The sequence below is a fragment of the Oncorhynchus kisutch genome, linkage group LG12, assembly GCF_002021735.2.
Source record: "Oncorhynchus kisutch isolate 150728-3 linkage group LG12, Okis_V2, whole genome shotgun sequence".
In the NCBI taxonomy this organism is placed as follows: domain Eukaryota; kingdom Metazoa; phylum Chordata; class Actinopteri; order Salmoniformes; family Salmonidae; genus Oncorhynchus; species Oncorhynchus kisutch.
The window spans coordinates 19,576,239-19,864,596 of record NC_034185.2 but is presented as its reverse complement, the minus strand read 5'-3'; the positions used below and the strand labels follow the sequence as shown (position 1 = coordinate 19,864,596).

The 288,358-nt window shown below is 41.8% G+C and overlaps 7 protein-coding genes and 1 pseudogene across 8 annotated transcripts; 4 read left to right on the top strand and 4 right to left on the bottom strand.

Annotated features, from left to right (window-relative positions):
* Positions 1-63,419: 63,419 nt before the first annotated feature.
* LOC109900665 (tyrosine-protein kinase SRK2) lies at positions 63,420-80,040 on the bottom strand. The gene is made up of 8 exons (XM_020496395.2): positions 79,356-80,040; positions 76,625-76,746; positions 69,702-69,865; positions 68,475-68,643; positions 67,790-67,948; positions 65,780-65,982; positions 65,411-65,576; positions 63,420-65,091 (listed from the first exon to the last, which is right to left on the bottom strand). The coding sequence occupies exons 1-8, from the start codon at positions 79,730-79,732 to the stop codon at positions 64,883-64,885; spliced, it is 1,569 nt and encodes a 522-aa protein (XP_020351984.1). The 5' UTR covers positions 79,733-80,040; the 3' UTR covers positions 63,420-64,882.
* A 14,894-nt stretch (positions 80,041-94,934) lies between these two features.
* Positions 94,935-166,193, top strand: LOC109900664 (5'-nucleotidase domain-containing protein 1-like). Its single transcript, XM_020496394.2, has 12 exons — positions 94,935-95,336; positions 96,001-96,092; positions 96,351-96,422; positions 96,618-96,727; positions 96,929-97,008; positions 97,138-97,219; positions 133,855-134,029; positions 144,754-144,851; positions 152,810-152,931; positions 157,176-157,349; positions 164,303-164,471; positions 164,773-166,193. Exons 1-12 carry the CDS (start codon positions 95,244-95,246, stop codon positions 164,886-164,888), a joined length of 1,383 nt encoding a protein of 460 aa, XP_020351983.1. The 5' UTR covers positions 94,935-95,243; the 3' UTR covers positions 164,889-166,193.
* Positions 97,380-105,010, bottom strand: LOC109900663 (collagen alpha-1(X) chain-like). Of its 2 annotated transcripts, XM_031837062.1 has the most exons (4): positions 104,866-104,995; positions 104,248-104,386; positions 103,310-103,345; positions 97,380-99,834 (listed from the first exon to the last, which is right to left on the bottom strand). In XM_031837062.1, the coding sequence occupies exons 2-4, from the start codon at positions 104,369-104,371 to the stop codon at positions 97,976-97,978; spliced, it is 2,019 nt and encodes a 672-aa protein (XP_031692922.1). In that variant the 5' UTR covers positions 104,372-104,386; positions 104,866-104,995; the 3' UTR covers positions 97,380-97,975. The 2 variants fall into 2 exon arrangements, with proteins under 2 accessions (XP_031692922.1, XP_020351982.1); XM_020496393.2 differs by lacking the exon at positions 103,310-103,345 and having other exon boundaries at positions 104,866-105,010.
* A 213-nt stretch (positions 166,194-166,406) lies between the features above and the next one.
* On the top strand, positions 166,407-198,918 carry LOC109900662 (dermatan-sulfate epimerase-like). Its single transcript, XM_020496392.2, has 6 exons — positions 166,407-166,612; positions 169,786-170,257; positions 176,202-176,455; positions 182,189-182,428; positions 192,566-192,773; positions 192,989-198,918. The coding sequence occupies exons 2-6, from the start codon at positions 169,830-169,832 to the stop codon at positions 194,736-194,738; spliced, it is 2,880 nt and encodes a 959-aa protein (XP_020351981.2). The 5' UTR covers positions 166,407-166,612; positions 169,786-169,829; the 3' UTR covers positions 194,739-198,918.
* A 971-nt stretch (positions 198,919-199,889) lies between these two features.
* On the top strand, positions 199,890-202,800 carry LOC109900661 (NADH dehydrogenase [ubiquinone] 1 alpha subcomplex assembly factor 4-like). Its single transcript, XM_020496391.2, has 3 exons — positions 199,890-200,126; positions 200,506-200,597; positions 200,707-202,800. The coding sequence occupies exons 1-3, from the start codon at positions 199,985-199,987 to the stop codon at positions 201,007-201,009; spliced, it is 537 nt and encodes a 178-aa protein (XP_020351980.1). The 5' UTR covers positions 199,890-199,984; the 3' UTR covers positions 201,010-202,800.
* Positions 202,801-203,562: 762 nt separating this feature from the next.
* Positions 203,563-213,835, top strand: LOC109900660 (probable G-protein coupled receptor 63). Its single transcript, XM_020496390.2, has 2 exons — positions 203,563-204,095; positions 212,102-213,835. The coding sequence occupies exon 2, from the start codon at positions 212,228-212,230 to the stop codon at positions 213,485-213,487; it is 1,260 nt and encodes a 419-aa protein (XP_020351979.1). The 5' UTR covers positions 203,563-204,095; positions 212,102-212,227; the 3' UTR covers positions 213,488-213,835.
* A 4,682-nt stretch (positions 213,836-218,517) lies between these two features.
* On the bottom strand, positions 218,518-234,214 carry LOC109900659 (E3 UFM1-protein ligase 1). The gene is made up of 19 exons (XM_020496389.2): positions 233,895-234,214; positions 230,136-230,281; positions 227,869-227,897; positions 227,673-227,770; positions 227,465-227,579; positions 226,932-227,062; positions 226,765-226,823; positions 226,435-226,581; positions 226,123-226,298; positions 224,445-224,624; positions 222,203-222,329; positions 221,755-221,877; positions 221,343-221,463; positions 221,036-221,202; positions 220,796-220,926; positions 220,587-220,667; positions 220,355-220,440; positions 220,052-220,232; positions 218,518-219,802 (listed from the first exon to the last, which is right to left on the bottom strand). Exons 1-19 carry the CDS (start codon positions 233,969-233,971, stop codon positions 219,593-219,595), a joined length of 2,385 nt encoding a protein of 794 aa, XP_020351978.1. The 5' UTR covers positions 233,972-234,214; the 3' UTR covers positions 218,518-219,592.
* Positions 234,215-234,235: 21 nt separating this feature from the next.
* LOC109901349 (alpha-(1,3)-fucosyltransferase 9-like) lies at positions 234,236-243,049 on the bottom strand (annotated as a pseudogene).
* Positions 243,050-288,358: the final 45,309 nt, after the last annotated feature.

Here is a 288,358-nt window from a genome sequence, read left to right as displayed (position 1 = left end):
ACCTTAAAAGTAGCTTTCTAATTGGACTGCTGCAGGATTAGGATTCTCTGGACATTGTGCAGACTGCTTATATTCCTGTTTGGTTTTATGGAGATACATTAAAACAGACGCACAGCACTAGCAAAGCTGAAGCATTTCAGGAAATGAAACTACTTGGAATTGTCAATTGAAGCCTATGAATAAAGAAAATGTCAATAATCACAAAGTACTGTATAAGACCTTGTGTCCATTGCATTCTGTATATGACTGGACCAAAATCTCTGAATGTATTGTATGTATGAAATCATTACTGCAGAGCAGAAAGATAATATCTACTAAATTCCCTGTGCTGTTGTTTTATATTTATGTATTTCCCATGTTTGGATTTCTACCTATTCTATGTTTTAAGGACAGGATGACTCTGGTTCCGACATCTCCTCGGGGATCCTCTAATGATAGGAGATCTCACCACCGAGACTTCTGTCTTCGCTGTGCATTCTGCTCTGGCAGTGTATACACACTCAGATGGTTGCTGGGAGAGATGGAGGGGCACGGTTACTCTCTGAGGAAGCCCCCCTCCCGCCGGTGGAACCCCACCTTTCTCAATCTAGCCTTCTCATCTTAGACACACAGAGGATTTGGAACCATTTATAGAGTAGGACCTGTTTAAAAACAGTAATGACCATGATTTTAAAATGGCCACTGTGTCAAGCATTCTCTTCTCTCGGTGGAAGAGCAGGGCAAAGTGGAGAATTGAGGCCAGGGTGCTTATCCACTATCCAATATCCAGAATGGATCTTCATTAGAGATGCATGTGGACAGAAGGAGCCGTCTCCTGGGCGGCTAGCTAGAGTTAGTGGAGAGCACACACAGACGGCTGGCGTGATTGGATTCAGATCAGGTGTCTGAGAGAGGTGGGGCTCCACCGGCGAGAGGGGAGCTTCCTCAGAGACTGTAACCGTGCACCTCCATCTCTCCCAGCAACCGTCTGAGTGTGTATACACAGCCAGAGCAGAACAGACAGAGGAGGCAGAGGTCTCGGTGGTGAGATCTCCTATCATTAGAGTCACCTCTCTGGTTAACGCAGTATCCCTGAGGAGATGTCAGGACCACAGAGTCATCCTGTCCTTAAACATAGAATAGGTAGGAGTCCAAATATGGGAAATACATGGGGAATAAAATAACAGCACAGGGCCCTCCTCTTCCACAGCGAAAAGAGAACACTTAACACAGTGACCATTTTAAAATCATGTTCGTTACCGTTTTTAAACAGGTGAGAAGGCTAGATTTCTGGCTGAGCTTTTATAGGCCAGGGGACTGATTGGAATTATATGACATCCTCCAACTTAGGATAATTGTAAGAAATGCTGTGTGAGTTGTATGGGTACTGCTTTTTCTAATGGATGCGATCTGCTTGTTCTCAGTGATTGGCAGACCAATACATAGAATAGGTACCGAGGTCTAGTCTCATATTGTGGGGCCAAGGAGTCTTGACTCCATTTTGAAATTACAACATAGCCTACATGTATAAAATATAGTTCATTTTGTTCTGTACAGTTGGAAATGAATCTGAATGATCAATTAAGCTTCTATCTTCTGTTTCATCAATCTGGTCATGCTGTTATTGCCTGTAATAAGGTGATGAATGAAACAGGGATATCAGCTTGAGGGAAAGTCATCCTCCGTCAATCTGCTTTTTCTTCTGTAGGAGAGCAGATGAGCAGCACCAATGAAAAAAAATGGCCAATATTTTTCTGTGATCTGTGAATGCCTTTGGTCCATACATTTTGAGAGATGAATATGTTCATTATCTTCATTATTCATGTGCTACAGAAATTGATATGGCTCATTAAATCCCAGTTATTTTCTGCACATAATGTATACATTCATTTTCATGACAACAGTAAAACAAACACCCCAGGAGCTAGTCAGACACCCCCCCTGCCCTTCTTCGTGAACACCAAGGGAATATTACACAATAATGTTGGACTTTGTAAAGACACTAATAAAATATTTATTTTTCCTCTGCAACGGTGAGTAAAAAATTCAGTTGAACCGGGAGGCGATGTTGCTCATACGTAAATCAAACCCCACTTTAGTCCGGGATCATAAACACATCCCTTCACAGGCACAGTTCTTCACCAAACGTCATGTAGATTTATTATATGCTGATAAAATGAAGAAGAAAACCGGATCATTTGTATATTACAGCATCCATGTCCCAGTGCACAGAACAAATGAAAGCGGCTGTAGGTGATTTATCCACAGCTGGGCTTCCTTCTCTGGCTGTGTCCCAAATGGCACCCTTTTCCATATAATGCACTATATATAGAATAGGGTGCCATTTGGGATTTATAATGGATCAGGAAAAAAAATAGACCTTCGCTTACATTCCTGCTCTGCTCTTCCAGGCCACGCACTAAATGATAGATTGCCCCCCATTTCAATACGAGGTGTTATAGGTTACATTAACATTGGTGCTGTTTAAAGACACATTGGTGCTCTTTAAGAACCTGTTTCGTTATGTCCATAAATGTAATCATACCACGAACCAGTATTACAAAACCATTTGTTCTATAGGTTGCTTCAGTCAGCATCTCTGTACGTCTCTCTTTCCCAACCCTGGAATAGGCCCTTTTCTAGAAGTGTGTCATCCTGCAGGTTTTCAGTGTCCACCTTGATAGAGAACCTCTGTAAACAAACTGTTGTCATGTTTGTCTGTTGTCTCACCATCTGGCATGAAACTTGAGTTGAACGTGTGATCAACAAAGTGTCTTATTGCTGGCTAGAAATCTGTCATTGACACATCAACTGTTAGAATGCTCCAATGGTTCTTGATAAATGTCTTAACCTGTATGTACATACAGTACGTGTCAAACATACACTTACAGAATACATAATATCTGAAAATAAAACATTGTTCATTGTGCTTTGTCTGGCTACACAGACTCCTGTGGTGAACTCCAAGGAGACTAGCTGACCGCAATGTAGCAGGTGGGTTTTGATGAGGATGGAGTGACATGCTGTGTCGATATAAATGAGATTCTTGAAAATGGAGAGGATGGCTTCTATGGAAGGCCTCTCCTCATCTCCATCTGTTAACATATTATCGCTGTAATTTGTGTGTCCCTCTTTGGGTTATTAAACCCTTAGACTCCGGATGTGGGGAATGGGCATTGAGTCCTGTTCAGACCCTGATAGTAGCCTGAAGTGGCCTGAGAGGATAGAAAGAGGGGGGGGGGGGCTGAATCTCATTTGGGCAGCATGAAGCATATGTTCCCTTTAGTGCAGACTCTGGTCTTTGAGGCCTAGTGACATTATCAAATGGATTGACATTTCCAATATTTGCTGTGCTCAGCAGGTCCTAATCCAGCCCAGGTGTACCATGGGCCTCCCCCTCACCATGGCCCAGCTAGCCATGTGTGTCCATTTAATCACCAGCACAGAAATGAGTTCAAACAGACACTGCTGTTAAGACCTTTAAAAGTGCAGCGCACTGTGGAAGGAAAGAGCCAGGGAGATTCAACAACAACAACAAGGACAACACAGAATACTATAAAGAACAAGTTCTTTCCCATCTGCATGCCACTTCCTTATGCTGAATTATATAGTAAGCTCAGGGAGTAAGGTTAGGAACCAAACATTTTAAAGAGGGCATGTCACTAAATGTTTAATTTAGGTCAAACTCAGTCAAACCCTTTTAGCAGCAGTAGAGAATCCTTCTCAGGTGAGGAAGAACATACAGGGAAGGGGTTCCGAAACTTTTTTGGTCCACGACCTCATTTTGATATCTGAAAATCCTCGGGAACCCATCAATGTGAAAACAAAATATGTAATTAACAGTCAATATTGACTTTTTTATTTGGGGCTATGGCAGGCAATTGAAACACATTCTCGCAGTATTTCTGATGGTTTCTCAACTCACCATCACATACTTTTAATGTGGGGCTATGACAGTCAATAGCAAATTAGTCAGACGTAATGTATCTTATCTCACCACCACTAATGAGATGGGTGTGCTTGATGCATGTCGCATTGAAGCTTCTCAAAGTCAGGGGGTGTGGTCAACAGTGAGCACCTCATCTCTGCTGTCACATCCAACCTGGATCGATATTTGGTTTTAATGCAGACAAGAGCACTGAATCCAGCTTCACACAGCTGGCGAAGGGTACCATGAGTTTTATGGTGCTTTCAAGACAACTGGGAACTCTGAAAAATACGAGTGAATGACCTTCAGGTCAGAAAGTTGGAGCTCTAGAAAGTTGAAATTCCGAGTTGGATGACTGTTTTAAAAGATTTTTCCCAGTCGGAGCTTGTTTTTTTCAGAGTTCCTAGTTGTAAACGCACTAAAGTCGGAAGTCAGAGATTTCCGAGTTCCCAGCTCCGAGTAAACCGTGGTTTTGAACACAACATTGATGTTTAGAGGCATGTTATTCCCTTTAAGTCAGAAACCAAAACTCCTCCGTAGTGACCTGTGAATGCATTCTGTCACATGACAGCTCGATCAGCTGTTCCATTTCACTTACCGGCATGTCGACTGAGTCAGGATCACAGTCAACAGGATTGGGAAGTAAGTCCCAAAGTGCTCTTCCTAGCGTTGGAGGTGAGCAGTCATCACTTGTGTGGGACACTTACTGATGCTGTTTTCTGTTTAGAAAAATGCACAGCTGAGGGAAGGGGGCATGGTTGGCTTTTGAAAGTCTCTTTCTCCAATAAGAATTATTTCCTCTGAATCCACTGTCACTCTTCTGTAGAATGTTTTTGTAAGTTGGTGATTTGAAGATATCTCTCTAGTGGTGTGGGGGCTGTGCTTTGGCAAAGTGGGTGGGGTTATATCATGCCTGTTTGGCCCTGTCCAGGGGTATCGTCTGACGGGGCCACAGTGTCTCCCGACCCCTCCTGTCTCAGCATCCAGTATTTATGCTGCAATAGTTTTTGTGTTAGGGGGTTAGGGCCAGTCTGTTATATCTGGAGTATTTCTCCTGTCTTATCTAGTGTCCTGTGGGAATTTAAGTATGTTCCCTCTAATTCTCTCTCCCTCTATCTCTCTTTCTCTCTTTCTCTCGGAAAACATGAGCCCTAGGACCATGCCTCAGGACTACCTGGCCTGATGACTCCCTGCTGTCTCCAGTCCACCTGGTTGTGCTGCTGCTCCAGTTTCAACTGTTCTGCCTGTGGCTATGGGACCCTGACCTGTTCATCATCAGACGTGCTACCTTGTCCCATGTAACATTTGAACATCGTGACCATGTACTGTTATAATCTCCACCCGGCACAGCCAGAAGAGGACTGGCCACCCCTCAGAGCCTGGTTCCTCTCTAGGTTTCTTCCTAGGTTCCTGCCTTTCTAGGGAGGAACCTGCCACCGTGCTTCTACAGCTGCATTGCTTGCTGTTGGGGTTTTAGGCTGGGTTTCTGTATAACACTTTGTGACATCGGCTGATGTAAAAAGGGCTTTATAGATACATTTGATTGATTGATTTTGTGTTTCCCCTGCATTCAGTTTCCCAAAATATGGCTGTTACATAGACAATGAGACACATGTTATTTTCATTACACAGAAAGACAACCAAGTCGGTTTGTTTTACATCCATTGTGAAGTTCCTCTCTCAATGCAAAAAATCTTCCCCCTCGATAACCATTAAGCCTCGGTATGAAATAAAATATTTTCACGCTCTGATCTCATATCTCCACGTAGTTTTGTGAACAGGCGTGCACAGTGGATGTGGTTTGATGTAGTTTACAGTCGATACATTCATACAATGCGTCCATATGGCATAGGGAGACATTCATTACTAAAGTGCAGAGGCCTACCCACCGTCCCGCCATATATGCAGCTCCTATCTGTGAAAAAGCCCACCATTCGTTCTCATAGAATCTGTTTTTCGTCAATTTAGCCACGGAGCACACTGAACATCCCTTGTGCTGTTTCATGCTCGGGAATCAAGAGACAGAGCAATATATCCTTGTGAATAGCATCCCCAAACATGTATAGCGAACAAAAGGAAATTTATGGGTATCTTGGCCCTCACAGCTAACGTCCATTTGGAGAGAATAAGTTGGGGAGTTTTTGAGTCATTCAGTCAGTTTCCTCTTGATTGCTAGAAATAGCAGAAAGAGTTTAACGGTTATCTGACAAAGGTACTGATGTGAGTTTCTGTGCCTCCACCTCCCCACACATTGTTTTCACCACATCACTTGCGGCCTCTGCAAAAAAAAAAAGTCTCTGCAATAGTTTGTGGTTTCATAGCATAGCTTAGCCATTGTCATGACTGTCCTGTGAGGATCCAAATAGGTCAGATCAGGTTTGCAATGAATAACTTCAACCAGACCCCCTCTCACCCGCAGAGGGGTGGAGGAGGGAACTGGTGGGGGTTTACACCTCACGCCCTGTTGTAAATCAAGGAGAGAAGATTCAAGTCTCCCTCCCTGTCACGATCGTCATAATGATTGGACCAAGATGCAGCATGGTATGTTTCCATCTCTTTTATTAGGAAGAGAAAACTCAAAGAACAAAAGCAATAAAACGAATAAACGAAACATGATGCTAATATAATGCTCACAGGCAACTATACATAGTCATAGTCAAGATCCCACAAATCACAATGGGGAAATGGCTCCCTAAATATGATCCCCAATCAGAGACAATGATAAACAGCTGCCTCTGATTGGGACCATACCAGGCCAACATAAATCATAAATCACCTAGATAACCCAACCAAGTCATTGTCACGCCCCAACCACCATACAGAATAAACAGCCCTCTATGGTCAGCCCTCTACTCCCCAAATTCACCAAAGGAATGTACCTTTGTTTCAAGAGGCTTTTACCGCCGAAACTCTAACATGTTCTAAAGCCAATACTGGAACAATATTTCTAACATAGAACGTGGGGAATTTTGTTTGTAATTTTGTGATGTCATTAACATTTTTATAAAGAAAATACTTTAACTTGGAAAGTATACACACTACATGTGTGAAGTGTCCATCCTATGCGTTGTGCATGACATATGAAAAATAATGAAAGTGTTTTTGTAAAGAGAGGGATGTGATTTGAGAAACTATAAGAGATAAAAGTTGTACATAACTTTGCACAAGTGACAAGTCACACCCCCGAGTGAGATCATAAACTCAGCTAAAAAAAGAAGCATCCCTTTTTCAGGACCCTGTCTTTCAAAGATAATTTGTAAAAATCTAAATAACTTCACAGATCTTCATTGTAAAGGGTTTAAACACCGTTTCCCATGCTGTTTCCCACAATTTATGAACATGCACCTGTGGAACGGTCGTTAAGACACTAACAGCTTACAGACGGTAGGCAATTAAGGTCCCAGTTATGAAAACTTAGGACACTAAAGAGGCCTTTCTACTGACTCTGAAAAACACCAAAAGAAAGATGCCCAGGGTCCCTGCTCATCTGTGTGAACGTGCCTTAGGCATGCTGCAAGGAGGCATGAGGACTGCAGATGTGGCCAAGACAATAAATTGCAATGTCTGTACTGTGAGATGCCTAAGACAGCACTACAGAGAGACAGGATGGACAGCTGATCATCCTCGCAGTGGCAGACCACGTGTAACAACACCCGCATCGGTACATAAGAACATCACACCTGCGGGACATGTACAGGATGGCAACAACACTTGCCCGAGTTACACCAGGAACGCACAATCCCTCCATCAGTGCTCAGACTGTCCACAATAGGCTGAGAGAGGCTGGACTGAGGGCATGTAGGCCTGTTGTAAGGCAGGTCCTCACCAGACATCACCGGCAACAACGTTGCCTATTGGCACAAACCCACCGTCGCTGGACCAGACAGGACTGGCAAAAAGTGCTCTTCACTGACGAGTCGTGGTTTTTTCTCACCAGGGGTGATGGTCGGATTCGCGTTTATCATCGAAAGAATGAGTGTTACACCGAGGCCTGTACTCTGAAGCGGGATCGATTTGAAAGTGGAGGGTCCGTCATGGTCTGGTGTGTCACAGCATTATCGGACTGAGCTTGTTTTCATTGCAGGCAATCTCAACGCTGTGCGTTACTGGGAAGACATCCTACTGACATCCTACATCCTACTGATACTGACTGTTACTTTTGATTTTGACCACTCTTTGTTAAGGTACACATTATTCCATTACTGTTAGTCACATGTCTGTGGAACTTGTCTCAGTTGTTGAATCTTGTTATGTTCATACAAATATTTACACGTCAAGTTTGCTGAAAATAAACGCAGTTGACAGTGAGAGGAGGTTTCTGTTTTTGCTGAGTTTAGAGCGTGTCAGCCTGATGGAACCGCCCCTCTCGAAGAAACTGCATACATTTTTGTCACGAAATGAACATATCAGACCAGAGAGACGTAAAGCTGCAGCTTACATTTAAAGTGGTCTGAACTCTCCTCTTAACACGAGGTAGAGACGATAAACTCACCTCTCGGACAATCACTGCTGATTTGCCGTAGCAGTGATATTGATGTCAGTCCGCTAGGTACCTGTTTTTAACATATTAAGTGGGTATGTTTATCCTGTATTACCATTTAATAGATTTTTAAGGTTAGCCACATTACAATGATTTTGAGATACAAAGACGATATTATAAGAGCATTTTTTTTTCTCAGGATATTGGAAATCCTGCCTTTTGAGAACCGCTGATATAGGGCTTGTCTGATGTGACACCGTTTGGGAGTGTTACTAATCCACACGTGGTTGAAATGAGATTGCAGGGCTATGACAGCAAAGCCTATTGCATATTTCACTTCTTAAAGCTGGTGTGAAGGCGAAATGCTGTCAGACATACTTTCGCAAATAGAGTGCAGTGAAACTAATCTTGCCAAAATAGATTAAGCACACGTCCCAATTTATCATCTGCCTGCCCGCTCGTGTAGAGATGTTGGCGGGCATGGAAACAAAATGTGTGATATACCCTTAATGACAAGAAAGTGGACATACTTGAATCCATGTAGCCCTTAAACTGGGAACACAGATTGGGACCCAGACCAGTAAGTGTTATGATTCAAATGACATATAAATATAATAATTTTTTATCCAGGCGAGTCAGTTAAGAACAAATCCTTATTTACGTTGACGGATTATATCTTCTAATGAAACCATTCCCCCCTTGGTCAAAGACTGGTTCTCTTTTGTTTGTGTTACGAGATCATGTGTAAAAATAACCCAAACCTTTTGGCTATTGTCACAGTTATGCATTTTAATTACAAATATGTCATAACAGTGTCATAACCATTTTGTGTTGCTAGCAGAGCCCCTTATGTGCCTGTGGGATTTAGTTGCACAGCACTTCCTGGTCCACTCTCATTTACATTAGACAATGAGAGGGTTGTCTTTGGAGAGAGGGTGACTGTCAGAATCCCTCCAATGTGCCTGGTAATTCCACCCCTCATTACAGTTGAGAGAGAGAGAGCCTACATCACGTCAGGCATGTGGGCCTTTCATTTTTTATTGCCCTGGCCTTTCTATTCCATGACACCGCCTTGCAGTTGATGTAATGCAACCTGCGAGCCCTGCTGGACTGGACTGTGGTGGGCTGGAAGCGATGGGCTTCAAGCCTCCGGAGGAGAGGAACTAACAGCACTGTAGTCAGCAGGAGAGTGACTCACTTACACAGTACGCCACTATGTTCTAATGGATAAAACAAGACATGCCCCCATAAAGATGAATTCATCACCACCGACTAGGGTGGGAGGAAATGAGAATGGACGCAAAATGGTGCCTTAAAGCAGCATCCAATCCCAGTACTCTCTATCTAGAACTGAAAAGGGTTCTTTGGCTGTCCCCATAGGAGAACCCTTTGAAGAACACCTTTTGGTTCCAGGTAGAAACCTTTTGGGTTCAATGTAGAACCCTTTCCACAGAGGGTTCTACATGGAACACAAAACAGTTCTAACTGGAACCAAAAAGGGTTCTACCTGGACCCAAAAAGGGTTCTCCTATGGGGACGGCATTTTGGAATCCTTTTTCCTAAGAGTGTACTATGAACTCAGTATAAACCCAGGTTTTCACTGGTACATGCTGCTGCACAATTTATGTGATAATGTGAAGTTAAACTTCAGTTCTGGGGCCCTTTGACCAAACATATCTGGACATTGAAGTGACTAATGTAGAAATGGATACCCTGGTTTCCAACGAGGCCCTGAGGTATAATGGTTTAGAATGGCTGATGATTGGAGATTAGTCTTCACAGCAGGCGAACTCGGCAGGGCCATCTCGGGTCAAGTAAAGCTCTTCATTAAAACACATCCTTGCCGATAGTTTCTCAAATGTCCTGCACTGTACATTTAAATGCTCCTAATGGGGAGACATACAGAGAGTGACAATATTATTTCTTATTCCAGGGACTACTGGTGTCTTGTTAAGAAGGCTATTGCCTACCATGAGAGGAATCCATCAAGTCAGTGGTCACTCACAGGGTAGTCGTCAGAGGCTGCGATATACAATTCAAATACTGCAAGGCTCTACACACATTTTATTTAGTAAATAAATTAGGCGCAGAAAGCAACACCTGAATACCATTACAGCTAAATGATTGTGTGTGTAACTTATCTTATCTGTCTGTTTCACCATTCTTCCTTCAGCTACTACCATTTACTTACTAATTCTCCCTCCTTTATTTAATTAATTTGGGGTCATATAGAACGTGATTAATATATTTGCGGACACTACAAAGCTGAGAAAGCTGAACAGATGCTGCTTCACGTTGTATCTTCATCCTGTTGAAAAGGGAGGGATCAGCAGTATCTTATTTCAGTACAGAAGTAGAGAGATCCATGAAGTCATCTGGCTCCCCCTATTTGCATGTTGGGTTTTTTCGAGGCAGACAGCTTCGCGCTCATTGATGGTAAAAAAATGCAACATTCAGACCAATGTATGTACATAGTACATATCTATCTACATACACACAAACTTATTCCACCAGCAAAAGAAAAATGCAAAGTTACTCATCTCCTGAACGTAATCTGTGGTATCATCGACACATGATTTAAAATTCAACCTGAAGGACTGATTTAGTCTACGGACTGGGCACACACACCCCTCTAATCACAGTGTGGGTCTGGGTCCTGCAGGCAGATCCTCAGACACCCATTTGTTAGTGGAGTCAGCACTGCAGTGGACAGGAGGACAGAGGACGATTGGCAGGTTGATCTAGTGTAAGTAATGAGGGGACAAAGTGGGAGAGTGCGTCCCCTCCTTGATTAAAGGCAGGAGTGTGTGACATGCATGATAGCCTCATGACTCCTCTAATCCCACTACTAGAGAGATAAAATCACAGTAATTCACTGGTCCCAAAGGGAAACATTTACAAGTTCCTGCTAACCGTGAGAATACTAACGTTTGATGACATCAGAAAAAACAAATACAACTTTTTGTCAATATACTGATTACCTGATTCACTGATTAACAACCTGCAGTTGTGGGATCATCATAGTACAGTATAGCACAGTGGCCTCAAGATAGCTGGACTGAATGCAGATAGCTGCTTGATTCCTGACCTACAGTCAATTTCCCAAAACAAAAACATAATGGACATGCAAAATGTCTCACAATAGTGATATTTCTGTGCTGATGAGTAAACTTGACTGAAGAGGCACTAAAACAATGTATTGAGTATTAGAACAGGGAATAGGCCCTATGCTGTATAGAGCCATTGGAAACACTATATGGATACACTAAATATTTACTCACTCAAATCAGTACGCTAAGAGGCTTACATTGGGCCTACTAATGCATTATTCATGACTGTCATTAATTTGGATGCGGTTTGGGAAATGAACGGCACTGTAAATGTTGATCAACAGTGACAGGCATTTTCTCAGGAATACAGTCAAACAGTTATTCATCGTCAGTTGTGCTGATCAGCCCTGTAATCAGACCCACTCATCATTAAGGCTCCTTTTGGCATAAACAGGTCATGCCGAAGCTCTCTGATGGCTGTTTCAAGAGATACTCTCTCTTTCAATATATACAGTATATAAAAAACTGTCTGGCTCCTCTTTATGCCAAGAGGAGCCATAATGATGAGTGGTCTGATTACAGGGCTGATCAGCACAACTGATGATGAAAAACTGTTTGTAGACTGTATTATATACTATATTTGAATCATTTTTTATTTTTCTAATGGAGCTAGACTAATCATCGAGTGATCTTAGGATAATAATTTATTGATATTAACGTTGCCGAGCAGACTGTGACGTGATGATTTTGTTCATTTTAGTGAAACCAGCCCTCCGGAGATAAAATAATAATCGTTTTCATCAAAGCTCTGCATAGCAGCAGTAGAACAGTGTGGAGGTGCTGATGACATCAGTAGAACAGTATGTAGATGCTGATGACAGCAGTAGAACAGTGTGTAGGTGCAGATGACAGCAGTAGAACAGTATGTAGATGCTGATGACAGCAGTAGAACAGTGTGTAGGTGCTGATGACAGCAGTAGAACAGTGTGGAGGTGCTGATGACATCAGAAGAACAGGGTGTAGGTGCTGATGATAGCAGTAGAACAGTGTGTAGGTGCTGATGACAGCAGTAGAACAGTATGTAGGTGCTGATGACAGCAGTAGAACAGTGTGTAGGTGCAGATGACAGCAGGAGAACAGTGCATAGGTGCTGATGACATCCGTAGAACAGGGTGTAGGTGCTGATAACAGCAGTAGAACAGGGTGTAGGTGCTGATGACAGCAGTAGAACAGTGTGTAGGTGCAGATGACAGCAGTAGAACAGTGTGTAGGTGCTGATGACAGCAGTAGAACAGTATGTAGGTGCTGATGACAGCAGTAGAACAGTGTGTAGGTGCTGATGACAGCAGTAGAACAGTGTGTAGGTGCTGATGACAGCAGTAGAACAGTGTGTAGGTGCTGATGACAGCAGTAGAACAGTGTGTAGGTGCTGATGACAGCAGTAGAACAGTATGTAGGTGCTGATGACAGCAGTAGAACAGTGTGTAGGTGCTGATGACAGCAGTAGAACAGTGTGTAGGTGCTGATGACAGCAGTAGAACAGTGCATAGGTGCTGATGACATCAGTAGAACAGTGTGTAGGTGCTGATGATAGCAGTAGAACAGTGTGTAGGTGCTGATGACAGCAGTAGAACAGTGTGTAGGTGCAGATGACAGCAGTAGAACAGTATGTAGGTGCTGATGACAGCAGTAGAACAGTGTGTAGGTGCTGATGACAGCAGTAGAACAGTGTGTAGGTGCTGATGACAGCAGTAGAACAGTGTGTAGGTGCTGATGACAGCAGTAGAACAGTGTGTAGGTGCTGATGACAGCAGTAGAACAGTATGTGGGTGCTGATGAGAGCAGTAGAACAGTGTGTAGGTGCAGATGACAGCAGTAGAACAGTGCATAGGTGCTGATGACAGCAGTAGAACAGGGTGTAGGTGCTGATGACAGCAGTAGAACAGGGTGTAGGTGCTGATGACATCAGTAGAACAGGGTGTAAGTGCTGATGACAGCAGAACAGTGTGTAGGTGCTGATGACAGCAGTAGAACAGTATGTAGGTGCTGATGACAGCAGTAGAACAGTGTGTAGGTGCTGATGACAGCAGTAGAACAGTGTGTAGGTCCTGATGACAGCAGTAGAACAGTGTGTAGGTGCTGATGACAGCAGTAGAACAGTATGTAGGTGCTGATGACAGCAGTAGAACAGTGTGTAGGTTCTGATGACAGCAGTAGAACAGTATGTAGGTGCTGATGACAGCAGTAGAACAGTGTGTAGGTGCTGATGGCAGCAGTAGAACAGTGTGTAGGTGCTGATGACAGCAGTAGAACAGTATGTAGGTGCTGATGACAGCAGTAGAACAGTGTGTAGGTGCTGATGACATCAGTAGAACAGGGTGTAGGTGCTGATGACATCAGTAGAACATGGTGTCGATGCTGATGACATCAGAAGAACAGTGTGTAGGTGCTGATGACAGCAGTAGAACAGTGTGTAGGTGCTGATGACAGCAGTAGAACAGTGTGTAGGTGCTGATGACATCAGTAGAACAGTGTGTAGGTGCTGATGACATCAGTAGAACAGTGTGTAGGTGCTGATGACATCAGTAGAACAGTGTGTAGGTGCTGATGACAGCAGTACCTGTCAAAGACAGATCTTTGTACAAACGAAGAACAAACTCACATTTAAATATATGAAAAAAGGTGTTTTGTAAAATCCATTGGTTCTCCAAACCCAGAGCTTCCCAGAGTCGATGCATCAGCTTTAATCGTTTATGGAATACTTATGTCGGTAATATTCTTGGCAACCCAAGGGGAACGCTGAGATGATGGAATAATGCATTATGGTCTGAGAAGAGAGGGAAGAATGGACATCTCTGCATAGAGTGACAACTTAGATGTATGGACATTGACCTTACACTCTTGCCACCTTTCTTTTTCCTATCTAGAACCTAAATGAGTTCTTTGGCCATCCCCATAGGAGAACCCTTTGAAGAACACTTTTTGCTTCTGGGTAGAACTCTTTTTGGTTCCATGTAAAACCTTTTCCACAGAGGGTTCTGCATGGAAGCAAGAAGGGTTCACCTATGGGAATAGCCCGAAGAACCCTTTTTTCTAAGAGTGTATGGGAGAGGGAGAATCAAATCCAGAGAGAATCAAGGATGCTTACTATCAGGTGTGAAGGTAAGACCCAGATGCAGACCACGTCAAATAAACAATAGTTTAATATTCCAAAAGGGGCAGGCAATAGACAAGGCAGGCAGGGGTCAGTAAACCAGAGGTGGGGCAACGGTACCGGGTGGCAGGCAGGCCCAGGCAGAGGTCAGAAATCCAGAGGGGGGCAAAGGTACAGGTCGGCATGCAGGCTCAGGGTCAAGTAGAGTGGTCAGGCAGGCGGGCTCGGAGTCAGGACAGGTAAGAGTCAAAACCAGGAGGACGAGAAAAGAGAAACTTGAAAAAGTATGCTCTGAGACACAAAACTCCGGTTGGCTTGAACAAACAAGACAAACTGGCACAGACAGACAGAAAACACAGGTATAAATATATAGGGGATGATGAGGAAGATGGGCGACACCTGGAGGGGGTGGAGACAAGCATAAGGACAGGTGAAACAGATCAGGCTGTGATACCTATGACAAAACCACACTGATTTAGCCACCCTAGAGCACAACCTGTATGGTCTGTATTCACCCAAACCCTCTCAATACAACTGTGGCCCATCATCTCCCTGGGTATCAAGGTTGAACTCAAGGAAATATATCACATTAGTGTTGTATGCTCTTTAGGGAAGGGGGGTTGTTCAGCAGGACGTTAACAACCCCATCATCCAGGCCCTGTGTTTTTCTAAAGCTTTGTTTACGCAGCAGACAGAGTCAGGGAGGACGATGCATCACGAGGCTGCAGTTAATAAAATTACAGCTCACGACCGACCGATCAGCTCTCCTCTCACATATCCCCCTAATTCATCACCTGCCGCCAGCCGACTCCCGCCACACCCCATCAGTCATGGCCACTGAAAAACACCAGTCTGAGAGAGACACAGACTTTGGGGAAATCAAAGGGAAACTAGTGATGGGATTTTGATTAGCAAATGCTTTGCTATTGCAAAGCTTCCCCGTATCCCGGCGTGTCAGTTCTAAATAAGCATCCATCTCCAGCCCAGGGCATTGTGGGCTTATGGTGCCACTAGCTGACCAGGGGGGCTGCACTTGGTACTTGGCTCCGGCTGTAGTGCTGGAGGAAGGGGAGGAGGAGCGGCAGGCAGGCAGGCAGGCAGAGAGAAAGGCAGAGAGACAGAGGCAGGCACAGAGACAGGCAGAGAGGTAGGCACAGAGACAGGCAGAGAGGCAGGCAGAGAGACAGGCAGAGGCAGGCAGAGAGATAGGCAGAAAGGCAGAGGCAGGCAGAAAGGCAAGCAGGCAGGGAGATGGGTAGTGCAAGGCAGGCAGAGATGCAGGCAGAGAAGCAGGGAGCTGCTGCAGCCTGAGGGTGATCTACAGGAGATGAGCAGCACATATGTAATGGCTGACAGGCCAATAAGGGCCCAACACACCATTATCATCAAAAGCAAGGAGGCACATCACCGCAGGACATCCGCAGCACAACATCATACTCAGGGTGAATTAGGTCTCATCTGCCTGAACCAGCAGGATAATGGCCCTACATCTACCCAATATTTGGGCTCTCGGTCTCAGAAATGTGCCCAAACGTATTTTTACAATACTGTAGACAGACACTCATTGTCCTTTGAAGTGAACGCCTTTATTCTGCTATAATACTGACAAGTATCATTGAAATCAATAGAAAAATGTACAATACTTTAGTACAAAGTGTCAAGAAAATATACAACCTATAAAATGTTATTGGTTTACAGGGTTATTCAGCCTCCCCAAATATTGATGTGACATAATTTATATACAGTACAGTGCATTTGGAAAGTATTCAGACCCCTTTACTTTTTCCACATTTTGTTACATTATAGCCTTATTCTAAAATTGATTACATCGTTTTCCCCCCCTCGTCAATCTACACACAATACCCCATAATGAAAAAGCCAAAACAGGTTTTCAGACATTTTTGCAAATGTACTTAAAACCCCCCCGGAAATATCAAATTTACATAAATATTCAGACCCTAAGTACTTTGTCGAAGCACCTTTGGCAGCGATTAGTCTTGAGTCTTTTTGGTTATGACGCTACAAGTCTGGCACACCTGTATTTGGGGAGTTTCTCCCATTCTTCTCTGCAGATCCTCTCAACCTCTGTCAGGCCAGATGTGTCGCTGCACATCTATTTTCACGTCTCTCCAGAGATTTTCGATCGGGCTCAAGTCTAAGCTCTGGCTGGGCCAATCAAGGACATTCAGAGACTTGTCCCAAAGCCACTCTGCGTTGTCTTGGCTGTGTGCTGAGGGTTTTTGTCATGTTGGAAGGTGAACCTTCGCCCCAGTCTGAGGTCCTGAGCGCGCTGGAGTAGGTTTCATCAAGGATCTCTGTACTTTGCTCATCTTTCCCTCGACCCTGACTAGTCTCCCAGTCCCTTCCGCTGAAAAACATCCCCACAGCATGATGCTGCCACCACCATGCTTCACCGTAGGAATGGTGCCAGGTTTCCTCCAGACGTGACGTTTGTCATTCAGGCCAAGAGTTTAATATTGGTTTCATCAGACCAGAGAATTTTGTTTCTCATGGTCTGAGAGTCCTTTAGGTGCCTTTTGGCAAACTCCAAGCCGGCTGTCATGTGCCTTTTACTGAGGAGTGGCTTCCAACTGGCCACTCTACCATATAGGTCTGATTGGTGAGGTGCTGCAGAGATGGTTGTCCTTCTGGAAGGTTCTCCCATCTCCACAGAGGAACTCTGAAGCTCTGTCAGAGTGACCATCGGGTTCTTGGTCACATCCCTGACCAAGGCCCTTCTCCCCCCGATTGCTCAGTTTTCCCGGGTGGCCAGCTCTAGGAAGATTCTTTGTGGTTCCAAACTTCTTCCATTTTTTATGTTTTATTTCACCTTTATTTAACCAGGTAGGCTAGTTGAGAACTAGTTCTCATTTACAACTGCGACCTGGCCAAGATAAAGCATAGCAGTGTGAACAGACAACAACACAGAGTTACACATGGAGTAAACAATAAACAAGTCAATAACACAGTAGAAAAAAAAAAGAAAAAAAAGGAGTCTATATACATTGTGTGCAAAAGGCATGAGGAGGTAGGCGAATAATTACAATTTAGCAGATTAACACTGGAGTGTTAAACGATCAGATGGTCATGTGCAGGTAGAGATACTGTTGTGCAAAAGAGCAGAAAAGTAAATAAATAAAAACAGTATGGGGATGAGGTAGGTAAATTGGGTGTTCTATATACCGATGGACTATGTACAGCTGCAGCGATTGGTTAGCTGCTCAGATAGCAGATATTTAAAGTTGGTGAGGGAGATAAAAGTCTCCAACTTCAACGATTTTTGCAATTCGTTCCAGTTACAGGCAGCAGAGAACTGGAAGGAAAGGTGGCCAAATTAGGTGTTGGCTTTAGAGATGATCAGTGAGATACACCTGCTGGAAAGCGTGCTACGGGTGGGTGTTGCCATCGTGACCAGTGAACTGAGATAAGGCAGAGCTTTACCTAGCATGGACTTGTAGATGACCTGGAGCCAGTGGGTCTGGCAACGAATATGTAGTGAGGGCCAGCCGACTAGAGCATACAGGTCGCAGTGGTGGGTGGTATAAGGTGCTTTAGTAACAAAACGGATGGCACTGTGATAAACTGCATCCAGTTTGCTGAGTAGAGTATTGGAAGCTATTTTGTAGATGACATCGGCGAAGTCGAGGATTGGTAGGATGGTCAGTTTTACTAGGGTGAGTTTGGCGGTGTGAGTGAAGGAGGCTTTGTTGCAAAATAGAAAGCCGATTCTATATTTGATTTTGGATTGGAGATGTTTGATATGAGTCTGGAAGGAGAGTTTACAGTCTAGCCAGACACCTAGGTACTTATAGATGTCCACATATTCTAGGTCGGAACCATCCAGGGTGGTGATGCTAGTCGGGCATGCGTGTGCAGGCAGCGAACAGTTTAAAAGCATGCATTTGGTTTTACTAGCGTTTAAGAGCAGTTGGAGGCCACAGAAGGAGTGTTGCATGGCACTGAAGCTCGTTTGGAGGTTAGATAGCACAGTGTCCAAGGAAGGGCCAGAAGTATACAGAATGGTGTCGTCTGAGTAGAGGTGGATCAGGGAATCGCCCGCAGCAAGAGCAAAATCATTGATATATACAGGTACAGAGAAAAGAGTTGGCCCGAGAATTGAACCCTGTGGCACCCCCATAGAGACTGCCAGAGGACCGGACAACATGCCCTCCGATTTGACACACTGAACTCTGTCTGCAAAGTAGTTGGTGAACCAGGCAAGGCAGTCATTAGAAAAACCGAGGCTACTGAGTCTGCCGATAAGAATATGAGAATGATGGAGGCCACTGTGTTCTTTGGGACCTGCAGTGCAGCATACATTTTTTCATAACCTTTCCCATATCTGTGCTTCAACATGATCCTGTCTCAGAGCTCTACGGACAATTCCTTCGACTTTGAGGCTTGGTTTCTGCTCTAACATGCACTGTTAACTGTGGAACCTTATATATAGACAGGTGTGTGCCATTCAAAATCATGTCTAATTAATTGAATTCACCACAGGTGGACTCCCATCAAGTTGTTGAAACATCTCAAGAATGATCAATGGAAACAAGATGCACCTGAGCTCAATTTCGAGTCTCATAGCAAAGGGTCTGAATACTAATGTAAATAACCTATTTCTATTTTAAAATTTTTATTAGCAAACATTTATAAAAACCTGTTTTCACTTTGTCGTTATGGGGTATTGTATGTAGCAGGATGAAGACATGTTTTTATTTAATGTCAATTTTAGAATAAGGCTGTAACGTAACGTGGACGTAACGTGGAAAAAGGATGTGGAAAAAGGAAAAGGGTCTGAATACTTCCCGAATGCACTGTAATAGTATAATTATCATAGCCAAAATGGAGAGAGGAAACTTAATGATGAGTATCACCATTTGTTGAGGTAAATTGCAGTAATTGTCTTGCTTGAAAATAAGATATCTGGATTTTGGACAAGGAATTAACAATAAAACAGTGGAAGGTGTCAAATGAGCATTTCATAGCATTCCCAACCGAGATATGTTAATTTCAAACACATTTAGGTTAATTTATCTATACTATACCAAAACTATAAACCCAGCATTCAACAATTTCAACATTTTTACAGTTCACAGAAGGAAATAAGTAACTTGAAAATAAATAAATTAGGCCATAATCTATGGATTTCACATGACTGAGCAGGGGCGCAGCAATGGGTGGGCCTGGGAGAGCATAGGCCCAGCCACTTGGGTGCCAGGCCCAGCCACAGGGGAGCCAGGCACAGCCAATCGGAATGGGTTTTTCCCAACTTAATTACAGACAGAAATACCTGGGAGGTGGATGTATATCCAAATTCTCTAAAACGACGTTGGTAGTAAAATAAACATTTCATTATCTGGCAACAGCTCTGTTGGACATTCCTGCAGTCAGCGTGACAATTACATGCTCCCTCAAAACGTGAGACATCTGTGGTGTTGTGTGACAAAACTGCACATTTTAGAGTGGCCTTTTATTGTCCCTAGCACAAAGTGTACATGTGTAATAATCATGCTGTTTAATCAGCTTCTTCATATGTCACACCTGTCTGGTGAATGGATTAGCTTGGTAAAGGAGAAATGGTCACTAACAGGGATGTGAACAAATTTGTGCACAACATTTGAGAATTTTATTTCAGCATATGAAATATAACACTTTACATGTTGCGTTTATATTTTTTCAGTGTATATTATTTTGCTCTAGAGGTGCTAAGTATTCTGTAATTCACCCTTGAGTGTTTTTATGACATGGTCCAATTTTCTTTACTCATTATTCTTCAAAACATACATAGACTACTTTTGTAGTTTCCATAATGCATTACAATGATAAGGCCTAGTCGTAATAAATAGACAACGTTGATACTCTCACCTGATGTCTTTTGAAAAAAGAAATTGAATCTCAAAGAGGTAGTATTAAGCTGGTTAAAACATTGTCCGTATCTCCTGCTTTCAATTTCCTGCTATAGGCTATTACCGGCCATATGGTTGGACTCAAAGGCCCCATATTGGTTTTTCTTTGTTGTTCTTCTATCGATGCGCCTCACCACCTTCTCAGACATGAAGAAACCTTACTGTGTGCCAGCATCTAACAGCCTGATTCCATAAAAAATGGCATTCAATAATTGCAGTGCTCTAGGCCTGCTAAGGCCTCCATTCTCCTCTGTTGAATACTGTCACATTTGGAAAAAGGCAATGACCAAGCAGTGAGACTGCACTTAGCTTGACAGGAAGAGGATTGGGGTGCTGGTCGGATTGTCTCGATACTCTCATACTGAAGTTCGGAAGGACCATATCTCCAGAAGGAGACACTGAGGTATGGAGGTCTGAGGCTATCATATGTTTAGATGAAGAACATTACAGCACGTGACATGTTCAAATAAAAAGGTCAAACTAACGTGGTGATATTCTGATGGCAGTGACATCTGTCACGTGTCGACCAATTCCCAAATTGTCACTTAAGACTTGCACCACTCATGGATGACCCCCACTGCAACACGACAGATCACAGAGGAACACCATTTTGCTTCAGCTGTGAGAACAAATGGTTAAAAGACCTCCAATAACAGGTGGATAAATCAAGCGGATGTTCAATAATGTGTTTAGCAGTCCACGGTAAAGTAGAGAATGCTGCCATTCCACATGCAGACAGACCCCCAGAGAGATGCTCTGTGCTCTGCCACTATCATTATGGAAAGACATTAGGGCAGGAATAAATAAAAAAGTAGGGAATGTGAGAGGGAGAGAGAAAGAGAGAGGGAGAATGAGATGCTCACTAAGAGAAATTGAGAAACCTGTCCAACCAAAAACATAGAGACCCGGAAAACCTGAGTCTACGCCTTCACTATGGTGAATCACTAAAACAATACAGAAATACACTACGGAAAAAGAAGGAACAGCACCTCAGAAATCAGCTCAATGTAATTTAAGAATCCATAGACACTAACCACTTCTGGGAAAATTGTAAAAAAAACTAAACAAACAACAACACGAATAATTATCTATCCAAAATGGAGATGTATGGGTAAACCACTTCTCCAATCTTTTTGGAGAGCAAAAACATATACATAATCAAATACAAATCTTAGAATCAACTATTAAAGACTACCAGAACCCACTGGATTCTCCAATTACCTTGAATGAGTTACAGGACAAAATAAAAACCCTCCAACCCAAAAAGGCCTGTGGTGTTGATGGTATCCTTAATGAAATGATCAAATATACAGACAACAAATTCCAATTGGCTATACTAAAACTCTTTAACATCATCCTTAGCTCTGGCATCTTCCCCAATATTTGGAACCAAGGACTGATCACCAAATTTGGAGACAAATTTGACCCCAATAACTACCGTGGAATATGCGTCAACAGTAACCTTGGGGAAATCCTCTGCATTATCATTAACAGCAGACTCGTACATTTACTCAATGAAAACAATTCATTCTGCAGAGCAGAATTAGGCCGATACCCACTAATTATCAAAATCCAGAAAAGAGCCGTTAAATTCTACAACCACCTAAAAGGAAGCGATTCCCAAACCTTCCATAACAAAGCCATCACCTACAGAGAGATGAACCTGGAGAAGAGTCCCCTAAGCAAGCTGGTCCTAGGGCTCTGTTCACAAACACAAACACACCCCACAGAGCCCCAGGACAACAGCACAATTAGACCCAACCAAATCATGAGAAAACAAAAAGATAACTACTTGACACATTGGAAAGAATTAACAAAAAAACAGAGCAAACTAGAATGCTATTTGGCCTTAAACAGAGAGTACACAGTGGCAGAATACCTGACCACTGTGACTGACCCAAACTTAAGGAAAGCTTTGACTATGTACAGACTCAGTGAGCATAGCCTTGCTATTGAGAAAGGCTGCCGTAGGCAGACATGGCTCTCAAGAGAAGACAGGCTATGTGCTCACTGCCCACAAAATGAGGTGGAAACTGAGCTGCACTTCCTAACCTCCTGCCCAATGTATGACCATATTAGAGAGACATATTTCCCTCAGATTACACAGATCCACAAAGAATTCGAAAACAATTATTTATTTTCCCTTGTGTACTTTAACCATTTGTACATTGTTCCAACACTGTATATATATATATAATATGACATTTGTAATGTCTTAATTGTTTTGAAACTTCTGTATGTGTAATGTTTACTGTTCATTTTTATTGTTTATTTCACTTTTGTATATTATCTACCTCACTTGCTTTGGCAATGTTAACACATGTTTCCCATGCCAATAAAGCCCCTTGAATTTAATTGAATTGAGAGAGAGAGAGAGAGAGAGAGGGGGGGGAGAGAGAGAGAGAGAGAGAGAGAGAGAGAGAGAGAGAGAGAGAGAGAGAGAGAGAGAGGGAAAGAGAGGGAGAGAGAGAGAGAGAGAGAGAGAGAGAGAAAGAGAGACAGAAAGAGAGAGGGAGAGAGAGAGAGAGAGAGAGAGAGAGAGAGAGAGAGAGAGAGAAATAGTTAGTAGAACAGAAGAAGTAGACGGCCAGGCTGCTCCATATACAGCCTCATTACTGGGAGTGTGTCTGTGAAGCAGCACTCATAGGGATGGATGGACATGGCTCCCTGTAGCCTACCCTAGCATCCACTGAACATTGAAGCATGGTAAAACACAACATAGCCTCCTCGTTTTATGATATGTTGATGTGGAGGTATTATATTGCTGTGTGATGAGTGTGTGATGTGTATTGCTGCACGGTCCACCTTAGAGAGAGTGTCCTCTGTTTTTGAGACCCAGTAACCATAGGGATCATAAAGATTTACAGACCAATCCAGAACCTGGATACCTCTGGTTCTAGAGATCAGTAACCTTATTCCCCGGTGGGAGAAATGCCTGAAGAGGGGCAGCCACAACAAATCAATATTAAAAAAGCAAATGAATAGATTTCCTTGAGTAGCTTTGGTAATGACCGGAGGGGTGTAATTCAAGGTGTCGAACATGAGAATGCACTCAGGAGGTAAATCCAAGGCATAATTTAATCATATTCCAAATGCACCCCCCCATCTCTCTCTCTCTTTTCCTCCTCGCATTCTTTATGAACACTTCAAAGGGACATTAATCTTTGTCCTAAAGACTATTATATCGTCCATCCTGCACTTCCCAAATAGATTTGACATTTTATTGTAGCGACCATATTTCATGGCATCAAGGCCTCACAATACATTTAGAATCCACTTCCAAAATAAATGTTATTAACACTGGCCAGAGGGCAGGACACAGGAATGGAGATTTGAGGGATTCTGTAAAACAGCTCTCTAAGTTGCATTTATGATGGCTAATTCAACAGCCCCTTTATAATCATCTCCTTCAGCCTGATAGTTCCAGTATAATTTGTGATACACATTTGTTTTCAAGACAGCAATGGAAATAGAAACAGAACTAAGTGATTGTCATCTTTGCTAAGCCTTCTATTCCATTCATCCCAGCGAAAGATAAAAGACTGAGGACATTCACAGGATGGCTTTCAGCATCTTCTTAACATAATGTCTTTATCTCTCTCCCCCTCCTCATTGCCTGCTGTGACTGTCTCTGTAACCTAGCTGACTGTCCTGTCTGCTGATCCATCGTCTCTGCTCCAGATCCTGGGGTAATGTACAGCAGACTGAAGCTAATTACTAGCTCAAGATTTTTACCCACTGTGTGCCAGTTCATCAGACAGATATAGTACATGTTAGTGTGTGTTGTGTTCTGGGGCCTTGTGATCAGTTTGAGCTTGCCTCAGCTTCATTTAGACACATGCTAAGCGTTTGGGAGGATAACGTAGGCTATGTTTAAATTCTAAAATGTTGTGTCTGTCTTATGTTTCCACCTGGGACAAAGAGAACTAAGTATGTTCTTAAACATGGAGTGAATTCTGTACTAACATGTCTTTTCTTATAGGCTACAGTACAGTACTTTATCTTTTGAATGTAATGGTAGGATGTGTTGGCTAAGTAATGACTGCTCGGCCTGAAGATTCACTAGCATGATTTGTTCGGGTGGAATGCTTGTCTGAGCTTATCAAAGTGTCACGCTGACGTACACGAATATGGTCTTTAGAATTAGAAAATCATGTTTATCCTGCAAGAAAAAGTTTTCTCCATTTAAAAGGGTGGAGATGTAAGTAAGTCGAAAGCTAATTTATGGCTTTTGAACTTATTCTGAAACCTAGCATGAAGAAACAGTTAATAATTGTAGTGAAACAAGGCTTTGGCTAAAACAAATTAAGTTAAGTTTCCTCTTTAGTTACAGCCAATTATAAGTTGACAAATATTTGCATTATTTCAAAGGAAAGAGGAATCCATATCCATTCCATTTGTACAGATGCAATACTACTGTTGATCCATTTGATGATGGCTCCATGCAGTTGTTCATTTGAGGGGAGGAGGGCTGGCGTGACGTACCACTTTCCAAAAACAGGAAATGGATAGCATGAACCGTTTATGGTCTTATCTGGAGCACTTAAAGGGGACATCTGCAGTTGCAACCTACATTTATGTACTTCACATACATTCTATGTACCCAATAATTAAACGTATAAAATGCCTCATGAGCTTAGTTCAACTGTTGTACCCCATCAGAACCCAAAATATAAGCTTGTTTTACTCCAATGTTTGCTAACAAAGTAAATGTAATCAAACCCTATATAGCCTCAAAACATGATCAAAAATATAATCTTGATATCGTGGATGGTCAGTCCTTGTATCCATAGCTCTGTTTTTGAATGTGAGAGTGGTTACATTGCTCCCTCCTGCCACATTTCTTAGTTTTTTACTAAAACAGTGGTGGGGAATAAAACATTATTGTTTCAACTGCTGATACCCCTTTAACGTTATAGTTGACATAATATAACAAGCTACTTGAGATGTTGAATGTGCCATAGTGAGTAACTATGTCTCGAGAAGGAAAGGAAAGGTTTAGGGTTATTTTAGCACAATGTTGTGTGTGACATTTATGTTTATCACAGGACTCAATTATTGCTTGCCAAGAAGCAATCCTGTGTACATTATTAAATTGGCTCTAGCTAATTTGTCAAATGTTTTTCCTCTCTGATTGCAGAGTCTGTCACAGGTAGGGCTATTTAGGAGATGATTTAGGAGTGTTCAGAGCCACTTGTCTGTGACAGAGTAGCGTTTTGGCATTCCCTTTGAGTGCTTGAATTGCCCCGTCACTAAAGGACAAGCACAATGAACCCAAGCATTTGGCAAAAAACTGTTGGACTTCCTGGGCCATTTGTGGCCGACAGACACACGCACGCCAAAGCAACCTTGACCTTTTCTGTGACTTGTTCTTATTAGGTCTGAAAGGTAATTGGAGAGATGATGGATGTCTTGCACTTTTATTACGTTGATTCATCCACTGAATCTCCAACTGTCTGTCAAGTATATTTTTATAACGCTCCATCATCAGGTCAGAATGGTAATGATCCTCCTAAATGGCTTTAATCGATGCTTAGAGGGGAAATAAATTATTGAGAGAAAAGTTATTGAGGTCAAATTATTAGCAGGATCACTCTGTTCCTCCCTGCATTAACACCACCATGTGAAAGTTAGAGCAGTTAGACCAGGTGTGGCTATAGGACTCTCAATCGACTCTTTCAGAAGTTTAAGTTCACTGGCGCCATTCAAACAACACACAACAATAAAAATGCATCAATGAAGGTCTAAATTACACCTCTAGCTATGACTGGGAGTTGCAACATTCTGAGAACGTTCAATAAATTCCCTGGTTTTCCAGAATTCCTGGTTGGAGGATTCCAGATGTCCTACTTATTCCCTCCTGATTCCGGTAATACTCCAACCGGTACTTCAGTAAAACCATGGGATTTATTGAACGTTCCCGCAACCCTAGCTATGACTCACTACAGTACATCATTCTATATGGCTTAAGGCACTGCACTCAATTTCCCATATAGCCTGGTGATGGCCCTGCTCTGCTCTAACTTGTAGCGGTGATCCGACCCAGGAATCCAATAACCGATGAAGCTGTAGTGTGAAAAATGAAGGCAGTTAGTAGAAGTGATAAAGATCATCTGGCCGTCCCCTGAGTGAGTCGAGCTGCATGGGAGGATGTCACCATCGTCGCCTGATAGCCGTGACTCCATTAGCATAGCGGCAGGATCCGCTGTGGGTCTGTCACACAGACGCGGCCTATCTGTCTGTCCATCTGCTGGGAGGGCACGTGTGGGACCCTCTAAGGTTGGGACAGACAGAAGACCTGGGAGGATGGAGGAGACGGAGTAGATGGAGGAGTTCTGACAGAGATGCCCTTCTACTAGGAGGCTCTGGGGGGCAAGGCATCTCCCATCCGGGGGCCTGGAGAATTCCTAGATGGCTGGGAAATGTTGCTGACTCACATTGCTCCTGCCAGTACTCATGATGAAGAGCGGCAGCCAGCTCGGCATTCCAGAAGGCAGTGGCATGCGTCTCGTTGAAAGATGGACAGCGGATGACCTTCCACATACACTCTCCAAAGTGGAGGGAGCACAATGTCAGCGGAGGTCAAACCCACTCTACTGGAGTACAGAGGAGTATTCAAATGTCATATTCATGACATGCCTGGAAAATGCAAAGAGCTAAACTGTCTGTCATTCCTTCATGGAAGGGAAGCCTCTCTTTCTCTCCCTATAAAGGGGACTATGCGACTAGGCTGTAGCATCTGTATAATGGCGTCCATAGACATCCATTCGAGCTGGGTAACACAGATGAACTCCACCTCTCTCTGTGTCCTTCCTGACATTAAAGTCAGGTGTACATGTAAACCAAATGGAGCTGCTTTAAGTGGGTTTAACTGTGCATGCAGAATCCCCATCAGGACATAAAGGAGAAACCCGTGTCATCGGGGAAGTTATCCGACTGCTCTGTCATGTCTGGTCTGTTTCATAATCAGTCTACAGTAAACAGGTGGAGACAGACAGTCATCCTCCCAACTCAGTGATCCACTCTCTTCACATCTGGATCATTTTCCTGTCGGCACGCAACACTACTCCCACTGACACGATCCCATGAGTTGATCCAATAGACATTTTTAAGAAATCTTGCGTGGTACCTTGTTTAGTCTCCCTGAAGCCATTAACATATGGCACTTCCAGGAGGATTCTCCCACATCTTATTCCATAGGTATTCATTAATTGTGCTTTCTCCAGCCCCAACTAACCTAATTTTATCATATTTTCTGAACCCCAAGAGTCGTTTCTGCCACAGGCGAGAAACACCATCTTGTTTAGGCTGCCTCAGAATCTGGGTGAGTGAATCTCAAGCTTATCATTTCAGCGGTGTCTGAGAGCTCAGAGTACAGGCAGAGGAGGAGTGCGCTGTTTTCCTAGTTGTTCACAACTGGTTGTCTTGTTGTCCCCCAGTTCTGGCCGTACATATGGGATCAGCTCTGATTCTGTTTGTTCCTTGTTGTGCCTTTGGGAGGACTCGGTAAGAGCAAGCTTGGTAACAGCAAGAACATCTTGTCGCATCACATACAGTACCTTCTGTCACTTGTTGATATTGATGTAGCAGCAGCTCTGTTGGACCAATGAGATGTAAAGTGTATTTGGGCTCTGGGTAGTATCCAGTAATCTCAAACAATAGTAAAACAACCCTTGAATTAGTGTATTCTAAAAAATAAAACTTGGAAAAACTATAGGACTACCCGTTTTCACCTTCACGCTCAATGGATAAAAAAATAACTGATGTATTTTTTAGCAACAGGAGAATGGCCTTTGATCAAATTTCTCTTTAAAGCTTAGGTTAGAAATGAACTTACATACAGTGTCTTCAGAAAGTATTCATACCCCTTACTTCCTGATTACTGCCTGAATTCAAAATGGTTTAAAGATTTTTTTAAATTCACCCACCTACAAAAAATACCCCATAATGACAAAGTGCAGTATATGTTTTTAGAAATATCTAATTTAAATAATTATTCACAACCCTGAGTCAATACATGTTAGAATCACCTTTGGCAGTGATTACAGGTCTGAGTCTTCATGGGTAAGTCTCTAAGATTTGCACACCTGGATTGTACAATATTTGCACATTCTTCTTATAAAAAATAATTCAAGCTCTGCCAAGTCGGTTGTTGATCATTGCTAGATTGTAACGGTCATCGTTGCATGAAGAAGTGGACCAAAGCACAGCGTGGTAAGTGTTCATGATTTATTAATAGAACTGAACACTGAAGAACAAAGACAACAAAGAGAACGAACAAAACCGAACCAGTTCAGTCTGGTGCAGACACAAAAACAGAAAACAACTACCCACAAAACACAGGTGGGAAAAGGCTACCTAAGTATGGTTCTCAATCAGAGACAATGATAGACAGCTGCCTCTGATATGAAAACCTAGAACACACAACATAGAATGCCCACCCCAACTCACGCCCTGACCAAACCAAAATAGAGACATTAAAAGTCTGGGCATGACAGTACCCCCCCCCCCAAAGGTGCGGACTCTGGCCGCAAAATCTAAACCTATAAGGGAGGGTCTGTGTGGGCATCTATCTATGGTTGCGGCTCTGGTGCGGGACGTGGACCCAGCTCCACGTTGGGGGGCGACTCTGGCAGATCCGTTCAGGGGGGCGACTCTGGCAGATCCGGACAGGGGGGCGACTCTGGCAGATCCGGACAGGGGGGTGACTCTGGCAGATCCGGACAGGGGGGCGACTCTGGCAGATCCGGACAGGGGGGCGACTCTGGCAGATCCGGACAGGGGGGCGACTCTGGCAGATCTGGACAGGGGGGCGACTCTGGCAGATCTGGACAGGACACAGGCACAGGACTCACCAGGCTGGGGAGACCTACTGGAGGCCTGGTCCATGGAGGAGGCACAGGATAGACCGGGCTGTGGGGGAGCACTGGAGATCTGGTGCGTAGCCTTGACACCACTCTTCCAGGCTGAATGCCCACTCTAGCCCGGCACGTGCGGGGTGCTGGGACAGGCCGCCCTGAGATCTCCTGGCGAACTGGGGAAACCGTGCCTAGAGCCGGCGTGGGATATCCTGGCCCGAGGAGAAGCACTGGAGGTCTGGAGCAGGGCTGGCACCATTGTCCTGGATGGATCCTCACCCTAGCCCGGCAGATGCGGGGAGCTGGAATGAAGCGCACCAGGCTAAGAATGGTCTCCATACTGGAGATCTGTAGCGCCACGCTGGCACAAGATGTGCAGGGCTGGGGTGGCGCACAGGAGGCCTGGTGCGTGGGGCTGGCACAGTCTTCACCAGACGGCTAGCACGCACCTCAGGACGAGTATGAAGAGCTGACTCAGGTGACATCAAATCAAGGATATGCTCCGTCGGGCGGATGTCGTGCCTCATGCACCAACACAGCAACTCTCTCATTACTCTCTCCTCCAATCTCCCCATCAACTCCTTCACTGTCTCTGCTTTTCCTCCTTCGCTCACCTCCAATTTCACCCTGACTGGCTCTGACTTCACCCTGACTGGCTCTGGTTCCATCCTTGGCTCCGCCGACCGTCCCGTGTGCTCCCACCTAAAAAAATATTGGTGCTGCCTCTCCTGGCCACGCTGCTTGGTCCTTTGGTGGTGGGTAGTTCTGTAACAGTCATCGTTGCATGAAGAAGTAGCATGGTAAGTGTTCATGATTTATTAATAGAACTGAACAACAAAAACGACAAAGAGAACGAACGAAACCGAAACCGTTCTGAAAGGTGCAGACACAAAAACAGAAATCAACTACCCACAAAACACAGGTGGGAAAAGGCTACCTAAGTATGGTTCTCAATCAGAGACAACGATAGACAGCTGCCTCTGATTGAGAACCACAGCCGGCCAACATAGAATTCCCACCCCAACTCACACCCTGACCAAACCAAAATAGAGACATAAAAAGGATCTCTAAGGTCAGGGCATGACATAGATAGCCATTTTCAAGTCTTGCCATATATTTTCACAACGATTTAAGTAAAAACTGTAACTAGGCCACTCAGGAACATTCAATGCCATCTTGGTAAGCAACTCCAGTGTATATTTGGCCTTGTGTTTTAGGTCATTGTCCTGCTGAAAGGTGAATTTGTCTCCCAGTGTCTGTTGGAAATTAAACTGAACCAGGTTTTCCTCTAGGATTTTGCCTGTGGTTAACTCTATTCGGTTTCTTTTTATTCTCTAAAACACAGATGACAAGCATAGCCATAACATGATTCAGCAACCACCTTTGCTTGAACATATGAAGAGTGGTACTCAGCAATGTATTGTGATGGATTTGCCATCACATAACGCTTTGTATTCAGGACATAACGTAAGCATTTATAAGCATTTCACTACACTCACAATAACATCTGCTAACCATGTGTACGTGACCAAAAACAAGTACTTTTTTTTTTTTTTTTTGCACTTTTACCTTTATGCCTTATTGCAAACAAGGTCCATGTTTTGGAATATTTTTATTCTGTACAGGCTTCCTTCTTTTTACTCTGTCATTTAGGTTAGTATTAGAGAGTAATTACAATGTTGTTGATCCATCTTCAGTCTTCTCCTATCACCGTCATTAAACTGTAACTGTTTTAAAGTCACCATTGTCCTAATGGTGAAATCACTGAGTGGTTTCCTTCCTCTCCGGCAACTGCGTTAGGAAGGACGTCTGTATCTTTGTAGTGACTGGGTGTATTGATACACCATCCAAAGTGTAATTAATAACTTCACCATGCTCAAAGGGGTATTCATTATCTGTTTGTTTTTTTACCAATAGGTTCCCTTCTTTGTTGATTCTGTGTTTGAAATTCACTGCTCGACTGAGGGACCTTACACATAATTGTACGTTTGGGGTACAGAGATGAGGTAGTCATTCAAAAATCATGCTAAACACTATTATTGCACACAGAGTCCATGCAACTTAGTATGTGACTTGTTAAGCACATTTTTACTCCTGAACTTATTTAGGCTTGCCATAACAAAGGGCTTGAATTCCTATTGATTCAAGACATTTCAACTTTTATTTTGAATTCATTTGTAAAAATGTCTAAAACATAATTCCATGTTGACATTCAATTCAGGGTGTAACACAACAAAATGTGCAAATAGTTAAAGGGGTGAATACTTTTCTGAATTCACTATATTCCTTTCCATGGTATTTTGACTAACAACAGGTGTTGATGTGAAACTGAGGGTAAAAGTTTTACCTAATAACTACAACCACTTGATAGGTCACTAAATTCTGTTACTGCGAGCATCTTTAAGGCATTCAAATGCACACATTCAGATTAGCATTGCATTCAGTATTAAATTGTGTCCTCTAGAATATGTTATCAATGCTACACGATAAACACATTTAATCGTACCAACTTTACTTCACCATTCCAGTTTGGTTTATGATATAGATAGACACACCTGCTATTCTTTCTCAAAATGATTTCTGAAATAATATCAGTCAACTGGAGTTGTATGATGTCAGGGGAAATAAATTGAACAACAGGCATTTTTGGAGCATATAAAAAGTTCCCTCAGCATTTATATATATATATTTTCTATTAGATTTTGAATAAGTGAAGTCAGCACACCTTACAGACTCCGTTAGGGTGTGCCAAATGGACCATCAGCAGCTGTGCTGGGCTTTTAGACACCCTGCCCTCTGGTGTCCAAGCAAGTTTCCTGTCATAAATATTGCACACCTCAGCTGGCTGGCTGATGAGAGAGCAAAGCAGAGCACTCTAACTAACACGGCTGGACCCATAGAGGTGTGCCTGGCGTGCCGGGCCTTGCGAGGGTAGAGAGAGCTCTTCATTAAAGGATTCATGTTAACCTCTCTAGCCAAAGGCAGTTTCCAGATCCCTCTGTGCACTGTGATCCTGCAGCCAACACTCTGTCTGCGAGGCCAAATGTCTGCCTGACAGGCCTTGCTGCCTGACCTCCTGATGTTCCACAAGGATATACCACACATCACAGACCACAACTTCCATGCTGGGGTTGTGTGTTGAGCCCTCCTATCTCGCTGGTTCCAGTCGGATTCAGGGTCAGTGTCAAGGTGCCAGACCCCTCAGGCCAGTGGCACTTCAGGATGGTGCCTGCCTGATGCCACTCAGCCAATCTCATTTCTCAGGCACCTCATCAACACTTGACCAGATGGATTGGAATAATGGCCACTTTGTTCCATCACTTAAATTGGATGCATAATCATCCACGGCAGCAAAGTTTCATCGAGCGATATGTTGGTTGTCACCTTGAAGTGACATTTTAACTTGATTATTTATTTGTGTTTGCCATATGTATTACCGGATGTAATATATTGTCAATTCAATGTTGATTCACTTTGCTGGATTACAGTGTGAATTGAATGTGTTCTGAACTATAGATAGAGACTATTGGTGTATAGAATTGCGAGACAACAGCTTGTGTGGCGGTTGTAGCAGTTTGTCTTATTGGCATGGCGAAAGACACAAGGCTGAGAGGCTGATCCCTCTTAACACGCTGTGTTGCTCTAGAATTGGAGAAATAAAAACACCTTGCGGGCCACCGTTCACATTTTTTCATTTGTAATGAACCACACAGTGGAAGAATCTCTTTGTCAATACCCTCTGAGATATGACTACGAGGTCTGGGACTCTTATTTATTCCTGCAGTATTGTCAGTGTTTCCCCCCCTTCCCTGATCTCAGGTTGAACGGTGCTTGTAAGAAAAGCTTCTTGAAGCAGAACAAAGGCGCGAGTTGATCATTCAGAAAGCGCCTGGGCTCTCTTCTGGGATCCTACAAGACTCAGTGCAAAATCTGTAAATTAAATTGTTTTGTAGCTTCTTATCAAAGTTCAAGCAGATGGATCAACTTATTGTGGGAAGCTTGTGGAAGGCTACCTGTAACATTTGACCCAAGTTAAACAATTTAAAGGCAATGCTACCAAATACTAATTGAGTGTATGTAAACTTCTGACCCACTGGGAATGCGATGAAAGAAATAGAAGCTGAAATAAATAATTACTATTATTCTGACATTTCACATTCTTAAAATAAAGTGGTGATCCTAACTGACCTAAGACAGGGGACTTTATTAAGATTAAATGTCAGGAATTGTGAAAACTGAGTTTAAATGTTTTTGGCTAAGGTGTATGTAAACTTCCGACTTCAACTGTATATATATATATACATACACACACACAGTATATTACTACCATTCAAAGAGATGTCACTTAGAAATGATTGTTTCTGAAAGAAAAGCAATTTTTTTGGTCAACTTAAAATACCATCAAATCGATCAGAAATACACTTTGCTCATTGTGAAGAGAATCAATGCTAAACTAGAAAGACTATGGTATGGTATGACTATTGCGAGGTCTGGTATGGAACCAATGCTAAATGTTACATTCATTTTAGTTACATCATGGTTGCATGTATTCTTCTAACCCCTTGGAGTGAAAAAAAGTATGTGATCGTAGGTGCAGTGAAGGGCGACAGAGGCAGAGAAAAATACTGTTTACAGGGAATTTATTATTCCTAAACACAGTAATGTGGGGAAAAGGGTCTGGACGGAACCAAAGCAAAGAAAGTAAAGGAGTCCCCTCTCCTACCTTCCCTGCCTTCCCACTTCTTACCTAACCACCACCTGGCACCGTAAGCAAAATGCAGGGGGTGGTCCGCCCAGGTCTTACCTAGTGTGCATAGACAGACTAAATACTACGGGTTATGTATTTCCACAGGCCTCTTGCCTAAACACTCCCAAGGTGTGTTCCCCTTCCACCCCCCGGGAACAAATGAAACATATTAATTTACCAATAATTGAAATGAACAATTTCAATAACCAAAAACGCTAAGTCATATTGGCATACACATACCTCTGAAGGAGCGACAATAAAATAATATCAACACAACTTTCACTGACCAAAAACCAACACAGGACATAAAAATAAGCTATTTTCGATGACAAAGGAACACTGGCTTTTATCAAGCTGGAGAATGAGTTGGTAATTGAAGAGACAGCTGTTTCCCCTGACGAGAGTTAGGGGTCAGAGCTCCAATAAGCGATGGGGCCGACCAATCAGCTGCTTTAGGATTCCAGGAAGCCATTTCCTGAAATACACACACATACAAACCCACAACAACACAGATACTGGGGAACGTAACACCAGACATATAATATGTGAGGATCATGGTGTTTTGGGATGGAAGATCACAACAGAGATGCAACATGCGTAGGTTTCATCACTCTTTTGTAGCTGAAAAAGTGTGTCATTTCCACTTTAAAATGTCAGACTTGGATTTGTCATGATGAAAAATGTATCAATCCTTACAAAAAAATTCCATTCATTCTAATGCACATAATAATTCACATTTTCTGTTGCTGCAGCATTATTTTCCAGCTGTAGCAAACTGGTTAACATCTGTATACATACATATGTGTTCTATACGTCTTTGTATCACAGCATCTATTCAGAATGTGGGCATTGTCTGTGTTCTGATTAATATTTCTGTCTGTCTGGAATATTCACATGATTTCTAGATCCTCTTTATTGTCACTGTTTTGCATCTTTGAGCTACAGACGCCACAGATTGATTAATGACACCGCTTAATCTGATGCCGATGGTGTTCCAGGATAAGGCCTAGCTTCAGCTGTTGTAAATAACACAGTTATTCATTATAATAGATTTCCTAAAATATATATGCACAACTTCAACTTCAATCCAGTGTTGCACATGGATTTCCTAAAAATGGTGGAGATGGGGCTTTAGAGTTGTGCATGCTGAGAAATGTGTCAAACGGGGCTTTTTGGCTGAATACTTCACAGTTGAAGTGTGTTTGTATGCCACATCCAAACTGAATAAATGCATGAATAAAAATAATCCCTTATGGATTGAATGCTTTCAAACTGTGTTTTAGTCTACATTTATTTTTAAAATGACCACTGAGTTCATACAGTATCTTCCTGTCTCTCAATCTTTAACAGCATAACTTCAACAGCGTGTGTTCAATCCCTCAGTGTTCTCCCCATCTCCCACTCGTGTCTGCTAATGAACATCAGTGGAATGATGAACTCTAATGGAATTACACATTAACGATGTTCGCTGTTTTTATGATGGTAATTAATGAGATCAGTGTAATCCTCTACTCCCCACATGAACTGCATAAACACCGAGCAGTGCCATTGGTTACCCCTTCAGTGCACCATAAACGCCAGTAATGGTGTACTCTCTCCCAACGAGTCCTGGCTAATGCCTTTCCCCTAAATGAAGGAGAAACAGACACGTGGGCATGAATTCCGATTTACTAAGTATTGCGAGTGGACTGGCATACTTAATGTCCAATATGATTATAAATGTTTAGTTTAACCATCCTTTCCTTTAGAACCGAGAAGTGGTTTACAGACTTAGATATGTTGGATGTTTACAGCAGGTGTTCCATTACCTGAGCGAGGGATCTTACTTATCATACTATGCGAGTGTCTCTTCGAGCAGCCCTATCCTTGAAATCTAAGAGTTATATATACTGTAGAGTTTAGAGTTCTTCATAGACTCTTAAAGCTTCCAGAGCTGGGAGAGGATATCATTGGTGACCTTTCATGGGTTTACAAAGAAAATGTTATGGGCAATTCCACGCTAACGTACGTCAAACAAAAACCAACGATTGCAAACATAAACAAACCATACAACACTATGCACAAGGACTACCTTTAACAATTTTCAGTGAACATTTTACAAAACACATTTACTTGAAGAACAGTGCAGATGCAAAATTTGATAACAGCATTACAGTTTGTCCAATTGCCTTGAATTGCCATTATCCATTAGCAATGGAGGCCTCCTCATGCTTAGTGATACAAGCTCACATAAGGGTAGGCATACAGTTTGAAGAGACAGTTGAAGTCGGAAGTTTACATACACTTAGGTTGGAGTCATTAAAACTAGTTTTTCAACCACTCCACTAATTTCTTGTTAACAAACTATAGTTTTGGCAAGTCGGTTAGGATATCTACTTTGTGCATGACACAAGCAATTTTTCCAACAATTGTTTACAGACAGATTATTTCACTTATAATTCACTGTATCACATATCCAGAGGGTCAGAAGTTTACATACACTAAGTTGACTGTGCCTTTAAACGCTTGGAAAATTCCAGAAAACAATGTCATGGCTTTAGAAGCTTCTGATAGGCTAATTGACATCATTTGAGTCAATTGGAGGTGTACCTGTGGATGTATTTCAAGGCCTACCTTCAAACTCAGTGCCTCTTTGCTTGACATCATGGGAAAATCAAAACAAACCAGCCAAGACCTCAGAAAAAAATTATAGACCTCCACAAGTCTGGTTCATCCTTGGGAGCCATTTCTAAACGCCTGAAGGTACCACGTTCATCTGTACAAACCACAGTACGCAAGTATAAACACCATGAGACCACGCAGCCGTCATCCCGCTCAGGAAGGAGACGCGTTCTGTCTCCTAGAGATGAACGTACTTTGGTGCGGAAAGTGCAAATCAATAACAGCACAACCTTCAAAGGACCTTGTGAAGATGTTGGAGGAAACAGGTACAAAAGTATCTATACCCACAGTAAAACGAGTCCTATATCGACATAACCTGAAAGGCCGCTTAGCAAGGAAGAAGCCACTGCTCCAAAACCGCCATAAAAAAGCCAGACTACGGTTTGTAACTGCACATGGGGACAAAGATCAAACTTTTTGGAGAAATGTCCTCTGGTCTGATGAAACACAAATGTAACTGTTTGGCCGTAATGACCATCGTTGTGTTTGGAGCCGAAGAACACCGTGAAGCACGGGGTGGCAGCATCATGTTGTGGGGGAGCTTTGCTGCAGGAGGAACTGGTGCACTTCACAAAATAGATGGCATCATGAGGCGGGAATATTATGTGGATATATTGAAGCAACATCTCAAGACATCAGTCAGGAAGTTAAAGCTTGGTCGCAAATGGGTCCTCCAAATGGACAATGACCCCAAGCATACTTCCAAAGTTGTGGAGAAATGGTTAAGGACAACGAAAACAAGGTACTGGAGTGGCCATCACAAAGCCCTGACCTTAATCCTATAGAAAATGTGTGGGCAGAACTGGAAAAGTGTGTGCGAGCAAGGAGGCCTACAAACCTGACTCAGTTACACCAGCTCTGTCAGGAGGAATGGGCCAAAATTCACCCAACTCATTGTGGGAAGTTTGTGGAAGGCTACCCTAAACGTTTGACCCAAGTTAAACAATTTAAAGGCAATGCTACCAAATACTAATTGAGTGTATGTAAACTTCTGACCCACTGGGTTCCGCCTTTGCCCCCAACTATGCAAACTTGTATGTGGGACAATTTGAGGAAGCACTCACTTACAAAACAGATACACCCCCCCTACTTTCTAAAATCCCCCTATGGAAGAGAAACATAGACGATATATTTGTGCTCTGGGAAGGAAGTCAGCAGGAATTAAATTAATTCCAAACTCTACTAAACTAGAGCTCTGAATACCTCAAATTCACCATGCAGACTGATGAGAGAACAATAAACTTCCTGGACTTATGGATCATCAAAGTCAATGATGCATTACACACAGACTTATACACAAAGCCCACAGACCGCAGTACACTGCTATGTGCGGATAGTATGCATCCCCTTCCTCTCAAGAATGGTCTACCAGATAGCCAGTTATGCAGGGTTAAACGAATCTGTGGCCACCAGACAGATTTTGACAATGCAAAAAAAATGATACATTCAAAATGAGAGGCTACAAGAACAAAACTCTTGAAGCTGCAATGATGAAAATATTTCAAAAACCAATAGAGGAATTGCTAGAAACTCAACCAAAGAAAAACAACGCAACAGTCTTTTGCACGAAGAACACCAAGTGTTCGGAGAAAATGAAAGCAACCCTGAAAAAGCACGGGCATATTCTGCAATCAGACAAAAATAATTGCACACCTCTTCAAGGAACCCCCACTGGTGGTCTATAAGCGTGGTCGCAATATTGGAGATGGCTTAGTGAGATCTGACATGCTCCCTGAGCCCACTCAGACACTCTTGACACCCATTCCAAATGGGAACTACAAATGTGGCTCATACGCACAGTGCAACAGCACTATAAAAACATCCTTCTTCAGACACCCACATACAGATCGAAAAATCCCTGTTAGGGGTAACATATCATGCAAGACAAAGGGAGTAATCTATCTCATCACCTGTTCATGTGGGAATGCCTACGTAGGACAAACGAAATGACAATTAAAACAATGCATAGCCGAACACTGCAGCTCAATCAGGTGTAAGAACATTGACTATCCAGTAGCAGCTCACTTTGTTGAAGCTAACCATCTCCTCCCTCAAATTCATCGGCATTGAGCATGTTGTTCTACCAAGGAGAGAAGGTAACATTGAGATCCTACTATTAGAAAAGGAGGCTTACTGGATATCCTATCTAAAAACATTGACCCCAAGTGATCTGACTATTGACTTTGATCTCAGGTCCTTCATATGAACAATACTGTTTTTTTTTATAAGTCTTATGAATGGATATAGTCTTTCTACAGCTTATCAACGTACAACCAATATGTTCCCCCTGTTGATGATGCTTATAATGCATCATGATTGAATGAAAATATTATATATACATATATATATATACATGTATACAATATATACATGTAACACATATGAAAAAGGAAACAATTAAATATATATTTTTTTACCTTTATTTAACAAGTCAGTTAAGAACAAATTCTTATTTTCAATGACGGCCTAGTAACAGTGGGTTAACTGCCTGTTCAAGGGCAGAACGACACATTTGTACCTTGTCAGCTCGGGGGTTTGAACTTGCAACCTTCCGGTTACTAGTCCAACGCTCTAACCACTAGGCTACGCTGCCACCCCAAATATGTGACATTGAATTAAATAATAATGTATGTTGATTGTTAATATTATGTACAATATTAAATTATGTTTCCATATGATAACAATAGCCTAATATATTCCAAATGCTATAAACTGTTGTTTTTTTAACAGTTTCACTCAATTCATTCTAATTGACTTAATAATTATGACACACCCCTCACTATTGTAATTGGTTGCACTAATTGCACTGTTTGTCTACATAACCTGGTTCAAGCATTCATGACATGACCCTGAAGAAGGCACAGTGATGCCGAAACAAATTCCCAGTAAATTACTGGTTTATATACATATAGAGTGTGCAACTCTCTTTATTTTTATAGCTTATAGTTTATTCGCCATTACTCAGCACCTCTACATGAAATAGTTTTCTCTGGGTGTTCGCGAGCTCATGTTTTTTTTATACAGTATGAAAATACCATGTAATACAGTATGAATATACCATGTCATACAGTAATATACCATGTAATACAGTATGACCAAACCATGTCATACAGTAAAATACCATATTATACAGTATGAATATACTATGTCATACAGTAATATACTATGTAATACAGTAGGAATAACCCATGAAATACAGTATGAATATACCATGTCATACAGCAGGAATAAACCATGTATTACAGTATGAATAACCATGTAATACAGTGTGAATATACCATGTAATACGGTATGAGTGTACCATGTCATACAGTATGAATAAACCATGTCATACAGTATGAATATACCAAGTCATACAGTATGGATATACCATGTCATACAGTAATAAACCATGTAATACAGTAGGAATAAACCATGTAATACAGTAGGAATAAACCATGTAATACGGTATGAGTGTACCATGTCATACAGTATGAATAAACCATGTCATACAGTATGAATATACCATGTCTTACAGTAATATACAATGTAATACAGTAGGAAAAAACATTTAATACAGTATGACTATACCATGTCATACAGTATTATATCATGTAATACAGTATGAATAAACCATGTAATGCAGTAGGAAAAAACATTTAATAGAGCATGAATAAATCATGTAATACAGTATGAATATAGCATGTCATACAGTACTATATCATGTAATACCGTATGAATAAACCATGTAATACAGTATGAATATACCGTGTCTTACAGTAATATACCATTTAATACAGTAGGAATAAACCATGTAATACGGTATGAGTGTACCATGGGTGGGCGGAGCCGGGAGGGTCGTCAGCGAATTGGGACACACCTGGGTTCGGTGTGTCCCCATTCATTCAGGAGACTCTCTCCATGCAGACACAGATTTTGGTTGTGGCATTTTTGTGGCTGTTTTTGATTGTTTGCATTTGTTTGCGTTGACACCTTTCAACACCCCTCATTAACACATTTATGCACACAACCACTCACTTACACTACTGATTACTGACTACACACACCATTGTTAATTATATTTAGTTTACTTTAGTTAATAAATATATTTTGTTATTCCTTATCTCCACGTTGTCTCCCTTTTTGTTACGAACGCTGAGCCGGTTCGTGACACATGTGATATAGTAGGAAAAAAACATGTAATACAGTAGAAATAAACCATGTAACACAGTAGGAAAAAAACTTGTCATACAGTAGTATACCATGTAATACAGTAGGAATAAACCATGTCATACAGTATGAATATACCATGTCATACAGTATGAATATATCATGTCATACAGTATGAATATATCATGTCATACAGTATGAATATACCATGTCATACAGTAATATACCATGTAATACAGTATGAATAAACCATGTAATACAGTAGGAAATATACCATGTAATACAGTAGGAATATACCATGTCATACAGTAGGAAAATACTATTTCATACAGTATGAATATACCATGTAATGCAGTATGAATATACCATGTCATACAGTAATATACCATGTAATACAGTAGGGATAGACCAAGTAATACAGTAGCAATAAACCATGTAATACAGTATGAATGTACCATATCATACAGTAGGAATATACCATGTCATACTGTATGAATATACCATGTTATACAGTATGAATATACCATGTCATACAGTATGAATATACCATGTAATGCAGTATGAATATACCATGTCATACAGTAATATACCATGTAATACAGTATGAACAAACCATGTCATACAGTATGAATATAGCATGTCATACAGTATGAATATACCATGTCATACAGTAATATACCAGGTAATAAAGTAGGAATAAACCATGCAATACAGTAGCAATAAACCATGTAATAGAGTAGGAATATTCCTTGTCATACATTATGAATATACCATGTAATGCAATATGAATAAACCATGTCATACATTATGAATATACCATGTAATGCAGTAGGAATAAACCATGTCATACAGTAATATACCATTTAATACAGTATGAATAAACCATGTCAAACAGTAATATACCATGTAATACAGCAGGATTAAGCCATGTAATACAGTAATATACCGTGTAAAACAGTATGAATACACCATGTCATACAATATGAATCAACCATGTAATACAGTATGTATGCATGTACAAACCATGTCATACGGTATGAATATAGCATGTCATACAGTATGAATATACCATGTAATACAGTATGGATATATGTTTAAGTGTACAACCCCCCCCCCCCTTTCCCCTCAGAACAGCCTAAATTTATTGGGGCATGTGCTTCCCACAGTTGTGTCAACTATTGCGCATGAAAAACCCAGCTCCTGGCACATACTACGATGCCCCGTTCAAAGGCACTTTGTCTTGCCCATTCTCCCTCTGAATGGCACGGCTAAACAATCCATGTCTCAATTGTCTCAAGGCTTAAAAATACTTCTTTAACTTGCCTCCTCCCCATCATCTACACTGATTGAAGAGGATTTAACAAGTGACATCAATAAGGGACCATACTGTAGCTTTCACCTGGATTGATCTGGTCAGTGAGTTATGGAAATAGCAGGTGTTCCTAATGTTTTGTACACGGTGAATTTGCATATTGATTCATGGACCGGTCTTGTTTTCCATTTACATTTACAATGCTGCCGTCAAGTGGATGGTCACCCCTAAAAGTGACATATCTGCCATGGCTTGTGTTCTAATCATTTACATTTCGCGCCTAGGCAACTGGAAACAAACATTGCAAATGTCACATGGTGAAAATGACCTTGCTTTATGACATAAGCACTTCCCGCCTTACCTCGTCTGAACTGCCAATTCCATCTATCACTCTAATGATGTGGCAGAGGGCCAGTCCAATCAAGCTCAATTACTTCTCATCTCATTAATGACTGAAAACGTTACAGCGATGTCTTAGCTACTAGAGCTACTATTGGACAAGGTTGAATGTCACATGACAGGCAACAGTGTAACTTGGTAGAAACATAGTTAAAAAAAAAAAATTGTCCCCCACAATGCTATCGGGAGGGGACTGGGGCTCTATCTCTGTCCATCCGTTAGTCACACGCGATATCTCAGACAGCGCTGGCCTGATTTAACAAAACCTGGAAAGAATGATGCGTCTTGCCATAGAGACCCGGCATTTACAAAATTACGCTGATTGGCCCAAGGTGGGAGCTATAGCAATTAACCGAAATGTGCCAGTCACACGCAATATCTCATTTGGCCCAAGGGTGGGGCACTGCATCTATCTTGGAATACAACATGTTTACTGTTGCCATTTTTGTTTTTTTATTTATTTGACCTTTATTTAACTAGGCAAGTCAGTTAAGAACAAATTCTTATTTTCAATGACTGCCTAGGAACAGTGGTTAACTGCCTGTTCAGGGGCAGAACGACAAATTTGTACCTTGTCAGCTCGGGGATTTTAACATGCAACCTTCCGGTTACTAGTCCAACGCTCTAACCACTAGGCTACCCTGCCACCCCAGGCGGTTGTTGGTTATTTTCCAAACTTCAGCCCTAAACAATCAAAAGTAAAGCATTATTGTCAACATGATCATGAATAAGCTTGATTGACTTTTACTCCAATGTGTGCATTCATCTTCGCAAGCTCAGAACTGTTCAAATCAAATTAAATCGTATTGGTCACACACACGTGTTTAGCAGATATTTTTGCAGTTGTAGGGAAATGCTTGTCTTTCTAGCTCCAACAGTGCAGTAATATCTAACAAGTAATATCTAACAATTTCACAAAAACACACACAATACACACAAATCTAAAGTTAAGGAATGGAATTAAGAATATATCAATATTTGGACAATCAGTTTTGGAGCGGCATAAACTAAGATAGAGTAGAATAGAATAGAATACAGTATATCAATATGAGATGAGTAATGCAAAATATGTAAACATTATTAAAGTGACTAGTGTTCCAATTATTAAAGTGGCCAGTGATTTAAAGTCTACAGTGAGGGAAAAAAGTATTTGATCCCCTGCTGATTTTGTACATTTGCACACTGACAAAGAAATGATCCATCTATAATTTTAATGGTAGGTTTATTTGAACAGTGCGAGACAGAATAACAACAAAAAAATCTAGAAAAGCGCATGTCAAAAATGTTATAAATTGATTTGCATTTTAATGAGGGAAATAAGTATTTTACCCCTCTGCAAAACATGACTTAGTACTTGGTGGCAAAACCCTTGTTGGCAATCACAGAGGTCAGGCGTTTCTTGTAGTTGGCCACCAGGTTTGCACACATCTCAGGAGGGATTTTGTCCCACTCCTCTTTGCAGATCTTCTCCAAGTCATTAAGGTTTCGAAGGCTGACGTTTGGCAACTCGAACCTTCAGCTCCCACCCCAGATTTTCTGTGGGATTAAGGTCTGGAAGACTGGCTAGGCCACTCCAGGAACTTAATGTGCTTCTTCTTGAGCCACTCCTTTGTTGCCTTGGCCATGTGTTTGGGTCATTGTCATGCTGGAATACCCATCCACGACCCATTTTCAATGCCCTGGCTGAGGGAAGGAGGTTCTCACCCAAGATTTGAAAGTACATGGCCCTGTCCATCATTCCTTTGATGTGGTGAAGTTGTCCTGTCCCCTTAGCAGAAAAACACCCCCAAAGCAAAATGTTTCCACCTCCATGTTTGACGGTGGGGATGGTGTTCTTGGGGTCATAGGCAGCATTCCTCCTCCTCCAAACACGGCGAGTTGAGTTGATGCCAAAGAGCTCCATTTTGGTCTCATCTGACCACAACACTTTCACCCACTTGTACTCTGAATCATTCAGATGTTCATTGGCAAACTTCAGACGGGCGTGTATATGTGCTTTCTTGAGCAGGGGGACCTTGCGGGCGCTTCAGGATATCAGTCCTTCACGGCGTAGTGTGTTACCAATTGTTTTCTTGGTGACTATGGTCCCAGCTGCCTTGAGATCATTGACATGATCCTCCCGTGTAGTTCTGGGCTGATTCCTCACCGTTTTCATGATCATTGCAACTCCACGAGGTGAGATCTTGCATGGAGCCCCAGGCCGAGGGAGATTGACAGTTCTTTTGTGTTTCTTCTATTTGCGAATAATCGCATCAACTGTTATCACATTCTCACCAAGCTGCTTGGTGGTGGTCTTGTAGCCCATTCCAGCCTTGTGTAGGTCTACAATCTTGTCCCTGACATCCTTGGAGAGCTCTTTGGTCTTGGCCATGGTGGAGAGTTTGGAATCTGATTGATTGATTGCTTCTGTGGACAGGTGTCTTTTATACAGGTAACAAACTGAGATTAGTGTGCTCCTAATCTCTGCCCGTTACTTGTATAAAAGACACCTGGGAGCCAGAAATCTTTCTGATTGAGAGTTGGTCAAATACTTATTTCCCTCATAAAAATGCAAATCAATTTATAACATTTTTGACATGCGTTTTTCTGGATTTTGTTGTTGTTATTCTGTCTCTCACTGTTCAAATAAACCTACCATTAAAATTATAGACTGATCATGTCTTTGTCAGTGGGCAAACGTACAAAATCAGCAGGGGATCAAATACTTTTTTCCCTCACTGTATGTATATAGGGCAGCAGCCTCTACTGTGCTAGTGATGGCTATTTAACAGTCTGATGGCATTGAGATAGAAGCTGTTTTTCAGTCTTTCCGTCCCAGCTTTGATGCACCTGTACTGACCTCGCCTTCTGGATGATAGAAGGGTGAACAGGCAGTGGCTCGGGCGGATGTTGTCCATGATGATCTTTTTTCCCTTCCTGTGACATCTGGTGCTGTAGGTGTCCTGGAGGGTAGGTATTTTGCCCCCGGTGATGCGTTGGGCAGACCGCACCACCCTCTGGAGAGCCCTGCGGTTGTGGGCGGTGCAGTTGTTGTACCAGGATGTGATACAGCCCGACAGGATGCTCTCAATGGTGCATCTGCAAAAGTTGGTGAGGGTTTTAGATGCCACGCCAAATTTCTTCAGCCTCCTGAGGTTGAAGAGGTGCTGTTGCGCCCTCTTCACCACACGGTCTGTGTGGGTGGACCATTTCAGTTTGTCAGTGATGTGTATGCCGAGGAACTTGAATCTTTCCACCTTCTCCACTGCGGTCCCGTCGATGTGGATAGGGGGGTGCTCCCTCTGCTGTTTCCTGAAATTCACGATCAGCTCTTTTGCTTTGTTTACGTTGAGTGAAAGATTATTTTTCTGGCACCACTTTCCCAGGGCCCTCACCTCCTCCCTGTAGGCTGTCTCGTCATTGTTGGTAATCAGGCCTACTACTGTTGTGTTGTCTGCAATCTTGATGATTCAGTTGGAGGCGTGCGTGGCCACGCAGTCATGGGTAAACAGGGAGTACAGGAGTGGACTGAGCACGCACCCTTGTGGGGCCCCTGTGTTGAGTATCAGCGAAGTGGAAGTGTTGTTTCCTACCTTCACCATCTGGGGGTGGCCTGTCAGGAAGTCCAGGACCCAGTTACAAAGGGTGGTGTTCAGACCCAGGAGCCCGAGCTTCATGATGAGCTTGGAGGGTACTTCTGTATGCTCTTGAATGCTGAGCTATAGTCAATGAACAGCATTCTTACATAGGTATTCCTCTTGTCCAGATAGGGCAGTGTGCAGTGCGATGGCGATTGGATCGTCTGTGGATCTATGGGACGGTAAGCAAATTATTATCACCCCATCATGTCAATGGTTCTACACAAATGCATGTCAAAGCCAATTCATTACGGTAAGTGAGAAAATATGATTGAGATTCTCATAAACATGATAGGAAATGAACAAATCTGTGTTTTCAGAAGGAAACATTATGCAGCCCAGTGTCGAGAGTGTTGTTTCGGCCTCCTGCCCAAAACATCCAGTTTTCATAATGCTTTGTTTTTCCATTCAGCCAATTGCCCCTCTAAAGAGGCTGAGGCACCGAGCGGAGCGGGAGGAACAGAGGGTGGATGAGACACTAAATGTTTTGATTATTCTTTGAGCCCAGGGGATGGATGGATGGGAAACAGCCTGGCCCTCCACAGATGGTGCCCCCTGTTAGCCCTCATCGTCCGTCTGCCCTGGGCAGCCCTGCCATGCCATGCTCTGCTACTGGGGACAAGTTCTGCACAGCCTCGCCCTCTCCCCCAGCCTCAGCGCACCCACCCACGACCAAACCTCTCCTCCCTCACTCCATTTGGACTAGAGCCCCATTTGCTTCCAGTGACCCTCCTAATTGGTGTGTTGGCTGTCAAACACTGATAGCAGACAGAAGCCTCAGGTCCCTATCAGCCAGCCAGAAGATTAGGCCCACGCTGCATGGGGATCATGATTTATACATGCAGTGGGGACTATTAAATAGCCCAGTTAAATACCAGGCCCAACACATTCACAGTTGCAGAATGGCTTCCTGTCTGTCCAAATTAAGACTGCAATGTGTGGCAATAGAAATATTAGCATTCTATTTTGAAGAGGACTTAATCAGTCATAGAGCAATACAATGCAGACATATACTGTATCATATCAAATCAAATTGAATTTGTCACATGCTTAGTGAACAACAGGTGTATACTAACAGTGAAATGTTTAGTTAAGGGTCATTTTCCAACAATGCAGATTAAAAGATAACGATAAAACATTGAATTTTTATAAATGAAATAGTGACACAAGGAACAAATACAGTGGGAGAACCAGTTCCAAGTCGATGTGGAGGGGTATGTTTGTATCATCAAAGATACATATAAAGATGGTTGTAATGTAAACTCTAAAATGTTATTTCAGGACAAAGTTAACTGATATTGTCCTTACAGTTATAAATGCTCATAAATGCTGTGAATGTGAACCAGAGCCTTAGCATTCTGCAATATGTGTTTTGCATCTAGTTGGCTAAGCCCCAGCTCTACTCTTTATGTACTTAGAAAAGCATCAGCCCAAGCAATGTCCCTGCATCGGGGGGACATTTACGTTTAAACGCCTTTAACTAAAATATATGAATTTAATTAAAAATGTAAATCTTGCGAGGATTAGATGGGGAGGGTTGGGTGGAGGGCTTCTCTGTGCAATGTGAGCTCAGGCAGAACACACAAAATGGTGTCAGTGCTGTTAATTGCCGCCAAGTCCCTGTCCAACACTGTGGCTCTCTGTAGCCTCTCTGCTCCCATGGACTAATCTGCACACAGTGTTAACACAGTGTTAATGCTGTGGTTTCTACAACGAGGCAAACTACACTATGAGAAAAATATTAAAAATTCCTAGTGGTGTCGATTAATACGTTGTATAAAGTCTGGTGATACATGATGCATATGTCATTTTGTACTTTGCACTTTAGGCTTGGAAATCCTTCCTCTTGGAGATAAAACAGTTGAGCATCGAAAAGAGAAAGTGTGTGGGCCACATGAGGCAATATGGACTTTTGTCAAATGGGCTAATCGTGCAAGCACACGGAAATATTGCTTTCCCATTTGAATGATATTGCTGTGGTCTCTTTCGCTCACTCTCACACAAATGCACGTGTACACACAACCTGAATTTGATCAAATAACTTTTTTTCTACACAGTGATGTGTCAATAGAAGTAGGTGATTTCTAGTTAGTTCTGCTTTGCACTACCCCTTTGGGTGCCATTTCCCCACAATTTTGTGTTCACTGTGAAATGACTCCCTATTGCCTTGCACAGAAGGCCCAGGAAGTTAGGATATCATCATGTGTCTGTACTAAGTAATGTGGGCCAAAGGAAAACAGATGTGGGTGCCGTCACATTACCTTGCTGGTTGTAAACGCATGAGGAGGCCACTTGTCTGAGCGGGAACCAATGCAATTTTGAGAAAGTCAAATGATTCATCTCAGGCAATCACGCCATTTGTCTGTGTCAGAGTTTATTCGATGCTCCCAAACAATTTGCCTAGCCCCCCAACCCCTGTCTCCTGGCCTATAAGGCCGAATCAATCAAGCTTCCCCATGCAGGAAAGTGCCGAAATAAAGAGACAATGAAGTGGAATGAGGAAAAGCAGGATTGATAGCATGAGAGGGATTTGTGACAGGTTGTGAAGAATCTAATCTCACCCACCAGCCGGCTCTCTCTCTGTCGAGACGTTTGGTTTCCGAGTGCATAAGAATGGGACTTGACTGGAAGTCTATGGCAAGAGCGGACGAAACAAATGGCGGTTTTAATTGGCTGATCACTCAGTCCATCACCATCTAGCATAACCCTTGGAACCTCCCCGCTGGATTTCCAAGTGCAAGCAGCGCAAGTGATTAATGCTAAACAAGGAAATGAGTTTGGGAAATCTGAAAGCATGTATCATGGAGATAGTTTCACATATAAACTTTATATGACCGAACTCAGAATCAATTGGGCTTCCCAAAAACAACATGTTCACTGTGATATAACATTTATTTTGATTGGCTATTTTCTGAATTGTTTTGTCCCATCTAATACAGCTGTAGCAGGTTCTCTCTCTCTACCGCCTCAATTTTAATCCACACCCCTCAAGACCCACTTTGCTTCACAGTGTTTTCAGGCTCTATATGTGGTAGCAATTGAGCCTGAGGACAAGGTTATGAAGAGTCTCATGTGCTACAGCTTGGTGGAGAAATACACACTTTAGGTTACACCGCTGAATAAGAACTATGCAGAGAAGTGGAGTAAAAAAATGTTTTATTCCATGTTCAGTGCTTATGGAATGATTGAATTCTTTCATTTGCTGAACAATTGTCCATCTTTCTTTCACTGTGTTACAAACAGCAGCACTGCAAGGTAGGCTTCTAGTCTCTCTCTCTCTCTTCAAATTAAGGCTAGAGGTATCAGAAACTTGAGGGTCACACAAAAGGAGAGTAAAATTACTTGATAAATTCTCACAAAATGTGAATCAGTCTTTCATTAACCTTGCTTGTCCAACCCGTTTACAGGCTGATTGTAAATATCCAAGAGAGATTTCTTTCATGAAAATGCTTTCATCTTACTCTCTCCGGAAAAAAACTCAACAATACTGTTCAGGTCCCTATACATACATGAGGATAGCTTGACAGGTAGCGAGAATACATTCCGACCCTATGCTTGCTTACAGCTGCACTAGGGTCGGACAGACTTTCTGTTTAGCTTATGACACCTCAGAGCCGGCGCGGGATGGGTCTGAAAACATACCTCAATCCAGGGGTGAGAAATTGTGTTGTACTCCTTTGTCCCATTATGCCAACTGTTAAACCGAGAAGATGGAACGACTGCAAAAAACTAGCAGTTGTTTAATCTTCAATTATTTCTTTTTTTGCAAGACGTTGTGATATGTTACGTCATCCAATTTGTATGCATTTGTACAAACAGGTAAGACTTATGATACTATAGAGTAAATGCTATAATTTGTATGATATTGTACAATGTCTATTATATTCATAATGTAACCTAATATAACTTAACATGCAGAATCATACTAAATGGAATGGCACAGATTTACGTACAGAATAATAGAAATTGCCCTGAGACCACGTTCCTGTGCCATGTCCAGCACCAATCTAGCAAATAAAAAGATTTACGTACAGAATAATAGAAATTGCCCTGAGACCACATTCCTGTGCCATGTCCAGCACCAATCTAGCAAATAAAAAGATTTACGTACAGAATAATAGAAATTGCCCTGAGACCACATTCCTGTGCCATGTCCAGCACCAATCTAGCAAATAAAAAGATTTACGTACAGAATAATAGAAATTGCCCTGAGACCACATTCCTGTGCCATGTCCAGCACCAATCTAGCAAATAAAAAGATTTACGTACAGAATAATAGAAATTGCCCTGAGACCACATTCCTGTGCCATGTCCAGCACCAATCTAGCAAATAAAAAGATTTACGTACAGAATAATAGAAATTGCCCTGAGACCACATTCCTGTGCCAGGTCCAGCACCAATCTAGCAAATAAAAAGCAAGAGGACGTCCATCCTTTTATTCAAAGTGAGAAGAGTTTCTCGTGGTCAGATTAGAATATCCGAGTGCTTTCTTGGCCAGGTTTGTCAATGATCATGGCAGTCCTTGAACACCATTTGATAAACTTGGACATCTGTGTCATTGTCAGAGAGTACTTGGCAAGGCTGATGCTTTATTGTCCAGGGCTGGAGAGGGACATTTCTGGCTTTTGTTTAGGTCTCTTATATCTGTAAGAAACACTTACTGTTGACCAATATCTGTTATCAAGTTAATTTGCCGAATGGAAGAGAAGTTGAATACAGGTCCATGGACATTTAGAGGATCATTCTAGAAGATTCAAGGGGTTCGAAATTCCATTCACTGGTTGCATGCTTGTACTGTTTTTCCTTACTCCCCCAGAAAGAAGATAAAAAACAGTACTTTAAACTAGACAGTATGTCACAAAAAAATGGAATTGGTCCAAGACCATCAGTATAGTAGGGGAGTAGACAGAGTGAGGTTTTCACCATGTAAACCTTTGTTTCAGTCTGTTAGTCTCTCTCTCCCTGCTAATGGACCTCTATCTGTGGGACTCTTCCTCCGCTGGTCTCACCCAGCTAGCAGCAGACAGCTCCTTAATGTGAGCCTCTGACAAAATGAATCAACCATATGGTCACACAGCAGGATTCTGGGTGATTTCACCCCCTTTGCTGTCATCACTCGGAATGAGAATGAAGCCTTGCTACAAGGAGAATAAAGTTCACATTATTGTCCTATAACACACCACTTAATGACTTAACACTATGCCCCTCACACCACTCTAATAACAGCTAAAGTACTACTGTACAGTAACTTCAACTTATACACTGAGTGGACAAAACATTAGGAACTCTTTCCATGACATAGACTTACCAGGTGAATCCAGGTGAAAGCAATGATCCCTTATTGATTTCACTTGTTTAATCCACTTCAATCATTTTCGAAGAAGGGGAGGAAACAGGTTAAATAAGGATTTTTAAGCCTAGAGATAAATGAGACATGGATTGTGTGTGTGCCATTCAAAGACAAAATATTTAAGTGCCTTTGAACGGGGTATGTGCCAGGTGCACCGATTTAAACACTGCTGTGTTTGTCATGCTCAACAGTTTTCCATGTGTATCGGGAATGGTCCACAACCCAAAGGACATCCAGCCAACTTGACACAACTGTGAGAAGCAGTGGAGTTAACATGGGCCAGCATTCCTGTGGAAGCTTTCAACACCTTGTAGAGTCCATGCCCCAATGAATTGAGGGTGTTCTGAGGGCAAAAGGGGGTGCAACTCAATAGGAAGGTGTTCCTAATGTTTTGTACACTCAGTGTACATTTATAAATATGAGTTACTTCATAAGAATAGAATGCAAATACTTTATCGGAAGGGCTTTTTTCCAAGGCCTTTTCAGTGTGTAGCTTATGAAGATGAATATTCAAACAGTACCTGTAATGTTGGACTCGGGGGTCATTTCCCTCTTTGTCTGATGGTTCAGGACAAGTAGCCTGATAATGTGTTGTGTAATCAGAGATGCTACTGTCTCCTCAGTGCTCAGGGCAGCTTCAGCAGTGAAGAGTCATCTCTATAGCCATGGCTCTCTGTTAGGGGTCCGCTGGGGTCTGCTGGCCGATGGTTGGAGCAGGTGGCCATGGTAAAACACAGAGCTAATAGCTTGACACGGTGGGAGCAGCACCTGGGTAGGTGTTACTGGGACTCTGGAGAAATAACACTTTACAGCAGAACCCCAATGACATCTGCCTCATTTCCAAGATGGCGTAACAGTCAGACGTCTTTGTCTTTGTCCTGTCGTGTCCCTTGGATATATCTTTTTACATCTTTTAAAAATATATAAATAACGGACCAATTTTTTTCTCTCTATATTCCTACTGCAAACTCTGAACCTTTTCATCTGGATCTTCGCAACTAGCTAACCGCAATCCCGGGTGACTACTCCTGGCTAGCTTTTCCATCCCAGAGCAAGCACCAATTAGCCTGAAGCTAGCCCGGGTAGGGCTCCTGTGCAACCACCGAAGCCCACTCCTGGGCTACAATATCCGGACCCCTTCTACTGACGGTACGGGGCACGGAACCCCGCCGATTCTCTACGACTGGAATACCGACATAATCTGCCCGAGGATTCCTACAGGCCCCTCAGGTGCGACGTCCGTTGAAGGCCCATTCTGCTAACCGCGGCCTGCTAGCTACCTAGAGCTACTTGGAACCCTACTAATCCACGACTGGTCTATTGACGTCACCGCACGAAGAGGCAAAAACAGACTTACCTCCATCGCAACGTCCCCCAAAGGCCCTTCTGCTAACTTGCTAGGTTAAATAAAGGTGAAATCAAATGTAATAAAAAAAAAACTAATGTCACCATAAGACATTTTCTTTTCTTTAGAATGAGACAAAAAAAAAATCCTGAATAAAAAATGCATGACACGAACTGTTAAATGGGTTTATATAATTCCAATTAACATGAAGATATATTATTTAATTGAGGAAATTAGGTATTGGAGCGGATGTTCTGAATGTTTAAACAGAGAGAGAGAGAGAGGGAGGGAGGGAGGGAGAGAGAGAGAGAGAGAGAGAGAGAGAGAGAGGGAGGGAGAGAGAGAGAGAGAGAGGGAGAGAGAGAGAGGAATCCTGTGAGACGTCAGAACAAATACTCAGATTAAACACTGGTTTCGTAAAGAGGAGTATTCTATGCCATATCTATCGATATATTCATTTGAATCTTAAAGAATTGTTGAAAAAGCATACATGTGACTTAGCATAGCTGATTAGTTTAGTAGTTTAGCTCTGGTGCCTCAATGTGGGCCTACAGTACAGGGGGGTCTGTGTTATGTTATGTCAATCAAAGAATGAAGAAGCTCTACATGTTAAATAGATAACCCAGTAGATGAGGTTTCTAGACAGATCCCTGTTTCCCACCTGCAGAACACAGATGCTCGGCGGACACTCAATCTTCATTTGCATCCTTTGATAATATTGCCTATTCTCCTGAGTGCACATTTGATGTGGTTCCAGATGTTCATATTCCAGCCATGCCAGCGTGATGGGAGCTAAAGAAAGCTGTCACTGTCCCAGGCAGGTTACGTGCCAAATGGCATCTTAATCTGATCGTGGCCAATAGGGCTCTGGTCAAAAGTAATGCACTATATAGGGAATAGGGTGCAATTTGGGACTCACACGCCTGGCTGCTCTGTCCTGTCCTTCTCTGTCCTGTCCTGTCCTGTGTGATGACCTTGATCCTGCAAAAGCAGCACCTGCCCGGGTCCTCTCAGGACCCAGCCACTCACAACCAGAGGAGTGAGAGAGAGAGAAAAAAGAGATCCCTAATGGCAGGTCAGAACCACAGTGGCCTGGCTAACACTGCTAATGAAGGCTACCACATGGCCAGACAGTGTCCTCTTCCCTTCCCACGGCTGTCTGCCGGCCACTGCCACCAGGTATTTATCATCGGCCGCCAATCGAGGCGTGATTAAAATATGGTGGTGGGGCTCCGGGATAGGAATGATGGATGGCCCTCCTACCCCGAACCTCCAGAGTCCCAGACTACGTTCCTAGTGGCAGCCTATTCCCTTTTTAGTTCACTACTTTTGACCAGGGCCTTTTCCCTATTTAGTGCACTACTTCTGACCAGGGCCCTATGGGCAATTATGCCTGGCAGGATCAATATGACCAGGCAGGGCCAGCCAGGGAGAAGTCCATCCATCATGTCAGCCACCCACACACTCATGATGTCCCTTTTGGAGCTGGCCCTGACTGTGAACCTGGCCTGACCCACCACACATGTAATTACACTCAGTCTCTCTTGGACTCCACCTCTTCCACTCACATGACATTTCTATTTTGAAGACAACAGAGGTTGCTATTGTTGTTGTGAGTTGTTGATTGTCCATCTGGTAAATAAAGTAAATGTAACTGATTAAGGGGAATTGTCTGTCTGATGAGAGGGAATTATAATCATGTGCATGCTTGAGAATTGGTGGTTGTCTGTCATGATCTAGTTCTGCTCTGCCTCATCTGACTATGATCTATAAGGTAACATGAAATAGCATACATTTACAAGGACGACAGAGGTTGGAGTTTCTCTTAACTTTCTGTAGTGCCTTGTGAGAATCAGTGGTGTTCTGGTTTAAATTCATGCCTGACTTGATCAAATAAGGTGTATCTGCAAGACTATATCAGATTAGATATGGACCACCACCATCACTTTCAGAGTACACAAAGGATCAAAGGAGGACTGACATGATTGTGAAACACACACACACCCATTTATGCCAACAGCACCTCTGATCTCATCTAGATTGCTACCTGAGATTGGAAATGATTTTGTTAAAAAAGGATGCAAGATGGCCATTCATGTCCGAATCCAATTTCGACACGACACAACCTTGACTAATGCAAGCTAATTTAATTGACAGGGTGTTCTTTTTTTATCCCTTCAAAAACATCCCTTTTCCAGGTCAGCAGTAAAACACAAGAAAATGCTATACCTCCTGTGTACTATCTGCTTATTATTTACAAAAGACCAGTCAATTTCTATGGTGAAACACTCCTGGAAACACTCCTTCATTTTGGCCTGCACGTTAGGGGCTCTGAAAAATAGCCTTCCCGTGCCTTTTTTCCTGTGATATGGAAAGGCCAGCATTTGGATGGTGACAGAGTGAGTCTGATTGTCTCTCCTCCCTGGGCATTTTCCTCAGATGCACAGTGACATTTGCAGATAAGACTTTAAGTGATTGATTGATCTGCAGAAAAAATTGCAGAGTGTGATTTCTGAGAGAATTAATCAGGGAGTTAACTACATGGAGCAGACAAACAAGCAAGGTTTGGCTCTTGATGCTGAGGAGGTGGCTGTTGACTCCTCCTGGGGGTTACACTGCATCTTTCGAATATGTTAATTGAAAGAGTTTCATTTGATAACTGGCAGAAATATGTTTTTGTTTAAACGATCAAAGAGATTATTTTGCATAGCTAAAACTACTATGTATTAAAATCCTACGAGCAACCATTGCAACTCTGGCCTAATTTGAATCCCAATTGTTTATATTCATGTTCCTTTTAAAAGCAAACAACAAACAAAAGATTTCCAACAATGATAAAAAGTATATTACACCATGAAAGGGGATACTGTTTTGTTGTCTCTCAAATAGATTTTTTGATATGGGGGCCTCATATCAAAACCATGTACTGTAAGTCATAGAGCTTAATTAGACTCTGTATTGAATGGTGTTCCAAATGTCTTCTATATCACTTCTCAATACTGTTACACTGTCAAAGTCAATCATAGCTGCCTGCAGACAGAGAGGAGGGGAGAGGATAGAAGAGGTGAGGATGAGGGGAAAGGAGATGCACACAGAGTTAATCCGAGTTGGTCTCTGTGAATAAGGGAATTAACTCTGGACACATAAATATGTTGGGGGAAGAAGAATTACCCATCCCATTCTAAGGAGCCCGTCATCTCACAATCCTTTCTCTCTGCAAACAAGAGCAATTCATTTCAATAATTCTCCCTAAACCTGTCGCATCCACTTGTTCTCCCTTTGAGGAGCAATCACCCCTTGTCTGCTTGTAATTTATGACCACAGTCAAATCCACCATGGTTCTACGGGGATGCCTAGGAAGACCTACTTTGTGTTATTGTGAAATGTTATGGTAAATGGGGAAAAGTACACTTTTAATTGGAACAGACAGGTAGTTTCCGAGGTGGATCTCCATCCCAGTGCCTTTTTTCAGACACTGAAAAGAAGATTGATTATTTTGCGTTGCTCACTTGTGCATCTTCGATAAATCATATCCCAAATATACAAATAGTTTATCATTCTGAACAGTTGTAGAAGACTGCATAGTTCCATGGATGCCGTCTGTGTAGTTCACTCCTGCAAAATCTGTCACGCCCTGGCCATAGAGAGGCTTTTTATTCTCTATTATGGTTAGGCCAGGTTGTGACTAGGGTGGGCGTTCTATGTTCTTTTTTCTATGTTTTTGTATTTCTTTGTTTGTGGCCTGGTATGGTTCCCAATCAGAGGCAGCTGTCAATCATTGTCTCTGATTGAGAACCATACATAGGCAGCCTGTTTTCCCACTATGGGTGGTGGGTGTTTATTTTCTGTTTAGTGTGTGTTGCACCTGACGGAGCTGTTTCGGTTGTACCTTTTGTTACGGTGTATTTAGTGTTCAGTTATATTTAATAAAATGCCGAACACGTACCATGCTGCACCTTGGTCCTCACCTTCTTCCACCAATGGCCGTTACAAAATGATACTTCATTATTTGTTTTAAGTGTTTGTAATGTGTATTGTTTTTTTGATAGTTTATCAAGTATAGAACACAGGAATCTAGTTTTTTAAATCATCGTTAAATTAGCTATCATATTTGGCTACATCTCCATTTCTCCAATACACTAGCTAATTGTTTGGATTAAAATATACCAGCCTAGCTACAGTAGACCTTCCTAGATCCTCATCTCATCTATTGGACCAAAGGCTGGACCAAAAGATTCAGAAATGGCAGCAACCTACATTCATTATTCAGAAGGATTCTTCAGCAGTTTCACAGATGAACCCTTTTACGGCACTCAAGAACAGCAACGTTCAATACGGGATCCTTGTTACGAAAATTATGTTCTCAATGTTCATAAACTGAACTTCAGTTACACTACTCAGTCTGCTACCAAGAATTTGTAAGATTCTTGTTGAAATGAAACAGACTGAGGCCAGTCTACAATAGTCAGCAACGTTTATTTATGAGAGCTCTCCCCATCATATCATGTACATTGGTTTATATATCTCCCATTTCGTCATAAATGTCCCTCCTCTTCTCAGACAATGACAATATAGTCTACAAGTTTTCTCCTATGCATACACTGCTTATCACATCCTGCAACAGGTGGCACAATCTACTGCAAGCCCAACGGTTTCTCCCCTCTTTGTGTGGAGAGACTTCCTTCCCCGTTATCAGTTTCACAGAGGTCACAAGTTGTCTGCCACAGTTCCTCTTCTCTTATGGACAAACATTATTCATCATTATACAGAGACAGGGTAGAATTATGTTAGTTATAGTTCTACGTTAAATGTATACATCATTTAGTCATTATTCATCAAATTCATAACAAGCCACCCTTTGACTAAATATTACACACACAATCACACATATTTGTATTATAAATATCTATTATACCCAAAATCAACCACACAAAAATCAATATATGTATTTACATTGACTGCTCCAGGCCTACATCAGAATCATAACTCTTGTCAGGATTTTTGTTATAATCTTCATCAAAAAACAGTCTAAACATCAAAACAAGAAGGAACCTAAACATAAAAAAATGGTCTCATCTAACATAGGCTCCTCATAGTTGAAGGAGCCGGGTCCATCTACTAGGTCTGGGGGCATGTATTCATCATTCCACTGGTCAGAGCTCGGAATCGGTCCGTATCTCACCATCTGTCGAGCGATGCGTGAAGAAACCAGGTGGCTGTACCGACTCTGATAACGTATCCAGAGTGAGCCATGTTTCCGTGAAGCAGAGAATGTTGCAATCTCTGATGTCTCTCTGTAAGGCAACCCTTGCTCGGATTTCATCTACCTTGTTGTCAAGAGACTGGACATTGGCAAGTAGTATACTCGGGAGCGGTGGGCGATGTGCGGGGCCTGACTAGAAGACCGCTCTGTCTGCCCCTTCTGCAGCGCCGATGTTTTGGGTCACCTGCTGGGATCCGATCCATTGTCCTGGATGGTGGACCAATCAGAGTCGTATTCCTAGTCATAATGTTGGCAAGTTGGCGTTGCTCTTATATCCAATAGTTCCTCCCAGCTGTATGTAATAAGACTCAAGATTTCCTGGGGTAACAGTGTAAGTAATAAAAATATAAAAATACAAAATACTGCACAGTTTCCTAAGAACACGAAGCGAGGCGGCCATCTCTGTCGGCGCCGGATGTGGACCTCTGGTTGGACGACTGGTCCGGCCGACTGGTCCCATCTGACCGGCTGACTGGACTTATCTGGCAGGTCGACTGTTACCTATCTGGATGACCGGTAATAGGCATCTGGGTGGCTGGACCTAACTATCTGGCATGGCACGACCTAGCTATCTGGCCGACCGGCCGTACTTAGCTATCGGGCCGGCCAACTTGACCTAGCTATCTGGCCGGTTGGTAGCTGGTCCTATCTGGCCGGCCGGCCGGCTTGGGGAATAGTTAAAGGAGAGAGGAGGGGGGGATGAATGAGCCAATTGGAAGCTGGGGATGATTAGGTGTGGCATGATGGTATGAGGGCCAGATTGGGAATTTAGCCAGGACCGGCCGGACCTTTATACAGTGCCTTGCGAAAGTATTCGGCCCCCTTGAACTTTGCGACCTTTTGCCACATTTCAGGCTTCAAACATAAAGATATAAAACTGTATTTTTTTGTGAAGAATCAACAATTGGGACACAATCATGAAGTGGAACGACATTTATTGGATATTTCAAACTTTTTTAACAAATCAAAAACTGAAAAATTGGGCGTGCAAAATTATTCAGCCCCTTTACTTTCAGTGCAGCAAACTCTCACCAGACCTAAATGACTTAAATGACTAATGATGATAAATACAATCCACCTGTGTGTAATCAAGTCTCCGTATAAATGCACCTGCACTGTGCTAGCGCACGCAAGGTCCCCCTGCTCAAGCCAGCGCATGTCCAGGCCCGTGTGAAGTTTGCCAATGATCATCTGGATGATCCAGAGGCGGAATGGGAGAAGGTCATGTGGTCTGATGAGACAAAAATATATATTTTTGGTCTAAACTCCACTCGCCGTGTTTGGAGGAAGAATAATGAGTACAACCCCAAGAACACCATCCCAACCGTGAAGCATGGAGGTGGAAACATTCTTTGGGGATGCTTTTCTGCAAAGGGGACAGGACGACTGCACCGTAGAGGGGAGGATGGCTGGGGCCATGTATCGCAAGATCTTGGCCAACAACCTCCTTCCCTCAGTAAGAGCATTGAAGAAGGGTCGTGGCTGGGTCTTCCAGCATGACAACGACTCGAAACAAACAGCCAGGGCAACTAAGGAGTGGCTCCGTAAGAAGCATCTCAAGGTCCTGGAGTGGCCTAGCCAGTCTCCAGACCTGAACCCAATAGAAAATCTTTGGAGGGAGCTAAAAGTCCGTATTGCCTAGCGACAGCACCGAACCCTGAAGGATCTGGAGAAGGTCTGTATGGAGGAGTGGGCCAAAATCCCTGCTGCAGTGTGTGCAAACCTGGTCAAGAACTACATGAAACGTATGAACTCTAATTGCAAACGAAGGTTTCTGTACCAAATATTAAGTTCTGCTTTTCTGGTATATCAAATACTTATGTCATGCAATAAAATGCAAATGAATTACTTAAAAATCATACAATGTGATTTTCTGGATTTTTGTTTTAGATTCCGTCTCTCACAGTTGGAAGTGTACCAATGATAAAAATTACAGACCTCTACATGCTTTGTAAGTAGGAAAACCTGGAAAATCAGCAGTATATCAAATACTTGTTCTCCCCACTGTGTGTATGTGTGTGTGTATATATATATATATATATATACACACACACACATACACACAATTGAAGTTGGAAGTTTACATACACTTAGTCATTATAACTCGTTTTTCAACCACTCCACAAATTTCTTGTTAACAAACTATAGTTTTGGCAAGTTGGTTAGGACATCTACTTTGTGTCATTTTTCCAACAATTGTTTACAGACAGATTATTTTGCTTCTAATTCACGGTATCTCAATTCCAGTGGGTCAGAAGTTTACATAAACTAAGTTAACTGTGCCTTGTAAAATTCCAGAAAATTATGTAATGGCTTTAGGATCTTCTGATAGGCTAATTTACATAATTTGCATCAATTGGAGGTGTACCTGTGGATGTATTGCAAGGCCTAAATTCAAACTCAGTGCCTCTTTGCTTGACATCATAGGAAAATCAAAAGAAATCAGCCAAGATCTCAGAAAAAAATTGTGGACCTCCACAAGTCTGGTTCATCCTTGGGAGCAATTTCCAAACACCTGAAGGTACCACGTTCATCTGTACAAACAATAGTACGCATGTATGAACACCATGGGACCATGCAGCCGTCATACCGCTCAGGAAGGAGACGCATTGTGTCTCCTAAAGATGAATGTACTTTGGTGCAAAAAGTGCAAATCAATCCCAGAACAACAGCAACAGCTTGTGAAGATGCTGGAGGAAACAGGCACATAAGTATCAATATCCACAGTAAAACGAGTCCTATAATCGACAACCTGAAAGGTAGCTCAGCAAGGAAAAAGCTAGTGGTGCACTTCACAAAATACATGGCATCATGAGGCGGGAAAATATGTGGATATATTGAAGCAACATCAAGACATCAGTGAGGAAGTTAAAGCTTGGTCGCAAATGGGTCTTCCAAACGGACAACGACCCCAAGCATACTCCCAAAGTTGTGGCAAAATGGCTTAAGAACAACAAAGTCAAGGTATTGGAGTGGCCATCACAAAGCCCTGACATCAATCCCATAGAAAACGTGTGGGCAGAACTGAAAAAGCGTGTGTGAGCAAGGAGGCCAACAAACCTGACTCAGTTACACCAGCTCTGTCAGGAGGAAGGGGCCAAAATTCACCCAACTTATTGTGGGGAGCTTGTGGAAGGCTACCCGAAACGTTTGACCCAAGTTAAAAAATGTCAAGGCAATGCTACCAAATACTAATTGAGTGTATGTAAACTTCTGACCCACTGGGAATGTGATGAAAGAAATGAAAGCTGAAATTAATCTCTACTATTATTCTGACATTTCACATTCTTAAAATAAAATGGTGATCCTAACTGAACTAAGACAGGGATTTTTACTAGGATTAAATGTCAGGAATAGTGAAAAACTGAGTTTAAATGTAGCTGGCTATTGTGTATGTAAACTTCTGACTTCAACTGTATATACAGTGGGGCAAAAAAGTATTTAGTCAGCCACCAATTGTGCAAGTTCTCCCACTTACAAAGATGAGAGGCCTGTAATTTTCATCATAGGTACACTTCAACTATGACAGACAAAATGAGAAAGAAAAAAAATCAGAAAATCACATTGTAGGATTTTTTATGAATTTATTTGCAAATTATGGTGGAAAATAAGTATTTGGTCAATAACAAAAGTTTATCTCAATATTTTGTTATATACCCTTTTTTGGCAATGACAGAGGTCAAACATTTTCTGTAAGTCTTCACAAGGTTTTCACACACTATTGCTGGTATTTTGGCCCATTCCTCCACGCAGATCTCCTCTAGAGCAGTGACGTTTTGGGGCTGTTGCTGGGCAACACGGACTTTCAACTCCCTCCAAAGATTATCTATGGTGTTGAGATCTGGAGACTGGCTAGGTCACTCCAGGACCTTGAAATGCTTCTTACGAAGCCACTCCTTCGTTGCCCGGGCGGTGTGTTTGGGATCATTGTCATGCTGAAAGACCCAGCCACGTTTCATCTTCAATGCCCTTGCTGATGGTAGGCTTTGTTACTTTGGTCCCAGCTCTCCGCAGGTCATTCACTAGGTCCCCCCGTGTGGTTCTGGGATTTTTGCTCACCGTTCTTGTGATCATTTTGACCCCACGGGGTGAGATCTTGCGTGGGGCCCCAGATCGAGGGAGATTATCAGTGGTCTTGTATGTCTTCCATTTCCTAATAATTGCTCCCACAGTTGATTTCAAACCAAGCTGCTTACCTATTGCCGATTCAGTCTTCCCAGCCTGGTGCAGGTCTACAATTTTGTTTCTGGTGTCCTTTGACAGCTCTTTGGTGTTGGCCATAGTGGAGTTTGGAGTGTGACTGTTTGAGGTTGTGGACAGGTGTCTTTTATACTGATAAGTTCAAACAGGTGCCATTAATACAGGTAACAAGTGGAGGACAGAGGAGCCTTTTAAAGAAGTTACAGGTCTGTGAGAGCCAGAAATCTTGCTTGTAGGTGACCAAATACTTATTTTCCACCATAATTTGCAAATAAATTCATTAAAAATCCTACCATGTGATTTTCTGGATTTTTCCCCCTCATTTTGTCTGTCATAGTTGAAGTGTACCTATGATGAAAATTACAGGCCTCTCATCTTTTTAAGTGGGAGAACTTGCACAATTGGTGGCTGACAATACTTTTTTGCCCCACTGTATATTCCCCCACTTGCTGTAACTATATGATGTCATAACATGGATATCATACATTCTTAGATTTACAAATGCAATCTATGGAATAGGATATTCATGAGGAGTCAGAGGCTACTGGGGTCAATGTGGCAATGACAGCCCCTGTGTACCAAATGGCACCATATTCCCTATATAGTGCACTACCTTTGACCAGAGCCTGTATAGGGTATAAAGTGCAATTTGGAATGCACAGAGCATTTATGAGGCTTCCGGCAGCCCTATTTTTTTTAATGCAGGGAACACACAGTTGACCGTTTTGATCAAATTAATACAAACTGGGATTTCAGCATGAACACTGAGGTAACCTATTCAATATTTAGGACTACTGGAAACCTGTTATATTATGGAGAGCTATTCAGTAATCTTCAAATGGCCTGGTTTAATTATAGATTAGTTATTTGATAACCTGATGTGCCATATTTACAACTGATTTCATGTCACAGCAAGGCAAATGCAGAGTTATTAAGCACTAGGAGAATGTTAGCACCATCATGTGGCCATTATGGCAAATTACACTTCAGGAATCAGATAGAAATGACCATCGCTTTGGATTATAACTATAACTATAATTTATTAGAAAACAGAAAATATCACAGAGGATTCAGTGTCCCTTGACCAAATCATTTGGCAACATATGTTAAACAAATAATTCTAAATGAATATTAACTAAATTAAGTCAGCTATTCAGAACTAGGGATGGCACACAATGATGCTACCGTTTATTAATAGTATTACGTAGACTCACCCCAGATTAATAATTAAAACTAATGTCATATGAAAAATGAAATAGCTAAATTTAAATGATTCTTATGCTTCAAACGTAACATTCAATTAATCTTACAATGAACAAAATTAAATAAATATTTTCATTTTTCTGATCAAGTGTACACTGACAGGTTACAACCAATTATTAGACATTGTTCAAATGTTTTAAAAACATTGCACAAAATGATCAGAACAAGCCATAATCCACAAGCACTTGTACAATTCCAGTCTCATCAAACAAGTCCAGTGTAAAAACTTACTTTCAGTCATTGAGCCATAAAATACCAGTTCATAACTCAAATCAACATGGTCACTGAGGTGTGGCGAGCAAGCAGTCTTTCCGGTTATTAAATTCCAGGTCCTATTGCAGAATAACAGTATCCCCACTATGACATCAACAGACATTGGTGACTACACAGTAAGGTTAAATCGAATTCAAATCCAATTCTGTCCAGTCAGAATCAAATCTACAATTTATGTGAACATATTCTAACTACATTATCCTCTCATTCCTATGGTGTGTGTATTGATCAGAGATAACAGATCACTCACTATGCTTCAGAGACGTAGGTAAAACAAATACTTCTTAGTGAACGTGACTCAATACATCCTTACAGGAGACTCCTGATAAATACTTGGCAGCCAACCAGTGTAGTGGAAGAATGACTGCTATGCAGAGTGAACACAGAACCGGTTTGCCCGGCTTGATAGTTCCGTCAGGCTCACCTGAGAACAGCGGCTGTTCTGGAAGCCCGACCGGGCCATGGACAGGGTTTTGACTTCGTCCAGTGTGTCTAGTGAGTTTAGCTGGATATGAGATGTCACTCTCAGTAAAACCCACTTAAAAAGTGCATTAAATTGGCAAACAAATCAAAACTAGCGGGAGTGTCAAACGGTTCCAATAGAGGATTCCCCATCGTAGTCACGACAACGATACACAAGCAGCCAAATAAAACCTCCACATACAACATTTTCTCATCAAACCGTTTGTGGTCACACGTGTTCAACCTCATAATATAATCCTAACAAATACATATCCAACCATAATGTGATCAGGAAGTAGACGGTTCAACTATGCTAAAATCAATAGCACCTGCATTCTGGATACTAACTGTTGGGAGAATGAAATGCCATTTATCTTAGGCATATGATTATATTACCTGTGACAGTGGACATACTGTACTTTCTTCTGCTGACTCTTGCTACGAGTATGAGGAGAGCATCATTGAACACTCAATACAACACAGTACTAGTAACGGTTGGCATCATCGTAAGAGGTCACATCCAGGTCAAAGAAGTCCTCCAGCTTCCACTGCAGGGTTTCGAAGGTGGGTCTGTCATTCTCATTGTCCTTCCAGCAGTCAGACATGATCTCATACATCACCTTGGGACAGTTTGGTGGGCAGGGCATCCTGTAACCCGTGGGCACACGTTGGACCACCTGGTAGTTGGTCATGGCTGGAACAGTAACAGAAGGGATAATTATTATGATCCTGATGTCACACAATGAAACCTAGGATATGCAAAAACATACACTAGTACTGCTAAAGTACATGTTGGGTCCGTCTAGGCTGGAAACACTCTCTGGACAATCAACTGCAATGGCAGGTTGCATGCAAGTTGTACCAGGTGATGAACAGGTGCCAGATACATTTTTAACTGTTAACCAGAGGGCATGCTACTCACTCAACATTCCATGGTAGTAAATTACAGGATTAACACTGACTGATTTGATAAGCTTTCCTACCAAAGAGATGAACATGTTATTATGTCTTACTTGCATAGGGCATCTGACCAAAGGTCATGATCTCATACAGCAGAATGCCGAAGGACCACACATCAGACTTGATGGTGAACTTGTTGCCATGGATGGCTTCAGGGGCGGTCCATTTCACAGGAAACTTGGTGCCCTCTTTGGCTTCATACACATTCTCACTCTCCATCTAAAATGGCAAAAAAACAAAAAAATATTCAATGGGCTTTAAAGAGTAGAATTAATCATTGTGGTGGACTTACCACAGTTTGGTGTCATGTCTTCAAAATAAAGAAATTGAGACTTGTCTTGAGTAACACCTTAGTGCTGAAAGGTTGACATAAACAGTCAAGTCCCTCCTTGTTTTTCTTAGAAAAATAAAGAGATACCGACCATGAAGACTCTGGCGAGTCCGAAGTCAGCCACCTTGCAGACGTTGTTTTCTCCCACCAGAACGTTGCGTGCCGCCAGGTCTCTGTGGATGTAGTTCTGCTGCTCCAGGTAGGCCATCCCAGAAGCCACCTGAGCAGCCATCTCTATCTGGTCCGAGACACCAAGCTTCATACCCATGTCCTTGGAGGAAGAGCTATTGGATTCTGTCAAAACGTAACATGTTTCAAATTAAACTGTAGTTAGTTTGTATCCTGTGTAGTGAATGATTACTGAGTATGAATGGAGTTTAGGCCATGGAACTGTGTGTATGCTAATTTAGAAAAGAAAAAAAAAGACCTAATCAGATAAGAGGAAATTGCCTAGGATCAGAGAGCAGGGTCAGGCCCAGAACAGACGGACAGGGTGTGATTCTGGCTAAACAAAGAGAGGACCATGGACATTCCACAGGGGAAAGGAGGGAAACTCACTGGGGTCATAAAATGCATAGCTGGAGAGGTGATGCCTACAAGGGAAGAGTATAAAATGTGTTGTGATCTTTCTAAATGTATGCACTCAGCTGACTGTACCCTTGGTATTAAACACTTGAATCTTCGAGCTTTTGGTCTCAATTCCTTATTGCAAAGAGGTTGCAACAGCATTTTTCTTTTTAACAGAGGGAAGGAATGGACCAGGATGAGAAAAACAGGCATCTCATTAAGATGAGTACTACCGTAAAATTGTATAGTACTACGTCTAGATGTTTTTCACTTGAATAACAAACAAATATTCAACGTAACGGAGTGTGTATGCAAAAGTATGACTATGCAATTCTTTGTAAACATTTACGAAGTTTAGTTCCCAAAAAATGAGTTCAAAAGACTGGTGAAATATGGGGGATGCAATGCAGACAGTCTCAGGGCCACAAACGTCAATTTCATATGACCACCTCAAAAGGGGGACCATCACTCTGACAGGCAATGTTACTGCATCTTTCACGCAATGGCACAGCATCTGTCATGCGAGTGGACAACATCAGATAATCTAGCAATGCAACTGGTAAATATAGATGGAATTCAATGCACTCATTTAGAGCAATGATGAAATGCACGTGATTATGTAAGGGAAATGGGGATACCTAGTCAGTTGTATAACTGAATGCATTCAACTGAAATGTGTCTCCGCATTTAACCCAACGCCTCTGAATCAGAGATGTGGGGGGCTGCCATAGACATCCACGTCATCGGCGCCCGGGGAACAGTGGGTTAGCTGCCTTGTTCAGGGGCAGAATGACAGATTTTTTACCTTGTCAGTTCTGGGATTCGATTTTGCAACCTTTCGGTTACTAGTCAAACACTAACCACTAGGCTACCTGCCGCCCCAGTAGCAATAGTGTTAAACACCATTAATCACAATCATGCTAAACCACAAAGATCAGCATTTTGTGGTGTAGCACAGCTAAAGGAGAGGAGATGGCACAAAGCAGGTTGCTTGAATTATCTCCTTCAAATTTTACATGTGTTGCTAGTCCATAGCATGGCACACATCAGCCAGACATGGTCCTGTGGTCACATGTCATGTCATACGTCTCTGTGTCAATTAAGATGGAAGTTAGAGGTAGTTTTGTGAGCCAATGCTAACTACAGATAGCGCAATGACTGGAAGTCTATCGGTATAAACTAGTATACTAGCAGATACCCATAGACTTCCAGTCATTGCACTAATGATAGTTAGAAACTTCCTTCAAACGTCGATACATAAAAATGGTATCTGCATCGACAAGTTCATCTGACTCTTGAGAAGTAGATACATTGAAAAAAAAATGAAAAACATCACTTTGTATCACTTTGATTGTTGCCAAACTTTCACTTCCCCATAACACACATAATACAAGTTCAACTTCTGCACCTTATTTAAACTCTTGCTACAGTAGGCACATTGAGATGGTGTTCTAATCTAAATATCCTGTTAAAAAGGAAGGTGCGGTGGGCTTTTACGTGGGTAGGTTATAATGCAATACAACAGTGTTCTTACTCTGAAGGTAGTCCAGCAGACTGCCATTCTTCATGAGCTCTGTGATGATGTAGATGGGTTCCTCCACAGTACACACAGCGTAGAGCTGGATCAGTTTGGGGTGCCGCAGTTTCTTCATGATCTGGGCCTCCTGTAGGAAGTCCTTAGCGTCCATGGAGCCTAGGAGAATAACATGTACATGAGGAGTTGTACTGCACAGTAGCACCGGATGCAATTTTATCTTACCTTAGATTTGATTAAATAGTTGTTTTTCATAATAATGGGCCTCTACATAGCCATACAGATATTCCATTTAAAAAAAACAGCCGTTTCCAGCTACAATAATGATTACCATCATTAACAATGTCTACACTGTATTTCGGATCAATTTGATGTTATTTTAATGGACAAATGATTTTGTTTTCCTTTCAATAACAAGGACATTTCTAAGAGACGCCAAACTTTTGAACGGTAGTGTGTGTGTGTGTATAGATCTATTACACATACAGTGCCTTCAGAAAATGTTCAGACCCCTTTTCTTAGGGTATAGCATTATTCTAAAATGATGTTAGTTTTAATGACTCCAACCTAAGTGTATGTAAACTTCAACCGTATACGCATATATAAATAAAATACTGGAAGATCATAGATTTGAAAGTGATTTTCTGGGTTTGAATCCAGTGCTCGTGCAAAACAGGCCATTTACCATGTTTCAGGGTCTTCACAGCTACTGAAGTGGTGTCGTTCCAGATGCCTTCATAGACTTCTCCAAATTGTCCAGCGCCCAGTTTATTCAACAGTTTGACAGACGACCGGTCAATCTCCCAGTGGTCGGCTGTGTTGTAGGACAGACCGTGGGTTTGAGGAGCCTCCGTCTGACAGGAGAGAGATGCAACATTTATACCATAAGGAGAGTCAGAACAGACCTGACAAACTGTCCTCTCTATATTTCAGTAAAACCACATTACTGTTGTTCTATTGTCATTCTTGAACGGTTGATGGCGCTAAACCCTCATCGGACAGTTTATTTGTTATGCCACCCCATTCACGAAAAATGATCGCTCCTACTGACTGAGTCAGGTGGCCTGCTACGTAAAGCAGACAGACAGGCATTCAGTTACTGTTCGATTGGACGTTAGAAATAGGCTAAATGAATGACCTAAGCGACGGAGCATGATATGATCGTCGGTGCCAGGCGGGCCGGATCCAGTATCTCAAAGATGGCTGCCCTCCTGGGATTTCCGCGCCCCAGTGTTAACCGAAACACACCCACAAACAGACAAATAAAGAAGCAGTACAACAGTGATGTGGAGAACAACATCTTGGAATGCACAACTCATCGATCCTTGTCACAGATGGGCTACTGCAACAGACAACCACACGGGGCTTTACTACTATCAGCTAAAAACAAGAAAACCGGCTCCAGTGGGCACGTGAACACCAACACTGGACAATTGAGTGGAAAAATATCACCTGGAACATGAGAGCGGGTTCAGTTTACTTGAGTGGCCTGTGCAGCCCACAGACCTCAACCCAATAAAGCATCTTTGGGATGAAAAGGAACGGGGTGTTCGCAGCATGAATGTACCACTGTCTAATCTACAGCAACGGTGTGATGCCGTTGCTTCAGCATGAACCAACATTCCTGTGGAATGTTTCCGACACCTTGTAGAATGCCTGGAGAATTCAGGCTGTTCTGGAGGCAACAGTACTAGATTGGTGTACATAATAAACTGGCAAGTGAGTGTACATGGTTGACACTGAAAATTATCAGGGTAATGCATTATCCCCAATATTTGAAGGGTGTTTCTGTCAACTAGATATCTTTAGCAAATTTGCCAGGCAATGTTTTGGTTCTTGAATTCAGATCAAAAGGGTTGCTAAACAGATGTGCTTAATCACAGTCACATGATAGTTAAAAGAAAGTAAATACCTTTTTACATGGTTCAAGCAAACGCACACAGAGACCATCCTCCAGTTTGGAATAGTGTTCCACTAACTCCCTCAGAGTCAGAAAGGTCCTAGATCTTGACACATAGTAGCCTCCAGTGTCCACCTTCCTTAATTTGTAGTGCTTCACTTTGTCCCTGTCCAATACTGAAAGATACATGGCAAAAGCATAAGGGCACAATACTGAAAACAGCAAAATCAACTATGGTCATGCTAATCTGTGCCGAATTGTAAATGAATAGGGAAATTATGATATTGAAATGTGTAGAGTACATGAACGTTATGACATAAATTACTTAACCCAGGGCTGACCACATTAAAAACCCTATTTTGGGTGATTTGACTGAACTTATGTATTTTGTCTAGACATTCAAAAATTACATAATTAATGTACCATTAGAAATAGCGTGGTGGGAAGAAAATGGCAATATTTTTGGACGATATTACATTTGACTCCAAGCATCAATTTGTATTAAAAAAAAAATATATATATAGTCTGCTGTACCTGAGCAAAAACTCAGGTATTTTCATCATACACATCCATTCACTTTTTCCACATGGTTGTGTTTCAGCCTGAATTTAAAATGGATTAAGGGGGGGGGGGGGTCAAAGGCCTACAAACAATACCCCATAGTGTCAAAGTGGAATATTATATATAAAAATTATGTTTACAAATTTAAAGCTGAAATGTTTAGTCTAAGTATTCAACCCCTTTTATATAGTAAACCTAAGTAAGTTCAGGAGTAAAAATTTGCTTAACAAGTCACATAAGATGCATGGGCTCACCATGTGCAATAAGTGAACGATTGACTACCTCATTTTTATTTATTTTATTTTACCTTTATTTAACCAGGTAGGCAAGTTGAGAACAAGTTCTCATTTACAATTGCGACCTGGCCAAGATAAAGCAAAGCAGTTCGACAGATAAAACGACACAAGAGTTACACATGGAGTAAAAACAAACATACAGTCAATAATGCAGTATAAACAAGTCTATATACAATGTGAGCAAATGAGGTGAGAAGGGAGGTAAAGGCAAAAAAGGCCATGATGGCAAAGTAAATACAATATAGCAAGTAAAATACTGGAATGGTAGTTTAGCAATGGAAGAATGAGCAAAGTAGAAATAAAAAATAATGGGGTGCAAAGGAGCAAAATAAATAAATAAATAAAAATTAAATACAGTTGGGAAAGAGGTAGTTGTTTGGGCTAAATTATAGGTGGGCTATGTACAGGTGCAGTAATCTGTGAGCTGCTCTGACAGTTGGTGCTTAAAGCTAGTGAGGGAGATAAGTGTTTCCAGTTTCAGAGATTTTTGTAGTTCGTTCCAGTCATTGGCAGCAGAGAACTGGAAGGAGAGGCGGCCAAAGAAAGATTTGGTTTTGGGGGTGACTAGAGAGATATACCTGCTGGAGCGTGTGCTACAGGTGGGAGATGCTATGGTGACCAGCGAGCTGAGATAAGGGGGGACTTTACCTAGCAGGGTCTTGTAGATGACATGGAGCCAGTGGGTTTGGCGACGAGTATGAAGCGAGGGCCAGCCAACGAGAGCGTACAGGTCGCAATGGTGGGTAGTATATGGGGCTTTGGTGATAAAACGGATTGCACTGTGATAGACTGCATCCAATTTGTTGAGTAGGGTATTGGAGGCTATTTTGTAAATGACATCGCCAAAGTCGAGGATTGGTAGGATGGTCAGTTTTACAAGGGTATGTTTGGCAGCATGAGTGAAGGATGCTTTGTTGCGAAATAGGAAGCCAATTCTAGATTTAACTTTGGATTGGAGATGTTTGATATGGGTCTGGAAGGAGAGTTTACAATCTAACCAGACACCTAAGTATTTGTAGTTGTCCACGTATTCTAAGTCAGAGCCGTCCAGAGTAGTGATGTTGGACAGGCGGGTAGGTGCAGGTAGCGATCGGTTGAAGAGCATGCATTTAGTTTTACTTGTATTTAAGAGCAATTGGAGGCCACGGAAGGAGAGTTGTATGGCATTGAAGCTTGCCTGGAGGGTTGTTAACACAGTGTCCAAAGAAGGGCCGGAAGTATACAGAATGGTGTCGTCTGCGTAGAGGTGGATCAGGGACTCACCAGCAGCAAGAGCGACCTCATTGATGTATACAGAGAAGAGAGTCGGTCCAACAATTGAACCCTGTGGCACCCCCATAGAGACTGCCAGAGGTCCGGACAGCAGACCCTCCGATTTGACACACTGAACTCTATCAGAGAAGTAGTTGGTGAACCAGGCGAGGCAATCATTTGAGAAACCAAGGCTGTCGAGTCTGCCGATGAGGATATGGTGATTGACAGAGTCGAAAGCCTTGGCCAGATCAATGAATACGGCTGCACAGTAATGTTTCTTATCGATGGCGGTTAAGATATCGTTTAGGACCTTGAGCGTGGCTGAGGTGCACCCATGACCAGCTCTGAAACCAGATTGCATAGCAGAGAAGGTATGGTGAGATTCGAAATGGTCGGTAATCTGTTTGTTGACTTGGCTTTCGAAGACCTTAGAAAGGCACGGTAGGATAGATATAGGTCTGTAGCAGTTTGGGTCAAGAGTGTCCCCCCCTTTGAAGAGGGGGATGACCGCAGCTGCTTTCCAATCTTTGGGAATCTCAGACGACACGAAAGAGAGTTTGAACAGGCTAGTAATAGGGGTGGCAACAATTTCGGCAGATAATTTTAGAAAGAAAGGGTCCAGATTGTCTAGCCCGGCTGATTTGTAGGGGTCCAGATTTTGCAGCTCTTTCAGAACATCAGCTGAATGGATTTGGGAGAAGGAGAAATGGGGAAGGCTTGGGCGAGTTGCTGTTGGGGGTGCAGTGCTGTTGTCCGGGGTAGGAGTAGCCAGGTGGAAAGCATGGCCAGCCGTAGAAAAATGCTTATTGAAATTCTCAATTATGGTGGATTTATCAGTGGTGACAGTGTTTCCTATCTTCAGTGCAGTGGGCAGCTGGGAGGAGGTGTTCTTATTCTCCATGGACTTTACAGTGTCCCAGAACTTTTTTGAGTTAGTGTTGCAGGAAGCAAATTTCTGCTTGAAAAAGCTAGCCTTGGCTTTTCTAACTGCCTGTGTATAATGATTTCTAGCTTCCCTGAACAGCTGCATATCACGGGGGCTGTTCGATGCTAATGCAGAACGCCATAGGATGTTTTTGTGTTGGTTAAGGGCAGTCAGGTCTGGGGAGAACCAAGGGCTATATCTGTTCCTGGTTCTAAATTTCTTGAATGGGGCATGTTTATTTAGGATGGTTAGGAAGGCATTTAAAAAAAATATCCAGGCATCCTCTACTGACGGGATGAGATCAATATCCTTCCAGGATACCCCGGCCAGGTCGATTAGAAAGGCCTGCTCGCAGAAGTGTTTCAGGGAGCGTTTTACAGTGATGAGTGGAGGTCGTTTGACCGCTGACCCATTACGGAAAAGTAGAAGTTCAAATTGTTTGGGTACAGACCTGGATAGTAGGACAGAACTCTGCAGGCTATCTTTGCAGTAGATTGCAACACCGCCCCCTTTGGCAGTTCTATCTTGTCTGAAAATGTTGTAGTTTGGAATTAAAATGTCTGAGTTTTTGGTGGTCTTCCTAAGCCAGGATTCAGACACAGCTAGAACATCCGGGTTGGCAGAGTGTGCTAAAGCAGTGAATAGAACAAACTTAGGGAGGAGGCTTCTAATGTTAACATGCATGAAACCAAGGCTATTACGGTTACAGAAGTCATCAAAAGAGAGCGCCTGGGGAATAGGAGTGGAGCCAGGCACTGCAGGGCCTGGATTCACCTCTACATCGCCAGAGGAACATAGGAGGAGTAGAATAAGGGTACGGCTAAAAGCTATGAGAATTGGTCGTCTAGAACGTCTGGAACATAGAGTAAAAGGAGGTTTCTGGGGGCGATAAAATAGCATCAAGGTATAATGTACAGACAAATGTATGGTAGGATGTGAATACAGTGGAGGTAAACCTAGGTATTGAGTGATGAAGAGAGAGATATTGTCTCTAGAAACATCATTGAAACCAGGAGATGTCATTGCATGTGTGGGTGGTGGAACTAATAGGTTGGATAAGGTATAGTGAGCAGGACTAGAGGCTCTACAGTGAAATAAGCCAATAAACACTAACCAGAACAGAAATGGACAAGACATATTGACATTAAGGAGAGGCATGCTTAGTCGAGTGATCAAAAGGGTCCGGTGAGTGGAGAGGTTGGTTGGTGATTTAGACAGCTAGCCAGGGCATCGGTAGCAAGCTAGCATAGGATGGAGGTCTGTTGTTAGCTACCTCTTGCGTTCCGTCAGTAGATTAGTGGGGTTCCGTGTGGTAGAGGGGATTAATCCAAATCCCACAACAACAACAAAAATAAAAACAATAGATATAGTTATAGAGGCCCAAGAAGAAAACATAATAATAATAATATAAAAAATATTTTTAAAAAAAATTTAGAAAAAAATTGTCCGATTGTCTATTCAGATAGCAGCCGGTAAGACAGCTAACGGTTAGCAGGCCGCAGATGGGCGTTCAGGTAACGTCGCGACGGAGGAGCCAGCCGAATAACTCCTTCGGGTAGATAACGTCGGCAGTCCAGTTGTGAAGGCCCGGTGGGGCTCCGCGAAGGCAGTAAAACGGGTCCGGATAGGTGACTGCAGCCCAGGTGTGATTGATGGAACTCAGGAGTGATTGACGGAGCTTGCTAGCTCCGGAATAATTGATGTTTGCTCCGGAATCGACGAAGGCCGATAGTCACACGGATAGCAGCTAGCTAGCTGTGAGATCCGGGTATGAATGTCCAGAGAGCAGTCGAAATCCAGGGACATGGAGAGAAAAATTGGTCCGGTATGTTCCGTTCCGAGCCGCGCTGCGCCGTACAGAACTGGCGATAGATTTTCGAGCTAAAGGATAGCTGATGACCACAAACCGTGGTTAGCTGAATACTAACGATTTGCCAGTAAAGGAGCTAACTAGCTTCTGAACTAGCTTCTGGCTAGTTCTGGCTAGTAAATAATAAATAATACTTTTTTATAAATATACATTGGTGAGGCGGGTTGCAGGAGAGTGTTTTGAAGATGAGTTGATGGAAAATAAAAATAAAATGTATGTGAAAAAGTTGTAAATATATATATATACAGGACACGACAAGACGAGGACAAAAGACGTCTGAACTGCTATGCCACCTTGGTGATGACTTTCATCTCTGTACCCCACAAATAAATGTATCTTTAAGGTCCCGCAGTCCAGCCCTGAATTTCAAACAAAGATTCAACCACAAAGACCTAGGAGGTTTTCCAATGCCACAAAGAACGGCACCCATTGGTAGAAAAAATATATATACAGTATACAGATCCACACATCCTTCCCAACTCAAGTTGCCGGAGAGGAAGGAAACCACTCAGTGATTTCACAATGGGGCAAATGGTGACTTTAAAACAGTTAGAAATGAAAGGATGCGATGGCAGAAAACTGAGGATACATCAACAACATTGTAGTTACTTCACAATAGTAACCTAATTGACAGAGTGAAAAGGAAGCCTGTACAGAATAAAAAATATCCTAAAACATGCTTCCTGTTTGCAACAAGGCACTAAAGTAACACTGCAACAAATGTGGCAAAGCAATTAACTTTTGGTCCTGAATACAAAGTGTTATGTTTGCAGCAAATCCAATACATTACTGAGTACCTCTCCTTATTTTCAAGCATAGTGGTGACTGTATCATGTTATGAGTTTGCTTGTACACGTTAAGGGCTGGGGAATATTTCCAGATAAAAAAAATAAACATAAAGGAGCTACGCACAGGCAAAACCTAGTTCAGTCTGCTTTCCACCAGACAGTGGATAGATGATCTCACCCTTCAGCAGGACAATAACCCAAAACACAAGGCCAAATCCACACGAGCTGCTCACCAAGAAGACAGTGAATGTTTCTGAGTGGCCCGAGTTACAGTTTTGACTTACATCTACTTGAAAATCTATGCCAAGACCTGAAAATGGTTGTCTAGCAATGATCAACAACCAATTTGACAGAGCTTGAAGATTTTTTTTAAAGATTCATGTGCAAATATAATCGCTGCCAAAGGTGCTTCTACAAAGTATTGACTCAGGGGTGTGAATACTCATGTAAAATTTGATATTTCTGTATTTCATTTTCAATAAATGTTAAAAAATAAAAATAAAAAAAAAGTCTAAAAACATGTTCACTTTGTCATTATTGTTTATTGTATGAGAAGAAAAACTTTAATAAATGTTGAATTCAGGCTATAACAATTAAATGTGGAATAAGTCAAGGGGTATGAATACTTTCTGAAGGCACTGTAGTGAGAAATGTTGGAACATCAAATCACAAATTATAAACATGTACAGTAGTAGAGGCTGATAGGAACAGAATTATACTTTCCTGTAATCAGGTTGCTATGCAATTATTGCTTCTGCAGAGACTAAGTTTACAACCAACTGTTAATGTATAATCAAGGGACTGTTTCTGTCAGACTGACAGGGAATGGCCAGCTAGACTCATGTGGTCCTAGGTGATGTTATCAGTCTCTTTGAGAGCAGAGGTATACGTTTGTTTACTTTAAGACCTTGAACCTTCAATCACTTGAGTGGACTATGAGAAACTGTGATTTACACAGAACAAATTGGGGATTGTTCAGGAATGAGGAAACAACGTGTGTTTTTTGTGCATCGAGTTCCGTTCTCATACCAGTAACAGAAATAGATTGATCACAATAAAACCATAAAATGCATTCCTGAACAATAAGTCAGATAAAAATAAAACAGACATTACAAAGTCATTCTAAACCTAATACCAGCATTGTGAGTATACTGATCTGTGTACATCTATGGTAGTATACAGGTTTGACCTGTAGTCTCTTGCAGATGCAACAAGTTCAAGGACATGAGGCTGAGATTTACCTGAGAGTGAGAGCTCTCCTTTCTGACTCTCACAGTGTCTAATGAGGAAGGCTCCATGCTGGTTCCCCTCTGACAGAAGCAGCTTCTCAGCATCCAGTCTCTTGGTGTCTGGAAAGTACCATCTGTATACCAGAACAGGAAGAAATCAAAGTATGACAGCAACCCATGCCTTGGTTGTTTACCTGACACCTATATATTAGCATTGGCATGCTTCATATCCAGATCATCTAGAAGTAACATCATTGAGTTACACAATCAAGTTTTAGATACTTTAGGATGATTTTAACAGGAAGTGTGATTCATGAACATGCTAATATTAGGTGCCATTGACTTGGATGTGGAGGGTCTGTGGGAGGCTTTTGACCATTTCTTTTGATTCCTCATGTCTAAATCATTGTTAGAAAGTGGTTTGGTCAAAATGGGATGTAACATACTACATTGAATATTATATGAATCCTATAAAAAATTTAAATGGCCAATGCGGATGTAATCAATAAGCTTAAAGGCCCAGTCCTGTCAAAACTGTGGTTTTCATATACATCGCTACACTATGGAGGTTGGAATATTACTGTGAAATTGATGATTATGCTATTTCTTGTGTAAGAGCTGTTTGAAAAGGCAACTTGAAATGTCTGCCTGTTTTGGCCTACCTGGTGATGTCACCAGATAGGCCATAACTGGGGGTGGCAGGTAGCCTAATGCTTAGAGCATTGGGCCAGTAATCAAACAGTTGCTAGATCGAATCCCCAAGCTGACAAGGTAAAATAAATCTGTCATTCTGCCCCTGAACAAGGCAGTTTGCATAGGAACAGTAGGTTGTCATTGTAAATAAGAATTTGTTCTTAACTGATTTGCCTAGTTAAATAAAGGATCCATAAAAAAAAAAAACACTTTAAAATCACCAGGCGGTAAATGAGTTAATAAATCAATAAGAAAAAAAGTTCCAATCCTCTGCCAATAACATCTAGTTTTCCCCTCCCCACTGTGACCAATCCCAGAGAGTCCTAGCAAAAATCTTGCATGAGAAATTACTGTTATTTTTTTAAACAATTAATAGAAAACACATCACAGTAAGGCACTTAATTGTTACCCTGAAATTATTTGATAGGGATTTAAACATTTATTATTATTATTATTTTTTTTAACAGCTGCATTGGTACCGTACTCTACACATCCGCTAATCAAGTTAATCAGGTTACGTACAGTGTATATGAGCCACTCTGTGATACTTCAGGGAAATTACTCCTAATTACCAAGACAAAACCCTCAAGATTTTTCCAGTCAGAGACAGTGTGAAAAAAAATATGGAAAAACGTGATTGCAGCTGAACGGAAAGCTGTTTCATGGGGAAGATCAACAGGATAAGACGACAACATGGGTGAGTCACAGCCAAGAGTACTGACGTCGTTCAGAAGATGGACACCTAATTTCCATAAGAATCATTTTGTCTCAAAAAGGCATTGATAAATAGGGTATCGTAAGCTAAATTATTTTCCTCTTGAAAATCTAATTTAGTTATGAATGGTACCTGTCCATGATTCCAAAGTGTCACCAAAACATTCACCTTCACCAAGAAACCCAGAGTGTTTGGTTTCGACAAAGTGACGTTTCACTCTCGGTCATGTCATGCCAAGTGCAATTGCCTTGCTAAACCAGTTTCTTTCTATATTTAGCCAGTACACTTGTATGGTGTTTTGATGCTACACACAGTTGTAAACACAGTATGAAACAGCTACATGAACTATTCATATTTTTAGGGTTGGACCTCTGCATTTTCCTCTGTGATCTGGGGAATTATTAACTAATCCATTGTACTTCCTGGTCATTGACAATCATTAACCAGTTTGACCTCCCACTTAGGTCTACACACATGCAAAGGCACCAATAGCGTGGCATTTGCCTATTGACCAAATCTGTTCACAATATCCAAAGTAGACCTGCATTAAACCAAACTAGTGCTTTACCATTTTCAAAACAATTACATTACTGTAGCCTGTCAACAGCTAGTTAGTCGTATCATGTGTTTGTTAAGGAGTAGTCAGCCAAATCTGAGGCCTTACCTAAAACTAGATTATATGAATCCATAAACCACCAACATTGTGACTCCTCATATTCCACAACTCTGGCCGTAGCAATTATTTCAATTGCCATAATATAAACACACCAGAATGTACCAAAGTATCTAGACTCTAGAACATGCTCATTCTCATTAACTGTGAATGTATGCAAATATTTGCCAAATCCATCTTGGAACGTTCCAGTTATTTAAGGGCAAACAACAGGTCAGTTATGGTGGTTAATCAAATAACCACAACAGTTGTGTGTACGCTAGTGTCCCCTTCAGAAATATTATGGTAAAGTGATCAGTAGGACCAAGGGTAAATAAGCCCCTTTGGAACATGCATCAAGTCTGTGTGGGAGTCAATGCCAATACTGTTTTTATTCTGGCAACAAGTAACCCAATATCCATAATAAGTAAAGATGATTTAGTGACGTCGACTGAATTTGAATAGGCTACCCTACTGTATAACTGAAGAATGATACAATGTACTTTTCTGTAGCCTTTTCAGTTCTCTTCACTTCTTTGAATGAAGCCATAGAAACACCGTCATTCTTCAAACTTTACCGGTTGCTGTTCTAGTCTAGTATAGCCTACTATACATACAATATGTCAAGAATTTCAACAGAACAATTCTTCCAGTGCATAATTGTGTGACTGTAGGCTACTTACGGCTCAGCGTCCAGACTCTCCACAGGTGCCACATAATTGGCTGGAATGTAACCTTTCTTGGCAGCTGAAATCCCAGTGAGCGCTTTTGCGTACCACCAATCGCCAGCACTTTTTTCCAAAGCTTCTAACTTGTCCCCAGCACTGAAGCTCAAGTCCTCCTCTGTTCGGGCGGTATAATCATAGAGAGCGATATAAACGTATCCCGGTTTCTCAAGGGGTATAGGTGGCAAAACCCTGTTTTTGGGACCCTGCGCGTGATCATTTTTAATCACAACGATGTCTCTCTTTTCAGTCGCCGACTCTGAATCTGACCGTGGTTTATTAAAACACGGGAAAACAGTCTGACAACACAAAAAACAATTCTCTCGAATGTCCATTGTGAAGACTCCCGGGTTAATCGCACTAAATCATTTTGTGATCAAATAAAATGTCAAAGTTATATTTTTGCGCTCATATTCCATTGCGGTTCGAATGAATTTTCTCACATGAATTGGATCCTAGAAAGTTTGACTCATTTCCCAAACACTTGTCAAACCTGGTCTTTGGACTGGAATAGAATTTAGTACACTGACTAGCAGTAAAATAAAATGATTTATTGCCCGAGGCCAACTCACCGCGTCAGTGTTTCCTGGTTACCTTTATGTCTCATTCACCTGGGGAAAATGGTGTAATTGCAGACCGAAATTCCAGGCGTTTCTTGGTGTGGGTGTTCCCTCATATCAGTAAACGCCAATTGATACCTGCCATTGGTCAGTTCCAGTGTTATGGAAACTGATGGTTTCTCGACATAGATGATGTGCATTCAGGTCGCTTGAACTTTTTCTGCGTTGCGTAACGGTTTGTACTGGACTACATGGTTCCACAAAACGTTCGTGTACGTTCTTGAACAGACTGAGAGGTACGTTTGTTCTGGTTTGGTGGGTGTCGCTTGAAGTAACGAGTAACGTATTTAATGGGCAGTGGCCATGCTGACAGCGATACCCAACCCCTCTCAGTTTTTCAACTGGTCGTTCAGTACAGCACCATTTCTGTTCAATTGTATACGTATTTATTCGATATCCCCATTACAGTAGCTGGGGTCCAATCACATTAAGGCACTTACATCACACATAAAACAGTACATCATATTCATCACTTATTACACCACTACATATCTACAATACAAAATGTATAATACCACTATACAACAATATTACAATGTACGCGTGTGTGTGCTTATGCATGTGTCTGTACCTGTGTGTTCCAGAACGTAAAAACGTACTGAATGCAGCCCTTATTTGTTTACATAGCATGTTAGGATAATTAACGTGGCAGGTTAGAATAACTAACGTCTCAGGTTAGGATAAATAACATGGCAGGCTAAGTAAAATAGCGTGGCAGGTTAGGAGACTGAGGTTAAGGTTAGGAAAGGGGTTAGGGTTAAATAAATATATGACTATTTATTTAATATTGCAGATAGATTGTAGCTTCTATCAATGTCATTGTCTGCATCATTTCCAATCCCCAAAATATTTTTTATTTGTAAATATATTATTTTAAATATACCCCTCCCACTCCCCTAATTGGAGTAAACTAATGGAAAACAATACTTAGGCTTCCACTTCCAGCATATACATACTATATACATATAACGGACAGTATATTTTACATTAGTTATCTTTGTTTGTTTTTAGTCCCAGCCTACCCTCAACCCCTCCCATCTATCTCTGAAGACCATCCAGTTTTGGTTTCTGACATATATTGCCATATATTTTCCTACTGTGCTGTGATGTTCCACAAAAGTTCTGAACCATTCTATTCTCATAGTTTCTACAGATTGTAAATGAAAGATAAACACCTTTGCTAAGAGTATTATTATATTATTGATCTGTTGACCCTACAATGCTACAGTTGCAGTGGAGGGTGCTGAGAGGAGGATGGCTCATAGTAATGGCTGGAATGGCATCAATCACATGGAAACCAATTGATGGCTCCAACCACCACCACGAGCCCGTTCTCACCAATTAAGGTGCCCCCATCCCCCTGTGTACAGTTGTCAACAACTGTTGCCCCCGACTCGAAGGAAACGGCACGTCCATGGACTAATGCCGAGCATCAATGAGTGTAACTTGACATCAAGAAACTCAGAAAATGTATGTAAGTGGCTCTGGATAACAGTGTCTGCTAAATGTCTGAAATGTAAATGAGTCTAGCCAATGAGAGGGGCAGATAGAGAGAGGACTCATTATGCATCTGTGCTACAATAGTGTTTGCGACAGCATGGGCATCACCATTGAGGCTGTCTCTATTTTAAAGTAGTCAATATTCTTTGTCTTCATTGGCTGATTGCTCCCAACTCATAGGAATCCCAACTAGTTTAAAAGGGTAGAAGCCTTCAATGGTAATGTCCATGCTAAAAAGGGTTATATCCATGATTAGTCCTCCATCTCTATGACAACAGGCACAACTCTGATATAAAGTTTTTTTTAAATTCAAATTTGCTGAAATGCCATGTGTGGCCTTTTATACCATTGCATTCATAACAACCTAACCATTACGAAACTTATATTTGATAAAATAAGCCTAACGTAGCAAAGTAAATGAGAACTTGAACACAACTGGCTTACCTGGTTAAATAAAGGAGCAATACAAAATGTTGATACACCTCCATACAATTCCTAACTTCCTGTGATTATTTTCGTGGACAGGTTCTGGGCTGAGTAAAACCTCTCGCTTCGCCTCTTCCTCTCTGCCTGTGTGCACTTTGAGTGATACCAGGGCGTTAACTTATATTTCACCACCTACAGGCAATAATAGCCTACCTGTTTTGAGAAGGGTGTAATTACAGACCACAATTAGGTGCGTTTTCTGATAACAGCGTTTCTTGACATCACCCATTGATGCTCGTCATTGGTTGTTTCTTTCAGTCAGGGACAAGTTATTGACAACCATAGCATTGTACCTAAGTCTAACCCTTTTCCTAACCTTAACCTAATTTTCCTAACCTGACATGTTAATTATCATAACCTGCCAAGTTAGTTATCCTAACCCACACAACCAGCCTCAGGATTTCAATGGCCAAAAGAGGCCCAGTGAAATAAATTATGACAATATATTTTCAAGTTATTTTCATTAAATAAACACATACACGCAGTGATTTACACAGACATACATTGATGATTTAAAAAAGAAAAAGACTGCAAGGGGGCTTTAATTATCTAGCCTAACTAACTAAGGCTACGACTTTTTAAGAACTGCTTTACCTGTAGGCATTAAGCAAGACTTGATTAAATTCATCTTATTCAATGACTAAATTGAATAGGATGAATAGCTTTTATTAAAAATGTGATTAATTATTTAATATTATAAATAACACTTTTAGGCAACTTGATTCTTTAGGTAGCCTTCCATATGCATGTTGTCAGTATGCTCTGGTGTCGTGCACGTGTGACCCCCATTTAAAATTCTCCACTCTTCGTCTAAAGCATGTACATTTATTACATGTACTACGGCACACCGGGAAGCCTCGGGCACAAACCTTTTGTGCACATTCTGCATCCTGCGCACCTACACCAGATATATCACTGATGCGGTTGATAAACAATATCAAACTATAGATACATAATTCATAGACTTGATTAACAAAAATTGTACAATATTGTCCGGTTGATGGAGGAATCCTCCAATGCATCCCCTTGCCTTTTGTAACATCCCACATGTTTCCGGAGAGATAAATACAATGGCTATGTTCCAGAGCATCAACACGACTGCAGTCGACTGCTGACTGACTGATCAACAAATCACCTTGCATCATAAGTAACAACTCATTATTATTTTGAAATCAGTCAGTCAGTCACAATTTACCATTATACATTGCAATGTTGAACCTCTCGAACACGGCCATTGCCATTGGAGGCTGCAGACTCGTCATTGATTTTGGGCGTGTTCAAGCAGATAACTTTTGTCAAGTTGGTGACTGTCGTTAGTCGCCATCTTCCAAAGTGTGTTGCATTATGGGATAAAAATTGTCCAACTTGCACCTACATGATTACTGTGTGAATCTTACAAGAACCATGTGATCAAAGGTCATAAAGTTGACTGCAAATTTCTGCAGTTGCTCTTCATCAAATTCATCCTGCAGCCAGCGCCATTGTCAACCAATCATTATTGTGCTATTTCAAATAATAAATAAATGTACCACATGAATCACAGAAAAGTTGTTCCCTGTTTCAGTCACGCTTGTGTATAGACTTCAATGTACAAATGTATGTGATTTGAGGTTCTAGCACCAATTGAATTGATTGTACAATGTACACACATACTGTATGTCATACTGGGACAGTCATGGGGTAGCTTCCCATTTCTGTAGTTTCCCATGCGTCGCAGTATGTTGGAAACACCCGCTTTAGCTACAGAAAGTCAACATACGAGAATACCCCTAGAGTCTGCGAGAGCGGGGGCGGAAGATGACTCATCGGCTGACAACATGGTAACGACTGGACCGGAAACGACTACGAGTAATGAGAGCACAGCACAAGAGAACACCACAGCAACTGTCACAAGTTCTGCTGCAACAGCGGGCCACAAACAGATGCAGGTATGTGTCTGTGGTTGGAGGAAAGTTACATCACACCATGGGTTGAGGATCCACCAGGGGAAGAAGGGGTGTTTGGGTAAAGAGAGACAGAGACCTCGCATTGATTACTTTCTGCGAAAGCGATCAAATCAGTCGAATGAAGCACTGCAACTGGACGCAAACCATAGTTTGCAGTGCATCAGTACCACTGTCATGGAGGACGTAAACTCAAGCACCGAAGTAACAACTGAGGTGGAACCAACAACAGGAGTGGAACTCACCGAGCCTCCCAGACCTGCAGTCGAGAGGAGACTACCAGGGCACAGACCATATGTGAAGTGGCCCGGCGCCAGTGACAAGAAGTTGTGGGAAACAGTGAATACTGACCTTACCTTGACCCTCGAGAAACTTCGAGGCACAGTGGAGAAGAAGTTGGAGAGGATGGGGGACATTATCTATGAGTACGGGACAGAAAGATTTGGAGTGGAAGAGGCAAAAGGCGGGAGAAAGGTTTCAACCCCACCAGTTTCCAGGAGGCAACAAGAAATCAAGCGCCTCGTTCAAGAAAGGTGACAGCTTAAGAAACAGTGGAAGAAGGCCTCGGAAGTGGAGAAGGAGGGCATAGAGGCACTTCAGGCTGATATCAAAACCCGGTTGGCATCCCTCCGTAGAGCAGAGAACCTACGGAAACGCAGAAGGAAGAAAGAACAAACTAGAACTCGATTCTATAAAGATCCCTTCAAGTTCCTTAAAAGTCTCTTCACAAAGGAAAAAAGTGGAGCTCTAAAAACAACAAAGAAAGACCTAGAGGAGCACATGAGAACAACAAACTTTGACTCAAAGCAACATGAACATCTGGCCATCCCATCAGATATCCCACCCATTGAACCCCCGGAACATCATATTGAGACCAGCCCTCCGACATGGAAAGAGGTGGAAAACACAGTTCGAGGGGCAAGAACAGCATCAGCCCCGGGGCCAAATGGAGTCCCGTACAAAGTGTATAAGAACGCACCAGACGTCCTGAGGTTCCTCTGGAGGCTTATGAGAACAGCTTGGAAAAATAAGATAATACCCAAAGTGTGGCGTAGGGCAGGCGGGGTCCTGATCCCTAAGGAGAAGGATGCAGTGAACATCAGCCAATTCCGCCCAATCTCCTTACTGAATGTCGAGGGTAAAATCTTCTTTAGGGTCATTGCCCAGAGGATGGCCGAGTACCTGCAAAGGAATGCGTACGTCGATACATCTGTACAGAAGGCAGGAATATCAGGGTTCTCTGGCTGCTTGGAACATTCCAGCATGATCTGGCACCAGATCCAAATGGCCAAGGTGGAGAAAAGGGACCTCCATGTAGTCTTTCTCGACCTCGCCAATGCATTTGGCTCTGTGCCCCATGAACTCCTGTGGTCTGCCTTCAGATTTTTCCACATACCGGACACCATCACAACCCTGGTGAAGTCGTACTTCCAGGATCTGCAGTTCTGCTTCACCACCTCAGAGTTCACCACCTCATGGCAGTGCCTGAATGTAGGTATAATGGCAGGATGTACCATTTCTCCGTTGGCATTCATAATGGCAATGGAGGTTATCATCAGATCCTCAAAATGGGTTGCTGGTGGACAGCGAGTCGACTCTGGTTTCCGCCTCCCTCCACTCAGAGCCTACATGGACGACATTACACATTGACTACCACTGTCCCATGCACCAGGAGACTGCTCAGAAAACTCGAGGAGAACATCAGCTGGGCCCGTATGAAGATTAAACCATCCAAGTCACGCAGCATCTCGATTGTGAAGGGAGTACTCTCTGACCTGAAATTCTTCATCGGAGATGACCAAATCCCAACAGTGTCTGAGCAGCCGGTAAAAAGCCTTGGAAGGTGGTATGATGCAAGCCTGAAGGACAAAGACCAGGTGCAACAGCTGCGCAAAGACATCAGTAGTAGCCTACAGTCCATCGACAACACCCAGCTACTTGGAAAGTTAAAGGCCTGGTGTCTGCAGTTTGGTCTCCTACCCCGGGTGTTGTGGCCCTTAGCAGTGTATGAGGTTCCAATCTCAACAGTGGAGAAGATGGAAAGAGGAGTCACAGGCTACTTAAAGAAGTGGCTCGGAGTTCCACGATGCCTTACCACCATCGGCCTCTATGGAGATGGTGTCCTCAAGCTGCCCCTCACCAGTCTAACAGAGGAATTCAAGTGTTCAAAAACCAGGCTCCAGATGACACTGAATGAATCTCGAGACCCAGTGGTGAGCAACAACGCGCCGACCTTGGCAACTGGGCGCAAATGGAGGCCAGGAAAAGCAGTCCAGGAGGCAACAGCAGCCCTCAGACATGCTGACATTGTGGGTCATGTTCAGCAAGGGAGAGGAGGCCTTGGGCTAACTAGCCGTGCTGCTTGGAGTAAGGCCACTGCACCAGAGCGGCGGAAGATGGTAGTGCAGGAAGTACGCCATCAGGAGGAGGCTGCAAGGTGGGCCAAGGCAGTCTCTCTTTCCAAACAGGGACAGTGGACTCGATGGGACAGTGTGGAGAAGAGGAAGATCAGCTGGAAGGATCTGTGGGCCATGGAAGCGAGGCGGTTGAGCTTTTCCATCAGAGCAACATATGACGTCCTTCCAACTCCAGTTAATCTTCACCAATGGTATGGTGAAGATCCGGACTGTGCCCTCTGTTCCATACCAGCCAACCTCAGGCACATTCTCACGGGGTGTAAAACAAGCCTCACCCAAGGACGCTACACTTGGCGTCACAACCAAGTCCTTAAAAACCTTGCGTCCGCCCTGGAGGACAAGCGAGCTGCCACCAACTCCCTACCACCCCCAGCAGCATAACACCCCTTACGGACAAACTTTGTCCGCGAAGGGGCTAAACCACCGAAGCGCGGCTCGACACCATTAGAGCGAGACCAGCTGCGCTTGGCCCGCGACTGGAAAATGCTAGCTGACATTGGCCGGCAACTTGTGTTTCCTCCGGAGATCGCAACCACCACCCTAAGACCTGACATGGTGCTCTGGTCCCGTTCGCTCAAGAAAGTCTTCATCATTGAGCTCACAGTACCCTGGGAGGACTCAGTAGATGAGGCTTATGAGCGAAAGCATCTGCGCTATGCCGATCTAGCTGCCGAAGCACGGCATCATGGCTGGAACACAGAAGTCCGACCAGTGGAGGTGGGCTGCAGAGGTTTTGTGGCAACATCTACAGCCAGACTACTTAGAGACCTTGGAATTAAGGACCAGAGCCAGCGTTCGGCAATCAAAGCTGTATCGGAGGCGGCAGAAGGCAGCAGTCAGTGGCTCTGGATGAAGAGGAAAGACCCCAGCTGGGCCCCGAAGTGAGAGGGCCAGGAGGTATGCGGTCAACAATGCTTGACTCAGGGAGGAGGACGCCCCTGCCATGCATAGTCCCATGGGATGTTGGCTATCATCAACAAGGCAACTCCTATGACTAATTGGGAATGGGACGCAAGCGTAGGATTGATCACCCTGTCGCTGGCCGCCTTTGGGGAGGGTGTATAGTGTGAAAGGCCGAAACACCCTAGGAACCAAAGGTACACTACTGACGATGCGCTCCCCAAATTTCACCAGGCTCACTGTTCATTAACTCTTGGAAGTGCTTGCACAAAGGATAGTAACATCTCATCCTGTGTTCTTGGAATCTATATTAACAGTTTGTGAATGTTTGATATTGGAGACAGGTTTATTTCGACATTACAAAGAAAAACTTTAGAAACAATGGCAACACTGCCATGTTGCATTGAGCCTTGCTGTTGGAAAACCACATCTGCGTCTGACTGTTGCAGATGCACCTCCCCAACGTTACGCTATAAACACACCGACTGCATCCTGGCATCAATGCTGCATAACATTTTGCACAGATAGGCAACTATACTGATGCAGGTATCTTTTGCAGATGGTCGCATGCGGTTGGACACATGGAGATAATCATGTTTGCAGTATCCTCAAAACCGTGTCTTTTTGACAACCTCTGACAGCTACAGGAACATAAACACAAAAAAATGCTGCTTGGAGACAACTGTCCACGACAGTAGGATTGCCGGGTCAGTTTAGTAGTGAGCTTGTGCTAGATGTGGCTAGTTAGCTAGCTAACCTAGCTTATGTGTGTGTGTGTGTAATAAATAACATAAATGATGCTAGTTACTACCCCTGTTAACTTGCCCAAATAATCATGTTTGAAAGAGTGTGTGTATAAATAGTAATTGGTAGATGGTAGATACTACTGTACCACTGAAAATTGTCAGATAACCGTGTGTGTACAGTAGGTGACATGTCCATGATAGCCATATAAAAACTATAGTTATGTTAGGTAATGGTTTGGCTTATCATGTTCATGTCTATGTAGAAGAAGACTGTAGGAGGAAGTGGAGAGGACTCAGGGACAAGTATCAGAGAGAGAAGGGCAGAGAAAGAGAAGAAGAGGTCTGGGTCAGCAGCTTCAGGCCAGCAGCCTTGGCGCTTCTGCCACATTCTTTCTTTTCTGGATCCATTTATTGTGCCGATGGCAACGAGTGGCAATTTTAAAGCCAGACCCCTCATGTCATCCACAAGTGTTGTCGCCACCGGTGCATCAAGACCCTCTACGTCATTTACAAGTGAGACCACCGCCTCCACAGGTGCAGCGAGCCCCTCTATGTCATCTACTAGTGCGACCATCACCAGTGCAGCGACACCCTCTATGTCATCTACTAGTGCGACCATCACCGGTGCAGCGAGACCCTCTATAACGTCTACATCATCCACAAGTATGACCACCACCGGTGCAGCCATGGAAGATTATGAAATGGAGGAAGCACCTCTGGATCTATGCCCACCTGAGATTATTATGACCCTCAAGGAAGTGACCCCTGAGGACCTTGAACAGGATGTGGCCGTGGGGACAAACAAGGAGAGTAATGAGGATAGAAACATGGAGACTAACGAAGAGGTACAACGTCCCACCAGGCGCCATCGGCGGTACCAGCCCCGAGATCCACTCAACTCATTTCAGCAGAGGCTCCTCCAAGCCGTCGAGAGGGATGCAACCAATCCTGATGCTCACAGGAAGGATGAAGAGACCCTCTTTGCCATGAGCCTGGTGCCAACCCCGAAGAGGCTGCATCAGTATCACCTATTGCAATAACACCACAAAACTTTTACAACATTATATCACTACTGACAGTGTCTTTCAATATGCACATTGACATTAATGAGCCGTTTGGGACAGGCACTACAAAGTCAGCCCAATTCCCTTTGCTCGGGTCCTTATCCAGCATACCTGGAAGCTACAGAGATAGAGAGAGGAACAGAACAAACAAACGCGCTCATCCACAACATAGATAAGTATAATACATATTACTTATATTAAATATGAACATTGACACAAGTGTGAAATGTATGTACTAAGACAGAGAAGTTAACTTGTGTGTCGACCCACATTGTTACCTTATCTGATAATGGAGCAGGGAGGAGTGATGAATGTATGCGTGCGTGCGTCAAAGAGCCAAATGCTGCCCGTGGCCAGTGACTGACTTCCACGTCACAGGCTAATTGGTATTTCAGATCAAAGGATTAATATGAGGCAAATATATAGCTGTTGTTTCTGGGTTAGAAAATATCCTAAAACAGTTTCCTGTCGAAATATTTGCCTGTCATATTCATCTTCTGATCTGAAATACAAATCCCATGAGTAAACAGCAAGAATTACCAACTTTACCACACTGTTCCACTATTTATGCCACTAAGTACACTTTACAAGCAGTATTTAGTTAACATAAATCTCACGTTTTATGGTGTTATATTATGTAATGCTTGTATGTGTTGTTTTTCTCTTCCCCTCCAGAGTTGGAGTCAATTTAGCCGACAAGCTCACAGGAAGGACAGGAAGAGGAGTTGTCTACTTTTTGATTTGACCTTCTCCTCCAATGGGATTTTCTAACTGTCCTTATTCCACTTACTATGTCCTTGTTAGTAGTTTCTCAATACTTAGGACAGCATTCATTATTAGTTGTACATAGATTTCAAGAAAATTGACTGAATTGAAACTGACACACAGGAGAATTCAGATGCTCTTGTTTTCTTTTACAAGACTAAAGGTGAAATGTTTACCTGTATTGTGGCTAAACATTCACTTTTAGTTTTTTCAGACACGCATGTCTACTCCACTCCTTTCTGAACCTCATATCTCCAGTGCCCTGCCCTCTCTCTCTTTATGGCCATGTCTGAAGTTCCCCTACTATCTCTAGGCTTTATGAGTAGTCCCTGTATCTGTCTGCAGTTGTGCCAAAAATACATGCTCTTGTTGTTCTCTTACAGATTATAGGCTACACATTATTTTTTGTATTTTTACATGCACATACATGCACATACCTTTACTCCCAAATTTCACTTAAATATAACTTCCAAATGAAAAGACACAAGGAGACGTAAAATAATTTGGGGAAAATACTATTTTATGGACAACGGTGGATGGTTCTTAAAATAACCTTAGTGTTAGGGGGTTCTAAAAAGAGCTGTTTCACTCCACGGCATACTGCCATGAGACTTCACCTGCTGGTGATGACAAGTAGGTGGTCACCTGAAGTGCCTGTCTGGGGGCATGTTGGCACCTGCCCTGGTGACATCAGGTAGGTGACCATTTGGCGTGCCCGTCTCCATCTGGAACGGCTCCTGGAATGACCTCCGCAGATAGTTGTGGAGAACACATGTGGCCTTCATGCAGGCATCGATATTTGAGGGGCTGAGACCAAGCACTCTCCGATACATTCTCCACCGGGCTGCCAGAATCCCAAAGGCGCATTTAACAACTAACCTTGCCCTGGATAATTGTTTGTTAAAGATCCTTACAGGTTTTGGCAATGGCAGCTGGCATCCTGCCTCATGAGGTTGGGTCTCAAGGCAAGGCCTTGTCACCGACGAGGGAGTGGAATCTCCAATGTGCCATCCTGAAGTGCCTGGCCAAAGGCAGAGTCCCACCATCACTTCCCGTAAGCACCAACATCGATTGGCACAGAAACAGTAGAAGGCAGCTACCTAATTCCAACATGGTGTAACAGTCAGACGTCTGTTTTTGTCTTGTCCCGTGTATATATTGTTTTCTTCATATATATTTAATCTATATTTTTAATCTCAATTTCCATCTACAGACTGAACATACTCTCCCGCCTCACCCAATGTGGTACAGATCTGCTATTTTGTTATACTTAATTTTTTCTTCATTTAACTTGGCAAGCAAGTTAAGAACAAATTCTTATTTTCAATGACGGCCTAGGAACAATGGGTTAACTGCCTTGTTCAGGGGCAGAACAACAGATTTTTACCTTGTCAGCTCAGGGATTCAATCTTGCAACCTTTCGGTTACTAGTCCAACACTAACCACTAGGCTACCTTCCGCCTCAGGTTAGTGGCATACTTTAGAACCAGAACCCCAATCAGAAGCTAGCCAGCTAACTAGCTACTAGCTAGTAGTCAGTTAACCACTGCTAGCGGTCATCACCGTTACCTCGGACATCAACCAGCCTCAGCCCGGTCAATTCCTGCCAGTCTGCACAGATGTGGTAGACTGCTTTTTCTCTACCACATCTCCGGATTCCTACCGTAAACTCTGAACCTTTACACCGGATCATCGCTGCTAGCAAGCTGCTATCCGAGTGGCTACTCCTGGATAATGTCTCTGTCCCGAAGCAAGCACTAGTTAGCCTGTAGCTAGCCTGGAGCTTAAACCATCTCCCAGCTAGCAGCAGAGATCCATTGGCCATTTCCTGGGCTACAATACCTCTTTTGCCAATTGGCCTGGGCTCCTTCACTGCCGACACGGAGCCCCGCCGATCCATCACGACTGGTCTGCCGACGTAACGGTCCGAGGGGGTTTCTACAGGCTCTTCCGTTGCGACGTCCCCCAGAGGCCCATCTGCTAGCCCCGGCCTGCTAGCTGTCTGAATCGCCTTGTCTCCAGCTCGCCTAGCTATTCATTGGACCCTATGATCACTCGGCTACACATGCCTTTCCCTAATGTCAATATGCCTTGTCTACTGCTGTATTGGTTATTGATTGTCTTATTTCAAAGGGGGAGACACTCTAGACCCAAACTGTTATAGACCTATATCCATCCTGCCCTGCCTTTCTAAAATCTTTGAAAGCCAAGTTAACAAACAGATCACCGTCCATTTCAAATCCTATCATACCTTCTCCACTATGCAATCTGGTTTCCGAGCTGGTCAAGGGTGCACCTCAGCCTAAGGTCTTAAAAAATATCATAACCGCCATCGATAAAAGACAGTACTGTGCAGCAGTCTTCATGGACCTGGCCAAGGCTTTCGACTCTGTCAATCACCGCATTCTTATTGGCAGACTCAATAGCCTAGGTGTCTCAAATGACTGCCTCGCATGGTTCACCAACTACTTCTCAGATAGAATTCAGTGTGTCAAATCGAGGGCGTGTTGTCCGGACCTCAGGCAGTCTCTATGGGGGTGCCAGAGAGTTCAGTTCTCGGGACGACTCTTTTCTCTGTATATATCAATGATGTCGCTCTCGCTGGTGTTGATTCTCTGATCCACTTCTACGCATATGACACCATTCTGTATGCTTCTGGCCCTTCTTTGGACACTGTGCTAACAAACCCCCAAACGAGCTTCAACGCCATACAACACTCCTTCCGTGGCCTCCAACCGCTTTTAAATGCTAGTAAAACTAAGTGCATGCTCTTCAACCGATTGCTGCCCGCACCCTCCCGCCCGACTAGCATCACTACTCTGGACGGTTCTGACTTAGAATATGTGGACAACTACAAATACCTAGGTGTCTGGTTAGACTGTAAACTCTCCTTCCAGACTCACATTAAGCATCTCCAATCCAAAGTTAAATCTAGAATCGGTTTCCCATTTTGCAACAAAGCCTCCTTCACTCATGCTCCCAAACATACCCTCGTAAAACTGACTATCCTACTGATCCTTAACTTTGGCAATGTCATTTACAAAATAGCCTCCAACACTCTACTCAGCAAACTGGATGTAGTCTATCACAGTGCCATCCATTTTGTCACCAAAGCCCCATACACTACCCACCACTGCGACCTGTATGCTCTCGTTGGCTGGCCCTCACTACATATTCATCGCCAAACCCACTGGTTCCAGGTCTATAAGTCTTTGCTAAGTAAAGCCCCACCTTATCTCAGCTCACTGGACACCATAGCAACACCCACCCGTAGCATGTGCTCCAGCAGGTATATTTCACTGGTCATCTCCAAAGCCAACACTTCCTTTGGCCGCCTTTCCTTCCAGTTCTCTGCTGTCAATGACTGGAACGAATTGCAAAAATCACTGAAGCTGGAGTCTTATATCTCCCTCTCTAACTTTAAGCATCAGCTGTCAGAGCAGTTTACCCATCACTGTACCTGTACACAGCCAATCTGTAAATAGCATACCCAACTATCTCATCCCCATATTATTACTTACCCTCTTTCTCTTTTTCACCCCAGTATCTCTACTTGCACATCATTTTCTGGACATCTATCACTTCAGTGTTAATGCTAAATTGTAATTATTTCGCCTCTATGGCCTATCTATTGCCTTACCTCCCTACTCTTCTACATTTGCACACACTGTACATAGATTTTTCTATCGTGTTATTGACTACGTTTGTTTGTGTAACTCTGTGTTTTTGTCGCACTGCTTTTGCTTTATCTTGACCAGGTCGCAGTTGTAAATGAGAACTTGTTCTCAACTGGCCTACCTGGTTAAAAAAGGTCAAATAATAAAAATCACAGCACAACTGAATATTTATTTTTTGTAATTTAAATGGGGCAAGTCACTTAAGAACAAATTCTTATTTACAATGACGGCCTAGGAACAGTGGGTTAACGGCTTTGTTCAGGGGCAAAAGACAGATTTTTACCTTATCAGCTCGGGGATTCAATCTAGCAACCTTTTGGTTACTGGCCCAACGCTCTAACCACTAGGCTACCTGCCGCCCGCAATATGTACCCTTGCGAACCTGAGCACGGTGGAGCCTGGATGACTACATGTTTCCCGGCAATGGAGCCAAGACAGTTGGGGAAATTCCACCTCTCCAGGAACTCGGCAACAATGGCCCTCCAGTCTTCCTCCTTGGGGACAGGAATGTATTCACCTACAAGACAGTCCCAAATGGTTTGTGCCACCGTGGACCATCCAACTCCAATGCTGAATCTGATGGTCCTGTAGGAGTCCACTGTCACCAAGAATCTGAAATATAATTCAAAAGAATTATCAATATTGTCTAACTTAATATTCCACCCACATATTCTATCTACTCATATATACCTACCTCATTACAGTTTATGCTCTACTAATTATATTGTAATACTCATCAACCATCATTAACAATGCCTTGAAACAGTACAAATCAGTCTATGACTGTGTCAATAAACTGTAGCCCAGGCCAACTCTACTTGTAGAAAAAAAGGTGCTGTCTAGAACCCAAAAGTGTTATCCGGCTGTCCCCATAGGAGAACCGTTTGAAGAACCCTTTTTGGTTCCAGGTAGTACCCTCTTTGGTTCCAAGTAGAACTCTATTCGGTTCCATGTATAACCTTTTCCCCAAAGGGGTCTACCTCTATTATAACAGCTCCAACCATCTGGAGCAGGTGATCGAACTCGCTTCGGTCCAGACGAAAGTAACCTCGAAATAGTCGAAGCTCTTGAATGAAACGGTGGAACTCCCCTGCATGCTTTCGGGACTTCAACCATCTCAGGACCCACACAGACCTGCGCTTTCGGCGGGGCTGGTCCCAGCCCAACAGTGCGATCAAAACCATCTGCTATCTTGACTATTTATTATTGCATTTCGCTCCAAAACTATGCATTTTGGAGGGAAATTATATTGTAGGCTCTCACAATACATTTTTGGAAGTCTTCGAATAAATAATATGTATGCTGCTTGGCAAATAAATGAATAAAATATGTAAAGAAATTACGCAATCAAACTGTTTTTATTATGTAATCCCACATTTATTTACTGGATATGTGTACAACAAAAATTCAACATTCACATTTTGCTACTTTCTGTCAAGTCTACGCATACAATTTGATGCATACATTCCATGTATCGAACGCATGACCTACACAGAACACACATGCAACGCAACGCAACGCTGCAAGGCAAACGCAGCGTTCCATTGGAAATTAAAGCACCTCTGGTGTCCAAAACGCAAATATACAGTCGGTGTGTTCGAAGCGTACTCATCGGCTTTCGTCTTCAGTCGGTTGCTTCAGCCTAACCACGCAAACGAGCCCATTGATTGACAGTAGTGTGCAGGAGTGCACAGGGCAACATCCTTGTTTTCCAGCATTTTCGTTAAAATGAGCGAATATTTTTCCCTTTCAGATTGTGATGTCATTGGTTTTGATTTGGACCACACACTCTGTCGGTACCATTTGAAAGAGACCTCCAGGGTGAGTTTATTTGTAGCTCACGAGCTAAAGCTAACGTTGCGTGCTGTTCTTCGCATTTCTAACAGCACGATACAATAACAATGTAGCCGGCAATTGCTACCAAGTAGCCTAATGATTGCATGCAACATCACCATCCTTTCCAACTCGCAGTGTCAAGTCAGACATTCACGGTTCGCTGCATTTCATCAATAGCTACTACTCGTAATGTATTACGAAACGAATGGACTATAAAATACTTCTTACATGGTGTTCATTTGCTAAACGTTGTAGTCGTATTGCACGCGCCAAAACCTAAAACGATATTGTTGTAGTGCAGGGGAGTCTTTCTCTTTTGCAACATGAATTAGCTAACATGACATGTATAAGCAACATGCTAGCAACAACAGATTAGCCAGCAGGCCCTTAAGGTGTCTGGTATGAGTCACGTCTGTGTGACATCTGACTGCCAGCTGCAGAAAACCAATGGCATCCTCTGTAGAACGTAAATGACATTGAAGCCATGACTTTACAAATCGGTTTAATGCATACGAGGCAGCTCCATCGTGCTAGCTGTCAGTACAGTACAGTGTATATGTATCGTACAGTAATACATGTTCAGTGTCACTGAATGTTCACCCCACCTGTGGATAGATTATAACAGTGACCCTTTTGTGCCTCTCTGCAGCTGATCTATGAGAGCTTTACCAGGTATCTGGTGGAGCATAAAGACTATGACAAGGACCTTCTCACACTGACCCCTGCTACCTGGGATTTCTGGTGAGTCACTAGCAGCAGAAGAATGACTGAATACAATCATCCCTTCCTCTCTATGCTGTAATGAGTAATGACCGTGGTGTGCCCTTGTAAATTCAGTCTACCCCATTTTCAGGTTGGATAAAGGGTACTTTTTAAGCATAAAGGAAGATGCTGAATAATGCTCACAGATTCTTATTGTTATTGCCTAGCATAGGACATGGATCAACATGTGTTTTCTTTGGCAAAGACCACTATGAAATGTCTATTCTGTATGTCCAGTTTCAAGGGCTTAGTGGTAGACCTTGAGGATGGAAACTTGGTTAAATTGGCGGAAGATGGAACTGTCTTACGGTAGGTTTACAGTTATTGATACAGTTAAATGCATGCCTTGATATTGGTTTCTGTTAATATTGATAGGAAAAATGCCTGTTTTGAAGTGTTGGTACAGTATGAATGTACAGTATTTGGGCACACGTGTTTTTGTTACTCCTCTTTCCACCCAAAATAAATAAAAAGCCTGACTTTAAACCTGTTTGTTTTCATTAGAGCAACCCATGGGACCAATAACCTCAGAACAGAAGAGATCATTAAACATTACGGTCCAAAAAGGGAATGGAAGCACTTTAATAGCCTCAATACCACATTTACGAGATCTAGTAAGTCTTAAATCTTGAATCTGTGTGACCCCTTCCTTTTTGTTTGTGCTTTAAAAAAAAAAATTATGCAGTTGAATTTTCATGATAATGCAATCTCCTGAAAACATGGTCTTTTTTCTTCTCACTTTATTTCCAATTTACAGAGTGGTGAATGATTGGATTGTTTCTCACAATAAATATATTCTGTTTTATTCTCCGCAGCAAAGTACTATTTTTATGACAACTATTTCGATCTACCTGGGGCTCTTCTCTGTGGAAGAGTTGTGGATATGTTGCGCAAGGTCAAATCTATTCAAATCCATCTTCATTATGATAGTTAATGTTTACACATTTGTTTAAATGAAACATATAAAAAACAACAACCTATAAAGCATTTCATTTCAAGAACATTATTTTGTTTTGGTCAACAGCGTGGGAATGAGGTGAATTCAGACTTTTGGAAAGACGTGGTCGCTGCCATCGACCACAATTACAACACATCAGCATTTAAAGGTAGGTTGATCACTTATTTTAGAATCAATCATTTTCCGTTGTTGAACCAGTGCACCATATCAGAATCAATAATTTAATTGGCCGTATCAGTGGGCTCAAAATCAAACAATATTTTCAATTTCCTATCGTACTGTCACACAAAAAAAACAAGACAAAAGCATCAGTTTCAGAATTTCGACTTTATTCTTTACTTTGGTCAGTAAGTTAAACATAGCATAAATGCATCTTCAGGCATAAAGTTGTTGTTGACATAGTACATTTTTGAATGACTGTTTTTCATAATGCGTGTAACAATAATACACTGCTGGTTTGTTACAGCATTGTAAAAAAACAAAAACATGATTTCCTTTGCATGTATATTACAAGACATTTATTAAACACTTTGAAAACAAAAAATCTGCTGTAAATGTTGCAGGCAGTCAAAGAGCACCATTTTGTGTATTTTCAAACTTTTTAATCATTGTTTGCTGAATACTTGTGCAAATAGGGAATAGTGATAAACCATTTAATTCCTAAATTATATACTTCCCCTGAATTTATTTGAATGCTTCCATGAACTGAATGCCCGTCTCAATGGAATACTTCAGAAAATTGCTGCTCTTACTTTTTTAGCCTTTTGAAAGACAAATGAACTTGTAGAATATTACATTAAAAAAAAAAAATTCTACAATGACAACCAAATCTCAATGGAAGTTGTAAACTGATCTATTCTTTAAGTAGTTTCTTTAAGGTTTCACGGTTTTATTAGTGTCTGTATCACGTTGAAGCAATCAGGAACCCAGAGAAAGAGCAGTGAACATTGTCGGCAGCGAAGACACCATTGGTCTCCTCATCAGGGACCTGAATGTAGACTTGGTCATGGGCATTCAGCATAAGGACAGTGCTGCCAGACAACTGATCCAAGAAGCCCTTATTGTACTCATCGTATGAGAACATGATTGGCTCACCATTTTTGTACAGTGCCACCAATGCATTAGCACCATTAACATGCATATGGTAGGAGAAATAATAGAGACCTGGTACCTGGCAGGAGAAGATGCCAGTCTGGGAATCATAGTGCTGCTCACCATTGTAAATAATCTGGTCGAACTGAATAGGTGATCCCGCTGAAGGGTAAGCCCTAGTCAGAACAGCGCTGAAGGCAGACATGGGGGCCTTCATCATCTCATGATGAGGCATCATAATCTCATGGGACTTTATGGGCATGCTCTTCTCATGATGGTAGACCATCTCACCAGGGGGACCAGGTGGGCCAGGAGGTCCCATAGCACCTGGGTTACCATTGTGACCTCTGGAACCAGGAGCTCCAGGTGGACCCATGGGACCAGAAACTCCCTTCGCCATCTGGCCAGCTGGGCCGGGTGTACCGGGAAGACCTGGGTGACCCTTAAGACCTGGTTGACCTGCTGTACCTGAAGGCCCCACTGGTCCTCTTCCCCCTGGGATACCGTTCTCGCCTGGTTTCCCAGGTCCTCCAGGTGTGCCTGTGTGTCCCTTTGCTCCTGGAAGCCCATTTGCACCTGGAGTACCTGGAGCGCCAGTTTGGCCCTGACCTCCCTTATTACCCTGATGTCCTGTAGCACCTGTTGCACCAGGAGGTCCTGCTGCCCCGGGGAGACCTGACTTCCCTGCATAACCCTGATGTCCCTGATCTCCCTTGGTTCCCTTTGCCCCAGGAGCTCCCACCATGCCGACATCACCTTTAAGTCCCTGAATACCTGTCTCTCCCTGGAATCCTCTAGCACCCTGGGGACCAGCTGGACCCGTAAGCCCAGTAGCACCTGTTGCCCCAGTGTAACCTGTTGGCCCTGGCTCTCCTTTTTGACCAGTGGTTCCTGATGTACCTGGTGATCCTCTGTCTCCTGGCATGCCATTAGCTCCTGGTTTACCAATTCCTGGCATGCCAGGTGCACCTGGTTGTCCGGCATGTCCCTGGGGACCTTTAGGTCCCATATTTCCAGGCATACCTGGAGTGCCATTCTCACCTGACTTTCCTGGTGCTCCAACCCCAGGGTTTCCATTGTGGCCCTTTAGCCCTGGCAGACCCATGGCTCCTGGAGCTCCATCCCTACCTGGAGTACCTGACTTTCCAGGCTCCCCGGGGTATCCAGTGGCACCAGACTTACCAACTCCAGGTTGACCGGGCATACCAGATGGTCCCATTGGTCCCACTGCACCATTTGCACCTGGTGCCCCATGAATACCAACTCCCTTCTCTCCCTTTTGTCCTGGCAGACCAGGGATACCTGAATGTCCTTTAAGTCCGGGCTCACCCCTTGGCCCCATGCCGCCGGGCAGACCGTGTGGGCCTGATTTGCCAACAGAAGATTGTCCAGCAGGTCCTGGGCTTCCAGGGGAACCGGGAGATCCTCTTGGACCCATGGCGCCAGTTGCGCCAGTATGGCCCTTCTCACCAGGCATGCCATTACTACCTGGTTTCCCAGGAGCACCTGGGTTGCCAGGCTTGCCAGCTGCAGAGTATCCAGCAGGTCCGGGGGTCCCGGCTGGGCCCTTTGGTCCGGGATGTCCCTTGCCACTCTTGCCGGGAGGCCCAGGGGGGCCCATAGGTCCTGGCTCACCAGGGGATCCTGGAATACCTGGCTCCCCTGCAACAGCTGGGTAAATGGATGTATAATTACTTAAAGGTGAAATAAGCAGAAATCACTCTGCTAGTTTCTGGTTGGTATAATTCTAATAGTTCGACATAATTTCAGTTTGTTACAAAACAGCAGTGTATAGTGTAGAGAATCATTGTACCATCTAAACCTCTGTGACATATGTTTTCAATAACCAAAAATATAGTTTTTTCAGCTGTTAGAAGCTGATGTACAAAACCGAAAGGGATGCATAGAAATAGCACACACAGATCTACCGCTTCTTAGACCTGACATAAATGAGAATGATCTATAATCTATAAATTATCTATAATTTTTATGTGAATTTGATCAGGTCGCCCAAAAAGTTACATATTGTGGCTTTAAGATGCAGCTAACAAGCACAGGCAACTGTAATTGGTTTAGATTCAGGCTCTCTTTTTTTTCTCCATCTCAATAAGTTTGTTTTTCCAGAGTTCATTTTATTTCACTCAAGGTGAATTTAGACACTTAGTCCATTGTCTGCTATCAGAGTATTCTCAATTGAAGAGTTGAGTCCACTTTTTAAAAATTCTTTAATGTATCTGAATTATTTGTCTTTCATTTTATATGTTGATGTATTCTCAGTGAGGCCCCAAATGGATCTTAGATGTTTTAGAAAGCTGATGACTGATATCTGTGCCCTATTTGTATTGGTATTGAGGAACAACATGCACCAGTCATGTTTGTTTTTTGCTATTGAGTCCTGTTGCAAACATGTAGTGGCAGAGGGGTTTCCCTGAAAGGAATTAATTTACCATCTCTCAGATGTCCATCCTGTGCAAAATAGAAGTCATAAAGCAAAGTATGAAATTATAATCTCTTGAATTAGGCTTGAAAATGTAACATTTTGCCTCTGCTTGTCATTGCTCTATATACACTACATGATCAAAAGTATGTGGACATCCCTTAAAATTTGTGGATTTGGCTATTTCAGCCACACCTGTTGCTGACAGGTGCATAAAATTGAGTACACAGCCATGCAATCTCCATAGACAAACATTGGCAGTAGAATGACCCGTACTGAAGAGCTCAGTGACTTTCAACATGGCACTGTCATACTGTAGGATGCCACCTTTCCAACCAATTGTCAAATTTCTGCCCTGCTTAAGCTTCCCTGGACAACTGTATGTTCTGTTATTGTGACGTATAAACATCTAGGAGCAACAACGGCTCAGCTGCAAAGTGGTATGCCACACAAGATCACAGAGTGGGACCGCTGAAGTACGTAGCGGGTAAAAATCATCTGTCCTCAGTTGCAAACTTCCTCTGGAAGCAAGTTCAGCACAAGAACTGTTTGTTGGGAGCTTCATGAAATGAGTTTCCATGGCCAAGCAACCTCACACAAGCCTATGATCACAATGCCAAGTGACGGCTGGAGTGGTGTAAAGCTTGCCGCCATTGGACTATGGAGCAGTGGAAACATGTTATTTCTAGTGAAAAATCACACTTCATCATCTGACAGCCCGACGGACGAATCTGGGTTTGGCGGATGCCAGGTGAACACTACCTGCCCCATTGCATTGTGCCAACTGTGAAGTTTGGTGGAGGAGGAATAATGGTCTGGGGTTGTTTTTCATGGTTCGGGCTAGGACCATTCCAACTTTGTGGCAACAGTTTGGGGAAGTCCCTTTCCTGTTTCAGCATGACAATGCCCCCGTGCACAAAGAGGTCCATACGGAAATGGTTTGTCGAGATCGGTGTGGAAAAACTTGACTGGCCTGCACAGAGCCTTGACCTCTACCCCATCGAACACCTTTGGCATGAATTGGAATGTCGACTGCGAGCCAGGCCTAATCGCCCGACATCCGTGCCCAACCTCACTAATGCTCTTGTGGCTGAATGGATGCTGCAGGGACATGCTATGTTCCAACATCTAGTGGAAATCCTTCCCAGAAGAGTGGAGACTGGTAAGCAGCAAAGATGGGACCAACGATTTTGGAATGAGATGTTTGACTAGCAGGTGTCCACATACTTCTGATCATGTCATGTATCATTGTTAAGTCAAGTCCATTTCTCCCTCTCTTTGACCACTTGCATGTCAATTGGTTCCTTTGTCCTGAGTCCTTTGCTTTGTTATTCCCCTCTGAAACACCACAATGCGATTTAAACAACAGAGTCTGTGATTTATGGAGGGAGGTTGTGGGAATGGACTGCTTTTCCTAGGGTCATCTTGACAGCACCAGTGGTCTGAGGAGATGGTCACATAAACACTGGTGTACATGTACAATGCACAGCATGTTGAGACTATATTAGACTACTGTAGCCAGTTATTTTAGTTTAATTTACCCATACTATGTTGAACCCTTTAATTTCCCAAGTTGTCTGTAGTGCATGGTATGGTTTGTGGTCCTCCAGTTGTTGATGAATGTGCTTCACCTTGAAACCTTTCCTCCTCTTTGCTAGTGTGGAATTTGTGAGGCAGTACAGGGAAGGACATATTAGGGTACAATGCAGGCCATATTGGGATATAATGGTTTAAATGTGTGGCATCTGGTCTAAGTCCTGAAATGCTGACAGGATACTTTTATCCCTGTCTTTGAGAGGTTAGCCGACAATACCTCAACAATTTCCTGAACCCATGTTGTTTGTATGCCCAAAAGTAATTAACTACTGAAAACACTACCAAGATTTTAATGTAGTTAAACCACCTCCAAGCTACTGCTAAATTTAGTTAAATTACATAGTTCACTATTCCCCAACACTGTCCTCAAGTAATGTATGGTGTAAAGTACTGATACAGAATCAGTAGGGAACATTTGGTTACAGTGAACGAAGTGGATTGGATGCACTATTTGTTGAAAAACGTGTTTGCCTTTTCCTGCTTTGGAATAGCACTTTGAGAACAAAACGGCGAGACGGCTGTAATTTGAAAGCCACTGAGGAGTAGGTTTGAAACCTCAGAAGAGCAGAATGTGTCAGAACTGGACACTTTGGCAGCCAAGTCATACCTCAGAAACTGGGAGGTGATGGTACTGACCACGGTCATCACAGTGGCATAGCCAGCTGTTGAACCTTGACTTGTCTAGTCTGAATGGTTTAGGCCTAGATCACATGTCTATTGTCAGCGTCAAACCATATATATTTCTATATGTAGGCTATGCCATGGCTCTCACATTGTAATGTTATATAAACTGAGGATGCATATTTGAGATTATGTGCAATTTTGTCTACTCTACTTTAGGGTGTTTGTTTTGAGAAGTATTGAGACAATTTAAGCACACTACAAAGTGTTTTGTTTGGGAGTGCAATGTGGTAACATCTGTTTTCATTGTTGACTTGTGGAAAAGTATTCTATTTATATGTCAGAGGCCACCGGCCATAAAAACGGCATCAAAACATCTTCAACAAAGCTACTGAGTGCCGGAGTCTGGTTGAGCGGCAACACTTGACTCCGGACCATATTCTTGACAGAATGGTCTGATCTCTTCCATTTTGTCAAGCCCCACTGTCTTACCCTCTCTACTTTCCCCGCTGTCTTCTGAGCTTTCTCCTGAAGAGAAGATAGTAGGATATTTAGCAGGATATTTCAATATTTGTCAAGAGTGAGATATCTTGGAAGCAGTGTTATGTGGCAGCTGGTGCATGTTGGTGTTTTAACAAGGCATACAGAAGTGATAATTGCCCCTGGCTCTCACTTCTACAGAACCTCTGTGGTCTGACTGTCAGCACCGTTGCAGCCAGAAGAATAGTTGTTATCCTAACTAATGTTTATTATCCACTTTCTGTTGATGAACGAGTGTGTCATGTCTTGGGAGCGTGGAAGGATGCATGGGCCCATGGTTTCCTGTTGCCACCACAGCTATGGTCAGGTGAAAACCCTCAACAAGATTGACTGAGACATTGCCTCAGGTCCCATCAATACATCTGTTACTGGTTCCCTTGTTAAGGATAATGTGCTATCTGTTTCATAAGATTACATGTTCTATGTAGAGTGTTTTACTAGAAACTGTTAACTTCCACAGTGATGTATTTTTTGTTGTTGTAAATTAAAGTAATGCTGGATATTCTGCAATTTTAAATTAATTCATTGGCTTAATAACATTAAACTGGTTGGCTAATTAGTAACTTAAAACATATTTTAACAAACCATGCTTATTTGTCCATATTACATATACTTCTCACTTTTCTGTACTTAAAGTCCCATTTTGGTAAAACTAGGAATTCAAAACAGTCATGTATCTTCCAGGTTGACATTTTTATTTGGCCAAGAGTTTTTCCTAGTCAGGTGGTGAAGAAAAACTCCTGGTCCGACTGACAAACCTCTAGTACATTCTAGAATTGGAATGAAACCTTCCATAAGCTTTCCACCAAGAGAATGTACTGCAAAGCTGATGTACAAAATATTTTTTACAACAATAACATGCTGATAGACATGAAGATGTTGAGACTTACTTTGGACATGGCTCTTGGTAGGATACTGCTTCTTGGCTACTTTCTGTACATGGTAATATCTCTCTGGCGTTGCCACGGCCAAGGCCACCAGGAGGAGGAGAACACTTGTCACCCTGAGGTCCATCTTGTGACGTTAAACCTGCATGAAAGAAATGTAGAACATCAGAATATTTTCAGACATTCTATCAGTTTGTTGAAATGTCGATGGTCTTCAACATAGACAGTGGCGAGACACACAGTACCATTCTATAGCAGGGCCTGCACAACAGCAAACTAACATTTCTGAGTCAGAATTACAAGAAACAAGCACAGTAGGGAACATTGCAGACCCCCAATCTTCAGTCAGATATCCAGAGCTATCTCAGTCTTATGTATGGGTTGTCCCTTCCCCACCGTCAAGTGAACCATCTCATAAGTGATGATTAAGACCCGTGCTACAGGGAACACTTGAAGCTAGACACCCCCAGGACCCTCTACTTACACCTGATCCTCAACTATGCACCCAACTGACTCCCCCAAGACCCCAACATCCTCCTCCATGGCCCCATACACACTGTACACCTCACAGCACCAGAAACAGAGGGCCACACGAGTCACACACACACAGGGTACACCTACCAGCAGAGAAGACTTAGGCTCCAAAAGATCAGTGTTGGTCGGGAGGCTGCTGTCCCGGCACGTTGCTGTATAGTCCTTAAGTCTGGAGGTTAAGTCTGAGCTGGCTGCTGCTACCCAGGCCACTGGGCTCAGGGTATTTATACCAAATCTGTCTCTAACATCACCCACAATCAACCTGGTATAGGCGTCCCGCCCCGTTGTGATGTCAGCTTTAATGAAGGGTGCCATGTCTTCAGAGAGAGAAGGCATGTCACTTCAGGATGATAGTCCTCTCATAGCATTTAAAAACCCCACACCTCCCTCCCTCCCTCCCTCCCTTGCCCCATTCTCAATGGAGCAGCACGGAAAGAGGTTTAACTCCGTGTAGGAGACATTTTGATATTTTTGAGGGTATATGTGGTTGTAAGTTCAAGTCGTATACAGAGCTATATGGGTATAACTTTTTTCTGGGATGTCTTTGACATCTTAATTGCTGTGTTTTTGATGAATTCTAATAATAACATAAGTGTTCCCCTCTTTTACCCATTGATCCGTATTTTTGACTGCTCAAAAACAGGTGCCGGGGAATGGCTTTAGTACATTACATGTTTACAAAATAATTTTATTGACAGTGAGTGAGCATTTTACCCTGGAAAAAAGTCTATACTTGAGCTTTTTCCCGGTCACCCCATGCAGTCCCTCTGTCAGGATAAATAACAACGTGAATGGCCCAGACCATTGAGTCCTTATGGCAGGAATTTCCAGGCAACAGTGTAGTTTCTGCCTTGTGCACGCAAACAAATATTAATATATTGCTCCCTTGCAGGATTTTAATGTCAGATCGTGTATTGTGGTAACAAAATCAATACGGTATGTCAGCTTAGTGAACTCTGGTAAACATTAGTTACATTTATAGCCATGCTATTTTATTCACTGGAGAGCTAGATTGTTTTAACTGTGTGTGGTGTAGAGCGCATACAGCGGTACTATGCCTCCACTGAGCCGCAGTGCAAGATGGGTACATCAGAGGTCAGAGTTGAGTTTCTGTCTTCAGACCTCTTGATGTGTTATCGAAGGTCCACCATGGTCTTATTTGTGTAATTTTCTTTACTTCTATAGTACTCTCAGTACTCTTATGTGCATTACCTACCTTTTGGTTTTCCCAAGAGTCTCTCAAATGTGTTTTGTGATGTCACCACGGGCTATATAGTAACATTCGTATTACACACAATGTCATGTCGGACAGTCACAAGCAGTGGACAAATATACTTAAAGGTGCAATATGAAGAAATCGATCAGCCATTTCCTGATTTCTAAAATTCTAATTGTTCACCTAAATTCAGTTTGTGACAAAACAAGCAGAATCATTGTACCATATAAACCACTGTGAAATATATTTTCATGAAACCAAAAACATTGTATTTTCAGCTGTTTGAAGCAGGTGTACAAAACTGGAAGTAAATGAAACAAAAACAAAACTTAAGAACGGGAAACATCAATAGAGCACATAGAACAGCTTCTTAGACTTGCTTTCAATGAGAATGGCAGATCTATAACTCACACTTCTATGTGAATTTGGTCGGGTAGCCCAAAATTAAATATTGCAGCTTTACATTTTGTATAAAGAAGCTCTGCCTCACATTGCTACTAGTGTGTGTGGACGTGTTTAACTATTCTTGTGTGGACCAGAAGTCCTCACAAGAATAGTAAACAAACTAAAATTTGACCAACAGGGGACAATTTGTTGGTCCCCACAAGGTCAAATGCTATTTCTAGGGGGTTTAGGGTTAAGGTTGGAATTAAGGTTATAATTAAATTTATGGTTAGGAGCTAGGGTTAGTTTTAGGCTTAAGGTTTTGTTTTTGGGTGAGGGTAAGAGTACGGTTTAGGGTCAGGGGTTAGGGAAAATAGGATTTTGAATGGGACTGAAGTGTGTCCCCACAAGGTTAGCTGTACGAGACTGTGTGTGTTTGTCTCTTTATCTGCAATATTTATCTTTGTTCTTCTTTGAGCTGTTTTGCACTTGTTAATCCATGCCAGCTCAAGTTTTACTGTAGTTACGACTGAAGTGGACTCTAGGATGTGTTTAGGTTTCAGAAAACCTAACTGTGCTTTTTTGACATATTTTCAACTCTTAGTTTACAGCCCGCAGAAGAAAGCCAGTCGAGCCACTGGGCATCCTTGGTAAACCCCCTTTAGTTAAATGACAGAGTCACAGGGGGTGGAGTCAACACTTAACTTCACATGTCCCTGTCCCTCATCACACTTTCACCATGAAAGCTACGTGGACCCCACAGTGGCAACATGTTTATTTTTGATTTGCATCTATGATTTTTTTTTGGTGTGTCCGGATTGTCTTTCAGACAGTTTGTGTGCAGGATAGAAGTTAAACACCTTCAAGACCACTCTATTGTATTAGTCATCAGAGTGTTGCATCGTGACAATGGGGCCTGTTAAGAAATGCACAAACGTTGGCATTTTTACAGTAAGCCTTTTTCACATCACTCCTGAACCACTTTATGATGTGGTGGCATTCTTGCTACTCTATTAGAATGTTAGGAGAGTCTATGAAAGGTTCTGACGTAACCTTTGTAGTGCTGCTGTTGAAACTGTTGAACAGTGATGCTTCTCTCCAGACGTGACTAATTCACTTTCATTGGGTTTAATTAGTATACTGATGACTGGAATTCTGGGGCAGTCGTTTATCCCATTATCTTAGTACAAGATACAGGCACACTGTAGAGATCAAATGTAGATTCCTATGTTTCTCAAATTATTAAGCACTAGGCAGATGTTTTTAATCTAATTGAAAGCTGAATATATGTGTGTATATATACAATTAAAATAAGCCTTCTGCATTCGCCATGGTTTCATGTGTCTGGTGTGCAAAATACCCTGTCAAAACAGCAACTGCTTTTTGTAGTCTATTTATTCTCATGGGTAAAGTTGGACTGGTGACTGGGACTACAAATACGTCGTTTTGGATGTTTAAATCCTATAATTGACCGTTCAGATAATAGATACAGATAAATATATATTTTATTCTTACAAGCCCAATGATTTACAGCACTCTGTGTTAGATTTATGAAATTAATTATTTTGCCCAATATTTTTTTCCATCATAATTGCAGTGCAAACCTTGCCATCATAAAATGATCATCCCTGGGCTTGTCTTTGCTGCCCGGGTTATTTGAATCATTGTGGTGGTGGTTGCTTCAGTTTTAGATTGCTGGGAAGGCATAGGCTGGGTGAGACAGACACGTTTGTCTGTGTTTAGAATCTCTCTCCTCTGTTTGCTCCCAGTGATTTGAGGATGCCACACTGCCTGAGAGAAAGGAGAAAATAATTGCAGGTTGATGATGTAACTATGCCAGTTAAAGGAGTAGAAAGTGGGAGTCTAAAGATAGCTTGTTTTAGCTGGGAAGTAACTGGGATACAGATATAACGTTTTAATAAACCCAATATGCCACTAAGAGGCAGTTGCAGCTTTATGAATGGAAGGATGGATGTTGGCCCTCCAAGCTGAGTAAGGGTGCAATTACAGGGACCCAAAAGAAAAACATCTAGGGTCAAAAGCAGAACGGACCAACCTGAGGAGGCTGAGGTTGTGTTTCAAATAGGAACCAGAAACCCAAAATGCATCCCTCCTGACTTTGTTGTTGTCATTTTAAGATGTAAATACTTACATTAAGAAATGACTGACAAGCTGAGAATCAGAGAAGGGGGGGATTAAGGCCTAAAGCCTTGAATGTTTTATTTTTCACGCTAAAGTCTTGAGAATGTTCCAAATCAGATTTTGTTCCAATTTTAGACTCTCCTTGAGGACCAGGTAATGGGAGGGGATTGTTGGAAGTCAATTATGTTCATTGAGGCAGTACACAACACAAAGGAGAACCTTAATGACTAGTGCCTTTCAGTCTAACTATGCCTTCCACAGCTCTTTAAGTGGAACAAACGGCTCACATGGATGCCTGAGCCAATCCCATGGCTTTTTTCTGGTATTGAGACACCATCACTGTTGCGCAATCTTCTTTCAAATGTGTGTGTGAACTCTGACCAGGACAAAATAAGATGGAACATTTTGTCCAAGTACATTATTTTTTAGTCTGAAATAATATTGTAATTTGCAGCATATTTTCTACTAGCTATGGATCTAAGAGTATTCTGACCAAGAAGTCTGCCTCTGGATTGAAATTTGCAAACTATATACAGTACCAGTCAAACGTTTGGAAACACCTACTTTTTTATTTTTTACAATTTTCTACATTGTAGAATAATATTTAAGCCATCAAAACAATGACACAACACATACATAATCATGTAGTAACCAAGAAAGTGATAAACAAAAATTGATTTTATATTTGAGATTCAAAGTAGCTACCCTTTGCCTTGTTGACGGGCTTTGCACACTCTTGGCATTCTCATTCTCTCAAAAGCATTCATGAGGAAGGCTTTTCCAACAGTCTGGAAGGAGTTCCCACATATGCTGAGCAATTGTTGGCTGCTTTTCCTTCACTCTGCGGTCCAACTCATCCCAAACCATATCAATTGGGTTGAGTTCGGGTGATTGTGGAGGCCAGGTCATCTGATGATGCACTCCCATCACTCTCTTTATTGGTCAAATATCCCTTAATCAGCCTGGAAGTGTGTTTTGGGTCATTGTGTGGTTGAAAAACAAATTATAGTCCCACTAAGCGCAAACCAGATGGGATGGCATATCGCTGCAGAATGCTGTGGTAGCCATGCTGGTTAACTGTGTCTTGAATTCTAAATAAATCACTGACAGTGTCACCAGGGAAGCATCCCCACACCCTCACACCTCCTCCTCCATGCTTCGCGGTGGGAACCACACATGCGGAGATCATCCATTCACCTACTCTGCGTCTCACAAAGACAGGGTGGTTGGAACCAAAAATCTAATTTGTACTCATCAAACCAAAGGACAGATTGATGTTGAGATGTGTCTGTTACTTGAAGTCTGTGAAGCATTTATTTGGGCTGCAATCTGAGGTGCAGTTAACTCTAACTTATCCTCTACAGCAGAGGTAACTCTGTCTTCCTTTTCTGTGGCAGTCCTCATGAGAGACAGTTTCATCATAGTGCTTGATGGTTTTTGCGACTGCACTTGAAGAAACTTTCAAACTTCTTTAAATGTTCCGTATTGACTGACCATGTCTTAAAGTAATGATGGACTGTCGTTTCTCTTTGCTTATTTGAGTTGTTCTTGCCATGATATGGTATTTTACCAAATAGGGATTTCTTCTGTATACCACCCCTACCTTGTCACAACACAACTGATTGGCTCAAAAACATTAAGAAGGAAAGAAATTCCACAAATTATTTTTTAACAAGGCACACCTGTTAATAGAAATGCATTCCAGGTGACTACCTCATGAAGCTGGTTGAGAGAATGCCAAGAGTGTGTAAAGCTGTCATCAAGGCCAAAGGGTGGCTACTTTGAAGAATCTCAAATATAAAATATATTTTGATTTGTTTAACACTTTTTTTTTTTTTGGTTACTACATGATTCCATATGTGTTATTTCATAGTTTTGATGTGTTCACTATTATTCTACAACAATATATAGCTCTTGAATGAATGGGTGTGTCCAAACTTTTGACTGGTACTGTATGTTTGACTGACTCTGATTTAAGCCTAAACCTGTATTGTACCGTATAACATGCATTTAACGTAGATTGACGTCTATTGCCATATTTATCTAAGTTGGCTGTTTTATTAGGATTGTTTTAGACATTTTATAGAGAGATGTGACATGTCATTAAAAGCAGTTACTGGGGAAAATTGGTATCCTGTTTGGTTGGCTTGAGTTCCTGAAGAGGCCATGTATGCACTGACTGCATGTCTAATTCACATTACTTTAAACATGTGCTTTATTGTGATCATTAATCAAAACGAGTGCTTATATGGTTATATGCCTTAATGGTTATATTCACCATAATTTTGCAGTCTATTGAAAGACTGGGATGTTTTCCATGTTGTTTTCCCATTATCTCACTCTCTGCTTCCCATTCACTTCTGTGTTGTCAATCAGACAGCTGCTGTCTAGTTTGGCGTCCCCAACCCAGACCCAGAGTCCAGCAACTCATGACCAAGGGACGCTGGGGGTGTAGAGGGCTCTGGCCTGGGCTTGGCTGACCTGGCAGTCGGCCTTCAGGTTTCCGCCTCTGGAGGTGGTGTAGGAGTTAGTGGTGAGATGTGTTTTCCCCTACCGCTGCTGCTAAATCATGGCCGCCACAAAAACAAAACTAAAGAATATATATATTTTTTAAAACATACATTTTGGGGTGGGGGGGGGGATTGTAAAATGTTTTCAAAGTGAACTTAAAAGACTAAAACCAGATATAAACTACGTGGAAAAGATAGAGCTATATATATATATATATATATATATATATATATATATATATATTTTTTTTTTAAATAAGATCATCTTTGAGAACGAACAATCACCAAAATAAAAACTAGACAGATTGGGAGAAACTAAAATGCAATAAATATCATGGCATATATCAATTTTGATATAATGTTTGAGTCACTCAGATAGCATGAGAACATGGCATAAGCCATGGCAAAATGTTTTGAATAGCATAAAATGAGTTTTTAAAATAGCACAATACATTATCTGCGGTCAAAAGGAGGGCCTCTAAAACCATGTCATTGGACACGCCCACTACTCCGAATTGACATATGTGCCCAGTAGGATGCACCTTTTTTTTGTTTTTGCAATTCTGGGAGGAGCTCCTGTGTTTACCAAATTATGAAGCTCTCAAAATAATTATGGTCAGATAAAAAAAAAGAATAAGACATGCAAGCACTATTGAGAATCCAAGCCATTGCATGTTGGTAAACATCCCATAGCTATATTTTAGGGCTATCTTCCATATACTGCATTTTCACTTTGGTCTTTTGACAAGGATTTGGTTAAAAGCCTTGACCTGAACTTAGAAGTGCCAAAGCTTGCAAACAGCATTCAAGAGTGAGCAGCTTTGTCTGAAACAGTAGATCCACCTTTTGGTTGAATATCCCTAATATGTTGTGCACAGTGGTTTAGATTAGCCTTGAATCCTAATCTCTGCACACATTGTTTATAGTGTTTCTGAAGCTGCGGCCTCTCATTCTTAGTGCCCTGTAGTATGTCTTCATACAGTAGTGTCAAATTTCTGGATTTCCCCTTTTAGAGTTTGTCATTGGTCAGGACTGTTTTTGTTTTTCTTGGTTGGATCTTTATTTTAGGTGTGTGGGTTAAGAATCTCGGAACACCACTCTCAGTACGGTGGGAAGAATGTTTGGTTTAAGAGGTACTGTAGGCTAGCTACTTCCTCTTTGAACAGAAACCCAGGGCCAATGAAGGAGGAATAACTTCTGAATAAATCTTTTCTTGTGAATACCGTGGTGGAATAGAAGGGGGGAAAGCTAAATGTTTATTTTGTTGGAAGTTCATTTACATTACTATCATTAGACTGGCTAAAATAGGATTCCATTACTATATCTGCTCAACCAATTATTCTTGATGGTGCTAAATTGTCTGGATAAATGTTTAGTTTTCCTCTTATTTTTTTTGGTCCATATAGTACAAAATGTCAATGTTTGGATCTTTGTAGTTCACCACCATATGTGTTCCCTCATTTTATGCAATTATTATTGGCCATGTGTAGGCTTAGGTGCTGTATGCGTGTAGCTATCATCAGCTGAGCTCTGTGAAATCCATATATTAAAGGCTGTTGACACGTTGTTGTTTAGGTGTGTTTTGAGAAATGAAAGAGTGGGAGGAGAATTACAGATTCTTTCTGGCATGACAGGATTCTTAGTTGGAGCAGAAAGCACAGAACATTTAAAGATAGTGTTGGGTTCTCCTCTCTTCCCAAAATGGGCGCTTATGTGTCCAACAGCTAGAACAAGACAGTTTTAGAAATGTGTGGAGTTATATTTGTAAACAAAGGTAAGGAGCGAGCTATTTGTAGAATCAAGCTTTTACCGATTTTTCTCCATGTCCTTGGCCTCCTCACAGGAGATGAATTAAATAGGTCTGCACAACACTGACTCTTGAAGCACTGTCCTACCAGGAAAAAAAATCATAACATATTGCCTATTTGAAATGCGTTAATTTGAGAATTTTGTCTCTGTGATCATTTTCTTTAATATGGCATCTAGCAACAGACACTACTAGTGATGTGGCAGTCAGACAAAAACAATGACATGGAGTACCAGATTTTTTAGATGAGCTACTGTAATTGGCAGTGTTTAACAACTTTCACTCAGCTGAGGTGAAGTCAATTTCCCCCACTTCAAAAGACTCACGTTGTTCCTCCACAAATAATAGGCCAAGTGTACATGTGAGATATGAGTCGGGTTTAACTGCTTTGGGCTCTGTAACTGTCCTATAATGACCACTGGTGAGGGCTCGTTAACCATGCCCCCAACTTAATCACTATGAAACATCAATGTCAGTTTTGCTCAGTGGCCATATTTTTTTTACTTTGCAGAGGAAAGAAAAGTGATTTAATAGAACCCTCAATTTTCTTGTTTTTTCCCCCAGCAATTAAGTCAGAATTAACCAAACAGCATACCATCATCAGCAAGAATAGTTGTACTAAGACTGCTTATTTTGAAGTATTTTGGTGCCAAGGAAAAAGTGACTGGGTCATAAATTGCTGATTTGGTAAAAGCCAGTAAGCTTACATTAGCCTTTCAAGATACTGGTGTTTACAATGGAGTATCACAATGTGAATGAAAATTGTCATCAAAGATATGTACTTGTATTAGCCTATTTCACACGTTGTTGAAAGTGGATTAAAGCTGCATAGATAGCCACTATACCTATATTTTACTGCACATTTGGGACAAAAGCATATGTACTGCACTTTGCCTGAGTTTTGCTGAGGGACCGGGAGGAGCACACAGGAGAAAATTCATGCTTAATTGTGCCAGTAAACACATAGATGACAACACTGAAATGTGCTTTGTTGCCCGGGAAATCCTGCAGCTCTAAATAAGAAGTACTTTGTCAGTTAATGCGAATGTAGTATTTGAATGTCAAACTTCTCTCATCAAACCAACCACTTCAAATGTTTTCATTGCTTATTAGTGCCTTTCAAAGTGAATAAACACCATAGCAGTTGCTCAAAAATATCTAAATCCTTTTATATCTTCTTTAAAATACTTTATTCAACCAAACTGTTATAATTCACAAATAGTCTTACAAATACATGGAGCCATGGCACAAAGGTGCAATCTGTCAAGATTCTAACTGCTCTGGCCTGCAGGGTAGAGAAAATCAAGTTTATAGCGTAGACTTGGCATATGCCTTCAAAATCAATCGAATTACAGTACACCGCAGCCATGATAAGTGAGCTACGTGGTTTACCAACCATTATCTCCTGCCTGAAATGGTATTTATTTTCTGAGTAACCAACATTTGTCTAAAAAAAGTCCCAACTGATTGGAAGGACACTTGCTACAGAAGGTTTTATTTTTCTCAGCCCAGCTTATCTAAAGCCATCTGCTTGGCTCCAAGTCATCACTATCACTGTCATTTAAGTGTATTTTTTGAACAGCTTGGTGGTCATCCTTCTCTATCCATTGGGACTCTCTGCAACATTTTTTCAATGGATCTTGTCTATACTGCTTTTGTTCAAGACAGTCACCAAACTGGTGTACTGTACTCCTGTAAAATTAGACTTTGATGTATTGTGAAATTTAAATGAGCAGAACTTTTTAAAAATCTTCTGTGGTCTACATGTACATGTATCCATGTACATGCAGCTTGTGTGTTGACATAGCAACTGTATCCATGTACATGCAGCTTGTGTGTTGACATAGCAACTGTATCCATGTACATACAGCTTGTGTGTTGACATAGCAACTCTATCCATGTACATGCAGCGTGTGTGTTGACATAGCAACTCTATCCATGTACATGCAGCTTGTGTGTTGACATAGAAACTCTATCCATGTACATGCAGCTTGTGTGTTGACATAGCAACTCTATCCATGTACATGCAGCTTGTGTGTTGACATAGCAACTCTATCCATGTACATGCAGCGTGTGTGTTGACATAGCAACTCTATCCATGTACATGCAGCTTGTGTGTTGACATAGAAACTCTATCCATGTACATGCAGCTTGTGTGTTGACATAGCAACTCTATCCATGTACATGCAGCTTGTGTGTTGACTTAGCAACTGTATCCATGTACATGCAGCTTGTGTGTTGACATAGCAACTCTATCCATGTACATGCAGCTTGTGTGTTGACATAGCAACTCTATCCATGTACATGCAGCTTGTGTGTTGACATGTACATGCAGCTTGTGTGTTGACATAGCAACTGTATCCATGTTTTTGCAGCTTTGTAATGCTACATGTTTAACTTGGTACCATGATGTTATCCATGTCGTCGCACACTAACTTTGTCATAAATGATACGACAGCTAGTCGAAAACTGGGCAGGAAAGGCAATTTGGCTGTCTGTTTACATTTACAGTGTACCCACAACCACTGTGAAATGAGTTGGCCAAACGAATTTGCAGAAACATGTAAGAAGTGAATCATTGAGGCATTATAGTAGAAGATCTCAGGCTTTGGTCTTTATTTATAGCAGTCATTGTGTCCTGACTGCTTTTCAGTTTTGTATCCATAACTCCTGGTTTGTTTCAATGGCATGGCAGAAGTTCAGTTATAAGGTTGCACTGGTGACGTAAGTTGCATTTGAAATGTGGCTGGGCTGTTTTTAGGGTTCACATACAGGAAGGGCACAATTTACCTTAGCTTGTCTCTGAGGAGAGGATATCTCTATTTGAGTGTCAACATTTTCACGAGATACAGTTTCTTATTTGATCAATTAACAATAGAACTCCATATTGTTCAAACTTGTTTTGGTTCTTGAAAACGTGTATCTATTGTATGGTTCAGTTTATAGTAGGGTAGGGTGCTAGTATGGTGCCTGTGTAGCATAAGAAATGTACGTCTGTTTCCATACAATTTCTGGTAAGGCATAACTCTTCGAAGGGTGGGAATGTCCACTGTTACGTCTGACACTCTAAATGGTGCCCTCGTTTTGTCTGATCTTTGTTCTGTGCTAGATTAGTGAGATACGACAACTCACTGGGCACACTAGGTCATTTCAATGTAGATAATTAGGTAATAGTTGGTTGAAACATCAATGAGATTACAATCTACAGTATATTCACCCACTCAAAAAGACAGACAAAAGTTAGTTACATTTCGAATGTGTTATCACTATGCTTTCAACTGTTTTAAAAGCATAACCAAATTCCAATGGAGAAACGATATCTGATTTTTGGTTTAGTTGTCACCCAAATGTTTATCACTGCGCTTTCAACCATTTAATAGTACAGCAAAGTTTAAATGGGAATACAATGTCAGACATTTTGTTGATTTATACGACAGATTGTGTTATCACTGTGCTTCATCTAATAGCAGAACTAAATGACCTGGATTGCAGTTGAACTTACATTAAAAGTACATGGTGCAAGTGATCAATGCCGTTCGAGATTCTCAGGAGATTATTAGAGCAATTGTGAAGATCTCCACAGACCGGCAACGACCTATGCATGATATCTTGAACATGCATGCTTTATATGATTATGTGATAAGAACTTTCTAGTTACATTAACCTCAATGTGGCCATGGATGTGTTTCTCATTTTAAGGTTGAATGTTACATTAGTTTGTAAGATAGCCTTAACTGTAGGCTATTTACTGTATTACAAGTAATATTGAATTGTTTAGTTGACAAGTCAATATCAACATTTAAAGGAGATAAATGTGTGGTTACATTTAATTTGCTCTGTTAACGATAACAGTAGAAGTACCTACTGTACAAAACCAAATATACCAGAAAGTCATTATAGATTAAGGTGGACATACTGTACACTACATGACCACTCTTCAGGGAAGGCTTTCCACTAGATGTTTGAACATTGCTATGGGGACTTGCTTCCATTCAGCTACAAGCATTAGTGAGGTCGGGCGATTAGGCCTGGCTGTTCAAGGTGTTCAATGGGGTTGAAGTTAGGGCTCTGTTAAGGCCAGTCAAGTTCTTCCACACCGATCTCGACAAACCATTTCTGTATGGAGCTTGCTTTGTGTTGTCATGCTGAAACAGGAAAGGGCCTTCCCCAAACTGTTGCCACAAAGTTGGAAGCACAGAATCATCTAGAATGTCATTGTCAAATCAAATCAAACTTTATTTGCCACATGCGCCGAGTACAACAAGTGTAGACTTACCGTGAAATGCTTACTTACAAGCCCTTAACCAACAGTGCAGTTCAATAAGAAGAACATATTTACCAAGTTGGCTAAAATAAAAAGTAATAATATAAATTAACACAAAGAATAACAATAACGAGGCTATATACAGGGGGCACTGGTACCGAGTCAGTGTGCAGGGGTACAGGCTAGTTGAGGTAATCTGTACATGTAGGTGGGGGCGAAGTGACTATGCATAGGTAACAAACAAACAGCGAGTAGCAGCAGTGTACAAGAGGGGGGGGGATAGGTTTATGACAGTCATAAATACCTCTTTCCCCCTTTTTCCTCTCTCTACCCTACTGATGTTACATTTGCAAAACCCTTGGTTAACATAGAGATTCTGGGAACATCAGAAGGTGGGGGGAAATGAACTATATTCTGGTAATCCGACCAATGGAACATATGCGGTGGTACTTAATGAATATGATGTCCGTTCAGTTGTCATCTGAGACATTCTCATCAATGATAAGATGACAAACTCTACAGTGGAAAGTCTACACATCAGAGTTATTGGATTCACATGGAATTGTTGTTCAATTTAAATGTTTGAATATGAAAATATTCGTGATGGCATGAAATGTGATTTTAGCTTCTAAAATGTGAGATTTGGGTTTTCATAAGGTAGGGCTCTGCTCAATCAGTGGCCTGCCCCTGTGAAGGGACATGGGCTATAAAAAATGTCAAACACACCCTCCTCTCCCTTCCTATATAATCCCTTGACGACAATGTAACCTCCTGTTCCGAGGACGACGGTCCGATGTCAGAATGGTTCAGATAATAACTACAGAACGAAGCCAACATCAGCGTGAGCTTTGGTTGCGAATGGTATGAACTTTGAACTCTTATTCACAACAGAAGTGATACCTCCTAGCCATTGAGTTAGCAACAGCCGCTGCAAACGAGGGTTAGGAAGGAACAGACAGAGTCTCGTCTGATTTCCGTCTCATTCAACTTTGGACGAAGTGTTCGTGATAATTACACACACTAAACAAACGTTTATCCAGTCATGGTTGGTTTCATTGCAATCCTCTGGTTGTTACTAACACAACCATACGTGATGGTTCTTTTCCCGGGACGTATTGACCGAAACAAACCGATTTGAAGACACCAATCAATGACCTCATTGCGCACCAATGGTAGGACCGGTCTATCGTTGATTGACTGTACTTTGGCCCAATGACCACCGATCATCTTAAAATCTAGCTTGGAAGATAGCCAATGAGCTGAGGTCAACGGCAATATGTAATGGTTATACGTTCGAAGACCAGCCTTTGTCGTAAATTCTGGTGTAAAAGAGGTTAATTCGCCATTGCAAATCCTACTTGACGGAGCCACAAGTGTTACGCATAGCAGTACATAGTCAATAGCATTTTCAGCAAGTTTATATATTTAAATTATGGAGAATAAATCAGGAAAAGCTAATACAAAGTCTAGGTATACAGATTTAACCCAAATTATAGAGGAAATTGATAGAGAAAGCGAGAGAGTAAATAGTTACCGTTGTTGTTATTATTATTATTATTATTATTTTATATATCTTTTTGGTGTGTGTTAGAATAGCATTTATGTATTTTGTATATAGTTCTTTCCTTCAAAATGTATCACTGTACCAATTCAGCCACTTTGGTACTGTCACGGTTTTCTTCCTGGGAAGGAGAGGCGGACCAAAACGCAGCGTGGTTATAGTTCATGGTTCTTTAATAAGAAAACTCAAACATGAACAAACTACAAAACAATAAACGTGAAAACCGAAAGAGCCCTATCTGGTGCAGTAAACACAAAGACAGGAAACAATCACCCACAAAATACTCAAAGAATATGGCTGCCTAAATATGGTTCCCAATCAGAGACAACAATAAACACCTACCTCTGATTGAGACTGGCGGCTCTGGAAGATCCTGGCTGACTGGCGGCTCTGGATAGACCGGACCGTGCAGGTGCACTGGAGCTCTTGAACACCGAGCCTGCCCAACCTTACCTGGCTCGATGCCCACTCTAGCCCGGCCGATCCGAGGAGCTGGAATGTACCGCACCGGGCGATGCACCCGCACTGGAGACACCGTGCGCTCCACAGCATAACATGGTGCCTGCCCGGTCTCTCTCGCTCTCCGGTAAACACAGGAAGTTGGCGCAGATCTCCTACCTGGCTTCGCAATACTTCCCGTGTGCCCCCCCCCAAGAAATTTTAGGTTGCTGACTCTCGGGCTTCCTACCGCGCTGCCGTGCTCATTTCTCCAACTCCATTCTCCTGTAACCTTCCTCGCACTGCTCCATCGAATCCCAGGCGGGCTCCGGCAACAAAGATGACTAAGGCCAGGGCGTGAAAGGAACATTTGGTTACATTTGTATGAGACACCTGGGTGACTTCATGCTCAATGTCATGTAGCTCGCTCATTTTTGAAGTTATCTGTCTAAAACTCAGCTATTGTTGCCATCTTATGTTCTTCCTTAAAATCATTAAAATCATCCCCAGCATCCTATCTGTATGTTTGGCTGTTCTTGGTCATTTGAAAGATGATGCAGCATCAATAAAAATCAGAAAACGTATGTTTATTTCCTTGTATTTTCTTCTACCAGATCTATTGTGCTATATTATCCTACATTCAATTCACATTTCCACAAAATTCAGAGTGTTTCCTTTCAAATGATACCAAGAATATGCATATCCTTGCTTCTGGGCCTGAGCTACAGGCAGTTAGATTAGGGTATGTCTTTAGGTGGAAATTGAGAAGGGGGGTTCCCAAAGAAGTTAATGCCAAAACAGCATGCAAAACAGGCAAGCCCCCCAAAATATGTATATATTTTAGACCTACAGTGGGGCAAAAAAGTATTTAGTCAGTTCTCCCACTTAAAAATATGAGAGAGGCCTGTAATTTTCATCATAGGTACACTTCAACTATGACAGACAAAATTAGGAGAAAAAAATCCAGAAAATCACATTGTAGAATTTTCTGTAAGTCTTCACAAGGAACTTTGTGGCTGACTAAATACTTTTGCCCCACTGTATATTTATTTTGTTTGCAACTATAGTTGTAGTGTTCTCTATTTTCCTTTTTAGATTTTATACATTCACATTTTATATTTTGTTACATGCTTAATTGAACAGTTTCACAGGTTCTAAATTAAATAATCAAATATGATTGCATTTTTTTGTTGAGTATAATTCAAAATGTAATAAGAAATGGTGCCTCTTTGCTTGACATCATGGGGAAATCAAAAGAAATCAGCAGAGACCCCAGGAAAAAAAATTGATCTCCACAAATCTGATTCATCCTTGGGAGCAATTTCCAAACTCCTGAAGATACCATGTTCATCTGTACAAACAATAGTACACAAGTATAAACACCATGGGACCTCGCAGCCATCATTCTGCTCAGGAAGGAGACTCATTCTGTCTCCTAATAAAGCCAATCTATGGTTTGCAACTGTAGATGGGGACAAAGATCATACTTTTTGGAGAAATGTCCTCTGGTCTGATGAAACAAAAATGGAACTGTTTGGCCATAATGACCATTGTTCTGTTTGGAGGAAAAAGGGGAGGAACACCATCCCAACCGTGAAGCACGGGGGTGGCAGCATCATGCTTTGGGGGTGCTTTGCTGCAGGAGGGACTGGTGCACTTCACAACATAGATAGCATCATGAGGTGGGGAAATTATGTGGATATATTGAAGCAACATCTCAAGACATCAGTCAGGAAGTTAAAGCTTGGTCGCAAATGGGTCTTCCAAATGGACAATGACCCCAAGCATACTTGCAAGAAAAGTTGTGGCAAAATGGCTTAAGGACAACAAAGTCAAGGTATTGGAGTGGCCATCACAAAGCCCTGACCTTAATCTATTAGAAAATTTGTGGGCAGAACTGAAAATGCGTTTGCGAGCAAGGAGGCCTACAAACCTGACTCATTAACACCAGCTCTGTCAGGAGGAATGGGCCAAAATTCACACAACTTATTGTGGGAAGCTTGTGGAAGGCTACCCAAAATGTTTGACCCAAGTGTGAAATGTCAAAGTGAGGTATGTCAGCCACAGAAAACACCAGATAGTCAAACACGCTATTCAACTAGTGACCCCCACTCATAGAATGAGATAGCCTTTTGGCATAAACTATATGTATTTTACCACACTAATATAGAGTTGCTTTGGATTAAAGCATCTGCTAAATGGCATATATCATATTAGATTTGACTTGTTTTGGTCAACATTTTATAATATTCCTTAATTAGAAAAACAATAGTCTCCCTGTAGTTTATGAGCAGATATCGCGTCTCTGAACCACATTAAAACTGATAATGAAGTATGCTTTACTGATGTGTAATATTTGTGAAATTTGGAGTGGGATGAAAGATTGATGGCAGAAATGAGTTAGTGTTTAACGTGTTAATATTTTCACTGCAGAGTTTTGTGTCTCGAACTGTGGTTGGGGTTCTTGGCTTCATTATGAGATTTGAATAGACCTTTCCCAGTAGTGGCAAATGTGGGTGTGTTCAGAACTATGCTTAGATTTGAATGACATGTGAGTTGGTTGCCCTCTAGGTCTACATGTATGCGTACAATGGTCAGTTTTCCATTAGAATACAACACACTAGAGCACAGTTTTCAAACTGTCTATTGAAAATATGTAACCTAATGTTGAATCTCACATCTTCAGGTGTATCTTAACCCATTGAAGCATCATTCAGAAGTATTCCATGTGAATGTTACCAACCCTTCCACTGTTGTGTTGTACTTTACTGTAGCACCTTGATGTTGCCATAAATCAGATGATGAAATGAAGATGAATCTCATAAATCTCACTTCTAGTGTCTAGCACTACTGTAGCTATAAATAACTGTCTGTTTTGGGGCTATAACGTGCCCAGCGGCAGATCTGAATGCATTGTTTATGGAGATTGTACCTTTAGACTGGAGGGGATCATTCATCTCCATAAGTGTAATCATCCCCTATCGTTAAAACAGAACTGAGCTAGACTTGCTGCTTGCTGGGATTTTTCACTTTCTGTCTCTGTTTTTTCTCCTTTCCCCCTGTATTCCCACTCTAGCCTAATATTAGAGAATTAGGGTTATCTTTTGCAATATTGGGCTATGTAATGACACAATGATGGAGACTTCTCCCTGATGATGGGGAATTTAAGATGAGGCTTCACTTGACTGAAGATCAGATCCTGAAATACATTTCCACCCAACTTTTATTTTCCTAAGATGTCCATGCTAAATATAACTTTGGTTTTATATAATGACAGATTTCAATGTCCACACTTTTCCTTTTAGGGGAGAGTGACTATGTAACTGGCGTCAGTGTCCCCAGAGTTAACTGCACATTGGTGTCCCAAAACCACCATCCCATTCATCTGAATTGCCATCCATTGTTCTTTGTATCACTGTCTTTGTCTCTTTCTTTTTTTGAAACATGTCAATATATCATCAGGAGAGACTTGGTGAGCTGGTGAGTGTCCTTTTGAAAATAGTTTTTCATCCCCAGCGAGACTGTTCGCTGGGGATTTTATCTCTGTAGCCATCATGATGCCAGTGGTAATAGGTGGCAGACATCAGCCCAAGGTCTTCAGTTTTCCCTCTTGGTGGTCTTAATCACATGTAAAGGACTGTTTCGCAGCATCTTTCTTAACCCAGACACTAAAGAATACTCTCTGCTGATGACAGACTGCACCCAATCCTGAAGGCGCAAATATGTGTTGAACCATCTTACAAATGTTTGTGTCCATTCAGTAGGACAAACAGATAACATAAGAGTCTGTGACTTTGGCTTTGTTGAACCATGCCACTATTGTTACCGTGGGTCACAAACTAAGACGCCCCTTGTCTTTTCGCTGACCTCAAAAAGATCGAAAAATGCATCATAGGTGATCCGATGCAGCAATTTGTGGTCATTCGTCTAAAAATGGCCCATGCTCGGCCACTGGTGGCTGTGCAAATATTTTCCCAGGGTTCACGCAGGTGCAGGCAAAAATATCCCCATGCTATGTAAGGTTACACTGTTTTGTATCTTCAGAGAAAAGAAAACAACATGTTTTCCTAGATTATAGCTTTCCTCTAAATAGATGCGCTCCATATAATTTATTTATACTTGGCCATTTAGTTGTTATCTATCAACTTCAATTAGGACTACATAAATGCACAGTTTATTTTCATTTCCATAACCTATAACTTCCCTCCCTGGTGATTCTGTAGATGATAAGGAAAATGTTTGACTCAAGCTCCTTTCCCTTCACTTATGATGCAGCTGTTTGTGAACTTGTGCTGTGCTCTGCCCTAATTTTCATTCTGTTGATTTGTGCATCCTGTCGACACTCTTTGATGTGAGGCGAGAGTTGTCCTGTCGGACGTGGTGCCCGCCTCACCACAGCTGCTGGGCAGTGCTCCCTGCCCCCTCCTGTTACTGTGCCAACATGTAGGAGCTGTAGTAGCCCCCCACATATTCACTTTAAAGCCACGTACACACGCACACATACAGACACACATATGTATGCCCCCCCCCCACACACACACACAGATGGTCCAAAGTGTCCTATTTTCTGTGCACCACTGCTGCTACATGTGTAACTCACACGGTTCCATAGTTTCTTGATATGTGTATAGGCTGTGGGCTCCGCCCCTGGTCAATCCCTAGACAACCATTGTCACTTCCAGGTTTATGGTGATATAGGAAGTGGGGTGTCAGGATTTAGGGGGCCGATGTGGTTTTTAGAAGGGAATGGCTGATGAACCTTGAGGGAGCATGGCAGCACCGGGTGGCTCAATATTGAGTCATCATGTCTGAGGACCGTGCAAGGAAAATTGCGGATTGTGAGAAGAAGCAAGGCAGAAAGAAGGGCGCGAGGTGCAAACCTGAACCGACTGCAAAATAACAGCTGAGTACTTTCTTGTTGGGGTCAAATACAGGAGAGAAAAATGCACTTTACAGCCGTGAAGGCCTTGAATAGTCGACAGATAGTGAACTTTTTATCCTGATTAAAGTGAGGAGGAAGAACCTGTGTTGTCAGATGATATGAAGGCTTTCCAAGCTTCATCCCAATGATCAGGAAAATGCTCGATGACACTGGCCCAGTGTGAGTACGATTCATGGAGAAAGTGGATCCATGCCTTGTGGTATCAGGTTGGGTTCAGTCAATTCGATCAAAGTATCCAGAGGGGGACTTGTTTTGATTTTTGTGTGTGTTTGCTGCTCAGAGGGAGAGGGCTCTGCGCGTTTTGAGACTCAGGGCGAAAGCGACTTTGCTCTCTGGAGCAGAGCGCCACTGAAAGAGTGATAACTGGGGTAGGGTTGAGTTAAGGTGGATCAACTGAAGTTGGGGATCCCCGGTGTCTGTGATGCATGCCGTTTGATGCGATGCAGACCCGGTGTTGAGTGCGAGACTGAGGAGACCCTGTCTGTTCTTTTGAGTTTTGGTGCTGCGTGTTTACAGAATAGTCATGCTAGTTAATTATCCTGTGAACGCTTTTGTTCCGAACCCATTATGGTGTTTCAGGTGCCAATTAGTTTGGTCATGTTGCAGCAATAGGTAGGAGGGAGATTCCAAGGTGTGAAAAGTGTGCAGGAGGGCATGGGAAATGTGTGTAGTTTCGGTGGAGTGTTTTAATTGTGGAGGTTGGCATTGTTGCTGTGGATAAGAAATGTCCTATGAGAGTGATACAGGTTGAAGTTTCCAGGGTGAGAGCAGGGCAGGAAGGGTCATAAGGTGAGGAAAGTAGAGGATGGTGGACAGTGAGGGAGCCTGAGAGGATCCCTGTGAGGAGTAGGCAAGTACAAAGTGACCCAAACTGTTTGCTTTAGTAAGGTTGGCTTCTTGCCATTTATTGCAAGGATAATTCATTTGAAACCCACAGATGGAAAGGAAATCTCAGGAGATTGAATTGGTGGTTACCAGAGATTTTAGTGCAGAACTACAACGGGTTTTGAGAGAAGGATTTCCAGCCTGCCAGGGATAGTGGTATATAGAATGACTGTACAAAACATTTTAAGAACACCTTCTTAATATTTAGTTGCAACCCCCACCCCGTTTGCCCCCAGAACAGCCTCAATTCGTCAGGGCATGGACTCTACAGGGTGTCGAAAGCGTTCCACAGGAATGCTGGCCCTTGTTAACTCCAATGCTTCCCACAGTTGTTGGCTGGATGTTCTTTGGGTGGTGGACCATTCTTGATACACACAGGAAACTGTTGAGCATGAAAAACACAGCATCAGTTCTTGACACCTGGCATCTACTACCATACCCTGTTCGAAGGCACTTACATTTTTTGTCTTGCCCATTCACCCTCTGAATTGCACACATACATAATCCATGCCTAAAATGTATTAAGGCTTAAAAATACTTTTTTAGCCTGTCTCCTTCCCTTCATCTGCACTGATTTTGAAGTGGATTTAACAAGTGACATCAATGACGGATCATAGCTTTCACCTGTTCACCTGGTAAGTCTATGTCATGGAAAGATCAGGTGTCCATAATGATTTGTACCCTCAGTGTATATAGAAGGCAGTGAAATTGCAACCCAAGGCTGGCATGCCATCTTAAGGGAATGGTTACATTCAGCGGATGAGCTGGTCAGAGTGGGAACTCTCATAGAAAGGGACTTGCAGGCCTCCAATACATACTGGTCCCAAGTCAATAAGACAGTGAGCAGCAGAAGAACTCCAAACCTCCCTCTTTCCCTCCTTTTGGAGGAAGGAAGCCTCCAGGGAACATTGGCATCTTTCAGCCTGCCAATGAAGGGACTGCACTCTCCAATCCAATCATGCTGCTGTTACTGTTTAGGTCATTCGATGCCATGCTCTTCTTGATAGTGGATGCACATACACCCTTGTACAGGAATCATTGGGGTGGTGGGTGAGAGGGCCCAAAGAGGAGTTGAAACCATGCCTTGACTGTCCTTTTGTCTTAGCGAATGGCCAAGCCAACCAAGCCATGTGTCTACAGTTGAAGTCAGAAGTTTACATACACATAAACTCTCCTTCCAGACTCACATCAAACATCTCCAATCCAAAGTTAAATCTAGAATTGGCTTCCTATTTCGCAACAAAGCATCCTTCACTCATGCTGCCAAACATACCCTCGTAACACTGATCATCCTATCGATCCTCGACTTCGGCGATGTCATTTACAAAATAGCCTCCAATACCCTACTCAATAAATTGGATGCAGTCTATCACAGTGCCATCCGTTTTGTCACCAAAGCCCCATATACTACCCACCATTGCGACCTGCCCTCACTTCATACTCGTTGCCAAACCCACTGACTCCAGGTCATCTACCAGACCCTGCTAGGTAAAGTCCCCCCTTATCTCAGCTCGCTGGTCACCATAGCAACACCCACCTGTAGCACGCACTCCAGCAGGTATATCTCTCTGGTCACCCCCAAAACCAATTCTTCCTTTGGCTGCCTCTCCTTTCAGTTCTCTGCTGCCAATGACTGGAATGAACTACAAAAATCTCTGAAACTGGACACACTTATCTCCCTCACTAGCTTTAAGCACCAGCTGTCAGAGCATTTCACAGATTACTGCACCTGTACATAGCCCACCTATAATTTAGCCCAAACAACTACCTCTTTCCCAACTGTATTTAATTTTTTATTTATTTATTTATTTTGCTCCTTTGCACCCCATTATTTTTATTTCTACTTTGCACTTTCTTCCATTGCAAAACTACCATTCCAGTGTTTTACTTGCTATATTGTATTTACTTTGCCACCATGGCCTTTTTTGCCTTTACCTCCCTTCTCACCTCATTTGCTCACATTGTATATAGACTTGTTTATACTGTATTATTCACTGTATGTTTGTTTTACTCCATGTGTAACTGTGTTGTTGTATCTGTCGAACTGCTTTGCTTTATCTTGGCCAGGTCGCAATTGTAAATGAGAACTTGTTCTCAACTTGCCTACCTGGTTAAATAAAGGTAAAATATAAAAAAATATAAAAAATTGCAAGAACCATTTTCAGGTCTTTCCATTAGAGGTGGACCGATTTTATGATTTTTCAATGCCGATACCGATTATTGGGGGACCAAAAAAAGCAGATACAGATTAATCGGCTAATTTAAAATATATATAAAAAAATTGTAATAATGACAATTATAACAATACTGACTTAAAATAAGTGTTAACTTAATATAATCATCAATAAAATGAAATGTTCAATTTGGTTTAAATAATGCAAAAAACAATGAAAGTAAAAGTGCAATATGTGCCATGTAAAAAAGCTAACGTTTAAGTTCCTTGCTCAGAACATGAGAACATATGAAAGCTGGTGGTTCCTTTTAACCTCTAGCGTCGAGCAATCCCGTATCCGGGAGCGTAATTATAGCCTCAAGCTCATTACCATAACGCAACGTTAACTATTCATGAAAATCGCAAATGAAATAAATATATTGGCTCACAAGCTTAGCCTTTTGTTAACAACACTTTCATTTCAGATTTTCAAAATATGCTTTTCAACCACAAGCATTTGTGTAAGAGTATTGATAGCTAGCATAGCATTAAGCCTAGCATTCAGCAGGCAACATTTTCACAAAAACAAGAAAAGCATTCAAATAAAATAATTTACCTTTTGAAGAACTTTGGATGTTTTCAATGAGGAGACTCTCAGTTAGATAGCAAAAGTTTTTCCAAAAAGATTATTTGTGTAGGAGAAATCGCTCCGTTCTGTTCATCACATGGCGAAGAAAAAACCCTGAAAATTCAATCATTACAACGCCAAACTTTTTTCAAAATTAACTCCACAATATCGACAGAAACATGGCAAACGTTGTTTAGAATCAATCCTCAAGGTGTTTTTCACATATCTATTCGATGATAAATCATTCGTGGCAGTTTGGTTTCTCCTCTGAACCAAATGGAAAATTGCACGCAGCTGGAGATTACGCAATCATTTCGACGGAGGACACCAAGCGGGCACCTGGTAAATGTAGTCTCTTATGGTCAATCTTCCAATGATATGCCTACAAATACGTCACAATGCTGCAGACACCTTGGGGAAACGACAGAAAGTGTAGGCTCATTCCTGGCGCATTCACAGCCATATAAGGAGACATTGGAACAGAGCGCCTTCAGAATCTGGGGCATTTCCTGTTTGAAATTTCATCTTGGTTTCGCCTGTAGCATCAGTTCTCTGGCACTCACAGATAATATCTTTGCAGTTTTGGAAACGTCAGAGTGTTTTCTTTCCAAAGCTGTCAATTATATGCATAGTCAAGCATCTTTTTGTGACAAAATATCTTGTTTAAAACGGGAACGTTTTTTAATCCAAAAATTAAAAGAGCGTTAAACGGGAGTCTTCAATATTCCCAGGTAAGAAGTTTTAGGTTGTAGTTATAGGAATTATAGGACAATTTCTCTCTATACGATTTGTATTTCATATACCTTTGACTATTGGATGTTCTTATAGGCACTTTAGTATTGCCAGTGTAACAGTATGGCTTCCGTCCCTCTCCTCGTCCCTACCTGGACGCGAACCAGGAACACATCGACAACAGCCACCCTCGAAGCAGCGTTACCCACCGCTCCACAAAAGCCGTGGCCCTTGCAGAGCAAGGGGAACAACCACTCCAAGTCTCAGAGCGAGTGACATTTGAAACGCTATTAGCGCACACCCCACTAACTAGCTAGCCATTTCACATCGGTTGCACAACCTTCAATGTTATGTCATAATTACGTAAAATTCTGGCAAATTAGGCGGCCCAAACTGTTGCATGTACACTGACTCTGCGTGCAATGAACGCAAGAGAAGTGATACAATTTCACCTGGTTAATATTGCCTGCTAACCTGGATTTCTTTTAGCAAAACATGCAGGTTTAAAAATATACACTTCTGTGTATTGATTTTATGAAAGGCATTGATGTTTATGGTTAGGTCCAGTCGTGCAACAATTGTGCTTTTTTCGCAAATGTGCTTTTGTTAAATCATCCCCCATTTGGTGAAGTTGGCTGTCTTTGGTTAGGAAAAAATAGTCTTCACAGAGTTCGCAACAAGTCATGTTAGCAGGCAATATTAACTAAATATGCAGGTTTAAAAATATATACTTGTGTATTGGTTTTAAGATGGGCATTGATGTTTATGGTTAGGTACACATTGGAGCAAATTTTCGCGAATACGCACCGCATTGATTATATATATAATCAACAGAAACGCTAGATAAACTAGCAGGACACGCTAGATAAACTAGTAATATCATCAACCATGTGTAGTGAACTAGTGATTATGATTGATTGTTTTTTTATAAGTTTAATGCTAGCTAGCAACTTACCTTGGCTTCTACTGCATTCGTGTAACAGGCAGTCTCCTCGTGGAGTGCAATGTAATCAGGTGGTTAGAGCTTTGGACTAGTTAACTGTAAGGTTGCAAGATTGAATCCCCGAGCTGACAAGGTACAAATCTGTCATTCTGCCCCTGAACAAGTCAGTTAACCCACCGTTCCTAGGCCATCATTGAAAATAAGAATGTGTTCTTAACTAACTTGCCTAGTTATATAAAGGATAAATAAAGGTGTAAAAAAAAAAATGGTCAAATCGGTGTCCAAAAGTACCGATTTCTGATTGTTATGAAAACTTGTTTCAGATTAATCGGTCGACCTCTACTTTCCATAGATTTTCAAGCATTTACTTCAAAAACTGTAACTTGGCCACTCAGGAACATTGTCTTTGGTTAGATTTTTTTCGCTAGTTGAATTTTCCATGCAGTCTGCTTTATTTGTGAAATACACATCTTCCTTTCATGACATACGTGCCCTCCCATATTCTTCTATTAGTGGTGTTGGGTTAAGTGGCCATTATTAATGTAGGGGAAACACTGAGAGCCCTATGGGCCCTGGTGAAAAGTAGTGCACTACATAGGTCATATGGTCTCATTTAGGATGTACCCTGGGTGTCTTACTGTAGCAGGGTGACATCCAGAGGGACAACAGGGTCCTTGGCCCTCGGTCCACCCATAGGTTGTCAGGCAGGCCAGGCAGCCACTCTGGCCAGGCTGTTCTGTTTATCTGGAGATAAAATTAAGTGTGAGAAAAACGGTGGAGGAGACTGCAGGGCTGGAGATCACAGCCAGATGTTTGTTTATTTCCTAAAACTACTGATATTTCAAAAAGAGAAACCGAGTTAATCAGTTTTTGCCTAATGTTTAGGTTATGTAAGCTTTCATTAGGACACATCATGTCACACTGCAGAGTTGGTTGTGAGACTGATGGGTGCTTTTCTGAATGAGTTCGTCTTCCAATGCTGACCTCTGCTGTTAAAGTGATGCTAGTTTTGAAAGTTGCGCTTATGATCCAAAACTGGTCCCGAATTCCAATTCTTATAATATGTTATGAATTTGTAGGTGGTTAAGATCCCGTTCAATCTGTTTAAGAATGTTAGCATGATGGGTAACATGATGAATAAAGCTTCCGGTACAAATCTGTATTTCAAATTAAAATGACAAAAATGACTTTGGCTTTACTAAATAGATCATTTTATTTCCAATGCATGGCTTCTCATTGCTGAAACATTCAAGAGATTCTAATCTGGTATCAGTCTCCCCCCTCTTCTGCTGAGGTGCATTTATAGGGTTGGTCTTGTTCTTGGTAAATGCAATGTTGCTTTTGTACCACATGATGGCAGTATGCTCAAACCTTTTACAGCCTCTAGAAAGTCCTGTTTAGTTTGTGAAAGTAGAGGGTCCTTAAGAGAGTGGCGGTTGAAAAAAGGGTAATTTTCTTTACAGAATGTTGGAGCTGTAACGGATGTCCTTTAGCATGTCACCCTTATATACATGTTGCATATGGAAGCACTTGCAACTCCTACATAGTAGGCTACGTAGATGTGAGTCAATGTTTGTGTTTAGCCCTTTTCTAGCTACAGAAGACATTCCCATTGCATACACGGAACGTTATATAGCTATTTATCATTTGCACATGGGCCGCTGGTGTCTGGAGCTTGTGAACTGCCTAGGGACAGATCTAGGATCAGCTTCCCCTCCCCCAATCCTAACCTCAACCATTAGTGGGGGAAATGTCTAGGGGCGACTTCACCCTACTCCCATGCTATGCAGCTAGCTAGCTATTTATCATTTCCCCATGCAACTTCTGGTGTCTGTAGCTTATTACCTTTGTTGAGGTAAGGACTCTGGGCTGTTGCCTTGAGAGAGGGAGTGGAAAAGTAGAATAGAAGGGTGAGTGTCCTCTCCTCTCCCTGCTGTCTGTAGTGTGTGCACTGTGATGCTCCCTCCCTGAGAGCTCCTCTCCTCTCCCTGCTGTCTGTAGTGTGTGCACTGTGATGCTCCCTCCCTGAGAGATCCTCTCCTCTCCCTGCTGTCTGTAGTGTGTGTACTGTGATGCTCCCTCCCTGAGATCTTCTCCTCCCCTTTCTCTGTGCCAGGATAAACACCTGGCCTGCATTGGCCTGATGAATACACTCCACTCATCTGCACCCGGGATGTTTCCCTATGCCTTCTTTTCTCTTACTCGTCAGAAGTGGCGCTGCTTCTTTTTTCACATTTTGGTCACGTTCTTTTGCTCCGGTGCAAATACAACTCTAAGTCCTGTTTTAATAAGCTTGCAAATGTGTTAATGTTCATTTTAAATTTGGCCTTGTGTATATGACAAGCATATCAATTGCATTCCAGTGAGGGTATGGTACAATGCAATATTTTCCCTGGGTTCCTCTTAAAAAGAAAACAACAATTAGTAGAAATGCATGTGTTGCCACTTCAAATGACCCCCTCCCATTATAATGTATTCAGATTGCTTTTGGTGCTGCATTTTAGCAGGCTGTTTTCAGTACAGCAGGTTAAGTGGGATGTTTTGACTGCCTGTTTTTATAACAGAGATCAGAGCATTGTACCAAATTTAGCCTGGCTGGAGGTGCCTTGGAGCAGCCTATGGGTCTTTGAAGAACTGACTGCCCATACTGCTGTCTGAGTGGGGGTGGGACGTGACCCATACATCCGCCTAACCTCCTGCTGTTTCCTGTGATATAGCTCAGGGAGTGAGCTGTCCATTCTGTGGTTAATTCTACATAAGTCAGTCTTGTCCTTCAGTCCAGTCAGTGTCACAGGGCACCATCTCATCATCCTGGCCAGACTGAGAATGCATCCCAAATGCCACCCTATTCCTTTTGTAGTACACTACTTTTGACTAAGGCCCAAAGGGTTCTGGTATTAAAAAGGTGCACTTTATAGGGAATAGGGTGCCGTTTGAGTGTGTCTGGGGCTCATTATCCTTTAATGAAAACCATATACTGGTTGAGAGCCTTCTAACTTCAAACAGACAGTCCACTGGTTTAGAAGGAGAGTTTTCCCTGTCTTCTGACCTGGCCTGCCAGGATGGCACACAGCCGTATTGAATAGAATTCATCCACTTGGTTAGGGCTGTCTGCCACATGACATTTGTAATACTCCAACTGTACATGGAAAATAGAACGACCAGAAGATCATCCTTGGCTTAGCTTACTGACTTACCCACACGTTAATGAGAAAATAGATGTTCTGTGTCCCATGATTGTCTCTCAAATCCATTACAACTCTTCGTGTATAGGACAAGGCTTTACTTCTTTGACAGGAACAGCTTTTTGGAAAGAGAGAGGAGTGTGGTCATCATGGAATTCTTGTAATGAAATTGTTTTCTTCTCCATCCAGGGATAATTACCCTGTGTGTGTGTGTGTGTGTGTGTGTGTGTGTGTGTGTGTGTGTGTGTGTGTGTATATATTTGTATTTGGGGGGGGGGTTGAGTTGGGCTGTAGACATATTTGTTTTGCAAATGGAAAATAAAGTACACTACATGACCAGAAGTATGTGGACAACTGCTCGTCGAACATTCCAAAATCATGGCCATTTAATATGGAGTTTGTTCAAGCTCTACCTAGTTTAACTAGCTTTACCTAGTTAAATAAAGGTTACATTTAAAATTACACCACTCCAGCCGACGCTTGGCATTGCACATAGAGATCTTAGGCTTGTGTGCGGCTGCTCGGCCATGGAAACCTATTTCATGAAGCTCCCAACGAACAATTCTTGTGCTGACGTTGCTTCCAGAGGCAGTTTGGAGCTCGGTAGTGAGTGTTGCAACCGAGGACAGATGATTTTTACACGCTTCAGCGCTCGGCGGTCCCGTTCTTTGAGCTTGTGTGGCCTAGCACTTTGTTGCTCCTAGACCCTTACACTTCACGATAAAAGTATTTACAGTTGACCGGGAGACCTCCTAGGAGGGCATAAATTTGAAGAACTGACTTGTTGGAAAGGTGTCTTCCTATGACTGTGCCACTTTGAAAGTCACTGAGCTCTTCTTTAAGGCCATTCTACTGCCAATGTTTGTCTATCGAGATTACGTGGCTGTGTGCTTGATTTTATACACCTGTCAGCAACTGCTGGGGCTAAAATAGCCTAATCCACAGATTTGATGGGGTGTTGACATACTTTTGTGTATCTACAGGTGTAGCTAGGATCATTTTCTCACAGGAGGAAAATAATCCTGTAGCAACAGGAAATGTTAGTTATTCTGTGGACTATAATTAATGGACATTTTTCCAGGGGTTGATACATTTTTAGTTAGGGCAAATCAAGTCTGACATTTTAAAGTGGTAACCTTTTTTAAACCTTGAATAGGCTACACGTTTGCATTTCCTGCTGTGCAACAGCATGATCAAATGAAGATCCTACATCTGTATTCTACATCTCAAGTATTAGCTACTATGCAAGTTATGGGTCTCTAAGTGTTTTGTTTGTCTGCCCCTCAGAGGATGCTGGGTGGTACTTTCCCAGTGTGAAGAGGGACCCTGGTCGTTACCTGCAGCCCTGCTCTGAGTCTGTCAAGACCTGGCTGAGGAGCATGAAGAGTGCAGGGAAGGTCCTCCTGCTCATCACCAGCTCCCACAGCGACTACTGCAGGCTCATCTGTGACCAAATCCTGGGGTGAGTAGGGGCCAGGCACTAACCATATGGGTTTAGCCCCCGTATGTGAGATGGGAGAGCAGAACCAGTCGGGCTATATTTATTTAATGGTTTTAAGATGAGCCCCTAATGCAGGGCTATTTAACTCCAGTCCAGGAGGGTTTAACACTTCTGGTTGTCTTCCTCTCCTTCAAATAAGGGACGGTTTTAGACCTGGGATACCAGGTGAGTGCAATTAACTACCATGTATAAACACAAACCAGAAGTCTTTTCGGCTTTCCAGGACCAGAGTTGAATAGCCCTGCCCTGCTGGCTAATCTCTCCCAACCCACATTGCGTACAGCTCACTCATTCCATTACACCTCATTCCTTCAGTCACCAGAGCATCCGCTGACCAGCTAGCAAGTGTCTTCACTGATATTTTCAACCTCTCCCTGACCCAGTCTGTAATACCTACATGTTTCAAGCAGACCACCATCGTCCCTGTGCCCAAGAATGCCAAGGTAACCTGTCTAAATGATTACCGCCCCATAGCACTCACATATGTAGCCATGAAATGCTTGAAAGGCTGGTCATGGCTCACATCAATGCCGTCATCCCAGACACCCTGGACCCACTCCAATTCGCATACCGACCAAACAGATCCACAGATGAGGCAATGTCTATTGCACTCCACACTGCCCTCTCCCACCTGGACTAGAGAAACACCTACGTGAGAATGCTTTTCTTTTGACTATAGCTCAGCATTCAACACCAAAGTGCCCTCCAAGCACATCACCCCCTCTCAACACTGTGCACTGTCAACTCTCATTCCCACTCAGCCCAGCAGAAATATAACAGAAGACTAGAGTGAAACTTACTATGGCTGAGCCTGACCATTATGTAGTGGTGCTGTTTGTGCTAGCAGACTCTCCATAGACCCATTATTACTAGCCAGCTGCAGCTGTGGACTGACCTAGAACAGGGGACTGGACTGTGTCAGTACCCCCCCCCCCCCCCAGTGTACACTATGTGGTCTAGGGTTATTATTCTAGCCTAAAACCTTTTACACGTTCGGTCAGGCAGCAAGGGGAAGTCTTGCAGACTGGTGCTGTGGCTGGTCTTGCTGGTGGCAAAGTGTGTTTAATAGAATGCCTTCGTGAAGTGTCTCTGCACATGATCTAAACAATCACACATCACCAGTATTACTTCACAGTGGAGAACTTGGTCGTGAGTTTTAATCCAACCAATGCCATAGCCTAGCTACAGTAACGTTTGATGCTCATCTGGTAAGTAACCAATCACACATCCAGAATCTATTCTTCTGTCCCACTCTGCTAGTGTAGCTGGCCGTTATGATGGACAGTCAGACTTAGGGGAGAGGGGCTGAAAGTGAACCGTTTGTTCTGGATTCCTGCTAGGTCTTCAGGGACCTCTGTGGCCCAGGCTTTCCCCACCGATAACTGAAGCCAGGAAATGGTGCAGGCTGTGTCTTGCCGTGTGGTGGCTCAGGGATAAGCTTTGCTTTGTTCTGCTGTACGGGTTGGCCTGCATGTGAACCTCCTGTGTGAGACAACATTTGGCTCCACAAGAAACTCAGATTAGTTCCAGTCTGGAGTCTATAAACAATATGCATTTCAACAACTCTCTAATGCATAGACACTCCCCAGTGAAGAATGCCCCCTCGTGATATGACTTTGGTTTCTGTTGGGAAGAAATAATGTCACCTCTTTTTAAAGCCCATGCTTCTCTCAGGAACACCATAGAGGCGTGTAGGCTGTGGACCAGGGACAGAGAGCTGTCAGAAGTCGCACAACAAGACCAGGGATGCCAGACAGGCCCCTACGTGCCAAGTGTAGCTAGGTGTCTCCTGGCCTCTCCTGCCGTTGGACACAGCAAGATGAAACCCCAACAGTCTACATTACAGCTTAATTTATACACTCACCAGCCAGTTTATTAGTTCCAACACCCCATACACTAAATTGAAGAAGCCGCTCCATTGGGCACACAATCACCAACACTGGACAATTGAGGAGCGGAAAAACGCTGCTGTGCCCGACAAATGCTGTTCCATCATGCTGATGGCAGAGTCAGGATTTGGTGTTAGCAGTCCATAGCCTCATCCTGCCTGGTGTCAATGGTACAGGCTAGTGGCGGTGGTGTACTGGTGTGGGGAATGTTTTCCTGTCACACGTTAGATCCCTTGATACCAATTGAGCAACAAAGGTTTCCGACACCTTGTAAAATCCATGCCCCGAAGAATTCTGACAGTTTTTTTTGGCTGGAGGCAAAGGGTGGTCTGACCCAGTACTAGAAGGGTGTACCCAATAAACTGGACGGTGAGTATATGTTTGCTCCAACTGGTATTTTTAGACCTCCCTGTAATACTTTTTGCTGGCTAGAATTGGATGTATCTATAATGTTATGTCAGGAATATATTTGACTAGCTCCTAAGTCTATAGAATGTGGATTTTCACCAGTGGAGGCTCCTCAGAGGCGGATAGGGAGGACCATCCTCAGTGAATTTCAGAAAATGTTTAATATTGAAACATTTAAAAAGTTATCCTTTTTAGATAAAGCTAAATATATTCACTTTACCAAATGATTAAAACATACTGTTTTGCAATGAAGGTCTACAGTAGCCCCAGCAGCACTGTAGGGTAGCACAGTGGTGTAGCCAAAGGACAGCTAGCTTGTGTCATCCACTGGGGACATTGACTTCAATATAAAACCTAGGAGGCTCATGGTTCTTACCCCCCTCCATAGACTTACATAGTAATTATGACAACTTCCGGAGGACGTCCTCCAACCCATCAGTGCTCTTGCGGCATTAACTAACATGCTGTCCACCCAATCAAAGGATCAGAGAATGAATCTAGTACTGAAAGCACTGCAGTGCATAACATGTGGTGAGTAGTTGACTCAAAGAGAAAGACAATAGTAGAACAAATGAATTTCTTCCCAAATTAAGGAGCAGTGAAAGAGAGCTATATTTCATAGTGTGTGTGTACACGGTACCAGTCAAAAGTTTGGACACCTACTCATTCAAGGGTTTTTCTTTATTTTTTTTACGATTTTCCACATTGTAGAATAATAGTGAAGACATCAAAACTATGAAATAACACACATGGAAACATGTAGTAACCAAAAAAGTGTTAATCAAATCTAAATATATTTGAGATTCTTCAAATAGCCACCCTTTGCCTTGATGACAGCTTTGCACACACTTGGCATTCTCTCAACCAGCATCACCTGGAATGCTTTTCCAACAGTCTTGAAGGAGTTCCCACATATGCTGAGCACTTGTCGGCTGCTTTTCCTTCACTCCCCACCCGACTCATCCCAAACCATCTCAATTTGGTTGAGGTCAGGGGATTGTGGAGGCCAGGTCATCTGATGCAGCACTCCATCACTCTCCTTTGTAAAATAGCCCTTACATAGCCTGTAGGTGTGTTAGGTTATTTTCCTGTTGAAAAACAAATGATAGCCCCAATAAGCCAAAACCAGATGGGATGGCGTATCGCTGCAGAATGCTGCGGTAACCATGCTTGTTTAGTGTGCCTTGAAATCATAAATAAATCACAGATCACATCATTATTTCGGATGCAATTTCTGAGGCTGGTAACTCTAATGAACTTATCCTCTGCAGCAGAGGTAACTCTGGGTCTTCTATTCCTGTGGTAGTCCTCATGAGAGCCAGTTTCTTCACAGCACTTGATGGTTTTTGCGACTGCACTTAAACTTTCAAGGTTCTTGAAATGTTCCTTATTGACTGACCTACATGTCTTAAAGTAATGATGGGTTGTAATTTCTCTTTGCTTATTTGAGCTGTTCTTGCCATAATATGGACTTAGCCCTATTTGGTAAAAGACCATCTTCTGTATAACCCCCTACATTGTCACAACACAACTGATTGGCTCAAACACATTAAAGAGGAAAGAAATTCCACAAATTAACTTTGAAGGCACACCTGTTAATTGAAATGCATTCCAGGTGACTACCTCATTAAGCTGGTTGAGAGAATGCCAAGAGTGTGCAAAGCTGTCATCGAGGCAAAGGGTGGCTGTTTGTAGAATCTCAAATATGAAATATATTTTGATTTAACACTTTTTGTGGTTACTACATGATTCCAAATGTGTTATTACATAGTTTTAATGTCTTTACTATTATTCTTCAATGTAGAAAATAGTAAAAAATAAAGAAAAACCTTTGAATGATTAGGTGTTCTAAAACTTGTGTACAGTACATGTCAAAAGTTTGGACACACCTACTCATTCAAGGGTTTTTCTTTATTTTTACTATATTCTTCTACATTGTTGAAAATTATTTTTCAGTCTTCAACGTAGAAATGCTACCAAAACATTTTATTGAAACTGATGGAGTCACACATGATTCACCGGACAATATTTTGAAAGAGGAAGTAAAGTTCTAATTTCAGTCTCCTCCATCTCCACTAACTGAAGCTAATTGTATGGATTTTTGTCCTATTAATAATGAAACATTTACATCTACAGAAAGACTCATGTGAAGGCCAAATTACAGAGGAGGAACTTCTTGATGCAATTAAAGCCTTTAAGTCTAGGAAATTTTTAAGTGTACCAATTTTTTTTTATATACTCAGAGGACCATTATTAGCATGTTTTAAACACTCCTTTATAAACAGTAGATTATCGGACGCGCAACAAGGTGTGATTTCATTATTACTGAAACAGGATCCAAGTGGTGTATATATAAATATCCAGTCCATTTAAAAAAAGAACTGGAGGCCTCTTACACTTCAGTGTTGTGATGCACATTTCTAGCTAAATGCTTGGCACATAGAATTGAAAAGGTATTGTCAGATATTATTCATCCTAATCAGACAGGTTTTTTACATGGACGATACATTGGCAATTAATATAAGACAAGTACTGGAAACAATAGAATACTATGAAATATCGTGGAAACCAGGCCTGGTTTTCATGGCTGACTTTGAAAAGGCTTTTGATAAAGTACAACTGGAGTTTACATATAAATGTCTAGAATATTTCCATTTTGGAGAATCTCTTATAAAATGGGTTAAAGTTATGTATAAGGTGTAAAATAGTAAATAATGGTTACATCTCAGAAAGTTTTAAACTGTCAAGAGGAGTAATGGCACCGACAGAGATGGTCGCCTCGCTTCAGGTCCTTTGGAAACTATGCAGTTATTTGTTTTTAAGTATTATTTCTTACATTGTTATCCCAGAAAATCTTGTGTTATTACATACAGAAGGGAAGAACTATTGGATATAAAAGCGATGTCAACTTACCAACATTACAACCAGGAATACGTCTTTCCCAATGTGGATTCTTTGTTCGGACCTCCACCCTGGACATGGGATCTTATCCCAGAGGCCGACCCAAAACAACCTGGTCACCGCAGGAGAGGCAGACGGAGCGACCTACTGGTCATACTCAGAAGGCTAGCACACCATCCACCACTTCCGAGCATATTACCCACCAATGTCCAATCTCTAGATAACAAGGTGGATGAAGTTAGGGCATGAGTTGCCTTCCAGAGAGACATCAGAGATTGTAACATTCTCTGTTTCACGGAAACATGGTTCACTCAGGATATGTTGTCAGAGTCAGTACAGCCACCCGGTTTAGTCATGCATCGTGTCGACAGAAAGAAACATCTCTTTGGTAAGAAGGGCGGAGGTGTATGCCTTTATGATTAACGAATCATGGTGTAATCACAACAACATACAGGAACTCAAGTCCTTTTGTTCACCTGATCTAGAAAACCTTACAATCACATGCCGACTGCATTATCTTCCAAGAGAATTCTATTCAATTATAATCACAGCCATGTATAACCATACATCCTGAGGCTGCATCTATTGTAGCTGGGGATTTTAACAAAGCTAACCTGAGAACAAGACTTCCATCAGCATATCGAATGCATGACACGAGCTGGTAGCATTCTGGATCATTGTTATTCTAACTTCTACGATGCACACAAAGCCCCCCCCCCCCCGCCCTGCCTTTGGCAAATCTGACCATGACTCCATTGTGTTGCTCCCAGCTTATAGACAGAAACTAAAACAGGAAACGCCAGTGCTCAGGTCTATCCAACTCGGGGCTGACCACGCTTCAAGATTGCTTCGATCACGTGGACTGGGATATGTTCTGGATAGCCTCAGACGACAACATTGATGTATACGCCGACTCGGTGAGCGAGTTTATTAGCAAGTGCATCGGAGATGTAGTACCCACTGTGACTAAAACCTTTCCTAACCAGAAACTGTGGATTGATGGCAGCATTCAAGCAAAACTGAAAGAGCGAACCACCGCCTTTAATCATGGCAAGGCAACTGGAAACATAACCGAATACAAACAGTGCAGCTCCTTTCGCAAGGAAATCAAACAAGCAAAGCGTCAGTAGAGAGACAAAGTAGAGTTGCAATTCAACTGCTCAAACACGAGACGTATGTGGCAGGGTCTACAGTCAATCACGGATTACAAAAAGAAAACCAGCCCTGTCGTGGACATCAACATCCTGCTCCCAGACAATTTAAACAACTTATTTGCTCACTTTGAGGATAATACAGGGTCACTGACACGGCCCGCTACCAAAGCCTGTGGGCTCTCCTTTTCCGTGGCCAACATGAGTAAAACATTCAAACGTGTTAACCCTCGCAAGGCTGCCTGCCCAGACTGCATTAATAGCCGCGTCTTCAGAGCATGCACAGACCAGCTGGCTGGTGTGTTTACGGACATATTCAATCAATCCCTATCCCAGTCTGCTGTCCCCACATGCTTCAAGATGGCCACCATTGTTCCTGTTCCCAAGAAAGCTAAGGTAACTGAACTAAATGACTACTGCCCTGTTGTACTCACTTCTGTCATCATGAAGTGCTTTGAGAGACTAGTCAATCACCTCCACCCTACCTGACACCCTAGACCCACTCCAATTTCCTTACCACCCCAATAGGTCCACTGACAACGCAATCACACTGCACACTGCCCTAACCCATCTGGACAAGAGGAATACCTATGTAAGAATTATGTTCATTGACTAGAGCTCAGCATTTAACACCATAGTACCCTCCAAACTCATCATTAAGCTCGGGACCCTGGGTCTCGACGAGAGGTTGGCCGATTAATTAGGGACGATTTCAAGTTTTCATAATCTGTAATCTGCATTTTTGGACACATTAAATTTATCTAATAAAAAACAATCAGTCTTAATAATCACTAGTTAACTACACATGGTTGATGATATTACTAGTTTATCTAGCTTGTCCTGCGTCACATATAATCGATGCGGTGCCTGTTAATTTATCATCGAATCACAGCCTACTTCGCCAAACGGGTGATGATTTAACAAGTGCATTCATGAAAAAAGCACTGTCGTTGCACCAATGTGTACCTAACCATAAACATCAATGCCTTTCTTAACTTCTTGCATCGAGCAATCCCGTATCCGGGAGCGTAATCATAGCCTCAAGCTCATTACCATAACGCAACGTTAACTATTCATGAAAATCGCAAATGAAATGAAAGAAATATATTCACTCACAAGCTTAGCCTTTTGTTAACAACACTGTCATCTCAGATTTTCTAAATATGCTTTTCAACCATAGCTACACAAGCATTTGTGTAAGAGTATTGATAGCTAGCATAGCATTAAGCCTAGCATTCAGCAGGCAACATTTTCACAAAAACAAGAAAAGCATTCAAATAAAATAATAACCTTTTGAAGAACTTTGGATGTTTTCAATGAGGAGACTCTCAGTTAGATAGCAAATGTTCAGTTTTTCCAAAAAGATTACTTGTGTAGGAGAGATCGCTCCGTTTTGGTCATCACGTTTGGCAAGAAAAAAATCTGAAAATGCAGTCTCTACAACGCCGAACTTTTTACCAGATTAACTCCATAATATCGACAGAAACATGGCAAACATTGTTTAGAATCAATCCTCAAGGTGTTTTTCACATATCTATTCGATGATAAATCATTCGTGGCAGCTGTGTTTCTCCTCGAAGCAAACGAAAAATACACGGAGCTGGAGATTACGCAATAATTGCAACGGAGGACACCAAGCGGCCACCTGGTAGATGTAGTCTCTTAAGGTCAATCTTCCAATGATTTGCCTACAAATACGTCACAATTCTGTCGACACCTTGGGGAAACGACAGAAAGTCTAAGCTCGTTCGTGACCCATACACAGCCATATAAGGAGATATTGGAACACAGGGGCACTTCCTGTATGAAATGTCATCTTGGTTTTGCCTGTAGCATTAGTTCTGTGGCACTCACAGTGTTTTCTTTCCAAAGCTGTCAATTATATGCATAGTTTAGCATCTTTTCGTGACAAAATATCTTGTTTAAAACGGGAACGTTTTTTTTATCCATAAATTAAAAGAGCGCCCCCTATATCCAAGAAGTTAAAGATTGCTGTACACCAGCGGAACCCATCCAACTTGAAGGAGCTGGAGCTGTTTTGCCTTGACGAAAGGGCAAAAATCCCAGTGGCGAGATGTGCCAAGCTTATAGAGACATACCCCAAGAGACTTGCAGCTGTAATTGCTGTAAAAGGTGGCTCTACAAAGTATTGACCCCCCCCCCAAAAAAATATATTTTACTTCCAGGTTGTAAGGCAACAAAACAGGAAAATTGTCAAGTGGGGTGAATACTTTCACAAGCCACTGTATATTCTAAAGAAGGGTGTATATGTATGTATGTACACTGCTGTTCAAAGGTTTGGGGTCACTTAGAAATGTCCTTGTTTTTGAAAGAAAAACACATTATTTGTCCATTAAAATACCATAAAATTGATCAGAAATACAGTGTAGACATTGTTAATGTTGTAAATGACTATTATAGTTGGAAACGGCAGATTTTTAATGGAATATCTACATAGATGTACATAGGCCCATTTATCCGCAACCATCACTCCTGTGTTCCAATGGCAGGTTGTGTTAGGTAATCTAAGTTTATCATTGAAAAAGGCTAATTGAGCATTAGAAAACCATTTTGCAATTTTGTTAACACAGCTGAAAACTGTTTTCCTGATTTAAAGAAGCGTTAAAACTGGCCTTCTTTAGACTAGTTGAGTATCTGGAGCATCAGCATTTGTGGGTTCGATTACAGGCTCAAAATGGCCAGAAACAAAGTACTTTCTTCTGAAACTCGTCAATCTATTCTTGTTCTGAGAAATGAAGGCTATTCCATGCGAGAAATTGCCAAGAAACTGAAGATCTCGTACAACGCTGTGTACTACTCCCTTCACAGAACAGCGCAAACTGTCTCTAACCAGAATAGAAAGAGGAGTGGGAGGCCCCAGTGCACAACTGAGCATGAGGACAAGTACATTAGTGTCTGGTTTGAGAAACAGACACCCCACAAGTCCTCAACTGGCAGCTTCATTAAATAGTACCCGCAAAACACCAGTCTCAACGTCAACAGTGAAGAGACAACTCCGGGATGCTGGCCTTCTAGGCAGAGTTCCTCTGTCCAGTGCCTGTGTTCTCTTTCCCATCTTAATATTTTATTTTTATTGGCCAGTCGGAGGTATGGCTATTTCTTTGCAAATCTGCCAAGAAGGCCAGCATCACATCTCTTCACTATTGACATTGAGACGGGTGTTTTGCGGGTACTATTTAATGAAGCTGCCAGGGCGTATGACTCTGAGACAGATGAGGTACTGCATGCATATGACCTAGCTTTAGAATTGTGAGTTTTATATCAAAAGGCAGTGCTCTGAATGATCCTGGGCCTCCACTCGGGGAAAGTACTGTACCTGACCACATAGGGCTTCAGTGAGAGGTCTCTCTCTCAGTGTAATCCCCATCAGCTCTAGCCAGGTCAGCAGAGAGGAGGTCCAGGCTAACTCCTGGAGACAGGATGCGACCCTGGTCTGAATGTCTGCTAGTGCATGGAGCGTGATGCTAACACTAAGCCAGTGTTAATAATTACCATGTGTGTATATCTTTTTTGGCCTGAGTTTGTTTTTCTCAACAACAAAAAAAGTGTTCCTTAATTTGGGCGTGCTTTTCATCCAAAATTCCGAATGCTGCCCCCTACCCTAGAGGAGTTAAATTAACTGCACTGTCCAATTTACAGTAGCTATTACAGTGAAATAATACCATGCTAGTGTTTGAGGAGAGTGCACAGTTATGAATTGTATTAATAGTTATTATTTAACCAATTAGCCACATTTGGGCAGTCTTGATACAATATTCTGTACAGAAATGCAATGGTTCATTGGATCAGTCTAAAACATTGCCCATACACTGCTGCCGTCTAGTGGCCAAACTCTCAATTGTGCCTGGGCTGGAATAATACATGATTGCCTTTCTCTTGCATTGCAAAGATGATAGTACAAAAAAAGCACATTTTTTTTCTTTGTATCATCTTTTACCAGATCTAATGTGTTATATTGTCCTACATGCATTTCACATTTCCACAAACGTCAAAAGTGTTTCCTTTCAAATGGGATCAAAAAAAAATGCATATCCTTGCTTCAGGTCCTGAGCTAAAGGCAGTTAGATTTGGGTATGTCATTTTAGGCGAAAAAAAGGGGGCCGATCCTTAAGAGGTTCCTTAACATTTTCCTCATGCTCTTTTCATAAATACACTGTTTATGGTTCATGTTTTTCATCAAATCTCCAATGTTTAGTTCAAGTAAGAGTTTTTGTGTGCAACACAAATCCAATTGGATAGCGGCCACGTTTTGATCTCACAGTATTTGCTGATGTATTTTAATAATCAGGGGTTTGTTTCTCATTGGCTGTTGCAGGAAGGACTGGGAGGAGCTGTTTGACATCATCATCACCAACGCCTTGAAGCCTGGGTTCTTCTCACTGGTGCCCCAACAGAGGCCCTTCAGGACCCTGGGTGAGTACCTGCTTCCCTGCCTGTCTGTATGTCTGCCTGTCCATACAGGATCCCACTTCCCAGAAAACCATCAGTACCCTACGTACAGTACACTCCACCAACAGTAAACACTGTAGATCAGCTCTCTGCCGACATCATAAAGAGCATTACAGGGCTGTGGACTTTATAGCCTAGTGGAATCTCATGATGGTGGTTACTGCAAATGATTTCCTTTTTTTAGGATGAGAAAAGCACTACTTGTGGAGTTGTCTTCCAGAAGATAAAACCCAAACATCAAATCTCTTCTGAAACCAGTAAGATAAACTAGCATCAAGACAGGTGGTGACCATCACACCACCTCTACTTGCAGACATATTAGGGTTTAAACTAGGTTCATATTAGCTGTCAGTATTTCTAATTTGATCTGTTATCCACACGTGATCGTAGTTTTCCTGCTCAGGCAGCTGATATTTAATCACGGTCGGTTCCTAAAGGTGTGCACAAACTCTGGTATGCTCCCCCATCTGGACTGCGTTCCTGCCAGGAATGGATGCAGTATATATGTAACACAATGACCCAGTCACTCAAATATTCATACCTCCTCCAGTCCTCGCCACGTTGGCAGATATAGCCTCAGTCAGTGGCTGCTGCTATTCCATACTATAGCAGAGATATTGGGAGAGATCTTATTCCATAATGTAGCAGAGATACTGGGAGAGATCTTATTCTATAATGTGGGAGAGATCTTATTCTATAATGTGGGAGAGATCTTATTCTATAATGTAGTAGAGATACTGGGAGAGATCTTATTCCATAATGTAGCAGATATACTGGGAGAGATCTTATTCCATAATGTAGCAGAGATACTGGGAGAGATCTTATTCCATAATGTAGCAGAGATACTGGGAGAGATCTTATTCCATAATGTAGCAGAGATACTGGGAGAGATCTTATTCCATAATGTAGCAGATATACTGGGAGAGATCTTATTCCATAATGTAGCAGAGATACTGGGAGAGATCTTATTCCATAATGTAGCAGAGATACTGGGAGAGATCTTATTCCATAATGTAGCAGATATACTGGGAGAGATCTTATTCCATAATGTAGCAGAGATACTGGGAGAGATCTTATTCCATAATGTAGCAGAGATACTGGGAGAGATCTTATTCCATAATGTAGCAGAGATACTGGGAGAGATCTTATTCCATAATGTAGCAGATATACTGGGAGAGATCTTATTCCATAATGTAGCAGAGATACTGGGAGAGATCTTATTCCATAATGTAGCAGAGATACTGGGAGAGATCTTATTCCATAATGTAGCAGAGATACTGGGAGAGATCTTATTCCATAATGTAGCAGATATACTGGGAGAGATCTTATTCCATAATGTAGCAGAGATACTGGGAGAGATCTTATTCCATAATGTAGCAGAGATACTGGGAGAGATCTTATTCCATAATGTAGCAGAGATACTGGGAGAGATCTTATTCTATAATGTAGCAGAGATACTGTATGCCTTGGGGCTTTTTTGGATACAGCATCACTGTCATTTATTTATGTTCCAATGGTGTTGCTGTATATACCTGTCAAGTTGATCACGTAAAGAGCTGACAAGTACAGCTCAAAGCTAAGCTAGTTGACTATCAGCAGGTTGCTATCATGTCACCACAACAGTTTTGTGTGTGCAGTTTTATGTCCATTGATAATTCAAAAGCTCACCAATTCTGTACCTACCGAAAAAATGTAAAACCCCATTTTAGATTTTTTTCAACATGAGCTTCAATTTGATGGACTGGGACACATACTGTAAGGCAATGAGCTCTAGTCTTATACAGGACATAATAACATGATCTACTCCTTAAGAAGAGCCCAGTTCCTGCCAGGTACTGTATTCGACTAAGAGATTTTAGAAATTGATTCTTTACTTTGGCTGCTGGTGTCAGACTCCTCCCAGTCTCGTATTAAACATGACCTTCCTTCAGCGGTCATTTGTCCAAAGGATGTCAGCCAGGCCAGGTCTCTCTAAATATTTGCCTTGTGCATACAGCCTCACTTTGGTTACAGTGAAAATGCCACCGGATTTCACATTCTAATCTGGAGGGGGGCTCAGAGATAGAAATGTGTGTGTGTTTTTGTGCTCAGTTGTGGTCTTCCAGAGACCACATACTTCTCATTCCATCTTCTGTCAAGGTCCGTACGTCCTCACAGCTGTGTGTGTGCGCGCGAGTGTCCGCACCCCCAAGTCTCTGCTTTCTATCTTCTGTCACAATATTTATATCACATTGAACGTATCAACAACAGTGTCTAAAAGATGGCGCCGAAGAACATGGCTGACGTTTTACATTCTCCCAACCAATTGTGCTATTTAGTTATTTTTTTGCGTTTTGTGTAAATCATTTTTTAACTTATTGTGTACATAATTTTGCTGCTACCGTATCTTATGAACGAAAATAACTTCTGTACATCAGAAAAGCTATTACTCACCATGGACTAGAGGTTGACCAGTTATGATTTTTCAACGCCAATACCGATACTGGTTATTGGAGAACCAAAAAAAGCCGATACCGATTAATCGGTGTATTTATTTATTTATTTATTTATTTGTAATAATGACAATTACAACAATACTAAATGAACTCTTTTATTTTAACTTAATATAATACATCAATAAAATCAATTTAGCCTCAAATAAATAATGAAACATGTTCAATTTGGTTTAAATAATGCAAAAACAAAGTGTTGGAGAAGAAAGAGAGAGTGCAATATGTGCCATGTAAAAAAGCTAACGTTTAAGTTCCTTGCTCAGAACATGAGAACATATGAAAGCTGGTGGTTCCTTGTCTTCAATATTCCCAGGTAAGAAGTTTTAGGTTGTAGTTTATTATAGGAATTATATGACTATTTCTCTCTATACCATTTGTATTTCATATACCTTTTGATTATTGGATGTTCTTATAGGCACTATAGTATTGCCAGTGTAACAGAATAGCTTCGGTCCCTCTCCTTGCCCCGAACCAGGGACACATCGACAACAGCCACCCTCGAAGTATCATTACCCATCGCTCCACAGAGCAAGGGGAACAACTACTTCAAGGTCTCAGAGCGCGTGACGTCACCGATTGAAACGCTATTAGCGCGTACCCCACTAACTAGCTAGCCAATTCACATCGGTTACACCAGCCTAATCTCGGGAGTTGAAGTCATAAACAGCTTGAAGCACAGCGAAGAGCTGCTGGCAAATGCACGAAAGTGTTGTTTGAATGAATGCTTACGATCCTGCTGCTGCCTACACTTCTCAGTCAGACTACTCTATCAAATATCAAATCATAGACTTAATTATAACATAATAACACACAGAAATACGAGCCTTAGGTCATTAATATGGTCAAATCCGGAAACTATCATTTAGAAAACAAAAAGTGTATTCTGTCAGTGAAATACGGAACCGTTCCGTATTTTATCTAACGGGTGGCATCCCTAAGTCTAAATTTTCCTGTTACATTGCACAACCTTCAATGTTATGTCATAATTATGTACAATTCTGGCAAATTAATTATGGTCTTTGTTAGGAAGAAATGGTCTTCACACAGTTCGCAACGAGCCAGGTGGCCCAAACTGCTGCATATACTTTGACTCTGCTTGCACGGAACGCAAGAGAAGTGACACAATTTCCCTAGTTAAAAGAAATTCATTTTAGCAGGCAATATTAATTAAATATGCATGTTTAAAAATATATACTTGTGTATTAATTTTAAGAAAGGTATTGATGTTTACGGTTAGGTACACATTGGTGCAACGACAGTGTTTTTTTCATGAATGCGCTTGTTAAATCATCACTCGTTTGGCAAAGTAGGCTGTGATTCGATGATAAATTAACAGGCACCGCATCGATTATATGCAACGCAGGACAAGCTAGATAAACTAGTAATGTCATCAACCATGTGTAGTTAACTAGTGATTATGTTAAGATTGATTGTTTTTTATAAGTTAAGTTTAATGCTAGCTAGCAACTCACCTTGGCTTCTTGCTGCACTCACATAACAGGTAGTCAGTCTGCCACGCAGTCTCCTCGTGGAGTGCAATGTAATCGGCCACAATCGGTGTCCAAAAATGCAGATTACCGATTTGTTACGAAAACTTGAAATCGGCCCTAATTAATCGGCCATTCCGATTAATCGGTCGACCTCTACCTTGGACTGGAAGAAACTTTTTCCTTTAACGAATCCGAGGAGAAGTATATCCTGCTTTCACTGGAACAGGCCAAGATCCACGCCTTTTGCGTGAATAAAAGATGCCGGAAATGGGGCCGCAGGTCGGCATCCTTTTGAGAATCCGGAGTCTAGCGAGTAAACTCCCACTGCCTTCCATTCTTCTTGCTAATGTGCAATCATTGGAAAATAAAATTGATGACCTACGATTATCCTACCAACGGGACATTAAAAACTGTAACATTTTATGTTTCACCGAGATGTGGCTGAACGAAGATACGGACAATATGGAGCTAGCGGGATTTTCCATACACTGGCAGAACAGAGACGCTACCTCTGGTAAGACGAGATGTGGGTGTGTGTGTCATTTTGTCAATAACAGCTGCTGCGTGATGTCTAATATTAAAGAAGTCTCGAGGTAGAGTACCTTATGATAAGCTGTAGAACACACTATCTACCAAGAGTTCTCATCTGTATTATTCATAGCCGTCTATTTACCACCACAAAACAAAGTTGGCACTAAGACCGCTCTCAACCAACTCTATCAGGCCATAAGCAAAGAAGAAAATGCTCACCCAGAAGCGGCACTCCTAGTGGCTGGGGACTTTAATGCAGACAAACTTAAATCAGTGTTACCAAATTTTTACCAGCATATCACATGTGCATCCAGGGAGAACATATCCTAGACCACCTTTACTCCACACACAGAGATGCATACAAAGCTCTCCCCCACCCTCCATTTGGCAAATCGGACCATAATTCTATCCTCCTGATTCCTGCTTACAAGAAAAAACTAAAGCAGGAAGTACCATTGAATGCTATGCTAATAGAACTGTTTTGCTAGCACCGACTGGAATATGTTCCGGGATTCATCCAATGGCATTGAGGAATACATCACCTCAGTCATTGGCTTCAACAATAAGTGCATCGATGACGTTGTCCCCACAGTGACTGTAAGTACATATCCCAACCAGAAGCCATGGATTACAGGCAACATCTGCATAAAGCTAAAGACTAGAGCTGCCGCTTTCAAGGAGCGGGAGACTAGTCCCGGACGTTTATAGGAAAACCCGCTATACCCTCAGACGAACCATTAAACAAGCAAAGCGTCAATACAGGATTAAGATTGAATCCTGCTCTGCCGCTCGTCAGATGTGGCAGGGCTTGAAAACTATTACGGACTACAAAGGGAAACCCAGACACCATCTGCCCAGGGACGCGAGCCTACCAAATTAGCTTAATGCCTTTTATGCTCGCTTCAAGGCAAGCAACACTGAAGCATGCACGAGAGCACCAGCTGTTCTAGATGACTGTGTGATAACGCTCTTTTCTGGGGCCTCCCTCCCAGCAGTTACTATTGTGTGAGTAATGCTGTGAGAATTGTGTGGTCTAGTTTAGATTCCAGCTTCTCTGTATCTTGTATTGGCTATGCTCCACTACCCCCTTGCACAAACTGAAACAGGCTGTGGTTTTTGCTAACCAGCAGCAGCCCAATCAAGCAGGCCAAAACCCCCTCCAGTCAACCAGGAATGACTATATAGATAGACTTTTTCTCTTAGTGAAAAGTACTTGGCTGTTGTTGAGCATTAAGACATAAACCATGTTGTTCCTGAAGTTTGGAAAAATCATTGGGTGTTATTTATGAACTGTAAATGCTTCCATGAGGTCATTGACACACTTTCCTGTATAATGTGTGACTTCTGTGAGTGAGTGCCTGAAAAAGGAGGAAGCAGACGAGCCTACATGGTTGTGTCCCAAATAGTACCTTATTCCCTACACAGAGCCCTGTATGCCCTGTTCAAAAGTAGTGCACTGTATCTGTTTAGGAAACATACTCATGGAAGTACAGTAGCTCCAATTAGGCACCTGCGAAAAATCTATTTTAAATGAGTTACTTTTATCCCTCACAAGTGATGTATATGATAGTATCCATATTTGTTAGAATCCATATTTTTTCGGTCTTATGTAGCAAAATTTGAAATAGTGTTTTTTACTTTGGAAAAGTAAAGACTGAGCTAGAAAATGGTATATCATACACTACAGTTGAGGAACAATTGGAAAGTAATTCTGCTTTGAAAGTTGATAAACTTGTAACCTCACTTTTGAGAAAATGGCCCTTGAATATTTTGGTAAACCTACTGGAGAGCTCATCTTAGTCTACACCCATTTAGCATCGTACACACTCTCTTAAGCCTTAGCCCCAGCCATCTCTTTAAGGATTCACATGTGAAGCCATGTACTAAACACAAAAAAGTACAGGCTGCATGACATCAGCGGCCTCGTGGTCCAAAATAGTCAATATATCCACCCATTTTAAAAATTTATTTAGGATATGTCAATCAAGCAAACCAGGCAACTAAAAGCTACTTTCTAAAAAATGTTTGGTTCGTTTCTAGCTTGTTAGCTAGCTATCTAATGTTAAGTTAGCTGGCTAGCCAGTTCAAATAATGACCATATCATATAGCTTCATTGTTACAGGAAAATAAACTCTACCAAAGAAATCTTAGAATGTAGACACTGTCTCATTGGCCTAACGTTATATCCTAATTTGGTGCAGGTCTCATTACCGTCTCTGGTAAACAAATACTATATCAAAGTTAATTTGTCACATGCACAGGATACAGAAGGTGTAGTGAAATGGTTACTTACATAGTAGGGTATTTTGTTTAGGCATGTAGCTAGCTAGCTAAACAAAGAACCATAATCCCAACTCCTAACGTTACTACCTTGCATGAATCTGCAGGTAGCCAGCTAGCCAACCAGGTTCAGTGTTATATGGCTAACATTAGGCTATAACTAGCAATGCAAATGGCTCTGAGATATGAATAATATTACTACACAGATCATATACGTAACGTTAGCTAGCGAGCCAGCCAGCTAACCGTACGCTTTAACTTGAAATTTAAACTACTTTCTGCCAAAATTAGAAACATATAACATCTGAAAATGTAGCTAGCTAGACTATCCTATCCATATACATGGATGGACGCTTCTCCCTATCGGTCACGGATGCCATGGTTCCCCTTAGTTTGAAGATGTAATCTGGATACAGGTGTTTTATACAACAGCCTTCTGTGTGTTCTTTTTTCAACTCCCTCTGCATATTTGCAATCAAACAACAGAATGTTCTCCATCTCCTTAGCAATCGTACTCTAATTCCACCGGGCATTCCACTGTATTCAAAACTCGGTCCTCCAGAAAGTGGAGAACAACACTTTTGCAGTTCTAAATTATATCTTTAAAAAAATCTCTGTTAGAAAAGATTACCTACACATACTGACCAGCTCATCTTATAGACAGAAGTGTGCTACATGGTAGACAAATCCGAACTAATCTCTCGGCATGTCCAACCCATCCAATATCTCAGCCAATCATAGCTAGTGGAAAGGTTCCTGCCTTTTTCTGTGGCTAAACCAACTAGGCTTGTAATTTCACCATTTTATTCATATTTACAGATGGCATACACATTTGTTGTTAAGGCACATGAAATATTCCAGAATGCATTTCTGCCCCCCAAAAAATGCGTTTAGATTTTTTTTTAAAGTTTACGTTCAAATGCCTCTCCTGTGAAGTAGTGACACGCGACATACGCCTAGTTTCCTGAAATGTGTCACATTTGCTTGTGGGCCCAGTGTTGAGTTATGTGGTGGAGAGATGTTGTGGTTGTGTGCTAAGCGGTGTGGTCGTGTATGTTCATGTCGCTAAACGGTGTAGTCGATCTGTGTGGTGACTTTGTGGTTGTTGTTGTCTTTTTCCTGGCTGTAGTGAATGATGTGGAGGAGAGTGAAGGGCTGCCATCCCTGGACAAGCCTGGCTGGTACTCTCAAGGTAACTGGCCCCACCTCCACCAGCTGCTCAAGACCATGACTGGCAATCCTGAGCCCAAGGTAAGATTGATAGATTGGTTAGTTGGTTTAATCTTTTCTTATCCTTCAAGAGGAAATTCTACTGATCATGTTTTGAAATAACTAACAAGCTGTGTAATAAACACACTGAGCAAAAATAGAAATGCAACATGTAACAATTTGTAAGATTCTACTGAATTAAAGTTCATATAAGGAAATCAGTCAATTTAAATTAATTAATTTGGCCCTAATCTATGGATTCATATGACTGGGAATAGAGATATGTATCTGTTGGTCACGGATACCTTAAAAAAAGGGTAGGAGCTGGGATCAGAAAACCAGTCAGTATTTGGTGTGACCACAATTTGCCTCATGTAGTGTGACACATCTCCTTCGCATAGAATTAATCATGCTGCTGATTGTGGCCTGTGGAATGTTGTCCCACTCCTCTTAAATGGCTGTGTGAAGTTGCTGGATATTGGCGGGAACTGGAACACACTGTCATACACGTAGATCCAGAGCATCCCACACATGCTCAATGGGTGACATCTGGTGAGTATGCTGAACGTGAAAGAACTGGGACATTTTCAGCTTCCAGGAATTGTGTACATATCCTTGTGACATGGGGATGTGCGTTATCATGCTGAAACATGAGGTGATGGCGGTGGATGAATGGCACGACAATGGGCCTCAGGATCTCGTCATGGTATCTCTGTGCATTCAAATTGCCATTGATAAAATTGTGTTCGTTGTCCTTAGCTTAAGCCTGCCCATACCATAACCCCACTGCCACCATGGGGCACTCTGTTCACAACGTTGACATCAGCAAACCGCTCACCCACACGATACTATCTGTCCGGTACAGTTGAAACCGGGATTCATCCGTGAAGAGCACACTTCTCCAGCATGCCAGTGGCCATCGAAGGTGAGCATTTGCCCACTGAAGACGGTTACGATGCCGAACAGTCAGGTCAAGACCCTGGTGAGGAAGACGAGCAAGCAGATGAGCTTCCCAGAGACGGTTTCTGACAGTAGTGTGCAGAAATTCTTTGGTTGTGCAAACCCAGTTTCATCAGTTGTGTTGGGTGGCTGGTCCCAAACAATCCCACAGGTGAAGAAGCCGGATGTGGAGGTCCTGGACTGGCTCATTTACACGTGGTCTGCAGTTGTGAGGCTGGTTGGACATACTGCCAAATTCTCTAAAACGATGTTGGAGGCGGCTTATGGTAGAGAAATGAACATTAAATGTTCTGGCAACAGCTCTGGTGGACATTATTGCAGTCAGCATACCAATTGCACGCTCCATCAAAACCTGAGACATCTCTGGCATTGTGTTGTTTCAAAACAGCACATTTTAGAGGAGCCTTTATTGTCCCCAGCACACGATGCACCTGTGTAATGATCATGCTGTTTAATTAAGTTCTTGATATGCCATACCTGTCAGGTGGATGGATTATCTTGGTAAAGGAGAAATGCTCACTAACAGGGATGTAAACAAATTTGTGCACACAATTTGAGAGAAATAAACTTTTTGCACATATGGAACATTTCTGGGATCTTTTATTTCAGCTCATGAAACATGACCAACACTTTACATGTTGTGTTTGTATTTTTGTTCAGTATATATCCAAATAACCACATCACTTCCATATTATCCTGTGATTTGTGTCAAAATGTTTATCCACAAAGCAGTGTAGGTTTGCTTTGAGCTTCCATTCCTCGCAGATGTACAGAGATCTGACGTCCTCTATAAATCAGCTCGGGGTTATTCGTACCGGTGTGAAGGAGAGGGAAACATGGCCGTGTACACCTGCACACCTTAGCATAAGTGTCAACAGGGCTAGAGTGCCAGCTCAGAGAGCTGCCTGTCCTGCTGAGAGGGTATGTGATAAACAGGCCCTTACTGTAGAGTACACAGCCCATATGATTTCTGACAGGCAGGCAGCCAGCTCTTCTCCCTCTGAGCCCCTTTTTGAGCCCTCTCTCAGCTTTAAGGAAAGGCTCCCACTCACTGACTTGTGCACCCAGGGACGCCCATCATCCACGTCCTCAGCGTCCCCTCCCTCTCCCCCACCCCTCCCACCCGGCCAGGAGTGCTCAATGCCCCCTCTGTTCTCGGGCCACGTGGAGAAAGCGCTCGAGGAATGCAGTGTCAACCTCCACAACCTGCACTTATGGCAGCTTTAAGGCAGCCCCTCTGGGGTGACCAGGGGGTAATTGCTATCTGGGATCCTTGGGATGTCCATTCCCCATTGAAGTTGAGATTTAAAATGGTTATGGTAAGGTTAGGTTGGGGTTTATGGTTAAGGGTAGGGGTTAAGGTTCCGGGCAGGGTTTAGGGTAGGGATGTCTCGAGCATCCCGGATAGCACTAACCGTGATCTGAGGCAGTCTGTTTTGGGTTCTCCTCACTTTCACCTGACAGGACTTAATGCCGGCCGGCTGAATGGGAGGCATTCAGGGCAGATTACAGTCCCCTGTAGCAGTGAGCACAGGTCTGGCTGCGACATGGAGGATCAAAGCTTAGACACTGAGCTGCCCTGCTCATACAGACTCAATGAGTCAATGATTCAAATGGCACTCATTTTCCTCTGTGAGTCATTTTGTTGTAGTAAGCGTACTCCACCCACTTCTCTATCTGGAATCTCAGACCTTTTTCTCCCTCCAGACACATTTAACCATTTTTAAAGTTCTGTTGTGTCGTTACAATTTCATGTATGAGCAAAGCTGCTGTAATGATCCGATTGGGGACTAAGTAACATGGATATAGTCCTTACATCCCTGGCCCTCTGTCAGATATGTGATCTCCCCTTCCCTCCTCTCTGTCTGTCTGCGTCCCAAATGGCACCCCTAAGGTCCGTCCGTGGTCAAAAGTAGTGCACTACATAAGGAACAAGGTGGCATTTGAGATGCAGGCTCTGTCTGTCCCAGCCAGGCCCCCCACAGTGGAGCACAATGGGCTCTGGTCACCCTGTTTCCTCCCCAGGGGAAAGGCCATGCTGTCAGGCTGACATTAATTTTCCCCTAGGGAGAAGGAGGGAGCTGCAGACTGTAGCAAGTTATATCTTCAGGGGAAAGAGTCCTCAGAAGAGCAGTCTTGTTGTAGTTGAAACCTGAATGATGTTGCTTTATTCGTCCCAGCCTTAGGAAACTGTGTTTAGCATCTAGAGAGCCACATGAAAGTCTCTCAAATAATGTTTTGCCGCTGTGTTGGAATTGGCCTGTAAATATTTATCATACTGATCTGATGCCTTTGCCTGCAGTGGGGAGATGAAAAACAATTGGTGCACTCCGCAGCAGTGCCCTCTCTCGCTCTCTCTCTCGCTCTCTGTGGCCAGTTTCTCTGAAAACCTGATCCTTATGCCCAGCTCCAGAGATCCACAGGCCCAGCTCACAGCTCCACAGCCGAGGCCCTGGCTGGCCAGCTGGCTGTCCTGTTAATTTGTGCTTGGAACTGCAAGACCTGGTCACAGACACTGTAAAGGGCCTGAGAAGAGGAGGGGGTTTCCGGAGTGAGTCCAGCAGCCCACATGAACACATTAGAGACCCTCCACTCCTCCCTCACCACCTTCTCTTAGTGGTCGTCTGCCTGCCTCCAAAACAAACACATACACACCACTCTGCATTCCACACAGAGAGCTGTGTGAAGGACTCTTTAAGTGTGTGTCTTAAGCACCAAAATAGTATCATCCTTATAGAACACTGGCCTCGGTGGCCTGGTGTAATAACCTTTATTCTCTCCTTAAAATAACCCATCATGAAGTCAGGGTTTGGTGATGTGCTGAAGCTGATTCCATTATGTCAGCATTCTTGTTTGTTTTTCCTAGTGGTTCTCTAATCCCTCTGACACTCTTCTTAACCCTTAGGTTCCATTGGAGTTGCAAAGCACACAACTATATACATTTGTTGCAATGGGTTTTGAATGTCAGGAAAGGGGTTGCCAGTCAGTTTAGGTATGTTGTTCAGCTAAGCCGGTCTTAATGTGTTTTCTTTCCAGCCATAGCAAAACTACAAAAGAGACATGATGAGTTTTGCAGCCATATCGTGTCTGGTCTAGTTTGCCCTAGGGGCAGTAAGACATGTCAGAGTTATTGAATTCGACTATGACTGAATGCCCCCTTTGAAACTAATCCAGCCAAATTGCTATTCTATCAGCGCTTTACAACTGAACCTTTACAAATCACATAAAGAAGTAGTTGCTCTGTGAAACGTCTACGTAATTTACAGAGCAGCTGCTCAGATAATGGCATAATTATTTGTCTATGTCCTGTCTCCTACCCTCTATAGGTGGTGTACTTTGGGGATAGCATGCGGTCGGACATGTTCCCTGCTAGCATGTTTGGGAAGTGGGAGACTGTGATGATCGTGGAGGAAATGGAGGGAGAGGGCGTCCCAAGGAGCGACGCAGCAGAGACCAACGAGGCCCAAGTGGAGCCTCAGGAGAAGAAGGGAAAGTTTGAGGTAAGTTCACACCAGCAGTTGTTTCCGTTTAATGTGCTCGCCCACCTTGCCCCTGCTACCTAAAAGATATTCTCCCAACCCCCAGTTCATTGGCTCAGTGCCAAAATATACCCAATGTAGCATGTGTGTCTGAGAATGTGCGTGTGTTCATTTTGTAGCATTATCAAAAGACATTCTGCAATTGCATTGGTATACCGTGGTGGTTTCATATTATTACAGTTTCACATCTAAAGGAGGAACCTGTAAAACAAGTTTATGTGAGTCTGTATTTCTCAGAGTAAGCCTAGTGTGAGTACAGTAAAGTCAGAAAATAAACATTTTAGGGAAGCTGACGTACTACTAGGAAGGAAACTATGAAGTAATCCGTACGACCAGGATGCAATATCACCCAGTGCTGCCCTCTCCCTCACTGACCAGGCCATGGAGGATGTTTTGTTCCAGACAGTTAGATGAGTCAGCATATCTGTTGCCAGAAGCAATGAGAGGAACATCCTTGTTTGGCCAAAACACCACTAGGATAGAGGACTCCTTCCTCTGAAGAAGGGAGGTTGTGCCACGTTTGGAGCACGGGACCTTGTAGATGGACAAATTGTCTCCGCCTAGACTCACACCTCTACCTCTCTCTCTTTTTCCCTTCTCCCTCTCTCTTTGTCTCCCCCCTCTTCTCTCTGTCTCTCTCTCTCTGTCCCTTCTCCCTCTCTTTGTCTCCCCCCCACCCCATTTTCTCTCTCTCTCCCTCCACCCCCATCTCTCCCTCTCTTATTCTCTGTCGGTCTCACCCCTCCACTCACTTCTCTCTCCTTTTTTTTTAATCTCCCACCCAGCCTCTCTCTCTCCACTTGCCTTTCCTTTCTAAAACGTATTTCCCCATTTGCCTCATTTAATAGATATTCCTGGAAGCTCCAGTTGGTCTCCATCTCTCTTTTGCTCTGCTGCAGCCAGAGTGTATGTAACACATTAATAGACACTCTTAAGAGAACTGCCTGGAATGACATGTTTCTCCCAGATTCCTTTTGATTACAATTTGTCCCTCAATATCTGGTGGAACTTTCCACATGAATAGGCTACTGTTTGTAATGTTGTGCATCGCGTTGCCTCTTACTAATGATATATTATGAGGTTCAGTGTAGAGAAGAGGGAGAAGTAGTTAGTGCAGAAGTAGCCAGAATGTTTCCATGTCTCAGAGTTCGGAGCTGATCTTTTATCTACGTTCTTTTAACATGAAAGATCGTGGATTCATTTAATCTTATGAATGACTTCTAACAAACAGATCTTCTCAGCATGCAACTCCGTCTCCAAGTCTGGTTGGAAGTCAAAAAGCGTAATTCAGAAGAATGTCTTCCATCATACTTTTCACCAAGAGAGGGACAAAGTAGCAACAGGTTTTTTTTATTTGATGCAATGCCCTTTCTCCCAGGTGAACTGAATCACATTTCAAGGAAGTATCTTCAAGAGTTGAGTAATTTAGATGCATACATGTCTTCTGCTACCTCTAGTTTGATCTGTAATCAGTCCGTACTTGTTAACCACATCCTGTTTTTAAGGCATGTTCTGCCTTTCAGCACTTTTTAGAGATTAACATGTTGGACCGACAAATGGCGCTGATAAGGATGAGTAAGAAGGGGGTGGGGGATAATAATGGTGCCAGAGGGGATGGCTGCTGTTTTACAGGCTCCTAAGCAACTGTGCTATTTTGTTAGTTTTTTCACATGGTTTGTAACTGATTTTGTACATAATGTTGCTGTTACAGTCTCTTATCACCAAAAAGACCTTCTGGACATCAGAACAGCGATTACTCACACCAAACTGGACGAAGATTTTTTCTTTAATGAATCGGATGCAAAGGATATACTGCTCTCTCTCTCTCAAGACGAGGCCCAAATCACTGTCCTCCGCGTGAAGAAAAGAGAAGGGCGGGGTGCCTTGTGAGAATTCCCTGGCGATTAGGTAAACCACCACTACCCTCCATATTATTGGCCAACAGACGGATTATCAGGACGTGGACTCAAAGCATATGCGGACCAACTGGCCAGTGTCTTCACTGACATTTTCAACCTCTCCCTGACCAATTATGTAATACCTACATGTTTTAAACAGACCACCATAGTCCCTGTGCCCAAAAAAGCGAAGGTAACCTGCCTATATGATTACAGTGGAGTACAGTTGAAGTCGAAAGTTTAAAGTAAAAATTCCCTTCTTTCATCACATTCCCAGTGGGTCAGAATTGTACATACACTTAATTAGTATTTGGTAGCATTGCCTTTAAATGTTTTAACTTGGGTCAGACGTTTCGGGTAGCCTTCCACAAGCTTCCCACAATAAGTTGGGTGAATTTTGGCCCCTTCCCCCTGACAGAGCTGGTGTAACTGAGTCAGGTTTGTAGGCCTCCTTGCTCGCATATGCTTTTTCAGTTCTGCCCACAAATTTTCTATGGGATTGAGGTCAGGGCTTTGTGATGGCCACTCCAATACCTTGACTTTGTTGTCCTTAAGCCATTTTGCCCCAACTTTGGAGGCATGCTTGCGGTCATTGTCCATTTGGAATACCCATTTGCGATCAAGTTTTAACTTCCTGACTGATGTCTTGAGATGTTGCTTCAATATATTCACATACTTTATCTCCCTCATGATGCCATCTATTTTGTGAAGTGCACCAGTCCCTCCTGCAGCAAAGCACCCCCACAACATGATGCTGCCACGCCAGTGCTTCACGGTTGGGATGGTGTTCTTCGGCTTACAAGCATTCCCCTTTTTCCTCAAAGTATAATGATGGTCATTATTGCCAAACAGTTCTATTTGTGTTTATTCAGACCAGAGGACATTTCTCCAAAAAGTACGATCTTTGTCCCCATGTGCAGTTGCAAACCGTAGTCTGGATTTTTTTATTGCGGTTTTGGTGCAGTGGCTTCTTCCTTGCTGAGCGGCCTTTCAGGTTATGTCAATATAGGACTCGTTTTACTGTGGATATAGATACTTTTGTACCTGTTTCCTCCAGCATCTTCACAAGGTCCTTTGCTGTTGTTCTGGGATTGATTTTCACTTTTCGCACCAAAGTACATTCATCTCTAGAAGACAGAATGCGTCTCCTTCCTGAGCAGTTTCACTGCTGTGTGGTCCCATGGTGTTTATACTTGCGTACTATTGTTTGTACAGATGAACGTGGTACCTTCAGGCGTTTGTAGATTGCTCCCAGAGATAAACCAGACTTGTGGAGGTCTACAATTTTTGGCTGATTTCTTTTGATTTTCCCATGATGTCAAGCAAATAGGCACTGAGTTTAAAGTAGGCCTTGAAATACATCCACAGGTAAACCTCCAATTGACTCAAATGATGTCAATTAGCCTACCAGAAGCTTCTAAAGCCATGTCATTTTCTGGAATTTTCCAAGCTGTTTGAAGGCACAGTCAACTTAGTGTATGTAAACTTCTGACCCCCTGGAATTGTGATACAGTGAAATAATCTGTCTGTAAACAATTGTTGGAAAAATTACTTGTGTCATGCACAAAGTAGATGTCCTAACCGACTTGCCAAAACTAGTGTGTTAACAAGAAATTTGTGGAGTGGTTGAAAAACTAGTTTTAATGACTCCAACCTAAGTGTATGTAAACTTTCGACTTCAACTGTATCTGTAAGAGATGTGTCTTCTGCTACCTCTAGTTTGATCTGTTATCAGTCCGTACTTGTTAACCACATCCTGTTTTTAAGGCATGTTCTGCCTTTCAGCACTTTATAGAGATGAACATGTTGGACCGACAAATGGCACTGATAAGGATGAGTAAGGGGGGGGGGTGTAATAATGGTGCCAGAGGGGATGGCTGCTGTTTTACAGGCTCCTAAGCAACTGTGCTATTTTGTTAGTCTTTTCACATTGTTTGTAACTGATTTTGTACATAATGTTGCTGCTACAGTCTCTTATGACCAAAAAGACCTTGACATAAGAACTGCGATTACTCATATCAAACCTGACGATTTTTTCTTTAATGAGTCAAACGCAAAGGATATACTGCTCTCTCAAGACCAGGCCCAAATCCCTGTCATCCACGTGAAGAAAAGACGGAGAAAAAGGGGGAGAAGGGTGGGGTGCCTTGTGAGAATTCGCCGGCGAGTATGTAAACCACCACTACCCTCAATATTATTGGCCAACAGACGGATTATCAGGACGTGGACTCAAAGCATATGCGGACCAACTGGCCAGTGTCTTCACTGACATTTTCAACTTCTCCCTGACCAATTATGTAATACCTACATGTTTTAAACAGATCACCATAGTCCCTGTGCCCCAGTTCACCCATGACTGCGTGGCCAAACACGACTCCAACACCATCATTAAGTTTGCTGACGACACAACGATGAGACAGCCTATAGGGAGGAGCTCAGAGACCTGGCAGTGTGGTGCCAGGACAACAACCTCTCCCTCAATATGAGCAAGACAAATAAGCTGATCGTGGACTACAGGAAAAGGAGAGCCAAACAGGCCCCCATTAACATTGATGGGGCTGTAGTGGAGCGGGTCGAGAGTTTCAAGTTCCTTGGTGTCCACATCTCACAAACTATCATGGTCCAAACACACCAAGACAGTTGTGAAGAGGGCACGACAACAACTTTTCCCCCTCAGGAGACTGAAAAGATTTGGCATGGGCCCCCAGGTCCTCAATTCTTTTTACAGCTGCACCATCGAGAACATCCTGATCGGTTGCATCACCGCCTGGTGTGGCAACTGCTCGGCATCTGACCATAAGGCGCTACAGAAGGTAGTGCGTACTGGGCCAGTTCTAAAAATTGTCAAAGACTTCAGTCACCCAAGTTAAAGACTGTTCCCTCTGCTACCGCACGGCAAGTGGTACCGGAGCGCCAGGTCCAGTTCCAAAAGGTTCTTTAACAGCTTTTACCCCCAAGCCATAAGACTGGTGGACAATTAATCAAATGGCCTCCCGGACTATTTACATTGCTGCCCCACCCAAACCTTGCTTTCACACTGCTGCTACTCGCTGTTTATTATCTATGCATAGTCACTTTACCCCTACCTAAATGTACAAATTACCTCGACTAACCTGTCCCTTCATACCTTCATTATTGTTATATCATTTTTTATTGTATTTTTTTAAACTTTAGTTTATTTAGTAAATATTTTCTTAACTCCATTTCTTGAACTGTGTTGTTGGTTAAAACCTCTTGAGTGTAGGGGGCAGTATTTTGATGTTTGGATGAAAAACATACCCAAATTAAACTGCCTATTTCTCAGGCTCAGAATCTCGAATATGCATATAATTCAGTCAGATTAGGATAGAAAACACTCTAAAGTTTCCAGAACTGTCAAAATATTGTCTGTGAGTATATAACAGAACTGATATTGCAGGCGAAAACCTGAGGAAAATCAAACTAGGAAGTGGCTTCTATTTTGAAAGCTCCATGTTCCATAGCCTGCCTTCGCTCCATTTAAAGGGATATCAACCCGATTCCTTTTCCTATGGCTTCCCCATGGTGTGACCAGCCTTTAGACATAGTTTCAGGCTTTTATTTTTTTTAAATGGACGAGAAAGGTCACCTCGTGTCATTGTATGGCTGGGTGCCAGCAGCGTTTTGTATGCGCAACAGCTTGGTGCAGCCATTTTCTCTCTCTCTACTATTGAAAAAGCTACATTCCCGGTTGATATATTATCGATTATATATTGTAAAAACAACCTGAGGGTTGATTATAAAAAAACGTTTGAAATTATGGATACTATTTGGAATTTGTCTGCGATGTCGTGACCGCTCGAGCCTGTGGATTTCTCAACATAATGCGCCAACCAAATGGAGGTATTTTGGATATAAAAATAATCTTTGTGGAACAAAAGGAACATTTATTGTGTAACTGGGAGTCTCGTGAGTGCAAACATCCGAAGATCATCAAAGGTAAGAGATTTAATTTATTGCTTTTCTGACTTTCGTGACCAATCTACTTGGCTGCTAGCTGTTTGTAATATTTAGTCTACTGAGAGAGATGTGCTTACATAAACGCTTGGTATGTAATTTCGCCGAAAATCTTTATTGAAATCTGACACGCCAGGTGGATTAACAACAAGCTAAGCTGTGTTTTGCTATATTGCACTTGTGATTTCATGAAAATGAAATATTTTTTGTAATTTAATTTGAATTTGGCGCTCTGCAATTCAGTGGTGGTTGATGAAAATGATCCCGCTAACGGGATGGGTGCATCAAGAAGTTTAAGGGCTTGTAAGTAAGCATTTCACGGTAAGGTCTATATATACCTGTTGTATTCGGCGCATGTAACATATAAAATTTGATTTAATTTCTCTGAAACCAAAGTGGTGCATCAAGTTTGACACCAGCGGGTTCATGAACAGCTTCTATCCCCAAGCCATAGCCATTTTGTAAACTATCTGAGTTGAACCTTGTATTTTATTTTTTATTCCTACACACACAGTCACTTCATCATTCGCTCACACACACATGCATTTATACTGACTGTACACCACACCCACTCACATACAATCATAATATACACCGCTGCTCTGTTTATCATATCTCCTGATGCCTAGTCACCTTACAGTACATACATACAGTAAGGTACATGCAGTATCTAACTCTATCACTCCAGTATTCCTGCACATTGTAAATACAGTATTGGAACTGGCCCTGTATATAACTTCTTACTTTGTCGTTTTCTTCTTATTTTCATTTCGTATGTGTTCCTGTTCTACCTTGTTATTTGTAGTATTACATTGTTATTGATTACTGCATTGTTGGGTTTAGAGCTGGCAAGAAAGGCATTTTCCCTACTTGTGCAGGTGACATGAAAACTTTAGACTAACTCCACACTGCTTTTAATTTTGAAATTCCTGTTAAAAAAGTGGATCCATCATTACTCATGAATTTCCCTACTAGCAGGATTACTTCCCTCTGTCTGGTCAGAGAATCACTCCCTCATTAGCACGTGTGATGTGCTTTCAGGACCAGGGCATGAAGGCGCCCTCTGCTCCATCCGAACAGTGGGGATCCTACTTTGTGGACACACACAAGACTCCTGGAGGGGATGAGGAGAGCCAGAAACTCACCTGGTGCTGCCATAGCATCCACAAATACAGCACAATGGCCATCCCCAGTGTGGAGTCTATTGCAGGTACAGGGAGGAGAGGGCTATGGGGGCTCACTGACTCTTGTATTGCGTAATGGCCTACCTAACTACTGTAGCGTCTTGTCTTGAGAGAGGCGTGCTTTGTTCGTTTGAAGAGGCATTTGACCCCAGATTTCCTCTACTACTTGTTCCTTATTCTTGTTGAGAAGTGTCCCTGGAAAATGTTCTGTTCCTTTTTGTGAAGGTTGGTTTTAGCAAAGCTTTGGGGGTTACTGTCTCAGCTAAGCAGGCCAAACTGGTTGATGTGACATCATATTATTCATACATTTATTTCAACCCTCCTTAGATCTCCCTCTGGACTACAAGTTCGCCAGGTTCTCTCCCAACAAACCCTGCACCACCGGCTACTACCCCAGACCTCCAGATTCCCTGCTGAAGAAATGCCAGAGTCAGTCGTCTTAAAGAGTCCTTCTTCCCAGAGTCGCCCCCCCCTCAACCTCCTCAGCCTAATGGGGAGGAATGTGCCTCCATCTCACCTGTAGTTCCACACCTGAACCACGCCAATCATCCCTAGAGCACAGGAAATCACGCTCACATTGATAGAAACCATGGGAATGTAAAAGCACAGTATCGCTCTGTAAGTAACTTGGCTACATTTGAACGTTGTTCTGTACGTGGATTATTGTACGTGTGTGTGGAAAATGTGACTTGCCAATTGTGTAGGTATCTGTCAGCATACAGTGCTGATTAAAGCACATTCATATTGTTTTATGTGAAGACCACTATTTTTTTTTTTATGTAGATAGATAGGTATTGGTGTTCCAGTTGAACCCCCTATACTGTAAGTGCATCATTCAATGTAAGTTAATAACTCTTTAGTGTAGTAACAAACCTTTCAAGCCCCACAAATAATGTCCTACATTTTGTTTTTGTGTCCTTATCTCAAATCTGATCTGAAATGCAACGTTGAACAGTCCCAGCAGTGTTTGTCTCCCGAGAGAAATTCAGAATAATCCATTATGCCTGGTATTAGTGTGTGTATAATACATAATAAACAGACATTTTGGTTTTGTTTCGCTGTATGCATTTGAATAACAGTACATTTAGATGCCCTTAAGGTCAAGCTTTTCCCCTGTATTGATTTTGTGTACGGTGTGTAAGAGCATTGTTCTTGAAGAAATGGCACAATCTGTCCTTGGTGTTACCTTTCTGTGGAAAAATATTTAATAATAAAGGAAAACTGTAATACTGGGTGGTTAATACTATGCTCTGTGTACTCTATGTATTATCTTGGTGCAGCAGTCAACTATAGTGCTGTTGGGGTGACTGTAAAAGTGTGGAATACTTAGGCTTCATATGCAGTACCAATTTGAATATATGCTTTAACCGACTCCTGAATGGTTACATGTGTTGGTGGACTGCATATAGACTAGTTGTATTATATTGATAAGAAACAAAGTCTGAATATGCTTTTAAGAGTATTTTGATAGTAAGTACTGTATTAGTTGATAAGAGAGGACAGGAGACTTTAATTGGGAAGCCAAAGTGGGTTATTATTTATGTTATAAATGTATGTGTTGGCGTTAAACACAATGCAGCTTTAGTGATCCATTTACTTTTTTTCATGTGATTTGCAAACTTTTATAAGCCCATTTGCCTTATGTTCAATTCATTAGTGCTCTTGTGTTCTAGAGAAGATACAGGGAAAGTGTTTAATGTACTGTCTATGAAATAAATAAAAATGTTCTACAATTTTGTTACACTGCCTTTTCTGGTACTTTGTGTGTTTTCTTGACAGTAAAAATAAAACATTTCTGAAAATGTGTCAGTCAGAGATCATGACCAAATTGGAATAGACTGTTTCAAACCTATTTGAAACTATTGGCTGCCTGCCTTCAATTCTATAAATCTGTTCTGCCTACCTGGTTATTTGTGTGTACAATCATTACTTTCGGTCTCCCTCCCACGTCCCACTTCTCCAGGCACTTACCCATACTGCCCCTCATACAACAGAGTTTATGACGTTCTCTGCAAAACAGCAATTTCTCCCCTTACGCAGAATGGTAACTTTTTTTCACCACTTGAAAGATTCAACGCATCGATGAATGTCGCGGGGATTCTATTATGAAGTGACTGGTAGGAGTATCAAATCTGGACTACAATTTTACAACAACTGGTTTTGACAGGTAGGCTTATCTTAATCAGTGTACCATTTTGTCTTTACACCAAGGCTTCACTGATCGGAAAATGTCAATTTCAGTGCGCAATCTGCGCGTTAGCCTATTTTGAGGTTATGTGGTGTGGTACTAGTAGGTGTAACGTTTTTCCAATGTGGGAATAATAATTAAACTTAAGAAAAGTACTATTTATTTAAGTAGATGTACATATAAAAACGAAATAATGAACTCAATAGTTTTCTTAAATATGACACTGATGACAAAAGTCACATACAAGGATAGTACTCGATTGATGACATTCGATAGCCTACCAAATGTTCTCAGATGTGTGTATAGGTATTAAAATATAAAATTATATGTCCTATGAAAACTACTAATATGAAAAAGCTGGGACACTTTGGCAAAGGTGTCTTTTAATATGAGTATCAAGTTTGTTAAGACGCTGGCGGCCTGAAAGTGGCTATCCAAGGTAAGGGAGGTGAGAGCAGCCAGGTAAAGAAAGATATTGCCATTGTAAATATAACCACGAGTTTAGGGTTTGTTGTATTACTTTCTAGTGATGGAGCAGTATAGAATACTTTCCAAAATACATTATTGGCACATTATTCTACAGTAATTACAACAAGTCAGTTCATCAAATTTCTGCCCTGCTAGAGCTGCCTCTGTCAACTGTAAGGGCTGTTATTGTGAGGTGGAAACCTCTAGGAGCACCAACGGCACAGCCACTAAGTGGTAGGCCACACAAGCTCACAGATCGAAATTGCTGAAGCGTGTAGCACATAAAAATCGTCTGCAACACTCACTACCGAGTCCCAAACTGCCTCTGGAAGTAACTTCAGCACAATAACTGTTTGTTGAGAGCTTTGTGAAAGAGAACGCTACCTGCTCAAATGCATAGTGCCAACTGTAAAACTTGGCTGAAGAGGATTAATGGTCTGGGGCTGTTTTTCATGGTTTGTTGCTAGGCCCCTTAGTTCCAGCGAAGGGAAATCTTAACACTTAGAATGACATTCTAGACGATTCTGTGTTTTAAACTTTGTGGCAACAGTTAGGGGAAGGCCCTTTCCTATTTCATGCCAATGCCCCGGTCCATAAAGTGAGGTCCATACAGAAATGGTTTGTCGAGATCAGTGTGGAAGAACTTGACTGTCCTGCACAGAGCTCAGACCTTAACCCCATCGAACACCTTTGGGATAAATTGGAACGACTGCGAGCCAAACATCAGTCCCCGACCTACTGTAACTTGTGTCTGAATGGAAGCATGTCCCCGCAGCAATTTTTTTATTTTACCTTTATTTAACTAGGCAAGTCAGTTAAGAACAAATTCTTATTTTCAATGACGGCCTAGGAACAGTGGGTTAACTGCCTGTTCAGGGGCAGAACGACAGATTTGTACCTTGTCAGCTCGGGGGTTTGAACTTGCAACCTTCCGGTTACTAGTCCAACGCTCTAACATCTAGTGGAAAGCGTTCACAGAAGAGTGGAGGCTGTTATAGCAACAAACGGGGGACCAACTCCATGTTGATGCCCATGATTTTGGAATGAGATATTCGATGAGCAAGTGTCCACATACTTTTGGTCATGTAGTTGAAGTTATTTTAAAAGAGATGGCTAGCAACAGCATGCAAACTGCAATAAAAAGCACAGTTCCACTTACCTGATGATGATCATTTGAAACTTAACTTCTTGTTGAAAGTTATTGTTTAAAAGGGAGACGCTAACAAATTAGCAACAACATCCTCTTCGATAACACCTGCTGCAGCCACTGCAAACTAGCCTACAACAAAAGCTAGGTAGTTAAACCGTTGCTCGCTATTGTACAGGGACCTGTTGGCCTTCGAGAAGGCATAAGTTTCCATGCATTTTGTAAAAACGGTCCAACCCATTACAAGTCAATGTGATTGGTTGATTCCAATGTCACTCAAAAACATTGCCCTAATACAATTGAATGTCAGATGCCTTCTATCAAGCTTCTGATGGCCTAGCCAATGGTTGATTTATCTCCCCAGAGACCACCATAGAAAAATCCTGATTGGATCTTTTTTTTTCTCAGTCTTATACCCCTTTCCTTTCTAACAAAAACTGAATAGATTTAATCAGAACATCATTGAAAATAATATAACAATTATTATTTGTATTATTTTATACATCCTTAGCCTTTCTCTGTCTAAAGAATCCATATGTTCTACTGGACATGTTGAACTCTTGTCATGGTGACGATTTTACAAAATTACAGTCATGGTCTTGAATTGGACTCACATTTTTCTGGTCTTGGTCTTGACTCAATCTCAAACCTCTCGTCCCCCTCCCGGTCTTGGTCTTGACTCGGTCTTGCCCCCCCCCCCCTCTGGTCTTGGTCTTGACTCAGACTCAGACTCAATTCGCACCAGTCTTGGTCTTGAATTAGTCTCGCTTAAGGTGGTCTCGAACAGAACACTGCTAGGTAACACTAAATAGTGTAGCATAATACACAACAGACAACTCATGCCAATGGAACTGCCCAGAGTCTAGACTCTCTAGACAACCATCAAATCACCACCAAATGGTTTTCTGTTAGACAAGTGCCAAGAGTAAGGTCCTGGAATGTACGTCCATGTTCCTGAGAAGAGAAGACTAGCACTACCATAGTGTCAAATGTATCTATGTCATCTTACTCATCGGTGAAGTCAAACCAGTAGAACTGATAAATAAGAATACCAATCAGGGACTCTATGACCTTTAGAGTGTTGAGGACAACGTGTCTGACTATGTGGGTGTACATGGCTAGACCTGCCTGAGATACTGTCAATACAAGAATGAACTAGGCCCCAGGAATCATAGCAATGAACACACAGATGTCATAGCACACTTTACACATTACTGCTACCTCTTCTCAAGATACACATATGGGGGAGGAGGGGGGGGGTCTGTTATGATTAATCATAAAGATAAGAGTTGCATTTTTACAACAGAGAGCTCAGCTTTCCTTTCAATTGTGACAGTCTACAGCAAGTCCTATGGTTTTGTAGTGTTTAATAACCTTTCAGAACAGTAGAGGATAGCCAGAATGATCAGGAATACAGCTGTATCCAATTATTCAAGGAATGCACCCTTTGTATGAAAAAGCTGGGTAGTCGAGAGAGAGAATATGGCTGGCTAGCTTTCTCAAAGTATTTTCCTCTCCCCTTTCCTTTCCTCCTCAGCTGAGCTCTGTTGGAAATGCCACGGCGCCCTCTCTGATGTGAGGATGAGGTCCTACACCAGAGGGGCCCCCACAGCGTTCTTCATAAGTCTACTGTGGCCCCTGGTGTCCCCGGTGGTGGGGGTGGGAGAGGAGACGGACCCCACTGGAGGGATACCCTTCATGGGAGGGAACTACGATGGACACCCCATGCTGTTTTTCAGCCAGGGTGAGGTGGAGGAGTTGCAGGCGGCAGCGGCTGGGACTCACCGGGAGATGGCTGCAAGGATCCGCGATGCGGGGGAGGCCATGCTGGAGCACCCTGAGGAATACCTGCCCCCCTGGAGCCCGGCCGAGTTCAGCGCCCGCTGGAACGAGGTGTATGGAAACAACCTGGGAGTGTTGTCTATGTTCTGTCTGCTCTACCCACACAGGGCTGGGGCCCTTGACCTGGCCAAGGATTACATGGAGAGGATGGCAGCTCAGCCTAGTTGGTATATTTTCTATCTTGGTTTTTCCCATATTTTTGTGTACATCTTCTTATCCGAGATATTGCTGCAGAAAGCACATCTAAATGCAATCAATTGTCTGTGAACGTCATCCCTACTTATAGGGACAAGAAATATGAGATACAATCTGTGGAAACAGTTTCTGAGTAGTTACTCAAATTCAACCCCTGTGGGAACAGTTACTGTGTACCGTAGTTACTCAAATTCAGCCCCTGTGGGAACAGTTACTGTGTACCGTAAATACTCAAATTCAACCCCTGTGGGAACAGTTACTGTGTACCGTAAATACTCAAATTCAACCCCTGTGGGAACAGTTACTGTGTACCGTAGATACTCAAATATAACCCCTGTGGGAACAGTTACTGTGTACCGTAAATACTCAAATTCAACCCCTGTGGGAACAGTTACTGTGTACCGTAAATACTCAAATTCAACCCCTGTGGGAACAGTTACTGTGTACCGTAAATACTCAAATTCAACCCCTGTGGGAACAGTTACTGTGTACCATAAATACTCAAATTCAACCCCTGTGGGAACAGTTACTGAGTAGATACTCAAATTCAACCCCTGTGGGAACAGTTACTGAGTAGATACTCAAATTCAGCCCCTGTGGGAACAGTTACTGTGTACCGTAGATACTCAAATTCAGCCCCTGTGGGAACAGTTACTGTGTACCGTAAATACTCAAATATAACCCCTGTGGGAACAGTTACTGTGTACCGTAAATACTCAAATTCAACCCCTGTGGGAACAGTTACTGTGTACCGTAAATACTCAAATTCAACCCCTGTGGGAACAGTTACTGTGTACCGTAAATACTCAAATTCAACCCCTGTGGGAACAGTTACTGTGTACCGTAAATACTCAAATTCAACCCCTGTGGGAACAGTTACTGTGTACCGTAAATACTCAAATTCAACCCCTGTGGGAACAGTTACTGTGTACCATAAATACTCAAAGTCAACCCCTGTGGGAACAGTTACTGAGTAGATACTCAAATTCAACCCCTGTGGGAACAGTTACTGAGTAGATACTCAAATTCAGCCCCTGTGGGAACAGTTACTGTGTACCGTAGATACTCAAATTCAACCCCTGAGTGAATTGCTTGCTTCTCAATTGCAGAAAACTGCAGCTTAATCAATGTATTTGTCCTCTGTACATCACCATGTGCCCACTGGGGATACATGACAAATCCTACTCCCCTTCTTTATGGCCAGAAGTGCAAGTAGAGATGCATTGTGGTCCAGGAAATATGTTTAGCAGCTGTTCGAATTCACTGCTGAACATGCCCCCGTTGAAAGGAAATGAAATGTTCAGATGTTGAGCTGCCTGGCCTGGTGCAGTGGGATGGGAGGACTAGGGTTTCAGCCTCTACTACTGCTCTGGATTAGAGGTCAGAGGCTGAGATAGTCATTTGACTGGGGTTCTCTGAGTGGTTACATGGGAAATCTTATCTGCATTTCACATAGTTCACCCCCAACCAAAAGGATGTGCTAATGGAGGTCCCAGTCTACAGAATCAGAAGGGAATCGCTTAAAGTCTGAATGATGTTATATTTGAATCAAAAGTATATGATATTTATTTAACCGTACTAGGCTATCATGCAGACTTGTTCACATAAATCATAGGCTAAGAAGAGGGCACCTATGAGATAGCATGTTGTTTCTGTATTTTAACCAACCCTTAACAGTACTGTACTTCAGATGACCCCCGACCTCCTGTGAGGGTTGTGATTGTGAAACTTCTGTGGTTTTAAGATTTTCACTAACAGTACAGTATATAACGTCCTTTATAACAAGCTTTCTCTGCACGTCGCAAGTCAAGGAATTCAGTGTTAAGGAGGGGTCTCTGACATATGAGGCAAGGCATTTTACTGTCGCAAACCATTTTGGAGTCATGGCGCCTGCGTTCTCAGAACGTCTTTGCTTTTAGCTTCATGGTCAGAGGGCTTCCCTTTTCCAGTTTTACCTTCTCCTTAGCTCTCATTCCTTTTTCAGAAAAAAACATTACCTCAGCCTCATTGTTTAAATCCTCTACTTAGTCTTTAGCTGCTGCGTCTAGCCACCCCGTTCAGAGTGAGAGACAAGGTTTTCTCCTGGGTACTGACCAGAAGCATTAGTCCAAATTTGCCAATACTTCTCACAATATTTGTCTGTGGCACAAGTTAACAAATGAAAACCCCCTGAGCACATTTTCCCAGTTTAACCACATACAATGTGAGCACTCTCCTCAGCCACACATTTACTATAGTTTCTGAATCTCACAGGGATCCTTAAAAGTGGCTCCGACAACTTTTCTATTTATTTTACTAGGCAAGTCAGTTAAGAACAAATTCTTATTTTCAATGACAGCCTAGGAACAGTGGGTTAACTGCCTGTTCAGGGGCAGAACGACAGATTTGTACCTTGTCAGCTCAGGGATTTGAACTTGCAACCTTTTGGTTACTAGTCCAACGCTCTAACCACTAGGCTACCCTGCCGCCCCAGGGTAGCCTACTTGTCGAGGAGAACCATATTCCCGACCTGTAAACTCCAGCTTGTGGCGTACTCTGGTCCCAGGTTTGTTTTAAGGCAGTCCATGTGTAAACACACAGAAGAGACGTCTTGTGTGCTTTGGCGTAATGTAATATACAGTACAGTACAGCAGAAAACTTGGTTTGTGAACCAAAGACTGTCGTCAAAAAAAAAACTGTGCCCCTTTTATTCAAATTAATTTCTACCCAAGTAGAAGGCACATTCATTTAGCTTCTACACAGCTCGTTGACAGGTGGAAATAATGTAGTAGTTACATAAAATTGAAAAAATGCTGCCAGGGGGTAGCTGCATATCTTTGATATGTGTGAATAAAATAAAATACAATTTTATTTGTCACATGCGCTGAATACAACAGGTGTTGACCTTACCGTGAAATGCTTACTTACAAGCCCATAACCAACAATGCAGTTCTAGAAATAGAGTTAAGATCATATTTACTAATTAAAGTTTAAACAAATATAAAAAGTAACACAATAAAATAACTATAAAATAAAATAATATACAGGGGGTACCGGTCCTGAGGTAATGTGAGGGGGTACAGGTCAGTCGAGGTAATGGCAAGAGGTAGCAGAGAGAACAGTGTATGACTTGGGTGACTGGAGTCTTTGACCATTTTTTGGGCCTTCCTGGGACCCCGCCTAGTAAATAGGTCCTGGATGGCTGTGATGTACTGGCCCATACACACTACCCTCTGTAGCGCCTTACAGTCAGATGCCGAGCAGTTGCCATACCAGGCGGTGATGCAACCAGTCTCGACGGTCTCGACGGTGCAGCTGTATAACTTTTTGAGGATCTGGGGACCCATGCCAAATCTTTTCAGTCTACTGAGGGAGAATAGGCATTGTCGTGCCCTCTTCACAACTGTTTTGGTGTGTTTGGACCATGATAGTTTGTTGGTGATGTGGACACCAAGGAACTTGAATCTCTCGACCCGCTCCACTACAGCCCTGTTAATGGGGGCCTGTTTGGCTCTCCTTTTCCTGTAGTCCACGATCAGCTCCTTTGTCTTACTCACGTTGAGGGAGAGGTTGTTGTCCTGGTACCACACTGCCAGGTCTCTGACCTCCTCCCTATAGGCTGTCTCATCGTTGTCGGTGATCAGGATTGGCCACACAGTCGTGGGTGAACAGGGAATACAGGAGGGTAGCTCTGACAGACCCCCGTGTTGAGGATCAGCGTGGAAAATGTGTTGTTGCCTACCCTTACCACCTAGGGGCGACCCGTCAGGAAGTCCAGGATCCAGTTGAAGAGGGAGGTGTTTAATCCCAGGGTCCTTAGCTTTGTGGGCACTATGGTGTTGAATGCTGAGCTGTAGTCAGTGAACAGCATTCTCACGTAGGTGTTCCTTTTGTCCAGGTGGGAAAGGTAGTGTGGAGTGTGATTGAGATTGCATCATCTGTGGATCTGTTGAGGCGGGATATGAATTGTAGTGGGTCTAGGGTTTCCAGCATGATGGTGTTGATGTGAGCCATGACCAGTCTTTCAAAGCAAAAAAGTGAGTGTTACAGGGCGGTAATCATTTAGGCAGGTTAACTATGGTGGTCTGTTTGAAACATGTAGGTATTACAGACTCGGAGAGGGAGAGGTTGAAAATGTCAGTTTAAGACACTTGTCAGTTGGTCCGCGCATGCTCTGAGTACACGTCCTGGTAATATGTCTGGCCCCGCGGCCTTGTGAATGTTGACCTGTTTAAAGGTCTTGCTCACATCGGCTACGGAGAGAGTGATCACACAGTCGTCCAGAACAGCTGGTGCTCTCATGGATGCTTTAGTGTTGCGTAACTCAAAGCGAGCACAAAAGGCCTTTAGCCCGTCTGGTAGGATCGACTCACTGGGCATCTCGCGGCTGGGTTTCCCTTTGTAGTCCGTAATAGTTTGCAAGCCCTGCCACATCTGAGCTGGGATTAAAAAAAAAATCACATTTTAAAGTAAGGCAGCTTCTTTGATATTTGGCACGGAGTAAAGTGTATGGGTCCATGTGATGAGTGGAACGGATTTCTACCTACAGTATGTCTTTTATATGTTCTGAGAAGAATGATTGTCAAGATGGGGATGAAAATGTATTTACATGGCATGTACTTTAATGGTAACTGCTCAAAATACAATTTCCTTCTTGGATTTTTATTTTACTGCCACATTTTACTGTCATTTTTACTATAATTACACAGAGAGAGCTTTTTAAGACCTTTTAAAGACCTTTTTAACACCTCTTAGCAGGTGTTATATGACATTAACGCATGGGTAAGGACTAATTTGCCAATTTCACAATTAGTAGCTCTTAAAAAAACAATTCAGTCAGCATTCAAAATGTATGAGGTGCCAGCTACCTTTGACATTGCACATAGTGCACTATATATCACTTTAAAAGGCAGTATATGTTGTTAGACTTTAAAGCATGTGTGAAGATTCTGTTTTGCATGTTTTTGGTAAAGAGAACTGAAAGCTATTTAGGTCTTTGCCAAATCAGAAAATGGGCCTGAGAAAAATAAGTTAAAGTCTACACTTTCGATGACATTTAACTTAAAAGAATATGTAGTTAAAATGTTCAGTTTTTATTGTAGCTTATTGTATTGTAGCTGAGCGAATAGTTTGTTTTGAGGTCAGTTTGGTTTTGGTTCGATGAAAAAATAATCACGGTTTTCGATTTTGGTTTCGATGTTTTTAGACATTAAATGCACTATGCTTTATGTGAGTTGAATGCTGTAACAACAGATAATCAAACGTTTCATATGCTATGATGGTAGTGACTGCACATTACTGCTTATCACTTAACCATCCTTTATTCACACTTTAATCAAATATTTCAGTTTTTGTGTATATTACATTTTTTTCAGGCCTATTTGATGACTTTATTATTTGATTCCAAGTCATCATCTCTATAGAGCTGCTGTCTGACAAAGTCACTATTTTGGTAGTTTTTCAAAGTAAATAAGGCATACTTTTATGACTGCTGAATAATAAATATCAGTCTTAGCTCAGACAAGTAGCTGCACAATGGATTATAGGGACAAGAAATTCCACGTTAGTTAATTAATATGTTTTCTACACTAAACTTTGTAGGATATTGGCCTTTTGGAAAGCCTCCTACATTACTCAGTTCGAGCTTGATCTGATTTATCTCCAGAGAAACTGCTCATTGCACTCACAGAAAAAAAAACGAAATGGAAATTCAAATAATTGAACAGATGTCGTTCAATTAGTTGTTTTAAAAAAAAAGAGAGAAAGCTCTAGCTGCCTTCCTTGGGCTCGAGTGAAAAAGGAATTTCAATTAATTCAAGACTATTCGTAAGGATACTACATATTGTATTAAGTCTTTCAAAGTTAGGAAATGGCACAATATAAATCTGTATTTATCACAGAGGACTATACTCATCAATCATTTTCTGTGTGTTGCAGGTTGGTTAAAGATGCTCCTTGGGATGAGGTTCCTGTAGCCCACTCTCTGGTTGGCTTCGCTACAGCCTATGACTTCCTGTATGAGTACCTGAGCAAGGTGCAACAGGAGCACTTCCTGCGGGTGATCGGTAATGCTACGCGCTTCATGTATGAGAAGTCCTACATCCGCGGCTGGGGCTTCCAGTACCTGCACAACCACCAGCCCACCAACTGTGTGGCTCTCCTCACTGGCAGCCTGGTCTACATGGCCCAGGGTGAGTACATCTGGTCCATACACTGTGAACGTGTGTGTGTGTGCAGATAAACACAAACAAATGTACAAATTACATCATCAGCTTTCAGAGGGTTCCTACAGTTTTTACTCTGTAACCTAGATCATGTCATTTTGGTGGTGGATCATTCTTGATACACACAGGAAACTGTTGAGTGTGAAAAACCCAGCAGCGATGCAGTTCATGACCCACTCAAACCAATATTTCGGGCAGCTACTACAATACCCCGTTCAAAGGCACTTAAATCCATGTCTCAATTGTCTCAAGGCATAAAAATACTTAATTAACCTGTCTCCTCCCCTTCATCTAAACTGATTGGAGAGGATATAGCAAGTGACATCATTAAGGGATCATAGCTTTCATCTGGATTCACCTGGTCAGTCTATGTCATGGAAAGAGCATGTTTTGTACACTCAGTGTAGATCCAGTAGATTGGTCAGTTTCTACTTAGTCTATTCATGTTCCTGGAATACTGTGGCCTCTTCTTGTTAGTCAAACATTCTGGGCTGGAATTTCCATTCAGTGAGCCCGGGTTTATTCTCCATAGCTGCACTTAATCCCTCATAATTGTTTCTCCAGCGGAGACTCTCCACACGATTCCATAACATTCTGGATTGACCTTTTCCCAGTGTTTCTCTTAGTAGAGACTTAAGGAAGGAACATAAGCCTGAAAAAGGGGCCTTATTATTTCCTGCTCATTTCAAAACGGTTCCTTCTATTGTTTTGCTTTCAATTTCCTGGTTGTGTTTTATTGGATGTTTCAGGCAGAGAGGCAGAGAGGCCAAAGGAAGGTGAAGTTGTCCTTGTTGTTCCCAGCAGTGCTATGGTATATCTTGCTTTGTTTACAAGGGATGTGTGAATGAGAGTTGATGTAAACTAAATGACAGCAGGTTTATGGAGATTACTGTGGTCATCGTGTTTTTTCTTGGAGTCTGGTTTATGATACTGAGCAGAGGGTTGGGGAAAAAGGGGGGGGGGGGGGTGCAGACTGGATAATTATAGTACCCCTTTTGTTTTGAATCAGCTTTTTTGTTTCAAGTCCAGGAAAAACCGAGTTTGGTCCAGCAGCTTTGGTTGTTAACTCTTCTGTTACCTTGGAGATAAACGTCATTTGGTCATGGCCTGGGGTCTATGTACTGACTGTATAAATGGTTAAAGCTGACTCTGCACCTGTATGTTTTTGATCAGCTGCAAATTGTTAAAAGGTAGCTTAACTAACTAACAGTTTTTGCATAGGGTATAGCAGATTGAGAAAAGGCAGATAACCGTTACCTTGCTCATTCTTGGACCAGTTTATTTAGGGGCCTAACTCTGGCATAATAATTTTACTGTGTGCATATTCACTTCCTGCATTCCTTTGTCATGAATTTATCATTCATATCCTGTGCAAAAGTATGACATTACAGGCAAATATTATTCTATCAAGAACCCAGTGAAGAAATGGAACTTTGCCACTAAGGTTCTGCCAGAAATCAATCCTAGCAAACATTGGCTTCATGTCACATTTAATTCAGAGCCATTGTATTGCACATGTCTATAGTACTGAGATTTATGAAAGAATACAGCACCTATCTTTAAAATATGTGTATTATTTTATAGGGGACGTAAAAAGCCCATTTGAAGCATTTATTTGTAAGGAAGGGATAGGCTCCATCTGTTGGAAATAAAGGAAGACATATCTGTCCAAAGCATAAAACCTCTTAAGACCTCTATGAGAAAGTTAATCTCAGCATATAGCTACTGTGTACACTATAGTCTTATCATCAGAAGGGATATTGTATGGGCTCTATCCAAAGGGTGAGTCATGGGGAGAGAGTGGATCAGATGGCTAGATCGCAGGACAGCAGCTGATATGGGATCAGTGCATTCTGGATTCCGGTGTCTGCATGTTGACGCTTGGCGGCTGGTCTGCCTTGCTGGGATCCTAATTGGACAGCCATGTGTGCAGTATTTTACCATGGGTTCATCAGTACTTAACCATCAGGATTTCACCCTAAGACCTGAATCATCCACCTGTCTGCTACGGCCACCAGGTGCTCAAGTTGTATTATTTAGTGTAGAAAGTTGGGACTCTGGGAGACATTCAAAGTCATAGCCACAATCAGACTACATTTGTGTTGCTTCCTTAAACAAAAGCTGTTATACATGAACACTTGATTGATTTGTGAAAAAGTGTCTATTTTACACGTACTGTATAACCTATGGGCAAAATGGGTTGAGTCGACCTAGTTCCCTCGTTATTTCAATGTAATTTACATCATATTCAAACACGAATTAACAACAGGGTTGGTTTATATTTTGACAGTTTGTTGAGAACTTTATCAGATGTCAAATAAAATTGTATGTAAAGTACCAGTCAAAAGGTTGGACACAACTACTCATTCAAGGTTTTTTCTTTATTTTAACTATTTTTACTATATATTTTATATTTGAGATTCTTCAAAGTAGCCACCCTTTGCATTGATGACAGCTTTGCACACTCTTGGCATTCTCTCAACCAGCTTCATGAGGTAGTCACTTGGAATGCATTTCAATTAACAGGTGTGCCTTGTTAAAAGTTAATTTATGGAATTTCTCAATGAGTTTGAGCCAATCAGTTGTGTTGTGACAAAGTAGGGGTGGTATACAGAAGATAGCCCTATTTGGAAAAATACCAAGTCCATATTATGGCAAGAACAGCTCAAATAAGTGAAGAGAAATGACAGTCCATCAAACCCTAAGACATGGAGGTCAGTCAATCCAGAAAATGTCAAGAACTTTGAAAGTTTCTTCTAGTGCAGTCTTAAAAACCATCAAGAGCTATGATGAAACTAGCTCTCATGAAGACCGCCACAGGAAAGGAAGACCCAGAGTTACCTCTGCTGCAGAGGATAAGTTCATTAGAGTTACCAGCCTCAAAAATTGCAGCCCAAATAAATGCTTCACATAGTTCAAGTAACAGCCACATCTCAACATCAACTGTTCAGAGGAGACTGCGTGAATCAGGTCTTAATGGTCGAATTGCTGCAAAGAAACCACGACTAAAGGACACCAATAAGAAGAAGAGACTTGCTTGGGACAAAAAACACAAACCAATAGAGATTAGACTGGTGGAAATCTGTCCTTTGGTCTGATGAGTCCAGATTTGAGATTTTTGGTTCAAACCGCTGTGTCTTTGTGAGACGCAGAGTAGGTGAACGGATGATCTCCGGATGTGTTGTTCCCACCGTGAAGCATCAAGGAGGAGGTGTGATGGCGTGGGAGTGCTTTGCTGGTGACACTGTCTGTGATTTATTTAGAATTCAAGGCACACTTAACCAGCATGGCTTTCATCAAGACAAAGGCTGGCTACTTTGAAGTGTCTAAAATCTCAAATATATTTGGATTTGTTAAAAACTTTTTTGGTTACTACATGATTCCATATGTGTTATTTCATAGTTATGATGTCTTCACTATTATTCTACAATGTAGAAAACAGTAAAAATAAAGAAAAACCCATTAATTAGTAGGTGTGTCCAAACTTTTGACTGGTACTGTAGATCTGCGGTCTTTGCCCGGTGGGTTACAGTATGGAAAATGATTTTGCCAATACTCTCAGCTTTAAGCAATTGTCTAGACTTGTTGATTCTCCCGGCTTGTATAATCTAAACCCACTTGATTGGCATCATGTCAATAAATGAAGCAGAAACTCTTGTCAGCCAACTATCATTGCATTTAACCTATGTCATATTTGGTTATTTCATTCTTAGAAATCATTCTTTGTTCATTCTTAGAAATGAAACAAGAGGCTTCAGGAATTTTCCTCAACTGGGTCCAGACACCTTTTTTGTGATTTCACAAATTTAGAGAAACTTTAACCGAACAGCAAATCCCCCAACAAGGCTCCAAAAAACCACCCAAATACATCCTTTTAGAATTGGCAAAGCTCTCAGTATTGTGATGTAGGTCTTTGGATGTTGTACACATTAAATTGTGTAATTCCGAACTTTATCCGCAACGTTATTTTCCATTTTGTTGTGTCTCGAGCGATACATCTCCGTCCATTTTACAGGTAACTGCCAAAAGAAAAGAAACACTTGAGAAAACGAGTGATACAAAGTATATTGAAAGCATGGGGTACTTCCACACAGGAAGTTCCAGACACTTGTAGAATCTATGCCAAGGTGCATTGAAGCTCTTCTTGCATGTGGTGGCCCAACACCTTATATGTTGGTGTTTCCTTTATTTCGGCAGTTACCTATAGCAGCAGGCTACACAGAAAATGGAACCGCTCGAGACGGCTCGAGTTGCGGAAAGGGCATATAACGTTGCGGATAAAGTTCAGAATGACACAACTTCATGTGTACAACATCTAAAGACCTGCATCACAAAGCTTTTCTGTTTCTAAAAGGACGTTTTGAGGTGTTTTATTTTTTATTTTATTCATGTTTTTTAGGGCCCCCATACTACACAATGAGGATGAGGAAGTGATTTGCTGTTTGGGGTAAGTTTCTCTAAAACATGTCAAATCACAAAATAGGTGTTTGGACCCTTCTAGAACAAATCATAATTTGTTTTTTAAAAACTCAAAGGAGTAGAAGGCAAGTCAAATGGCACCATATAAATAGTAAATCCCTTGACCTCCCACATTCCTGCGAACCACAGCGTCATGGTGTGGGCAACTAATGTGTACTGATGAGGGCTCCAGAGCTCCAGAGCCAGTAACATCACTAACAGCATGGCTGAAGAGAAGCCATAGATAAGGCCCCAGCATGACAGCAGCATTATCCACTCAGCCAGTCATTAGGCTCCAGATCGATTGTGGAGGTCATGGCTAGAGCACAGTGTTACTGTACGTGATGTGATTGAGCCATGGGTGGTAGAATTTCTTACTGGTCATTAAGATTATTGGATCTTTTGACTTTATCAAATTAATCAGATTAGTTTGGCTATTCCCCTGACTTGATTTAATTCTATGTATTTTGTTCTATTATTTTCTATGTACTTTTTATATTCTATTGTAATTATATAAAAAATGTTGGTTCATTAATTCCTACATGATGCCCTTGTCTAAAAATGGAAAATGCAGAACCGTCCAAACAGTGTGTGGACTTGAGAGTATGGAACCGGAGTGTAGGCATTAGTGTAGTGAGATGCTGTTTGTGTAAATGTGGTCTTTGTGTGCCTGCAGTTCCTGTTTAATGGTAAATACCTGCTCTGTGTAGGCCACTGATCTGCTAGCCCAAACCAAACACAGGGGTGGACTCCGGCTCAGGGGCTGGGCTGTGGGCACCGGTGAGTGGGTGGCTGGAGCCAGTCCACTAGGTAGCTGCCAGGCACCAGTGAAGGACTGGGATTCCTCAATGAAGTGTGGCTGGAGTGTTTATGTGGTCACTTCTTTTCATAGTAAACTCTGTGTGTGATCCAGAGAGCGAGAGAGAGCGAGAGAGAGAGAGCGAGAGAGAGAGAGAGAGAGAGAGAGAGAGAGAGAGAGAGAGAGAGGCTATACATTAGTCTGGTATGGTAGTATCATGCTTTCCATATAACGTGAGTATGAAGTCCCTGGAAATGAAGAAATCTGAATTTTAAATGACTGAGTAGCTTTAACTGCATTTACAACTACGGTACCTCACTTTAGACCACATATTATACCTAGTTACTTCGTTAAAGTCATGACAACAAACACTTTAGGTGGCTGACAGCAATCTATCTCAAACCCACTAAGCTGACCCTGGTTTCTCCTCTGTTCTGTTCCAGGTTATCTGCAGGAGGCCTACCTGTGGACTAAGCAGGTTCTGGCCATCATGGAGAAGTCTATGGTGCTCCTCCAGGATGTGACGGACGGCTCGCTGTACGAGGGTGTGGCCTACGGGACCTACACCACCCGCTCTCTATTCCAGTACATATTCCTGGTGCAGAGACACTTCTCCATCAGCCACTTCGACCACCCCTGGCTCCACAAACACTTTGCATTCATGTACAGGACCATCTTGCCAGGTAATACAACAATTGATGTTGTATACTCTGCTCTGCTCTGCCATTCAATTGCATAGAACATAATTAATGTTTCCTTTTGCAGAAGTTGCTTGGTTCTATTGACTTTTTACCTCTAAATGTGCAGTCTAGATATCACGTGATATATTAAAAGGTCATATGGATATTGTATAGGGAGCAAGACCATTTTTGAAAGGAAATCCAGTGCCAGTCAACAATCTGTGAATACGTGTTCATAAATGCCTTAGTGAACTGCTGAGGCACCCACCCTGGCCCTGCATCCAGCCAGTGTCCTTCTTGGCAATGTTTCCCAAGTTCTAAGTAGATTAGGTATGAAACCCCCTGAGTGCATTACCACCATGTTAGAGAGTGTAACTACTCATTTGTCCTGATATGGGATATGCATGCGTGCACTTAATAGCTTCCTGGAGGTCTGTCAGAGCTGTGCTGATCCCTCCCCTCTGCTCTCCTCTCCTTTTCTGGCTGACTGTCTGAAAGTCAGGGGGAGGGCAGTGCTGGAGGAAGGGCCTCCTCCCAACACTTTGTATTGTATTGTATTGACTGGGGCTGAGCAGCTGTAGGAGATCTAGATTTGGACTCCCACCATATTCGGCATGGGGCATTTGTTTGTCCAAGACCTAGCTTTGCATCACGGCAGGAATGTTGTAAACAGACGGTATTTCAGAATGGGAAACACACACACCTAGTATCACACCGCTTGTGCACTATCACAGCTCAGGATGTGACCCAGATGCAGACACAGAAGGCAGATAGTTCCATTTTACCAGTGGTAGAAAAAGTACCCAATTATCATACTTGAGTAAAAGTATAGATACCTTTTAACAGAAAATGACTAAAGTAAAAGTGAAAGTCACCCAGTAAAATACTACTTGAGTAAAAGTCTAAAGGTATTTGATTTTAAATATACTTAAGTATCAAAAGTAAATGGAATTTCAAAGATATACTTAAATATCAAAAGTAAAATTCCTTATATATGGCAAACCAGACGGCACAATTTTCTTGTTTTTTAAAATTACGGATAGTCAGGGGCACACTCCAACAATCAGACATAATTTACAAATGAAGCGTTTGTGTTAAGTGAGTCCGCCAAATCAGAGGCAGTAGGGATGACCAGGGATGTTCTCTTGATAAGTGCGTGAATTGGACATTTTCTGTCCTGTTAAGCATTCAAAATGTAACGAGTACTTTTGGGTGTCGGGGAAAATGTATGGAGTAAAAAGTGAATTATTTTCTTTAGGAATGTAGTGGAGTAAAATTAAAAGTTGTTAAAAATATAAATAGTAAAGTAAAGATACCTCAAAAAACGACTTATGTTTTGTACTTTGTACTTACAGTTGAAGTCGGAAGTTTACATACACCTTAGCCAAATATATTTAAACTCAGTAAATATTAATCCTAGTAAATATTCCCTGTCTTAGGTCAGTTAGGATCACCACTTTATTTTAAGAATGTGAAATGTTTGAGTTTATTTTAATTTTTACACGGACAATGCACATTAATCAACGTTTCAGTAAACGTGCCGGTTTTAGCCAGCCGGCTAATTTTCAACCACGGTCCCTGGGCAGGTTATTAAAACAATTACAATATAGACAATCAATGAGCAGTGAGCACACACAGAGCAACATAGGACAAGCAAGACATAGCATGCAGACAGAGAAACATAGCACAAAAATCCATAAAAGCAACAAAGTGTTTCCACACCTCACAAGCTACAGACAACATGGAAAGCGGCAATACACAGCTAGTGATTATGTTCACAAATCTGATTGGCCTTGTCTGCATGTTTTTTGTGATGCTGCATGTTTTTTGTTCACAAATCTGATTGGCCCTGTCTGCATGTTTTTTGTTCACAAATCTGATTGGCCCTGTCTGCATGTTTTTTGTTCACAAATCTGATTGGCCCTGTCTGCATGTTTTTTGTTCACAAATCTGATTGGCCCTGTCTGCATGTTTTTTGTGACAGTGTGATAGGTGGTGCAGTTATGTGTGTCTGGTGGCAGTGTGTTCCAGACATGGGAAGCTCTCACAGAGAAAGCAGATTGACTAAAGGTGCTTTTCCATAATTAAGGGAAATATACAGTCACCTCTCATGGCAGACCTTGTGGATCTGCTGCCATATGTTTGGGTTTTCTGTTTAACAAAAGTGCTGAGTGGAGGTCATGTCAGGTCATTTAGGATCTTGAATACAAGACATCTGTGTCGGTGTATTGCACAAGATTTTCCTAACTCAGGAGCTCATGCTTTCTGAGGATGTAACCGTGATGATGGCTATTGGGCTTTCTATCAAGCACTTTGAGAGCATGTTTGTAGACAGACTGAATGGGTTTTAATGTTGTACAGCAAGCTTTGGCCCAACTAGTAAAGCAGTATGTTAAGTGGGGGAGTATCATAGATTTGAAGTACAGTTTTGCTACCTCTGTAGTCAAACAATTTCATATAAATCGGAAATTAGCTAGGTTGAATTTGGTTATTTGAATTACCTTTTTCACCTGCTTTTTAAAAGAGAGGTTGGAATCAAGTATGATGCCAAGGTACTTAAAATCCAATACCACTTGGAGATTATCCCCTGACACATAGACATCTGGCTCAGTAGCAATGGTTGCCCTCTTTGTGACGAACATGCAGACAGTTTATTTTACATTGAGATGCAAACACAAGTCACTGAGCCACTTTGTAACCTGGACCATTACAGTAGTGAGTTCTTGTGCAGCTTGTAGTTTGCTCTTTGCATGCGCATATATCACTGTATCATCTGCATACATTTGAACTTCAGACCCAGTACAGACAGAAGGCAGATCATTAATGTACAGGCTGAACAGGAGGGACCCCAGTATTGACCCTTGGGGCACGCCCACATCATAACTAAGAGTGGGCGACAGCTCATTGCTCACTCTGACACACTGAGTTCTGCCTTCAAGGTATGATTTCATCCATCTCAAGGCATCGGGGGAAAAGTTGAACTTGGACAATTTTGTGATGAGAACCTCATGGTTAACAGTATCAAAAGCCTTCCTTAGGTCTAGAAACACAGCCCCAACAACGCCCCCTTTGTCCTTCTTGGACAAAGGCCATCCACTGCTTTCCACTCTGGTGAGTATCGCTGGCTCTGAGATGTTAGGCCCAGGATTGAGTTGCACATCCCCGGAGAGCAGGAGGGTAGTGAACAGGTAGTTTAACAGTTTCCGATAAATGTTGGACTTGTGTTTGTTACGCCTAAGCGGTTCAGTGGAATAGAGAGCGAGGTAGACTTGGCCATTATTCAGAACATTATGGTATGCTGTATACTGTCCGCTCCCGTGGAACGGTGAACCAATGTGTTTGGTGTTGATATTCTCCGGCAGTAGATTGATTGTGTCATCCCAGCAAGGACGCACTGAGATTATCAGTAGAGCAGCTACATGACTGACAATCATGGCAATGTACTGGAGATAAAACACAGAATTGTCCTTTAAATCTTTGCGTGAGTTACTTAGCTGGGGTCGGCGTACACCTCATGTTTTAGACACAATAAGAGCATCTGGAGGAGAAGCAGCACCTGCCGCAACAACCTCCCGCCATCTCATGTCAGAATAATAGTAGAGAGCATTATTTATTTGTTATTATTTATTATTTTATTTCTTTCATCACATTCCCAATGGGTCAGACATGTATATGCACTCAATTAGTATTTGGTAGCATAGCCTTTAAATTGTTTAACTTGGGTCAAATGTTTCAGGTAGCCTTCCACAACCTTCCCACAATTAGTTGGGTGAATTTTGTCCCATTCCTCCTGACAGAGCTGGTGTAACTGAATCAGATTTGTAGGCCTCCTTCTCGCACATGCTTTTTCAGTTCTGGCGACACATTTTCTATCGGATTGAGGTCAGGGTGTGATGGCCACTCCAATACCTTGACTTTTTTGTCCTTAAGTCACTTTGCAACAACTTTGGAAGTATGCTTGGGGTCACTGACCATTTGGAAGACCCATTTGTGACCAATCTTTAACGTCTGATGTCTTGAGATGTTGCTTCAATATATCCACGTAATTTTCCAACCTCATGATGCCATCTAGTTTGTGAAGTGCTCCAGTCCCTCCTGCAGCAAAGCACCCCCACAACATGATACTGCCACCCCCGTGCTTCACAGTTGGGATGGTGTTATTCAGTTTGCAAGCCTCCCCCTTTTTCCTCCAAACATAACAATGGTCATTATGGCCAAACAGTTCTATTTTTGTTTCTTCAGACCAGATGACATTTCTCCAAAAAGTACGATCTTTGTCCCCATGTGCAGTTGCAAACCGTAGTCTGTCTTTTTTATGGTGGTTTTGGAGCAGTGGCTTCTTCCTTGCTGAGCGGCCTTTCAAGTTATGTTGATATAGGACTCGTTTTACTGTGGATAGAGATACTTTAGTACCTGTTTCCTCCAGCATCTTCACAAGGTCCTTTGCTGCTGTTCTGGTATTGATTTGCACTTTTCGCACATTGATTTGATTCGCACATTGATTTGCACTTTTCGCAAAGTATGTTCATCTCTAGGAGACAGAACGCATCTCCTTCCTGAGCGGTTTGAGGTCTGCGTGGTCCCATGGTGTTAATACTTGCATACTATTGTTTGTACAGATGAACGTGGTACCTTCGGGTGTTTTGAAATTGCTCCCAAAGATGAACCAGATTTGTGGAGGTCCACAATTTGTTTCTAATGTCTTCTCTGATTTATTTTAATTTTCCCATGATGTCAAGCAAAGAGGCACCGAGTTTGAAGGTAGGCCTTGAAATACATCCACAGGTATACCTCCAATTGACTCAAGTTCTGGCGACACATTTTCTATCGGATTGAGGTCAGGGTGCACCTCAGCCACACTCAAGGTACTAAACGACATCATAACCGCCATCGATAAAAGACAGTACTGTGCAGCCGTCTTCATCGACCTCGCCAAGGCTTTCGACTCTGTCAATCACCATATTCTTATCGGCAGACTCAGTAGCCTCGGTTTTTCGGATGACTGCCTTGCCTGGTTCACCAATTACTTTGCAGACAGAGTTCAGTGTGTCAAATCGGAGGGCATGCTGTCCGGTCCTCTGGCAGTCTCTATGGGGGTGCCACAGGGTTCAATTCTCGGGCCGACTCTTTTCTCTGTGTATATCAATGATGTTGCTCTTGCTGCGGGCGATTCCCTGATCCACCTCTACGCAGACGACACCATTCTATATACTTTCGGCCCGTCTTTGGACACTGTGCTATCTAACCTCCAAACAAGCTTCAATGCCATACAACACTCCTTCCGTGGCCTCCAACTGCTCTTAAACGCTAGTAAAACCAAATGCATGCTTTTCAACCGGTCGCTGCCTGCACCTGCATGCCCGACTAGCATCACCACCCTGGATGGTTCCGACCTAGAATATGTGGACGTCTATAAGTACCTAGGTGTCTGGCTAGACTGCAAACTCTCCTTCCAGACTCATATCAAACATCTCCAATCGAAAATCAAATCAAGAGTCGGCTTTCTATTCCGCAACAAAGCCTCCTTCACTCAAGCCGCCAAGCTTACCCTAGTAAAACTGACTATCCTACCGATCCTCGACTTCGGCGATGTCATCTACAAAATGGCTTCCAACACTCTACTCAGCAAACTGGATGCAGTCTATCACAGTGCCATCCGTTTTGTCACTAAAGCACCTTATACTACCCACCACTGCGACTTGTATGCTCTAGTCGGCTGGCCCTCGCTACATATTCGTCGCCAGACCCACTGGCTCCAGGTCATCTACAAGTCTATGCTAGGTAAAGCTCCGCCTTATCTCAGCTCACTGGTCACGATGGCAACACCCATCCGTAGCACGCGCTCCAGCAGGTGTATCTCACTGATCATCCCTAAAGCCAACACCTCATTTGGCCGCCTTTCGTTCCAGTACTCTGCTGCCTGTGACTGGAACGAATTGCAAAAATCGCTGAAGTTGGAGACTTTTATCTCCCTCACCAACTTCAAACATCAGCTATCTGAGCAGCTAACCGATCGCTGCAGCTGTACATAGTCTATTGGTAAATAGCCCACCCTTTTCACCTACCTCATCCCCGTACTGTTTCTATTTATTTACTTTTCTGCTCTTCTGCACACCAATATCTCTACCTGTACATGACCATCTGATCTTTTATCACTCCAGTGTTAATCTGCAAAATTGTAATTATTTGCCTACCTCCTCATGCCTTTTGCACACATTGTATATAGACCCCCCCTTCGTTTTCTACTGTGTTATTGACTTGTTAATTGTTTACTCCATGTGTAACTCTTTGTTGTATGCTCACACTGCTATGCTTTATCTTGGCCAGGTCGCAGTTGCAAATGAGAACTTGTTCTCAACTAGCCTACCTAGTTAAATAAAGGTGAAATAAAAAATAAAAAATAAATAAAAATAAAATAAAATAAAAATGATGTCAATTAGCCTATCAGAAGTTTGTAAAGCATTTTATGGAATTTTCCAAGCTGTTTAAAGGTACAGACAACTTAACGTATGTAAACTTCTGACCCACTGGAATTGTGATACAGTGAATTATAAGTGAAATAATCTGTCTGGAAACAATTATTGGAACATTTACTTGTGTCATGCACAAAGTAGATGTCCTAACCGACTTGCCAAAACTATAGTTTGTTCACAATAAATGTGTAGGGTGGTTGAAAAATGAGTTTACTGACTCCAACCTAAGTGTATATAAACTTCCGACTTAAACTTTAAGTACTTTACACAGAAGTATTTTACAAAGGGGCAGGCAAAGGGCAGGTCGAGGTTCGTAATCCAAGGCAGGGTCAAACAGGGACAGAACGGCAGGCAGGCTCAGGACATGCAGATATAGGTCAGATCCGGGAAGACTAGAAAAACAAAGTTGAGAGCAGGCGAACCAGGAAACACACTGGTAAGACCTGACAAGACAAGACAAACTGGCACAGACAAACAGAAAACACAGGTATAAATACACAGGAGATAACTGGGAGATAACTGGGAGACACCTGGTAGGGGGTGGAGACAAGCACAAAACAGGTGAAACAGATCAGGGTGTGACAGTGCACTCTCTGATTTTGGTTATTGCTGTTGTTGTTTTTGACTTATAAACAATTTATTGTGGTTAAATATTTACTACTGGTTGCTAGGTTTTAAGATACCTTTTAATGCCAAACTGACATTCTTCTTAGATCCTGAGAATAAGCTCATTTATGGGAACCGTGTGTTTTGGGGAAATGGCTTCAGCAATAAAGCTAGGGAGATGCTAATTTCAACAGGGCTTGTAGTTTATCTTTCCCTTTTAGGACATGGCATGCCATGCATTTTTGACATTTGTGTTAAAAATTCAAAATTCTGTTGAAGCTACATATATATGTAAGATTTACAGTGTATTTGAGGTTTAACAAAGGCTTCTAAGTGTTTATACAAATGTATAATAATCCACATAATAATTCACATTTATAATCCACCTAATAATTCACATTTCCTGTTGCTGCAGGATTATTTTCCTGCTGTAGCAAACTGCCTTAAATTAAGATTCTACAATGCCTTCAGAAAGTATTCAAAACCCTTGACTTTTTTTGACATTTTGTTGTGTTACAGTCTGAATATTTTTTTTATTAAATATACATTTTGTGTCACTGGCCTACACATAATAACCCATAATGTCAAAGTGGAATAATGTTTTTAGAAATGTTAACAAAATTAATTTAAAAATTCAAAGCTGAAATTTCTTCACTCAATATGTCATGCCTGCTCCCCCTTCCTGGCGCTCAGGGGCACCAGGCTGCCCATCATTACGCACACCTGTCACCATCGTTACGCGCACCCGCGCGTATTTGTACTCACCTGGACTCCATTCCTTTGTTGATTCTCCCTCCTATATCTGTCTGTTTCTCGGTTTGATCCCAGTGTCAGCATTAATGTCGTTATGTTTTCCCTGTCCAGACGCTGTCTGTTAATAATAGTGGTTAACATGATTTTTGAAGAACTACCTGATCTCTGCACCACACACATACAATTATCTGGAAGGTCGCTTAGTCAAGCAGTGAATTTCAAACCATCCACAAAGACCAGGGAGGTTTTCCAGTGCCTAGCAAAGAAGGGAACCTGTTGGTAGATGGGTAAAAAAGCAGACATTGAATATTCCTTTGAGTAATTAATGACACATCTGCCTGTGAAGTAATTAATGACACTTTGGATGGTGTATCAATACATCCAGTCAATACAAATGTCAGCGATTGGGTGCAGAGTTATAGCGGAGTCAGGCGCAGGACACAGGTATTAACGTAACTGAGTTTACTCAAAATATCAAGCAAAATTCCAAATAGGAACATACAAAAAACACTAGCACAAAACACAACCACTAACAACATAAACAATCACGGACAGAACAGGAATGTATGCCAGAGGGTTAAATAGGAACGTGATATGTAGTAGAAAACAGGTGTGTGTGTAATACAGACAAAACAAAACGAAACTGAAACATGGATCGATGGTGACTAGAAAGCCGGTGACGTCGACCGCCGAACACCACCCGAACAAGGAGAAGGGCCGACTTCGGCGGAAGTCGTGACAACAAAGATGCAGGCGTCCTTCCTAACTCAGTTGCCGGAGAGGAAGGAAACCACTCAGGGATTTCACCATGAGGCGAATGGTGACTTTAAAACAGTTACAGAGTTTAATGGCTGTGATAGGAGAAAACTGAGGATGGCTCAACAATGCTGTAGTTACTCCACAATACTAACCTAATTGATAGAGCGAAAAGAAGGAAAACTGTACAGAATAAAAAATATTCCAAAACATGCATCCTGTTTGCAACAAGGCCCTAAAGTAATACTGAAACAAATGTGGCAAAGCAATTCACTTTTTGTCCTGAATAAAATGTGTTATGTTTGGAGCAAATCCAATACAACACATTACTGAGGACCACTCTCCACATTTTTTAGCATAGTGGTGGCTGCATCATGTTATAGGTATGCTTGTAATTGGTAAGGACTGAGGAGTTTTCCAAGATAACAAGCACATGCAAGCACATTGTTCAGTCTATTTTCCACCAGACACTTGGAGATGAAATTGGAGATGAAATTCACCTTTTAGTAGGACCATGACCTATAACACAAGACCAATTATAAAATGGGTGGTTCGAACCCTGAATGCTGATTGGCTGACAGCCGTGGTATATCACGGGTATACCATCGGTATGATAAAACATTTATTTTTACTGCTCTAATTACATTGGTAACCAGTTTATAATAGCAATAAGGCACCTCAGGGGTTTGTGATATATGGCCAATATACCATGGCTAAGGGCTGTGTCCAGGAACTCCACATTGCTACGTGCCTAAGAACAGCTCTCTATCATACCCATGGTATACCCGTGATATACCACGGCTGTCAGCCAATTAGCATTCAGGGCTCGTACCACCCATTTTATAATTGGCCTTGTGTTTTGATTATTGTCCTTATTCCTGAGTAGCCTAGTTACAGGTTTGACTTAAATCGGCTTGAAAATATATGGCAAGACTTGAAAATGGCTGTTTTCACAGTTTGAAGAATTTTTTTAATAATAATGTGCAAATATTGTACAAACCAGGTGTGGAAAGCTCTTAGAGACTTAACCAGAAAGACTCAGCTGTTATCACTGTCAATGGTGATTCTAACATGTATTGACTCAGGGGTGTGAATACTTATGTAAATGAGATACTGTATTTCATTTTCAATACTTTAGCAAAAAACATGTTTTCACTTTGTCATTTTGGGGTATTGTCTCTAGACGGGTGAGGGAAAAATCCATTTTGAATTCAGGCTGTAACACATCAAAATGTGGAAGAAGTCAAAGGGTATGAATAGTTTCTGAATGCACTGTATATGTATACAACATATTGTATACCATATTTCTTACATTTTGTAGACTACTCAAGATTGAATCATAAGAAGGTATATTGTTTGTACAACCAAACTGGACCTTGGAATGATCAGTATGTAGCGGTCACTTCAAATTTGTAAGAGTTTTATGATAATAACATTCAATATTTCTCTAACAAACCAGTATGAAAAGCCACTATTGCAGTTGCCTCCTCCTATATTTTAACTGTAAAATAATCCATATGGATCTTGGCCCTGGCCTGTTCCATCTCACCAGGGTTCCAGAGGACTGTAGCCGTAGCAGATTCCAACTACAATTGGTTCTACGGGCCTGAGAGCCAGCTGGTGTTCCTGGACCGATACGTGATGAGGAACGGCAGCGGGAACTGGCTGGCTGAACTGATCCATCAGAACCGGGTGTTGGAGGGGCCAGGACAGGCCGGGAAGGGACAGAGATGGTGCACACTGCACACAGAGTTCATCTGGTGAGACTGAGTCACTCTCTCTCTCTCTCTCGTTCGCTCTTGTCTGTTGGTTTAGTTTTACTGTTAAATATGCTGTATTGTATGGATTTAGGCCTAAAGTTTATTTTCATACTGATAATTAAATACTTTACACCATTCTGAATGTTAAATAGCATTTTGAGCATACTTAATGTGTATGTATGAAATGAATATGTTGTTGTTTTTCAATTCTGCAGGTATGATCCAAGCCTGACTTCCAGGGCTCCTGCAGACTTCGGGACATCCCAACTCCACTACTTTGAGGACTGGGGGGTCGTCACGTATGGAAGTGCTTTACCTGCAGACACCAACCACACCTTCCTCTCTTTCAAGTCGGGGAAGCTGGGTGGACGGGCCATATTTGACATTGTTCACAGGAACAAGTACAAAGACTGGATCAAAGGGTGGCGGAACTTTAACGCTGGCCATGAGCACCCTGACCAGAACAGCTTTACGTTCGCCCCTAACGGTGTTCCTTTTATCACGGAGGCTCTGTACGGGCCCAAGTACACCTTCCTCAACAATGCAGTGCTGTTCTCCCCAGCTGTCTCAGGGAGCTGCTTCAAGCCATGGGAAGGTCAGGTCACCGAGGCCTGTGACTCCAAGTGGCTGAAGTACAAGGTGGGGCTGGCGGCGGACGCCCAGGGCAGGGTGGAGGCGGCTCTGGAGAGGCAGGGGATGGTGTTCATCCGTGGGGAGGGCCAGTCAGCCTACAACCCTGACCTGAAGATCAGGAGCTTCCAGAGGAACCTGCTGCTCCTGCACCCCCAGCTGCTGGTCCTAGTGGATCATGTCCATCTGGAGACAGACAGCCCAACCAGGGCCATGAGTGCCTTCTTCCACAACACGGACCTGTTCTTTCAGGAAACCAAAATAGATGGTGTGCATGGAGCCTTTGTCAGACATGGTGAAGACCCGTATAAAATGTTCTGGATGGATGACACAGGCTTCAGTGAGAAAGGGGTATTGGGGTACTGGAACTATCCACGTGGTTACCCCTATAATGGCTCTAACTATGTGAATGTGACAATGCCACTGAGGTATCCACACACCAGGGTGGCCTATATCTTCTTTGGGCCGGGGGTGGACGTGCAGAGCTTTAGCCTGCGTGCTGATGCTAATAGGGTGGACATTTACCTGGCCACCAACGAGCACACCTACACCATCTACCTTCTGACAGGAGAGGTGACCAACAAGCCTCTGTTCGCCATGGTACTGGTGGACCAGAAGAAGATTGTGTTTGAGAAAGCAGCAGGAGTGCTGATCGACACGCCAGAGGAGTTGGATGAGTATGTCAACGTAGTAGAGGACAACCTCCAGCATGCCAAGCCTGTTTTCCAGCAGCTGGAGAGACACATTCTGGGCAGGGTACTCAACACGGCCAGCTTCCGCAAGGCAGCTGAGCGCCTCCTACAGTTCTCAGACAAGAAGAAGACAGAGGAGGCTATCAAGAAAATGTTTGCTCTGACTAAGAAACAGGGCAAAGGAAAGGGGGCCAAGAAAGCCTTGGGGAACCTTGGGAACGAGCTCTCAGAGAGCCTGCCTGACATATTTGCACAGATCGAGGTGAGTGAGAAGAAACAGAGATCGAAGAGCACAAAGCGGATTATTGAGGAGAGCTCAGAGGAGGATGGAGACTCCAGGGCGTTTATGGATTATGGAGACTCAAATAAAGGCAGGAAGGGTGGCTTTGTGAAGGGTCGCAAGTTCAAGGAGGTCCACATGTCGGCAACAGCCAAGAGTGACAGTCTGTCAAACGTAGCCTCTTATATCAGACTATTCCTAATCTTAAACATAGCCACCTTCTTCCTGCTACTGGCTGTGTTATTGACACGCTTCCAGAGAGGCAGAAGTCTACACACCCAAAGGTGTTTCTATGGCATTCTCCTCATCGACAGCTTCATTTTACTCTGCCTCTACTCTTCCTGCTCTCGCACACAGTGTTGACATCATTACTGTGCAACGACAGGGAATATCAATGTACAGACAGACCTATTGACTATTGTAGTTCGCCATGGGTGATTAAAATGTACCATACACCTCAGTCTGAGCCAAATCTACCTGATGGGTGTCCAGGAAATCATTAATTCCAAATAGGAATTGATAGACTTGACGATATTAAGCCAGACCACCTCTGAGATCCTAAGCTTCTGTGGAGCTTGAGAATGGAGTCTGTATAAACTTTGTCATGTACAGTTTTTAGATTAGACCCCCTGACTCATATCAAAGATCTCCAAGGCTAGCCACTAAAATGCAGATGTCTCTGCCTCTCTCTGTGTACGTTTTGACATGCAGTCTATGTCATAAATAATATAGAAAGGTCGGGTGATTGTGGAGGCCAGGTCATCTGATGCAGCACTCCATCACTCTCCTTGGTCAAATAGCCCTTACACAGCCTGGAGGTGTGTTTTGGGTCAATGTCCTGTTGAAAAACAACTGATAGTCCCACTAAGCGCAAACCAGATGGGATGGCGTATCGCTGCAGAATGCTGTGGTAGCCATGCTGGTTAAGTGTGCCTTGAATTCTAAATAAATCACAGACACCAGCAATGCACCCCCACACTATCACACCTCCTCCTCCATGCTTCACGGTGGGAACCACACATGCAGAGATCATCCGTTCACCTACTGTACTCTGTGTCTCACAAAGACACTGCCGTTGGAACCAAAAATCTCACATTTGGACTCGTCAGACCAAAAGACAGATTTCCACTGGTCTACTATCCATTGCGTCTAATATCCATTTCTTGGCCAAGCAAGTCTCTTCTTATTATTGGTGTCCTTTAGTAGTGTTTTCTTCGCAGCAATTCGACCATGAAGGCCTGATTCACGCAGTCTCCTCTGAACAGTTGATGTTGAGATTTGTCTGTTACTTGAACTCTGAGAAGCATTTATTAGGGCTGCAATTTGGCGTGCAGTTAACTCTAATGAACTTATCCTCTGCAGCAGAGGTATCTCTGGGTCTTCCTTTCCTGTGGCGGTCCTCATGAGAGCCTGTTTCATCAAAGCGCTTGATGGTTTTTGTGACTGCACTTGAAGAAACTTTCAAAGTTTTTGAAATGTTCCGTATTGACTGACCTTCAAGTCTTAAAGTAATGATGGACTGTCGTTTCTCTTTGCTCAAGCTGTTCTTGATGATGGACTTGGTATTTTACCAAATAGGGCTATCTTCTGTATACCACCCCTACCTTGTCACAACACAACTGATGGGCTCAAACGCATTAAGAAGGAAAGAACGTCCACAAATGAACTTTTAACAAGGCACACCTGTTAATTGAAATGCATTCCAGGTGACTACCTCATGAAGCTGGTTGAGAGAATGCCAAGAGTGTGCAAAGCTGTAATCAAGGCAAAGGCTGGCTACTTTGAAGAATCTCAAATATAAAATATATTTTGATTTGTTTAACACTTTTTGGGTTACTACATGATTCCATATGCGTTATTTCATAGTTTTGATGTCTTCACTATTATTCTACAATGTAGAAAATAGTCAAAATAAAGAAAAACCCTGGAATGAGTAGGTGTGTCCAAACTTTTGACTGGTACTGTATGTTCAAACAAGATATATTTTTGTGTTATTTTCTACTCTTTGCAATGAAAAAGGAACAATATGCACAGATGTGCAATGTTATTGTCATTGTGTATTTGCTTTTGCCTGATGAATGTGGGGACTTTGCAGATATAAAACAGTAGAAATATGCTACTTCAGGTGACAGGCGGTGGTCCTCTCTGTGTCTATAACTGCAGCTTGATACTATTGCATTCCACCAAATTGGCTTAACTGCAAAACAGAAAACATTGTCATCCCCATTTAAGTCTTGTGATATTGTTCTATAGCTGTCAGGGTCCATGTAATTCCATTTAGATTAATACACTTTTGAATATTAATTTTACTTCTGTAATAGATTTACTTTCATGCTCTCAAATGCTTGTCAACAGTATGTTGGTGAAGGCCATTCCATTATGCTAGCGTTGATTTTCCATCACAAAACCCACCTAATATAATATAATACACACTTGAACCTCCTGATTTTATAATGTGGCATTATTTTGAAACATTTGTCATTACTGCCCATTTTTATTGTTGTTACTGTCTATTCTAATGGGTCTACAGGCGGCATAACAGGGATGAGGGTTTTTGTGTTATTTTGATGGGATATGTACCTTGGCAAGGAGGACACCGCTACTCTGCTAATTATGGGATTGTTAGGGAGGGGAGAACTAAATGCTAGGAGAGGGTAGATTTTCAGTGGGTTTTGGTGGAGGAGATTTTCGGGAAATATGTAAATAGTCCTGAACCTGTACATACTGTATTTATACAGACATACAGGTAACTACAAAAATAATGGAAACACTTGAGTAAATGAGGCATACAAATTGTATTGAAAGCAGGTGCTTCCACACAGGTGCGGTTCCTGAGTTAATTAAGCAATTAACATCCCATAATGCTCTGGGTCATGTATAAAAATGCTTTGCGGGACTATATTTTGGTTACCATGGCTATACCCCTGTAGGATAACAGTGCTCCCATCCACAGGGCATGGGTGATCACTGAATGGTTTGATGAGCATGAAACGTCTTAGTCACCACATCTCAACCCAATTGAAGACGTAGAAAGAGGAGGAAGGGAAGCGCTACTAAGTTACACAATAGTACATTTTGGTAGATAGAAGGTGCTCTTTGGTAAAAGGGGTAAATTGGTCATCAAAAAGAAAGGAGGACCAAGGCACTCTTCATATAATTGATTAAAATGCCTTTATTAGTATGGCATGTTCAATAGAAACAAAGCGTTTCGGCTGCATGGCCTTCGTCAGGGAGTACAAAAAAATGGAATAGAATGTCTCTTTTGAACAGCTTTTCAATTAGCCAATTGAACACTTATGGGAGATTGTGGAGTGACGTCTGAGACAGCGTTTTCCACCACCATCATCAACAAAACACCAAATGATTTAATTTCTTGTGGAAGAATGGCATCACATCCCTCCAATAGAGTTCCAGACACTTGTAGAATCTATGCCAATGTGCATTGAAGCTGTTCTGTCTCGTGTTGGCCCAACGCCCTATTAAGACACTTTATGTTGGTGTTTCCTTTATTTTGGCAGTTACCTGTATCTGTCCTCAATTTAGTGTGTGTATGATCAAGTTTTCCTCAGATCAGGAGGTTGGTTGTAGAAAGAGGATGCAGCTATCAATATTTACTCACTGTTACTCAGTCCCACAGATAACAAGGAGAGACATGCAAACAAGTCTTTAGTTCCTTTGACGTGTTTTGCACATGTTAAGGTGGGCTCTGTCCAACTATCTTTGTAGGAGTCTTTCTCTCTCTCTCTCTGTAAGATAGACACATTCCCAGACGTGTCCTGAACATGTGCAAGTTAATATTATGGCCTAGAGCAGGGATCATCAACTAGATTCAGCCGCGGGCCGATTGTTTCTTGAGTGGATGGTTGGGGGGCCAGAACACACTTACAAATCATTTGTAGACTGTAAATTGACCGCAAGAAGCCCAAATGTACATAATATTTTACAAAAAAAGTATAATTTCAAACCTTGCTTACATTTGTATATGATCACGTATATGATCTCTCTATTATGCGTGGAAATACTTGGGGACAGATTTCCCAAATTAAAATCACTTATAGCTGATTTCCTGGTGTTTTTACAATTTTTTATGTCCAACAATGAAAATGTTGCTCAGAAGACTTGGAGGGCCAAATAAAACCCCTGTGGTCTGCCAGCAGCGGAACCCTGGTCTAGAATCTAGACACATGACTCCTCAGCCTGCAAGTGGGAGGAGCTACAACCCATGACAGTGTTGCCACTAGTTGAATTCAGTTTGATTAGGTGAGTGTGATGCTCAATACACTATACCACTATTGCCTAATCATGCTGTATCTTGCCAATGAATTTAACTAAACTATGAGTAATGGAAGCCCTACCCTTTTGTGACAGCGCAGAGATTTGTCTCTGGATACTGAGATTATGAAAGCACTTATGACAATCAAGTAGCAGCTTTTGGTCAGGGATTGCACGCAACAAGCAACAATCAGAATTCATTGTTTTGCCATCTCATTAAATAACACATTTTCACCGTTTTTTTTTTCAATAAAGAGTTTTACGCAAGATCTCAAATGTGTCTCTTCTGTCTCAAATGTTGTGATGTGTAATAAACTTGAATTGAGTTACTTAGATAATTTGAGTTACAAGACAATGAGTCCATCATTAATCTCAATGCCTGCATTCAGAGGTGATCAGACTGTCAGAAACATTTCGTCGGTAGTGTGACAGCCAGGCCAAAATCATATTTTACGTAAACCATCACCTTTGAAACATTTCCAACATTGCTCAAATGCTACTTCACCTGACAGTTCCTATGAATGTGAGTAGTGGCGCCCAAGTCAATGACATTTCAGCAAAAGAATGTATGTGTTTCTAATAATGTAGGCTATGGTATTTTGAAATGTGGTATTTGTCCTTGCCAGTTGATCCTTGCCAGATGTGCTCTGTAGTGTTCACATATGTAAAGGTGACTTGGTTGGTTAAACTATTCAAGAGATATACAACACCTTCATGGCTCCCATATAACTCAAATCCAAGTCAGACTCAGTAAAAAGACTAAAAACCTGTATGACTCTAGTGTTACCTTACTACAATAACCAGTCCTCTGGTCATAGGCCTACAGTGCCTCCAGAAGTGTCACTCTCACTAATACTAGAACAAACACTGAACTATAGGCCGCCTACACCAAAGAGGCTGGGAGACTAAGGACACAGCTGGCAAACTAGCAAAAACCTCAAACGGACCCTTAACCCTAACCTTAACCAAACCCATAACCCTGACCCTAACCCAAACCTTAACCTAATGTTTTATAAATTAAATATCGGTTTTGTCGTCAGGCGCCTGCGTGTCCTTATAGCCTTTTCCAGAGGCATCATACGGTTTCCATCCTCTCTGCCTGCCTGTCTACCTACACTGTAGGTTACTGTACTGAATAGACTCCAAGGATCTGCTACCACCTGCTGGTAAGTGTGTCCCCAGCGAAATAATGAATGTGGAACCCAGACTGGTGGAACCAGACGCTTGATGTTCTCCGGGCCACACGGGTTCGCTGTGGAATTTCCAGCTACCATGATAGAACTTTCTCGCTCTCCGTTAAAATTGTTGGACGAACTTCACCGTTCCCAGGGTTGATTATGCAAAAAATGGGGGCACGCGTTGCACGGTTGTTTAGGAATTTTAACTTAGAAAACCGGGTACATCGTGAGATCGGGAAGGCAAAACCTGAAGCGGCACCTCGACATCAGACCCACATTGATCCTGTTCAGAGTACACAGAGTGAGTACATACATAGGACTTTATGTCATTGCAATGACGTACTGTTGACTAGCTCCAGACAGTACTTAGCTAACTCAAATCGGAGGCTCATCAAAGTCAGGTACGCCTGCCAGGCTAGCAAATAACGTTAGGTAGCTAGTAAAGCTTACTCTATACTGGGGGTTGTTTCGTACAGCTTAGTTAACTAATTTGAAACCAAGGTTTAAGTGTGGGTGAATGTGTGGTGACTATCAGTTTTCCAATTATGTTGCAAGCACATAGATAGCTAGCTATGTAACGTTACCAGCAAAGATTCCTAGTGTGTCAGTATGCAAATTACCCATCCAGCACTAGGGTTCACCCTCTACCTCCATGCTCGGGCTGGTTCTGTTTCCTTCAGTTACTGAGATCTCTGATGCCATCCACAAGAGAAACGACCCTCTACTGGGGTTCCTGAAGTCAGTTTATGTGGAATCAAAGGATCCTACAGAGGTGAGCCTAAATAATGACTATTCAATTTAAATTTCAGTGATGGATTATTTGATAGCTAGGCCTTTATCTATGTGCTTGATTATAACCCTACTCTGTTTGATCCTAACAGGCTCCAAAGGAGGTGACTGAGGAGAAAGAGGAGCGCAGGCCTCTAATTTCCAGCCTACCTGGGGACCCCTATGGTATTGTTGAGATCATTGATGTCCCTAAAGGCAAACTGTCTATTATTGAGGCCCTCCAAGCTCTCAACAATCATAAGAATGCTCCCCAAACATGGACATTGGGCAAGGTCGCCCTGGAGTACTCTCTTGACTTGAAAGATACTGAAGCACTTCTGAAGCATTTCATCCCCTTCGAGGTTAAGATCATACCACCAAAGACGGAGGATGCAAAGAAGATCAAAGATATCTAGGACGAAGATGCATTATTCCTGGTCTTTAAATCCAACAGCCATCAGCCAAGTGTATTAATTATTTATGTTTGTTGTCCTCGTCCAGATGAAACTGCAATATTTGGAGTTCTACATACTGTAATGGAATGAGGGAGAAGCATGAGGTTTTGAGGCATGATTTGAATGCATGTTGACGTTTATTGTCATGAATTTTGTCCTAGAGGCAGAAATTAGTGATTTCCGCTAGATGTCAAAATTGGCTATATATTAATTAAGACAATTGGATATTTGGTTAGAGTTAGGCAGTAGGATTAGCAGTTGTGGTTAAAGGGATACTTGGGGATTTTGGCAATGAGGCATAAAATGGTATCCACAAGTTCATCTGCCTCTGCAGAAGTAAATAAAGGGCCACACTGCCAAAATCCCGAAGTATCCCTTTAAGGTTAGTTTTAAATCAGATTTTCTGGCTGTGCCTGCTAGTGACCACTCTGCAGAGCTGCCTCCAGGGCAAGATTCATGACAATAAATGATAACCTGCCATTTGAACCCAGTACCCTTGGGTCCAGAGCTAGACATGTTACCACTGCTCCAAAAATATGGCGTCCTTGTGGAGGTGGTAATCAGTGTTATAAACACCAAGGTCGTAACAATAAAAACATATCATTTGTGACAGAATATTTCAATCTCAATACACATTTACTAATCACATTAAAGATGAACTCTGCAGTAGGGGGAAACGGCACCACTGGCCACCCCACCATCGTTGTTATCGTTTTTGCCAAACTGCGGAGCATCAGCATAGTAAAAAAATAAATCTACATATTGTGCTCCACTATTGCGTGTGCAATGATGTCCGAGGGGAGAAAACGGTGTTTGTTGTTTGCAGTAACTTCTTTGGTGTAATATCGCAAATGGACGTGGCTGTTTCCCCACTAAGGATTCCTGCTATATAGTTATGACTGATAGCTATGATATTTGGCCTGCAAATGAATGAATGATTATTGACAAATTACTTTTATTTAAGGGCTTCATCCCTGTATGTTGAGTCATAAGGCTACATGTTCACATACAACTGACCCTGTGGTAAATGGATCCCAGTTACAAAACTGGTTCTAGATGCTAGTAAGTTGTCACTTACCAGTTGTGCATCTCTCTGCAAGTATCAAGCTACTCTACTCTTTAATTTGACATTTATATAAACAAATGTTCTGTATGTTTGTCAATCCTGTTCCAAGAGTGGAAATCATTCAATATATTTAACTTGTTTTTGTCTTCCATGTGTGCCCCCAATATGTCATGATATGTAATCCTCCAGTGTGTATCAAGTGAGGCCTGCAGTTTGCAATGACCAGTGAATGTATCTCTGTGTTCAGTGTGGGGATATCCTGCCAAGAACTTCTATAGTTTATATATAAATGCATTGCTGGGACATTTCATGAAAGAGTGAATAATCAGGATGCCATTATTTACTTGTCACTAATGTTGATGAAGATGTGAATTAAAGGGATGTTTGAGAGACATTCAATACATTTGAAATGTAATTAATGTGTAAATAGATTGATTTATTATGGAAGGGGGTGCCCATGTAATAAAAAAGTATTGTATTGTAGGGTTCATACTTGGACAGTGTCATGTTTGTGGCCTACTCCACATTGTGATTAAGTTGTAAACTCTTATTCATGAGATATGAGTAGTGGGTTCTTTGTTGATTCAGTAGCAATTTTGTGAGGTTACTTTGGTTTGATGGTCTCAGTTTTCACAGCTTGCTGCAAACGCACAATTTTTGCAAAATAAAGGACATTGTTTTTAAAAGTTGTTTTAATGTAGGCCTTTTTATGGCAAGGAAATTCCAGAAAGTTCCTCAGCAGTTATCAGTCTTCCTGTTCCAATGTGTGTTCCCATTTTACAACCGGATGTAACTAGAAGGGATGTATGCGATCTATTACGTGCACAGTATTTATAATATGTCTTTCCAAAGCTTGAATGTGTGAATGACTTGCTTGGATTGAGTTATTCACACTTAACAGCTTCTTGGATACTGCCGAGTTCTCTCATCGCTCCTCTCACCATTACTAAGTGTAGTTTCTGAGATGGTGGCAGAGAATAGAGCACTGCTGATACGGAGGCACTGACCTTGCTATTATCTATTTAGCGCTGACTTTAAAAAAATATAGTGTAACTTGCACAGCGTTTCCCAAATTAGGGGTCGAGACACCATGTGGGGTCGCCTGATTTGAAAATGGGGTAGTGAGATGTGTAATAAGCAGTTTTATACAGCTGTAAGTAGCTATTATTAGTGGAACATCTAATGACCAAACATACACTGATTGGAATCTTGTTGTAACATTTTATTTTTCTGAGTGTTTGATGATGATTGTATACAGTGTAACAATACAACGCCTATCACACGTGCCCTGTAGGCCTAGTCATGCAACCAGACATTAACTCCTCTTTATGGCCATTATCCATTTCAATTGGAGCTCGAGATAATGGGCGTGCCCTAACGGAGGACCGTACCCAATCCTGTCCATATTACTGGATGATGGGACTGTCAGTTAACCGGGATACCGACAGAGGTTTTAGTGACGCAATATTAGAGCCTACGGTGGACCCCGACAGTGACAATCAAAATGATCGTTCTCAGGAAAACAAAGATTAGGGTAGAGCTATAGGAAATAATATCAAATGACAGACAATCAACTTGTTCAAAGCCCGTTTTGAGTCATGATTCTGTCTGGTAGGCCTTTAGGCCAATCCAGCCGTTTTTTATTTTGCTGCGAAATCAATTCCTTGCTAAACAAAGCTATAACGATATGCGGAGGAGCTACATTTTACTTCACTGCTTTTGTTGAATTGTGTAGGTGGCATTCGCCGTTTGCCTCTCTGTAAACAATATTATTTTATTAGACTTGTTAATTAGCGTGCAACGAGAGATTAATTACACCTCGAATATGTAGTTGTGACGTGACTTCGAGGAATTACAAAAAGCATCTGGACAGCGAGATGGATCAACAGAAAGACTATATGAAACAAGCAGCGTGAAAGGGTCTGTCTTAACTGAAACCCAATAACGATATTGGTCAACCTGAGACTTTGGAAGGAAAAAGGTAATTTAACTTTTTCTAGACCGAGGATAATATAATCGAAATAAATACTTACTGAAAAGTGGTTTCAGTTAATACAATGCAAACATTTTAAAACAATTATATTTTATTAAATTAATATTAGGCTATCATCAAACAAGCATAATAATAATAATACTGTTATCAAAAATAACCAAGTAGGCTTATAATTTTAATTTGTATGGGTTTGTTTCAGTGTCTATATCGCAGAATGTATAGGCTATGAAACTCTATAGCCTCACAATCAATAATTTCCTGTGATGAGATACTATTTTAATAGGCCGGCAGATAATGGCTGACTGTAGGCTATTGCAGAAAATGCATCAAAAGGAACGTTTATACATTTTAATCACGTCGTTTAATCACTCATTTCTACACCTCTTACCATGTTAATGTTGACTACTATTATTTGTAACTTTACAACTGTATGAATTACTATGAATGTATGATGTTTTATTTCCCCATTTGATAACTGAACAACATTATCCAGCTCAGAAACATATGTGTAATTCAAATTCCTATTTAGACACTCCAAAAGATAAACGCAATTTCCATTAACTGTATGGTTAGCAGCATAACTTTTGCGTCTCTTAGAATCATCTAAGGCTTTAAGGACCATATGATACATCAACATGATCATTTGCAGTGGTTAATGAAAGGCTCAACATTGTTTTGAAAGAGATCCAAAGCATTCAGATAGGTAGGCCTAGTGGCTGGCAGCAGGTCCCTGTTGCTAGGTTCCACAACTACTCAACATGCAGTGTTATCATTGACTTGCAAGGTACCAGGCAGTTCCTTCTTACCAGTTACTATGGTTTCTGTGGATATGTACAGTACCAGTCAAAGGTTTGGACACACCATTCCAGGATTTTTCTTTATTTTTACTATTTTCTACATTGTAGAATAATAGTGAAGACATCAAAACTATGAAATAACACATATGGAATCATATAGTAACCAAAAAAGTGTTAAACAAATCAAAATATATTTTATATTTGAGATTCTTCAAATAGCCACCCTTTGCCTCGATGACAGCTTTGCACACTCTTGGCATTCCCTCAACCAGCTTCATGAGGTAATAACCTCAACCAGCTTCATGAGGTAATAACCTGGAATGCATTTAAATTGTTAAAAGTTCATTTGTGGAATTTCTTTCCTTAATGCGTTTGAGCCAATCAGTTGTGTTGTGACATGGTAGGGGTGGTAAACAAAAGATGGTCTTTTGCCAAATAGGGCTAAGTCCATATTATGGCAAGAACCGCTCAAATAAGCAGAGAGAAATAACAGTAATAACAGAGGAGACTGCGTGAATCAGGCCTTCATGGTCGAATTGCTGCAAAGAAACCACTACTAAAGGACACCAATAAGAAGAAGAGACTTGCTTTGGCCAAGAAACACGAGCAATGGACATTAGACCAGGGGAATTATGTCCTTTGGTCTGATGAGTCCAAATTTGACATTATTGGTTTCAACCGCCGTATCTTTGTGAGACACAGAGTAGGTGAACGGATGGTCTCCGCGTAAAGCATGGAGGAGGAGGTGTGAGGTGTGATGGTGCTTCGCTGGTGACAAGGCACACTTAACCAGCATGGCTACCACAGCATTCTGCAGCGATACACCATCCGATCTGGTTTGCGCTTAGTGGGACTATCATTTGTTTTTCAACAGGACAATGACCCAAAATACACCTCCAGACTGTGTAAGCACTATTTGACCAAGAAGGAGAGTGATGGAGTGCTGCATCAGATGACCTGGCCTCCACAATCACCTGACCTCAACCCAATTGAGATAGTTTGACATGAGTTGGACTGCAGAGTGAAGGAAAAGCAGTTAACAAGTGCTCAGCATATGTGGGAACTCCTTCAAGTCTGTTGGAAAGTATTCCTCATGAAGCTGGCTGAGAAAAAGCCACAAGTGTGCAAAGCTGTCATCAAGGCAAAGGGTGGCTACTTTGAAGAATCTAAAATCTATTTTGATTTGTTTAACACTTTTTTGGTTACTACATGATTCCATATGTTTTATTTCATAGTTTTGACAGTTGCATCAGCTGCATCCTGAAACAGTCTTATTCTACAATGTAGAAAATAGTAAAAATAAAGAAAAACCCTTGAATGAGTAGGTGTGTCCAAACTTTTGAATGGTACTGTACATGTACTCTAATCTCTTTCTAGCTCTTCCATCACATGCTTTAAATGACTATATTCTGCTGAATATCTGAAAATGGAAGAATACTGGCCTAACCACCAATTCATGTTTATTCTATTTGAAAGTGGTAAGTTAAAAGGTTGCTTTTATGAGTCAGCCGTGTGTGCATAGCTGCCAAATGGCTTTTGGGTCATTCTGTATGAAAAGGGGACACATACTGTAGGCCATGATTTTCCCTGACATTTAGCTCAAATAATCGTTTTTTGGATTACTGAAAACCTCTGTAATGACGGAATGGCCCATATCCTCCATTTCCCTCGCTACTTGTATAATTTGTATCAGGAATTATGTAGAAACAACATTGTTTCCACGTCACTTCAATGAAATAACGTGGAATACATGTTGAATTGATGCTTGTGCCCAGTGGGAATTAGAATATAAGACTGCTACACAGTGCAGAATTGGTGCGACTGTATCTATCAACAATGCCTGCCATAATATCCTCATGAGGAGAGCAGAGCATGATGATCAATCAGTGTCAGTGATAGGAGGCAGACCTAGATTTCAGTCTGAGGTTTGTTTGCACACATCCTTTCGGTCTTAATCAGAATATAGCACACAACCCACCAGTCATTGTATTATCATCTAATAATACATATGTTCCTGTTCTATTCTGGCTAACCAGTTTATCTCATTAATTAACCATTTTACTCTCTCCCTTGGTGTGGTGAGGTGACTGACAATTCTATTGATGCATAATGGTAAATAGATAGAATTTGCCTCAAGGTTTCAGTCTAGCAACAGCCATCACACAATAATATCCTCCGTGCAGTGTACAAATTAATGTTAATGTAGAAAAAAAGCAGGCCAATTTACATTTTACTGCAAGTTATTTAATAGGCCTTGAATCCGTGTTATCACTTTGAATGTATCACTTTGTGTGTTCAACCCACATGGAATGACTAAAAATAGAAATGAGAGAGAGAGAGCACATTTGAAAGTGCTGCAGGAATGTTAGAAAATCACACTTAACAGAGGCTTTATGCCTCGATCACACGTACAGCGTTATTGCGCAAAATGGTACACAGCATCATCTGGATGTGTGCAACAAAAGTTCAACATTCACATTCTGCTACCATTTACTGTCAAGCCGTCTACGCATACAGTTTGATGCATGCGTTCAATAAATCCAACGTATGCACCACACAGAACGCACTGCAACTGCCTCTGGAATGCAATGCTGCAAGGCAAACACAACGTTCCATTGGAAATGAATGTACTTTTGGTGTACCAAAATGCAATGACACTGTTGGTGTGATCGAGGTGTTACTCCTCGACAATTAATGTTTTTTGGGGGGGAGGGGGGGGGGGGGGGTATGGTCTCTGGAAAAACACATGCTTAGGAGATCTTCTGTTTTCTTCTATGACATCATATTCATCAGCTAATGAATTTTAAAGCATATACAGTGCCTTGCGAAAGTATTCGGCCCCCTTGAACTTTGCGACCTTTTGCCACATTTCAGGCTTCAAACATAAAGATATAAAACTGTATTCTTTTGTGAAGAATCAACAACAAGTGGGACACAATCATGAAGTGGAACGACATTTATTGGATATTTCAAACTTTTTTAACAAATCAAAAACAGAAAAATTGGGCGTGCAAAATTATTCAGCCCCCTTAAGTTAATACTTTGTAGCGCCACCTTTTGCTGCGATTACAGCTGTAAGTCGCTTGGGGTATGTCTATCAGTTTTGCACATCGAGAGACTGAAATTTTTTCCCATTCCTCCTTGCAAAACAGCTCGAGCTCAGTGAGGTTGGATGGAGAGCATTTGTGAACAGCAGTTTTCAGTTCTTTCCACAGATTCTCGATTGGATTCAGGTCTGGACTTTGACTTGGCCATTCTAACACCTGGATATGTTTATTTTTGAACCATTCCATTGTAGATTTTGCTTTATGTTTTGGATCATTGTCTTGTTGGAAGACAAATCTCCGTCCCAGTCTCAGGTCTTTTGCAGACTCCATCAGGTTTTCTTCCAGAATGGTCCTGTATTTGGCTCCATCCATCTTCCCATCAATTTTAACCATCTTCCCTGTCCCTGAAAAAAAGTTTGAAATATCCAATAAATGTCGTTCCACTTCATGATTGTGTCCCACTTGTTGTTGATTCTTCACAAAAAAATACAGTTTTATATCTTTATGTTTGAAGCCTGAAATGTGGCAAAAGGTCGCAAAGTTCAAGGGGGCCGAATACTTTCGCAAGCACTATATATAATCAAAACCACACTGCTAACCTTAGTGCCTGACCCTATCCTTAAATGAAGACCAAAAAGCACATTTTTGTTTTCATACATTTTTACAATATGGCCAATTTAGACTTTGCACTCAGTTCTGCCTCCAGGACAAGACTCATGACAATAAACGTCAACCTGAAATATGTCATACACTTTTTTAAAGATCTCCCAAACCTGTGTTAAACACCGAAAATAAGGTCTGAGGTTATCCCAAACCCCCATTTTTTCACAATTAATTCCCCCCATATGAATGACTGAATGAACCAGAGGTTTCATTTCCATTTTTTAGTACTACAAGCTGGCGAGCTCTATGGATGGAACTGCTTATAGTTTGGCAGTTACAACATTTTCTGTTTGAGGTTTGCCGTGGAGCCATTCTAAATGATACCAGCCTGTCTAAAATAACAGTATCCAATGTTTATATAAGCGATAAGCCTTTTTTATTGCAGTCTTGAGTTGTCCCCATAAAAACATTGACTTGGTCAGTGACATGGTTTGAGAAATTGCTCCCTGGCATGGTTTAATTAATGCATGAAATTGCTATGATATTTTGGAGATGGAGAGCAGTGGTAAGTTAGTTGTTTGGCCTGCTTATAATAGTGTAGTAACCGGGCTTACATCTAAATAGCTAAACTCCAAGGACTGAAGTCCTTTTAGCCCTTACAATACAAGTTCTGGATATAAACCATATGCCAGACAAAGTACCAACAAGTAGTCTTAGCCTTATCTAAACAAAGTACGGGAGAGTGGGGTCAGTTGAACCAAGGTATGATGTGCCACCCATGTTTCTAGGAAAGTATACCAAATATTTAGGAAGAGGTCATCATTTCATGGAGTCTGAAGGAATAAACCACATGGAAAAAGTGGTAAGCAAGTTTGGTCCAAAAAACAGATTTTCACCAAGTCAAATGAATTTGTTGTGTTAGAGGTTTCATGATTGTTTTATCTAAACCAAAGTAGATCATTTAAATATTGTTCTATACGTAATTTGGGGTCTATATAAGCTACAATATGAGGTCCTAAACCTAGCATGAAAGTCCACCCTTGTAGCTGTGTGAGCTAATATAGTCAAAATGTTTTCCTTTGGACAGTTGAGCCAATGGCCATGGAGTAAGTTGAGGATATGGCAAGTTGACCAAATGTAAGTGTTTTCTTCCCAGGTGTAATGCAAGGCATTAATCGCAGGAATACGACGTCAAATCAAATTTTATTTGTCACATGCGCCGAATACAACAGGTGTACCTTATAGTGAAATGCTTACTTGCAAGCCCTTAAACAACAATGAAGTTTGAAGAAAATACCTAAAAAAAGGTAGGGGAATAATAACAAATTACTAAAGAGCAGCAGTTAAATAACAATAGCGGGGCTATATACAGGGGGTACCGGTACAGAGTCAATGTGCGGGGGAGTGTTATGGCTTGGGGGTAGAAGCCTCTTGGACCTAGCCCTGGCGACCCGGAACCACTTGCCGTGCAGTAGCAGAGAGAACAGTCTATGAATAGGGTGGCTGGAGTCTTTGACAATTTTCAGGGCCTTCCTCTGACACCGCCTGGGGTAGAGGTCCTGGATGGCAGGAAGCTTGGACCCGGTGATGTAATGGGCCGTACGCAATACCCTCTGCAGGATGCTCTCGATGGTGCAGCTGTAAAACCTTTGGAGGATATGAGGACCCATGCCAAATCTTTTCAGTCTCCTGAGGGGGAATAGGTTTTGTTGTGCCCTCTTCACGACTGTCTTGATGTGCTTGGACCATGCTAGTTTGTTGGTGATGTGGACGCCAAGGAACTTGAAGCTCTCAACCTGATCCACTACAGTCCCGTCGATGAGAATGGGGGCGTGCTTGGTCCTCCTTTTCCTGTAGTCCACAATCATCTACTTTGTCATGATCACTTTGAGGGTGAGGTTGTTGTCCTTGCACCACGCGGTCAGTCTCTAACCTTCTCCCTATAGGCTATCTCATTGTTGTTGGTGATCAGAAAGGCCAGCATCTCGGAGTCGCCTCTTCACTTTTGACGTTGAGGCAGGTACTATTTAATGAAGCTGCCAGTTGAGGACACGTGAGGCATCTGTTTCTCAAACTAGACACTAATGTACTTGTCCTCTTGCTCAGTTGTGCACCGGGGCCTCCCACTCCTCTTCTATTCTGGTTAGAGACAGTTTGAGCTGTTCTGTGAAGGGAGTAATACAATGTTGTACGAGATCTTCAGTTTCTTGGCAATTTCTCGCATGGAATAGCCTTCATTTCTCAGAACAAGAATGGACTGATGAGTTTCAGAAGAAAGCACTTTGTTTCTGGCCATTTTGAGCCTGTAATCGAACCCACAAATGCTGATGCTCCAGATACTCAACTAGTCTAAAGACCAGTTTTATTGCTTCTTTAATCAAGACAACAGTTTTCAGCCGTGCTAACATAATTACAAAAGTGTTTTCTAATGATCAATTTGCCTTTTAAAATGATAAACTTGGATTAGCTAACACAACGTGCCATTGGAACACAGGAGTGATGGTTGCTGATAATGAGCCTCTATACGCATATGTAGATATTCCATTTTTTTTTTAAATGCAGTTTCCAGCTACAATAGTCATTTACAACATTAACAATGTCTATACTGTATTTCTGATCAATTTGATGTTATTTTACATTTTCTTTTCTTTCCAAAACAAGGACATTTCTCAGTGACCCCAAGCTTTTGAATGGTAGTGTATTCAGAGATCTTTGTTAGAAAGAATAATGTATTTCCCTTGACGGAGTGATGCTGAATATAAAACACTCAATTTACCCCACTCTCCCCCATGTAGGCTAGGCATTCTAACATCTGTAAAACACACTTCTTCTGGGAAAATAAATTACCTGTGGCATTAAAGGGATACATAAATACGCAAAAAATCTCATTAAATCTTTAAATTCATTCTGTACACCAGTTCCACCAGCTGATTGGCAGAGTTGAAGTGGAGTTACCTCCAAATGGAAACCTAAAATGAGAGACAACAACTGTTATGTTAGTGTTGGGAAGGCCATGTTGTTTGTAGGGAAGTGCAGTATTTACTGAGGATGAAGAGGAGTGTGGCAAGTACAGGGAAGATCCTTGCCAGTCCCATATGAAGTTGGTAGCTTTTAGCAGTTTTAATGTCTTCTCTGTGCCCTGTGTTGCGTGTCAGGGTAGGATTTTGCTGACTGACTTTTCCCCACAAGGGCCTTCCCTCCCGTCCAACACTGAATGGATTAGAGGCTTTAGTGTCTCATTCACTGTAACACCGAGGGGACTTGGAGGGAAAGGATGTTATCTCAATCTCTGTTGATCTCCTTTCAAAGTGCCTAATCATGGAGACAGTGAATTAGGTGCAGATCAATGTGTATATGAACGTTTCAGTTTGACAAATGCATTGAAAGAAGTCATTTAATTTTATACATAATATTGTCTTTTGAGGAATGCAACATTTTAAAACAAATAATACCCATTTTAAATGTATTATTATTATGGAAAAACAGACCAAACTATTTAGACATTTATGTTTCTGTGTTGCCTCCATTTCCCTCTCCGTCTCCCCAGGATCTCTCCTCCATGCTAAGATGCTGGCTTCTTCAGGACTAAGAAATGCATCAGAGGTATCATGTTTGGCGAGAGAAGAGCTCCAGTAACGATGTCTAAACCCAAGCCTGCACCCCTTGGGGAAGAATGGTTTACTCCACTGTCGTTCCCCCTGTGGAGGCAGGGGAGTCCAACAACGCCAGCCTCTGCTGCCTCGTCATGAGGCTGCTGAACCTCTCTGACCACCTCCTCCAGGGCCAGCCTGACATGGAAGACATGTCCATGCAAAACAGCTCCAATGGCATCTCCTGGTCACCTCTGGACCTGGTCACAGTCACGCCAACATCTGAGGCCCAGGATAGTGTGCATGGCGTCAGCCTGCCCCTCCAGGTGTTCTTCTGCATGGCCATGGTCTCTATCCTGCTGGTGGCCTTCCTGGGGAATGTGGTGGTGGTTCTGATGGTCTACCAGCGCGCTGCCATGCGATCCGCCATCAACATCCTATTGGCCAGCCTGGCCTTCGCAGACATGATGCTGGCTGTCCTCAACATGCCCTTCGCCCTGGTTACTGTGGTGACCACACGCTGGATTTTCGGGGATGTTTTCTGCCGAGTGTCGGCAATGTTCTTCTGGCTCTTTGTCATAGAGGGCATGGCTATCCTGCTTATAATAAGCATAGATCGGTTCCTGATCATAGTCCAGAAACAGGACAAGTTGAGTCCCCACAGAGCCAAAGTGTTCATAGTCATCACTTGGACTCTCTCCTTCTGTTTCTCTTTCCCACTAGCCACAGGTCACCCTTCTCTCCAGATCCCCTCTAGAGCTCCACAGTGTGTTTTTGGCTACACCAGCGAGCCAGGGTACCTCGCCTATGTATTGCTCCTCATGATGGCCTTCTTCTTCATCCCCTTCATGGTCATGTTGTACACTTTCATGGGGATCCTGAACACCATCCGGCACAACGCTGTGCGCATCCACAGCCACCCGGACAGCATCTGCCTTAGTCAGGCCAGCAAGCTGGGCCTCATGAGCCTGCAGAGGCCCTTCCAGATGAACATAGACATGAGCTTCAAGACACGTGCCTTCACCACCATACTCATCCTCTTCTCGGTGTTCACCATGTGCTGGGCGCCCTTCACCGCCTACAGCCTGGTTTCCACCTTCAGCAGCCCCTTCTACCACAAGGACAACTTCTTTGAAGTCAGCACCTGGCTCCTTTGGTTGTGCTACCTCAAGTCGGCTCTCAACCCTCTCATTTACTACTGGCGGATCAAGAAGTTCCGCGATGCCTGCCTTGACCTGATGCCCAAGTACTTCAAGTTTCTCCCTCAGCTGCCCGGCCACACGAAGCGGCGTATCCGACCCAGCGCTGTGTACGTGTGTGGGGAGCATCGCTCTGTGGTCTGACTTGGAGGACACAGACTTCACTGCCATGTAGGTTTTGTTCGACCATTTATCTAATTTGCTCTCACTAGTCAAATTCATGAGGAGTTGTGATTGCTGTTTCGACAAGGACAGTATATTTTAGCTGTGTTGAATTTGTTTACAAAGCATGTAAATGAACTGCTTCTGTGGTTTTGATTATGGTGAAAGGCAGCCAGGCTATTACATTTTTTTCATTGATATTTCTGTTTGATTGTTTTGTGCCTATTAATTAGTCTATGCCAGTCAGAATGCTGCTACATCTGCTGAAAATGTGCTATTTCAGTGTACTGCACTTAGGCCACTCTTGAATGTAATAAAACATTAACATTTCTTGCCATGTTAATAGTCTTTGGTATTTACTCCTGGTTTGGTTTACTTCTTTATAACGCATGTTAGATTTGACTTATACTGTACTTCTGCAATTATACTATGGTTTACACACATCATAAAAAAGGCAAAGAAATTTAGAAAAAAGTTCCTTAGCAACCCACAAATTTTTTTGTTTTTTGTTGCTGCAGTCTATTTGTTTAGATTGACTCAACATGGCCTTGAATCCTATTTGTGTTTAATGTACCATGCACTCTAGAGACGCATTACACCAGGGTTTGCCAAATGGTGGCCTGCGTGCAGTTTTATTTGGCCCCCAAAATCTTCTTAAAAAATTATTTAATCATTTCATTGTTGTGCATAAAAGACTAAGAACCTCAGAAAATCAGCTCCCAGAGATTTTCATTTTGGATATCTGTTCGTAAGTATTCCCACGCATGGCGTGATCGAATACAAATGTATGCAAGGTTAGAAATTATGTTTTAGTCTAATATTATATGTGCGTGTGGTCAATTTGCAGTCTACAAATGATTTGTAATTATTTTCTGTCTCACTGATCATCCGCTCAAGAAAATAATTGGCCCAAGGCACATCTCTGCATCACCCAGTGGTGTCTCTTTCCTGTCAGCCCCTCCCCCGAGTGGTTACACACGTGAAACGTTTCCACAGCGCATTTATGCATGATCTCACCATACACTTATTTCCATAAGTCCACCTTCATCTTGGCTATTGATATTAGCTACACACTTCAATGTTGCATTGGTCACACCGCTTATAAAACAGTGTTGAATATGGTAATGGTATATTGCCAGTCAGTCATGTCTGATGCCTGGACTATTTGAAGGTGTTTATGCACAAGGTTCTGTTTGATATGCTCACAGGTTTTAGTGGAATTCTCCTGATGTATTTAACATTCAACTGGGTTAGATGGTAATAGGTAACCAGCTCATTTCTGTTAATACGAACTTAAATTACAAAAGCAAAAGGTCCTCTCTGCAAACACATTTGGGTCATGGTCACAGGCATTATAGTCTAAAACGGATGCCAGACTCTGAAAGGTCAACGGGTTGATTTCCAATGTGGACATTTAGCCTCAAAGAGACGTTGGCCTCTGCAACCCTTTGTAGCTGGGCCAGGTGAATTTAGATACATTCAAAAGAACATAGTTGTACCAAGGCGATTCTTTTCAGCTTGAAGAATATAAGGGATGGTGTTCTTAAATCAGCTTCCTCTCTGGAATTCATTATTCTGCCAGCAGTGACTAATGAGCGTGCTAAGGGCTTTCAAGCTCACTATAAATCATAGCTCCGAGCACTATTACTAAGCAACAGCTACTTGGGGGTGTCTCAAGAGAAGGTGGATCTAGTATTGTTCAGTAAAAGGTGTTTTCTTCCGCTTAAGGAGCCTTGTGTTTAAATAACATGCATTATAGAATGTGTTGAACATAACACGAATGATATCCAATTATATGGGCAATAAATGGTATGTGATGTGTGCCATGACCTGATTATTCTATGATGTTGCAGTTGCTCCTGTGGACTGTCTACTAGCAAGATCCGTAAAAAAATATTTCCTGGAAACACATTGCCCATGCACCCTTGAGTCATCCCGTCAGCTCTCAGGTAATGAGCCTGAAGCTCTTCTTGTGTACAGGTGTGTTCTATGGAGTCAATTTGAGGACAAAATGGTTTGACTTCAAACTTTAAAAACCATAAACAAAAATAATAATAATTGTTAGCAAATGGAGAAGAAATGTGTGTTGAGATCAAAACCTCCAAAATGCTAACAAAAATATAAGTTGTAAACAAAAATATTCAGCAATTGTCACGTTTGTTTGATCAAATATCTTGTTCTTGCAACTGAAAAGAGATGGTGAGCGACAAGAGAAAGGAGATGGAAGACCGATGAAAAGTCGATGGCGAGCAACAAGAGAAAGGAGATGGACGGCCGATGGAAAGCGATGGCGAGCAACAAGAGAAAGGAGATGGACGGCCGATGAAAAGCGATGGCGAGCAACAAGAGAAAGGAGATGGACGGCCTTCGAACAGAGATGAAGGGCGGTCCACTGACTTGATTATTAGAGTAGGGGCTAAAGATACAAAATCCACTGAAACCTTGGACTGGGGAGAAAAAAAATGACAGTTAACTTTTGTGCTTGGGCCCAGGCTCTACTTCATGCACATAGCTCATCCAGCTTGAGCTCTTGCTAGTTTCCATGGCAATCGGAGGCACTTGCCTGTGGATAGACTTGTGTATCCAGAGTAGGGCATGTGTCCCTCCTCAGGCGGGTCTATGTGAAAACCACCCAAGACAGACTCCCTCATCTCTGTGGTGGTGTACTGTCAGTCAAGTAGACCTATAGCAGTCAGGTGTTAGACTGCAACACAGATGATCTGCAGCGATCAGAAATAATTACTATGCAGCTAGAACCAGCTATTGGTTCTGTTAAATTGCTTGCATCCATCCTTAATCATCAGATCAGTGTAGATGAAGGAAAGGAAGACACTTTACAATATTGAGATGCACCCACCATCTCTACAGTATGCTGCTAGGGGCTTTACTAAAGATCGGCTGACAGACAACTACCACATGGTAGAAAATGGAGCAGGTCTAGACACTGACCTTCCTAAAAACCCATGAAGAAAAGCATTTTATAATCATGTTTCTTCTATTACATCGGTCTACATTCGGTTCAATCTAAAAATGTATCATTCAGCAATCTATATGTGTAGAACGTTGATTACTACCTTTCAGTTAAATATCCCCTTTGGCATTCCCCTTTGAAAGCAGCCAATCTCGTTCCATCTGGCACACACAATCCAGATAATGTAATATTATCCAAGCCACTTACTCAACCGTTCACATGGTACCATGATGGGGGGATAAAAAATATTTAATTTACTTCTGGCATAGTCTAAAGAGAAAATCCTTTACAGATTTCAGTCTATTTTGCTGTTCAATATTAGGGAATACTCCCCTCTCACGGTGGTGATGATTATAATATTGTGCATTAGGAAGTCATGAGTATTGAGACCCCTTCACTTTTTCCACATTTTGCTACAGCATTATTCTAAAATAAATTAAATTGTTTTTCCCCCTCAATCTACACACTATACTCCATAATGACAAAGCAAAAATATATTTCTGATATTTTTGCACATTTATTTAAAAAATAAATAAAACAAATATACATTTACATAAGTTGGAAGGTGAACCTTGACCCCAGTCTGAAGTCCTGAGCGCTTTGAAGCATAGAGTTCCGAGGCACAGAACTGGCGAAGAGAACCAAAACATTTCTGAGGCATTGAAGGTCCAAGAACACAGTGGCCTCCATCATTCTTAAATGGAAGAAGTTTGGAACCACCAAGACTCTCCCTAGAGCTGGCCGTCCAGCCAAACTGAGAAATCGAGGGAGAAGGAACCCGATGGTCACTCTGACAGAGCAGAGTTCCTCTGTGGAGATGGGAGAAGCTTCCAGAAGGACAACCATCTCTGCAACACTCCACCAATCAGGCCTCTATGGTAGGGTGGCCAGATGGAAGACACTCCACAGTAAAAAGCACATGACAGCCGACTTGTAGTTTGCCAAAAGGCACCTAAAGGACTCTCAGACCATGAGAAAAAAAGATTCTCTGGTCTGATGAACCCAAGATTGAACTCTTTGGCCTGAATGCCAAGCGTCACATCTGGAGGAAACCAGGCACCATCCCTATGGTGAAGCATGGTGGTGGCAGCATCATGCTGTGTGGACGTTCTTCAGGGGCAGAGACTGGGAGACTAGTCAGGATAGAGGGAAAAATGAAAGGAGCAAAGTACAGAGAGATCCTTGATGAAAACCTGCTCCAGAGCGATTGGGGTGAAGGTTCACCTTCCAACAGGATGACCCTAAGCACACAGCCAAGATAACGCAGGAGTGGCTTCGGGACAAGTCTCTGAATGTCCTTGAGTTGCCCAGCTAGAGTCCGGACTTGAACCCGATCGAACATCTCTGGAGAGACCTGAAAATAGCTGTGCAGCGACACTAACCATCCAACCTAACCGAGATTGAGAGGATATGCAGAGAATGGGAGAAACTCCCAAAATACAGGTGTGCCAAGCTTGTAGCGTCATACCCAAGACGACTCTGGGCTGTGATCACTGCCAAAGGTGCTTCACCAAAGTCTGAATACTTATGGGTCTGAATATTTATGTAAATGTGAGTCTTTTTGCTTTGTCATTATGGGGTATTGTTTGTAGAATGATGAGGGATAGTTTTTAAAATACATTTTTGAATAAGGCTGTAAACATAGTGTCGAAAATGTAAAGGGTCTGAATTCTTTCCGAATACACTATGTATTTATTTTTACTGACAAATAAAAATCAACCAATCCAAACTGTGCCACAGCCAATTGATGAATGGAAAGAGACATCTGTTACAAAACACTAAAAAGTTGAATGACATTCTGAGATTGTTGAACCAAGCCTTCAATACTGGGTAAGCCTACAAGGTAGGGAGGGATGTATTCTCTGTTTGTCAAGCCTTCAATACTGGGTAAGCCTACAAGGTAGGGATGGATGTATTCTCTGTTTGTCAAGCCTTCAATACTGGGTAAGCCTACAAGGTAGGGATGGATGTATTCTCTGTTTGTTGAGCTTGACAGTCTATTTATTGTGGTGTTGTAAATGCAAACCATAATATTAAAGTGCCCAGTCAGTATGCTTTGTTTATTGGTTGTATGGTGCATTGACATTTGTTACATATATTTTATATTATTATAAATATGCCATCAGAATGTAGAACATCTGATTTCCCCCTAGCTGATCATTGTCTGCAGCTGGCTCTGATCGTAGTGTAAATGAAACGGGGAGGGAGAAGGAGCTCGTCTGTGGTGGCGGTGAACCCTCAACTCTCTGGCCCTACGTGGCATGTGCCACACAAGTAGCAAAGTTGATATCCACGTTTATAAAACACAGGGTCGCTAGTTATTGTTTTTCATTGTATGAGGGGGAGGGTCTTCAATTTATTTTATGACACCTTTAGTTGGACTCACCCCCTCCCCAATAAATTTAGATCTGTCCCTAATACAAGTTTCATGTGCAGTTGGTCCCAGTGTGTGTTATCAATGGAGGGCGCCAGTGGTCTGTGTATCTTTCATTTCAGTAGAATGAAGAAGATACTGAAGATACAGTAGCCTGGATGAGGCAGTGATTTAAGACTACTATGGATACATATCTAGCTTCTGTGAAATTTGAAGTGACATGAATAAAATTGTTACCACCTCTGAATTATCATGTTGAATATAAACCAAAAAGACACAAACTAAGTTACATTCCAAGAGAGGCTAAGTGTTTTTTAATTCATCCATGAATTATTTATTACATTACCGCACTGAGGACTTAATTGGACTGTTAATTCAAATGACATCCCAAAGGAATTTACTGCAAATAATTAGAAATAACAGGACCATTCACAACGCTACACTAGGTGGGTATCAGATATTTCTTAGTCTAAATGGGTACGACTGTTGAGAAATCACTTTGTAAGACAATTGTGTTTGGGGCAGCTGATCTACAGAATGTCATTATTCATTTATAATTTTTTTCTAGATCTCTAGATATTCATTGGCTGCTTTGGCGAGCAATAAATCCGCAATTGATTGTAGGTAAATCGGCACTAACAGGCTGATCTACAAATAATAATGAGTAGTTAGGTGATTTGTAGATCAGATCAGTCAGCTGGCAGTTTCCAACTGCAACGCAGTCGATGTGGCACAAGCCCATTCACTCTTCAGTCCCAGACGTCTTCTTCTGAGAGAGGACCAGATCCTTTACCTCGCTGGTTAGGGAGACCAGCTCCTTCCGGATGGCCTCTGCCTCGTCCCCCTCCTCTGGGTTCTCTCCCTCCCCCTGCTCCTGCTTTTTCCCCTGGCTCTGGCTCACCAACCTCTTAACCACCAGACCCTGGTAGCCCGTCAGCAGCCTGTGCTGCTCCTGGAACAACCACACCCGTCCAAAAGCTTCAGTATGACGTCATCTTAAAAATTGTGTCAATTGTAAACAGGTCACAATGTAAGTGCTGCAGAAACAGATCACCATAGGTCCCCCATAGAGCTAATCAAAAACATCCCAACAACATAAAAGGCTGAAAATATACACCATTCTAACTATTACTGGTATAATAACACTAGCAATTTAGTGTAATGTATTATCAATGAGAACCAAGGAGAAAGGGAGCAGTACCTCAGAGACGCGGCCCACCAGAGTCCCTATGATCTGGGGGACACAGCGTCCGGGGGCGTGCAGCATGCAGTGGGTGCTGGCCTGGAAGAGCAGCACACTGGTCAGGTGGAGAATCAGGGCTGGGTCCTCAGTCTCCTTCAGCTGCTCTATCAAAGCCTGGCGGTGCAGGAACAGGGCCTGTCTATAGGAACCAGAACAACATGCACTGCCCAGTCTGCCAACAATGTGTAGCACCTCAGACAGTGACCCAGGTCCATGATTATAGACAAGGTAAATGCTTGGACTTAAATTTGCTCCCTTTACCTTTCTCTTTTCTTGTCTCCCTTCTTCAGCATGAATCCACACACCTCAACTGCCGTTTCTATATTGGTTAAAAAATCTTCAATTGTCTGAAAATAAAATATCAATAGTGTCAGAAAAGCTTTCCATGCATATGATACATATATGAGAGCAATCTCAAAGTAATTCTCTTTGTTTTATAACATCTGCAATGATAAGAAGTAAAACCTCCATCAACTGAATGAACATAACTTACCTTTCCATTCAGAGTGTTGTGCACTTTCATAAGAGGCCCTTTGGTTTCCACTGGAAACATTCCTAATATCTTCACTCTGACCTAAAGGGAGATATATTGACATGCATTGTGACATTTGGGAATGTGTAGAACATGGATGAAGCCTCACTAAAGTACTCGACCAACAGGAATGAATGGGCTTGGAATGACAAGCTGAGAGGATAGCTAACCTCATTGGTGATAGAACTGGGATTCTCTGCTGACATCATGAGTTCAGCTGCCATGAAATTCACCAGGATGTTGGTAACGTCCGTGCACACTGTCTTCAGGACGTACTTGGCAATGTGGACCTGGGTCTCATCTGTGGACTCAAATAATGATGGATCAGTTGATGTTTATGCTGCATTACTAGGTTTTTCATTCAATGAGGATTACCTGTACTTCTGTAGGAGTTAAATAAAGTAGTTTACCAGAGAAGAGCTTGGTCCCTTTCTCAAAGAGCCTGATGTTGTTGTACAGGTTGGAGAGCTCCTCCTGGAAGTCTTTCACACTTCTCTTCTTTGTCACCCCAGTCGTGGAGCTAGTGGAAGACATGAACACAGTCCGAACCACCTCCTGGTAGGTCTTAGTCAAAGGCCTGCAGGCAGAGCAAGACTCTTGCATGTTAAAACTGGCGCATTGATGCACAGTATTTATTTTGTGTGTTGAGTAAAGGGGTTAAAACATTGTGCTTGAAAGTGATTGTGACTGATCGTTGAGTGTGACAGGAATCCCTACCTTACTAAATGCTCCGCCAACTCAGAGAGGATTTCTTCGGGGCAGTCACACACTCTTTCTTCTAGGACAGCAGTGATCTCCTCCAGGGCCATGAAGGGGACTTCAGTCTGTTTTTTACGATCTGCAAAAGAGTGAAAGAAAAATATAATTGGCCTTAATGGGGGTACTACAGTTACCTTGGTCTTACACTAACAGGCTTAATCACCCAGGGGAGCAATCTCCTCCAACAAAACTGTTAAGATCTCATTACAGAGGACTACCTCACTGAACAAACAATGTAATACTGTACATTAATTGACATAGGGTTTTATTGTGCACACCCACAATAACTTCAGCATATGATCCAAACGGGAGCAGTGCTACATAGTGAATTCATTGTGGAACCCAGGCAACATAATGACTGTAGTCTTACTTTGTGGGATGACTGCTGTCTCCTCGTCACTGTCATCATCCCTCCTGCCCTTCTTCTTGGTTTTGCGTATCCTGACTTCTCTGGCATTGCATCCTCCACCACCTCCTTTACTGCCACTGCCCTCTAGGAATCAAAACAATATCAGTCAAACAATTCATTAACACTCTCTGCAGGGTCTGCAGAAAGCAGATGTTTCAGGTTTTCAGGGATGCAGTATTTTTAACCTAACTTCCGTTTTTCCTGAAAAACGGATGTGGGGTCTCCACTCAGGCGTCTTTTTACACCTGCTACGTTAGGTTAATTAATGAATAACGGGGAATTGACCAGGAGTCAAATCTCTCCAACTACCCAGCAGAAAATACCTGGGCTTAGAAGAGTTTATCATGTCTAGTTGATAACCTAACAAACATTTTCTAGAGGGATTAGAATGAGGCCTGGCCTGTACTACCTGTAGTCTTTTTCCTCCTCTCCGCCTCCCTCTTCTCCTTTTTGGAGGGGGCTGTATTTTCTGTCATCATAGCGCCTTGCTTGAGATCGTCTTCAGTTATCAGGAAAACAGGGTTGTTCTTGGCTTCCTGAAAGAGAACAGCATGGAATTGATGAAGTGGAAAGGAGACACTTTGCTGACTTTATTGTCGCCATGGGGAAGTTTTGTTACAGTGTCATGTCCACGTTTAAAGTGGTGTTTAAATACAAACCAAATTGACAAAACTTTCACAAGAGTTATATACCAATAAAAAGAGACTAGCCTGCTGGCCTTACTGGGTCAAAAGGAACATTAGCTCGAGCTATTTAGAAGGGATATCACACCTGGCACAAATGATTGTCTAGTTCTGTTTTTCATGCCGTGGGGTAGGCCTGGCGGTATACCGTATTTAATGATATACCTGTATAGATGCAGGGACCGGTTTGGGTTTTTACTTTAATATTTTAACTTCTATACCGGTATTTGAATGTTTGGTTTGTTAAATGTGATATCATTTAATATATCAATTTGTATAGTTTACTTTGCTACTTGAGTCATCTCTCTCCGCTCTTTCTCTCCTTGCCACAGACCTAGCCAGGCCCCCTGTCACTCAAGGAACGCATTTGATGTTCCTCAACCATGAGACATTTGCTTCAGTCTGCATGGTCAATGCAGCACATGCAACAATGTTCATGACAACAATGCTGTTTTCACTCTGCTTCTTAATATAAATCCACTTGCGTTCTATAATGACACTATTAGTTTGTGTTTCTTAAATCAGCAAACAGCTAGTTTGTCTTTTCTTAGCAAGTTGCCCTAAATCTTGTAAGATGCTAATTGTTAGCCGCTAATGCTAATAGCTAGCTAATAAATGTACTGAGTAAGAGCAAGCGTAATTAGCTATACAGCCTGATAATACCAGTGATGGTGTAGACCTAAATCAGCATGTTGTTTGTGCAACAGTATCTTCTAAATCAAAGAGGAATATGCAAAGCAAGAATATGTTAGCTACATGAAGTAGCTAAGAAAAAACATGCAATGTAGCCAAAGCTTATAGGGTCCCCTAGGAAACACTTATCAACACTTTAGTTCCTACTCTGACACAATAACTCCTCCGTGGCATTTTAATTCGTTGCCATCTCAAACACTGGTATTCAAAGTGCCCAAAAAAAAGGTACTTGAGTCATCTCAAGTCTCAAAAACAAAATACTTTTCCTCATGTAGTATTTTACTGGGTGACTTGAACTTGAGTAATTTTCTATTAACATATCTTTATGACAATTGGGTACTTTTTCCACCACTGCAACTGAGTACAGGAAATGCAGAAATGATAAAAGTGCTGAAATTTGTTTTGGTTGAAGTTGAATTGAACAGTATAAAACAGTCAGAATGGAGAGAATCATTGAAATCACTTAGAATGTATGTGTTGCAACCCTAGGATCTATCACTACTCAAAGCAAATGTACAACTTTTATTATTCAAAAACTAAAAATACCGTCAAACCGTCCAATTTAAAAAATATATTGTGATATAATATTTTGGCCACATTGCCCAGCCCTAACGTGGTGCCCTATACCTGCACCCAGAAGGGAGTAGTTCAAAGACACAGCTATACCCGGAGCGTACAACTCATTAAGAACACCTTCCTAATATTGAGTTGCACCTCTACCCCCTTTTACCATCAGAACAGCCTCAATTCGTCAGGGCATGGACTCCATAAGGTGTCGAAAGCATTCCACAGGGATGCTGGCCCATGTTGACCCCATTGCTTCCCACAATTGGGTCAAGTTGGATGTCCTTTGGGTGGTGGACCATTCTTGACACACACAGGTAACTTAAGCGTGAAAAACCCAGAAGTGTCGCAGGTCTTGAAACAAACCGGTGCGCCTGGCACATACTATAATACCCTGTTCAAAGGCAATTCAATATTTTGTATTGCCCATTCACCCTCTGAATGGCACACACACACAATCCATGTCTCAAGGCTTAAAAATCCTTCTTTATCCTGTCTCCTCCCCTTCATCTACACTGATTGAAGTGGATTTAACAGGTGACATATATAAGATATATATGGTATAAGGTACAAAAGTTTTTACATGGATTCACTTGGTCAGTCTCATGGAAAGAGCAGGTGTTCTTAATGTCTTGTACAATTAGTGTATCTCCATCTCAAAAGACAATGACAATCTGCCCATCAGGTAACTTCATGACAGGTGTGATATACCTTCTGAGCTTTATGCTGCATGGTTTCCTCAAAGAGACAGAGACAGTTGCTGATGAACTTCTCGCTGACCACCAAGGTGTCTCCCAGGACCCTGGCAGTCGACAGCACGTTGGTCGTTCTCATGGCCTCGTTGATTATGATGCCAACGTCCTCCATGGACAGACAGCTGGGCAGAATGGGCTACATGTCAAAAGCAGGGGGAGCACATGTGACACTGTAAGTGACTCAAGAAAATGAGATTATTTTATATACAGTGCATTCAGAAAGTATTCAGACCCCTTGACTTTTTCCACAATTTGTTACATTACAGCGTTATTCTAAAATGTATTACCCCACAATGACAAAGCAAAAACAGGGTTTTTAGAATAATAAAAAAACTGAAAACATAAATATCACATTTACATAAGTATTCAGACCCTTTACTCAGTACTTTGTTGAAGCACCTTTGGCAGCGATTACAGCCTCGAGTCTTCTTGGGTATGATGCTACAAGCTTGGCACACCTGTATTTTGAGAGATTCTCCCATTCTCTGCAGATCCTCTCAAGCTCTGTTAGTTTGGATGGGTAGTGTTGCTGCACAGCTTTTTTCAGGTCTCTCCTGAGATGTTAGATCGGGTTCAAGTCCGGACTCTGTCTGGGCAACTCAAGGACATTCAGAGACTTGTCCCGAAGCCACTCCTGCGTTATCTTGGCTGTGTGCGTAGGGTCATCCTGTTGGAAGGTGAACCTTCACCCCAGTCGCTCTGGAGCAGGTTTTCATCAAGGATCTCTGTACTTTGCTCTGTTCATCTTTCCCTCGATCAAGACTAGTCTCCCAGTCTCTGCCGCTGAAAAACGTCCCCACAGCATGATGCTGTCACCACCATGATTCACCGTAGGGATGGTTCCTGGTTTCCTCCAGACGTGACGCTTGGAATTCAGGCCAAAGAGTTCAATCTTGGGTTCATCAGACCAGAGAATTTTGTTTCTCATGGTGTGAGTGTCCTTTACGTGCTTTTTGTCAAACTCCAATCAGGCTGTTATGTGCCTTTTACTGAGCAGTGGCTTCCATCTGGCCACCCTACCATAAAGACCTGATTGGTGGAGTGCTGCAGAGATGATGGTCCTTCTGGAATATTCTCTCATCTCCACAGAGGAACTCTGGAGCTCTTTCAGAGTGACCATCGGGTTCTTGGTCACCTGCCTGACCAAGGCCCTTCTCCCCCGATTGTTCAGTTTGGCCGGGCGGTCAGCTCTAGGAAGTCTTGGTGGTTCCAAACTTAAGAATGACGGAGGCCACTGTGTTCTTTGGGATCTTCAATGCTGCAGAAATGTTTTGGTACCCTTCCCCAGATCTGTGTCTCGACACAATCCTGTCTCGGAGCTCTACTGACAATTCCTTCAACACATTTCAGTTGTATTTATTCATATAAATTGGCAAAAATGTTTTTGCTTTGTCATTATGGGGTAGTGTGTAGATTGATGAATTGATTGATTGATTGAATTGAATTGATTGAAACGATTTAATACATTTTAGAATAAGGATGTAACGTAACGTAACAAAGTCAAGGGGTCTGAATACTTTCCGAAGGCACTGTATATTTTAAATGTGACAAGTTAGTTACTGAGCAAAATCAACAAATTATGCTATAAATAATTTGTGTGATTTGGCAGAGAACGATTGATAAAGCAGGTTGACCTGCACATCGGCCCATGTGGCAGAGTTGACAGCCTCCTCCACAGAAGCCTCCACCTGGTCTACCAGGGCCTGTCCTACACAGGCTGCCCTGAGAAACAGCAGCTTGCTGGACTTGAAACGTTTCTTGATGTAGCTCACTGGGTCAGGGATGCCAAGTCTGATCAAAGAATCAAACTCTGTGTGGAGGGAACAGAGGACATATGAGGGTACAAAATCAGGTTTTAGGCAGATTTCCAGTATGGAAATTATGAAAAAGAAATATTGCAACCAATAAGCTTAGGATATCCCCTAAATAATCAAAGGTGAGAGTACCTAAATAGCCATTCTGCTTGAGGAAGGAGTCCACCCAGGCATTCTGTGTTTTGGAGTAGATGTCAGGGATGTAGACAGCTTTGTCCTGCCGGCCCCCCACCACAGTGCCTTTCAGACGGCCAGTATTCACCAGCTCCTCCAAAACAGCTGAGAACCAAAAGTTAGCTGAACAATTGCATGACATACAACTGCATTTGATTTATTAGGCGTACTCAAAACATTGTTTGTACAGAACACACAGATCAAATTATTATACACCCAAAACACAGTACAGTACTGACAATTCAGCTAGGTCTGAATTTTAAAACAACAGAAGGAACAGCTACTTACAGTAGAGAAGATGTTCCTGAAAACCATAGACGCCAATCACATTACCAACTGGTGTTGGCCTACAAAAGGAACTCAAAGGAATTAAGTATTAGGAGCAGGGCGGGGGAAAAAACTAAGATCGTGTTGGTTAAAAAAGCAAGACAGATAGGGATTGGTATGGAACATACCGAGTCACCGCACTGAAAAGCCCACGGATGCGAGCTCCATGGCGAGAGACAAATGCAGGGGTAAATAAGACTCCCCTGTTGTACTCATCCATCTGGCCTTGGATTACTTTCCCAAGGCGCTTCGACAGCTCCTACGAGACACAGCATAGCACACAATCAGACAAAGTGGTTAACATTTCAGATAACTGTGTGTACAGGTCCATACATGCACCTCAAGCTGAGACTCAAGCTACCGACAAAGCACACAGATACTTAACTTTCAAAAGACTATTGATATCAAAGTATAAACATGATTTTAAAAAAACAGATATTTTCTATAAGCATCACCTCAAATATAGAAGAGGTGATGGTATTGACAAGGAGACAGAGGTGGCTCTAGACTCACGGTTAGTGCTATCCGGTATCCTTGGGACGTCCCTACTCTAAACACTAACCCTTACCTTAAGCATTTTGAATTTCAAGTTAAATGGGGTGACGTCAGAGTTGGGGCATCCCAAGGACCACGTTTAGAGTTTTTTCCCCCCTTGCCTCACCTCAGTCAGGAAGTCCCCTGGAAGGTCATAGTTTTTACATAGTTCTGGGATGTTCACAAAGCCTGCCTCTTGTAGTTTATCATTCACCTCCTCAGAAACTCGATTCAGGTAGTTTCTAGAAGACAGGGGGAATTCAGAACAAATCTAATAGCCCAGTAGCTGACAGTACTACAATGAAACAATGTGTTGTGTGAAGCGTCCTACTCACTCATCGATAAGCTGCCCCAGCACCAGTTGAACACTTTTATCAGATCTTGCAATGTCATTTGCTCTGGCCTCAACATGAACCCAATCAACGTTGATATCCTGTATACAATAATAAAAAAACATTCTTGTCAGAAACACTTAACTACAGTGCTACAAACTAGAAAGAGGAATTAGTAGTACTGCAGATTGACACACACCTTCTGTAGGTCCACAATGTTGACCCGACCTTTGGAAAGCAGAAACAAGATTTCTTAAATCTATGTCACCATAATAGTATTATATATTCAGTTGAAGTTGGAAGTTTACATACACTTAGGTTGGAGTCATTAAAACTCGTTTTTCCACCACTCCACAAATGTCTTTACAACAAACTATAGTTTTGGCAAGTCGGTTCAGACATCAACTTTGTGCATGATAAATAATTTTTCCAACAATTGTAGAGAGATATTATTTCACTTACAATTCACTGTATCACAATTCCAGTGGGTCAGAAGTCTACATACATTAAGTTGACTGTACCTTTAAACAGCTTGGAAAAATCCAGAAAATTATGTCATGGCTTTAGAAGCTTCTGATACTCAAATTGACATCATTTGAGTCAATTGGAGGTGTACCTGTGGACGTATTTCAAGACCGACCTTCAAACTCAGTGCCTCTTTGCTTGACATCATTGGAAAATCAAAAGAAATTAGCCAAGACCTCAGAAAAACATTTGTAGATCTCCAGTCTGGTTCATCCTTGGGAGCAATTTCCAAATGCCTGAAGGTACCACGTTCATCTGGTCAAACAATTGTACGAAAGTATAAACACCATGGGACCACGCAGCCGTCATACCGCTCAGGAAGGAGACGCGTTCTGTCTCCTAGAGATGAACGTACTTTGGTGCGAAAAGTGTAAATCAATCTCAGAACAACTGCAAAGGACCTTGTGAAGATGCTGGAGGAAACAGGTACAAAGGAATCTATATCCAAAGTAAAACGAGTCCTATATCGACATAACCTGAAAGGCCACTCAGCAAGGAAGAAGCCACTACTCCAAAGCCACCAAAAAGCCAGACTACGGTTTGTAACTGCACATGGGGACAAAGATCAAACTTTTTGGAGAAATGTCCTCTGGTCTGATGAAACACAAATATAACTGTTTGGCCATAATGACCATCGTTGTGTTTGGAGGAAAAAGGGGAGGCTTGCAAGCCGAAGAACACCATCCCAACCATGAAGCACGGGGTGGCAGCATCATGTTGTGGGAGTGCTTTGCTGCAGGAGGGCTGGTGCACTTCACAAACTAGATGGCATCACGAGGAAAGAAAATTGTGTGGATATATTGAAGCAACATCTCAAGACATCAGTCAGGAAGTTAAAGCTGGGTCGCAAATGGGTCTTCCAAATCGACAAGGACCACACGTATACTTCCAAAGTTGTTGCAAAATGGCTTAAGGACAACAAAGTCAAGTTATTGGAGTGGCCATCACAAAGCCCTGACCTCAATCCTATAGACAATTTGTGGGCAGAACTCAAAAAGCATGTGCGAGCAAGGAGGCCTACAAACCTGACTGAGTTACACCAGCTCTGTCAGGAGGAATGGGCCAAAATTCACCCAACTTATTGTGGGAAGCTTGTGGAAGGCTACCCAAAATGTTTGACCCAAGTTAAACATTTTAAAAGGCAATGCTACCAAATATTCATTGAGTGTATGTAAACTTCTGACCCACTGAGAATGTGATGAAAGAAATAAAAGCTGAAATAAATAATACTCTCTACCATAATTCTGACATTTCACATTCTTAAAATAATGTGGTGATCCTACCTGACCTAATACAGGGAATTGTTAATAGGATTAAATGTCAGGAATTGTGAAAAACTGAGTTTAAATGTATTTGGCTAAGGTGTATGTAGACTTCAACTGTGTGTGTGTGTGTGTGTATATATATATATATATATATTTTTTTTTTAAACTAGGCAAGTCAGTTAAGAACAAATTCTTATTTACAATGACGGCCTACACCGGGCCAAACCCAGATGATGCTGGGCCAATTGTGCGCTGCCCTATGGGGCTCCCAATTACGGCCGGTTGTGATACAGGCTGGAATCGAACCAGGGTGTCTGTAGTGACGCCTCTAGCACTGAGATGCAGTGCCTTAAACCGCTGCGCCACTCGGGAGCCATGTAGGCCATTTAGCAGATGCTTTTATCCAAAGCGACTTAGTCATGCGAGCGTATATTTTACATAAGGGTTGTCCTGGGAAATGAAACTACTACCCCGGCATGGCAAGCACCAAGCTCTACCAACTAACTGAACTACAGAGGATGGTCTTTTACATAACCTTTTGTCCATGTCAATAAAAGTGGGTGTATGTTAAACCTTGAACATCTACGCAACCACGATCTGAGATGAATGAGTGCAACACTTTTTTCCTTTACGACAAAGGTATTGGAATCAGAAGAAGATTGCCTAGCCAACTAACCTCCATGGACGTAGAGCTCATCCCGTATCTCTCTACTGATTTGGGACGGGGTTATGTACTCTTTGCCATCAAGTGTGTGTACCACATCCAACTTCTTCTCTTCAACCAGCTTGGCAACGATTTCAATGCAGTTCCTCTCGGACAACCTGGGAAGGATTTACAGTAGAAGGGGTTTAGTTCTATATGAAATTCTATGCATTCCCCACAGTGGCCTTCAGAATGTATCCAAACCACAGATTTACAGGCAGTATCCCTACTGGGCTAGAGATACCTCTTACAAGGAACGGGTAACGGACATACAAGAAAGCCCACTAGACCCACACCAATTTGCATTCCAACCCAACAGATCCACAGATGATGCAATCTCAATTGCACTTCACACTGCCCCCTCCCACCTGGACAAGAGGGGAAATAACTATGTGAGAATGCTGTTCATAGACTACAGCTCAGCATTCAACATCCCCTCCAAGCTCATCACCAAGCTAGAGACCCTGGGACTGAACCCCTCCCTCTGCAACTGGATCCTGGACTTCCTGATGGGCCGGCCCCAGGTGGTGAGAGTAGGCAACAACACCTCAGCCACACTGAACCTCAACATGGGGCCCCCTTTGGGGTGTATGCTTAGTCCCCTCCTGTACTCACTATAGTGGATTGGATCGAGAGGGCTGTAATGGAGCGGCTCAATAGCTTCAAGTTCCTTGGCATCCACATCACTAAGGACTTACCATGGTCCACACACACCAACACAATCGTGAAGAGGGCATGGCAGCGCCTCTTCCCACTCAGGAAGCTGCAAAGATTTGGCATGGGCCCTCAGATCTCAAAAAGTTCTACTGCTGCACCATCGAGAGAGCATCTTGACTGGCTGCATCACCACTTGGTATGGCAAATGCACCACCCTCGACCAAAGCGCTAGAGAGAGTGCTGCGGACATCCCAGAGAAAGGCCCCAAAAATTGCCAAAAACTTCAGCCAGCCAAGCCATAGACTATTCACTCTGCTACCATCTGGCAAACGGTACCGGAGCGTCAGCTCTGGGACAAACAGGCTGAGACAGCTTCTACCCCCAATGCATTAGACTGCTAAAAAAGTCAATTAATGGTACCCGAACTATCTGCACAAATGACCTTATCTTGTACTGACCCTACGCACACTCACTATACAGTGCATTTGGAAATTATTCAGACCCCTTGACTTTTTCCACATTTTGTTACATTACAGCTTTATTCTAAAATGGATTGCATACCCCCTTCCCACCCTCAATCTACACACAATACCCCATAATTAAAAGCAAAAAAAATTTGGGACATTTTTGCAATAAATAACATTAAAAAACATTTACATAAGTATTCAGATCCTTTACTCAGTACTTTGCTGAAGCACCTTTGGCAACGATTACAACCTTGAGTCTTTTTGGGTATGATGCTCCAAGCTTGTTCCACCTGTATTTGGGGAGTTTCTCACATTCTTCTCTGCAGATCTTCTCAAACTCTGTCAGGTTGGATGGGGAGAGTCACTGCACAGCTATTGTCAGGTCTCCAGAGATGTTCGATCGGGTCCGGGCTTTGGCTGGGCCACTCAAGTAGATCGTCCCGAAGCCACCACTGCTCTGTCTTGGCTGTGTACTTAGGGTCATTGTCCTGTTGGAAGGTGAACCTTCACCCCAGTCTGAGTTCCAGACACTCTGGAGTAGGTTTTCATCAAGGATCTCTGTCCTTTGCTCCATTCATCTTCCCCTCGATCAAGACTAGTCTCCCAGTCCCTGCTGCTAAAAAACATCCCTACAGCATGATGCTGCCACCACCATGCTTCACCGTAGGGATGATGCCTGGTTTCCTCCAGACATGATGCTTGGCATTCAGCCCAAAGAGTTCAATCTTGGTTTCATCAGACCAGATAATATTGTTTCTCATGGTCTGAGAGTCCTATAGGTGCCTTTTGGCAAACTCCAAGTGGGCTATTATATGCATTTTACTGAGGAGTGGCATTTCATCTGGCCACTCTACCATAAAAGCCTGATTGGTAGAGCGCTGCTGAGATGGTTGTCCTATTTCAGTTGAAGGCATTCAGTTGTACAACTGACTAGGTATCCCCCTTTCCATTTCTGCGAGGTCCTCCCATCTCCACAGATCAACTCTGGAGCTCTGTCAGAGTGACCATCGGGTTCTTGTTCACCTCCCTGACCAAGGCCCTTCTCCCCTGGTTGCTCAGTTCGGCCGGGTGGCCAGCTCTACAAAAAGTCTTGGTGGTTCCAAACTTCTTCCATTTACGAATGATGGAGGCCACTGTATTCTTAGGGACCTTCAATGCTGCAGAACTGTTTTGGTACCCTTCCCCAGATCTGTGCCTTGAGACACAATCCTGTCTCAGAGCTCAACGGACAATTCCTTCGACCTCATGGCTTGGCTTTTGCTCTGACATGCATTGTCAACTACCTTATAGACTGGTGTGTGCCTTTCCAAATCATGCCCCAATCAATTGAATTTACCACAGGTGGATCTCAAGGCTGATCAATGGAAACGGGATAAACCTAAGCTCAATTTCGAGTCTCATAGCAAAGGGTCTGAATCCTCATGTACACTTCCATTCAAAAGATTGGGGTCACTTAGAAATGTCATTGTTTTTGGAAGATTTTGTCCATTACAATAACACCAAATTTATCAGAAATACAATGTAGACAATGTTGTTAATGTTGTAAATGACTATTGTAGCCGGAAACTGCAGATTTTTAATGGAATATCTACATAGGCCCATTATCAGAAACCATCTCTCCTGTGTTCCAATGGCACGTTGTGTTAGCTCATCAAAAACCCTTTTGCAATTATGTTAGCACAGCTGAAAACTGCTGTACTGATTAAAGAAGCATTAAAACTGGCCTTTAGACTAGTTGAGTATCTGGAGCATCAGCACTTGTGGGTCTGATTACAGGCTCAAAATGGCCAGAAACAAAGTACTTTCTTCTGAAACTCGTCAGTCTATTCTCGTTCTGAGAAATGAAGGCTATTCCATGCGAGAGATTGCCAAGAAACTGAAGATCTCGTACAACGCTGTGTACTACTCCCTTCACAGAACAGCGCAAAATGGCTCTAACCAGAATAGAAAGAGGAGTGGGAGTCCCTGAGGCACAACTGAGCAAGAGGACTAGTACATTAGTGTCTACATCATACCTAGTAACTGCAAATTGATCTCGTACTAGTACTTCCTGTAAAGCTCCATTCTTGTGTATTTTATTCTTCGTGTTACTATTTTATTTGTAACTTTGCATCGTCGGGAAGGACTTGTATGCAAGCATTTCACGGTAAAGTCTACACCAGCTGTATTCGGTGTATGTGACAAATAACGTTACTATCTCAAATGGGTAGATTTAGCAGCTGTTTCCTATAGAAGGCCAGAGGTTCTGTTAACATTACCTAACAGACTCTAGTTGACAGTTAGGTAATACAATATTAGTCCCGCTAAAAACGTCTGCAGGAAGCCCATAGGCACAGTTTATTTTTTAAGTATGTTGTATTTGTTATACAAAAAAAAAAAATGCCACCTAACGTTAGCTGTCCTGCTGGTTCAGCCCACCACACGTTAGCTCAAGTTAGCCAACTCGGACTGTAACGGTAATTCTATGACTGCCCAGACATAACTGACTTGTTGACTGTTTATCTAGCTAGCTAACTTACTAGTTACATCTGACTATAAAGTTCAGAGAAGCTAGCTAACGACTCGAGTATCGTTAGCTATTTTGGAATAGCCAGCTGGCTTTCGCTACCTCTGCACTGTGTCAGCAAACTGTGCTCTCTGGAAATCCGCTGCCAGACGTCTGATTTCTTCCCAGGCGGCTGCCATCGTATTGGTGGGTTTCTAAAACGATTCCACTACAGGTTTGCATGAGCGATAATCTTCAACTCTATGGCTATATTTCTTGCTATTAGCTAAACCATGTTGTGCAAAGTACAATAACGTTAGCTAGTAGTGATTCACAAATTCACACGTCAACATAACAGCAACGTAATACGGAAAGCCCGACAGTCCAAAAAGCACCATGATTTTTCCCACCCATTTTTCCCGCAACCTCGCCTCCATCCTCCCGTGTGACGTCACATAATTCAATTAATCATCATCATCATCTGGCACCTGCACGTCACATCTTTGGGAAAACATCGAACAAACACAACAATTTCACGGATTCACACATATTAGCCTGTTATTATTATAATAGCCTAATTTCATAAAAACTGCTTGAGAGCAGGAAATGCAACCTAGCTACAAATGGTTTGAGTATCCATTGTCGTAAATTACTCACTGGAAATCAGCCTACAAACAAATTGGCTTATTGAAAAATATGAAATTGTATGATTTCATCCTAATATGCAATGCTGTAGCCTACATAAATTACAAGGAGGGAAATTATCTCCATATACATTATACTCCAAAATTAGGTGTCCGGGTTTTCAGACAAGAGATCAGGCTATGTTTCATGAGCTACCATAACATTGGTTGAACCACAACATTGCAGAAGAAAATGAGCTATCAACCCTAAAACCAAGTGTCAAGGTTATTACAAACGTTATTAATCGTAGGCACGACATGTGTGTTCGCACAGAAATGGGACCTCTTTACATTGAAATGTCTGCGCCAGTCAAAATACTGCAGATTCATTTCTTCGTCTGAATGTAAACAGTGTGAGTTGGTTAGCTTGCTCTTTGGGGGAGAGGAAATTATCCACATGTATAAAGTCATCTCTAGGCACAGAGTTCTCATTGGCCTAAGAGCAATTGCCTCAGGTCCAGCAGCTAGTGGGTTGTACAGCTTTTCAGTGATGTAATTCGTGAATTGAGTTCTCAAATGACAGATAGAATTTACAACTGGAAATTGTATTCAGGAAGTATTGATCATTGATGTGTTCTCTAAAGATTTTTCCATAGGTGTGTATATCGATGTGTTTGACCAATTCATAGCTCACCCTGGCATGGTCAGGGTTCCAGTTGCTCACAATCCAGCAGACCAATTTAGTTTTAATTGGCAATACGAAAGCTTCCCCCTCCTCTTGGCTGAATACAAATGACCCATAAGGCACTTCAATATCTGCATCTTGCCTATAATTCAAAGTCAAATTGAATATTTCCAAGACCTGGCTTTTAATAAGTGTGGGACGGGGACTCTAGATTCCTCCACACCCATTTTTGGAAAGGTGGGCACTGCTGCAATGGTGGTAGATTTGATCAATCACTTTTTGTGTTTCTGTGATGGATGATGACCCCATATGACTTATTGTATAGGTCTCAGTCAGCTGTTAAAAAACAGCCATCAATATTGAACAGGGTGCTGCATGTGTCCAAATCATAGGAATGACCAGAAGGCCACAGCCTTTTTAAAACTATGGTCTTATTATTAACCTCCTTTGTAATATCGTCAAGATGTTCTTCCTTCTGAATTGGTCATTTTTATGATTCAATGGGTCTTGCAAGCCAGTTACTTGGTGGTTTAATAATGTAACAAGGCAGTAAATGTATTGGTTTTGTTTCAGTGTGTATATTTTATCAGGTGATTATTGTTTACCTTATAGCCTTTATATCACAAAAATCGGACACTATCTGATCACAGATGTCCAACATAGGAACATATCCATTTATTTTAGCTTACATAGCAAGATCACAATCGATGCATGGGAAAAGATTATCAAATAGCCTAAGAAGCTCATACTGTAGGTTGATCATGATTGAATAATAACCTATAAACAAACTAATTTCATATATTACTAACAAATGAGAAGATATGCTGGTCAGAGAAACTCAGAGGATAAATCAAATCATATAGGCTGCTGATTCATTATACAGTACTACTGTTGCTTTTACGTTTAAAAGGGCAATTTACAAACCTTGAGCATCCCATTCATTCAACATTTATTCATCGCATTTGAGGAGGAAAGCGCACTGTGAATTAGGCTTCCCGTTTGATGTTGACCAATCGAGCATAACGATTTGCAAACGAAATAATGTTATTTTAATAACAAAGATGGTAGATAAATAAGAGAGTTTACTCAAACCGTTTACCATTTAAAAAATGGTCAAGGTTCCTGTCTGTGTAGGTGGGCATTTCCTCTCTTACGTGAGCCTGCTTTTCCCATGTGAGCTGATTCCTCCATAATATCTGTCACACTCATGGGAGAGAGGGAACAGCTGTTTCTGGTCTAGTTATTGTCCCCTCCCACTCGCTCCACATGCCCGCCCGACCAGAAAAGAATTGCCAGTGAGATGTCTTGCACTGGGACACCCCCTGGGGCAGTAAGTAGACCAGAATGGCCCTCCCTGATCAGAAAAGGTTAGGGAGAGTGGTGTCTTGCTTTCTCTACCATCTCTGTTCATATCAAACTATGATACTTAAGCAATTGATTATGCGTAATAATGTGGCTACATGTCTGTAAATCTCACAGTTTGCCTGCAAGGGATGTACTAGCTGTCCATGAATAATATTCTCGGTCAGGTGAATCTCCTCCACATGAGTGCCATGGCTCACTCTCCTGCCCCTTCAACTGTCAGTAGTTCATGCTGCACCAACACATAGAAGTTCAGTTTTACTTAAGAAAATGAACATGGCCGATAACAATACTAGCCTAGGACAATTAGGGCTAATGCCCTTCAAACACAGGTCAAAACACCCATGAACTCATGCATCTGAGTAGGCTATAACTGGTAGAGCCGTAACTAGGCTACATGTTACCTCTACATGCAATAGCTCTTCTACAATGAGCAGAACGGGCATCCTACAACGACCTGTCCTTACCTGGCACAAACCTAAAACAAGTAGGCTATATTTTCAAAATGACAATTAACCCCTCTATGGCCTACACTTTAAAGGCAACACTTTTGCTCATTTAACATCAATGGCGAACAGTAAACACATGAAACAATATTGTAGCAATCCTCACTAAATGAGCCATGTTATAATTCCCACCAAGTAGGTTAACTTAAGGATCGGACTCTTTTTTTTCCCATTTTCACCTAAAATGACATACCCAAATATAACTGCCTGTAGCTCAGGACCTGAAGCAAGGATATGCATATTCTTGATACCATTTGAAAGGACACACTTTGAAGTTTGTGGAAATGTAAAATTAATGTAGGAAAATAATACACATTAGATCTGGTAAAAGATAATACAAAGAAAAAAACATTTGTTTTATTTTATTTTGTTGTAACCTTCAGCTTTGAAATGCAAGAGAAAGGCCATAATGTATTATTCCAGCCCAGGCGCAATTTAGATTTTGGCCACTAGCTGGTGTATGTGCAAAGTTTTAGACTGATCCAATGAACCATTGCATATCTGTTCAAAATGTTGTAACAAGACTGCCCAAATGTGCCTAATTGGTTTATTAATACATTTTCAAGTTCATAATTGTGCACTCTCCTCAAACAATAGCATGGTATTCTTTCACTGTAATAACTACTGTAAATTGGACAGTGTAGTTAAATTAACTGCCCATATCAGATATGTCTATGTTGTGGGATTTTTTGTTGTTGCTTACAACCTCATGCTAATCACATTAGCCTACGTTAGCTCAACCGTCGCACGGGGGGGAACACCGATCCCGTAGAGGATTTATTAACCCTGTTGCTGCGATGGGTAGGATGTTTGCCTTTCAAGTCAGCGACCAGGGTTTGCTTCCGTGAACAAAAAGACAAACACTTCTAAATGAATGATATGATTAATCTACCAGACTCTGGCATTTGTTCTTTTATATTAACTATCATCGCATTTGCTTAATAGAATAGAGTAGATTAGAGGTACAGTATTTTTAGGATTTAGGCATATAAGGGTATTTTTTTGTAGGGTCCGGTAAAACATTTGCATTTAATAAATGCCTTTCATGCAATCCTACGTATAGTCCTAAAAAATCTTTCCCGGTGGCACGTACCAACTCACCCAATGATGAAAATATTGAATAGCTGTGATGCATGGACAATGCACTCGTGCCAATAGTCGTGTCTCCCAATATCATAACCTTAGACAATGTGTTGCCATTACACATTATCATATTTTTTTTCTATTTAGAATAGAGACAAACTCGCACAAAACACATTTTAGAGGTTTTTGGAGTCAACCCACCTGTCACTGTGGGAGAGAACTGGCCATTGCTGCCACTTTCTGGTATTGTAAAAAAGTATTTTTAAGTACATTTCATTGATTGATTGATTGATATTACAGGAGAATATGCTGTATTGGGCCATTAGTGGTTGCTTTTTGTTATGTGGCCCACCTAAAACCTTTTTACATTTCTTGACCCACTAAAATGAATGAAACTATGTTTTTTCTGTAGATACAATCCAGTCTGAATATGACCCAATAGGAATATGTTGCAAGTGCATCTGGCTAATGCGTTCAGATCCATGGTTTGGGAAACACTGCCCTGGGCCTGTATCCACAAAGCGTCTCAGAGTAGGAGTGCTGATCTAGGATCAGGTCCCCAACTGTCCATATAGTCTTATTCGTTATGATCTAAAAGGCGATCTGCATTCATACTCTGAGAGGCTTTGTGGATATGGGCCCTGGTCTATAGACTCTCCCGTCTAGCTCTATTAAGAGTTCAAGTTAATGAACTGTGGTGAGATTTTACCCCGTTTTGATGAACTTGTAGTTTCCAAGTACAGACTCTGGAGGGCAGTAAAACACAAGTAATGTCTTTGCATTGATGTCTGCAGATGGCATGAGGTAGCATTAAACCAGTCACAGCACTGTCATGGAAGCCCAAGATTAAGCTCTGGATAGGAAGCCACTATAATATATAAGTCTCAGTTGTCTAGGCTAGTAAATACAGGTATGTCTCAGACTCACAGACATTCTTATGAACTGTTTTTACACATTAAGTGTCACTGTGTTGGAAACCAATTATTGTCTTATTTGATGTAATGGTTATGGACCAACTAATAGTTTTAATTTCTGCGAAATCCCCCTTGAAGATCAGCATGGCTTTGACATTTCAGAGGTTTTTGGTTGAATGGGAAAGCAGTGGTCTATATAGCAGCAGCAGGAAAAAGCCTCCTGTCCTTGTAGCCACTGAGATCCCTCTTTCTTTCTTTCTCTCTCTCTCTCTCTCTCTCTCTCTCTCTCTCTCTCTCTCTCGCCCTCTCTCCCTACTCTCCTGATTAACCTGTGGGCCCTGCTGTGCCCAGTGTCAGCCAGTTCCATCCTCAGACAGAGCAATTTATTTTCACAGGGATTTTTTTTTTCTACTTCAAAATGGACTCCATTGAAGCCTACAGAGAGATCGGATAACTCTTAAGCACTCATATGTAGGCTCGACTGTGCATCTAATTTAGATATAGGATTTACAAAAGCAAAGTGCATGGTCTTTTCTCCCACCACAGAATGGAGCTCTGTTTGCATTACACAAACAACTAGTGCACCTCCTTAGCATTTGATCTAAATCGTCAAGGAACATTACTGTAGCAACGAGTGGAGGGGGCAGGGTAAAGGGCTCCATTTAGATAGGGGCTGTAGGTGGCTATTTCCTCTTTGTGTAAGACCAGATTCTCATATCTTTAGAATAAAATAGGACTGACCTTAGAGGAAAACAGGGAAAACATTCTGTCCTTGTAATACATTTTATTTTGTATGTCAATGAGTACACATAGTATTATTGCTGTGTTTATTTTGTGGGAGAATGCTACAACCTTGTGCAATGTGATATGCCATCTGTATGGAGATGCCTTTTCTTGCATTTTCAGCAGGAGAGCATAATACTATTTAGTTCACACAGTATGACTATATTTCAGCAAATGTGAGATACCACATTTTCTCTGCCTTAAAAGTCGAATTTAATAGAATTCCAAAAATAGATGTGACCTTATGTGGCACTGAGCACCTACAGGTTGTGGTGAATTGGACTACAATTAGAAGTGTACTCATTCAAGTTGGTCTCATCCTGCTCCCGTGTAGCATACACTTCACTATTGTACCATAGCAACAGTCCGGATGACTGGGAACAATTTACACCACTTTCCAAAATGCAGTTAGTTGCCTGTTATAATTAATATTCTACATGTACTATGTTGATTGTAATGACAGGATACAGTTGAAGGACAGACTAGACTACATGCTGCACACACTTTCACATGAAGAAAGCTGAAAATGCGGTCAAGAATGTTCTTTGAGATTTTTTGTCAACCTTCTGTTAAAAGTGTGTCTAGACCAGCGAAGTGGTTTGTCAATGAGAAGCCCCCCCCCCCCCCCCCCCCCACACACACACACCAAAGGAGGGACAGGAGTTTTCCAATCTAACTGTATACTTCAAAAGCATCCTCTCCTCTCTTATGTAATAGCTACTTCAAACAATTGAACTTAAGATATTGTCACTAATAATGATTCTAAATGCATATATTGCTTTGTCGATGCAGCAGAACAAGCAAAATACACATTTGTTGTCTGTAATTGTAATACTCTACATTATACACAAGCAAAAAACTACACGATGACGGACAGTGGTGTCTAAGCTGTATGGAATAGGTCTTTCATAGGACAGGACGCAAGCTGTGGCCAAAGATGGACTCTGAGATGGACTCTGATGGTATAAGATCGTTCCAGCCGTGTGTCCTACCCAGGACACATTATTTTCTTCAGCAATACGGTTTGGTAACACTTTATTTGGATAGTCCATCTGTAGATGCTCTACAGACTATCTACAGTAACATTTCAACTAACTATCTACTAACCCTTACCCTAACCCTAGACCTAATCTTAAGTCTTAGCCTAACCCTTATTCAAAACCTAACCCTAACCGTAACCTTAGCAAGCAGTTGCTTATCAACAGATAGTTTGTTGATAGTATGACCATCTGTAGAGCATCTACACATGGACCCTCCAGACTATCCAAATAAAGTGTGACCTACGGTTTTAACCAGGTGTTGCCATGACATATCAGAGATGTCATCAGGTTGTCACCTGTGTTATGGTCTGATGACCAGGGCCCATTCAGATCCACTAGGACTGAGACAGGGGTTGCAGAGAAAGGTGATTCCACAAATCCACACAACCTTTCAAAAGTGTTGACAACCCTGGTGGTGATCTTCTTCCGATTCCTTGAAAGGAAGAGAGTGAAAGTGTTCCTATGACTGCTCTGTTGTAGGTAGTGTAATGTAGGAGGAAGATACGTTACTCAGGACAAGCAACCATTTATTGCAGTAAAACCTCCCACAGAGAAGGAGCTTTCGAATCATTATGCAAAGAAATTGGGGTCACTAACGCTGCCACTTGGTTACTGTGGGCAAAGCTGCTGTTCGATGTCTTCATTTGTTTGCTTTCTTGTGTAACAGCAGAAACATGTTCATGGGGCATGTTTCACAGCTCTGTTCAGAATTGTACTCAAATAGCCCTGTAGTCTTTTAACAGCTTGTGTTACATTACCTCATTACACGGTTTGTCCCTCTTCTTATTTAGTCTGGAGAGTTAGGTCACAAGTGCTAATGTGTGTCGTCTTATTGTCGTGAAAGACATTGATCCAATTGATATGTAACAGTAAAACATGCTGAAAAAAGCAATGAGCCCATTTGTTAAATTAGTAGTTCAACACTTTTGGATAGACTATAATGGGTTATTTATTTTCTGGAGTATTGGGTGTGTGAAAATGTTGTAGCACTTTTATCAAAGCTTAAGAGTCTCATGAGTAAGGCTCTTGTGTCGTCTAGTCTCCCTGCTGTCCCCATCAGGAAGGAAAAATGAACAATGCCGATGTGCTTACTTGACATTTGGCTCTCTAACAGGTATAATAGAACGTCCTGAAAGGCCTTGTAAGCAGCAATTCTGCCTGTCCAAACTATCATTTCTAACGAGACACATCTCCTAGCCTGTTAGGTGTTAAACAGAGAAGGAAATGAAACATGATAAAGACAGGAAAATAACAGAGTAGTGCTGGTGTGAGAGCACAATACGTACCTTCACAGTAATGTCTCTCTGGGATGCTCTCTTAGATTGAACACTGCTATATCATCCTATGGGTTGCATTCATGCAGGCCTGAATGTTGGAAATCATTACATGTTTTTTATTTGGTCTTTGCTGTCTGAGTGAATGCAGATCGTGATTGCATGTTCTGGTTATGAATAAATGGTTGACATTAATTTCCTGTTAACATCTAGCTTAACAAGTATGACAGTGTAGAAGTGTTTTATCCAGTATTCCTATTAATCCAGCTTTGACCAGCATTTAAATGCCCCACTAATGATAGATATAACAAGCTATTAAAATTCAGACATTTCAGTTTTATCTCTCTAAAAGTGAATTCCTCTTGATTGAAACGGGTCTTACTAATTATGCAGAAGCCAACTGGACATTGTGTATGATGGCAGTTCAGTTGGCCACATGAAGGGTAGAACAGAGGGGGTGGGTGTAGGGGGAGAGATCTTCAGCTGTCCAAGTCTTCTGCTGTATTTGGAGAGGTTTGGAGGGTCGTGTACACAGCAGCCACTCTCATGCAGTAGTTGGAGATGTTTGGGGTGTGAACACAGTAGCCAATCCTCCTTTCAGGGGTATATAGGCAACTACACCAGCAGTCTCTATTGAGACCAACATGTTCAGTGAGGGTGGGTAGACATTTTTATTTCTATGTATTTTTCTCTCCTGGGTGAGGTGCCTATCTATCATGCAGCAGAAGTGCTGGGTGAATTCACAAAGGGATTGTATTGCCCACAGCAGGGGCCTTGGTTTGGCGCTTATCTTTTCATTACCTGACAGGAGAAAAAGCCCCATGGTCCCAGATATAACCCTGGTATCACCCCTCAACAAACACTCCATCCTCTGGGGGACAGCTGGTGTTCAACAAGTGGCAAGGTGGAGCCTCACCTGACAGTGTATAGCCTAGCACTGTGATGCTCACCTGTGATCTGCCTTGATCCAGTCACAGGGGTGGAAATGCGTTTGTGAAAGGTGGCCATACTAAAGGATCATAATAACCCGAAGATGGCATGGCGGTCACCTACCTGCTGGGATCTGACTGATGCAAATGTCATTATATAAATGTCATGACAGTGTCCTGTTCTCACCCATGCATTCACAAGATGTGTTCATATTGACTATCTTTTCTGAGTATTTGTGATTTATAAATATCAGAAAACATAAAGTGTAGGTCTGTAGTTAGTGCAACTTTTGCGTAATTATTGTCCGTGTCTTTATTTTCAGCCGGAACAGGACCTTGTCCATGTTCTTGTGGCATCCTGGATCTGGTGCTGGTAACATTGGCTGTCAGTCTCTCAGCATGTCATTGTCATTCCTGAGGGCTCAGCTGGGAGATCCCCTTGACTGGCCATCTGGATGCCTAAAAACATGTTCTGTCCACAGATAGATAGATTGACAGATATCCTTATTTTTCCTCAGCCGCAACCTGGTTATATGGAGCTGTACATGTCCTTGTTTTCACTGGGAACAGATTTGTATTGAAATAAAACAGGAGTCGTTGACAAAAATATTTTTGGGGTGAAAGGGTGTATGAAATGGATGCTTTGTAAATGGCTGACTGCCAGTCAGAAAGTGTAACTGACATATTGGTTTTGTCATTGAAATGTATCAACATCCAAAAGGAGAGAAGGATTGTAAAAAAAATCTGAATTTATAGTGTGGTAGAGGTTTGGCACATATACAGTAGAATAGAATAATCTGAAATAGCACCTGATGGATTCATTCTGACTCAGTGTTTAGTTTTATCACTAACTCAATGATAAACATTTAGCTAGGAATATGATGAAAAGATGAGGAATTAAACTATTATGTTTGTGCCATGGTGAAAGCACAAGTCAATAACGAGGAGGCAGAAAGGTAAGTTTGGCTATTTACTTCATGGTGCTGGCAATGACTGAACTTCCACACCTATGGGGCGTGCACGCTATACTGTATATGGAAGTGTCTGTGCACGCTCCTTAACGTACCTACAACCCAACAAGCTCTCACGATCTCACGTCAGAATTAGACGTTCATCCATGTTCCTCAACCAACAAACTTCAAAGTTGTTCCAAACATACAATTTTGAGGGTGGTTAAGGTTGATTTTAGGGATTAACTCACATTTTTAAGAACCTTTTTTTAAAGGATGCTCTTAAGGATCCGCCCCTTTTTTTCAATATTCACCTAAAATGACATCTAACTGCCTGTAGCTCAGGACCTGAAGCAAGGATATGCATATTACTGATACCATTTTGAAGGAAACACTTTGAAGTTTGTGGAAATGTGAAAGGAATGTAGGAGAATATAACACATTAGATCTGGTAAAAGATAATGCAAAGAAAAAAACATGTGCTTTTTGTATTTTTGTTGTACCATCATGTTTGAAATGCAAGACAAAGGCCATAATGTATTATTTCAGCCCAGGTGCAGTTTAGATTTTGGCCACTAGATGACAGAAATGTAAGTACAAAGTTTTAGACTGATACAAAGAACCATTGCATTTTGTATCAATAATGCCCAAATGTGCCTAACTGATTTATTAATAACTTTTCAAGTTAATAACTGTGCACTCTCCTCAAACAATAGCATGGTTTTCTTTCACTGTAATAGCTACTGTAAATTGGACAGTACAGTTAGATTAACAAGAATTTAAGCTTTCTGCCAATATCAGTATGTATATGTCCTAGAAAATGTTATTCTTACTTACAACCTCATATTAACCGCATTAGCCTACATTACCTCAACCGTCCCGTTGGGGACCCACCAATCCTGTAATTAAGGTTAGGGTTAAGTTTAGGCATTAACTCCGAAGGGTTAAGGTTTGGATAGGCTTAAAACCAAAATCTCCAAAACAACTTTTTAGCACTGGATTCAAACATGCAACCGTCAGCACTAGAGGCAAATGCCTTCCCCATCCTCAACACCCCAGCATAACCGAAACCTACTTGAAGCTAACAGCGCTCACTGCTGCCCCTAGTGGCTGGTTTCAACGGCATCTCCAAACATTCCTTAGACATGGATGTAGAATACTGACTTGTGTCACGGGTGACCTGGCTTCATCATCACTATACCCAATACACAAAATAAACAGGGTCATATTTTACTGTGGAATCAAATATACTGTATGTATTAGTCCCAGAGCTAATCTCTAATTTTAACAGTCATTTTAGCAGTCATTTCTGCTCTCCTTTAGGATATAGCTAGGCTATGTATACTTAGGTGGCTACAATGTACATACAGTTTAGACCTACACACACACACACACACACACACACACACACATGGTGGTCAGTGCTGTTTATGATGAGGGAGGATTTTTTTTTGTTCATGAGCATGGCCTTATTTATATTACAGCATGTTGGATGACTATTAATATTCCATTCACCCAGTTCAATGTAACAGTGATAGATTTAGGCTACTACATGATACTCAAATGTTCCATATACCTATCATGAGGTTTCTACAACCTAGCCAAAGAGTGAAAGTTTACAACGCAGGTGCACACAGGACGATACAATAATTTGAGATGACAGGCAGTGACATATGGACAGATAGTGACACATTCAGTAATGCCTTGCACACTCTTGCCTGCATCTAGCTTATCTAGGGTGTAATTATTAGTCCAACAGTTGCAAATGAGTTTCTATTAATTTACGTATTTTTATCCCTGTTTTGTCTGCTTCCTCTCACCTTTCTCCTTCATTTGTGGACTTCAATGAACAACACATGAGCTGTATGTGAACAGGTGAAAAAACCTTTCCAAGCCAAACCATGTCATAACTGCTACACACAGCCTACGTTATTGTCCCCTTATTAGCTAAAGTAATGTCCCAGTCAACATAGCTAATAGAACTAATGCATTTGTAAACCCGCTACAATCATGCAGTAATGTTACAGTGTACAGTCAGTAAGCAGTTACACTGGCGGGCCCCGGTGGCAATAAATGAATAACACCAAAAGCTTACCTTGACTTGGAATAGTTCCAGTGTTGTGTTGGATAGTCATAGCCAGCTAGCTAACATATCATCCCTCTGTTTGAGCCTGGTGTTTGAGTAGCTAAACTAGAAAGCTGCATTTGCTAGCTCAGTAAACGAAACTGAAAATAAAAAATGCATTTCTCTCTCTCTTGCTTCTTTTAATTTGTTGAACACTGTTCAACTATTGTCTTTGTCTCTAAGTTATCTACTCACATGTTGTGCACTGCAGTGCTAGCTAGCTGTAGCTTATGCTTTCAGTACTAGATTAATTCTCTGATCCTTTGATTGGGTGGACAACATGTCAGTTCATGAGTGCTCTGATAGGTTGGAGTACGTCCTACGGAAGCTGAACCAAGAGCCTCCTAGGTTTTCTATTGAAGTCAATGTACCAAGAGGAGGACGGAAGTTAGCTCTCCTCCAGCTACACCATATGGTGCTACCCCCAGAGTGCTGTTGAGGCTACTGCAGACCTTTATTGGAAAACAGTATGTTTTAATCAAATATTTGGTGACATGTGAATATATTTTGTATAGTTTTATCTTACGTTTTACCATGAAATTCACTGAGGAAGATGGTCATCCCCTTCCTCCTCCAAGGAGCCTCCACTGACACACACACATGCACGCACACACACACACACACACACACACACACACACACACACACACACACACACACACACACACACACACACACACACACACACACACACACACACACACACACACACACACACAAATGTAGAGGTTACTGCATATAGTGACTGTGAATCATTTGCATTCTGGTGTTAAACATACTGAGGAGAAAATGAACTCTGACACAGAATTAATAGAAAACCATTTTAGTCTGGGTCACAATCTCTCCCTCTGATGGGGACTGCATTATAGTTTTTTCCAACTGCTTACACACGTTTTTCAAAACTGTCTCCTTTTTTCAAAACTCTACACACAGTTCCCAAAACTGCACACACAAAATGCAAAATGCCTCTCATCTCCTTCAAAATGTAACACTGCATTCAAAATGCCATAAACACATGTCAGAATGAAGCATTTGCATCAAATGGCAAACACTGCTTTCATAATAGTATATTTTTGGATATACCATGTAAACACTGTTGTTCTAAATCTAAAGCTCTTTGGTCTTTCATAGGCGTATATCTACATTTCAATACAATGTTCTACAGTGAAAGTAATCTGCTGGGAGGAGTAACAAGTACACCAATGCAGTGTAGAAACAGAAAATATTTATTAGGCCAAACATTACTGCATACAACAAAACCATAAACATATGTAAACCAAAAGTATATTCTTTAGAATACAGTAAAGAACACAATTGTGTGTGTGGGGTCCCGGGGGGGCAGTCCAGGAATTGGTAGGGGGGGTGGGTGCTAAGCTACGCTTCAATGCTAAGCTACGCTTCATCTCTTCTCGGGCCTGGGTCTGGCCACAATACTTCACAAGATACGTTTTCTCTTGCCAAACATTGAGGGAAGTATCTCCTAGCATGGCGTATCCAACCTTGGACAGAGGCAACCTCTATGTCCCCACATGCGTCCTGCATTGCCTGGAGAAGTGGAATGCTGGCATAGGGTTGGCGATCATACACTTTTCAGCGCCAGGCTGAGAAGAACTCCTCTATGGGCTTTAGAAAAGGTGAATATCGGGGTAGGTACAAAACTACAAATTGTGGATGGGTGGCAAACCAGTTTTGGACCAGAACAGCCCGGTGAAAACTAACATTGTCCCATAAAACCACAAATCTAGCAGGCTCCTGATCTGGATCAGGGACAAGCATTGTGTAAATTGTATCCAGAAAAGTGAGCATATGGCCGGTGTTGTACGGACCCAGTGTGGCATTGAGATGGAGGACCCCGTTTTGAGTGATGGCAGCACATAGTTATATTAGCCCCACGCTGTCCAGGGACATTGTTAATTGCCCTCTGTCCTATTACATTTCTTCCGCGGCACCTGGTTTTGGTGAGGTTGAAGCCAACCTCATCCACATAAATAAATTCATGGCGAATTACATGGGCATCCAGCTCCAATACTCTCTGTAACAGACAAAAGGATATACAGATGAGTAAATATGGTATGTCTGAAGTACTGGAAGTAGTGTTGCATACATACCTCTACAAAGTCATGTCGCATATTCTTGACTCTGTCAGAGTTTCTCTCAAATGGCACCTTGTAAAGTTGTTTCATCATCACTCTGTGCCGTTGGAGGATGCGTTGTATGGTCGACAGGCTTACAGCATTGATGTTGTTAAATATGGTGTCATTATTTAAGATATCCTCTCTTATCTCTCGAATCCCAATTGCATTGTTGGCCAAAACCATATTTATAATTGCAGTCTCTTGTACATCTGTAAACAAGCGTTCTCGTCCTCCATGATGTCTTTGCCTTTCCACTCTACAGAATTCTAACACAGTATGTGTTCAGCATAGGAACTGTAAAAATGTAGTACATCATGATAACCAACCTCATTCATTCAATGCAGTGCAGTAAATGGATGGCTTAGAGTTAGAAATGTTTATGCAATACTATGCAGTCATACGTATTTTACAGTACATTACTGTAATGCTAAAATAGTCATTAGATAGTTGCATGCCTGTTCTCATTTCTGAAGGTTCGAATTATGGACGCCACTGTAAATCGACTCAAGTTGGGCTGGACTCTCAGTCCAGCCTCTCATGGTCAAACCGTGGTTGATCACATGATCAACAAGTGTTGCCCTAATCTCATTAGAGATGGCTCACCTTCCTTCTCTTCTTTGCCCTCATCCTCTTCTTCCTCTTCCTCTCCCTCCTACTCCTCTTGCTCTCTGTCCATTGTTGGCATCCATTGTTCAAAACAGGTAATCTGACCTTTGACCTATTTATAGGCCTATACTACAGTAAAGCAGTGATTGGTTAGTGATCAGTTAAGCTATTAGTGTTTGCACATGTGAGGAGTGTGTGTGTGACCTGGTGAATAAGTGTAGCATTTTGATTTAGTTGTGTTTGGAAAAGGAAAGCAAGTCACTTCCTGTTAGATTTTTGTGTTTTAAGTAGAAAATTGTATGTAGTGTTTTGAAAAAAGTGTTTTATGCAATTGACAACTGAGTCAAAGGCTGAGAAATAGCTTATGGTTTTGCATATTTGGTGTGTAGTTTTGCACTTTGAGTGAGAGGTTTCAAAAATCGTGTGACATGAAAAGATTTTGTGTGTAAGCAGTTGGAAAAAACTGTAAAGCCTGTAGTCACCACCCTTCCTTTGTCTCGTGCATTTTCTTCCATATATTACAGTATCCCCCCCTCCACACACGCACACACACACATGTTTGAAAAAAATACTTTCCTTATTTTCTACCAGATGAAATGGGGATTACTGAACCCCACAGAAAATTACCAAATGACGTAGGGTAATTATGAGTGGTTATGGGTCACAATTACCCATGCGCTCACAAATATTGCACGCTCAGGTTTTCAGTGAAGCTGTAAAAATGCATAATCACTGTTGTTCAGCATGGTGATCTTTAATATGGTTGTTCTGTTCCACATAGTTTCTCCAACTGATTATTCGATAGGGTGACATATGAACAGTACACTTACATAAATACATAAGTCATCAAATTCAATATGAGTGGGAAGGGTATTATTCTTAAAGGGCCTAAAGTCCCTCAACCAATCATGAAAAGAGCACATTTACATTGGGACTTTTGTTCACATTTACATTTCAAATGTACTGTATTAACCAACAAAAACTGGGTTGACTCTCTGAAATGCACTTTTTTCTTCATAAACTGAATAACAAAAGGTTAAAATGTGGCACCACTTTGAGAGTTTATGCAAGGCTAGGTCTCAGCAAAGCTAAGATCTTTATTTTTTCACAGTACAAGAAGTTTGTGGTTGAAATGCCTAAATAGATTCTTGGCCGGGGGAGCAGTGAACCTAAAAGGAATGTTGAGCTAAATGAATGTCGAGAAGTACACCTGATCCACATTAAACCCATTATCTTTGTCCACTCGTCCTGCAGATATCTACATTTTTCATACCTGTTACCTCACATTGGGGGGTGGAAGATAGAGTCACCTTTTATCCTGAAATACAGCAGTTTATTTCACATTGGGAGCTAGAATCTAGCAACTAGGGGAAGTGCATGATTTTGGAAATGAATTGTGTAACAATGGGGAGGCTAACTATGATCAGAGTTGCCGATAATTGCATCCAGCTCACTGTCACACTGTAATGCCAAATCATGCTATACTGTATAGTCAGTGTTCAACTAACTGGTAGAGAGGCAGTATTCTGTGACATTTTTGAGACTCACACATTACGTTGCATTCTTTTTCAGGGTCATTATGTACAGTGACTCCCTTGTTAGTGGTACAGGCTTTTCACTATGGCCAGCTGTTTATCTGCAAACACACACACACACACACACACACACACACACACACACACACACACACACACACACACACACACACACACACACACACACACACACACACACACACACACACACACACACACACACACACACACACACACACACACTCACTCACTCTCTCTGCTGGAGGCAGAGGGGTTTAACTATCCTTTTCTGCAGCAGGGTTGCAGAGGGAGTGTGAAAAGTTCATTTAGATTTATCAACAGCAACAACAACAAAAAACAGAACAAAGAATAAAGCAACACATTCTCTGCTGGGACCTGTATCTACTAGCTCATTTGCATAAAGGTCTGCAGATCAAAATTAACGGGTGCTCTTTTAAAAATATTACTGTGCAGCTTGTTTCAAGCCCCCTCACTGTTTTATAGTGCCTCCCTATCAAAGGCACAGGAAAGCAGGGAGAGGTGGGAGTTGTGTGGCTGTGTATGTGTACGCCTGTGTGTTGAATGTGAGTTTTTTCTGTCAGCTCCTGTCACATTTTCTCTCCTTTTTTCCATTGGTCAGCTTATCAGTTCCTCATGCTTTCAGGCTTGACAGAGACTGTCTTTCAAATAGCTATTCAATTGGCCAACCAATTCCTTATCTCTCTGGTGAAAATTAAGCTGACTAGTAGTTATACTTAAAGTGCAGCATGAGAGCAAGTGTGTTGGGGGAAATGTTTTCATAGGCCAAGGCACACACCTGGATGCTGGTCTACACAACAGAGGGAAAAGTGCTGTAGTGGTGTTTCTGCCTAGGCATCGGGACTGAGGGGCAGAGTGATTCACTTTGTTTTATCTCTTCCTCTGAAGTCTCCTGGTTTCTTGATTGTGGTAGAAGGTGGTCATCTCTGCATATGGTAAAGATTTTTGAAGGGATTGTAATCATGACTGAAGCATTTCATCCTTTTCACATGGATGTGTTTATTCACAAATGTGTCTATCTGTGAGTGTGTGCAGGGTGGGAACATATGTGTTGTATGTGTTGCCTCTGCGTGTGGTGTGTGTGTGGGGTGGGAACCCGCTCGCACATTTGTATAATTTTGGTTCTCACATATGCTCAGAGAAAAATGTAATAAATCAAATTAAAAAGCAATACCTCCCATGTGTTCCTAACCAAAGCAGTTTCTGCACCATTTGTCATTACATTAAATTAGTCATTTATCAAGTTCCAATGTAGGTTGGACAATGTTTTCAAATGGACAAATATCAGGAAAAAAGTTAGAATGAGGTAGAACCCGTTACTAATGAATGTATATTTAGAAAAATAGTTGTGCCTTGGAAATTTCTCATGAATAAAATCAAAGTGAACACAACTAGTGTTTCCTTATTGATGTTGATGAATTATCATTGGGTAGGCGTGGTGCAAGAAAGGGGATATACATACTTGACTGTATTTACATTATCTACAGTGTATGCTTAGCTTTTATTGTTTCAGTAATGAATGTTTGATTGTGAGGAGAGGGCTTGGGGTTCAAATCTCAGTACAGAAGAAATCAGACGTAGGGGAGACCGGGGAACAAAGCAACTGTTTTAGGCTTTTGCTTAGTATGAAAATAATATTTGAGGTAGATTCATCATTTTTTTTCTATAAACAACATACAGTACATGCAGTATCTTATCTGCCATTACAGACTGTAAAGGAGTTTCTAGGACATACAAGTTGTGTACAATTCAACCGAAAGTGGTGGAAGTAAAATGTTGCTCTTGTATTTCTCACAGGGTTAATAGTAACAGGCTGCAAGGTTATTGTAACACGATATTCAATGGTAAAATCAGGGGTAATTCAAAAATGTTATGATTTGAAGCTGATATTTTGATGAAAATACACACATTTTTTTTTTACATTTATATTTTAGGTATGTCATATTGATCAAAAATGGAGTAGCCAAAATTATCTTCTGTCATTAGAATTGTATGATCAACTTCCCGTCCACCATTTTGTTTCTCCCTATAGACAGGAGAGTTAACAACATCCTTTGTTTTTCTTCTATCTTGAGCTATCCCATCTGCCGCCTCTTAATTTAAATATGCATGAAACCAAACATTCAGTTAAACATGATGAATTACATTAAATACATCATGGTATGTTATCATTCATTCCTTGAAACATTGACATGCACAAATATCTTATCCATAAAGGGCACAATAGCCAATAATTCACAAATAGTCTTATAAATGTTTTTTGCTTTATTTTGAGTAACAATATAATGACAAATTATAGAGCCTCTATACCAGGGCTCTTCAACCCTGTTCCTGGAGAGTAACCATCCTGTAAATTTTCACTCCAACCTTAATCTAGCACACCTGATTCTAATAATATAGTGGTTGATAAAGTGAATCAGGTTAGTTACAACTGTGGTTGGAGTGAAAACCTACAGGAGGGTAGCTCTCCAAGAACAGGGTTGGAGTGAAAAACTACAGGAGGGTAGCTCTCCAGCAACAGAGTTGGAGTGAAAACCTACAGGAGGGTAGCTCTCCAGGAACAGGGTTGGAGTGAAAACCTATAGGAGGGTAGCTCTCCAAGAACAGGGTTGGAGTGAAAAACTACAGGAGGGTAGCTCTCCAGCAACAGAGTTGGAGTGAAAACCTACAGGAGGGTAGCTCTCCAAGAACAGGGTTGGAGTGAAAACCTATAGGAGTGTAGCTCTCCAGGAACAGGCTTGGAATAAAAACCTACAGGAGGGTAGCTCTCCAGGAACAAGTTTGGAGTAAGAAAACCTACAGGAGGGTAGCTCTCCAGGAACAGGGTTGGAGTAAGAAAACCTACAGGAGGGTAGCTCTCCAGGAACAGGGTTGGAGACCCCTGCTCTACACCCTCATTATTAGGTCATCAGTTGCCCAACATGTAGCCTGCTGGCTGCTCTGTGTCTCTCAGACTCGCTCTCTCAACACCTTGGGCTCAGGGACCAGTGGTTGTGCAAGTTTAATTTAGTTAATATAGTATTGATTTCTCCTCTGTTTTCCCAGTGTTTTTACAGCTGCGTGGCCCCAGGTGTGCCAGTGAGTACACAGTCAGGAACAGAAGCCCAGGTTTATCAACAGCTCTGTCATTTGTAATGGCCTTATTACCTGCATGATAAACAACTGCTTCTGGTCATTTGTTGCTAAGGTGTACAAACTCAACAGCCATTTGGCTGTGTTTTAAAATGTACTGCCGCACATGGCAGTGCATAGTGAAGTGATGGAGAGACTTGTTTTAGATGGAAGCCCTCCAATATGAAAGAAATGAAGGATTAATTATAACTTGTGCCCATTCTCTCTCAGATCCTACCTCATGAACTGATCATGTTCATCAAGAATAAGAGCCAGTAGCATATCTTCCACTACTCACCTGGCTCGGGGACGACTTAAAGATTCAAATCACCTGGATCTAAATCAAATTGTATATCCATGGGGTCTTTTTTTCTCCCTATTCCAGGGGTGTGAACAAAACAAACAAGGCTTTCATTTATGCCTATAATATTAAACAAATAATTAACCTACAAAAATAAATGGGAAGCGGAAATGGGAAACAGTCATTCATCACGGCCAACTGAAGGATGTTTCATGCAGTCTTTTTATAGTTTAGAGGTCTAGGTATATAGTTTAAATGACCCTTGCTGTGAGTTATGGTGAACATAGCACAAACAATCTCCTCGAAAAGTTAAAGGGGGAAAATTGAGGGCAGACAATATTGTCTTTAAATATTAAAACTGCTAATTAGTTCTCAATGCCTGCCATCATATAGTAATTTCAGGCTGAAAAAAAGGAGCCAGTGACTATAGTTTTGTAACTCTAAACCACCAAAGAGTAGAAAAAAAGAGTAGAAGTCAAGAATTGAGACATCAGAACGGGTGGCATTGCTTTATGAGTGTTCTGGATAGTTCCTTTTCTGTCGGTGGTGAACAATTTGAGAGAAATGTGCCACGACATGGGAGGGACCTTAAGCAGCTACAATTAGAGCCAGTCTCTGACTGACATCTATTTCCACTTCCAGAGGGATGTGCAGAAAACCCCCAGCCTTGTTGGCCTTGCTGCAGACTGCATCAGAGCCAATTCCTCTGGGGATCCTAATCTTAGCTGCAAACTAAGAAATCGGGGTCAGGAAAATGTAAGGAGAATTCAGGAGAATACTGCCAGAATACTGGCACTGAAAAGTAGATTTCCTATACAGAACGTCTCAATCCTCTGATGCGCCTTGTAGAGAGTAGGCTAGTCAAAAGGTCGTTCCTATGTGGTCTGTGTAACTAACAGGCCTAGATGATTATACAAAATACTCACATTACTTTTGCATGTAGTAGTGAGCATGCTTTCTGTTTACAGGTCGAAGGTCATCTAGCCCAGGGTGTCCCAAACTCGGTCCTGCCCCCCCCCCCCCCCCCCGGGTGCATATTTTGTTTTTTGCCCTAGCATTACACAGCTGATTCAAATAATCAACTCATCCTGTGTATTGCTGATCTAACCCTGATCTAACCTACTACAAACAGCACACAGTTCTGTCATTCACGAAGTGGACATAAAGGCACCGTAGTCAAATTGTTAGCATCGTTTCAGTTTTGATTATTCAGAGCCATGGCAGAACCTTTAACTCTATAATCATCATCGCTGTTCTGTTCCATATTTCAATGTTCATTCTAATGTCTCCCTTCCTTTCTCTTTCTGATATTAATTAAAGTGTTTTACCCCATCAATCAACATAGGTAGTGAATTAGCATTTGTTACATGCCATGCAACCTATTACAGATGACTTCCTTTCAATACGTCATGATTCAGTCCTAAAAAAGGGCTCCATATAAAATCCTTGGAAATTGGCTACAATATGCAGCATTTCCTGTTGGATTAAATGTACTGCAAGGGCATTCAGCAAGGTAGCAGCACATGTAAAATGATGTGGCATTGTCGAATGTTAAAATATTTTTCTACTTGGGAAAGTGGCGGTGGTTAACATGAATGAATCAGGATTTTTCTGGAAAAATTGGATTAAAGCATTAATCTCCAAGCATGGAATAAAGTGTTGGAAGCCTGTCTGGAGGATAAAATCATCTAATTCAAAGAAAGTTAATTCTATCAATTTTAACTCCTTTTAAAAGATGTGTCACGACAACAGTATAAAAGTGTGAGTTGACAGAAGAGTAAGAGGATCAGTTGTCATAGCAGAATTCATACCGAACATACTAGCGGAGGTTGGTGGCACCTTAATTGGGGAGGACGGGCTCGTGGTAATGGCTGGAGCGGAATCAGTGGCATGGTATCAAATACACTACCATTCAAAAGAATGGGGTCACTTAGAAATGTCCTTGTTTTTGAAAGAAAACCTGTTTTTTTGTCCATTAAAATAACATCAAATTGATCAGAAATACAATGTAGACATTGTTAATGTTGTAAATGACTATTGTATCTACATAGGCGTACAGAGTCCCATTATCAGCAACCATCACTCCTGTGTTCCAATGGCACTTTGTGTTAGCTAATCCAAGTTTATCATTCTAAAAGGCTAATTGATCATTAGAAAACCCTTTTGCAATTATGTTAGCACAGCTGAAAACTGTTGTCTTGATTAAAGAAGCAATAAAACTGGCCTTCTTTAAACTAGTTGAGTATCTGGAGCATCAGCATTTGTGGGTTTGATTACAGGCTCATAATGGCCAGAAACAAAGACCTTTCTTCTGAAACTCGTCAGTCTATTCTTGTTCTGAGAAATGAAGGCTATTCCCTTTAGCAGCCTCCACTGGTACATATTTTCATTTCTATAATCCCCACTCTCAAAATGCTTTCAGTTTCCAACCCCAGGCACCATTAAAGGCCCAATGCAGTCAAATACTTTATTTTGATTTGCTTTATATATATTTCCACACTATGAAGTTGGAAAAATACAGTGAAATTGTGACAGTGATGATAATGCCCCTCTAGTGTAAGAGCTGTTTGAAAAGACCATCTGAAATTTCAGCCTGTTTTGGTGGGACAGAGTTTTGGCCTGGTAAATTAGTTAATAGACCAATAGGAAAGAGAGTTCCAAACCTCTCTGCCAATAACAGCATTTTTTGTTTGTTTTCCCCTTCCCACTCAGACCACTCCCAAACAGCTTTGCTAAGAAGCTATTGTTGTTATTTTTTGACTATTTTAATTGGGGGAAAAATAACAGTATTGTACTTAATTGTTAGCCAGAAATAATTTGATATTGAGATACAAATGTTTACATTGGACCTTTAAAATCAAAAGTGCCTAGTTGAAATGGAAAGGTGATGTGATAAGATGTCAACTGTCATACTGTGTGACTGCTTGTTTCTGTGTGACCTGTGAAGCAAGGATCAGCTGTGTAGCTGCTTCTAAATCAATTTTGTCTCCCAGCCAGGTGCTGCTCGGAGTGCGTTTTTAAATCACTGTGGCCCTTCCCCTGCGGAGCCACACAGTTTGCAGGGCAAAAACATCTCACCCGTAAGTCCGATCCCTCTCCCGGCAAGTCAAATCCCTCTCCCGTAAGTCAGATCCCTCTCCCGTAAGTCAGATCCCTCTCCCGGCAAGTCAAATCCTTCTCCCAGTAAGTCAGATCCTTCTCCCGTAAGTCAGATCCTTCTCCCGTAAGTCAGATACTTCTCCCGTAAGTCAGATCCTTCTCCCGTAAGTCAGATCCCTCTCCCGGCAAGTCAAATCCTTCTCCCAGTAAGTCAGATCATTCTCCCATAAGTCAGATCCTTCTCCCGTAAGTCAGATCCTTCTCCCAGTAAGTCAGATCCTTCTCCCGTAAGTCAGATCCTTCTCCCAGTAAGTCAGATCCTTCTCCCAGTAAGTCAGATCCTTCTCCCAGTAAGTCAGATCCTTCTCCCGTAAGTCAGATCCCTCTCCCGTAAGTCAGATTCTTCTCCCAGTAAGTCAGATCCTTCTCCTTGTAAGTCAGATCCTTCTCCCAGTAAGTCAGATCCTTCTCCCGTAAGTCAGATCCCTCTCCCGTAAGTCAGATCCTTCTCCCGTAAGTCAGATCCCTCTCCCGTAAGTCAGATCCTTCTCCCAGTAAGTCAGATCCTTCTCCCTGTAAGTCAGATCCTTCTCCCAGTAAGTCAGATCCTTCTCCCGTAAGTCAGATCCTTCTCCCAGTAAGTCAGATCCTTCTCCTGTAAGTCAGATCCTTCTCCCAGTAAGTCAGATCCTTCTCCCAGTAAGTCAGATCCTTCTCCCGTAAGTCAGATCCTTCTCCCGTAAGTCAGATCCTTCTCCCGTAAGTCAGATCCTTCTCCCGTAAGTCAGAACCCTCTCCCGGCAAGTCAAATCCTTCTCCCAGTAAGTCAGATCATTCTCCCGTAAGTCAGATCCTTCTCCCAGTAAGTCAGATCCTTCTCCCTGTAAGTCAGATCCTTCTCCCAGTAAGTCAGATCCTTCTCCCATAAGTCAGATCCTTCTCCCAGTAAGTCAGATCCTTCTCCTGTAAGTCAGATCCTTCTCCCAGTAAGTCAGATCCTTCTCCCGTAAGTCAGATCCTTCTCCCAGTAAGTCAGATCCTTCTCCCAGTAAGTCAGATCCTTCTCCCGTAAGTCAGATCCTTCTCCCAGTAAGTCAGATCCTTCTCCCGTAAGTCAGATCCCTCTCCCGGCAAGTCAAATCCTTCTCCCAGTAAGTCAAGTCCTTCTCCCAGTAACTCAGATCCTTCTCCCAGTGAAAGACAATTCATGTTTGATCAGAAAATGTTGTTGGATGCTCCGTATGGAGGGTATGAAGCAATTAAAGAGCCTACGGAGGCATGCAGAGGCCAAGTTAGCTCTCCGCATCGTCGTGCGCCTCCCAATTTTTTTAACAATGTGGAGGGCTCCGTGTAGCTCTGCATTGACATGGTTGGTTGACCATAGGTGGAGGCGAGAATGTCCTGTATAAACACAAACTCACTTTCTTGACAACTTCCTTTACAACAGCTCTGCTCAACAGCTCTGTGCTGCTCCGTAAAGTGCAAGAAGTATGAATGCCCTGACTTGAGGCTGTATCACTGTAAATACTGCTCGGCCAATGCAGATATCGGATAGACCATGCACAGCCTTTAAGTCAGATCCTTCTCCCGGTAAGTCAGATTCTTCTCTCTGTAAGTCAGATCCTTCTCCCGGTAAGTCAGATTCTTCTCCCCGTAAGTCAGATCCTTCTCCCGGTAAGTCAGATCTTTCTCCCGGTAAGTCAGATTCTTCTCTCTGTAAGTCAGATCCTTCTCTCTGTAAGTCAGATCCTTCTCCCGGTAAGTCAGATTCTTCTCTCTGTAAGTCAGATTCTTCTCTCTGTAAGTCAGATCCTTCTCCCGGTAAGTCAGATTCTTCTCTCTGTAAGTCAGATCCTTCTCCCGGTAAGTCAGATTCTTCTCTCTGTAAGTCAGATTCTTCTCTCTGTAAGTCAGATCCTTCTCCCGGTAAGTCAAATTCTTCTGTCCGTAAGTCAGATTCTTCTCTCTGTAAGTCAGATCCTTTTCCGACACGAATTACAAATTCATTCTCCTAACACTAGCTAGGATTTGGCCTCTGCATGCCTCCGTAGGCTCTTTTATTGCTTCATACCCTCCATACGGAGCCTCCAACGACATTTTCTGATCAAACATAAATTGGCTTTCACTGGGAGAAGGATCTGACTTACTGGGAGAAGGATCTGACTTACGGGGAGAAGGATCTGACTTACTGGGAGAAGGATCTGACTTACTGGGAGAAGGATCTGACTTACTGGGAGAAGGATCTGACTTACTGGGAGAAGGATCTGACTTACGGGGAGAACGATCTGACTTACTGGGAGAAGGATCTGACTTACGGGGAGAAGGATCTGACTTACGGGGAGAAGGATCTGACTTACGGGGAGAAGGATCTGACTTACAGGGAGAAGGATCTGACTTATTTCTAACTCAAGGAGGTAGGATAGGCCTAGGTTTAATTAACACTTTAATTTGTACGCTGTCTATGTGACACTACAGCTAGGTCCAGTCAAAGGGTGAAAGTTGTTCTCTAGATGTTCTTGATAAACAGTTTATGTTATCAAAGGACTCTTTTGATGTGAGGAGTTGTACTGAACATGTGGCTATATATTCTTAGGAATGACTTTCCCCTCGGGCTGGCACTATGAAATTGACTTGAGAATTGAGCTGTGGGAGAAAGATATGATGGCTCAACTTTGCCTGACTCCCTATTCTTAGATGAACTCTTGAGTCAACAGAAATGTTAGCTAGCTTAAAAGTAAACTTTTTTAGTGCATATTATAATCAAACATAACACAGGTAGCATTTATATATAGCGAGCTCCAACGGTATTTGGCTCTGTACTCCAGCACTTTGGATTTGACATGAATCAATGACTATGAGGCTAAAGTGCAGACTTTTAATTTGAGGGTATTTTCATCCATATTGGGTGAGCCGTTTTGAAATTACAGAACTTTTTCTACATAGCCTCCCCATTTTAGGGGACCAAAAGTATCGTGAGAAATTCACTTATATGTCTATTAAAGTAGTAAAAGTTAGGTATGTTTAAAAAAAAATTTACATTTAAAATAAGAATAGAATGTGATTCTATTACATTAATGTGGATGCTATCATGATTACAGATAATCCTTAATGAATCGTAAAATAATGATGAGCGAGAAAGTCACAGACGGACACATATCATACCCCCAAGACACGCTAACCTCTCACGATTATAATAACAGGGGAGTTTATCTTTATGGTGGGGGGGGATGATATTTGTGTGTCTGTAACAATAAAAGTGACTCCAAAATGACACAATACATTATGAATTTCTATTGGGCACAAAATAATCTCAAACACAACCAAAACAAACTTCAAATGATTCCAACAAATTTGTAGTCACAAGCTTGCTGCAGTCATTGCGTGCTATGAATATGGGACCAAATACTTTTCACTACTATAATACATACATAAAGTATTTAGTCAGCCACCAATTGTGCAAGTTCTCCCACTTAAAAAGATGAGAGAGGCCTGTAATTTTCATCATAGGTACACTTCAACTATGACAGACAAAATGAGAGAAAAAAAAATCCAGAATATCACATTGTAGGATTTTTTATGAATTTATTTGCAAATTATGGTGGAAAATAAGTATTTGGTCACCTACAAACAAGCAAGATTTCTGGCTCTCACAGACCTGTAACTTCTTCTTTAAGAGGCTCCTCTGTCCTCCACTCGTTACCTGTATTAATGGCACCTGTTTGAACTTGTTATCAGTATAAAAGACACCTGTCCACATCCTCAAACAGTCACACCCCAAACTCCACTATGGCCAAGACCAAAGAGCTGTCAAAGGACACCAGAAACAAAATTGTAGACCTGCACCATGCTGGGAAGACTGAATCTGCAATAGGTAAGCAGCTTGGTTTGACGAAATCAACTGTGGGAGCAATTATTAGGAAATGAAAGAGATACAAGACCACTGATAATCTCCCTCGATCTGGGGCTCCACGCAAGATCTCACCCCGTGAGGTCAAAATGATCACAAGAACGGTGAGCAAAAATCGTGAGATTTTGAGTGAAAACCTCCTTCCATCAGCAAGGGCATTGAAGATTAAATGTGGCTGGGTCTTTCAGCATGACAATGATCCCAAACACACCACAAGGGCAACGAAGGAGTGGCTTCGTAAGAAGCATTTCAAAGTCCTGGAGTGGCCTAGCCAGTCTCCAGATCTCAACCCCAGAGATAATCTTTGGAGGGAGTTGAAAGTCTGTGTTGCCCAGCAACAGCCCCAAAACATCACTGCTCTAGAGGAGATCTGCATGGAGGAATGGGCCAAAATACCAGCAACAGTGTGTTAAAACCTTGTGAAGACTTACAGAAAACGTTTGACCTCTGTCATTGCCAACAAAGGGTATATAACAAAGTATTGAAATAAACTTTTGTTATTGACCAAATACTTATTTTCCACCATAATTTGCAAATATATTCATTAAAAATCCTACAATGTGATTTTCTTGATTTTTTTTCTCATTTTGTCTGTCATAGTTGAAGTGTACCTATGATGAAAATTACAGGCCTCATCTTTTTAAGTAGGAGAACTTGCACAATTAGTGGCTGACTAAATACGTTTTTGCCCCACTGTATATAAGTGAATTTGGATGAAAGTACTTTTAAATTAAAGCTGACAGTCTGCACTCATAGTCATAGTATCATTTCAAATCCAAAGTTCTGGAGTACAGCGCCAAAACAACCAAAACAATTTCACTGTCCCAATACTTTTGGAGCTTACTGTAACATTGATATGTAGCTGAACAGCTTTGTTCGTACAAATTCTAAATTAAAGTTTCACAGCAGGGTAGGAAATATGTTGGACAGACAGCATGAAAATCAATGCACTTACAGAGAGTGTAGCCTAGTGTCAGTCAACCCGTAGCATCTGGGTTTACCATGCAGCTATGTGAAAAACCCAGTTATTTTCACTGACATTTGAAGCCCTTAGCGCTGTATATGTCATAATTAAGTGTGATAAGCATTCCCTGGCAGCATAATATCAGTGCATGTAACACAACACCCACACTTGATCTAACTTTAGCTTCTTATTGGCTTCGCTTAACAAGAAAAACTCACACTAGCTGACATTTTCGTTATGACCCTCATTCATTCTGTCATCGAGTAATCATAGTTTCACAAACTTATTCTGATCATAGATACTTCAGTTCACAAATGTCCAATTACAGCTTAACTTGCCTTCTATTGTTGAAATATACACCAAGGTTTTTCATGCAAGGTTACAGTCAGGCATTTTCTCCCCAGAAAGATTCACACATATAATTTTGATTAAATGACTGTAATTTCCCGTCTTTGTATTCCCATGGCCAGACTAAGATAGAGATATGGTCCATATCTCTGCCTTTTTGGCAGTCCCCTTGTAGAAGAGTCTTAAGAGCCAAATCCAATTAGTTTAGTTAATATTCACATTACAGTGCTGGGGATCCAGCCTGGACTTGGTCAATCTGAGTGAACAGTGGTATTGATTTTACTTATAGACTCCTAGGCCTTCCTATACATGTTTGATCTACCCTATAAATGTATAAATGTAACTAGATCTTAAATACTGTATACCTGGAGAGGAATAGAGGGATTGGGACATTAGATGGTGGTCTAGATCATAAATGCTTTGATTACCCACTATTTGATGGTCTTGAGGTTCTATGCACTGCCAGAAGAAGTTGAATCTCAAAGATGCATGGTCAACAAAAGTTGCACTTCACATCCATCTGCCACTTTAGGATCTAAGGAAAGAGGCTTAAGTGCGATCTCCCATGCTGTCTCACTGAGATGGTGTATACCAGTACAGGGATTCTTATCTAGGGGGCCCAGCCAACATGTCCCTATAATGTGAAGATAATCTCAAACATTGGCAGCTACTCGATTTCATTAGCTGATATGAGCAACTTGAGTGGATGGTTGGCCACTGAAGTTGGGGCAATCAGATTGAATTGACACCACCATTTCCTGGACTTGATGTGTCGAAGCTCAAATCTGTTTACTAAGCTGCAGTGCATGGTGACAGCAGATTACACTCACATTGACAGTGACATGGGCAGCCAGCCTTTTAATGTAAAAAAGGTTTCAGGAAAAAGTAAGAAAATGTATGCAATACTTTAAAGCTAGCAACATGGTCAATCCGGAGTCTGCATTGGCCAAACTGCATTTACTACCATGTGGCCTCTGCAGAAGCCCGAGTATTGATATTTCTTGCACGTACCGCCCCCACCTGCCGTCAACCAATCATGTCAATGCGGAGCTATACGGAGCCCTCCGCATTGTTACAACATTTGGGAGGTGCACAACATTGCCGTACGGAACTTGATTTTGCCTCTGCAGATCTCTGGAGGCTCTGCATTTGCGTCACACCCTCCGTACCAAGCCCATGGGCTGCATAAATGTTTAAGTCGCTCTGAATTAGAGTGTCTGATAAATTACTAAAATGTAAAGTGTAATGACTCATGAGGCCATTAACTTTCATTTTAGACCTACACACACAGACACCCAAACTTGTAACCGGCAATGAATGTTGTTCAGAGAGAAAAAGTAATTCGACATCTAGCAGGGATGTTCATGCATTAATAGTATGGTATATGACTTATAGTACATGAATGGTACAGGTGTCACAATAGATATGTCACCAAATTTGATCAGTCTTCTTCCTACCCACTTAGTAAGGTCAGGAACACACCAACTGTAGATCTTCACACACTGAATTGGATGTAAGATTGAAAGAGACCTCGACCAATGAGAGGTGGCGTTTGCAGGTCTGGATACTAATCTACACGGGGATCTACAAGGATAGGAGCAGAGCATCACACACACACTGGGAAATCATAGGAAAAGCTTTAATTTTCTCAACTTGTGCAGCTCAAGACATTTCCCCTTGGATATAAGTAGATTAAGGAAGTGGTATTGCTCAGTGTGAAGTAGCAGCAGGTAGATAATAAGATACTGTACCACTTACCATTTACTTTGCAGGATTTAATGTCATGGGCTTGATCCCTGTGTCATTGTTTGGATTCGCTGTGTGGAGGCACGTTTTGATTGGCAGCATGCATTTTAAATGGCTCCCTCAACGCCCTGCTACACTACAGCCACCGGGCGTCCGGTGTTGCCATAAGCCATTGAGGGAATGCTTTCTTTGAAATTAATGAAAGCTGCTCTTCTGCCCACATTGTGTCGTATCCAATGGTAGCGTCCAACCTCACGAATCACAGAGGTTAAATTCTTGGTGGCTGATGCAAGCGGTCATTCTATCTTGTCAATTGAAAGAATGAGAAATAAAGTAGATTTCTGTTAGTTTCTGGTGTAGCAGGTAGATTGTCACATTGGTACGATACTGATGGTGACGCAACGCAACACGTGTAGTGTAGTTGAAGTGTCAGGCTGCTTGGGAGTAACAATGGCTTGCAGGTGGTTGCTGCTTTCTGGGGTTTGAGCTTAACCTCGAGCCAAAACAACTACTTAACCTAGGTGTGTCTAGAGGAATAGTAAGCAGCTTCTGTTGCTTCTTAATGGACGGATGGAGTGGCTACCAGTATACTAATACAAGGCTTCAGTCAGATCTAAAGCACAGGGTGGCCCTCGCAACTTTCCAGAAGGACAGCAAGCAAAATAATGGCTTACATATTCTTTCAAATAACCATGTGTGTGTAACCCAGCTATGAAATCGAATAATATTTCAATATGGGAATTCATGAACATTTCCCTTGAGGAAATGGACAAATGGAATGCAACATCTTTTACAGTCCTGTGGTTCGTTCTATAACTAGTGGCCTGGAGAGGAGTGGGAGTCCTCCGCCCTGCTGAAAGTTCAGAGCACAGCTGGCAGAGCAGTGATCAATGCAGTAACGAAGCTCACAGCAACATGGTGACTGACTCAAAATACTGCCGGCTAATTGACTACTCCGAGTGGTGTTGCAATTTGGTCACGCCTTGTGCAATCAGGATAGAAAAACTCAATAGACTGAGTTAACCTGCCGCCAGAGACGAATGAGTTCACCCTATTCACACAATGTGGTGATATTAATGACCCAATACAGCAATTTTTATCTCAATGTCAATATTTCTGGGTAACAATTAAGTAATTTACTGTGATTTTTTTTAATTTTATTGGTCAAAAAGAAACAAAAATAGCTTCTTAGCAAGAGCAATTTCCCAAGCAAGAATTTTGCTAGCACTGTCTGGGAGTGGTTTGAGTGAGGAGGGGAAAACTAGCTGTTATTGGCAGAGAGGTCTGGTCTTTCTCTTATTAACTAATTTCTTAAATAATTAACTAATTTACCGCCTGTTGATGTCATCAGGCAGGCCAAAACTCTATCCCACCAAAACAGGCTGAAATTTCAGGCGGTCTTTTCAATCAGCTCTTACACTAAAATGGCATTATAAAAATGTTCACCATTTCACAGTATCATCCCAACATCATAGTGTGGAAATATATATAAAACACAGGGAAATCTTGTTTTTAACTGCACTGGGCCTTTAAGGAGCAGGCAATAGTCATGTAGAGCAATGTATAACTTCCTAGTTTACTCAAATATGCAGGTAATATTATCTTTAAATAGAGCCCCCAGTAGCCTACAGTGATGTTCTGTTTTACATCAATGGTTAAAAGGGGCTTCCACGTGGGGTCATTAATGGGGTCTTGAACAATCCCATGCTGTGTTCACAGGACACATCCATTCTGTGAACTCCTCTGTCCTCAGAATACCCATTTACTATGTGAAACAGTCAATAGCAACTCATAAGGAAAAATCCATCAGTATCTGGAGTGATGGTGTCCATATCAATAGCCCCTGCTCAAAGAACCCCTGGCCATTTGAGTTCACATAGTTAAAGTAGCACACATCCCATGCCAGTTTTGACCATGAGTGGTGGCAGGTAGCCTAGTGGTTAGAGCATTTGGACAGTAACCAAAAGGTTGCTGGATCAAATCCCTGTGCCGACAAGGTAAAAATATGTTGTTCTTCCCCTAAACAAGGCTGTTAACCCACTTTTCCCTTGTAGGCTGTCAATGTAAATACAATTTTTTTCTTAACTGACTTGCCTAATTAAATTTAACTTTAAAAAACAAATTTGCAGACAAAGCTAAAGCTTAAAATCTTTCTCAACAGAAAGTGTTTCAGATTTTGGCAACCACAGTGCTCGACCTGCATTTTTTCATACATGAAACTTGCAGATGCCTCAGACTCATTGAAAATGTATTTATTTATTTGAGATTTTTACCCTCAGCATACATACATCACACCAAATTCCTGTAGAAATATGCCTACATTGTCCAATTATAGCACCACATCACATATGATCAATACAAAGACTCATCTTTACATGATAAGTTACCAAAATGGCTTTTTGTTTGCCAATGAAAAAGCCCAGGTCTGAAGAGCTGTAAATTATGTACATTTGACATTTTAACAGTTTAGTCATTTAGCAGACACTCTCATCCAGTGTGATTTACAGTTAGTGAATTCATCTTAAAATAGCTAGGTGAGACAACCACGTATCACAGTCATAGTTAGCAACAAAAATATCCTCAACAAAGTAGCTATCAGCAAAGCTGTCTTGTGTTAATAAGAAAAGACAAGTGTGAATATTAGTGCAAGAAAGGCAAGGAGGTTAATTTTCTTTATTTTATTTTTCTTGTATATATTTTTTATTTTGGGGGAGGGGGGGGGCTGGTCACTAGCCCAGTGTAAACCGACTGTGTTGATGAGGCAGCTAAACCACAAACAGAGAGAGGCATTTACTGATGTCCTTGATTCACCTCTATGGGAGGTCTGACAGATTCAAAAAGTTCTCATTTGGGTTTTGGGGGAGGGCTAATGCTGGCCACTCAGCTGACCATGTGGACGTGTGTGGGTGTTGTATTGGGGGGTCTGGACATCCCAGTCGGGCCCAGGACAGGACCCACTTCTATTATCGCCAGACAGCAGGGTGTCTTTATCTTCTGCCATGCACATAGCTCTTCACTCTGGCAGGCTGGTGGGCAACTCAGTCACACTGGCACAGCATCACAGCCCAGGCTTTGAAGCTGGCTGAGCAGGCCTGATACCCCTGGGCAGCGCTGAACTTCTGACCCCTGTGTCTTGGAGACGAGTGTCACAGCGCTGTAATCCCCTAATCCTTTTTCACAACGAATTTATCTTCACATAAAATGCGTGATGTAAAAAAGGTACGCATTTAGAGAGCTTGGATAGACAACCCTGTCCTTGGCATCTTTAATGGGGACTTTCTTTGTGTCTGCTTGTTTGTGTTGCCTAGAATAGGAGAGGAAGAGAGGAGGAGTGGGCTTGCTTTAACCATCATTATTTGCCATCTGCTGTTGCCGCCGGTGCCTCCAATTGCCTCTGTGCTGTATGAAATAAGCCTGTTCGCCATGTAAAGCTGAGAGAACAGGCAGAGAGGAGTGCAGCTGAGCAAGTGACCGAATAATCCCCTTAACACATGGGATGGTGCAGGCACCAGCTCTAATTGATTCTGAAATTACTTGGGCTCTATCTGGGTGGAAAATGAAAGGTTTGAGATTCCTGCATGGGTTTCTGTTCTAGGAGCCAGGATTGGAGGTCTGTATTATGCTAGATTCTGAAATGTGTTAGATAACTCCAGAATCAGATAAGAGACACAGATTAGCTTTGACGCGTTGAATGTAAAGTATGTGCACGCATATTTCAGTCTTTATAGGACCCTATATAAATCTTTAAAGACTTAATTTTCTCTGGAGGTGGAGAATTTTCAGACAAGGGGCATTTTCAGGGGAGGGGGTAGTTGTTCGATTTTTTTCTCTAGTTCCCATCACATATTTATTGAATCTTCTTTCAGAGGCTGGAAGGCAGAAAAAGAGATGATGGTACCTCTGAGAGATGTTCTGTGTGCCAAACTTTAATATTTTTTTCTCGCTCTAACCCAGCGACTGATTAGGCTGTCAGAATTATTTTCAGACATCCCTATTTCAGACTGTCTAGTATAATCAAACAGATGTACTGTATTCTCAAATCCTTCTTATATTATCATAGTAGCGTCCTGATATCAAGCTTTACATTTCTCAGCAAGACATATCTTGCAGATTTAATCTCTTACATTCAGTAGTTGTAGGAAGGTAAATGATGGCTTGCACTACTTTATAGACGAATAAAATACAGAAAGCGCCTAGTCCCCCGTATTTACAGTATTAATTGCTTATCAGTTAAAAGGATGAACAAGAGCAGTCACTGAGGCCCCTTGAGTGAAGACTTCCGCATGACTTATTTAGGAGCCGTTTGACTGCACAGATTGGTCCTTTCGAGGATCGTGGAGTGGCGTTGCCAAGTTAGTTCCCCCTAGTGGGAGCCTGATAAACTGCAGAGGACAGCTTAGCCTGCATGCACATGTGGGAGAATTCGACAGGCCTAGGATTCAGCCACGAGTCAATTTTTTCTTGAGCAGATGGTCGGTGGGCCGTAACATAGTTACAAATAATTTGTGGACTGCGAATTGACCGCGAGAAGCCTAAACATATATAATGTTTGACTAAAACATAATCATTTCTAATCTTGCTGTCACGCCCTGGCCATAGAGAGGCTTTTATTCTCTATTTTGGGTAGGCCAGGGTGTGACTAGGTTGGGCATTCTAGTTTCTTTATTTCTATGTTTTTTGTTTCTATGAAAATGTTAGTGACCACTGTTCTAGAGTTTTCCCTGTTAACACTGTCAATGTTTCTCTTTACTGTGAGAATTGTAATCAAGTAGCAAGCTAGCATTGATTTGCTTTAACAAAGACATATTTTTTTGAGCATCTGCTGACCTAACGTGGTGAGTGATTAACATGAATTTCTCCTGTCCCTAGTGTTGCAGTCATAACTCAAGTGGCACTCTATGCCCTATGTCAGCGTTCCCCAACTGGCGGCGGTGGTTTTATTTGGCACCCCAAGTCTAGAGAGCAAAAAACGTTACTATAATTGTTGGACATAAAAAAAAACTGTAAAAACAATAGGAAGTCCGCTCCAAGTGATTTTAATTTAAGAAATATGTTCCCAAGTATTCCTATGCATAATAGAGAGACACTTGATCATTTTCAAATGTAAGCAAGTGTAAAGGCTCTCGTCGTAATGAGGATCGGACCAAATCGCAGCTTGGCAAGTGTCCATGATTTATTTAGATTAAAAAACCAAGAGTGAAAACCAAAACAGTTCTGCAAGGTGGATAAACTAGACAGAAAACAGCTACCCACATCACCCCATGACCTAACCAAATTGAGAAATAAAATGGTTCTCCCCCCCCCAAAGGTGCGGACTCTGGCCGCAAAACCTGAACCTATAGGGGAGTGTCTGGGTGTGCATCTATCCGCGGTGGAGGCTCTGGTGCGGGACGTAGACCCCGCTCCATCTCTGGCTCACTCCACTTTGGTGGCGTTTTGAGATTTCTATTAGGAAAAGTGCTATAGAAGGTTTAGAAATTATTATATTATTATATATTTTAATCTGGTTCTTTTCAGGAGTAAATGTGCAATGACACTTTTGATGTTTAGAATGTGACACAGATTCCATCCTATGCCAATTGTCTGAGGGAGGAAAAACTCATTAAAAGTTATATTTTTAAAGTGATTAATCCTACACGGGTAATCCCCTTGTCAGAACCTTGCTTAAATAGAGAAACAAACGCTCCCAGTGGATTACAGGAGTGAAAGGCTGACCCAGGACTCTGGAGAGGAACTATAGGGGATATAGTCTTTTAATCAGTAGAACAAGTTGTCTGGCTGCTCACTAACAAACACATCTCTTTTCAACCAACCTTTACGCCAGCAAAATTAGCCAACTCACCTCCGTAAAAGACTCATTCATTTGACAGTCTCCCTCTGTCCAACTAGAGTTTATCTGCTTCTAGCTAACCTTTTATGGGCCTTACACAACCTGAATTAACGGGAAGAACAAAACACCATGTTAGATTGACATTTTTATTCTGAACTGAATCCCGACTGAATCCAGATTTGAAATATGTTTCTTCTGATCATGTCTTGTTAGTTGTACATTTTCTAGTACATGTTATATAGTTTAGAATAAATACAAAGATCACCAGTACCTATTGTACATGTTTACATTGATGCCTATCCCATCTGTCAGAATAAAACAAAAACACAGCAATGAGGATATGTGTTGATATCAACAAATTCTTCATATACCATCCTAAACCAAATCAACCAAAAACAACTGAGAAGCTATGCACCTGACCCTTGGGAGACCGGTGTTGTGATTTTAATTTGAAATGCATGGCCTGTGTGGTGACAGAGCCAGTGGCATTAATCTGTTGCGCATCCCCAGTGTGGCACAAAAGCCTCTGTCAACGACGCAATAGGGGGCTGTCTTCAGCGTGGGGCTATCTGCAGAGCTCGATGCTTTCCAGATGAAGTGTTTTTATTTCAGGAAAAACAATCAAATAAATAACATTTCAATCTCACCAAACAGAGAGAGAAATAGGGTGATTTGGGAGCTTTCTTCTTCCCAAATGTATTGTCTAAAAGTTTTTTATACAGTGAACAAAGGTGGCTCTGCATGAGGAGAGTGGGACTTTGCAGAAATGACTTAAATCAATCCTATAATACAGAATCCCTTATCCAAAACATATCAAAGATTGGTCTTTTTACATGTAATATTCACCAAACAGGTAGAGATATGATCTCAAGATTGTTCAGAGACTTTTTCCCTTTCTATCTGAATTTAACATCTACTCATTTCTAGTAAACCATCAAAGATTCCCCTTTTAATGTTATTAAAGAGTCATTACATGACGTATAAATGCAGTCTTCAGCATAATACCTGCGAAACCTGCCATTAATGCCAATGAGTTGGATTCCATCCAGGGTTTATCAATCTTGGCCCTTTATCTGTTTTTCAAATTGAATTAACGTCAATCCCAAAACGTCTCAGTCTAAAGGGATTTAATGCAAACTGCCTGAAATATCCCCCTCCTCCCAGTAAGTCTGCTGCCTGACATCTTTGAGTGGAATCCCAAGCTACAATAATGAATCCCTTTGAAATGGAGTTCCACCGTGTTGCCTTGCATTAAAGTGCTAACGAGAAGTCAATCAAGAGGATCAGCGGGATCTACTGCCGCGAGAAACGTCCATCGCACCCAAAGAAGAGATATGCCACATCTAATCGCACAGTGTAAGGGTATTCATATGAACTTTGAGCCCTAGAAGTGGTAGAGACTAAAATATAGAGATTTGATAAAGGGATTAGTCCTCCAGCACATTATAAATCATTACAATGATCTGATGAAAGGCTAGCGGATGTCCCACCATGCTCAGTATCTAGGCCACGGTGGGATGCTGTCTCTCTCTCTCTATGACAATGGTTCATTCTCACATACCTCTGACCCACTTGGGTAAAAGGGACAGAAATAGCCTAATCCCCATTCCCTTATTACCCACACAGATAAGATGGTAGCTACTCATGGGGTTTGGGCCAGCAGGTATTCATGGTTCTGCTGATAATAACGCTATCCCACAGTTAGTATTAGGAACAGGCTAACAATTGCAGTTGTTAAAAGGGATGTTTGTTTACCTTTCTTGTAAAGGGAAATAATAACTGTCTCAGCATCACCTAAACACTGGTTTAATCAACCTGCTGTCCATAATGGACATGAAAGCAGCAAAAGGAGGAATGGGCGGACTGGGACCAAAAATTGACTTTGGTATTTCTAACACACTGGCCCAGCCCATCCAGCCAGTCCGCCCCAGAAAGGAAGACCACCCCATCTCCAAAGAATCAATTATCACAGAAAAAACACAGATTGTGTAAACAAAAGCTATTAGAAGTATATGTATTAGTTGGTAAACCAGAACAAATGCTTAGAGAAGTTTTTTATCTTTGTGTATGCAAATAAGTCCATGATTCAAAGCATGTGGATTAGATCTGTTGAATCCAAGCTTTTCTTAATCTATTTACAAACAACATTAATCATACAGGTGATAGTGACCTAGGATGTGGCTATATGGCGTTGTTTGTCAGAATCTAGAATAAAAAAATATGGACAAACAGAAATAGGATGTTTTGTAATATCAACACATGTTGTTTATTACCAATTACGTATGTCCAAAAAGCTGTTGAAGTGCGTGTCCATTTATTTCTCTGTGTGAGAGAGCAGCACCCCAAACACTGGCTCCTGACACCCTGGTGCTATTACTGGGCTGCTTTGAGCGGGAAGTGATAAAAGTAGAGTACACCCAAATTGTTATTTCAGATATTCCATCTGTGTGGAGGAAATGTAAAAGTTAACCCAAACAGTTTGAAAACTGCTTGACAAGTTTAGATGACCAGCTAGATAATGCCAACTGTAAATTGTATCACCTATTGGCTTCGATTCTAACGATCAGGGGCATAATACACAAAAATATATATATAAAAGCAACATGCAACAATTTCAAAGATTTTACTGTTACAGTTCATGTAAGGAAATCAGTAAAATTTTTTAAAAATCATTAGGCCCTAATCTATGGATTTCACATGACTGGGAATACAGATATGGGTCTGTTGGTCACAGATACCTTAAATAAAAAGGTAGGGGCGCGATCAGAAAAACAGTCAGCATCTGGTGTGACCACTATCTGCCTGATGTAGCTCGACACATCTCCTTCGTATAGAGTTCATCAGGCTGTTGATTGTGACCTGTGGAATGTTGTCCCACTCCTCTTCAACGGCTGTGTGAAGTTGCTGGATATTGGCGGGAACTGGAACATGGATCTCATCACGGTATCTCTGTGCATTCAAATTGCCATTGATAAAATGCAATTGTGTTCATTGTCCATAGCTTATGCCTTCCCATACCATAACCCCACCGCCACCACGGGGAAATCTGTTCACAACGTGGACATCAGCAAACCGCTCGCCCACACGACGCCATACACAAATTAGTTTGGTTTTAGTAAATTCAACCATTAAAAAGCATACATAAAACTTGAAAATCCATACATGCACATTTGTCTGGGACTTTTTTGTGCAGAAATTCTTCAGTTGTGCAAACCCACAGTTTCATCAGCTGTCAGGGTGGCTGCTTTCAGACGATCCCCCAGGTGAAGAATCCGAAAGTGGAGATCCTGGGCTGGCGTGGTTACACATGGTCTGCGGTTGTGAGGCTGGTTGGACGTACTGCCAAATATGGTAGATAAATGAGCAATCAATTATCTGGCAACAGCTCTGGTGGACATTCCTGCAGTCAGCATTCCAACACAACATTTGAGAGAAATACGTTTTTTGTGCATATGGAACATTTATTTCTGGGATCTTTTATTTCAGCTCATGAATCATGGGACCAACACTTCCCATGTTGCATTTATATTTGTGTTCAGTATAATAGACACACTTAACATGTGACTGACCAGCTCAAATTGGTCTTATGTAACAACATTTGAATTTGTGTTTTTTACATTGGATAAAAGTAGAGACTCAGAGCAACAAAACGGTATATCATACATGGCATCTGAGGAACAATGGGAAAGTAATTCTACTTTGAAAGTTGACAAACATGTGAACTCACTTTCGAGAAAATGGCCTTTGAATGATTTTGGTACCTACTGGAGAGCTCTCCTTTGTCTACACCCAATCAGCATTGCTCACACCCTCTTAAGCCAGCCCCACCTATCTCTTCAAGGATTCACATGTGAGGTCATGTGCTAAACGGTGAGTAGTGTAGTAAATATTAAGACTAAAAGTGGTAAAGTAGCCTACAATAAGGAACATTTTCAAGTAAACAGAAAGTGTCCAGATTATTTTAGAAAGAGGCGAAATTGTTCTCCCTAATGATATGCTACATGACCAAAAGTATGTGGACACCTGCTCGTTGAACATCTCATTCCAATATTATGGGCATTAGTAGTGAGTTGGTCCCCCCTTTGCTGCTGTTGGTCCACCATTTGCTGCTCCCAAGTGATCTAAGGCACTGCGTCTCAGTCCAAGAGGCATCACTACAGTCCCTGGTTTGAATCCAGGCTGTATCACATCTGGCCATGATTGGTAGTCCCATAGCACGGCGCACAATTGACCCAGCATCGTCTGGGTTTGGTCGGGGTAGGCCGTCATTGTAAATAAGAATTTGTTCTTAACTAACTTGCCTAGTTAAAAAAAGGTTAAATATAAATATTTTTTAAATAGCCGCCACTCTTCTGGGAAGGCTTTCAACTAGATATTGGATCATTGCTGGGTGATTTGTTTCCATTCAGCAACAAGAGCATTACTTGAGGTCGGCACTGATGTTGGGCAATTAGGCCTGGCTCGCAGTCATTGTTCCAATTCATCCAAAAGGCGTCCGATGGGGTTGAGGTCAGGGCTCTGTGCAGGCCAGTCAAGTTCTTCCACAATGATCTCGACAAAACATTTCTGTATGGACCTCGTATTGTCATGCTGAAACAGGAAAGGGCCTTCCCCAAACTGTTGCCACAAAAGTTAGAACCACAGAATCATCTAGAATGTCATTGTATGCTGTAGAGTTTAGATTTCCCTTCACTGGCCTAGCCCAAACCATGAAAAACAGCCACAGACTATTATTCCTCTTCCACCAAACTTTACAATTGGCACTATGCATTGGGGCAGGTAGCGTACTCCTGGCATCCACCAAACCCAGTTTTGTCCGTCTGACTGCCAGATGGAAGGGTGATTTCATCACTCCAGATAACAGGTTTCTACTGCTCCAAAGTCCAATGGCAGCGAGCTCAACACCACTCCAGCTGATGCTTGGCATTGCGCATGGTGATTTTAGGAATGTGTGTGAATCTCCCGACTAACAGTTATTGTGCTGACGTTGCTTCCAGAGGCAGTTTGGAACTTGGCAGTGAGTGTTGTAACCGAGGACAGGCAATTTTTACGAGTTGCAAACTTCAGCACATGGCGGTCCCATTCTGTGACTTTGTGTGGCCTACCACTTTGCAGCTGAGTCGTTGTTGCTGCTAGACGTTTCCACTTCACAATAACAGCACTTACAGTTGACCGGGTCAGCTCTAGCAGGGCAGAAATTTGACGAACTGACTTGTTGGAAAGGGAGCATCCTATGATAGTGCCCCTTTGAAAGTCACTTAGCTCTTCAGTAAGGTCATTCTACTGCCAGTGTTTGTCTATGGAGATTATATGGCTGTGTGCTCAGTTTTATACACCTGTCAGCAATGGGTGTGGCTGAAATAGCCGAATCCACTAATTTGAAGAGGTGTCCACATACAGTGCATTCGGAAATTATTCAGACCCCTTGACATTTTCCACTTATTGTTACATTACAGCCTTAATCTGAAATGTGCTAAATAAACAATTTTCCTCATCAATCTACACACAATACCCCATAATAACAAAGCAAAAATAGGTTATTAGCCATTTTTGCAAATGTATACAAATAAAAAAATACCCTATTTACATAAGGAATTGTCGAAGGAATTGTCCGTAGAGCTCCAAAACAGGATTGTGTCGAGATACAGATCTGGGCAAGGGTTCCAAAACATTTCTGCAGCATTGCAGGTCCCCAAGAACATAATGGCCTCCATCATTCTAAAATGGAAGAAGTCTGGAACCACCAAGACTCTTCCTAGAGCTGGCCATCCGGGCAAAATGAGTAATCGGGGAGAAGGGCATTGGTCACGGAGGTGACAAAGAACCCGATGGTCACTCTGACAGAGCTCTTGAGTTCCTCTGTGGAGATAGGAGAACCTTCCAGAAGGACCACCATCTCTGCAGCACCCCACAAAACAGGCCTTTATGATAGAGTTGCCAGACAAAGCCACTACTCAGTAAAAGGCATATGACAGCCCGCTTGAAGTTTGCCAAATGGCCCCTAAATGACCCTCAGACGATGGGGAACATGATTCTCTGGTCTGATGAAACCAAGATTGAACTCTTTGGGCTGAATGCCAAGCGTCACATCTGGAGGAAACCTGACACCATCCCTACGGTGAAAAATGGTGGAGGCAGCATCATGCTGTGGGGATGTTTTTCAGCAACAGGGACTGAAAGACTAGTCAGGATCGAGAGAAAGATGAATGGAGCAAAGTACAGAGAGGTTCTTGATGAAAACCTGCTCCAGAGTGCTCAGGACCTCAGACTGGGACCAAGGTTCAACTTCCAACAGGACAACGACCCTATGCACACAGCCAAGACAATGCTGGAGTGGCTTCGGCACACGTCTCTGAATGTCCTTGAGTGGCCTAGCCAGAGCCCGGACTCAAACCCGGTTGAACATCTCCGGAGAGACCTGAAAATAGCTGTCCATCCAACCTGACAGTGCTTGAGAGGATCTGCGTAGAATGGGAGAAACTCCCAAAATACAGGTGTGCCAAGCTTGTAGTGCCATACCCAAAAGTCTGTAATCAACACTCAAGGTTGTAATCGCTGTCATCGGTGCTTCAACAAAGTACTGAGTAAAGAGTCTAAATACTCATGTAGATGTGACATTTCAGTTTTTATTTTTGTTGAAATTTGTGAACATTTCTAAAAAACTGTTTTTCGCTTTGTCATAATGGGGTATTGTGTGTAGATTGATGAAGGAAAAAAACAATTAATTTAATTTTAGAACAAGGCTCTAACGTAACAATACGTGGAAAAGGTCATGGGATCTGAATACTTTCCGAATGCACTGTAGTACAGTCTTGAACATTTTATAATTTACAATGTGGTAAACCACTACTTTTGAGGGCCCAAACTATTGTTTTTATGGCAGACCCACATCAAATCTCAATTCTCTGAAGCCTCTGAAGCCTCTTTGCTAGGGATTACCAGAGAGAGGCTGTTAATCTTATCAGGCTTTTCAACGACACACATGGCTGATGTGATGTGTAAGGTTATGCAACACCAGACTGGCTATGATTTGTACAGTTCCATTAAGGATGTCAGGCCCTGATCTGTTTCACCTGTCTTTGTGCTTGTCTCCATCCCCCTCCAGGTGTCGCCCGTCTTCCTCATTATCCCCTGTGTACTTATACCTGTGTTTTCTGTTTGTCTGTTGCCAGTTCATCTTGTTTGTCAAGCTTACCAGCGTTTGTTCCTGTCGGCTCCTGTCTTTTCCCAGCCTATCTTTTTCTTGCCCTCCTGGTTTTTGACCCTAGCCTGTCCTGACCCTGAACCCGCCCGCCTGACCAATCTGCCTGCCCCTGACCCTGAGCCTGCCCGCCTGACCAATCTGCCTGACCTAACCCTGAGCCTCTCCTGCCGTCCTGTACCTTTGCACCTATCTGGATTTCCGACCTCTGCCTGACCTAACCCTGAGCCTCTCCTGCCGTCCTGTACCTTTGCCTTTGTTGCTGTAATAAACATTGTTACTTCGACATGGTCTGCATCTGGGTTTTACTTTATACTGATAAAGGAGGAGGTATTTGTTCCTTTTATTGTTTGACAGCTCGGTGCTGGAGAACTGACATATTCTCCAATAAATCTTAGCTTACGGCTTCATATATCCACACCGTCTGAAATAGAAGAACCTTATCTACATGTCCCTTTTGAAGCGGCAATCTTATATTTTAACAAGGACGTCTGAGTGCTTGCAGGACAGTCTACACTAAATCCTGATTTTATTGCTGTTGATATTGAGAATACAGATTTTTCCCTGTTACGATTTGGCGGCCATCCAATGTTTTTTATTGTCATTTTATTTGGGTTAGAAGTTGTTTTGCAAACGTATCCAGTCCATTCACATGCAGACCACTTAGGGTCCCTTTGCTATGATTGGTGACCCCCGGGGGATATTTGAACCCCGGGGCTGATCCCACACCTCACCACATTGCCTCCTGCTGACCGCATACATCACACACCCATGAACTTTCCCTGGAGGCACCCTTTCCCTATACAGTGTGCTACTTTTGACCCTAGTGCACTATGAATAGGGTGCCATCTGAGTCACCCAGAGTCCACACTGTCACTCAACCGAGGTACCAGCAACACGGTTGCTGACAGGTTCACAAGGCTGCCAAGGAGGTTCTCGCTTTCTGTCATCGTAACTGACCTATCCTTACAAGAAAACACATGTCAATTTTGCAGTTTCACGTGTGAAATAGCTGTTTTCACATGTTGAGCTTAAATTTAACGTGAAACCATATTTTCACATGTATCACAATGAGTTCACATGTTAACATCACCTTTTCACTTGGGAGAAGAAAAACTAGTTTTCATCTCACGTGTGAATTCAAGTTTTACATTTGAAAATCGGATATGCAGTTTCACACATGAAAAACTTTCTTCTGAAAATCTCACGTTCACATGTGGAATTACATTTTCGCATGTAAAAAAACATCACGTGAACATGTTATTTGCAGTTTCACATGTAACAAACTCCACATATGAAAATCTTACTTTCTCATGTGGAATAGCAAGTTCACATGTGATGTTAGCATGTTACAGTAGCAATGTTTCCAAATATGAAATTGCAAATTCTGTAATGGCATTTGTTTTACTTCTTATGGCTGCATGGGCAGTATTGAGTAGCTTGTATGAAAGGTGCCAAGAGGTGCCCAGAGTAAATGGCCTGCTCCTCAGTCTCAGTTGCTAATATATGCATATTAGTATTATTATTATTAGATAGAAAACACTCTGAAGTTTGTAAAACTGTTTGAATGATGTCTGTGAGTATAACAGAACCCATTTGGCAGGCAAAACCTGAGAAGAAATCCAAACAGGAAGTGAGAAATCTGAGGTTGGTCGATTTTCAACCCAGGCCCTATTGAATTCACATTGGGATATGAATGAAGTTGCACTTCCCAGGGCTTCCACTAGATGTCAAGCATCTTTAGAAACTTGAATGAGGCTTCTACTGTGTTGTGGGACTGAATAAGAGCTGAATGAGTCAGGTTACTGGCAGAGAGCCATTTCCTGGTCACGCGCATTCCACATGATATCGACTTGCGTTCCGTTGCTCCTCTAGACAGGAATTCTCTGGTTGGAACTTTATTGAAGATTTATGATAAAAACATCCTAATGATTGATTCTATAGTTCGTTTGAAATGTTTCTTCGACCTGTAATATAAATATTTTAATTTTTTGTCCGAAGTAATGCTCGACCTGCACGAGCGTTTGGATTTGTATACCTAACGCGCTAACAAAAGTAGCTAATTGGACATAAATAACGGACATTATCGAACAAATCAAGCATTTATTGTGGAACTAGGATTCCTGGGAGTGTATTTCTGTTGAATCGATGTGGCTACTGTTCTGAGCTCCGTCTAAGATTATTGCATGGGTAGCTTTCGCCGTAAACTTTTTTTGAAATCTGACACAGCGGTTGCATTAAGGAGAGGTATATCTATAATTCCATGTGTATAACTTGTATTATCATCTACATTTATGATGAGTATTTCTGTTGAAACGATGTGGCTATGCAAAATCACTTGATGTTTTTGGAACTAGTGTGCCAATGTAAACTCAGATTTGTTGATATAAATATGAACTTTATCAAACAAAACATGCATGTATTGTGTAACATGAAGTCCTATGAGTGTCATCTGATGAAGATAATTCAAGGTTAGTGATCCATTTTATCTCTATTTCTGCACTTTGTGAATGCTATATTTAGCTGGAAAATGGCTGTGCTTATTGTGGTTTGGTGGAGACCTAACATAATCGTAACACAATGCTTTCGCACAATGCTTTCGCTGAAAAGCCAATTTGAAATCGGACACTTTGGTGGGATTAACAACAAGATTAACTTTAAAATGATATTAGACACATGTATGTTTTAGGAATTGTAATTATGAGAGTTCTGTGGTTTGAATTTGGCGCTCTCTATTTTCACTGGTAGTTGTCATATCGATCCTGTTACCGGGATTGCAGCCATAACAAGTTTTAACTCAAGTTCACTTTAAAAAAAAATTGTGCACATTTTTTTTGCGCATTGTATGAAAGTGTTCAAAATACACTGAAAACATCCAAAATATTATGAGAAAATTATGAATTAGCGATTCATCTTGATTAATCACAGCAAATCCTGCAATAAACTTAATTACATTTTTAAAAAATCTTTTGACAGCACTACTTGACATTAAATTGTCAAAATGCACATGTGAAAGTGCAGCGGACATGAGTTGGTCATGGTTGCGCATGGTCACGTGATTAGGTAGCCTCGCCTGCGACTTCAAAATTTGTGTTTACCCTCTTCGTCAAATGGTCAAGACGTTAGCGTCTCCCATGGCAGACTTGGTTTCTAATCCTGTCAGTTACACAAGTAAATGTGAAATGTTTAACCTGTCTAGGACTGTGTCATGACGTTGGCCTGGGGGTAGGTTTATGACAGTCATAAATACCTCTTCCCCCCCTTTTCCTCTCTCTACCCTACTGATGTTAGATTTGAAAACCCCTTGGTTAACATAGAGACTCTGGGAACATCAGAAGGTGGGGGGAAATGAACTATATTCTGGTAATCCGACCAATTGAACATATGCGGTGGTACTTAATGAATATGATGTCAGTTCAGTTGTCATCTGAGACATTCTCCTCAATGATAAGATGACATAAACTCTACAGTGGAAAGTCTACACATCAGAGTTATTGGATTCACATGGAATTGTTGTTCAATTTAAATGTGTGAATATAAAATTATTGGTGAAGAGATAAAATGTCATTTTAGCTTCCAAATGAGAGATTTGGGTTTTCATAAGGTTAGGGCTCTGCTCAATCAGTGGCCCGCCCCTGTGAAGGGACATGGGTTCTAAAACTTTTCAAACACGCCCTTGCCTTGACGACAATATAACCTCCTGTTCCGAGGATGTGAGGATCACGGTCCGATGTCAGAATGGTTCAGATAATAACTACAGATCGAAGCCAACATCAGTGTGAGCTTGGTTGCGAATGGTATGAACTTTGAACTCTTATTCACTACAGAAGTGATACCTCCTAGCCGTTGAGTTAGCAACAGCCGCTGCAAATGAGGGTTAGGAAGGAACAGACAGAGTATCCTGTCTATCACACAACGACATTACTACAACGTATCCAATTGACCACCAGAGACATTCTTCAAAGGACAAAGGACTCGGTTTGGCAACACGGCCTTACATCTACCACCAACCTGAAGCTCAGCTCAGAGTAAATATGTATTATATTTTCCTTTTACAAATGGGCGGTAATTTAGAATGCATAAGATACTGTATTTACGATAGCACCGCTTCTTCCTTTGTTACTCAGTCTTCCAGCTCTTTCACTCAAACCCAGCCCCTTTTCTTTTGTGTAATATCTGTTCCGCCCTCTAGAAATATCTGTGTATTTCTGTGTGATTAGTTAGGTATTTAATAAGTAAATAATTAAATCCAATTTTGTATTGCTGATTCAAATTGTTTGCCAGGGTTCGTGAAGGTAAGCAACAATTTACAACTTTCAGATGAGACTGAATTAAGATGACGATTAATATTGACTGCTATTGATGTAAAATATTACTAGGTCTTTAAGAGTTTATTCAGAAGATAACAGCTCTATAAATATTCTTTCATGGTGCCCTGACTCTCTAGTTAATTACATTTACATGATTAGCTCAATCAGGTAATATTAATTATGGAGAAATTATTTAATAGAATAGCATGTCATATCACTTAATCCGGCATAGCCAAAGACACGACAACTGGAACCAGCTAGCGGAACCCCCCTGCAACAGCCAGTGAATGTGCAGGGCGCCAAATTCAAAACAACAAAAATCTCATAATTACACCATTTTAAAGATAAAATTCTCATTAAACCAGCCACCGTGGCTGATTTCAAAAAGGATGTACAGCGAAAGCGCCACAAACGATTGTTAGGTCACCACCAAAATGAATCACTAACCTTTGATGATCTTCATCAGATGACACTCATAGGACTTCATGTTACACAATACATGTATGTTTTGTTTGATGAAGTTCATATTTATATAAAAAAATCTCAGTTTACATTGGCACGTTATGTTCAGTAGCTCTAAAACATGCGGCGATATTGTAGAGAGCCACATCAATTTACAGAAATACTCATAATAAACATTGATAAAGATATGACTGTTATACATGGAACTTTAGATAAACTTCTCCTTAATGCAACCGCTGAGTCAGATTTTTAAAAAACTTTACGGAGAAAGCAAACCATGCAATAATCTGAGTACAGCCTTTAGACAACAAAGCAGCCAAAAAGATACCCGCCATATTGGGTAGTCAACATTACTCAGAAATAGCATTTTAAAAACCTCTAGCGACTCCCAAACCCGCATGCGGGAGCGTAATCATCGCCTGAAACTAATTAGCATAACGCAGCGGACATAAATATACCTAGAAAATATTCCTATTCAAAATCACAAATGAAATATATTGAGACACAGCTTAGCCTTTTGTTAATCACCCTGTCATCTCAGATTTTCAAAATATGCTTTACAGCCAACGCTAGACAAGCATTTGTGTAAGTTTATAATAGCCTAGCATAGCATTATGCCTTGCTAGCAGCAGGCAACCTTGTCACGGAAATCAGAAAAGCAATCAAATTTAATCGTTTACCTTTGATGAACTTCGGATATTTTCACTCACGAGACAGCCAGGTAGATAGCCAAAGTTCATTTTTTCCCAAAATATAATTTTTGTAGGCTAAACAGCTCCGTTTGTTCTTCACGTTTGGCTGACAAACCGCAACGCTGAATTCTTTTCAAAATTAGCTCCATAATATCGACAGAAACATGGCAAACATTGTTTAGAATCCATCCTCAAGGTGTTTTTCCAATATCTATTCAATAATATATCCGTCGGGACAATTCCTTTTTCTCTAGGACCGATTGGAGTAATGGCTACCTCTGTACTTTACACGAGAATCTCTCTCGGAGCCACCATGTGACCACTTACGCAATGTGCCCCCTTACGGCTATTCTTCAACAGAAATGCGTAAAACTACATCACAATGCTGTAGACACCTTGGGGAATACGTAGAAAGCGTAAGCTCGTTGATGGTACATTCACAGCCATATAGGGAGTCATTGGAACGCAGCGCTTTCAAAACTTGGGGCACTTCCGGATTGGATTTTTCTCAGGCTTTCGCTTGCAACATCAGTTCTGTTATACTCACAGACAATATCTTTACAGTTTTGGAAACGTTAGTGTTTTCTATCGAAAGCTGTCAATTATATGCATATTCTAGCATCTTTTCCTGACAAAATATCCCGTTTAAAATGGGAACGTTTTTTTCTCTCCAAAATGACACTACTGCCCCTAGAGTTCCAAGAGGTTAAATATTCCCTACCTTTGATGATCTTCATCAGAATGCACTCCCAGGAATCCCAGTTCCACCATAAATGTTTGATTTGTTGGATAATGTCCATCAGTTATGTCCAAATATCTTCTTTTGTTAGGGCGTTTGGTAAACAAATCCAAAAGCGTGTTTAGGTCGCGCCGAAAGTCGGACGAAAAGTTCAAAAAGTTCCGTTACAGCCCGTAGAAACATGCCAAACTAAGTATGGAATAAATCTTTAGGATGTTTTTAACATAAAACTTCATTCATGTTCCAACCGGACAATTCCTTTGTCTGTACAAATGAAGTGGAATGTTGCTACCTTTCACGTGAGCATGCCAGACAGAGGCTGTGGCACTCTGCAAGACCACTCACTCAAAGAGCCCTTATGAGCCCCTCCTTTAGAGTAGAATCCTCAAAACAGGTTCTAAATAATGTTGACATCTAATGGAAGCCTTGGGAAGTGAAACCTAACTAATATCACCCTGTATCTTCAATGGGGGTTGAGTTGAAAAACTACAAACCTCAGATTTCCCACTTCCTTTTTGGATTTTTTCTCAGGTTTTTGCCTGCCATATGAGTTCTGTTATACTCACAGACATCATTCAAACAGTTTAGAAACTTCAGAGTGTTTTCTATCCTATACTAATAATAATATGCATATATTAGCATCTGGGAAAGAGTAGGAGGCAGTTCACTCTGGGCATGCTATTCATCCAAAAGTGAAAATGCTGCCACCTATCCCAAAAAGGTTAATATCACATGTGGGAATGTTAGCAAACCACATGTGCCTTAGTTGTGAAAAATGTATGTGAAATGTAAAGTTTCTGAAAAACACATGAACATTTTTTATTCATAATTTTATGTAACGTTTTTCACATACGATTTGTTCATGTGTGGTTTTTCACGTGTTCTTTTCACATGACTTTTTAGTTTTTTGGTTTGTAAGGGTTAATTACTGTTAAAATAACAGACACCTAATATGGAAAATGATGAGCTGATTAATGAAATGGCTGCCATACAGTAGTTTACCCAATAATTCAGTGCTAGAATGAGGTTTCTACAGTGCATTCAGAAAGTATTCAGACCAGTTTTTTCCACATTTGTTACATTAGAGCCTTATTCTAAAATGGATTCAATATTTTTTTCCTCTTTAATCTACACACATTTTTGGTTCAGTGTATTTTGCACTCCTACAGTTGGAGTGGAGTGCAATGTCATCTGGGACCGAACCCCCTCAGGTCATGTTACTGATCTTGTTCAGCACATTACCAGTACATACTACTACACCTTCCTACACATTTAATCAATCAATCAATCAGCCGATGTCACAAAGTGCTATACAGAAACCCAGCCTAAAACCCCAAACAGCAAGCAAGCAGATGTAGAAGCACGGTGGCTAGGAAAAACTTCCTAGAAAGGCAGGAACCTAGGAAGAGACTTAGAGATTAACCAGGCTCTGAGGGGTGGCCAGTCCTCTTCTGGCTGTGCCGGATGGAGATTATAACAGTACATAGCCAAGCTGTTCAAACGTTCATAGATGACAAGCACGGTCAAATAATAATAATCACAGCGGTTGTAGAGGGTGCAACAGGTGAGCAAGTAAATGTCAGTTTACTCCTGAGGATGGATTCATTTTTCTGCATCCTTTTTTGACAGAAAGTTTCTGATTTTTTAAATGTTACATAGATGGAAAAAAGCTGTCCTTGGGAAACAGTCTTGATATGTTCTTCAAAAGAGAGATCAGGGTCCAGAGTAACGCTGAGGTCCATCACAGTTTTATTTAAGACAACTGTACAACCATCAAGATTAATTGTCAGATCCAACAGAAGATCTCTTTGTTTCTTGGGACCTAGAACGAGCATCTATGTTTTGTCTTAGTTAAAAAGTAAATCATTTGCCGCCATCCACTTCCTTATGTCTGAAACATAGGCTTCCAGTGAGGGAAATTTTGGGGCTTCCCCATGTTTCATCAAAATGTAGAGCTGTGTATCGTCCTCATAGCAGTGAAAGTTAACATTATGTTTCCCGAATGACATCGCCAAGAGGTAAAATATATAGTGAAAACAATAGTGGTCCTAAAAAGTAACCTTGAGGAACACCGAAATTGACAAAAATGCAGTAATTTTGTTTTTGGAAATAAAAATATGCTATCGTAAATGTTTGCAACACCTCCGCCTTTGCGGGATCCGCGTGGGATATGGCCACTAGTGTAACCAGGAGGAGAGGCCTCAATTAACACAGTCAATTCTAAATTCATCAGGCTTAAGCCATGTTTCAGTCAGGCCAATCACACCAAGATTATGGTCAGTGATTAGTTCATTGACTATAACTGCCTTGGAAGTGAGGGATCTAACATTAAGTAGCCCTATTTTGAGATGTGAGATATCACAATCTCTTTCAATAATGACAGGAATGGAGGAGGTCTTTATTTCAGTGAGATTGCTAGAGGGAACACCGCCATGTTTAGTTTTGCCCAACCTAGATCGAGGCACAGACATGGTCTCAATGGACTACACTGACTGTGTTTAAGTCATGAAAGATCTGTCATCCCACAGAAGAAGAAGCCGGGTGAGGAGGCCCTGGAGTGATTACACGTGGTCTACAGTTGTGAGGCCGGTTGGCCCTATTGCCAAATTCTCTAAAATGACGTTGGAGGTGGCTTATGGTTTGATATGCCACAACTGTCAGGTGGAAGGATTATCTTGGCAGAGAATAAATGCTCACTAAGAGGGATTTAATCAAATTTGTGATTTGTGCACAACATTTGAGAGAAATAAGCTTTTTGTGTATATGGAAAATGTCTGCAATCTTTTATTTCTCCTCATGAAACATGGCACCAACACTTTAGATGTTGTGTTTATAATTGTGTTCAGTATAGATCTCAGTATATTCAGGTGTCTGCACAATACTGTAACATAACTAATTACTGTAGTACTGTTATTCTGAACCCTCATTTTAATTATATTTCAGCATAGGCTATAGGCTACACAATGGTTTTGATAGAGAAGACCCACATCTTGCTGTAGTACGCTCTCTTCTCAACCAATTGGCAAGATCACTGAGAGTGATTACTGTTATTGACATAAAATTGGCTTGAGGAAAGGGGAAATTAATGAGTTGGGGGAAAATCATTAGAGGGAAAATTGAAAGCAGCTACCTGGTGTGCTAAACTGCTGCCAGATCTCAGACAGGTTGCATGTTGATTGAGAAACAAGATGGCCATCTCTGCAGAATTGACCTATTCATCATAAATGTCAATCATATTTGTTCATGCTATTATATTGTAATTTCTATTACTCTTCAATTCCTTGTGCTTTACCTTACAAGAAAATAGTTTCGTAACCTATAATTTTCAGAGAAGCATAGCTAGGAAAGATAGAGCAAAACAAACATTGTTTATTTCAACAAGGAAAATGTCATATATTAATAGATGTTCACGCTGTGGAGCTGTGTATTGTGCTCCCTCTACCTTACTGTCAATCGTGGACTTTAAATGCCAACCAGCAATCTCCTGCTAAAAATGCATTGACAGGGCTGTCTGGTGTGATTTCTGTTTTACTGTAGACAGATTATTATTTCTTCTTAGTCACTAGCCATCCTCCCTTCATCTATCTAGCTTTTAAAAGCTTTTGAGGTACACTACCGTTCAAAGGTTTGGGGTCACTTAGAAATGTCCTTGTTTTTGAAAGAAAAACTTTTTTTTTTTGTCCATTTAAATAACATCAAATTGATCAGAAATACAGAGTAGACATTGTTAAATGATTATTCTAGCTGGAAATGGCAGATTATTAATGGAATATCTACATAGGAGTACAGAGGCCCATTATCAGCAATCATCACTCGTGTTAGCTAATCCAAGTTCATCATTTTAAAAGGCTAATTGATCATTAGAAAACCCATTTGCAATCAATTGTGTTAGCACAGCTGAAAACTGTTGTCTTTATTAAAGAAGCAATAAAACTGGCCTTCTTTAGACTAGTTGAGGATCTGGAGCATCAGCATTTGTGGGTTTGATTACATGCTCAAAATGTCCAGAAACAAAGACCTTTCTTCTGAAACTCATCAGTCTTTTCTTGTCCTGAGAAATGAAGGCTATTCTGTGCGAGAAATTGACAAGAAACTGAAGATCTCGTACAACACTGTGTACTACAGTCAACAGTGAAGAGGCGACTCCGGGATGCTGGCCTTCTAGGCAGAGTTCCTCTGTCCAGTGTTCTTTTGCCCATCTTAATATTTTCTTTTTTTTCTTTGGCCAGTCTGAGATATGGCTTTTTCTTTGCAACTCTGCCTAGTGATGGTTGCTGATAATGGACCTCTGTATGCCTATGTAGATATTCCATTTTAAATGTGCCGTTTCCAGCTACAATAGTCATTTACAACATTAACAATGTCTACACTGTATATCTGATCAATTGGATGTTATTTTAAAAAACAAGGACATCTCTAAGTGACCCCAAACCTTTGAACGGTAGTGTAAATTATGTACTCAATCAGAAATCCCTTCTCTGTGTGTTTGGACATATAAAAACTGGATGTCTTGTAAATTATGAGGTTGTTTTAAATCTTGAGAACTAGACCCAGCATGCGCTGCCAAAGTTGTACTCTATACAGGGTCTTCATCACTTGCAAACTGTCTTGAAATTCATCCGTTGCATAAAGGCGTTGTTTTTTTGGAGGGTAATTTGAGTGGGTTCTGCATCGTCATTTGTCTTCTACGGAGTAGAGTGTACTTCCTTTTGTAAAAGCTTAAAGATGCACTATGCAGCAATCACTTTGCCATTTCTTGGTTGCAAAAATGTGAATAGTTTACCTGATTTCAGTTTATGTGACAAAACAAGCAAGTATAGTGTAGAGAAACATTGTACCCTCTAAACCACTGTGAAATATATTTCCCATAACCAAAAATATTGTATTTTCAGCTATTTGAAGCTGCTGTACAAAACCAAAACTAAAAGACGCAAATAAAGTCTTAAAGAATAGGAAGCATAGAAATAGCACACATATAGCAGATCTACCGATTCTTAGACTTGCTTTCAATGAGAATGACAAATCTATAACTAACATTTCTATGTGAATTTGGTCGGTCGCCCAAAAAGTTACACATTGCAGCTTTAAAGCATTATATTCAAATGCACAGAGGGTGGCTAGAAGTATCAGTCATCTTCACTTTTCCAGTAGTTCCACTAGGCATGGTTAATAAACTGCAGGCCATAAACCATGAGTGCATAAGAGGTGAAGGGGAGTGTAATCTTTAAGTCCATATCCTTCAGTGCAGTAAGTGATTCATGTTCCTTCCAGCACCCACTCTTGCAACG

Bases quoted from the DNA above. Each gene is read 5' to 3' on its own strand.
- LOC109900665 (XM_020496395.2), bottom strand. From the start codon at position 79,732: ATGGACATTCGAGAGAATTGTTTTTTGTGTTGTCAGACTGTTTTCCCG. The intron at 68,644-69,701 runs GTATTTACTTTC...CTCTCCTGTCAG, and splicing joins TGCTTGAACCATGTAAAAAG to ACGGAGGCTCCTCAAACCCA. The intron at 67,949-68,474 runs GTAAATGGCCTG...TTATTCTCCTAG, and splicing joins TGTGAAGACCCTGAAACATG to GCTCCATGGACGCTAAGGAC.
- LOC109900660 (XM_020496390.2), top strand. From the start codon at position 212,228: ATGGTTTACTCCACTGTCGTTCCCCCTGTGGAGGCAGGGGAGTCCAAC.
- LOC109900661 (XM_020496391.2), top strand. From the start codon at position 199,985: ATGCAAAAAATGGGGGCACGCGTTGCACGGTTGTTTAGGAATTTTAAC. The intron at 200,127-200,505 runs GTGAGTACATAC...TGTTTCCTTCAG, and splicing joins TCCTGTTCAGAGTACACAGA to TTACTGAGATCTCTGATGCC. The intron at 200,598-200,706 runs GTGAGCCTAAAT...TGATCCTAACAG, and splicing joins AATCAAAGGATCCTACAGAG to GCTCCAAAGGAGGTGACTGA.
- LOC109900659 (XM_020496389.2), bottom strand. From the start codon at position 233,971: ATGGCAGCCGCCTGGGAAGAAATCAGACGTCTGGCAGCGGATTTCCAG. The intron at 230,282-233,894 runs GTAGCGAAAGCC...AATCCTTCCCAG, and splicing joins TTTGCTGACACAGTGCAGAG to GTTGTCCGAGAGGAACTGCA. The intron at 227,771-227,868 runs GTGTGTGTCAAT...TATTGTATACAG, and splicing joins ACATTGTGGACCTACAGAAG to GATATCAACGTTGATTGGGT.
- LOC109900662 (XM_020496392.2), top strand. From the start codon at position 169,830: ATGAGGTCCTACACCAGAGGGGCCCCCACAGCGTTCTTCATAAGTCTA. The intron at 176,456-182,188 runs GTGAGTACATCT...GTTCTGTTCCAG, and splicing joins CCTGGTCTACATGGCCCAGG to GTTATCTGCAGGAGGCCTAC. The intron at 192,774-192,988 runs GTGAGACTGAGT...TCAATTCTGCAG, and splicing joins CTGCACACAGAGTTCATCTG to GTATGATCCAAGCCTGACTT.
- LOC109900664 (XM_020496394.2), top strand. From the start codon at position 95,244: ATGAGCGAATATTTTTCCCTTTCAGATTGTGATGTCATTGGTTTTGAT. The intron at 97,009-97,137 runs GTCAAATCTATT...TTTGGTCAACAG, and splicing joins TTGTGGATATGTTGCGCAAG to CGTGGGAATGAGGTGAATTC. The intron at 164,472-164,772 runs GTACAGGGAGGA...AACCCTCCTTAG, and splicing joins CAGTGTGGAGTCTATTGCAG to ATCTCCCTCTGGACTACAAG.
- LOC109900663 (XM_031837062.1), bottom strand. From the start codon at position 104,371: ATGGACCTCAGGGTGACAAGTGTTCTCCTCCTCCTGGTGGCCTTGGCC. The intron at 103,346-104,247 runs GTAAGTCTCAAC...TCTTCTCTTCAG, and splicing joins TACCAAGAGCCATGTCCAAA to GAGAAAGCTCAGAAGACAGC. The intron at 99,835-103,309 runs GTAAGACAGTGG...CCATTTACCCAG, and splicing joins CAGCGGGGAAAGTAGAGAGG to CTGTTGCAGGGGAGCCAGGT.